The sequence below is a fragment of the Scatophagus argus genome, chromosome 10 (genome assembly GCF_020382885.2).
Source record: "Scatophagus argus isolate fScaArg1 chromosome 10, fScaArg1.pri, whole genome shotgun sequence".
Classification (NCBI taxonomy): Eukaryota; Metazoa; Chordata; class Actinopteri; family Scatophagidae; genus Scatophagus; species Scatophagus argus.
Genome location: NC_058502.1, coordinates 20,212,962 through 20,501,319, shown reverse-complemented (window position 1 = coordinate 20,501,319; position 288,358 = coordinate 20,212,962). Strand labels below are relative to the sequence as shown.

General features: G+C 40.5%; 6 protein-coding genes across 36 annotated transcripts in view; 2 read left to right on the top strand and 4 right to left on the bottom strand.

Annotated features, from left to right (window-relative positions):
- The window catches only part of LOC124066541 (regulating synaptic membrane exocytosis protein 1-like), an 85,309-nt gene extending 19,333 nt beyond the window's left edge, over positions 1–65,976 (bottom strand). For 13 of the 24 annotated variants that reach the window (XM_046402990.1, XM_046402995.1, XM_046402993.1 and 10 more), the window contains exons 1-18: positions 65,537–65,976; positions 61,071–61,145; positions 41,217–41,427; positions 37,803–37,814; positions 20,589–20,860; positions 17,178–17,875; positions 11,281–11,321; positions 10,353–10,466; positions 10,124–10,223; positions 9,249–9,372; positions 6,819–6,865; positions 5,979–6,094; positions 5,626–5,756; positions 5,117–5,288; positions 3,695–3,848; positions 3,323–3,379; positions 1,603–1,768; positions 505–609 (exon numbers count right to left, since the gene is read on the bottom strand). In XM_046402990.1, the coding sequence (XP_046258946.1) occupies positions 505–609; positions 1,603–1,768; positions 3,323–3,379; positions 3,695–3,848; positions 5,117–5,288; positions 5,626–5,756; positions 5,979–6,094; positions 6,819–6,865; positions 9,249–9,372; positions 10,124–10,223; positions 10,353–10,466; positions 11,281–11,321; positions 17,178–17,875; positions 20,589–20,860; positions 37,803–37,814; positions 41,217–41,427; positions 61,071–61,145; positions 65,537–65,697 (2,756 nt within the window). In that variant the 5' untranslated portion in view covers positions 65,698–65,976. The remainder of the gene's footprint in view (positions 1–504; positions 610–1,602; positions 1,769–3,322; positions 3,380–3,694; positions 3,849–5,116; positions 5,289–5,625; positions 5,757–5,978; positions 6,095–6,818; positions 6,866–9,248; positions 9,373–10,123; positions 10,224–10,352; positions 10,467–11,280; positions 11,322–17,177; positions 17,876–20,588; positions 20,861–37,802; positions 37,815–41,216; positions 41,428–61,070; positions 61,146–65,536) is intronic. The other 11 variants (XM_046402991.1, XM_046403013.1, XM_046403014.1 and 8 more) reach the window with 5 other exon arrangements.
- Positions 65,977–68,717: 2,741 nt separating this feature from the next.
- asrgl1 (asparaginase and isoaspartyl peptidase 1) lies at positions 68,718–75,275 on the top strand. Of its 5 annotated transcripts, none has more exons than XM_046402984.1 (8): positions 68,718–68,834; positions 69,445–69,624; positions 70,800–70,999; positions 71,709–71,851; positions 72,273–72,427; positions 73,642–73,763; positions 74,600–74,710; positions 74,807–75,275. In XM_046402984.1, exons 3-8 carry the CDS (start codon positions 70,813–70,815, stop codon positions 75,019–75,021), a joined length of 933 nt encoding a protein of 310 aa, XP_046258940.1. In that variant the 5' UTR covers positions 68,718–68,834; positions 69,445–69,624; positions 70,800–70,812; the 3' UTR covers positions 75,022–75,275. The 5 variants fall into 5 exon arrangements, with proteins under 5 accessions (XP_046258940.1, XP_046258942.1, XP_046258944.1 ...); XM_046402986.1 differs by having other exon boundaries at positions 69,445–69,647; XM_046402987.1 differs by lacking the exon at positions 68,718–68,834 and adding an exon at positions 68,962–69,178.
- A 29,529-nt stretch (positions 75,276–104,804) lies between these two features.
- On the bottom strand, positions 104,805–114,578 carry ogfrl1 (opioid growth factor receptor-like 1). The gene is made up of 7 exons (XM_046402445.1): positions 114,307–114,578; positions 113,102–113,188; positions 112,921–112,999; positions 112,547–112,625; positions 110,924–110,990; positions 109,972–110,117; positions 104,805–108,902 (listed from the first exon to the last, which is right to left on the bottom strand). Exons 1-7 carry the CDS (start codon positions 114,481–114,483, stop codon positions 108,353–108,355), a joined length of 1,185 nt encoding a protein of 394 aa, XP_046258401.1. The 5' UTR covers positions 114,484–114,578; the 3' UTR covers positions 104,805–108,352.
- Positions 114,579–138,828: 24,250 nt separating this feature from the next.
- Positions 138,829–183,435, top strand: b3gat2 (beta-1,3-glucuronyltransferase 2 (glucuronosyltransferase S)). Its single transcript, XM_046401056.1, has 4 exons — positions 138,829–139,902; positions 164,434–164,578; positions 173,409–173,557; positions 182,010–183,435. The coding sequence occupies exons 1-4, from the start codon at positions 139,369–139,371 to the stop codon at positions 182,094–182,096; spliced, it is 915 nt and encodes a 304-aa protein (XP_046257012.1). The 5' UTR covers positions 138,829–139,368; the 3' UTR covers positions 182,097–183,435.
- A 457-nt stretch (positions 183,436–183,892) lies between these two features.
- smap1 (small ArfGAP 1) lies at positions 183,893–267,059 on the bottom strand. Of its 4 annotated transcripts, none has more exons than XM_046401051.1 (11): positions 266,740–267,059; positions 253,672–253,805; positions 251,429–251,514; positions 247,243–247,318; positions 239,147–239,215; positions 236,428–236,505; positions 213,635–213,698; positions 206,279–206,397; positions 194,289–194,481; positions 190,772–191,010; positions 183,893–187,445 (listed from the first exon to the last, which is right to left on the bottom strand). In XM_046401051.1, exons 1-11 carry the CDS (start codon positions 266,855–266,857, stop codon positions 187,299–187,301), a joined length of 1,323 nt encoding a protein of 440 aa, XP_046257007.1. In that variant the 5' UTR covers positions 266,858–267,059; the 3' UTR covers positions 183,893–187,298. The 4 variants fall into 4 exon arrangements, with proteins under 4 accessions (XP_046257007.1, XP_046257009.1, XP_046257008.1 ...); XM_046401053.1 differs by having other exon boundaries at positions 190,772–191,007; XM_046401052.1 differs by having other exon boundaries at positions 239,147–239,212.
- Positions 267,060–272,382: 5,323 nt separating this feature from the next.
- Positions 272,383–287,873, bottom strand: slc1a4 (solute carrier family 1 member 4). Its single transcript, XM_046402359.1, has 8 exons — positions 287,152–287,873; positions 281,862–281,904; positions 280,392–280,457; positions 277,338–277,504; positions 276,904–277,137; positions 275,400–275,594; positions 275,060–275,194; positions 272,383–274,233 (listed from the first exon to the last, which is right to left on the bottom strand). Exons 1-8 carry the CDS (start codon positions 287,856–287,858, stop codon positions 273,993–273,995), a joined length of 1,788 nt encoding a protein of 595 aa, XP_046258315.1. The 5' UTR covers positions 287,859–287,873; the 3' UTR covers positions 272,383–273,992.
- Between the last annotated feature and the right edge of the window lie 485 nt (positions 287,874–288,358).

The window sequence follows — 288,358 nt, the reverse complement described above, 5'->3', positions numbered from 1 at the left end:
AACAGTCAAACAAACCACAAGAGCAGAGGGGAAAAGAGGGTGAATAGGACAGAGAAGCTGTCACTGATTGTTATACATGCCACACACACACACACACACACACACACACACTCCAATGCCACAGTTTTTAACAACCAAAGCCTAATTGTCTCTGAAGTCACTTTACACAAAACAAAAACAATGAACAGCTATTGCAACAAACTTGGTTCAAGGCCCAAAGAAAACAGAGGACAAAAAAAGGGATAAAGGTAAATGAAAGAAATAAACCTGTTTGATGAAATGAAGCTTAAGCGAAAATCTTTTGACATTCACACGTACAGAATCTCTCTGCAGCAGCCACACTTTTTCACAATAAATCTGCCGTCTCATACCAACTGCACACACAAATAAGCTGTCAATGTCACACAGAAAAGCAAACAGTTTCTTCGACAAACGCTGGAAACAACTCTGAGTGCATTTAGTGCAATTATATATTACAAGCTGTGCTCACACACACAGACACACCTGTCATCCAGGTACTCTTCCTCCTGGTGGCGATTTCTGGCAGCGTCGTAGTAGCGGGTTGGGGAACGAGAACGACGAGAGTGAGGAAGCTCATCATCCAGACTCCTGGAAGGAAGGAAGGAAGGAAGGAAGGAAAGAAGACTTACATCAGGTTAGTGGTCAGGCAGTACTGCATCAGCCTCTTGGCGGGATCATTTGGCTCAGCCAGTAAAAAGCAGAGCTGGCAGCACTGTGTGTTCTGCACCAGGCAGACATTTCATTAGTAGATGGACTCTGTTTGCTGGCTTCCAACAAATTCTCCTTCCTCCTTTCACTCTACCGTGCTGCTTTTACCTCTTACAAGTGACCCATGTCTTCCCACCAAGCTGACATTGGTCCTTTATTGGCATCCACCATCAGACATCAGGCCGTATCGCCAACCTCTGAGAACTAACTGTTCATGAGTTTAAAATGTCCTTCCATCTCAGTCCTAACACAGAACTCTGTTACACGATGGAGTTACAGTACTGTGTTTTAATATATTTTGGCTAAAATATAACAGTTTGGAGCATACTAAAGAAGAGGACTACGTTTGCTAAGGTTGTCAGAAATACTGACACTTTTTAAATACTCCACGTTTAAAACAATATGATAACTGTATTTGATGGTACTGAAGTTCTTAAGTACTGAAACTAGAAGAAAGAGATCTCCAATCAGACTTTCAACCCAAGGCAAACAGATATCAGCAATATTACAAATGTGTTGGAAGGTGTTCGGTGAATTTGTCTATATGAGCACTGTATGCAGGTTAATGTAAAAAAAAGGAAAATATTGCATTTTGTGCACCTAGGACTGTTTGCCATGGTATTGAAAGAGGTATTAGTTCATTATAGTAGTATTGTATTAAATGTAAAATTCTTGTATCATGACAACCTGCTGTGAAGCTGACCATAAACTCCACTGTCCACACAGGGTGAATTTACAATGATTTCAGTATGACTTTAAATATCCTCAGTCCTGCTTTTCCTCAAACTGATTAATGTAAAACAATTCAACAGTTAAAATTCAAACATCCAAAATGCTTTCCAGTCAAATCTTGTGTCATCCTGTGTCCCTCACCTCTGGGCAGGAATGTTGGGTGGGCGTGACCGGATTCGACCCTGCTCCTCGCGATGTGGGGAGACTGAACGGGAACGTATGTGATGGGTGGGCGTCCTCTGCTGCTCAGGAACCTCCAGGGTAGATGTGGGCTCCCGCTGCCTTTCCCTGCCACGCCCATCCGCTGCTGGGTGTGGATGACCATGTGTGTGTGCACACATATTAAAAAAAAAAACACCCACTCATAAGTAAGTGAGGATGAATTCTCAGAAATAAATGTAAGACATACCTCTACAGTTACAAATTCATTGACATGAATTTATTTAAGCAGTTCAACTGGATTTAAGAATCATCATTCAATTTACATTTCGTGATCTCTCCAAATAGTAGCATGAATTAGTAATGGCAGGGTCTGTCATTACCATGTGGTGGTTGGATCACCTGGGGAACACTCTAATGGCTTCATATCACACCACATGTAAGTAGTGTGTGTATCAACAGTGTTTACCACTCTTAACATAGTGCACATTGGGAATAGACCCAGTGTGCTTTTTTAAGGGAATGTACAAGTACAATTTACTCAAGTATTATACTTAAGTACAATTTTGATTTCAGTAGGATTGTGGCTTTTCATTTTCCTTACTGTGCACAGCATTTTCAAATATAGTAAAAAACTCTCTCTCTTTGGTGGTAAAGCTAAACTCTCTCTGAAGATAAAAATATAACTAGAGAAAGACTGATCAGCCTTGAAGGGATCTGTGCAAGTGTGTCAGGCTTTGTTGTGGTCCCAAGGTCACTGGTTTCATATCCAAGAGAACAGCACCACAGAGCTCACAGTGGGCCGTTAGTTTTGTTTTGGAAAGTGCTACCAAGGTCCTTCATTTATTCCTGCCAGGCATGGAAGTTAAAACAAAAAGTTGGTCAAAGTAACGTGAATTAACACTCATTAACAAGAAACACACACTACAGTTGGACTGATATAGCAGATACTGTGTTTCCATCAGAATTTTACCATCGGGATGCAAAGGGCGTGAAACATGCAATAGACCAACACTACGAAGCATTGAAATCTACACTGAAATCCAGAGAGCTTATGTTTTTCTCTTTTATATGTAATTTGGTTGGACGCACAAGCATTCACACCACATTTTATATGTGAAACCCAGGAAATCAAGAACGATAACAAGAAAGCATTTTTTCTTCCATACTTGCATGGCATGTGATGAAATATCAGATGGTTAGTGCAGATTCATTTAGATTTAGACTTAAGGGCTTATCATCAGAGAAATATGTCATCAGTCTGATTCTTAAAAATAGCTCATATCAACAAATCAATATACCAGCCCAACCCTAACCCACAGAGATAAACACTCTGGCACAGACATTAGCAGTATGTTGTAGAGAGTTTCAACATATATGGTAGAAATTTATCTTCTAGTTTGCCAATGATTAGGAAATGAATGTCCTCAAACTATATTTGAAGGCAAAACAATGTCTGAGTGGAGCATGGAGCCTGGATGTGGTCTATGATGTGACAGTGTTCCATATACACCTGATTTATTTTAGATTGCCTGAGAATGTAAATAACTGTACTGTACTGTGACAGATGTACAGTAACAGGCCATAAGAAGAAGAGACTTGATGTCCAAAAGTATCAAACAAGCCTGAAATGAACACCGCAAATAAAAATACAGTTTGTGGGATACACTGAATGTAATACTGGGAAATAATCCCCACCCACCTTTAGACACTACAGCTGTACCCTCATCAAACTCAGGCTCTGTTAGACGCTGAGAACCTAAACAGTCATAGACACACACACACACAGTCACACATAGATGTGTATGTACACAAGACAAACATATATATATATAAATATATATGTATATGTATATACATATGCATGCACGTATCAAAGCACAAATGCAGCATAAGGAAAGGCTCCTGAAAAAAGACATCACACTGTTATACTTTGCTCACTGATAGTAAAAAATACACAATCCTTTCCCCACAGTGACGCATGCACACACTCACACACGGAAGTGAGAGTACATGAAAAATTCACAGAAATATAAATAAAAATAATTAAGGCCATTCTCAGACTTAGACTTACGTTGCAGTTTCTTTCCAGGGGTGTCCGTGTGTGTGTGTCGTCGAGGAAGGTACGGAGAGGGTCGGGGCAGAGGTATGGATGAGACGTCATGGGTTTGGAGTGGATACCAGTGAGGCTTGTCGTCCAATAAGGACGTCTCCAGCTCTATCAGGATCTGCCCAAGTCAAAATCCACATAGTAATTTGATGTTTTACCGCTGTTCACTGACTGATACAACACAGACAGTAGAAGCCATTTCTGAAAATATATCAAGAAAGCTGTACTCTAAACACTGGCTCTCTGGTGTTTAGTGAAAAGTGGTCTGGCACAGAATAAATGATGTGTCATGTCACATTTTGCATCAAAGAAACACATTTTTTTAAAAACATACAAATTAAACTGCTTTTATTGATTCTTGGGGAGCAGCGGAACAGGCTGACGACACTGACATATTATCTATTGCCTTATAAAGTCGATATGAAACCATGTTAGCAAACACTGCTTACACACCAAACATTTCCTTTGGAGTCCAGTATTCCCTCTCATTCTCTGGTTTGGTTTCTGCCAACTCCTGAGGGAAATGTCTTGCGTTTTGGGTCGACCCCTATACATGAACAATTCAGAAGTCCCCCACTGAAACCTCATTTTGTTAGCCATATGCCTACGTTATTATTGGATGGACTGCAGCAACTTGGGAGTCTGAAAGTCTGCAACAGCCCTGATTGACTGATGTTTTCCTACCGGACCGCTGTTTCAAAAAGAAAAGATGAGAACATTAGTTTTCTACTGTAACTCTATTATGAATGTAGGCGCGGCCCTCTAAAACCTTCATGCCACTAGGCACGTCTGCCTTGCGTTCTTGTTGCAACACGGCTGCTGGAGCTGCTGATCGCAACCATTTTGGACAACTGGTTCCCAAACAGCCAGTTAATTGAACCAGTGTGGCCCATTGTTTGGCAGCACATATACTCATAGAATCTGTAGTTAAAGTATGTATCTAATGTTCTATTTCATGTAGGCTTAGCCCTCTAAGGCTATGCCTAGTGGAAAGGACAAGGCAGGATGTGGGCCATGCCCCACTGGGTCTGCACACACACAACAGACACAGACTTCACGCAACCAATAACCAGCCCTTACCTTGACAATAAGTCACAGCGCAATGGTACTTTTCAGTGCATTAATATGTACATGGATGGCACAGAGACAGTAAAACATGAAATGAAACTAGCAACCCACTGCTTTGAGAAGTTGAGATGGCAGATACACATGGAAATGACTCTCCAGCATAGAGCAGAGCCGGAGAGAAAACAGTTCTGCATGTACCAAGAGGCAAATAACAACCATTCTGACAAAACACTCAATAGACAAAAACAAGTTGAGAGGGGCAGAGCCTTGCTTTAATGAGTGTGTGTTTGAGTGTGTGTGTACGTGTGTGAGGGGTACCTCTCCCATAAAGGTGCTGTCCTCCTCTGGTGACCTGGGTTGGTCCCATATAGTCAGCTCCAGCATGTGGTTGCGGAAATCCCTGCGATGGACATGAGTGTAGACAAACGTCTGGTTCCACTTGGGCTCACAGGTCTTCTTCACTGTTTTTGTCCTTCGTTTGCTCTTGTCACTGCGTTAAACAAAACAGATTTAGTTAGAGATAGTTAGGGTTAGTGTGACACAGTGTAACCTATTGTAGCCTGCTGAGGTTGCCAGCTTGCTTATCTCAAATTGGCTTCTTCCTCTTTGGATTCTTTGGCTTCAATCAACTAAAAAAATATAAAGATGGTGCAGCTGAGTTGTTTTTATGTGTGGACTGGAGATGTAATGTAATGTAATGGACACTTTCCTGTGAAGGTCTACTGTGTAGTTCTGGCTCATCTGAACTCATTTCTGATCACGTCACCAAGACTGTATATTACTAATTTTGATCCCTAGAACGCCGTGTAAAGGGGTGGTTGGCATACCTGCGGTCAGGAAGGAAGTACATTTTGACGTAGGGGCTTCTGGGCCGCCCGTCAGGCCGAACAGGAAGCTCTGCAGCTTGTAACACGTTGACTATTAGCTGATGGCCCACTTTGTCATACCACAGCTTCACCTGGGAGCGAAACACACAAACAAATAATCAGAGCTGGCACAGCTACCAGATTAATCAATTAGTCCATAAAAAAAAAAAATTGGTTGTCAACTATCGTGAAAATAATCTGCAAATTAACTGCTAATGAAAATAATCATTAGTAACAGCCCTAAAACAAATCTCATGCTGCATCTTCATTTTAAACCATCAACAGCCCAGCACGCTCAAAATGCACACACTCACAGAGAGTCGCCCTGGCATTAACTGAGGAGCATCTTGGAGCATCCCGGGACTGGAGGGAGACAGGACATTTAAGGACGGTCTCTCCATCTTCTGGGACTCAAAAGAACTGGAACCTGCTATGAAGACAAAAGGGAAAAACAAATTGATTTGAAAGGAGAGGATGCCAGCTCTGTTTCAGAAATTATAAAAAAAGTCAAGTCTAGCCAAGCTTTAGAACAAAAATTTGAGAAAATGAGTAAGGATGAGCTGCATTTAATTCACTGCTGTCCTCGAAGGAAAAGAAAGATTTACTGATAAAGCACTCTTCAATGTCTCCACCTGGTCATATTCAAATAAAATGTTCAGTATTATATTGTGATTATAATACAGCTATGGGGCATTGTTTAGGCAGACAAAGTATTTTTAAAGGAATGTTTATAAAGCTTTAAGTATTATTCTTACAAAGAAGTAGGTCCTTCCAGCTGCCTGGAACACTGTTGCTATGCAAAGTACTAGTGTAGAAACCTGACTTAGCCTGCTGCTAGGCTAGCTTAACCCAACCTAACCTATGAGTTCAGCCTTATCACCCCAGTCAACCCGACATCATAACCTGTGTCATCAATCAATCAATATCAGTATCAACTCAGTTTATTAACTGTGTAAAATAACTAGACATCCTCGTGGTTGAATACAGTTATTATACCACAGCTAACAACCAATAGGACTTCCTGACTTGAGATATCGGTTTTTGTAATTTTGAAAATAGTGTATGTTCCTTCACTGTTCCTCCACAACACAATGCACCCTTTCACAGAAAAATAACAGACAGAGATGGCCCAACATCCTACGGGAGATACCTACTAGATTCTAATGGAGGGTGGGACGTGTCGGGGATTCTTGGGATATCACTGAAAGAGAAGCAACAAAGACGTGTCAGTCACTCTCATACTGGCATCTAAGTGGATTAAACAAAGTTAGCAGTAATCCTGATGGACAGGCATACATGCATATAAATGTAGTAGCAGTTTACTGGAAGAAAGTAGCACGGTAATTAAAGGTTATATGGAGATTGATATTATGTGGTCAAAAAAACATGGAGAAGCAAAGGGAAGATGTTGAGTGGGGCCAAGTTCTTCGCCATGTCTACAGTGTTTCCCAGACTCATTGAAGCATTTTAGTTTGACCATTTGAAATAATAATGAATGGGAAACAGCAGCTCAGTTCTGTCTACATCATCATCTTTTCTCATCCATCACCACCACTACAGTTAAAGGTTCCGTGGGAAACACCAGAATCCAGTGCACCAGCTTTATGTAACGTAAAGAAAGCATGGTAATCTGTCTAACACTTATCAGTGTAATCTGTCACTTTAAATTCAATTCCAAAGTTCACTATTTTAAATTTGCAGTCCCACCACTTACACTTGGAAGGTTTTTTTTTTATTATTGATTGTTTTTGCAACCACTGGAGGAGGCAGTTCGTTTAACTCAAGGAAGAAAATAAGAACATAGTTTTTATATTTCAACATTTGGTTTTAAATACCAATATTAAACTGATAAGTGTTTCATGGACCAGAGGATGCCTCGGAGGCCATTCCAAAATAAAAAAAAAATAAATAAAAAATGAGATTGAAATAAAACAAATATTGCTTGCTTTATGAATGAGCCAACTTCCAAATCAAGGGATTAACAATAAAAAGAAAGAAAGCATTTCTTATTTGACATTGTGAGAGCTGGATTTCACATTGGCTTCCTCAGACTTTTACCAGGATTGAAAAAGAGGAATTCCAGATGCTGCACAAACAGTTTAAACAGCTTGCAAAAGCAATGCTACACTGATGGACATTTTCCATTGGCCATTTTGCATCCCTTTGAGTGAACCTTCAGTTTGATCTGGATGGATATGACAAATGGCAGCTATTTTCATAAAATATTTGCAACAATTGACATCCCTACTAAATAGGGTTCTGTTCAGTTCATTTAGGGATGCAAAACAGTACCAGCAAAACCAAAATTGTTTTCATAAGCATGAAAGGATAAAGGGGTCCTAATAAAATGGGCAGATTACTTACTGATATTTTCTATACACCCTTCGCGAGTGTTTGGAGAGAAATTAATAAATTCAACCTTTTTTTCCCCATCAAAGAGCAAACCAGGTTAAATCTCAGTAGGAAAATTCTTAATAGGAAAGCGATGATAATAGTTAATACCTACTTACATATTTCTTTCAGGTAAACTTCCAAAGAAATTAAGTTCAATGGGTCTTAATATCATAATGTATAAACACAACCCTAATCTTAACAAGGATGACTATGGGTTAATTTAAATAAAACTGAAATTTCTACACACAAAAATTAGGTTAAATCGACAGGAGTTTGAACCTACTTGCAAAGGCTAAATAAAAAATGATCATTAATAGCAGTAAATTTACTGCAGCAATTGTGACTTCAAGACATTTAAACAAATGACAGCCAGAGATAGATCATTCGAGACAAAATTAGATCAAGGAAATTCATCTGTTAAGTTATGAGGCCGTGATAATGAAATACTTCTTTAATACAGCCAACTCCACCACTTACTTCAAATTAAAATGTCTGCTTTATTCAGCTTAAAGAAGCTTAATAAGCCAGTAATGAGTGTACTCACAGTATTTCTTAAAAGCATCAATCAGTGTAAACTATATTATTATTCTGAATTTCTCTGTTTTGTCTAAAGGCATTTAAAACATATCAACAATTGTCCGACTCACACAAACACAATTTAGGACTCAAAGGATGCAATCACTAAAATGATCAGTCAGTCCTGCCAATGTGCAGCGCTCACATGCTCATAACTGGCTTGACTGAGTTCTTACAAGGTAACAACCAAAAATATTTGATGCAGCCACCTCTCGGCCTTTATGTAATTTACAGCCGATTTTACTTGTTCAGCAACAATTCACTTTTTAATCATCCTAGAAATAAATGCAAGTGCTTTTTTAAAGGGGACAAAATAAAAATCTCCTCTTCCAAAACTTGGCAACTCGTGGAGCAGGTAGTGGCTGGTCGTTTTTAATGTTTTCAATGCAGTCGCACAGTCACGTTGAGAATACAAACAAATGTCCCTGTCTCCTGTCTCCTCTGAGGTCAGCCAACTCTGAGTCAGAGCTGCAGTCAAAACTGCTTGGTTAAATAAGGGTTAAATTCAAGGCATTTACACTGATGGCTGACTTGTAACTGGAGGGTTGTATCTTTCACAAATAGCACAGTGTAACACTGACAGGTGTATGGAGTGCGTTTTATTCCCGACTTACCCAATAGGCCTGGATACCACCAGCTCCACTTGAGGCTCAGCTTGAGATTCCAGGATGATGTTGTAAACCTCCTTCATGGTTGCGCCTGGTAACAGCTTCCCGTTCCACTGCAAAACTTCGTCTCCTGGAATTAGATGTGTATACGCATTTTTAATTTCTTATGGTTGTGTTTTTACATGACCACCATGTTTTCTATTTACCAAGATGGTGAACTACTTTCTTCCATTTTGTCAAAAAGTCCAATGAAAAGACCAAAACCACTTAACACTGTCTCAATATTTCCAAGTTTCTCATTCCAGCCCAAATTGAAAAGAAAGATTTTTAAGAATAGGTTACAAAAACAGGTTCAGTAACTTCCTAAAACAGTTGGGCACTGTAAACATTACTTAGATAGGAGAGAATCGTGCAGCAGTGTGACTCACTGATGTGTTTTTAATGGTTTTTGAACAATAGTGGAGCACAGAGGACAAAGATAAATCAGGCTTTGATACACACACACATACACACACACAATACTTGTTAGCAGATACATTCACTGTTGGTTTTGGTCTTTTTGCGAGGTTTATTGACAAAAATAGAGAACATTGTCAGGATTATATTTACTCATACTACATTTTATGTGAGGATGTTGAAGAGACAAACGTAGTATAACTAAGTGAAAACTGAATGAAGTTAATTAAAGATACACCAGAAAAACAGATTGTGTAAAACAATCTCGCTTAATTTAATAGCTAACATAAACTGGTTGGTGAAAAATAAGACCTGTTAAACTGACACTGTGGTGCTTTCAAAGGCCTTATATTTGGATCACTATGACTTTTCCAGTCTTTGACAAGATCTGCAAATAGTGTAACACATGTGATGGTTTAGACTACCTGCTCTGAGATGTCCCACCACATCAGCCAGGCTTCCCTTTTTGACTTTAGTGATGAAGGCACCTAATCTCCCTGACTCTGTTATTCTGCCTCCCACCACCTAGTAAAAGAGAGAGACAGGCAGAGACAGAGAGAAGAGGAGAGATTAGTGTCATATCAGTTATAAAGAACGGTGACTGAACACCACTCTCGAAAACAATAACATCACAAGATGCATGTCCTGTCTAACCTTTAACCCCAGCAGAGCACCGGCTTCTTTAGGCATGGTGGCGCTCCTCTTACTGAGAGTGATTCGCCCAATTAGGTGGTCTCCCTCCTTGGACGGCTGCCAGGTTACAGGATGCTGCAACGGGAGACATGACATACATACAGGCGCACGCACCGACACGTTGAAATATACACCACTTGCAAAAGAACACAAAATCAGCTACTACTGGAGAAGTATTAACAATTTAGATAATAATCTTGATAATCAGGCATCAGTGCTATTGGTTCAGCATGTAAAAGTTTCTTTTAAAAGTTGTTGTTGAATGGTGCACCGCATTTCAGTTTTTATGAATAACGCTGCTAACGCTGTTTTCTCCACAAGCCGTTGCGGGCGAGCGGCAACTTAATGCATCATGGGTCCATTGACATTTCCAGTTGATGCATTTTGTCTTCATGCGATTAGAGTAAGAACACACAGGATCTAAGACTGCAACATGTTAGCAGCATTTTTCTTGGTTAGCCAAGGTTTACTACCTACTGTGAGCAATGTTAATCTCCTGAAGGTCTTTAAGGTTGACACAGAGGATCTGGTAGGTAGCAGTCATATGCTTCACTTCGATACATTTTTAGAACAGAAAATATCTAGGTGGTTAGGAGAGGCAGTGTTTGCTCCCATTATTATAGCCAAAGAAAAAAGCAGAGAGACGACTTCATCAACAGCAAAGAGTGAAAGCTGTAAAGAAGTAAGAGGTAAAGTACTATGACTGAAAAGTGCTCTCCACAGCAGCTTACATCACCAGAGGCAGCCACACTTACATACTGAACACACACTAACCTTGGCAACCCTATTAAATCCTTTGAAATGCGAAGACAAAACTTGGCACAATCTTGAAAACACCAAAGCTGAATATGAAAATCATTAGATAAAACTAAAAGAAACAGTGACTTACATGCCATACAGTGGGGTCATGTGGGTAGCATTCCCAGTCGCCTGTAAGAGAAAAGAGTCCGGATCAAATATGAAGCAGAGACCAGTGACCTCCTTCATATCCCGATGACACACACACACAGACGAAACTGTATACACAGCACATACCAGTCTGAGTCCTCTCATACACAGCTCAGCCAAATTTGGGGGCTCTTCAGAAGGTATTTGTTTACAGTTGAGAGGGTTACGTTTATTGAATATTCAGGCCTGTGCTAGAATTAGAAATGTATCACAGCGGTGCCAGGACTCAACGTCGAAGTGATAATACCAAAGGACCACCTTTAAAATGTCTTTCCAGATATTTTATAGACCACATGTTGTAGATTTATGCTGTTTTGTGAAACTAATAAAAAGTAAATGATGACCTCATGCTGATGGTTATTAAGGAGTAATGTAAACAAAAACTCACTGGAATCACGGAAAAACATTAAAACAATGCAAATGTTCCGTAATGTTATTTTCTTATACTCATTTTTGTTTCACCTCTTGTGGAGGCAAATGTGTGCTCAAGGAATAATCAATTCACAGATCTATCAAAGTCAAATAGCTATTGACTATGCATTTAAATGATGCATAATAAAGAAGGAAAAGCAAATCTGGGTCTATAAAATAAAAAAACTACGGGCGAGAGGCGGGGTTCACCCTGGACTGGTCACCAGTCAATCACAGGGCTGACACACAAAGACAGACAACCACACACACACACACTCACACCTAGAAGCAATTTAGAGTAGCCAGTTAACCTAATGTGCATGTTTTTGGTATTGTGGGAGGAAGCCAGAGAACCCGGAGAAAACCCACGCAGGCACAGGGAGAACATGCAAACTCCACATAGAAGGGCTCAGACCGGGACTCGAACCTGGAACCCTCTTGCTATGAGGCGACAGTGCTAACCACCGCTTTAAAAAGTTTATGAATGTTACATTCTGTCATGAAATATACTGATGCACTTCATCTCAGTGTGTTTCCTACTTTAACAAACACATTTTGTGAGTGCTCTGACTGGCCAATCTATCAATTCTATGCTTCTTACAATAAAAAAAAACACTCGACTTGATTTGACTAAATCAACCTTAGAGGTTCATGTCACAGAATCAAATAACCTATTTCAAAATAAGCCTCACCTTTGAAATAACTTGGAAAAAAAAAAACAATCCAAACACATCCTGCTTGCTAACTTTTCCTGGAGTTTTAACACAGGATGCTGCCTGCGTGTTGGTGCACACACTTTTATCTTCTTGATTTTCATGACTATGTTCATTGTTTTGCACCAAATTACCGCAGCCATTCCTCATATTGCACTCTGCGACAGCTGCACAAGCTCCATTCACCAAAGACAGAGTGGAAATCTTCGGAAAAAGCTGGTAAGTGAATTTCAACAAGAGATTGTTTTGCTATATATTTCTATATAAGTTACTATTGTATGGTAAATGACAGAGCTTCATTTCAATTCAATAAGTTCTTTTAGTATAGATACAGTAACAGTAAACCGTAAGCATGCTAACAAGGTCTAACAATAATTTTCCTTTTCAGTACCAGCTGTGTTTTAGGGATCTCCCAACAGGAACTGGTGTTGTATTTTCCTCGTGCCCACACAACTGCACAAGATATTGTCAACAGTCCAGTCCCATCTCCTGCTCTAGTCCAGAAACACAGCCCCCTCTGTACACATGGGCCGGGGGGCGGTGTTGAAATGTGTGCAGGACCTTGCCGACACTGTTATGACACACAGTAAAACAGAGCCAAGCGTTCCTAGGAGCCAGGAAGCTATGAGGTTAATGAGTTGTGACAACTTATAGTGACATTATGCAATCTTAAAGCAAACGCTCTGACGATAGACAACTGAGCTCTCCGTTTCATAACTTGAGCGTGAACATAATTGGGTGGGTGGGTGGGTTGCTGGGCCACATAGATGAGTGTGTGTTCTTGTGCTTGGAGACTTACAAGGACCTGAATGAAGTGATGAAGAGCTCAGGGTTGTATGAGATTTAAAAACATGTACACTGATAGAATTAATAGAGTCGAGGGTCAATTCTTGGCTTCCAAAATTAAATATAAATTGTTGAATTTATTTCATTTATTTTGTAATTGCTGAAGAAGAACTATTGGCATTTGAGTTGGTAGTGTTTGTGTGTAGGAGGATACTTGCACAGATCATAATAGGATCTACTGTACTGTGACTGACTGCATATTTGAGTGTGTGTGTGTGTGTGTGTGTGTGTGTGTGTGTGTGTGTGTAGGTTTTCCTGCACTTATCTTACAATGATTTACATGCCTGAACACTTCCAGGCTGCCAGCAACCGCATCTGTGAGGTGACCTGGTCTCAGTCTCAAGCTAAAAAAGGAAGCAGCATTTTGCTGCCACGCTGGTGTGTTTAAAGCCTGGCCTGACAGAACACTCACATCCTAAACCTCCACTTGATCGATGTCACAGTGCCTGGTCTGGGGTCCAGGCTGGCGTGACATATTCCCTCATTCTCACCGGAACAAAACACACTCTATCGATGTCCCCAAAAGAGTAGCTTTAATGTAGCATGTAAAGTTTGGCACAGTGTGCTTGCTAGATACTAGAGTGAACTGTGTGATCCCTAAACAACTTACCATCATCATCTACTCAGAAAAAATCTTACTAACAAACTACCAGTATTACTAATGAATAATAGCCATGTTATAAATATTAAATATCAATGTTGCAACTTGCAAGATTAAGCCAAGACTGGTGCTCATTCATGCTGACAAAATTAAATCTCAAGCTAATCTAAAAGTTCACTTGTGATCCTCTAAATGCTAGTTTGACAAAGTAATCTTAACTTTAGGTCCTCTGACTAGCTTTTACTGAAACTTTCCACATCACATGGTCTTTAACAGTGACTGCAGACGTTATGGAAACACGTCCATGGAAGCTCTGGAATGGCTCATCATTGAAAAGAAAATTCTGGCTTCACTCATATGATGATCAATCTTAGAGAGATTTTTTTTCATAGATCTAAGAACAAATGATTGTTTCAGAAATTAAAACTTTACTGAATATGTTTGTGACACCCCGAAATCAGATAAAGTCTAAACTAAAGGTCCGCTTACATTTACTTTTCCACAGCTTTTATCTCACATAGACACATACAGAGGCTGCACAGTTATCAGAAAGACTCTATGTCTCAGTGAGTCCATGACAGCTATACAAACTCCACGAGCAGAAGAAGATCCTGAGATATGGCTGAACAACACAGAAAATGACACTGAGCAGACCGTGAGTTGAGTTGATGTTTTTTGGCAGGTGAACGCTGCTCGACTCGAACCCTTTGCTGCCTCTGTCCCTGTCCAAAACACAGACTGCTAATGTAGCCTTTAAACAAACATGGGACCAAAATGAATTTGGGGGAGTTCGTCTTCTGACACTGACATGATAAAGTTGTGCAATATAATCAATTCCAGGAGTCACTGATTTCCAAATTCCAGGGGACACGCGGGGTCAATTTTCACTCAGCTAAAATAAGTTTATAAGAAAGTTGCATCAAAGTTTAATCACTAGCTTATTACTCTCTCACTGTATCACAAAATTGCAGAGCACATACTGTGTATTTTCTTTTCTGTAATATTTCCCAACTCTAGCCAGGAGTATTCCTTTGTGGAGTTTGTACCACATTTAACATTGCAGCAAACCTAAAGCAGAACAGGACTGGTAGTTCTGTCCTGAATGGAGTAGTGGAATATTACTCCACCTCCATAGGTTAGTAATTGCCTTTCAGCCAATATTTTTTTTTTAGCTTTTTATTCTTCTAGCACAGTTGGAAACATAGCAAGGAGCCTGAGTGTCTTGTAATGGTTATGAGTGAAGTGTCACATTCCAGCTTGGACATGACAAGGTTAGAGTGCGAACAGTAGTGTGTTCTCAGGCTTGGGGACATAGCTGGCTATGTGAGGCCACACAAGGTCAACGTTGGGATCAAATGGGGTCAAACCACCCCATCGCAGACACACTGACACACACACACATGTACACTCAGTGTGGGATTGTCCCCCCTCAGGGCCAAGCTGAAAACAATACAATATGACACACAGGAAAACATTCAGATACACACATGGGCTCACACACAAACACACACTCATTATCAGACAACTCTGGGCTGCTGCATGCACCGCACGCAAAACGTAGAGAACATTGCAGGAGTTGCATTGTTTCTGCAAACTTAATAGTTATTAACCGGTTTGGTGTGTGATACAATAAGATTACAAGAATCATACAACAGGGTACCTGGCTGAGAAACAGGAACATACTGTGTTTCCCCATATCATATTAATGTGAACTAAACTGCGTTATAAAACTATTTCTTTAAATGAACATAGTTCTGGCTGAGGAGGTTTGTAAATGGCTCACAACTGTAATTTCTGTTAGTAAGATGATTTTGGTTGTTGTTATTTCTCTCATCCTAATGACCTACTTAGGCTGATTTACACGGTGCAGCTGTAGGAGACACTGTGCACCGCATGCTTCGACAGTCGTAACAAAATAAAAATCAACTCAGGGCAATCACCAACATGATGTTCTTCAGGAAGTACTCTTTTGAACAATCAAGGATAGGTTGTATGACTGTGATCAGTTTTGTTGTAAACTGTGCAAACAACATTTTGTAAAACAATCTGAATTAACCTTTAACCACCTCTTTTAAACAAGCTACTCAGCTCTTTGGTTGCTACTTTTTCCTTTCGTGGATGCTATCTATTTCTGTCTTTTTCCCTTCCTGTTTGTTTTTTTTTTTTTTGTTTTTTTTTTTACACTTCATTACCTTAGATACTGCAGGTGGCATCTCTGTGTAGATTGGCTGTGTACTGAAACAGATCAGCAGGCAACTACAGTGAAAATTCTGTAGCCTTGCATTAGCCAACAGTAGCCAATTCAGTGTCTTCCACTGTGGTGTGCATATGGTGACTCATTAGGAGAATGTGCAGAATGTTTCCATGAGAAGCAAACACATCTCCCCATAGCCTGTTTATTTCCTCCCCTGCGTCTGATATGAAAGAAGAGCGTCGCCACCATTCTGTAAACTTAAAGCTGTGTCCCAAGCCCATAATACATTCTAATTTTAGGCAGGTCTGGAATCTGTTGTGTATTCACATCAGGATGTGTGCTTGAAAATCAGTACGCAGGAAAAAAGCTGCGGCGCTCTGTTGATACACACTTTACCCCCACAGTGCACTGTAAAATAAAATAAAATGTAGTTGTGGTGAAACATCTATACATACACATCTTACCACATCCTATAGACAAATCTTCTTTCGTTGAGCGTGGCACTAATGGCAGTACAAGAGGCACACAGGTTAGCATATGCATTAGGATTCAATTAAAGCAACTGAATCGAGTTGCTTGTTTCTGCTTTGTTTATTCATTTCTACACAAGAGGAACCACCCAAAAAGAACCTGGATAGTGTATTATGTATACAGCCTGAGCACTGTGAGTGCTGGCTGCTGTATTCAGATTGATGATAGCTTACATACAAGATAAAGAAGGACACCTCAAAAGACAGGTTTTGGGACAATATGGTAGCCCCGCAGCACACTGTTAGAGCACAAACAGGTCATGTGCGTCAAATGTCATGTCAGCTTAGCCTTTGATCGGAGAAATTTGTGTAGTTTTTAGTGTTGATCTGCACCTCCTTGGTATAAGCAGTGAAAGAAACTGCCATAAATCAGTGATGAGGCAGATCATTCCCTCAAATTTTCCTGGAATCTAATTTCCGCAGATATGTCATGTGATGGATGGATAAACAATTGAATGAACAGACAGATGTCAATATTTTTCATAGTCTCACTGGCTGAGTTTTTTTCATGAACGGAACATGATGATTGATCTCGTCTCTCACCTCTCTCGCTGACACTTTCAATCTCAGCATCCTCACAGCTGCTGTACTCAGGCGTGGTCCCCCCCTCTTCCTCCGAACTGCTGACACTGGTCTGCCTCTTGCCTCCGGCCCCCAGCCCTCGTTTCGATTTGTAGGGCCTTGGTGGTGGTGGACGTAGAGATTCTGACTGGTCAGAGCTTAGGGAATCATTACGTAGCATGCTCTCAGCCTTCTCCCGTTTGGTCCGTCTCACTACAGGTCCTTGGCTGGGTGCTGAGCCAGGACCCGAACCAGGAGGTTCTCTGAGTTCAGGGGGAGGGGCTTGCTGAGCAAGGGCCTGTTCATGTGGCCCACCAACCCCACCCACCGTCCTCTGACCAGGCCGCATGCCATCTCCAACCTCCCCTGCTATGCCTATGCCACGACCCTGCATGGGCACAGGGTGGCCCCGGCCTCCAGGAGGGACCGGCCCTGCTTCGCGAGGGAGCACACCACTGTGGTCCATGTGGTGGTAGCCCCCGTCTTCTGTCCGTCTACCTCCACCACCTCCTCCCACAGGATCATGCTCCAGTGAGCGTCCCTTTGTCAGACGCCGGCTTTCCCTGCGCTCCCTGGACTCCCCCCGGAGGTCCCGGTCCATGGAGACCTGGGTCTGTAGTCTGGGCTGACCTGGCCTGCGCTCTCCCCGACCAGCTCCTCCGCCTCCCCTTCCATTTCTCCTAGGGAGCATTCAATGTAGAATAGAGAGAGAAGAAATTGGTGTAGTTGACAAACAAGACATTTAATTTCAGGCACCTACATCAATGAATACCGTATTTACACCTAATGCTACGTAAAAGTGAAGGGTGGGAGTGGGAGGGGTGGGATCTTTGTTTAATTAAACTATCATATCACAAACAGTAAACTGAACAAAAGTCAACAGCTAGGTTGTCAGCCCTTTTTGGCTATACAGCAGCCCTCTGAGTTTAATTGAAAGTTTTTTGGAGGAGATTTTCCTAATTCGCATCGAGGGTTTAAAGACAGGTGTTGTGTGCTGTAAAGGCTGTAATAGCCCCTTGAGGTAAATTGTGATTTGTGATGCTGGGCTATAAAATAAACTGACTTGACTGTCAGTCAGAGGATCATCAAAGTTTTTTCTGTTACGACAATTCATCCTGTGGGCACCGTGAATGTGTGTAAAAAATTTCATGGCAATCCATCTGGTAATTGTGGAGATATTTCAGTCTGAAACCTTCATTCTTTAATTGTGGTTTTCAATGCCCTGGTGGGTGTGCTAAAGTAAATGCAATGCATGTGAGTCGAGAGACCCCCACTTTTAGCTTCTAATTCCCATAACATAAAATAACATAGCATAACTATTTAACAAATAACTAGTGTGACCTTGCACCTGCTACCATTTCATTGTTAACATTAGTGTCCAGTAATAGCAAGTCAGGAGTGAAAACACATTGTACTATCAAGTGTTTTGGAACTGACTGCATATTTCCATTACACTCAGAATGGCATAGGAAACAACGACTCAGACTGATTGCTTAAGAGACATAATGCACCAGTGTATAAAAGAAGCCAATGATGAATGCAGGAGATAATAGTCAATAATACAAATATTAATATATTCTACAAGGACTGCTTTCTTTCTTCTGGCAGAGAGAACAAATTTCTTCCTGTGTAAACAGTTGTATAATTATGTCTCCTTTGGGCCTTCTAAAGGATGTCATTGAGGTTAACTCATCATGGGTTTGGAGGAGGATTCCCATATTCAAGTACTCACATCCAATTATAATGGAACTTTTGTAAAAAAAAAAAAAAGGAGGTGTTAGAGTCAGCGACACATCTTAAAGGCATACAATAAAGGATACTCTTTATAAAACACAGTACTTAAATGTGCATTAAGTTAGAACCACCATTTTTTAAGTCTTATTTCCAGGATGTCAAGAACCAATGTTTTGAGATAGTTGAGTCTCATTGGGGGTGGGACTCAGCAATCAACTAACTTCTTTCCAGAATTGCTGACACCCAGACATGTCCCGAACACAGCAAAATAATAAGAAAATAAGAACATACAGGCAAAGGGCAGGTTCTCTGTAGGTGCTAGGGGATCATAAGTGAGTCTGAGTCCAGAGCATTGATTTTTAGGAAAATCCCATAACACCACTATCAGTAGAAAAAGCCTCCTTGTCAGCACAGTGCTTTCCCTTTACCTCATTTCCACTGGTTGGTGATTGCTGTGGTGGTGGTGGCCTTCACTCTGACTCAACAAACGGCATCAGGTTGTGGCGGCCTTACCCTCCTCAAAGCTCCAGTCACTAAGTTCAGGATGATCTGTTTACTCTCCTCTGCCATGGTGGCATCACACCCGAAAAATGCTAACAAATGCTAGCTAATGATGTGATGAGAGACTGTCTCAGATCAGTGCAGATATTTGTATGCAACAGTTACATCACTGTGTCATATCCAAAATAATGTAAACTTCTAATAAACTCTTATTTTATAAATATTACAGAGTCAACCTACTATGATATACATGATACACACGTTGGACAAATACTGCCATCCATATTGAGTACTCATGATCATCCCCTGTCTGGAGACTGTAATTATGTTGGGGCTTTTTTTAAAAGTCCGCATTACAAACTGGAGGAGGACTTTTGAAAAATATGAGTATTTACCAGATGGGGAAGGACAGGTAAAGAACGACACTAATGAGCTGGATTGTGGGATTTGCATGGAACAGTTTTTTTTGAGCTTATAAGATATAAGACATATAAGAAACAGAGGAAGAGAGTGGATAAATCATATGCTGTGGCCTTCACCATTACCAAATCTTAAAATAACAAAAATAATATTAAATTAAAAATGAATAACAGAACATTTATGGGATATTCTGCAGCCCTTTAAAGACAAGTCATGACATAACTGTGCTGGAAATCACATGAAATTAAACCACAGTTACACCTTTACATCTTATCTGTGCTTGTGCACAGTTGGACCCATGACACATGATGATGACTCACTTGTGGTCATCAATGGTAAAACAAGTTTTAAAATCCATCACTGTTGTGCCCTGTGAACATACTGTCATGCCACCTGTGCCTGAATGACAAAACCCATTATTTTACAAGATAGATAAGCCAGAAATGTTCCATATTCCACGTTTGGAAAAGGGCTTTAAACAGCACTCTCCCAATAAGGGAATGTATTTTGGAAGAATGCCATCCGTCCATTAGTGTTCCAGGGACACATTATGTCAGTTTTACCTTGAATTTATCCATCCCATCTTTATGTGTCTTCAGATGCATAGCTCAGTGAGATGGGCGTTGTTTTCCTGATATAACAACACACTTTAGATGTCAGATGTAAAGCTAGTATGAGGTTGCATGTCGGCTGTTGCTACACAGTTACTGGGAGTGTATTGGCATTGCTTCAGCTTACGTGTCTCTTGGTGGCTCGCTACGCGACCGAGCATCAGCGCCGGGCGTGGTCCCAGGAGCGCCGAGTCGGTTCGGGTCTTGGATTGCAGTGGTGGAATCTGGGGGTGCTTGAGAGCGTGAGCGAAGCTTCTTGTCACCGGGCGTTTGGCACACAGATGGCTCGCTGACGGCTGAACCGAGGCCAGTGGGTTTCCCAGCAGGACCAGTGAACCACTCGCCCGGTTTGGTCAGGATCTCCTGCTGCTTCCGGCAGTTATTACACACCCAGATCACCTTTGACAAAAGGAGCAATGGAAGAAATTACAGTGGCTGCTATAACATGTTTGTAAGTTTCAGAAAATCACATATATGTGGCATCACCGAGAATAGGACGTCTTCCTCATGTGTTTAATGCAGCTGACATTAGTACCACATTAACGTGTCTAACAGCAAAGAGCTATTCTTTGCTGCAACCCTGTGAAACACATCTCAACCACTAATCTGAGGCCTGGCTTCTGTCAAACAGGAAATAGAACAATGCACTTCCTAAAGAGCTACACTGCTGCCAATGAGCGGTCCAGAAAAGGCTTTTACGGAAGCTTTTTAAGATCACCATCATGGCAGTTATAGCAGGGAGCAGCTTGGCTTCCACTGTGGGCTGCTTCTGGCCTCCAAATGAAGTACACAAAGCCAACTGGATAATGAAAGGATATTCAACTCACTGCCAAAATAATATGATCTCCCATATTTGTCCCATCACAAATATGCACAGCGGCTATACATGGGCTGTGCTCACACACTGCAACTTGACAAAAATCTGCACAGAGTGACATGTTTGCTGTCTAGATCTGCAAGCCTTAGTTCTCAATTTTGGATTCCTCCTCATATTCTACATGTCCTTTTCAGGTTAGAACTCATGCAGTGCCTGATGTCAACACATTCTGACAGCGAATCAACTACAGTATGTGCCTCCTTGAGAGCCACACTCGCGTTCCCCTCTTTCATTGGGTATCATTTGATATCTTGCTCCCACAGAAGTTCAGATTCACAGACAAAACATTGTTTGCCTGGGGTTACACAGGACCACCTAAGTTTCATTAACATTTTTTTTTAACACAGTACCTTGTTCTACCTACCTTTTCATTACAGATACAAAATGCTATGTAGTTGAGACAAGCCAAACTTCTCAAAGATTACATGGTTTAGAGCTGAAACAATTAATTATCATACATAGTTAAATAAAATGTATAATCTAAGGCCAAAAATATAATTAATTCGCTAATTTCAGGTTCTAAAATGTGAATAATTGCTGCTCCTCTTAGTATCCTATGATTGTGAACTGAATGTTTTTATGTTTTGGACTGTTGATTGGATAAAAAAAATCTGAAAGGCAAGACCTGACTAATAATATTTGGCTAACTTTTTGTACTGAACCTCGCTGAACATTCAACTTTGTCAATGCTACCATGAAAACATTTTTGTTTTGTTTTTACATTATCAATTTTGAAAGAACTTCTAAGAACTAAATGTACCTTCTTCATATTTTCTCTTGCTAAACGGAAGCTGTTCTGACAATCCTTCATTGTCCAAATAATATCATAGAAGACAATCCACTAAATTTGGAAGAAAGCCTAGTAGCCAGCTAGACTGGACTGTATAGGTCAGGTCAAACTTTGACAACTTCTAACACAGACTGAAATGCATTAAAAACACATGCGGCATCTCTGATGCCTGTTCCTCAGTGCACCATCACATCAGCACCACTGTCACTTCACATCGATATAGGATGTGGGTTACATCCTAGAATAGATATGAGGATTCATAAGGGCCTGCAGTGTGAATGCAATCATAGTCCTGTGTTGACATCAGAGCCAGGATGAGGAAGATTGGATGACAGGGGGAGTGAGGTTGGCGGGAAATAAAGAGACAGTCAAAGGATGGAGGAGGAGAGCGAGGGGAGGTGAGAGTCAGTCCCTCTCCTCCAGCCACCAGGGTTCTCATTACTCCTGAACACTCCCCAATGACTCTTTAAAGAGAGCTAAAATAAAACACTCTGGCATTGGCCAACCCTACCCCCAACCCCCTCATCCTCTTACCCTTCCTCTCTCCCACCTCCTCCTCCTCCTGCTGCTCTTCCTCTCCCTTCCATTTCTCCCTCCTCCAGATTGCTTTTGATTAAAGCTACAAAAGCCGAGGAGAAAACAGCTTTACACCAACGCAGCTATATTTATCCTGCCAAACACCCCAGCACCACCAGGGAGAAAGGAAAAACGTGTGCTCAAACACACACACACACACACACACATACAAACACACAGCAAAGAAAGCAAAACACTGCCTCATGTGGGACATTATAGCTTTGGTGAAAACATCCACCAATCTGTGATTTTCTGCAGCCAGACCAACAAGGTGGACGGCTGCCAGGTGGACACTGCAGTACCAGTCTACATCCATGCATGTACAGGCAGGCAGTGATGACTATGTAGTCATGTAGGAATTTCAATGCGTCTTTAAGGGATATTAGTACACTTTCTTAATTTTGTTCCTGCATCTTTCATCTTGTAGTTTCTGATGTCAAAAGGTGTAAGAACACTAGAGAAATTGTAACAACATGCTCTTATTATTTAAACATCAGCCTGCTCGACGGCCATCTGCATTATTTGGAAATCCAGTGAGCAATTCTGAACGCTTCTGGAAAAGTGCAATAAAAGTTATTGCTATTGCTAAAATTGTTCTACATTAAGAAGGATGTGCGCACAGTGTTGCACATCATTAAGGACGCCACAATTGTTTTATTGACAACTAAATTATTGCTAAGTTTATAAAATGACAGATGCCCATCACAGACTCCTAAAGTAATATCTTCAGATTTCTAGTTTTGAAGGACCAACAGTTCAAACTCAGATATATCCAATTTACATTGATACGTTTGAGAAGCTAAAACAGTCAGTCACTGGAATTGTTTTCTTGGCAAGTGATCTAATTAGCCAAATGCCATGTTTATAGAATAATTTTCTGTAGGTTTTGTCAGTTAACTAATAAATTAAATGTTTCAGCGGTAAATGTAATTACTTAGATCTACTCAGGTATAACTTTGATCTTCCAGAGCATGTCAAAAACCCTGTGTTGTATAAAGTACTTGAAGTTCATACTTTAAAAGGTAAGACACTGTTCTAAAATATTACCTAGGTAAAAGTAAAAGTCACCCATATGAACAGCACTAGAGTAAAAGTCTTTAAGTATCAGGGTTTTTATCTGCATGCTAATAAAAAAAATATCAAAAACTGCTTTGGTTCTGATGCAGTATGCAAAGTAACCAAACTTACCAAATAAATTAAGTAAAGCTGCAAAGTTTGCCTCCAAAATGTAGCGGAATGGAAGTATAAAGTGGCAGAAATATATAATAAAGAATAATATAATAAAAAATAATATAAAAACAGTACTTCAAAGTTGTACTTAAGTACAGCATTTGAGTAAATGTACTTAGTTACTTTCCATCAGTGGGAAAAGCAGCCAATGGGATAATGCCTTTGATTGGACCAAATAACACAACAAATAACCTTATACAGCTAAAATAACTGCAGAATAAGTAACAGCACTGGATGGAAAGCAGAATCTCAGTGGCCATTTGTTGAGAAAATGACTTAATAGTTGTTATCTAAAAATACTCCTGACACATCACAAACATCCGATGTTTCATATTCACTCAAATTAGTTGCTGTTGTGGTTACAGTTGGTATATGTCCTATACCTTCTACAAGGAGTTAGAAATTAAAACTTGATAGTGACATCATGCAGCCATCTTGCAGCTGATGACAAAGCTGTGTGTATTTCACCGACATCCCAGTACATGTACATTATACTACTTCACTACAATACAGAGGAGCCCACATGTAAAGTGGTCTAGTTTAAAAATGAAGCACAAACAACTCACACAGAACTCCTCTGCCATTTAATCAGAAGCGAACATTTACAGAAACAGGAAAACTTATTAAATTGTTTACCCTAAAATATATGATTACAATGCAGAGAATGTATAATGAAAAATGGAATGCAAACCAGTTGACCACCCCACAAAAAATGTTCACTTATTCTCCACAACAACTTTTCAGAAGAATTTTTCTTGCAATCGGTTATCTTTAAGGAGCTCTTTTTTTTTCTCTTTGGAACAACTGTATTACAGCATTCAACATATTAACTCCAACTTTGAGAGTACAGGATAAACAAGACAAGGCCACAGCCTAACAAAACAACTCATCCCATTATGGGAGAAGAAATTTTTGCTGCCTTTTCAACAAGAAAAGCACCTTCCAACTTCTGAGCTCAGCACTTTCGAGCGTGCCACTTGGTATAGCAGTTTCGATATGGCAACAGACACAAAGGCACTTCGCAGCTCTGGCACATCCATGAAGTCATCTTGTGCCTACCCCAGGCTTTGCAGCGCCTGCACTGCATTCTCCCAACAACCTGGTACCACCTGGAAGGCTGGATGACCACAGGAAGGTGCTCCCCAAATGCCGACCTGTATCTCATTGATATGTAACTTCTTGACATGTATGGTCTTGGTCTGTATCTCCGGTGGTAGTGGTAGCGGTAGCAGCAGCAGCAGCAGCAGTCTCCCCTGTGCCGCATGAAAACACGAGCTCTAAATCCACCTCCAGCCCTGTATGGGTGTGGTGGAGCAGCTCTCCAGGTTCTCCAACGAGGTGGGGTGACAGACCTGGTCCTCTGACCTATGTGGGATTGTGGCCGTGAAGTTGCAGCGGGTGGTAGTGGGGTACTGGAAGGTGGAAGCACATCCACAGGGGGAAAAAGAGAAGAATAACATCATTCTTCATCTTTTGAATCAAGAGGATCCTTCTCCTCTGCACTAAAACTATGCACACACAGATGGGCAGGGATTTAGCTAAGTTTTAAACCAAACTGTCATTGGCAGTAGAAGTGCGACATGAGTTGTCTTCTACATGTGCTAATATGAAAAAACAGCCTGGTTCCAGTCCACTTCATCACTGCCTGCACTAACTATTATTTTAACAATATGAAAAATGACGAATGATGTAAAACAAATTGCTGGTTTAGATAGTAAGAAGAAAAGGTGCAAGTGATGGTCAGTTCAAGACTATTTTTCTAAATAGATACTGCTTAAAAATACATCAAAATACAGTTATGCACATTTGAAACATCACATCACTTGAATCACATCACTTAAATTTCCCTTGGGACCAATAAAGTATCTGTCTATCTATCTATCGATATTTTAATAGGTCTTGTGTCTAGTTAGCTTATGGCACCCACCTAATCAAATATTAAAGAAATGTTCTTGATATATTTATTGGATGTTTTTGTGAGCCACTGACAGAATGACTGTGTAAGTAATAACAATTTTGATACGTCCCTTTTCAACCTTTACCCTGTCAGAAAAGTCCAACTGAGCTCAGTGCTCCAATATCAGGACATTGTGGGTTGCACCCAACTACAAAATTGTTATCTTTCATATACACCCCAATACATGTGTTTTAGACCAACATTATGTGTATTTGTAAGTTAAATGTCCTACAGTTATTATATATTACAATAACAATTATATATTACTGTATTTTATATTTTACAACAATTTTTTAACAGCTGTGTGGTATTCTGTAGGTCAATGACGGAGGGAATACAGCGCCTGCACGGCTTAAGCTAACACATAGCGTTCAGTAAAGTTAGCTAGCTATGTCCTTCCTAAAAGCCTTTAAAAACAGACATGCTAACAGATAATCATCAGACAAAAAGGGTGTTATTACTTTATGTTACGTTATGAAATAAGCAAATGTGAAGAGCGCAAAGCACACATTCATGTTCGCTAGCTAACGTTAGCCACATGGTTACAGTCCTGTAACGGATAAACGACTAAACAACGTGAACATTTTGCTGGTCAGTCGCAACACACTGAAACAGACGACTGGCCAAAGTAGCGCTTGAGAAAGCAAATTAGTCATGACTGTTTAATGAGATAAAAGCCCCACATCTTCTCTCCTTTTATGTTGACAATTGGGTTAGAGAACAGCGTGTAAAGATGTGACCGAACTCACTCTTTCAAATCGGATTCCATCGCTGTTTCAGGCGTGATGGTGTCACCTGCAAAGAGCCCGTCGTTGGTGCTGACGGCGTAGCATTCATCCCACGTTTTATCTACAACCATCAAAGACCCTTCGAAACGTCTGCTCGACATCTTCGTTGGCAACGGCTTTCACACCTAACTTGTTTGGCTCCCGTAAAACGGACTCTGGTGCGATTGTCGGGTTAAATTAGTTCGTCTGGATTCGGGTGAGAACAGCCAAATGCTGATGCGGACTAAACAACCGGAACCTGTTGTGCTTGAATCCTAGTTAGACTACGCTGCCAGTTAATTAAGTCCGTCAAAAAGTACGCCAAGGGCGTATCGAATACTTCTGGACTCATTCTCAGTGAGCCCCTCCCCAATTCCACCTCCATTTATTTGGGGGTTTCCTCACTTGAGAGCTTTCAGCCTTTACTCAGTTCCTTTTTCTATGGTCCATGGTGGTAGCAATCCGCAATCTCACAATAAAATCTCCTAATTATTACTGGAGTCTTTTTTGTCCTCACCTACTTCCTAGTCATTATACTTGATTGATTGTATTATAATAATAGTCTTACTAATACTAATAATGCTTATGAGCTGTTCAGGACACCAAAGACCAGACGAAGAAGAAACTTTTGTCAATCAGTGGAACTTGATTTTGATATTGCAGGATGACAATCACCAAAGCGATTTACATGTCAGTCTGTATAAACACATGCTCTATATACATGTATAACTTCATGTTCATTAATCTGTGTTTGCTTTAGCTCATAGATACTAAAAACAAAATCACAGTGTCCTGTTGTCATCTGGCCTTCTGCATGCACAGCATTTCTCTGCATCTCTTCACCTGTATCTACTGTACATCTGTAAAGCCATATACCAAAAACACATATTCATAGATTAAATTCTCTGATGTATGCTGTAGAATTGTAAAATTAGCATAAAGTTATTTCATTCTCTTCTATCTTAGCGTTAAAATTCACATTGCTGATAATTCACACAGATCAAACATCACAATTACTTATTCTGGTTGTGGCTCGTCAATTCAGATTTAAGAAATAAAAACTAAATCTAAAACTGGTGAGTGAAATTAGCTGTTTGAATTAAAGGACTAAACTATGTTTTGGGTGCAATGTCTGACCTGTCAGTTTTATTCTTGGTGTACTCTATTCTAAGCACATTTCACCCATTGCTGGAGCAGTTATTGTGTTTCACCAATTGTGAGACGCTGTTAGAGTGTTGATACTGCAGAACAATTGGCCAGTGTTGTGGAGATATGGAGCGGTGAGCTGTTATTTTATGAGACTCACTTAATCCCATAGTAATCCCTGTATTAGATCACACTCTGATGGTAAAACAAGTGCCGGAGAGGAGGAACAGTAGGCAGGCAAAGAGCAGCCTGACAGTGAGCTCACACACACACACACACACACACACACAGGCAGATTGTGCATACTTGCACAAAACTGTACATACAATCAAATATATGCACATGAGCAGAGATGCACACATGCAGATACAGATGCTTGTTGTTATCCACACACACACACACACACACACACATACATACTGCAACAACAGCAGCAACGTGTCACATGACCACAGTAAGACCCCCCCCTGAGAGGAGTTTGCGAGTGAAGGAGAGAGCCAGGGAGAGAGAGAACAGCTTCTCCACAGATGGAAACTAGGACACCAAACCCCTGTGTGTATTTGCTTTGCATCCTGCTGCATCAGTGTGTGTGTGTCCATCTGCGTATGTGCATGTTTGTGTCTGTTGAGGAGCTGGGATGTGTATCCATTGGAGTGTGTATCTTTATGTGTGCATCATCGCTCATGTGTATATGGTGCATTTGGGTGTTTATGTGTGATACAGTATAACAATGAATAATCCAGTGGTGGAATCTTGGAGTTTGTGTAGCTAGGTGTTTGTTTCCTGGAGAGAGTAGGCCGTTTGTGTAAAGACAGACTGTACAGTATGTGAAATGGAGGTCATTATAAGAGGTTCAGTTCCCACATTCACACTTTCAAATCTATTTAAATACAGAATATACAGACACACACACACACACACACATATATATACAATACAGTTTATATATTGTTGTATATACTGTATATATACACATATGGAGTCATTAAAGTTATTAGAATCACTGACAAAGATACCAATACAGCTGGAAACAGCTTTCTGGTGAATTACCATCATTAGCTAATGACTATTGTACAGTAAGATATTCTTGCAGTTTGGGGAAAATATCCCATGGTCAAACTCAGATGAGTAACACAAATAAACACAAATGATTCTGTGATCAGGCTCGTGCAAATAACACAAGTTTAGAATTCATGAATGAAGACAGCATTAGTATAGCTTGTTAGCCTTAGCTAACCTCAGTGGGCGTGTTTCAATAACTTCATTCAGCTCACCTCAGATGTTCACACTGTTCCTCTTTGCTCATTTTTGGATTACCTGCTTCTACCAAGATTTCTGGATTTGGCAATAAGAAAATAAGTACAGAACTGGAGCCTGAACTTTAGAGAAAGACTGGCTAGCTGTTTTCCCGTTTTCAGTCTTTATACTAAGCTAGCTCTAGCTCTAAACAAAACACACAGATATGAGAGTGCTATCAATCTTTCCATCTGCCTCTCAGAAAGAAAGAGAATTAAACATATTTCCCAGTGCTGAGCTATTTCTTAAAAGAAAGGCAATTGTCAGACCAAAAGTTTTCAGGTTGCATCGCAGTCATCTGCAAACAACATCTGACATGGGTTACATACAGTTTGAAATAATTAGTTCTTCCAAGTTATAGTTGTCATTTTGACATTTTTTGACTCCCCCTATAAAAGTAGACTGTATAACTGCCTCTTTCTATCTATCAAGCCAGCAGTCAAATCAGACGGCATACACTAAACATGACATGTCATGTAACACTGCCAGCTACTGTTGAACTTCCTGCTATTCACAGATAGGTCTAAGAAACACAGAGTGCCTGCTGCCTAACAGGTGAGAAAAGTACTACATTTATCCTAAGGAAGGGGAGGGGAGTTGGAGGAGGGGCGGGACCAGGAAGTAGCATCAACCAATGACAGCTTGACGTATGGCACCAGCAGCATGCGAGGCGAGCGCCGTAACCAAGGGCGTCAATAAATCCTGCGCTAAGGATGAAAGACTGCCACAAAGGAGATTAGCGTCCACAGCAGCTAATGAGGTACTATATCAGCAGAGCCCGGCACCCGCAGCAATATACACACACACATACAGTACACACATGCACAGGCACAGAAAGCTTACACACAAATAAGTGCATTTACAGTCACCCAAATGCATTGTATTTGTACAGTAACACGTGGAACACTAGTTCTACAAATAACGGCATTTGACTTTGCACAACTGACTACACATGTCCTCTTTCTCACACACACACACACACACACACAGTAAAAAATACATACACAGAGGACATATCTGCAGTAAAATAGTTGATCAATATTATAATTTATTTACTTTAGCTCTCTGCAGACGTTAGGGTCCACGGGAATACAAGTGAGAGCATCTGTCCTCAGGCCAGATGTAACGTACATTTCCTTGACACACACCACGCACACACACAAACACAAACACACAGTGGGAGGACAACTTTAGCTTAAGATCTATTTTCTGTACAAACAGTGTGACAGAAGGTGATAGCTTTATGCACATGCATAGATGCTGAGATATGGTGTGTGTGTGTGTGTGTGTGTGTGTGTGAACAGACAGACAGACAGCGAGAGGTATTTAGGTATTTAGACTTCCCCCCCCCCCCCCCCCCGTTGCAGGAATGTGTAAATATAACATTTTGTGTGGAATACTCCACCCCAATGAATTTTTACACTTTTACACACACAGACACACATGCTATCTTTCTCTGGTAACTACACAGAGCTATAGTAGTGAGGTTAAAGGTAGTCACGATGCTGCACTTCCCTTTTTCACCACTAAATGTCTCTAGTTAGCAAACATGGCACCAGGTAATGTAAAGGACTGTCAGAGTGAGCGAGTGAATGAGTGAGCTTGATCTTGAAGTGTGCATAAGTGTGAAAGAGAAAATCAAGACAGGGAAGAGTGTGTGTGCATGTGTCTGGTAGAGTACATGCTTTTTAACTAGCTAGCTAGTCTCATTGCTGGAACAGCACAGCTCCTAAATCGCAGCTACTTGCATCTGCAATAATGACAGTTCTCCAGTTGGCAGTAAACAAGTGCTGGGGCTGACACAAGAGTGGCTTCACTCTTTATGCCTGCTCTTGTGTGTCACTCCATACCCGCTCACTCTCTTGAGCAGGCTGGTGACTGGATGCCGCTTTGTGGAGAGGTCAGGCAGAAATCTGCTGACATATTTAACAAGAACAAAGACATGCTGTAGCTCCACATTGGTTGGACTTGGGTTTTGCATGATGGCTTTCACTTTGTTGTGGTCAGCCTTCATGCCCTCTGCACTAATGATATGGTAAGTCCTGCATTTTCGACTTGTCAAAATGGCACATAGCTTTGTCAGCTTCAAGCCACTGTCCCTTATGGTTTTAGACAGCCGTCAAGTGCCTCCTTGGTTGCTCCAAACTAAAGTATGTTGTCCATCAACATGACAACTCCCTTGAAACTTTTTAACAGCACTGACCTCTGTCAAAGGAGGCAGCCACTGGAAGCAGGATCTACCTATAGGGTTTATAAACATTATTAGCTTTTGGCTGCTTGTATCCAAGGGATCTGTCAGAACCCACATGAGGTGTCCATAGTGGACAATACTTCGGTGCAATATCCTCCCAAGCTGAAAAATTTATTTCTCCTCCTTTACGGCCTTGTTCAAACGTTTGAGATCAACACACACTCCCATACACTCACAATCGGTCTTCGTTTCTCTTTTCTGCAGGAACCACTCAGGGGGCACATTAATCTCATCTATTATTCCCAGAGCCAGTATACACTTCAGTTCTGTCTCAGCTTTTGGCAAAAGGTGAAATGGGAGGCAGCTTGGTGTCGTCAGGGGGTAGGACTTTCATCAGCTTTCGGTTCAGTTTTGACAAGGTTGTAGTTGAGTAGACCCAATACACATCGCCCCGAACAAGTGTGTCAATGCCATCAGTTCTAGTGACCAAACACATCCCTCTCAGCAGATTGTGAGAGAATGGGCCCATGATGAACTATCCACTACTGGTATTTCTGTCCAGCGGACTTGCAGCCCATGCCTATACACTGCACCATCGGGACTGGTGATGCATGGTATTTTCCGTGTTGTGACCAACAAGGCACTGTGCAGGTCTAGTGAATGCAGCCTATGCCATTACAGTGATGTCTGTCCCTGTGTCCTACAGTGCTACCATCTACATGTAACTCCAACAGCCAATCATCTTCTGAATCAGGCTGCTCAATTATGACTGCTGTGGCTTCAGTTACTGCTCCAAGAAAAACAAGTCACCTCTTGTATGAGTGGATGCCACAGCCTCCTCTTTCAGCATTTTTGTTTGACAAGCTGCCACTTGTTCTTTGCTGGGCGAGAACATGTTTTCCCATGTTGTCTATTACAAGAACAGGCAGTAGGGTGTTTCGACTCACCGTGGACTGCTTTCTCGATCACTGACTGTCGTTGTCGGCCTTTTTAGTGTGGAGCTGCCGTCTCCCTTGTTTAACAGCGAAGTGCAGCATAAACTCACTTTTGAGTTAACTGTTGAGAAACATCATTGTCTGATATGCCAAAAACAATCTTTTCTCTGATTTGAGAGATTTGATATTTGATGAGTTAATTTTGTGCCCTGGTTGTGAGACCTACATTAGGAAATACTTCCAACAGTGTCAGTAGTACAGTGTGTGCTTGTATGTGTGCAGACAAACACCATACAAAAAGAATGTATTTGTGAGAGCCTTTCATAAGAGAGTGTACATCAACAACCAAGAGAGAGATGGCCCCCTTAAGACCAGTCAATGTGAGATGGACATGAAGACAGACGCAGCTAGCGAGACTAGCGATCAATAGTAATCATGAGGCGCCGTGGCGTTAACAGCGGATGACACATCGCTCAGGCTTTTCTACTGCGCTGCACCTGACACAAAGCACCACAAAGCCATAATTCCTTGTAGGCTTAGATCAATAGATGTACACTTCCACAAATATCTGGAACATAGTAAGATTATTTTTTAGATATTTTTGCCTTTATTTGATAAATCGTTCCTGTTAAGGTGCAATACTAACTTTTTCAGTCATGGTGCAAGCAAAGGGAGTTGTGTCACCTTACATGATGGTTGATCCTTCAGCCGTCAACATTGTGTTTAAGGGGGTTCAATCCACGGAAAAGTTAATGAGTGTGTCTCTGTGATGCTTGGAACAAATGTATGCAAGCATGGCACAGACTTGTCTCTGAGCTCATAAACACCACCCCCAGGGTAAGCTGTGATATTAACATGACGGCAACATAATTGAACACGTGATGAATGAACATTCTAAGTCTCCTATAACAAATTCAAGTAATACAACAAGGCGCTGTGGGGAAGGTGGGAGTAAAACTGCAGTAAGAGAGCAAATGCATGTATATGCTTGGGGGGATACAGTATATGAAATAAGTAACATTTCATCATTTTTTGAAATGCACTTAATCACTCTCTCTGAGAGAATGAGATGAAAGGTAATGTTGTGCTGATACCAATACCAGTATCACTAATGCCTCTGATACTAAAATGCTGGCTCTAGTATCAATAATTACACAAGTCTATGCACCACTCCAATTCTACATAATTTATTATATATATATATATATATATATATAAATATATCTATCTATATATATATATATATATATATAGATAGATAGATAGATAGATAGGCTCCTTCACTGCTGCATCCTGTACAGGTGTATGCAACTTAACAGCTATTTTTACACAAGTAGCCACTATTCATAGACAGGAATTGCCATGTGTAACTTAAATAGCACAACATCCACATAAGGTTAGTACTATACAGATGTTAAAATATATATAAAGCACTGGTATCAGATAAGTACGTTACGTTACAGATGTTTAGTGCTCAAACAATTAGACAACTGATCAATTAGCCCAGTGGTTCCCAAACATTTTTGTCATGTACTCCTTTGGAAGCCAAAAAATGATGCCCTTCATCCAACCACCCGTGACATGTAAGATATGCTACCTTATATAATATATTTAACTGACAGGTTTGCTTGTTTTCTTTTTCTTTTCACAAGTTTGTGTTCAAAAGGAGGAAAACAAAACGATGTAATGATGCTGCTCTAGAAATTGCAGTCCAGAAGCTTATTTTGTTCTTAGCAGCATCATGACAAATCATGTCTTTGTTTCATCATCTTGTGCATTTCAGGTTTACATCATTGTAAAATGAACAGAGTTTTTCTGAGCAAAAATATTCATCATAAAAAAACAAATAATAATTTCTAATGAAAATTATTATTTGTAGCCCTAAAGGTATCATTAAGTAATCAGAGGACATAAAATTTCTGCATCTCCTCCATCCACTTTTATAGAAGTTGCTCTAACAACATTTCAATCAAACAATTATCCTCTCTGTCTCATCCTCAACAGGAAAAATACTCTGTTCTGTTCTCTGTTCTAAATATATAGTATATTTATAAAGTCAACATTATGTCTATGGTTACACCAGTGGACGATGCAGGCGTGCCAGTAATTCTGAATCAGAATTGGTCTAAAAACAGCAATATACCAGTGCCGAGCACTCTGAGTTATAGCCACATAAAAGCATAGATTCCCCACAGAAATACAGCCTTGAACATTACAATTAGAGACAGGAGAGGAGAGGTGTTAGTGAGAATTTGTGTATGTGTCTGTGTGTGTGTGAGAGAGAGAGAATTTGTGTGTGTGTCTGTGTGTGTGTGTGTGTGAGAGAGAGAGAGAGAGAGAGGGAGAGTGAGAGAGAAAATAACACACAAAACTCTTCTCTAGTCTCCCATGAGAGGAGGAATCAAGACTTCAAAAATGGCCCTTTCCGTGAGCAACACTTGGCTTCAGTACAACAACACACATTCACTTCTCCACTAGAGCTCAGCCATCACTGCAGATAATGAGCCCTGACTATCATTAGTACAACACACCAGGCTGCACGCAACACACACTGTGTACCACTACACTTATGAAAACTTTGTCTGTCACTCTATCGTTTACTTTCAAAAACATTCATCACAATACTTTCTGTTCACAAAATGAATACGCTAGAAGAACAAGATGATGTCAGTGAAACAATATATGGTAGCTACTATTCTTTTTTTCATTTTTGGTGTATGTAGAGAGCTGAAGAAATACTGGAACTTTTGCAGTAATGCAAATAACTAAAGATCCACCTATAGAACACAACCTCTGGCAGTATGTCATGTGGTTAACTGCACATGTCTAAGTAAAGATCTAATATTATTGTGTTTTTATGGTTTATGATTTTAGCAGCATTTACGATGTTAGCCAACGGAACAACAGCTAGCACAGAGGTAATATCAAGATTGTCTCTTGAAAATGCCCTGTTATCCATTAGACTTTCTGAACCAAATACCAAATGTCCACCATTTAGTCTGTGGTGGACATTCTATAGTCTATATATTGTATATATTCCATAAATTTTTTTTAGGCTAGAAAGTTGATAAACTGGGTATTAGTCTGAGTAGCTGTAGCCACCATGAACTGTAACAAGCCAGGAACAATGGTGGGCTGTCATGGCTTTCCACAGGGGTATGGAGTAACCAAACAGGGGTAAAAAAGTACTATGCCATGCCAAAATGTTACTGGTGGAAACACACACACACTCTAAGGTCACTTCCCAGGAAGTGAAATCCCAGGAAGTGACCTCAGAGATCCACAGAAACCAAGCTTTAAAATAATTTCATTAAAAAAGTCTTACTGATCTGGATTATATAACACTGACAGAACACCTGTCATTCAGGCCCAGGGTAATTCCTTGCCAACACTTTCACTTTAACTTTGAGTGTTAAGTTTGAGTGGAGTGGAAAAAGCAGGCACAGTAACTTTGCACTTTTGGACTGCTGTGCCAGGCAAGATTAATCAATCCCCAAGTAATTAAATGAATCCATGTCAAACAGTAATTCAAAGCCAGTCTGCTGTCCAGCTATAAAGCCAGTGCTACATATTGGCCTCCATTCTGCCAGAACTTTCCTCTTTAGAGCCAGTGATTGTTGTACCGAGCTAGCAAGGGAGTGAGACTGCTATGTACAGCACACCAAAGCACTCTCTGACAGCCATGGTGTTCAAGCTCAGCCAAGTACCATCAAAGTGCCGTTTGGCAGCGGCCCTGAGGGAAAGCAGCCAAGGCCAAGCAAGGTCCTAAACCTGACAGAGCTACACAAGCAGAGGAAGGTGTTAAAGGCATGTCGCCTGGGAATGCTTCTCCACCAGTATATTGGATGATTCTGCTTAACTCATCTGACCACGCTACACAACAAAGGAGGAAGTATTCCTTACAGCAATAGATAAGGCCATTAAACCAAACACTTTTGTCAAAAACTCTAGGGAACCCCTGTCCTCCATCTGCACATCTGCCTGTTAAATATAAGTGCTGTTGTACTGCATACTGTGGTGACCAAAGTTGCAAGCATCCAACTATTCTTGTCCTACTGTGGCAGTGAAATAGGTGGCATAGCTTTGGTTTATTTGGATGCAACAATGAAAGTTGTGCTTTCTTGAAGCAGTAGTTTTACATTTTTGGAAATTAGCTAATTTACTTTCTTGTTAAGAGGTCAAGAGTTATCGCGGTAAAGTACTGGAGTCTCTGCACCAGGCCCAAAAAAAAGTCCAACACAAAACCTCCCACAAAAACCAGAACACTTGGGTTTTCATACATGTTAAACATGAAGTATAATATGTTAATATGTAAACTTTAGTGGTCCTGATAGGTGGACTTCGTGGATTTTGACAGAGCTAGGGTAGCAAAAACTGTCCTTGTGCTGAGGGTAAGTTAAATGGCTCTTGGCTGTAGCTTCGTATTAAATCAACAGTTTGGATGATGAATCATATACTTTTTCACATATAACTCTCAGCAAGAGGGCAAACAAGCATATGTCATTACTTGACTGCAAAGCCATTTAGCAAAAGTCTGCTTACCAAGACTGAACTAATTAGAATAATCACTGCAGCTAGATAGCTTGTGCATGTAAATTAATCTAAAGAAAAATTTCAGGGGGTACTTCAGCCAAATTACAAATTAAGAGTTTAGGGTCTTTGGTCTTTTCAGATATATTTTTTTCAAAGCTTGGAGCAACATAAATGTCCATTAAACTCTACTCTGTTGTAGTTGGGGCAGAAATCAGGACTCACAGGACTCACGACCACTTGAATTTGGGTGAAGTGACCCTTTCAGCTTCAAACCTAACTTGTGACAGTCAAAGACTATGAGTGCAGTGGTCATGGATGAATGAAAAAACACAAGCTACACCAGCTATCAACACTTTCTTTTCCCTTGCTGTTTAATTTTGATTCTGATAACTTAGTGTGTACTTCAAAGGACAGTGGTTCTGTATGGATTAGTGTTCAGGAGGCATTGTCAGGATTGTCAGTTTAGATACTTTTAAACAAGCCTCTTATGAAGTGTTATGGCCAGCTGAAATTAATGTCACAGCTATACTCTACTGTGAAAAAAAACTGTAAAAAAAAAAAAAAAAAAGTAACTCAAATATCAGTATAATGACCATGTCCCTGTTTTGGGCCTTTCCATATGAAGTTTATGTTCTCCCAAGGCATGTATCAGCTTCCTCCCACACAGTAAGTTTGCACTTGCGAACCTGAAAGTGTCTAGTGTATTGCTTGGTCTGCGTGGAAAAACAGTAGACAAATAGATTGTTTTAATCTAGTTATGAGATAATGTATTTCAGTCTGAGATCAGTGAACATAGTGGCTATTAGAGTGTCTTATTCAAAACATAGGTGCCGTTTGACACTTTCAATCACTAAAAGTATTATAGCTACTGTAGAAGTACTATCGTTGCACTACTGATACAGTTCTTACCACTTGTGATAATAATAGGCGCACAGACAGACAGAAGTACAAACACACATACATACATACTGTCTGAACCCATTAAGATGGATTGTCTTAAAGGTTAAAGGCGGAGTTCAGAAAAGAAAAAACACAGCACTCACCACTTTGTCCTCCTGCAGCCCAGTCAGCCATTCATATATAATGGAGAGAAAGACAGAGAGAATGTGAGCAAAGATGATGTCTGAAAGCATGGCAATGATCATAAAGCCCTAATACCCGATACGCGCCCACGCATATGTCAGTTAGAACGTTAAAGTTACTGAACAGAAAAAAATCTGTTGCCACTATTTCTGAATTAAGTATAGATTTAAAATCAGTATATGACTTGAAGACGAACACGAATCAACGATGTCAATGTCACATGCTTTGTACTCTGAATAATCCACCCTAAGACTATTATGGCATAACAATGGTAGTCGATAACAACTTCACACCACGTCTGCCTTATCTGTGTCGTAAGTAAAGAGCTTAAGGCAGGTGGTGATTAGCCTAACTTAGTAAAAATCTGTAAGCAGAGGGAAACAGCTAGCCTACTTCTTCATGTAGTATGGTATATACCTACCAAAACCTGTAAAACACACCAATGAACAGGCTGTATCTTGTTTGTTAAACAAACACACAATCACAAATTTAGAACCATCAAGTGGAACTGGACCTGGGAGGCATGCAGTTGAGTTTAACACAGTTACTGTTTAGCAAACAAATGAGCTACAACTTAAAAATTAGGGAGCTTTAATAATATATTTAGTAATATATTAGTAACACGTATTTGTGAACAGGCTAAGAGAGCCATGAGCTAAAAAGAGCGAAGCTGATGATTTCCTCCTGAATTGACCCTTTAAGCTAAGCTAATCAGCTACTGGCTCCACCTCTGCACTTGTGCATATACATAAGAATGGTATCAATGTCACTGTCTGAAAGAGCTTGATCTGGAAGAAAGTGAATGACTTTATTTCATGAAATGTTTAACTACTCTTTTATAATGCGTGGACAAAAAAAACAATATTTTTTCTGTTTCTGCAAAACATTATTACATTTCTAGATCGCATTGTTTTCCTATTCATATTTCCTATTGCTCATAATTAGTTGTTGCAATTTGCTCTACACGAAACCAGTTTTTCAGAGAGGTAATATAATGAAACTGATATTGCCCATTAACCAAAGTATCATGTTAAGAAATAATATAGAAGGTAACAAATAAATTATTACTCTTGGCCTTTAGACTTCTAATCTTGGTTGGAGCAACTGTAACAACCTTCTTTTTTTCCTCCAGGGATCAATAAAGTATTTCTGGTACCAAGTCTGACAGTACTACCTTGCATGTGAAGTTTTTTTCTTTGTGTGGGAGCGTGTGTGTGTGTGTATAGATGTGCAAAAATCCACCCTTCAAAGACCTTCTCCCTGTGAGGGTAACTGCTACCCACCCCAACACACCACCCAGGACCCCACAGCTGTACACCCCATGTCAGGCAGTCACTAATTAGGATGTAACTTCTGAGTGTGTTTGTGTGTGTGCGCTTGTGAGGTCATTAAATGCCACACTGGTGATGTAGCAAAGGGGAAGGGGTGAGAGAGGGGACTTCGCTTATATCAGAGTAAGAATCGCCTTCCGAAGCCAAGACACACACACCTACACCCTGCTGTGTGTGTATAGGGCACCTCCGGACCCCTAGGAGACCGAGATGGAGCGGGAGACCACCCCCTTTGTCCACAGCTCAGTCTAATGCCCAATTAACCTTTACCAGCTCCTGCCTAGGTTACACACACACACACACACACACACACACATACACACAAACACACACACAGGGGCATAGATCACATTTGCACACACAGGTAGAGACACACACAAATACACAGTAACACACAGAGCCAATACACAGCAAATCAACACACATCCGGAGCACACCATACACTTGCTTATACACATAACGACACACACATCTACCATGGCTCTTCACCTCCACCTGAGTCCTAACACCTGAGGCCCTGGTACAGCCTGATTGGACATATACAGTAGTACAGTCCAATGTGCCGTGAGTGTATTTTCCACACCTTTCAGTGCGGATTTGGATTCCATAATGGATGTGAACTACATCACAAGTAAAACACCATGAAACGAGTCAGAAATATAGCTCATTTCTTTTAACCTCCAATCAGCTGAAAAAAAATGAATACAACCATATTCATTTTCAACTGTTCAGCTTTGGCTTGGTTATTTTCTTTTTCTTTTTTGGTCTTAGCAAAGGTTTTACCACTTAACTTACTAACAGAACTCTTATAAATGTCTGAGAAAAATAGGGAAATGTGGCTTGCAGGAATGAGCAATTTTTAAATGTGTGACTCAAGTGAACAAAAATGGAAAACCATGAATTCGAAAAATAAAATGAGCAAATGAAAGACAAAATGAAACAGTGAAATGGATGTTTGGAAACATTTGTTTTTACCAAATGATTAGAGGCTAAACAAAAAACACAAATCTTTATATTTCTTCTCACACTCCTTTTTTGTATCCAACAGACAATATTATTAATGAATGTATTCAGTTACTTTTTTTTAGCCTTTTCCTGCTTGCCTGTCTTTCCCCTGAGTGACTGTAAATCGTGACAGCCCTGATCATAACTACACAAAGGGCCCATGTCCACATCGTGCCTTTTTTTGAGCGCCAGCATCTGTTCTCGATTGCTCCTAAAAGAGAGTGTATGTGGCAGCATGTGGCTGCCCATATTAAAAGTAATGTATCTGCTATTGTTTTTCAGAGCGATCAGAATGTTTTGGATGATTACTCCAAGTGCTTCAAGATGAAAATATATATCTTTTCAGGAAGGTGCTGTCAGGAAACCAATCATTTATTAGCTGGAGTAGGACTCAGCACCGGTCACCCTGGTAACCAAGAAAATGTTCTGGCCGTGTCTGTCCATCCTGACAGACATCAGCTATGCTAACAGAGGCAGAAAAGCTCATTTGTGGGAGCAGATTTTGCGTTTTTATCACCCTACGAGTTGTAAGCTTGTTCTTCATTGTAGTCAACCCTCTCTTAACATAGCGTTAAGTTAGCTAACGAGATAATTATCATCTAGTCATCTGAACCAATGCATGGCGCTTTTTTCTCTCCCCACACAAGTGCGTCATCTCATTCCTTACCAGCACCCTCCCAGAGCCTTTCTGCCAGAACAAACACATGAGGTGGACATGGGGCCTAAAACCCTTCTGATGGGAGCGATCTCTTCCGTGATGAAAATGTTCCCATCCTCAGGACGCTAGGTCTCACTGAAGGGTTTAATGAGTTTATGAAAAAATAATGTGAATCATGTTATGGCCTTCCCAGTCATCACATCTCAACCCAGAAGAATATCAATGGTTTGACTTTGGAGCTTTAGAAAGGTCTTTAGAAAGGGTGATGTTCACAGGAATTTGTGGTATTAATAAAGCCATCCTCACTTATCATGAGATGATAGAATAGTGGTCATAAGAAGATGATGTCTATTTACACACTCATCACACTTCTCTCTTACCGTGTTGGATCTCAGGGAGACTCTCCCTCCACAGCGGGCACAGAACTTGGTCTGGCAGTACGAACACAGGTTCCCACAGCCATCTGCGAACTTGGTCTTGTGGCAGATGCCGCAGGTTGGTGCGTCGTCCCGGTGAACGGCCGAGCCCGCCGCCACAGTAGCCTGCCGGATCACAGTCTCCCTGTAGCTGGACAACTGCTGCTGGATACCTCTGGGAGAAATAAAACAGGAAGGGAACATGAACATATGGCATCTTTGAAATATGATTGTGCTCATCCCCTGGCAGCCATGCATTTTTCTAGAGAATTTCATGTCAATCTGTCCAGTAGCTGTTGAATCATTTTGGTCCGGACCGTCTGACCAACCAACTGGCGGGCCTTTCCATTCCTACAACTGGTATGCCTAAAAATGAAGCAAATATATTTCTGCAGATTTTCACACAAGTTAAAGGATGATAAGATATCATTAAAAAGGAGAAGAGTGGTAAGATCTTTTGTTGGCTGAATAAGGTGGCACAGTGGTTAGCACTGTCAGCTCATAGCAAGAGGGTTCCAGGTTCAAATCCCGGTCTGGGCCCTTCTGTGTGGAGTTTGCATGTTCTCCCTGTGCCTGCGTGGGTTTTCTCCAGGTACTCTGGCTTCCTTCCACAATCCCAAAAACATGCACATTAGGTTAACCGGCTACTCTACATTAAGTGTGTGAGCGTGTGTGATTGTCTGTGTTTGTGTGTCAGCGGCGACCAGTCCAGGATGCACCCCGCCTCTCGCCCATAGTCAGCTGGGATAGGCTCCAGCACCCCGTGGCATTAAGCGGTATAGAAAATGGATGGATGGATGAATAATAAATAGATAAAGGAGAGAAGGAGCAAACAGAAAGCAGAAAGTGAAGGAGACAATCGCTGCATTAAGTCTAGTCGATATCACTGTTCTCTGAACTGTTTGTGTGCTTTGGTGCAATCAACTTTTTTTTTTTGTGCTCGCTATTGTTTCAGGCTGCTTTGCCGACTCAAGAAACTCTTCAAATCGATACAAGAAGGAGAGGGGAAGAGTATTGGTTTTATCTAAAGCGTTACAGTATGTTGATTAATTGGATTTCACACTGTGGAGATTGAGGAGAGAGCAAATAGAGGGGAAACAGACCAAAGAGGAGAAGAGCTGATGGGCTCAAAAACACAAGAGGGGATACTGTGTATATATATATGTACATGTGTGTATACATACATATATATATATATATACATATACATATATATGGCACAATAAAATACAGAGCACAGAAGAAGGAGGGGAGGGGAGGAGAGTAAAAGAGAGGAAGGAATCGTAGAACAGAGCAAAGGAGAGAGTTGAGGAAAGCAAAACAGGACAGGAGAGAAGGGATAAAATGACAACAGAGGGAAGGATGAAAGGATCTTGGCTTAAAAAAACCAAGAGGAGTACAAAGGAAGGAGTCCCCTCAGGTCTTGAGCCTCAGTGACTTACCACCTTTCACTACTACAAGCACTGAGGAGTGCATTAAACTGACAGGAAAAATCAAAACCAACCAAACAATACACACTTTAAGAAAAAAAAACAACCCAAAACCACACAACTGGTGGGACTGAAATGAGCAAAAACACAACACAAAGTCTTGTTATTGTTATAAATGGCCATTTGGCCCTAGAATGCACCTGTACACCTAAGGAAAACAGTGACAATGAACAGATTCAGCCTGGTCAGTGAAGCAAGTAACCGACGGAAGACGGGCTGTCCAGAAATTCTCCAGCTCACAAATGAGGGTAAAAACTGTTCTTCTGCTTCCTCCTTCATGCGACACTGTTTAATAAAGTGGTGCTAGTGTATATCGTTCATGTTCTGAAGGAATGTACAGTTTAAAGTATTTGTTATCATGTGTTTCTTGTCAATACAATAATTTAATATTATGAAATTTAGCTTTGTCATTAATCCAACACTGACACTGATGCCAACAAAGAGGGCAGAGAGGAGAGGAGAGGAGGGAAGAGGAGAAAGCAAATGAGTAGACAGGGAGGAAAGAAGAGATGAAAGAGCAGAAGAGTAGAGGGGTGGATAGATTAAAAAAAAACCAAAAAAAAAAACAAGAGCGCACGGTTGAGAATAAAATACTTTATCACATGGTTATGAGTTAGCTGAGCCCTGATGGACTGCAAGTTTGAAATGAGCTCTGACGTCCTCAAATTCCACCACAGCTCAAAACATTAAAGTGCATTTAAATCATTTCAGCTCCTTTGCCATGGCTGCAGTACAGTACTTACAGGCCGGGAGTCAGCGATGCAGTCTCCTCCCCCATTAGATCAGCTGTTAAAAACTACAAATCCCAGCAGTGGAGGCCAGAGAAAAGGAAGTCCATTTGATGGAGAAATGAACACTGTTCCTTTATGTGTAAGAGAACAAACTAAATACACCCTGAAGAACATCAAGCAGAGACTCCAAGGCCGAGTGGGTGAAATACAACCCGCCAGGTGGGAAACACCTGCCCACAGACACACACACACACACACACACTTCCTGGGAGCAACAGCCAAAGGTCATTGAGAGGTCACCTGCTGCTGCAGCACCGCAGGATGTACTTCCTGATCCACGGCTCTCACTGTGTCTGTCCCAGAGCCCTCCATCTGTTCACAGCCTAACAGAGTTAGACCAATATGTGTGATTGATTATATGATTGATTATATGTTTGTGGTAGAATTCATCAATACTACATTGGTCGTCCACAGGAAGCCTTTAAACATAAGTCAATAAAATGTTTTTGCTCAGATTCACCATGAATTTCATATATATATATACATATATATATATCTTAATTAGGATTATTGGTACCTTATTTGTTATTTCAGAGTCACTACCGTTGATGGCAGGTGGCTTTAATCCAAAATAGCTTCTATTGGTATTAGGCTTAATAAATCCATATTGGCTGGGTGTAACAACACTCTGTATTAAATGCACAGAAGGGCTCAGTTCATTCTCTCATCCTCACTACATCTAATTTCCCTCCTTCGTTTATGTTGTTCAGGGTTCATCGAGTTTCCTTCCATGTCCACTGGCTCTTTCTGTAGTTTTTCTATTCTCTTTACTATTTCTCCTACCTCATGGCACAGTTCCACCTCATTCCCCACTGCTCAGGCTATTTGCAAATCTTACATGAAAGTAGAAAGGTACAGTAGAAAAGTACAGATGACAGAACGCCTAAATACTTACAACATTACATTACAACTATGTGCTTTGTTGGCCAAGACTAATACATAAAAATCATATGTACCTTTTAACATTGTGCTTAATTACTGCTTATCAGCTTCTGTAAAGGTATAGTGTTGTACAATCCTCAAAGGAATACAAATCAACATGCTGCCTTCATACTGGATTTTCTTAGTTCATCTTCGCACCAAAACCCAGCACCTCCATTGTTTTCGTATAGAACACTGTAACGGCCTCAGAACGTGTCCTCAGCGGCTGCCTGAACGTCACCGCCAAATCAGGCTATACCTCAGTGTCTTCAATAATTTCCAACCCTATAACTGAGTGACCAGAAACTGAATGACCCACGAAAGTCTAAAATAAACACCAGAATTCAAATAATGGTGGAGTCTCCAAACATAAATCTGATCTGCACAAACAAATAAAGCCAAGCCACAGATAAAAGCCAGATAAAGGCCGTTAGTGATGGTGGAATTATGGCTCAAATCGTAAATGCAGGAATACTTCTATCCAAACAATAACAAAGTAAGGTCATACTCACTAATCTACGAATCTTTTATTCACTAATCACTTCCAGTCTTTCCTGCTTTGTATAATGGTCAGCCTTTGTTATCACTGTCACAGAAGTAAACATGATAATTTAATTATGTGTTTATAGCTAAGTTGGTGGTGGTGCTGTACCGGACTGCATTATATTGAAATGTGTTTCTAGTATTCTGCCTGTTACATGTTAAGTGATGTGAGCAAAACACCTCTGGATATAAAGCATTGCAGTTCAACGCCACTGCAAACTGCAAGCTCATAATAAACAGATAGCATGTGCAGGAAGTGGTTAGTTTTACTGATGGACACTTCAAACTGGGCCAAGGCAAAATGCAAAGTCCCATAGCTTACTGAAAGACAACAGTGTTTCTGTTCAAAAGGGGAAACTTAGAGCAGCGGAGGATGACATATGGTGCTGAAGTGCCATGAACAAAAAAATGGCTCCATACAGTTTGTCCAGTGTATTCCAAGTCCCTGGAAGCCCCGAGATCTAAACAAAATGAGTTGAAAAGACATATTTATACCATGTTTTTTAAGCTGAAAACTGTAGCCGCTAAGTTAGCGCCCACCCCGTCTGAAGCTGGCACATGAGCTCAAATGTGTATGAGTCGACAAGAGTTGCATATGAAAATTTGGCATCACTGTTTTGCCGTGATGCTGCAGAAATATGTGAGTTTTAATTTTTGGGTGAACTGTCCCTTAAAGTTTGCATTAACAGCAAATAGCGTCGACAGTAAATGGGAGCAGATTTGAAAACAAGGAGACATCTCATAATAAACATAATGAATTAAACTTCTGTAAAACAGGAAAAAAACGTCAATCTGGTTTCACGGTATTCAGTCGTCAAACGCAGAGGCTTCTTCTGGAATGGGAAGTGAAAGCCAAACTAAGCGTTGGCATCGAGCCTACCGTCTGTCAACATCAGGGTTTCACTCAACAAACTACAGCATGTGGTGTAACCAGGTAGTCAATGGAAAATCACACAAATGCACTGTGTTACTCTTGTGTTTGTGTATGTGTGTGTTTTGCAGTGAATGTGACAAAGTAGGTCATACTGTAGACGCAAACTACCCAAAGAACCCAGGAGCAGGAAATATTCGGTGTCAAGTATGGCTCCACAAATCAGTCAACCACGACAAGCCCATCAACTTCCTTCTCGCAGGTGTATTACATCAAATAAGAGTGTTGAGAAATGTGTGTGTGTGTGTGTGTGTGGGGAGGGACATGAAGAAGGATGGAGCGAAGGGAGGGCAAAGCGAGGCAGAAAGACAAGGAGAGGAGGAGATCAGAGAGAAATGTACAGCGTGCAGCAGAGAAACACATAGCAACCTCATTAAGAAAACGCAGGAAAACATCCATATTCAAATGTAGTCCGACACAAGGTCGAAGCAAAGTGAGAATAAAAGCTCCACTTTCCTACACAAACAAACTCGAAACACACTTCACACACTCTCTTCACAACATTCAGTGCTTTTACTCTTGAACGACATAAACAAAAAAATAAACCCTTTGTGTGTGTGTCTATGCAGTTGCATATATACATATTTTAAACAAACGGTCCATGATTCACAGCAGGAAACAGCATTAACATAAAGCATCTCATAATTAAGCCGTGCAGCACTAACAAGCTCTGCACTCTGACTCTACACACACACACACACACTCACACAGGAATCTTAGCTTTGTCCATGAGAATGTGAATTAAACTGGATAACACAAAGAACATACACACTGCCAAGAAAAAGTTCCCTCATTTAGCTTGGTACTGAGAGGTAAAAGTCCTGTTTTTCATAATGAAAGCAGTAAAAGAGGTACGATCATTTCACTTATTTTCAAAGCAAATCAAACTCCTGCTAGGATTTTCCTGAATAAAGTAGGAACTGTTTTAGAAAAGTGTGATGATCTGTATTGACTTTTTAGAGGAAAAACAACCTCTCAAAACTCACAATGTGATTTAATTATTTGCTAAGAAGATTTTTTTGCGGTGAGGTAAACTGTAGAGACACTTTAGGCCTGTCGATTAACACTAGGGGTGTATGAAAATATCTATACACTACACAGTAATGCAATATTGTGTTTTGGGATATTGTAATGATTCTGACTAACACTATGAATTTCAGTAAATAGTTTACATGCAAAGTTTCATGGCTGTGGTTCATGTTGTGTTTTGTGATCATCCTGTTATGGCTGCATTCATTTTTTGAACAGATTTTATACATATAGTGGTATGTTCTTTTTGCAATGACAGCTTTCCTACAACATACTACAACATCACAAATTGTCATTTTTATATTTTGTTAATGCTTGTCACCTCTGTGGTGCTCTAGGTCAAGCCCACTGGCTGCTAGTTTCAGGGCAGCTGGACACTGTAGTTTTTATTATGAATGAATACAGGACAGCATTACTAGAACAGGAGGAAATAGTACATTTGACATTAATGCACAGTAATGCATATTTATTGCTTTGGTGAGTATTTCCGGATGAAGGATTTGGTCAAAAGTCTGTGTGTGTTCATAGTAATGTCACCCAGTGCAACAGTGTGGCTCACTGATGTGTTTTTAATAGTTTCTGGACAACAGTGGAGCTCTGTGGCACAGAGAAACACAGGCAGTACTGAAAAGGTTTGAGGGAAAGAGGAGCAAAGAAGACTGATGAAAAAGGTAAGGATGGTAAGGAGGGTGGAGGAGAGACGGGAAGCTTGTGGACTGACTTTACAGCTTTGTGACAGATGCTATAATGCACTGTAACTCAAAGCTGGACAGCACATAGACCTTTACCTGGCAAGGACAAACAGAGAGGACACACACACACATCGATCCATCTTTTTTATCTATCTCTTGTTAGCATTTTACCACAAAAATTGTAACTTTTTAATTTTAATTTTGTGTGTGTGTGTGTGTGTGTGTGTGTGTACAGTCAGAAGCACAGGGAACATGTTGAATAATTTAATCCTAAATGAAAATGTCACTAAAAGCAACAGAATGCAATACTAGTCTGGGTGTTAGCCCATAAATTATTCTTTCTATTTCACTGATGATTACAGTTTGATGTAGGTTGGAAAAGGTGTTTATATAGGTCAGTGACCTTTATACCTGGTCATCTGAACACACACTGTGTGTGTGTGTGTGTGTGTGTGTGTGTGTGTGTGTGCATGTGTGCGTGTGTGGTGCTGAAACTAAAATTAACACTTTAATCAAGCTGACATACAAGTACAACCCATTCTGTAAACACACACACACACATCTCCTTGAGAGCTGGTGCCATCCTTCCTTTTTCTAACTGGTAGCAAATCCTATCAAAAAACTAAAATTACCAACACAAGCGATGTCTGTGCAGTGAAATCATTCAACTATTAACAACATGTCAATGAGTCACTGGCTGACATGTACCCACAAACACACACTCCAGTTTATTTTGTGTTAATCATACATCCCACTGCCATAAACACCAGCCAGAGCCAGATTAATGTACCATCGGGTCCCGGGGCAAAAATGACCTGCAGTCCCTTAAGTACCCCTCAGGTCAGCTGACATACATTACTATCCCACTGTTGTTTGCAGTGTGTCAGTTAGCTTTTAATATTTTGCTAACCACAGACTCATTTTAAGTACTAAACGTGAACCAGTGCAATATTCACTGACAAGATAAAGGTAATAAAGTAAGACATGAGATGAAATTTCCTTATCATTTAAGCTTATATTGTGCTATAAGTTTATTACCAAACAAATCATGAATTAATCAAAGCACCACAAAATTATTGTCTCACAGTGAAACTGGAGCTTTTGGGGCACCATAAGTGTATTAATCCACAGCTAAAAATAGTCCCGAACCATTTATTATTCTTATTAATCATTGCTAACATAGTGATGAAAAAACACTTCAGTTTCCAGGAAGTTAGCCTATTGGTTTTTTGTTTTTTCCATGACACTGATACTCATATCTTCATTAAGAACCAGTGAGGGAGTTGAGGGGGCACAGACAAGGCATGCTGGGTCGCCAGCAAGCCTTCATTTTGGCACCATTTCTGTGTGCTTTCATGTCACCATTATGGACTAAATGAATGAACAAAGTCACACGTTTGTCCTGCGTTGTTGGTATGTGCTGCTGTGAGGAAAATCAGAAGCAATCCAGTTACAGCTACAGCATCGCCAACAATAATCCCACTGGGAAACACTTTCAGGGAGAGTTGTCGTCCAATTTAATGAAGATGTTCTCAAGCTTGAACCAAAATTCACCATTGTGTGCCCACTCGTTCTCTTGCTAATTGCCTTTCAGTTATTTCTGGAGGCAAAGCTTCCATTCAGTTTCCAGAATTTGTTCCCAAACTGGTTTTGGACCACTCCTTTCCAGAACCTCTATCCTCAATTAAAGCTTAAAGTTTCAGTAAAACAACTCCAAACGCTTTCAGACCTTCTGCTTCAAATACAGTAGCCGTGTCCAAAAATAAGGCAGATAAAATAGCTGAGTCCTCACTGAGTGTCATTACTGCTGATAAGCCAAACGTCGGCTCTGCCTTCTCCACTCCCGGGCTTTCACAAAGCAGGGTGGCATCAGGTTGGGATTGGGAGCCAGCTTTGAGTCTTTTCCTGTAGTGACTCAGGCCTCTATGGCCGACTATGAGTCACTCCTTCAGTTCCTGGATCGATATTCAAAAAGCAGGCAGACATGAATCAAATAACAATGAGTCAGTGTCAGAGAAAAATCACCTCGCAGCCATTTAGAAATTAAACACTCCAACTCTCTCTGTCTCATTCTCATTTACTCTCCAACACTTATTTTTAGAGTAACTTTGGTCCCTTGTTACTCTGTTCAGTTGTGTGAAGTTTAAGCGAAGGCCTTCAAAAGTCAAAGCTTCATTCTCTCCAACTCTTTCTCAAAGCTGTCTCCCTCTCAGGATCCACACAACCTTACCTCCACACAGCTGTCTCACACTCCTGTCTTTAATCTGGTCCCCCTGTGCCCACACACACGCGCACACACACACACACGCATACACTCTTACTGTGAGGAGTCATCTGCAAGATTGATTGGAGCTCATTCTGTGTCCTATAATAGACGAGTATTAAAAAGTTTCCTCCCTCTCATGCTATTTGTGAAATTGAATGGAAGGTAAAATGCAAGCCAGAATTAGAAATGGGTTTCCGGTTTGCAGTAACTGGGTGTATAGCTGTGTGTGTGTGTGTGCATACAGAAAAGAAATGTGTCTGCACGCAATGAAAATCCACCTACACTCCCTTCAACACCTTATTATTTGCAGAACGCAGTTTATCACCTCTATAGGCTGATAAGAATCTGGGGATTATGAAATTGGTCATGTACATTGTGTTAGGCTGCATCAAACTCACACAAAAAGGCAGTCTTTTAAGGCACCTTAGAAAATGGGGAACATTCCGCCAAAATAGAATGAATTATTAACCTCATAATTGTCAGTTTTTATCCCAAATAACAAACAAATGATCTGATTACAATGGAGACGTGTTTACTGGAGAAAAGAAGACACCATCATATGTTAAGAGATTCTGACTAAGAAAAGCAGCAGGTCAGTTTTGCTGGTAAAAATGCAGAATGCTGCATGTATTTTGTGATAGAAAAATGTAGACAGATTATGTACCTGTGAGTGTATACCCTTGGAAAATTGGAGATACAACTCAAAATTGCATCTTTTTGCCATTACATTTTCTTCAGCTTCTTAACAATAGGTTGAAGTTCTTAAGACACAGGTCCATCTTTATACAACTCTCACATGCACATTCGCAGTGAGTGTAGGTAAATGCATTGTGAATTTTTATCGGGCACTAAAATGAGGCTTAGAGAAACCAGGTGGGTATCCTCCAAATGCTATGTTTCCTGACAGAGCTGAAGCAGAGGGACACGTCCTGGTCAGGGCCAGATGAAACCACAAGAGGATCTGGGAGCAAAAATCTTGTCGTGGAACCACAAAACATTATCTACATGACCAAGTCTCAAGAGCATACACGCAGAGCGCACGTTATTTTCCGTTAAGTATTAGCAATCAAATGTCCAATAACTGAACCTGAATTAATTGCTTTTTTGGCTTCACAAGGGCACTGATTACAAGCTGTAAACACAACAGCAATATATTATCACCTGTGTTTGCAAACACAGTTATCTATTTACACACCAGATCAATGTAAGTCCAATCTTCACTGCTCTTAGCTCAGTTTTGGTGTCCACCAGCTGCTAAATGCTTTGTTCACCAGTAAGTCTCTAAGTGTGTCTGTGGTCTTTTCTCGCTGAGCTGGTAGTGTACAGTAGAATTTTAGAGCCTTTCCACTGAAAACAGCTGTTTGCTGTGGCAGAAAAATGACAGTGATAGATTGAAAGAGCCATAAAAGGCAATCAAATGGTGAAGTTGCTGACACACCAAAACCAAGCCAAGCTGCTTTACGCTTCAAAACATAACCACTCGTCACTATGAGCGACCCTTTCTGCACGTGAATCATGTGATGCACTGATAATATAAGGCTATGGATTACAGCTACAATAAATGATCACTAACTGGCACACAGCAGACCAGGAGCCGTTTGGGTGGCCTGAGGATAGCTTGTTGTGGGCCTGGTTGGTAATCCTGCCTGGTCCTGATGACGGCACTTTAGTTGTTTGATGGGATAAAATTTTATTTTGGGAATGTACTTTCACCTAAAATCTGTTCTGTCTTTTACATTGTAGTGTTACCAAGAACGAATCGCTGCCAGTAGGGACAGCAGGAACTCTCTATGGCGTGAGTTGGAAAAACCTGAAACCTGTTTAACCTGGCTATGATTGGACCATGTTTTAATTTGGTGTTGGCGAATTATTGTATTTTATGAAATTAAAAAAGTTATACACACAAAATAAAAAGAAAACCTTATCATGAATCTGATTTCTTGAATTCTATGATTTTCCCATATAATACGATTAGCCTTTGTGTGTACTCGCCTCTCCTTTAGTGCATGTATATGCTGAGCTGTGGCCTGGCTGTTCACCATATGGCAGGCGGGGACATGGAGAATCTCTCGCTCTCTAGCCTTCTCTACCCGTGCCAGGCTCTGTTGTTCCTCCTTCCGTCAGATAACTCGCCATGCTGAGCTGTTCGGCTGTACTCTCACCCCCCCCCCCCCGACTCCCTCCATCTCTCCTTCCTTCCTCCCATCATCATTTTTATAGCACACTCTCTCTCTTATTCCCTTCCATTTTGTTTTTTGTTTTTTGTTTTTTTATTAGAATATTTTATTAGTTAGAGCGCACAAGTAATATTAATCTTGTCCACCATCAGGGTTTGCTTTAATTTGTCTCCAGCCATCTAGTCTTTTTTTCAAAGCACTGGGAATGAATGATTTGGTTCTGAAATATACTTGAAGTATAAATTCTTTTACTCAGGAAACAGAGATAGGTGATGATTCGTGCCAAAGCTGACAGTTGTGATTCAGTGCACATCAGTATGAGTGTATGGGCTGCTTGTTACTCCAGCTCACCAAACCAACACTCTTCTGCACGCCTCCTGTGCTCTTCCTCTTCCTCTTCTACTCTTCCCACCTCCCTCCCTTCCCTCCTTTTCTCTGGAAACACTTTGTTGACTCTTCTTTCCAACCACTCACTCCTTCTCCTCACTTCTTTTCTCTGTTTACCACTCCTGTGCTCTCTTTTACAAACATGCTCATCTTACACGGAAACAGGAAAATAATATATTATGTCTCTTTCTCTCTAGTAGCAGCTTAAAAAAATGGAGAATTTGAGAAAAGGTTTCCACTATAGTGTATGTTCAAAGAGGGATCAATCTATTTTTGCTCCGAGTGTAAAGAAGGTGTGGCTGCCAGAAACACAAGAAAGTGAGCTAACTGTACATTTATGTTGTACTGTATATTAAAGAGACAACTTATGCTCAGTCCTGGGTTACAAACAGCCCATCGTGCTCCTAAGTCAGGATAAGCCAAAGCATAAACAAAATCAGTCTGAGTTATATATTCATTTTGTCAGCTGCTTTAAGATTTAGACTTAGTTCTGAGATCAAAAGTCCCTGTTGGTCTCAGTCACATTTAGTCAACGTCAAAACGAAAAAAGAGCATTTCATCAAACTTAAAAGAAATAAATAAGAAACACACTCATACAGGATTTTGTCCAACTGATTTTAGGCTGAGGGAAGCGGAGGTGAAAATTAGCCAGAAAATGACAGGTTGTGTGATTAAGAATGCAGCTTGGCAGAATGGGTGTCTGGTCTGATGTTATTCATTTAAGCAATGACGGACATGAAACATGTTCTGGTTTGCATATTTATTTTTAACTGACATGACTCAACAACGAGGCGCCCCAGATGAATGGAGCATACTGTGTTAAAGTCATCAACAACAACAACAGAGATGTAATTATTGTAAGATGGAGATGTAATATCACTTTGAAAGCAGTCTCATCTCAGCCTCTTCAACATGTTAACAAAATGCCAAGTTTTTACAAATGTTTTTTTTTCAACGTTCCAACATTCTAAATAAAATACAGTTTAACCTCTGAGATCAGACTGAGCACATTTTGCACAATATGAGTGCATATCTAAGTGAATGCAAAGGCAGGGCTGTTTGCTAATAAACAAAAAAATTGAACCGAGTGGTGGGAATTGAGTCAGCGAGAGGTGAAAAAATTTCTTTTGAGGAAAGCATCATTTGTACCTGGGAGCTTTATGATTTCAGCATCGACGTCACAATTTGCCAATAGTCACACTGCAGGGCATACAATGTGAAGTAAGGCAACCTAAACCACAGAGGATGGAAGGTCACATAACCACACAGCAGGTGCATACTTTGTTTGCTGACATGCTTTCGCCTGTACAGTTAGAATAACACACTCTGCAAAAACACTCTAGTGATCAAATTTGGCAAAAAAATTTGCTTTGCTTTCAACATGAATGCGCTTCCAACATCATTTTCATAGTATTCACAGTAAATTTGAGACCATCCAAGGCAGAAGGTTTCTCCTTGAGTTTTAGTTTGCTCTACAGTATGATGCTCACCATCACCAGCTCATAGTTCACCACAAGCTCAGTGCTTATAATCCCCTTATAATTGATCCCAATGCACGTTAGTAAATGTTAATGAGCACGCCATGTGCTACTGCATGCATGATGTCATATACCTCCTTATAATCACTGCTTCAAGCTAAATATGAGATAAATAATGAGGCCTGAAATATAATGAGGATGCAGCTTAATACAATCACAGACTTTTCAGGACTTTTCCACTCAGCATAGCAGGGTCATGTACTGTATTACCGGTTGTTCTCAACGAGCCGACAACAACAGACCCCCCGCCGGGAATTTCATCGATTATTGGCTTCAGGATCTCAACCTGGCCTTTGAATAAAAGGAGCACAGTCTGAGGCCCATAGGAGGGCATTCACCAGCTCTGTTGTGTTGGTCTGAACCTCATCACGATTCTCAGCTAGTTGAGTGTTCAAGAGCACAGTAGCTGCTGGACAAGAGCATATATCACTAAATAGAAAGAAAGTGTGAAAAGAAGAGTGTGAGAAGTCACACACACACAAACATGGAAACACCCACACTTTGTGCAAATGCTTAAGGAGGACCGTCCATCTTTTTTATTGTACGTTTACATTAAGCACAAAGTGTGGAAGACTGGGAGACAGACACTCGCGGAAAGGAAAGAAAAGAAGAAGAGACCAACATCCAAGACATCTGAAATAAAAGATAAGGAGAAAAAGAGAGAGAGAGAGAAAGAAGGAGGGTGGGATGGATGGGAGAGAGAGGAGGGACAGATGGAGAGAGCACCAGAGCCAACAGCACAGCTAAGTGGGTAGTGTGCTCCCCAGACAGCGCTCCATATGGCCTGGCAAAGCCATACACAGCCAGGCAGCACAAACACACATATACACAGCATGTATACACACACACACATATCCAAACACCCCTCGACACAAACAATTCACACACCATATTCACACATTGCCATGTTCCCACACATATACAGAGCTCGGTCTGAGGGGGAAGCACTCTTGTGATGACAAAACCATCCCATTTGATATATTTTTAATCCATACCGAGGCAGCAATTTACATCACTTAATTATCACATTTACTGTACAAACAAACTGCAGTTTTCTCCATATAAGTTGCAGCTGAAGAGGAGCGCTTGTTTTGCCTGAGCGCAAGCCTTTGCAAGCGGTGACACTCCCTATAGGTTTGGATTTTTTTGTATGTATAATGTTCATTAATTATTTTGGTGATTTTAAATGAGGGCACATCAGATAATGGTTCTGTGTTTTTTTAGGAAAACACTGTTCCCATCAGACATGTTTGTCCATTACCACAGCTGTCTATAAGGTGCTCACTGGGGTACAAAAACAAGGTCACCTCTGTCTGGCATCACTCTCTGGGAGGGCTTCCACTCAAATTCAAACCAAAACCTGCGTGTTTTCACCTAAAGAGTAATTCAGGGTAAGTTACCTGCCAGCCACTGGAAGACTGAACAGAATGCAGAATCGGCAGCTGGACCTTAGCTAGTTATGCTGAAAAGCGGAAAAAAAATATGTATGAAAAGTGGAAGTGAAATGCGTCAACTGGTCAGCTCTGAGTTTGTGCAGATACATAGTCAAATGACTCATTTATGTAATGTAAAAACCCATAGGCTAAAGCTAGCCCTGGTGACTAGCAAAAAGCAACTGTTTTGTCTGTGAACCTCGACAGTTATTACTGAGCCGAAGACTTTTGTTACATGTTCTTGTTCTTAAACTGTGCTTTATGCATGTTCGTAGAGTCAAATTAATTTTCATTTGCACTTAACCAGCTGCAGTCATTTACAGTTATTTATGAGTTGTTGTTGTTTTGTTTTTTTTGCTTTTAGACTCAAAAGGAAGTGGTTGCAGCTTCTTCTGTAACTGACTGTGTTCGATGGACACATGATATCATCATGATGTCAGTCGCACGCACCTGAATGAAACTGAAATGAAATCAGATCGTGGCAGACTTGTCTTTATCTTTATCTTTGTTAGTGTTTTTTCTTCCAAATAAATGTGGTCAGCCTGGGGGTTTGCTTGCATGGTGGTATAACTGCTCATGTTTGCAATACAATCCAATGCCACAATGCTCCCAGATCTCACAACATGAGGTGAATACCACATCAAGTATTCAAGAGTTTTTTAGACCCAAAGTGGATCTAAATGAGGCTTAACTTGTGTCTTTCCTAGTAGAGATGGAACTCTCTCAGACATACAGAAATGTAACCAAGAGTGTGTTCCTCATCAGCAGAGACTCATGGGAAGACCAGGATAACAGCCAATCCCTGAAGGAAGTGAGGAAGTGACTCCTCGCAAAATCCCAGGGGTCACACAGGTTACTACGGGGCTGCTGGGCCATCGCCATGGTACCCTGCTATCAGGGGACATCTGGCCAGTCACATTCAGTGATGTGAAGTGTAAACACCGTTACACTGCAGTGCATCCATGTTGCTATTACAGAGGCATGGGGTTCCGTGTGCAGACTCGGGTGGGGGAGACAGGGAGGAACAAAACATCCTATTCATGGAACTAACCTGGCCCAACTTGCCTATTGTATCCGTGTAAGAGGCGTGCAAAACTCAGGAAAAGTCATTTAACCCAGTCACAAGTACTGCCACATGTTCTAAAAAAGCACTTAGAAAAGGTTCACAGTGTGCACGGAGTAAACTTCAGTGCGAGATAAAATTCTTTGGTATTCTCTGGTATGCAAAAATGCTGCATTATGAACGTGACGAGAACATACCAAGGGCTGAATGACCACTAAACACTGGGTATTGCATGGAAACCATGGCTAATTCAAAATGCATTAAGTAGCACAAGCTCATTAGTAGCACATATTGTGACATAGTGATTGTATCATTTGAAAGCGCTGCACGTGGTGATTAACTACAGCTGAAGGATTACATGTTCCCCTGCAGACTAAGAAACTTTTACAACTCCTAGGCTTATTAAAAGTTTTAAAACCCCAAGAGATGAACTCAAAAGCACACAGTGGTCAAGTTTAAAACAAGGCATTTTCTTTTACACTGCTTTCAGATTGCCAGCAGCTCAATCAGCAGCTCACCAGAAGTCCATTCTGACTCTACTGAGCCGATCAACCTGACAAACGTTTGGCAGGAACTGACCATCAGCAGCCAGGTTTCCCTGCCCACTTTATTTCCTACAGACGCTACAGTGATTCTGTGAATAAACATTATGCCTTCAGAAATACACAATGAGACGATAATGTGTGCCTTCCAGGGATTCCCTGAGCTTGTTTTTTTTTTCTTACCCACTGAACTGAGTACAGGAATGACCAGTTTTCTCCATTATGAGATGATATATAATATTAATAAATTGTGCTGGGCTGATCAGGCCACACATTTCCAGCTAACAATGCAAGACCAGGTCAGTGTTTCATCACATTGCCAATTACAACGAGTCAGTCCTTTGCAAACACCACTTTGTCCTTGAGTTTGAATGTGCTGAAAGTAATCATCCAGCTACAACACCGCAAACAAATAATCAAAATAGCAACAGGTAGTTTAAACTATGTGTCTGATCACACATACCCCATCCAAAACTAGATTTTCAGACAGAGGAAATTTTTTATATCAATATGTCAATATTTTGGCTGATATAGAATATACTGAATATACTTTAGAAAAAACCTTAAAACTTTATTGACTGAAATGATATATGTCCAAAAAACACTGGGAATTGAATTATTATACATTACACCAAGCATACATACAACATAATATTGTAACATACAGATATATCTCTGATGTGTCTGTGACAGGCCAACATAGGCTGACAGATATACAGTATCAATCTGGGCATTTTTCAGCTAACCAGATTTTGTCACAAACATAGCTATTGTCAAACTTTAAATGTGTTCTCCTCCCTGCTGCTGTCAGCTGTTATTTCAGCACACACTGTAGCGACCCTCCTCCACCCCCACCCGTTCACCTCCAGCTCTTCACACCCAGTGGCCAGGCTGAGTCCACTCCTCATCACATGCTGATCTTCAGCCATTCTCTCCATCCCAGCACCACCACCACCACCACCACGAGTGTGTCGGCTCCATCAGGGGGTTTGCTATTCTACTCATGGCAAGTCTAATCACCAAAGACTTCTTGACATTCTCATCTTTTTTTGTGCATGGCAGTAAAAAATGATTCATTCACTCCTATGAAGTCTCTCCCGATTGAAATAAAATTACTGACACAAGCACAAAAGTTAATCAATGACAATAAAGTTAACAGCATAACTCTGCATTGTTACTTTCATCCCCTAATTATACTGTGTTCCTATGTGTGACAAGTGGGAGAGAACGAATGTGTGAGGAGCTGATCGAAGCATCATGCTAAGGCTGTCAGGTGGACCCTGTGTGACCGCAGCATCAGAAAAGGTACCAGTAAAGGAGGCTGTGGCAAAAAACAACAACAAAAAGATGTTAGGCAATAAAGTTGAACCTGGGTCAAAGCTGAAATGAACCTGAAGCAGCACACCACCAACACAGCATTTATTTTAACACAGTGCAGCATGTGGTCCAAACGTCAGCTAACAGAATCTGAGGAGCTCAACAGTCATGTGGTTGGCATCTCTGTCTCAGTTCCACGATCCCGGCAGGAGGAATACTGTTGGAATCCTGACTGTAATGTTTGGAGAATAATGTGGGTAATACTGACCAGAAAGGCACAGATTGTATAATGTTATAAACAGGGGCCATATTGTGGGATTCCTCAGAGAAGCAGATGTGGTCCAGCTGACTTACTCTGTAATCCCACTTCACTCTCTGATCCAACAACACACACACTCATGCACACACACACACACACTGCACACAGATAGAGCATAAACAAGCTTTATCCTTTGATCATTGTGTGGCAGAAAAAAAAGACATTAGGGGCTGCATAAGTCACTGTGAACAGAAATGCATGGAAACTGGCATTTCAACGTGCAAATAAGCCAGCGGGGATCGAGATGCTCGTATGACATCAAAGAGTGAAAACGACAGAGTCTGTTTCAAGTAACGTTTGCAATTCAAGTGTGCTTTAACAACCACTGATCAAATAACCAGCCTTTACACACACACACACACACAAACACTACAGTGGTGAAGGAAAGATGATCACCATTATAAAGAATTGCTCCTGACCAACCCATCAAGCGTCCAATTCCCACTAATTGGAGATGAAATGGAAGGTGTTTTTATAGCATATGTGTGTGTGTGTTTACTGGTTTGTCAAATAGCATTTAATTCTGATACCAAAAACAGCGTGACAAGCTTCAGAGTTTTATCAGATTCAGACTGCTTTGTCATCACAATTGGTGACCAACCACCACGTGTTAACATCAGTAATTAGATGTTTCTTGCCGTAAATCTGCTTGGAACTTGTATTTCTGCCCAGACACCTTTGACCTCAACCAATCCTGTTTTAACCCTAGACTTTTATTTCATATAAACAAACAGCCATTACATTAAAGTCCTTCCCAAATCTCCCTGTATTTCACAGTATATCTGAGTTTTTAAATCAGTGTCTGTGGCGACTTTCCTGTTCTGACACACTGGTAGCATTGCATTTGACGTCAACCAACAAAGCCACAGCTGAAGAGGGGGCAGCAGAGTGGGCTACAGCGAATAGCAGTATGGTGGAACCAATGGCGCCATAATTACTACTTTCTCACTGCAGGTTCAACAATGCTCATCCAAATGCTAAAAATGCCCCAACAGTTTTTCTCCTAACACGATGTGTTCAATAAATTAATGAGCTCTTTCACAACTGTGGGTGACCAATATAATTTCTCCTACTTCGAAACATTACTGAAAAAGCAAATTATTGTAGTCTGACGCAAAGCAAGAAAAGATCGCAAAGACATTTAACAATAAGTCCAATTCATTGACTTCCTCATCCTCTCCTGGAGGTTTCTTTGGGTTTGAACATTGTTGGAAACATTGTGCTGACCTTTGAGCGACAGGAGAGCCAAAGTACAAAACAAAGGACATAACAGCACCTTCCTTTTTCTTTAAGCCGCGCTTCCACAGTATTTACTGCTCCAAAAAGGAAGTTAGAAACCAATCAAGCTATTAGCCACTCTTAACTCTCTTGCTACTGTAGTTAGTCTGCTTGCACTGTACTACACTCTGGTAGGACTACAGCTGGACTCCCATCTCCCACATACTCATAATCTGGACCTTTCAGTAAGTTAGTAGTATTAAAACAATAGCAAAGAACAACTATACTATAATACAAATTAATAATGTTGAGGATGAGGTAACAGATGTACTAGGACCAGAAAACAGCAGACTTCAATGATCAATAAAAATGTCCCAGAGACACTTAGATAAAAAAAAAAAAAAAGGCTTACATCGAGTAAGACTGCCTGTGGTCAAATATAACGTAGAACTGGTTATGTATGTATCATGTTATCTGTTTTCCTAAGTCCATGGTAAATTCCAGACACAGGTGAGGAATAGTTGAACTAAAACGTGTCCAACACATACACATGATGGAAGCCATTCCTCGAGATGACCAGCTTGGGAGGAGAGCTGAGCAAACTGTGAGACACCAAGAGCATCTGTACGCAGTCTAAGAAGCATTTCTACGGAGGAGGACGACAGCATCACCAAGCGTCTAATGACTCAACAGGGCCTGGACTGGACCCATCACACTGACTGTGTCCATCTCGACGCGGGAAACTACGTAGCTGCCGTCTGACAAATGAGAGCAACTGGACTTTGTGTGTGTTTAACAGGATATAGACACTCAGAAGTGTAACAGATTTACTGAGGCTTATTTCCTAAATATAAATCAAAACATCTAAATAAGTCATTCCACCTTGAGTATCATACAAATTGTATAATAGTGTCTTCAGTCACACTTGCAAAAGATATTCACCAAAACATGAGTTTATCTTTTATACTGTTGACTCATCCAAGGTGTAAAACAGATTTCACAACAAAACATGACTGTGAGTCAGAGGGACTGACTATCAGCTCTTCGTTGGAGGTTGACGTTAAAGTGATGCAAAAGCAAGCGTTATCACATATTTTAAAGTCTTCACAGGTCCACTTTTAACTTCGTCCTGATATTGAGCGAATAACAAGCGCCACTCACCGGACATCGTTTTGCTGCGGAGGTTTCTTCTGCCCAACCAGGTTCACTGTTCTTGCTTGGATAGGCTTCTCTTCTCTGAAACACATGAAGATAGAAAAACGCTGTTAGCGCTTATCTCCACTGTTTAATTTCTTGGGTTTCTAGTTAACTGTGTTTTTGGATACAGTTCATTTACATACAGTTTATAGACAAAAGTATCCAGACACACCTCTCTGGGACTGTTTTTCAAGGGTTGGGCTTGGCCCCTTACTTCTGGTGAAGGGAAATCTACCAGGACATTTTGGACAATGCTATGCTTCCAACTTTGTGGCAACAGTTCGGGGAAGGTCCTTTTCTATCCCAGCATTACCGTGCCCCACTGCACAAAGCAAAGTCCATAAAGAGACTGTGATCCAGGCCTTATGTTCCAACATCAGTGTCTGACCTCACAAATGCTCTACTGTGTGAATGGGCAAGAAATCCCACAGAAACACTCCAGTATATAGTGGAAAAGCTTCCCAGAAGAGTGGAAGCTGTTTCAGCTGCAAAGCTGTCTGTGCATTTAGAATGCAATGTCATTAAAGTCCCTGTTGGTGTAATGGTCAGGTGTCCCAATACTTTTGTCTATATAGTGTATTATAGTTTGTTCTCCAAATAACAGCTTGCTAACAAAGGCCAGTATTTGTTTTTTGTTCAAACCTGTCATGCAGCAAAACAGGACTCAGTACGCGGAATGTTGTGTGTTCATGTGAGTTCAAAAAGCTGAATATGAGCATCAGTCCAGATTGAACTTTATAATACTAGCCTGTCCTATGAGTAACTGTTAGTTTTAAGATGTCTATGTTCTGAAACCTTACGTTTTAAGGTTGTTTTCTCCTGTATGTTCTCATTATGTTATTGCTTCCAGTGATATGTAGAGTTCTGTTTCAGCCTGATACAGCTGTTCTCTGTCACCTGGGTCTGATGGACTCTGCGCTCAGTCAAACACAAGAACCAAACCAAAAAAAAAAAGCAAATGCTACAACTACAAAGTAAACTGACAAGAACACTCATTTATACTTTCATACTCTCATTCAAGCACTGGAGATACATTGGAAGCACTGGAAAACAATGACATGTTTTCAGTATATCATCTGACACTTTCACAGTGTGACTCAAAAGCATCTCATCCATAAACATGAACAGCGGGCTCTGATCAGTCTGATCACAGAGGAAACTCGAGAAATCCCCGCCAACACCCACACCAACATGTCTTTTTATCATGAATACTGTGGGTAACCCTCTCATTATGAGACACTTTTTGCACATTAGCAGTGGTGATGGATTCATGCATGAGTTCTAACCATCCTTTGTTGAACTGACTGTTTAATGAATTGACTGAAGGGGATTTGGCCTCCTCAGGTTAGACTGGTAACAGATACTGTGTTACTTGCAAAAGGGAATTCCGTTTTTACAGGTGACATCACCCTGAAATGAAGTCTAGGCTACTTTTACTACAGGATTTTGCTGTCTGAATACAAGATTAAAGTTGTAGGACCTTAACTACAACTCACGCTCTACGCTGTATGAGCTATATGCAACCACATTACATTTTTGCTGACATTTTCAACAGCATGCAATACATTTTAGAGATGTGGGAGTATTAACATTTTAGGCACCCACTGGATTTCATTCATTCATAGTAATAAATCAATTAGCCACTTTTCGAAATTTTCTTAGGCAAAAAACAAATGCTGACCTCACTAGAACGGATTACACAATTCCAACAACTTCCAAGACTTTAACAGTAGATTTTCATATTGTATTAAAGTTGAAGCTAACACTTAGGAAAAATGCTTTCAAACGTCTACAGCATGGTTAACACAATGGTGTCAAATCCATGTGAATTGGAGTTAATACGAACCAATTCCACCAATGGTTTTCTATGAGCAGTGATGCTGACCCTATGTGATAAGAAAAAATCTTTCCATCATCAGTTACATCCATTCACCATGGGATGCCGATTAACGTTACCTTACATAAAAATGATCCAAGCCAGTTCCACACAAGAAAGAAAATTAGGCAAAAAGACAGCCCTGGTATTCAGTTCTCTCTCTACATTGGCAGATTCCCTACGCTGAGGTATCAGAAACACTATCAGGAAGGAAAAGTTGAATTGCTGCAATCCTATTAGTTAATGAGCTAAAACATGCTAAATCACTGTTGCGGTCCTGTAAGGTCAGAATTGTTTCTCTCTGAAAGATTCCTCTCTTAAATATAAGGAAAGTTCTGACTGACATTCGGAGATGGTTCCCAGCATAATGCATAATGTAGATTCATATTATTGAATCTACATTATGCATTGTACATGGATCAGAACACTGAAAACATTTATACTAGTAAAATATGTAAAATATCACTGGGTATTACAATATACCTGTAGCACATATTGCATATGAAGCATATGCACAAACACACCACACACCTGCATGACATTTTTCATCTCCTTCAGCTTTTACATTGTATATGTACCATAGGGTGTTTCCTGCGTATTTGTGCTTCTACCCTCAAGATGAGGGCCTTGTTTGCCTCACCTGCTGAACGGTCTTATCAATAACAGCCATGTACTTTAGGTATTTGTGACTCCTGTCCTGTGTCTGAAAGGAGAATTCTTATGTTTATGATACAGTGAGGGACTGCTACTCACTGATCATTGATGCTCTGTTATATTGCTGTAGAGAGGAGCTTTACTGTACAGTCTTCTTGTACAATACCTTCCCATTTACATAGAGTATACATAGAGGAGGTTAACTATCACTTCCCGTTTATCCATCTCTGTGTCTGTACATGAAATTCTTTTAACACACACCACTAAACCTGATGATAATTACTGACAGGACAACATTGTTTACTCACAATGAATTCAGCATTACAGCACTGTTGCTATGGTTATATACTTACAGGGAGGGATGAATACTATGATGCTTATATAGCAAGAATATGGATGGTTAGTATACCTTAAAAAGCTCATTCGAGTAGTGTATTCTCTGCCTCTCTGCATTACAGCCCACACTACTCTACTGCTAGTACACTCACCGTGCATGTATTAGTCAACCAGTGCAGCCTTTCAGTGCAGACCCAATCGTAAAGACACAGACACGCACACACACTGCTTAGCTATGGCAATCTTCATCCAAACAGCGATGAGAGGGAACGGTGCTGAAGCCAATATAGTTTAAGACATGTACGTGCTGACAGCCTGCCTTATTTGCAGCCGCTACAGCATGACATGACTGAATCCACGGCTTCTAATACATTACTGAAAATGATGCATAGCCACTTAGGGCCGGGGCTATATATTGGACATTTCCTTCTTTAGATGCAATGAATCGATCTTCCGTTCCAGTGCTGGGCTATCAGTCCGCACAGAGGGCTTAAAATAGAACAGGGACGTAAAGCTTGAGGAGCGCGTCGCTTAGGTGGGTCGGTCTATCTTTCTATCAGTCTATCTATGCATGCGGCTCCATGCAGCCCATGCAGAAAACGTGAAAAAGGCATAGCTTCAACTTGATGCATTTTCTGGCAGGAGGTGGATGTGAGTTCATTTCTGCACGGGTTGTAGTGACGAATAAATCTGGAGACTTTTCTCCATGCATGTATGGCATAGAAGGAGGAGGAGGAGGAGAAGGAGGTACATACACACAGTGAATATAAGGCAGTTCTGCTTAAATATGACATGGCACAGGCACCTTTACTCCCCTTGTTATAGGCCTACTGGTTCTATAACAGCCTGTGTGATGTCTGTTGCAAGAGCACTGGCCTACATACAGCGCATACGGCTGGGAAAGGCTCAACCGCACCCCAGAGCTGCAAACAGCATCTGTTGAGATGGATGCTGCACGGATAAAAGCCAACAGGGAGGGTTTTACTTTTACTATACTCTCCATGCCAGGCTTCTGCAAGACTTTCCTGCGGCACCTACACAAGAGATATTTCAGGTAAAGTCCAAATATTCACCACTTGACTTTGGTGTGAATGACAGTGGTAACATTAATGAGACAAGTGCAGATGAGAAATTAGTTCCTATTTTTCATCTGTGTGATGCTGCTGATGATGGGGCATATGGTGACACACCCCTTCATCCTCCCACCATCCTTGTCTTCCTCCCTCTTGAGCAACTTCCACCTGACCCACCAGCACACTCACTGAGCAGTGAGAATCTGCAACCTGGATATGAACCTGGTCCACACTGTCCCCTGCATGGTTTTTCCCTCCTGCATACACAACTGAGTTTTGTGTGAAGGGACCTGCAGGATGAATGTGTACACACACACACACACACACACATGCATGCCTGGTCAGATACAGCAGAGTGATGCTGTAACACTTCATCCATATGAGTTGGGGGAGGTGGATGGACTTCTCCAGAACGGAAATAACCCAGGCCCGGTCTCTCACACACCAACAATACACACACACACACACACACACACACACACATCTCTTACTTTAACATGGCCTCCTCCTTAGCCTCTTCCTCCCGCTGCCGAGCCAGCACAGCCATGATGATCTTCCTCTCATCCTCCGTCAGATGGCTCAGGTCCGGCTCCGGGATGGCCGGGGCGACGGGTGGGCGCGGGCCGCCCCGAGGGCCCACCGAGGCGAACATCTTCTCCCACCACAACCACCTTCCCTCCTTCCTCCTCCTCCTCCTCCTCTTCCTCCTCCTCCTACTCCTTCTCGCCTCGGTCGGGATCACGGATAGAAAACCCGCTGGCGGAGCCCACGGATCACGACATGGCCCACGGACAAAACGGTGGTTGGAGCGACTGATGCGGAGTTCCCATGGCGGTGGTGGGGGGCATCCGGGGCGGCGGCAGCGGCGGCGGCGGCGGCGGCAGTAGTGTCGGTGCTAGCTCCGGTAGTAGTAGCAGAAGCGGTGACGGTGGTGGCGGTGGTAGCGCTTCGGTTCCCGGTTGCCGTTTTCAGTCTCTCCTTCTCCCTCTTGCTGCTCCGCTGTCTTCTCCCCCCACCCCCCTCCCACCGCCCGCCCGCCCGCCTCTGCCCTCCACCACCTCCGTTTTACGGGGAGCCCATATCTCCGGCGGTCGCTCGGGACGACGGCACACGGGAGGGGGATCTCGCTTCCTTCCTTCAGGCCAGGCAGAGAGGGGGCGGGGGGGGTCCCCTGAAGGTGGCTCAGGTCTCCGCTCGGTCCAGTGGACTGGCTGTGTGGCTCCTGCGGGGCGAGGCGGCGACTTCTTGTTTTCCAGCGCCGCTGCTGATGCTGATGCTGCTGTCAGGGAGACGGAACCGTCAATGGGACCGCAGCCCCTCATGCGCGTTCACTTGTCTTGCGGCGGGAGCGCGCAGCCCTCATTTGAGAATGGGGGGCTCCACTCACCGTTAAGATGCGCGCGCACGCCAGCCTGTGGTACACACAGGAAATAAAGGATTCCTCAAGGGTGCATTGTGGGTTTTGTAGGTCCATAGTACCTCATGACTGCTTGAAATCACTGAAGAATAGATAAACTGAAAAAGATTTAATTAATCTTCAGATAGCTTTAAATCTATTAAAAGACTGGCCATGAAAATGCATGTTTAAATGAATGGATTATAGGAGGGGTTTCCAAATTTTAGATGTCAATGACAACAATCGATGGTGATTAGACCACAGAACCCGTTTGAGAGGATTTTATCTTGAAGGTTTATTTTTTAGGTTACAAAGGAATAAAAGATTTATACTCAATCAGTGATCAAATTGGGATCTTTATCAAAATGGTCAACCCTATGCAAGTGGCCTCCACTGCTTTAAACTGACCAAATAACATGAAAATTACGCTCGAATTTTCTTCCTTAATGGAAAAATGAATGAATTAGTTGCAAATTTAAGGTGATTATACAAGAGTATAAAATGACAAAACAAGGAACAAAAAGCTTCAAAATGAAAATGTAGGCCTAGTGTAGGGTGCATTAAATGGTTCAAATAAAATGATATAAGTAATGCTGTATATGTAGTCTAAAGAACCATGTTCTGGTATTGTACAAAACCCTTCACAGTAAGAGTGTTTGCACTCTCCTCCTCCTCCTCCTCCTCTCTCCCACCAATCATTGCGTGTTAGAATGACGCGCATCCCCCTTTTTCCTCCCTCCTCTCACCCCCCACTCCTTCCTTCTGTCTTTCCTCCTTATCCAACCTTCCAGTACACACACACACACACGCACGTACACACACACACACATAAACACACCACTTCCTCATGCTGAAAAACAATCTGAAGGGGGCCTGAGGTTTACCACATAGCCATGCACACGCACAGCTATAGGATGACATTTACAGTATGTCAGTGTGCAACATTCTAATTATAGGCTGTGTGGTCTACAGATGAATCCCTAAATGTTTCTGTTCAGATACATGCAGATTTGCCATAGTGTAGCGTAAGTGTAAATCTCACAAACAATTTAGTTCAAAAATCTATTTACTTTTGGGAAAGCTACAGGATCCTGTACCAGGACTCTATAAACAGGTCTACTGTACGTGCAGGACAGACAGCACCAGCATAAGGTCGGGATGGAATGTAAAATCAGCTCCTATAGCTCTATTTGTATTTCAGCACCATGGTCAGCTCACTGCACATCGGGGTTTAATGCAACTTAGATGTACTGAGACGGTAAAATGTACAGAGAGGAGCAGTACCTGCAAGTCTGGAGCCAGTGGCCAGTAAAAACACAACCCTGGATTAGCCCAAACCCTTCATCATCATCATCATCATAATCTTCATCATCATCTCAAAGCATGGCAAAACCAACAAACAATTTCCTGCATGCATTCTTGCTCAGCAGCTCTGACTCAGCTGAAAGGAGGTTCCTATTTAGGGCAGAAATGTTCAGGAAGCAGGCCAAATCCAACTACAACTGCCTCATCTCTGTAAGTTACTTTTTTTCAGACACCTCACTTTAATAAAAAGGTATAGGATAGCTCCCTATCTAAATGCCACAAAACCAGCCATACTGAAGAAGACGGAAATGTGTGCTACATTTGCGAATTTGAGTGATAGAGAGACAAAACCACATGACCAGAGGAACATCACTGTTAGTATCCACAACAGATATGAGATGAATCCTGCCAAGAGTGAATGTGGGGAAAGCTGCTGGACCTGATAACATCTGTGGCCGTGTACTGAAAACATGTGACAGGCAGATAGCTGAGGTCATCACTGGCATTTTTAAGATCACTGTCACAGGACAGTGTTCACTCCTGCTTAAAGATGGCCACCTTCTTCCCTGTATGCAACAAAGTCTCCAGTGTCTTGCAGAAATGATTATTGCCCCATGGCACTCACCCCTATGCTGAAGTGCTTTGGAGCAGGTGCTCAGAGCCCTCCTGGTGATGGTGTACACCCATGACTGCAATCCCAGACATAAAGAGAACTCTGACGTTTGTGAGCAACACCACCGTCACCTTCCACATTTCAGACAACAGTGGGAATTCACGTCAGGACGAAATCAACAGTCTTTGCAGGCTGGTGCGCAGAAAACAACATACTTCTCAGTGTTAATAAAACCAAGTAGCTGATTGCAGACAAAAATATTATTTTAAAAGATTCTTATCCTTAATATTCTTAAAATGTTTGAATTGTGTTGTTATGGACAAATTAATTTAACACACGCACGCACACACGCGGGCCTATATTTTATTTTGAAAGTATTATTGCCATATCCCGGAAGTACTGTTAAATTAAAGCGTTCAATATCTTAATAGTCAAATTAAACTGCATGCAAATCGGTAATCCTTCAACCTTCGGGGTAAGTAGGTGCATTGAAAACTATTAAAACGGGAACAATAGTCATAACTTATTTAGTAAATTGTTGCGTTTTACATGTTACCTTAGCCCTGGACCAGTTTTATTCAGTGACTGGCTGCAGTATTAGCATACTGACTAGCATACTGCCAGCATAAATGCGCCACCACTACGCCTGCTTTTGACTGTATTCCCTGTCGGAGTTTAAATTTTTTCCATTATCAGAAACTGTCGACTACCCTTTCACTTTATTTCCTTATAGAGGCTGGGATTTTTCTAACGTGTTTCGTCATGCTCACAGCTCACCAAGCGTTTGAGAGGCTGTGAGTGCGACTGTTGGCAGGCCGGGTAGCTCTCGTCTGTTCTATTTTCTCATATACCATCTAAGTGCATTATCCACCTGCTTTGATAAGTAACGTTAGCTTGGATTGCTGCAGCCCATGGCGCTGTGCTCCAAACCACTGCCGATTTTATTCGAGCCACGTCAGTAAATAATTTAAGATGACGGGGTGAAGGCAGGTGAACATTATGACATCTGCAGTTTCAGTTTCACAACCTTAATTCAGTCTGCCCTGTTTTTTTTTTTTCCTGACACATTCACTGATGGATTGTAGTAAAGTCTAAACAGCAGTTCGGAGAAGGAGTTACCCACGAGAATGTATTTATCAAGACGGACTGAGTGAATGATAGCTAATCACAGCCATTCGGCCAACCCACCAGGCCGGGGACGCTGCAGGCTGCTGTGCCTGTGGCTGTGGCTGTGATAACACACCGGAAACAGGTGCAGTTCAGAGGTAGGACACCTTCATTTAACGAGGTAGTAATGTACAGGTTTTTGTTTTCTTTTTGGAATTTGGGGACATTTTCAGGACAACTTGTACTAACTTCAGTTGGATACCGACTAATGATGTTATACCGCTGATTTCAGGTGGAAGTAAACATTTGCTGATAAAACCGTCAATAACAGGATGGCTACACATGCCTCTTTCAGAAATACGCGGTTCAGCCTTCATTTGAGTGTTAAGAAAAGATGTGAAGAGAAAAGAACTTGAGCTGTAGCCTGAGAAAATTTCAGTGCATGGTGATATTTATTGTTCTGTTTTTATAAATTCCTTTTTCCCCGTTTTGTGGTGCAGGACTGTTGTATGATGAGTGAAATAAGACAAAGATAAAATCTTATTTCTTTCTTTTTCTTGTAAAGTTTCTTCAGACACTAAAAGTCTAAAGTCAGATAATTGGGATGATGTGTGTAATGCCATAATGTACATTTTGAAGTCAGTATTATTTGAATTCATAATGGGCACATACTTCTAAAGTTACTGCTCCACCACTGGGATTTTCAAAAGAATTTACATTTTATGGTTAAACATTGTCTTTTCTGAATGCCTTTAGTGGAAAATTAATCTTTTAACAAAGCAGTTCATCTCAGACCAAAGGTTTAGTAGAAAGAAGTTTACGGATTCATTGTCTAATGCAGCACCAGTCATTTTATCCTGTGTACGGTAGCGGAGTCACACAAAAGTTATTACAGATGTCAGAACAATCAGTGACAGGGATATTTATTTGGATATTGCAATCAGTTTGCATTCAGTAAATATTTGAAGAAGCAAGACATAACAAGAGAGGGTTTATTACTTCAAAATTTGTAGTTATTCATCACCAAATAAAGAATAAATAGATATGCCAATAGCAAATACAAGGCAAGTTCATATACAGAGAACATTCAGAGTACCTGAGATAATGCATTAAAACATTAAGAGGGAAATGTTGCATTGTCAGTATGCATAACCGAAACTGCTTTAACAGAAATGAAAAAACTGGAAAAACCGATCACGATGGACGGAGATTAAGATCTAATCAGAGACAGCTGGAATGTAGAAGTTTGACCTGTTTTGTTAACAAATACAGACACATGGAAACTCCCTTTAAACTGTGTGTTGCATCTTGTTTTTACACATTTCCTTCCCAGGTGACTGATTGACATGTTGCCAGTGGTGGTGGTCCACGGAGGGGCGGGTCATGTCCCGAGAGAGAGGTCAGAAATGTCCATTTCGGGGGTGTGTTCAGCAGCCCGGGCAGGCTACGCTGTCCTCCAGGGAGGGGGCAGCAGCATGGATGCTGTGGTGGAGGCTGTGAGCCAGCTGGAGAATAACCCCTCCTTCAATGCAGGTAATGTGAAAACGCTCACATGTACAACTGCTGGTTGGAGGTGTAGTTGTAGTCGCCTATAACTGATCACACAATGAAATGTTAAGACTGTTGAGTCTCATGTTAAGAATATTACACAGCAGTCAGCCAAACATCTAGCTAAGCAGTGTTAGCTTGGATGTAATAGGCTGTAATTGGGGCGGCGTTATACAACATAGATGATTGAACAAGAGTAGTTTCTGTTTAGAATGGTTTCATTTGCATAGGAACATAGTCACATTTGAAACATCAGTTGTAATAGGTTATTAAAACAGAGCAAGCAGTAGGACAACTCTGACCATTTTCTTTGTATTGGCTCTCTTGCATGACACTCTAGCGATGATGGATTAAAACGATTAAAAATTGCTATGACTTTCAACTGGATTATGTGAACTTCATATATTCTGTTTTCACACTTGGACAAAATAGTTTTTGTATTCTATCCCTCTCTTATGTGTATGCTGTGCAGGCATGCATACAAAGGGGCATGCAAAGGAGCGTGCATTTCAAAAACTTGATAGTGTTGAGCTAAATATGGTATTGAAATATGACATTAATAGCAAGGTTTCCTCAAAGTACCACAAATAGGCAGACTTGTGCACAAGATGTGTCTAACTCAATGGACAGATTCACTTGCAGACAACCTCAAAGAGCCCTCATCAAGAACCCTCTTTCTCATATCATGGTTCAGGGTGCGGATCAGTGCTAAACATCAATGGAGATGTGGAGATGGATGCCTTTGTGATGGATGGGAAAACGCTGGGTAATGGTGCTGTGTCTACTGTACGCAACATAGCCAACCCAATCCAACTAGCGAGACTAGTTATGGACAAGGTATGTATGTTTAAATATGTGATGCTCAAGGCAAAACATGGGCACACACCATTCACTCATGTTTATAGGCTGTGAGTGCAACTGTTGGCACTCGTGTTTATATACACGGGGGTTATGATGTTTCCAAACTTTTCATCTCACTCCAAATTCTGCAAACTGAAAGCAAGATGCCATAACAATACTGAACATTCATACCTGAACATACCTGAGCATATAGTGGGCTAGTGAAGAATTCCTCAGTTTTTAAACCTGAGCCCTGTGTTTACATATTTTATTCATATTTCTTCTGGTCCAGTGGATCATCTCGCCTTGCTAAAACGAAGAGGGACCTGTTTGATGACCTTGTTACACACTCGGTGCTCTACGAGTACAAATAGGTTGTGTAATAGTTTATAGATGTGAACTTTGTTTTTTGTTTCAGACAAATCATGCGTGTCTGACAGCAGAGGGTGCCAATCGGTTCGCCCGGTCAATGGGCGTCCCTGAGGTGCCCCAAGAGTCCCTCATCACTGAGTACTCCCGATGGCGCTGGAAACAAAACCTGGAACCTGATGCCAACCCTGTGGAGTGCCAAATGTGAGACAATACATCAATTCAATCATTAATTAAATTAGAATTTTTAGATTATTATTATAATTAGCATTTGTTCCGAGCATACTGTGAAACATTGTATGCTTGGAACAAATGCCTTGTCCTTGCTTTCTGCAAACACTTCTGTATAGAGTCGTATTTACTAAAAGGGACGTCCTCAGTCTCTCCAGCATCATTTTGATTGAACGGGCGTTGGCTGTGGTTCATTGCTCAAAACATACAAAGATTGATTTCAGGGTCTGATGGAGGAGCAGCGAGGACAAGGTGGGCATAATTAGCTGAATGAAAAGCCCCAGAGGTTCCCCATGACATAACTAAATACACTGCGTCCATGTCACAGTATTGCCTCCTCATACAGTATATGGACAGAAGTGCTGGGACACACCTCTTTATTATGTGTGGTATGAGGCTGTTTTTCAGGGGATGGGTTCGGCCCCTTACTTCCACTGAAGGGAAACCTTAATGCTTCAGCTCACCAAGACATTTTGGACAATGCTGTGTTCCCGACTTTGTGGCAGCAGTTTGAGGAAGGTCCTTTTTTTCCCAGCATGACTGTGCCTCAGTGCACAAAGCAAAGTCCATAAAAACATGGCTGGATGAGGGGAAGAACTTGACTGGCCCACACAGAGCCCTGACCTCAACCCCATCCAACACCTTTGGGATGAACTGGAATGGAGATTATGAGCCAGGCCTTTTGGTCCAACATCAGTGTCTGACCTCACAAATGCTCTGCTGCATGAATGGGCAAAAACTCCCACGGAAACACTCGAACATCTTGTGGAAAGCCTTGCCAGAAGGGTGGAAGCTGTTATAGCTGCAAAGTTGTCTGGGTATTTAGAATGTGCTGTCATTAAAGTACCTGTTGGTGTAATGATCAGGTGTTCCAGTACTTTTGTCTATATAGTGTATGTCAGAACCTCCTGATGCAGAAATAGAAATATTTATTGGAAAAGCGATTAAATAGCACTTGACTCCTGCAAGTGTCAACTCAAAACATACTTTTTCACATTAGCGCTGGAGCGCTGCTGATCTGCACAGGCTGCTTGAATATTTGTGTTTTGCTACATTTTATTTCTTGTGTTATTGTTTGATTCTTTGTGGTTCGTTATGTTCTGGTTCTTATTTCTAGCATGTTGGCCAGCTGCAGCTGATTTTAAACCCGCTTTACAAATAAGCTGTTCCTGTGTTGTGCTGTGTAGGGGAAAGATGGGCACAGTGGGAGCAGTGGCAGTCGATAGTGAGGGTAACGTAGCCTGTGCAACCTCCACTGGTGGAATCCTCAACAAGATGGAGGGACGAGTGGGTGACACGCCCTGCATAGGTCAGCCTTTCTATGTTATAAGCCTTTCTATGAGCATTTTATGAGAGAAAGCGAGAGAGATAATGGTTAATAAGTGACTATGAGCTCTTTGTTGTGCTGATACGTGTTACATAACACGATTTCTGATGTTTATGTCAAATATCTTTTGACTCTAGTCCAAAGGGCTTCTGATAGACAATCAGTGTAACCTAATATTTTATAAGTAATATGCTACAACCCAAAGTGTCACTTGAGAAGATTAAAATGCCGCACACTGGTACAACAGGGGCTGAGGTATCTCAGAGTTGTTTTAAAGCGAGCTCTAGTAAACAGGAGCATCTGCAGACTAATCGCATACCCGATATGTTGTGATCCGCTATGGCACGATATGAGATGAATAAATCGCCATTTTTGTTATCTGTATCATGCAGTGTATTTAAATAGAAAAAGAGCTAAAGCTATACGCTCCCATCTAGTGAAATGGATGTGTAATTGCATTCTTGTATCAACAGTTGTCTGCAATCCTTTGCACAGAAGGGTTTGTCATAAAACCATTTAAAAATGTTTTTTATTTATTTTTTTACACCTTGCATTCCTAACCAAAGTTGTCAAAGTTTCATAGTCTTGCTCACTTACATTATAAAAAAAGGAAAAAAAAATGTTGCAATACACACATGGGCACACACACACACACAGCCTATCAAACTCATGGTCTCCTCCAGATGTACACCTGGCAGAGATAATAGTAGGCTTTGAACCCAAAAATAAGTGCATTTAAAAACAAAAATGTATTTTTTCACTGCCTTTTAATGAACTTGTAAGGCTGATGAGACCACCTCATGTTGTGCGTGTGTCAGGATGTGGAGGTTATGCTGACAACCAGATAGGAGCTGTGTCAACTACAGGCCACGGAGAAGCCATCATGAAGGTTGTTCTAGCCCGACTCATCCTGTTCCACATGGAGCAAGGTAACACACATACACACACACACACACACACACACACACACACACACACAGTCTTTCTGCAGTGAATGGAACCATAACCTTCTTCTCTGTTCTCAGGTCAGTCAGTAGAGGCAGCCAGTGATTTAGGCTTGGCCTGCATGAAGTCCAGAGTGGCAGGGCTGGGTGGGGTGATCACAGTGGACCCTCAGGGCCACTGGACCGCTCGCTTCAACAGCCTGCAGATGGCCTGGGCTGCAGCCCAGAGCGATACCCTACACTATGGCCTGTACGCTGGGGAGCGCTTCACCCAGAGCATCGATGAGACACAATGACGATTTTTGTTTTCTTTTCTTATGGCACAAAAATGTGTTGCAGTCAAGAGTACTTCCTGAATGTCCAAATGAAAATCTAGAATTTAAAGTGTTGATCAATTTTGATTAATTTTGATACACAGAGTCTATGTCATCGGTTGTGTGAGTGGACTTTGTGAGGAAACATACACAAAGACTCCACTGATTGTCCACATTTCCCCCCATGATGAAATGATCTCCAGTATGCAGGCACCCCCCCCCCCCAAAAAAAAACATTAAAAACTTTTTTTACACAGCAAGTATTTTCAAATCAAATCCAAATATTTTTGTCTTTTTCAAAAGAGCATTTTGACACAAATGAGTATTCTTTAACTGAAGAGTTCTAGTAACAGATAATCCGTATTTTCTGTACTTATTATTTTCTGAAGAGCAGGGATTTGAACCTCAGTATTGCCATAGTGTTGCCATCTCAAAGTCGTAGGCAGGGTCAGTATTTGTGAAGTGCTGCTGGTCAGATGATGGCTGTTAGTGATGAAGCTTTGTCCTGTGATATGAATAAATGTCTCTAACTCCTGACCGCTGCGAGTCTCCTGCTTCATTTACCCAGGAAGTCTCGTGTGGAGGTGCACCGTGTTAAGCTCTGACTGCATGTTAGCCGTTTGGATCCACTAGGTGGGGATGTTTCTGTACAAATGAGCAGTGAAAAGCTCAACACGCAAGTATTGTGACTTTGGGGTGAAAATTTCTTTCTCTAAACCCCTGAGCCATTTGAGGACATATTTGATAGAAATGTCAACCCAGGAGGACTGAGTAAGGAGGTGGGCAGTAAGCAATGCGTTCGGATTGCATTGGAAAACAACTTACGCTGTCATAAAAATCCATTAACAAACACTAAAGGCCTCAAAAACTATCACAGAGGTGGTCATTTTGACGTTGTGACTCTCTGCTTTCTGGAGTCGGTGCTATAACAAAAGTGTTAAAGTAAAAGTGCTTTTCATTTGAACATTTATTGAAATGAAACCATGAGAGAAATTTAGAGGTTTAAATCACTGTTTGGTGGAACAAGCAATAGGATGTCATTACTGCTGACAAGAAGTCTGAAGTGGCTCTTTGATACCTGATACACAGAACAGAAAATAACAGTCTGCAAGCCCGCTTACAGTCCTGATGCTGTTGTGGCTTTGGTGAGCGATGACATTTTAAACTCTGTTTTAGTGTAAAATGAGATTGTGTATTTTCATGGTTCAGCCACACAGATGATGTGAAGGGAAAAGCGGCTGTGCCTGAAGTCCCTGTGGTGGGAGAACTGCACCGTTTGTTAAAGCATTTTAACCTCTTTCACTCCACCCTTAACATTTTAAAAAGTCCCTTCACCCAGCTTACAAAAAAAATTAAAATAAACTCTCATCAGTTCTGCAATGGGCCATGCTGTAACATCACAGGTTTCTTGGTAACATTGCTGTTTAGCTATTGTATTTTTGCACCGTTAGCAAGAGAAGAGGAAAAATAAACTGTGTCATCAGAGAGTAACTGAATTCTTTTTCTTGGGAGGGCAGTGGAGGAATGACGATCACAGTGGAAAAAGAATTAAGAACAAAATTAAACAAGTGTGAAGTGAGACTGGAAGGTTTACTGGGAAGGGAGGCCACCAGACTTCAACACAACCTATTCAAACATTCTGTCTGTCTCTGAATCTAAAACAAGGAAAGAATACAAAGAAACGTAACCTTACATCTTTTTTCTTTTGAGGTTGACACAGAAAAATACTGTACGAGTGGCACAGGTAAGCAGGAGGTACCATTATGTCTCCGGATGAGACACACGAAGACTTTAATGTAACTCCAATGCAAACACATCCACATAAACGTCAGGTTAAACCAAAGCTGTTACAATTCACATTTAAAGCAACATAAACATCTTTCATTCCAGTCCAAATGTTTACATGTCTGCATGACATTTTATGGTATTTAAATATTTCAGTCTTGATCAAAGTAGTGGGTGTAAAATGTTAAATAAAAAATGAAAAGAACTAAATGGACTTAAAATCGTTTTAAATCTTAAGTAGAAAACCAGGTATGAGTTGTTCATTTATAAAACCTTACTCTGACATGGAAGTGATTTTATCTCCGAGCAAAGTCGAGACTTGACTTGTGATTTTCCTGCTCTTTATGTAGGGGTATTGCAGCATGGGACACACACAGTTCCAAGCCTGTGATGAACTCTGCATGAGCTGTATGAACAATGTGACAGGAACTATCAGTTTAAGGTGTGAGGAGTGAGCAGACCTCTAGTTATTCTGGACATCATTTAATCTTAGGCAAGACCAAAATCCTTTTCAATGAGCTACAGCTCTGTCTTCCTGCTCCACCTTGGTCACTGTAACAGTGACACACTCCCAAGCTGTGTGTTTTTCACTTCATTTGCCAACTCGCTTTTTTGTCCACTGAATCGTACGTGTTGGCTGGCTTCTCTTCTCAACCATCACTGTGATCTCCTCTTCCGGAAAGTTTGATCTTCCGTTTTGGTCTGTTGATACTCCTGACTAAACACTCCTTTGTGCTGGCATTACATAAGGAGAAATCACAGGCAGATGCTGTGTCTAAAAAAGATGAAAGTAGCTAGCAAGAGCGAGTTTGGGTTGCAAGTACATTACACATTACATGTACATTACGTTTGATTTCTTAAACTGTTTTCATCTGATGTCCTACAGTAAACTGTAAGTGGGATATCCTCTATAGTTCACGCCTCCAAGCACTGCTTTGAGTGTCAACTCTCCTACCTAATCCCCACATCCTTGTGGTGCTTTGGGTATAAACACATATTCTTCAATCTAGAGGTTTTTTATCTGCATTCTGATCCTGATACCAGCAGGCTTCTGCTCAAGTTTGTAGTCTAAACAAAGCAATAATGAAGGTAATGGAAAAAGAAAATGGCAAATACATGCACTGTGTGTATATGTGTGTGTGTGTTCTTGTGTATACAGTATCTGACAGTTTGACTTTTCATCGTTCAGCATAGGGACATGTTTGTGAAGTGAGGACATTTGGCTCGACTCTGGGGCCAGCTCAGGGTTAGGATCTGGGCTTGCTCAGGGTCACCCATATGCAGTATGAGTTTGGACAAAGGCTCTCCAAACCTGAAGGCTCACAGTTTATTTTGGACTGCTTCATGGTGTACAACATAAGGCCTATGGCTGAGCTGACCGTAATCTCCTTTCCTGATACTGATTTTCATAGAATTTTATATCCTGTTCACCTCGTTCTGTATCACATTCACTATCCTCCATGTTTGTTCGTGTTGCTTTCATGCAGATTTCCTGTCCGTATTTGTGCCGTGCAGAAGAAAGCAAAATGTCGTCCAAATGACTAAAAATAGTACCATAAAGAGTGTGATTCTTGACAAACAAAATAGAACATATCAAGATACAACATTCTTCTATTGTCACACATACATATCGTCATATTGCATATTACGTCATATTTTACTAGTTACACACACCATATGTTGAGCTTATAAAATATGAAGCATCAACCCACCCAGCTGTATAAAAGACAGTTTCATTTAGCTCCACTTTGACCAACTACAGTAAAATACCACCAAACTACATCAGCATCAATAGTCAAATATAATAGAATGATATTCACAGGAGCATTTTTTTGTGCACTGACTCTTTCTTCTTTTGATAGCATCTGCCATACTTTAAGTTGCTAATAATACTTGCATACTTTTACAGTAAGCAGCATTTTCGTTGCACAACATTTATTGAGAGATCCGGTGATGTCAGTGGATACTATCCATACGTTAGTCAGTGTCCTCACGTGTAAGCTATATAAAGTGGAAAACAGACATCGTAAGGCATTGGTTGAAATATTTACTGTATTTAAGCTTTAAGAGAGGGTTAAACTATGAAAGAAAAGGTCTTATTTGTGAGTGTGTGTGTGTGTGTGTGTGTGTGTGTGCGTGTGAGAGAGAGAGAGAGAGAAGGGCAAAGACATGCCTTCCAGTGCCCCTGTCACTCTGCCTCTTGACACTCCCCATTTGCAAGGAATAATTAATCTCCCATTCCTTTCCTCAGTATCTGTTTTCACTAAAAGAAAAACAACTTTAACAAGATATATTGCGGTAAGAATCACATAATCATCAATGCCACAGGGTTGTGCACTGGTTAGCACTGTCGCCTCACAGTAAGAGGGTTACAAGATCGAATCCCAGTCGGAGCCCTTCTGTGTGGAGTTTGCATGTTCTCCCTGTGCCTGCGTGGGTTTTCTCTGGGTTCTCCAGCTTCCTCCCACAATCCCAAAAACATGCACATTAGGTTAACTGACCACTCTACATTGCCCCTAGGTATGAGTGGGGTTGTCTGTCTTTGTGTTACAGCCCAGTGTGAACCCTGTCTCTCGCCTGTAGTCAGCTGGGATAGGCTCCAGCTCCCCCTGTGACACTGATGGATAAGTGGTATAGAAAATGGATGAATGAATCAGTGCCAGTATCAATAACAGTAAGGGGCATGCTTGATGATCTAGTTGCCTTTCAAACCAAAACATAATCCTGTCTTAACCCTACCCATGTGGGTTCAGTGACAAAACCTTACCAATATAAAAACTGAAACATAAAAAATGTTGTGTTTCAACATCAGTGTTTGCATAGCGCCAACATTTATTGTGTGTGTGAGTTTGGTAGTTTTCCACAGCTGGTGCAGAGCTGTAACCATGAGGTGGAGCAGTACTCATTAAAAACAAGACAAAAGAATAAATTAGGATCATTGGAGTTGCTAAAACAACTCCAGAAACAGGGGTTGCTTTGTTGATGCTGCTCATCAGGACTGACCAACACTTCTCTCAGACCTCCCCAGGCTGCAACATGCCTTTAACTACTCTGAGCACCAGAATCTCTGCCTGAACGAGGAGCTTCGCATTGTGTATCGGCAAAGAAAAAAGAAAAAAAAAGAAAAAAATGGCAGGATGAAAGGTGGAAGTTTTGAGCTGATGGTAAAGTAGCTCAGTGAAGAACACCAAAAAAACTATGATGCCATCAAATGATATCAGGCACAGATCTCCTCCCTGTAGCAGGTGGATAACATCCAGCACCTGAGCCAGCAGGAGAAAGAAGAAACGGCAGCAAGACTGGAGGCAGAGAACAAAATAAGACTATAATAACACTGTTCTGCTGCAGAATCCATTGCAGAACACAAGAGGGACAAAGAAATCCTGGATCTCAGGATGCAGAACGATGGTCTCTCTCACAGAGGACCTGCACAGCAAAAAAGGCGATGAATGCTAACCAGTGCACCACCATGCCCCCCTGTGGCATTGATTCTTTTAGTGAAAACAGATACTGAGGAAATTTTCCTTCATCACAGGAGTGGAGGTCCCATCCCCACCTTCTCCTGTCCACATGTCCAAGTGTCTTTGAACAAGACACTAAACCCCAAACTGCTCCTGATGGAGGGACCAGCAGCTGCGTAGCTTGCAGCCATCACCCCAGATGTGAGGGCAGCTCAGTGATGAGCCTCACAGGAGCACCTTGTGTGGAGTTTGTATTCTCTTACTGTGTCTGCGTGGGTTTTCTCCTGGTACTCTGTCCCCAAATATATCAAAAATACTAAAAATACTCTAAACAATAATCAATCGTCTAGATCAAATAAAAATCATATCACGTGTCAGCTGCTGAAACTCAGCAACAGTGAACAGATTTCATAATGCAGTGTTTGCAGAGGGCTGGACATAAATTAGCGGTGCAGGTAATACCAGCCCAATAGCCAGAGTAAATGTTAGCAATGTAGGTTTCAGCAAACCGCAGATATACTGAAACTTTTTTTATGTTTTTATTGTTTAGATTGTTTTATTGTTATATTTAAGTTTTTTATGATTCAGTTTACAGTTTATCTTGTTATGATGTTTTGAAGGCCTGGAAAGGTTTGGGCACATACACACACACACACACACAAAGAGAGATTTGGTTAGAGTTTGGAAAGGACCATGTTTTTAGTTAAAATACCTGTTTTTGTCATCACAAACATGGCTGTAAAATGTCCTGACAGTTGCTAAAATGACCCGGTTTTGTCGGTTGAAATGGGAACCAAACAGTGGTCTCTGGCTTGGTGGCTGCGGTGTCGGTGTTTACAGAAACAAGGCCAACATTTTATTTTGGCAACTGGGTTGGTTACATAGCTCCATTTCTTCGAGAGAAACACATCTGGTCTGAGTGTGCTTAAGGCTGAATGCAAATTTTCAATACTCAACGACTTTATTCTGCTCGGTTGGAGCATGCAGACAGTATACTCAAGACAATGCCGTCTAACATTACCCACCCACAATCAAGTAATCTCCTTGCTGTCAATTTACATTCCTGGTAATTGCAAAGTCAAGCTGCTCCCCCTCCTACATCAGGGTTTACATAGGTCCGGGTTAGTGTGTGTGTGTGTGTGCGCGCGCGCGCGTGCGCGTGCTCGTGTGTGTACCAGCCTCTGAGTCTGCAAGGTGAGAGTTGGTCCTGCTGTCCTACAGCTCCCGGGCTATTGGCCTTTGTGGAAGCTTCGTCAAGTTAGACAACATTACACCGGAAACCATTAAATTGCTTTCATAACAAAAGCATAAATTTCACCATATAAAGACGGCTTGTGAGCTTTAGCAAAGGTGATGAGAATACTGAACTTGTATAATTTTGTTGAGATATGTATTGTATGTATTGGCAGTTTTTCCTCGCCACTGTCGCCAAGTGCTTGCTCAAGGGGGAATGTTGGGCTCTCTCTATTTTACAATTTAATTAAAGAGTTTGGTCTAGACCTGCTCTAATTGGAAAGTGTCATGAGATAACTTTTGTTGTGAATTGGCGCTATATAAATAAAACTGAATTATTGTATGTATATTTTCAGTATTTTGAATTTAGGTTTACGAATGCTGCTCTTTATTCTGAAAGAAATGACAGGAAACTGATTCTTGTTGTGGCTAACGATTCTGAGCTAACTTCACACCGGTCATTGAAAAGAGGGCCGGACTCCGTGCAGTTTTCCTGCTACAAAATCTTCGGACTTAACAGCGGACAGTTTCAACTTGGACAGGCGGAAGTAGAGCTCAGAGACGTAAAGGAAAAATAAGAAAATAGACATCTTTCGATTTCCTGAACTTTGAAAGTGTTTGTCATCACCACAAGTTCATCTCTCGTCGGAATCGGTGAGGACAAGTGACCGGCATCCACAGAAGACTTAATTTATTTTCTAACTCACAGACGACCTCTTAACCATCCATGTCACTGTCAACGTTAGCAAGGAATGACCGGTGCTATTTAAAATCATCCTGAAATAACGTTACAGAGAACAGCAAAGCGATCCGCAATGTACAACTGCTGTCCGCAGGGACGTGCTCACGGTGAGTTATTTTAACGTTACCTCCAGAATGGTTCCGTTGTCTCTTGCACGGAAATACTATCGTGCCAAACTCCGTTAAGAAATTAATGAAGTATGAGTTACCATAGTATTCTGCTTGAGTACACTGTAAACACTTATTCCAAATGTTAAAACCTGCCACTTCTAACTTAAACATAGATCCAACACCAAAACAACTACTCATGTCCAAAAACAAACAAACAAACAAACAAAAAACAACTTTAAAAATATGTTTTGCTAAGCTTTTTCCTCTTCTTTTTTTCTTAAAGTAACGCCAACGAGTCCGGTGAGATTTTACTGGAAAAAGTAGAGCTCAGTAAAATATCCATAACTGAATTTGCTGGAAGACACACTAGAATCTTTGTTAGCCCTTGTGCTGTATCTGGTATATAGCAACGCTGACAGTCCAAAAGGTTTTTGGTTGATAAATTGTTGTATTAGTCAAAGTAGAACGCTGTGTGCTTTAATTAACTATCATGCTTACCAAAAGTACCAAAAGAAATGAATTTCATATAGTGGTAAAACAGCCTACAGGACTATCAGATTGCATTGATTCAGATCTGCATGTAATGGCCCAAATATACTTTGAGGTAATGCATAGTCTGTGCAATGCATAATCCGATCAAATTTATCCACAGTACATCTTTCGGAATGAAAATTAACTGTAACACCCAAATGTAAACTGTAGGATGCTTACATAAAATGCCATTTTTTTGAAACACTAGCAGCAAAATGAGGAAAAGAAGTAGAAAAATTAGATTACACTGAGCCATTTTCTGTATTCAAATATATTTTTAAAGGAACATAGAATTTCTGCTGTGATTAAAACAAAAATACATTTATATGGGCTACGGTCTATATATGGCAGTTCAGAATTGAAACACGTTATTTTTGAAGTTCAAGTAAGCTATTCCGAAAACAATGTGAAGTAATCAGGTCAAACATTAATAGGATGTATCATCAAATTTGAGAAATCAGTATTTTAGCAGATTAAAGGAATGGACAGGAAGTTAAAACCCATTAAACTTTAGGGTACCCTATAGGATAATATTAGTAGGTTTGTACCACCTGACAGGATTTCCCAAGATTTACATGTTCCAAGAATGCCTTGTAACAGGTTTCTATTTTGGTTTTTACAATCATCACCAACCAGAGGTCATACGTAGTTCAACCGTGTAATCGTGTGCCACTAGATCTCTAAATAGTCAACTCCTAGATGTACATTTTAAGTAGGTAATCAGTAATCGGTAGTGGGCTGCATATTAAAGTCTCAGCCCTGCCTATTCATCCGACTCTTTCCTCCCTTGGGATGATAGGCAGTTTAGTTCCCAGGCAGAATGAATGTGTGGAAGACTGAGGAAACGCTTTCACAGTCAGACATGTGTAGTATTCTTCCAGCAAGACAAGGCAGAACTCTTAAAGATGTAATCTGTAATTTTCCACATTAAAAATCAACATAACAAGCAACCAGTCCTTTGTTATATATCATGTTGAGTTGTGTGCTTACATTATCCCAAATGTTTCCAACAGTGTTCAAACCCAGACAAATCTGTACATTTATTAAAATGAGGTTCATTTGGTAGCCTGTCGCTGTACCTTCCAGGAGAGAGTCAGCGAGTGAGGAAAGAAGTCGGCAAACGTAACTTAACATAACGTGAAGAAAACTTTCAAACGTAACCTCGGCCTGTGAACATTTCTGCCTGAGTCACGTTAGAAAGATTTTCATCTACAATGGTGATTGTTTAACAGTGAAGATAACAACTAATATGATCTCATGCTACTTCACTACGTCAGCAAACTACATCTTCTGCTTTCATTGTTTTGATTCAAAGACCCACAGTGGCTGAAATTACATACTGTGCATTTAATAATTAAAAAATTCTTCGCAAAGGACATGAGTGTTTCTGGACATCAGCTTCTTGGTACCTTGTAAGCACGGAGAATGTGGATACCAAAATCATCGAGGAGTTCGATGTAGATCATTGTCTTTGTTGCTCCATACTCACAAGTTGTTGCATAAAAGCAGGGTATTGCTACTATTTAAGTTTTCACTTAACTAAAGTTGTTACATTACTAGTTTTAGTTTTACTTTGACCACGTTCACTTCCTGAGGGAACAGTTCAGATTTATCTATCATAGTTCAATCTCTTACACAGTCCTGTTTAACTTATGCAGCATACTGTACCATCTAAGATTAGTTGGATGTGCTAATGTGCATGTACATTTCCTTTCCTCACTTCGCATAAAAAGCTAGTTTACTAATATTGTGAAACTTAGAGTAGCATGTAGCAGCACAATGACCAGTTTGTTAACCAGTAAGCTGAAGAGCAGTTTTCCAAAAGCTTGACGTGGTCCTTTAACTTGAATGTATAGCTGGCATCACTGCAGTCTAACACCACCTCTTCAGCAGTGAGTCACAGTATTTCATGCTGTATACTGAATATGTGTTGTTTCCGTACAGATTAATCAGAAGTCTTTTAGTTAGCTGAATGCAGTTTATGTCCTTGTGAGCTTGTCTGCATTGGTGTGTGTGTGTGTGTGTGTGTGTGTGTGTGTGTGTGTCAGCTGGGTTGTTTGTGTTGATCCAGGCCTCTTGGCTCTTTGTGTTTTGAGGAGGGGTCTCCGGCTTCGCAGGGCTGACCTCAGGGTTTCCATGGAGACAGCAGGAGTGACTTCCTGAATTTTTTCGGCCCATCCCGCAATACATTATAGGGCAGGGATCTGGCGAACTCAAAACGGGAGGAAAGGGAGGGAGGAAAGCCAAGACAATTCTATTTTAATGGAATTATTCATTCCATAAAAATGTATAAATGTATAGTGTAAATAAACAAAGCAATAAATTTAAGACATTGAATGTAACACAGCAGAGCTAATACAGAGCCAGGTTGAAACAGAGAATACAAACACCAACACAATACATAGTGACTATTTAAATGAGGCAGACTTGTCAGACTTGGATATACAGTCTTTCTCAGAACTTGGTTCTATTCGCTTTTATAGCTAATTTCCATTATTTTATCCATTCAAGCCACACTGATCTTAGAAATTAGCTGGTTTCATTTAGTAGGTAGCTCTCAGTATCCATAATAATGTGAAGGAAGTTCAAAGTTGAAGTTACAAGCCTCCAAATAATCAAACTGCATGCATGTGGGTGTGCCAGTAGATGATGATGATGATAATTGGCTGAATGCTTTTGGCCAATCAGATGGGCTCTCTGCTCTGGGATTTCAAAATGAACCGACATGGCAGCTCATTGGGAACCTGACGGGCCAGTCTTCAGTCTGGGCTGAGAAGGCTGAAAACCGGCCGATTCTGGTCCCCGGCCGGTCAATCAGTGAATCTCTGCTAATCACCTCTCAGGTCAATATTTAACTCAGAGGCATGTATGCAGTATTATTGTTTTTATCTCTATGTTTCTCGAAGAAAAGATTATATCCACGGTAGAATGAAGAAATACAAATACGTGTGTAATACGAAATAAATTCAATACAAAAATAAATACATTTTTAAACATATAAACACATTAACTACAGTATGAGTACAGGTGGTGGGTAAAGGACATTAAAATCTACACAATAAAGTGACAGTATGTGTTGGGCATTCATTGAGGGTTTATTATCAGCTTTTCCAACATCGTTACTAAACATAGTTTCCTACAAGCCCCTGGCACTCTGCACCCAAAGGTGTCAAGGAACATTAACTTGCTGTTTTTGTCCTTTAGGAGTCAACAGTGTTAATAATCAGAGTTCTGGTTTCACGGGCCACCAGCTCTGTTAGTATTCAGGACCCTCATCGGAATATCCGCTGTTCCGTTAAACTGCTGACAGAGACTGATATACAAGGTCAATTCGTCAGAGAGGGCGAGCTGAACGAAGGAGGAAGGGAGGGTGTTAAGGAAAGGGCAGGATTAATCAGATAAAGAATGGAAACTTGTAGGAAAACTCCAGCTACACACACACACACGGGCGCACACACACTGACATGCTAATGCAAGAGCCATACCAGCTGTCAAGTGTTGTTTATAAGTATTAGATTCTGAAGTCAAGGGCACAGATTATTCAGATTATTCAAGTCATTTGACATCAGTGTCCTGGCAGGAAACCTGTAAATATAAAATCCACCTAGCTGAGCAGTAACTAGTGAAGTGGAGGGTCAACTTGACAGCCCAGGAATCCAGGTACTGAGTCACGAATTACATTTGCTGTCAGTGTCAGGAGTGTTAGCCAGTTTCAGGTAGAGGTGGTGAGTGTTTGTGAGAGGTTATACATCTGCCTGATCACATCCTGCCTGTGATGGCCTCCCTAAATACAAGATAGTGAATGCTGCATTTCTCGGATAAGGATGGTATCCCCATGCTCGTTGTCTGCTGATCCCTGCAGCTTCCTCACTCTGTGATTTAGTTTTTCATTTGGGACTTTTACATCATAGGGACACAGGATGCATTTCCCTTTCTCCTATTGCTATTTTTCTAGGAATCCAGGAAGTTTTTTAGGAACTCATGCGCCATATTTTCTATTCCTCAAAAGCGATAGTACCAGGATCTGTAGGGGTGACAACACTGAACATTTGTTAACATTTTTGACAAGTCATACCATTGTTAAAAGTGCTATATGTGTACAGCATTCATTCAAACTGTAAACTAGCATTGGTTGTTGGTAGAATTAATTATCTTAGAACTTTTGTTGTAGACTACTCAAGAATGTATGTGGATGATGTTACGATATTGGTAGCAAATAAAACAGATTTTTAATGGCAGGTAATAAGGTAATAACAACTAAATACTGCTACACATGAAGTCCTCAGGGGTCCTTAGGGTCAAGAGCTCGCAAGCATTTTTCCGCATTTGATAATCATTGCAGTTGACTCCCTGCCAAGGCTGAAGAAGTGTGAGAGTAGTTCAGTGTAATTGTATTTGCTAATTGTTTCCAGTTTTTCCATAAAAAAAATTATGCATAAAGAAATAAGAAGTAAGATTATATCTCTACTTGCAGACAGTAGCTTGGTTGCCTAACAGAAATGTGCTGGACCCAAACGCACTTCATTTACTGACTGAGTTATGAAATTCCTTAGTTTAACTCCTGGAACAATTAGTCAGGAAGGCCCATTAGCTTAGACCTACATGTTAGGTAAGTATCTGAAATAGAGCGTAACTACACAACATTAACTCTTCCAGTATCCAGAGCTATTATCTGGGAAAAGTGGAATACAAGTGAAGAGGCATATGGTTCAGATTGGCTTGGAACATGATCATGAAATCTCCTTACAATGAGCAAAACTTCTTCCATAGAAAATCTGCAGAAAACAAAATCACACAGAGAATAATAAAAGATATGATTGTAATCCAAAAAGAGAACCACAGTGTGCCAGATTAATCCAAAAACCACTGGCAAATTATGGCCAAAAGAATACATTATACAGAAGATGAAAGACAAGGAAAGCTGCTGGACTTCAAAGGTTCACTTTGGCACATAACCCAGCTCGAGGTCATCTGAAGTGCCTGGGTCCTTGATATACTGCACCTTTTAATGGTGTTTAATCTGGCACACTGTGGTTCTCTTATTGTGTTCGTGTATTTGTGATATAAGAGAAGTGCCTGTTGAGTGGATGAAAGGACACACAGACACGGTGGTTGCCATACTTTAAAGGGTTCCTCTGTAGCAGTTTCAAACATCAATATATCACCATTGAATTCACTGTCACCGTGGCATACTTACATTGCACAGATGAGATCACAATAGCCTCTACCTTGCATCAGTGACATTGGTAATGCTTGTGTTTATGAAAATTTAGACTACATTTTCCAAAGCCTGCTGCTTCATATTGCTAGAACAGCTTTGTGTCTTCTGTCAAAAGGGTTCTCTTCAGGATAACTGTATTGAAAGAGAGATTTTAAATGAATAGTTTGTGAAATACACTTCCCTTTTTTTCAGAGAGTTGAAATTACTGTCAGCATCATGTGTAGTTTTAGTTTATTAGCTTAGGAGGAAGCAAATAGAAACAGCTGGCCTGACTATGTTCAAAAATAAACAAATAAATAAATAAAAAAACACTTACCAGCATGTTTAAAGCTCACTATTTAATGTCACAGTGCATTAATTCGGACTCGAACAAAAATGTAAAATTTACATTTTGTGACATCTCACGGCTACATGATGCAAGACATTAAAATATTTGTCAAGAATAAGTTTACCGGATGTAATGTACACGTTAAACAAGATAAGACACTGTAATTATTGACTTTTAGAAGTAGTGGTATATGTACAGTATTTATGAACTTCAGAGAGAACCAGACAAGCTTTTTCCTGTGACTGCAATCTTAATGCTAAGCTAGGCTAGGCTGTAATGGTTGGATCTAGTCTGTGTATTTCTGGGAACGCACAAAATGCCTGCTTTTGCAAGCCAAAAATCTCAGTTCAGCTTCTGGTTTAAACCCTGCTACCTGAGGACCATGCTAAACTTTTGAGTAATACGGCACAGGTCGTGTGATTCCCAACTTCTCAGAAAAAAAGAACAAAACCCGTAAAATACTCAAAGACTGGTTGTTTTAGAAGGCACTCATTGGGTAAATCTAAACTTTGATAATCAGTTATTCACCTCTTATTTAAACCGTTTTTGTCCGAACCAAAAAGCCACCCTTCTTTTAGCAGAGAACGATGGCAAGAGGTGAGATTTTATCGAAATGGGAACTGCAGGATTGCATGAAAGACAAACTCAAAAAGTGCCCCTTAGTCACACACTACTTTTGATAAGACAGGCCCTAATAAATAGCCAGAATTTCTGAATTGCGTTCTGGCTTTGACATTCACCGCATACAGCAGAGAACAGTACAAACTGGTGCTACTCTCAGTTTAAAGTGCAGAAACTCAGCTGTCCACACACACATCCCCAGATGTTCTCTTTAAGGTGTCAGTTTTGTGGCTTGTGACCAATAATTTATCACAACCAAATAATTTTTATTTTGTCTTGTCTCCAGAGAGGTTTTGGTCATAAATTATATTAAAATGCATGGAACTTAGGTAACTAACACACTCTCACTTTTTTAATCACTTTCTTTTTGTCTTATAAGTTAGTTTATAGATATGCTTTTATTTCTTCTACCTTCCTCCTCCTCCTTCTCTCTCTCCTTCTCTCTCTCTCTCTCTCTCTCTTCTTTGCTTTGTGTGTTAGCTGGTTGCCAAGTGCTAAGAATCTGGGGAATGCAGGATTGCAATGTTCTGATAAAGTTTGCTTTGTTCCCCAAGTGACCTGTGTGAGAAATGGAGAGAGTGCAAGTAGTACACACACACACACACACACACGCACACGCACACACGCATGCGTACTTACACATGGACATTTATTGTTCCCTGAAAAGACACTGGAGTGTCATACTGTAAAGCAGACTTACAGTAAATTCAGTAATATGCAGTCATGTAATTAGAGCTAAAGAACGTGGACTGTTGGATAAGTAGCATTCCTGAAGTCTTGTCAAACTATCCATTAGGCTTATTTACAATAGACTGTTTGGAGTCAAGAGCGTTCAAGCAAACCAGGACCAACAGTCAAGGGCTCCCAGTGCTTCCAAGGAGTACTTCAAGGACATAGCAGAGGTTTGTAAGTTCAATTAATGTCTTTCCACCCGTGACTTTCTGCCACGTTGTACTAGGCTGGAAGCAGACTGGCAGAGGTTAAGGAAATGATCTATGAAAAAAGCCCATGCACAGTAAACAATTAAAATTAAACTTTACACAGACGCGTAACAGTTCTGTCTATACTACAGGAGTCCACGTCGGAGACTCGTTCCACACATGCTTAGACGTATTCCGTAACCTGTTGTAGCGTAGAGGATGCGCAGCCGTCTGCACAGGGCCTACGTGTGCAACCTCTGACAAAGCTAAGGTCACGCGGACCATCTCGCACTCATGGACAGTTAGTATAGAATAATTTTGGATTATTGCTTGGTCAAAACCATAAGGAACAGTGTCTGATTTCTACATTCTGCGGACTGAACTTAACGTGTGCATGACATGTCCACAGTATCTGGTTGTGAGCAGGCTTTAACTTTATTGTTTTCCAAATGTTCTGTCCTCCTTATCCACATGTACATGTGGGATTTTCATTTCCACTCTGTGAAATATTTTCCAAAACCTCTGTGATGATGATTTGATTTCATAATTCTAATAAATGCAAACCAAAACAAGAATATTTTGGTATAGCCAGTGGTGTAAGGGTAAAGATTGGCAGTGTGTTTATGATCAGATGGGAAGACTGACAACACACTCATGTCTGTCTGTTAAATATGAGGCTACAGCCAGGAACTTGTTACACAAAGACTGGAAAAAAAGAAAACCAAAGGTAACAAAACCACTTTGCACACTGATGTTAGCATTGTCACACAATACCATCAAAAGGTGTGGATGGCACCAGTAGAACCGCTTCATTCCGTCCTATGTTGAGGTATCAAGAACACTGATCAGATACTGAACGGTAAGTTAAAACAGCACACCACTAATTGGTAAGAATAAGAATAAGAACAACCAGAGTGGTTTCGTCATCTGTGCCCTGATGTAGTCTTTAGTCTTGGTGGTGTATTTATCGTAGGTTACTTATGGTTTCTCAGAATACCGTAGCGAAGCGCTTTGGAGGAAACACGGCTATCATCAGCTGAAATAGAAGAATTACATCCAAAACTGTGTTGTACCAAATTTGAGGAGCTCCGAGTGGCTTTGCAGCTCACGTTTCGTTTAGTTATAGTGCACAAAAAGTGTCGCTTGCTTTACAGTAGCTTGGCAGATCGGCTCTTTGTTAGTGAAAGAGAGGGAGGGCACGGGAGAGAAATGGCATTCCTGTCTTTATCTTAGCACAGGACACACATGTGATTACACGCTCTCTTGCTCACATTTTCACTTTACAATTCTATCGCACACATACATTCTCTGTTTCCCTTTCTCTCTCTCACAAACTCTATTGCTCTCCCTTTCTCTCTCTCTCTCTCTCTCTCTGTCACACACACACACACACACACACACACAAAGGGACATTCATACTTATGCTCACAAAGACATGTAAACTCTTTCACATACATATGCACTGCTCTCTCTCTCTCTCTCTCTCTCTCTCTCTCTCTCTCTCTCTCTCTCCTTCTCTCTCTCTCACACACGCACACACACTCTCTAAATAAGTTACCATGGCTCACTTGTCCAACTTGTCCATACCGTCATTCAGGTATTCAAGGTGCGTGAAGGAGAAACAAATACGGGCACTGCACTTTCACAATGTCTGTTTGTGTGTGTGTGTTAACATAAAGTAAAAGTGAATGAGAAATGCTGAGAGAGAGAGGAAGAAACAGGAAGTAAGCGTTTGGGTTGGGGGGACAGGGTCAGAGAGGGCACTATGGGAGTCCTCCACATTCATTTGTGGGAGAAGAAGTAATTAGATCTGTGTGTGTGTGTGTGTGTGTGTGTGTGTGTGTGTGTGTGTGTGTGTGTGTGTGTGTGCGCTGAGCTGTGGGAGTGTGTGTGATGGCTAAACAGAAAGGGGGAGTTGTGTTTACATGGTAAATATGTGTGTATTTGTGTGTGGGTTGGGAGTTAAGGTTGTGGAATGTCACATGCTGATAGAATGCTTACCGGACAACAAAGCCAGGGAAAGAAAACACAGAAAACAGTGGAAACCATTAACCATGCTGGTCACTGCTCAGCACTAAGTCTGTACTGTAGAACAGAAAGAATGTCAGATGTGCTGGTTAACAGTAGGGTGGGGCGATGTTGATCAATATTGACATTTAACACACACTAACATTTGATAATGCTGCCAGTTTGAACAGTATCCTGATAATGACTGTTACACTTTGAACTTAGAAAAAAGAATAACGTAATGTAAATCTGTAACCGTGTAGACCTGCTTCATCTGCCTTAACGAAGCAGTTCAAGTTAGTTTGCCTTGTAACTTATTAAAGTAGTGCTGTGGTCACTGGAATGGTACCTTTTCAGGTCTTGTTTGGCACCGACGCTGAGTACAGCAACAACGTCATCAGCTCTGGAGGATAACGCACGTTCATTTTCAATACATGAACACCATGGCTGTGTGAAACGAATAGGTCACATTTGTGTTCTGCTTGCTCAGCAGTTGTTTGATGTATTGGCCATACTGTTTGTTTCACTTATGGATAATGAGCGTGGTCGTCGCTGACTGTTTTAAAACATGTCACAAAGTCTGTTTCATTATCTTCACTGTGAGCTCTGCCCTGAAGGTAAGCTGCTGGCCCCGCCCCCTGTGTGAGGCAGGCAGACTGACTGGATGCTGTCGCATTTATTTCTGCTGTCTGATAGGCTGTAAGATTGATCCATGTTAAGGAAAAATGTCCATTATTTTCAATATAAATTTTTATCATATTCCCTATTGAGATTGTCTTATTGACACATTGTTGCGTAACCAGATGTAAGCAGGAATTTTAGATATTGCACATTCATCTGTGTGTTTCTTTCAATTATATTTAAAACCATATGAAATAAAGCAGAACCAGATAAGTGAAGATTCTGAAGAGAAAGGAAAGATACTGATTTTCATGTTCAGAACTGCCTCAGAAATACTAGGAAGCTAACATTTCCAATAGAGTTTTATAAATGAATTCTCTCATGTCACTATTGACATATAGTGGCATACTATATGAGAATGCATATCTGTATGTTATTCAGTTAAAATGACTGTGATGATGCTGTGTGTGTGTGTGTGTGTGTGTGTGTGTGTGTGTGTGTGTGTGTGTGTGTGTGCACTCCATGTCAATATTCGATAACGGAGTTTCTAACTATTGGCTATTTGACTGTTTCTGTTAAATAAAATGTCAACTTTTGTATTGCATGTGTGTGTGTGTGTGAGACTTGTACGTGTGTGTTCATAGGTGCGGTATCCTCTCCAGGCTGGTTGGTAGTTGGGGCTACTGTAAACATCCTTGACTGGAAGCTGGTGTTAGGTTCTGGGGCTTTCAGTCGGATGTTTGCAGCAGCCAACTGCTAGTGCCATCGCTACACTTTAATTGGCTGTATGTTATCATGTAATGTGTGTAAAGTGCACTGACATGACACTGACATGTCTCTGAAGGTCAGAAAGTAGAACAATGACTTCCCTTAGTATTGACAATGCAAACACTGTTGAAGTTACTGGCGTTGTGGTAAATACAAACAGGGATAGACTTTAACTGCATCCATTTTTCAGATGCTTGCTTCCGCTGAGTACTCGCTCAGCTGTAGTTTTACAGCTGGGGCAGCACCCACTAACACAGATTGCTTGGTTGCAAGCAAAAATACTGAGCTATGTAGATAACTGTACTGACATTCATTGCCCAGATCACAGTCAAAGTAATCATGCAACTTGTGCCTTTGGAAAGTGAGAAAAGGCACAAGTTGCATAGTTATGAGGAGCGAATGTGACTTTTCCATCATACAGCACTGCAGGTCAAAGAAGCTGTAAAAGTAAAATCAAGCAGATATGTGAAAGCAGAAACGGGGAAGCAAGAGAGAAGCTGAACTTCAAACCACAGATTCAGTTAGGAGCTACAGAAGCACTGAGAGCTGAACACACACACACACACTCTCTGGTCTCCTGCACGAGGAGGGTCGTCACAGGTCGTCTGTGGTCGCGTCGCTGCACGACTCTTTCTTGTTCACGGCTCCACACAGCACTGCACGACTGAACTGCTGATGAAAACTCAACTCCCTGCGGCATGGTTTGATTCAGCCAGAGTTGCCAATGCAGAAGCCCCACAAAACTTCACCTAATCATGGGGCATGACTCATATCGTTGGGAAAGTAAATTTGAAAGTGACTGTGACTACACACCAGAAAAAAAAAAAACGTCAGAAAAAGTGCAGGAAGGAGTGTAGTTCCAAGGAGAAATGGCTGGCAGTGATAGTTGTCTCCGTTTAGGCCATTCAGTTCCCAGTGGATGGGAGCGGCTTCATCCTCTCTGGAGAGACAAGGCCGGGGGGGTATAGAAGGAGAAGAGTAAAGGGAGAAGAGCAAGATTTGAAGAAGGAAGAGATGAAGGGGATGAGGGGTGAACACGGGGGTAAAGAAAGGCAAAGAGGGGAAACCAAAAAAATGGTCATTCCTGAATGGTTTGGTCTTGACCCCCCACCCCCCACAGTGTGAGCTGAAGGGAAGTGGGTGTAACATACACCACAGGACCACAGACAGGGAAGGAAGGAAGGAAGGAAGGAAGGAAGCAAGCGTTCTTATATTACAGACTCCCCCACCCCTGCATTCATCATACCATGAATGAAAACATGCTGTGCTTCTTGCAGTTTCTGTCCAAACAGTCTCAGTGTTCCTTCCTTGGTGCTGGAAAAGCCAGGAAATAGACAGTTGGGCTCTCAAAAGCTCCTCTACACGGGAAGAGGCTGTCGAGCCAAGCAACTTAAGATTCAGTAGTTTTGTTGTTGCTACAGTGTTGAGATGTAACTAAATTCCACATCTGTTTATTTGAAACAAAATAATTTCTTGCTAAATTGGTTCTCAGTTTGGGAAAAACGAGTTTTGGTCTGAAGTCTTCTTGGTGACGGTCCTGTTTAGTAACATTAGTCATACTAATTAGATTTACTGTCGTAATACTTGAATTATGTTAAAATGTTAAGTCACCCAAACATAACAAAACAATTTTTTTCCTCTTACCCGTAATGGTATCAAGTCCTGCTGATAGTTCCATTGCTGTTTAATTTTTACATATTTCATTTGTGGTGCTGACAGCACTAATAAAACAGGGTGTGTGTCTTTATATAAACAGCAGACTGTGTTTCTACAGAACAAATGTTAAGCAGAAAACTCTAAACCTAAACTTTTTTTTTTAATTGTTCAAAATTTCATTCAGCTCTATTTGTATTGTGGGAGAGGTAGAAACTTTATGTTGATATTTCATAACCTTGGAAAATAAAACTCACTATCTGTACAGCTAGATGACATTAGAGCACTGGTTCCCAACCTGGAGGCTGGGACCTCACTGAGGGTTGCAGGCAAGTAGATAGACGCTTGAGACAGGTTTGTTCTGGAAACTCTTTTTGTTCTCTTTTTCTCTTGCAAATTTGATCTCCTCATTACTGAATATTTGTTCTCATCAACAGACCAAGCAAGGGGGGAAAAACAAATCACATTTTGGTTAAACTGAGTCAAAATTCAGGCCTACGCAGCCTACGGCGAGCGATCACGAGGAGTCATTGCTTGCAGGGTCACAGACCAAAGACGGTTGCCTGTGCTCGAAGAGGTTTGCGAGGGTACTACGTATTTTTCCTTGCTTTGGTTGAAGTGATGAGTGAAGAACTGAACGTAGATATCGAATGTAATCAGAGTCTTCTCAAAACCAAACCATAACCAGAGCCAATGTCTGATCTACATTACTGGTTACTGCTTCATTATCAGGTCTGAAATGTGCGTTCATGCCCTTTGACCTCTGAGTCCCAGGAAGTGTAAACATCCTACACTCTCGGCGTCTGCCCCCTGTTGGCCGGGAGTGGGACTGTTTGCACTGCCTGGCTCAGGAACTCACCTGGCTGCTGAGGAGGAAGTTTCTGTTTTGTTTTTCAGTCCATTCACATCGCAGTGCAGAATGCAGATACTTTTTCATGTGATATCATTAACACAGTATGTTGTGTAACTTTACTGTATGTTACTTTAATCCTCCAACCAAAACACAAAGGTGCTGTGGATCTGGGTGAGTTTTGTGTTTATTGTGAAGCTCTCCATCGCAAATTCAACTTTTAAGTGAGTCTCCTTATTTTTCCTACAAGGAAGAGTTGAAGGATTAACATATTTTTTTCCTCTCTTGTATGTGTTTATTTCTGTTTTAATCAAGAAATTGCTTTGAAATCATTTGAGCGTCTGGATGCAGGTTTCAAAATCAAAGTACCAAAACAATCACAGTAAAACTAAACATTTCACTGTGCATGTTTGCCCTCCATCTTAAAGTACTGCAAGGTATGCAAATCAAAGTATCGTCTCTGTGTTTCATTGTATTTGGATTAAGTGCATCACATTCATTAAGATCATCATATGTTTGTAGAGAGACTGTCCTGTGAGATCCATGAATCTCTATGCAGTTTCATGAATGTCCCAGCTTTGTGACAGTGATTTTCCATCTAATCCAAGAAGGTTTAAAATACTTAGTTTAGCTTAAACACACATTAGGCTATGATGAAAATCTTTTGAGGTAATGTTTGAAAGTTTTCTTCACGTTATGTTAAGTTACGTTTGCCGACTTCTTTCCTCACTCGCTGACTCTCTCCTGGAAGGTACAGCGACAGGCAACCAAATGAACCTCATTTTAACAAATGTACAGATTTGTCTGGGTTTGAACACTGTTGGAAACATTTGGGATAATGTAAGCACACAATTCAGCATGATATATAACAAAGGACTGGTTGTTTGTAGACATTTCAGTGGTTTAATGCTGAAGTGATTATATCTTTAAGAAGTTGGAACATTTTCTCAGCACATCAAGAGACGCTTAATCCTTCAGTTTATCACAAATGTTCGCAATTCTCACATCTTTAGATAACATGGTTTGGTCGCTGGAGAGTACAAAGTACAATTTTTTTTAGATATAAAGAAGTAGCGTAAAATGAGTAAATGTACTTGTTTCCATTCCAGCACAGAATGTAACACATGAAGACTTTAGAGAAGCCAGCATGGCCACACACACACTCACAGTCTATCACAGGCCTACAGCTGCCTTCAGTGTCACATTTTTCCTGTCTGGGAAATTGTGTCTTCATTCTCAGTGCCTTTATAAAGGACATCAGCAGTGTTAAATTTAACTTGATGGAAGTGGCCAGCAGCTTGTGTAAATAAAGAGCTATTAAAGTATCAACTGAAGGATTTGTGCAATTCCTCTGACATCTTTGGTTGAACTGCTGGGGAATGCTTACCATTCGGGACAGGAAATAGGGAGCGGCACGTCTCTGATTGGCTGATTTCCCTGACCCGGCAACCTCGGTCATGGCTGTCCCATTGGGGCAGGGACACACACACAGAAACACACCCCAGAGTATGTGACTGAGTCCAGGGAAAGAACAGAAAGGAGGAAATGGGGATATAAAAGATGGAAAAAGTCAAATGACAGTTCAGAATTTTATTCTTTCTAGCTACATGAATGAAGATTACAGATCTTAATCCCTAGGCAATCAAACACAGAAACTAATGCTGACAGAATTTAGAAATCAACAGTCTAGTGAAAAGTTGTCATACCTGTCAAATGTTTTACAGAACAAGCACAGACAGCGCCAGCCATGCATTGCACTGGCTTTTTCATCGAGTGCCTAACAGCTCTTACTTGTGTATCGCTTTCACACGTTCTCTCTGTGTAAATGAACTTCCTCCATTTGTTATTGTTTGCATTGTTAATAGCCCCAGTCACACTGTTTTTTATTATAGGAGTACTTCCTACTCGTATTTTTTCTGTGCTTTTTATGCCATTATGGGGGATAACACAATAGAGAGATGACAGAAAGTTATGTGGGAGAGAAAGAGAGAGATGGGGAACGACAGATTCAAGCAGAGGATGTTGCACGTCAGACATTTACGAATTGAGGATCTGAGGCCGTGTAATACAACACCGTATTAAGTGACTTAACATTTCTCGTAGGAATGTAATTTTTGAACGACCAATTGTCACAAAACAAGCCACGCAAAATTAAACAGAAGACAAAACTTGAAAGGAGGAGGACGAAGAGGGTCCTGCTCCTATGCAGAAGGGGAGGTGGTGTTGGGGCCTTTTAAATGGCCAGGGGCCCATTTTGCCATAATCTCTATATGGCAAATATCAGTTGTTTGAGAATATTATTTTTCAGTCGAATATTTAAAATTGTGTTGTTTCTTAGTAATTTACAGGGTATTATTGTCTCTATAGGACTCTCACTCATTTCATTGTCTTGTTTTGCCACCACACTCCAAAGTTTCTGAACCCGTCCTTGCATGTGACTGATGTACTTTAGTCAGACCACTCGATTCTGGGTAAGCTCTGTCTGCTGAAAAGTAGTCCAAACATCTGGAAAAAGCTGGTAAAAGGAGGTTTTGCTGTTGTCTGTGTTACTGTAAGAGTTTGTATGGGCATGCCGAAGTGAATACAGTTCACATCATGCATGCATATAAACTCTTTTCGCATTATGTTGCATGTATTTTAAACTGTTATTTTTTTCCCCTGTTGTACGTGCTGTACTGTACTGATGTGTTTATTCTGTGCCTATGTCTTGTTCTAATTCACTGCTTCAGTTACACTTTGCTGTATTTGTGTGTTCTTTTATTTGAATTAAACTTACTGTGATTGCACAAGTGTAAAAATACAAAAGTCATCTTGTACTTCTGTCTATGCAGCATGTAGGGAATGACAATGATATAAAATGTGCAATGCATACTCTCACCACAAGATGGAGTCACCGTAACGCCCTGAGAAATCATGTGAGTGCTGCGCAGTTACCAATGTATGTATGATGTTTGGCTGAACTCAAGGATGAATACATTCAACTGTGACTAATAAAATTTTCACTGCACTGGCTGTTGGATCTCTCTGTGTTAATTTTGTATAAAGTATACAGGTGAACAGGGGTGTGTGTATGTGTGTGTGTGTGTGTGTGTGAGAGAGAGAAGGCAGGGTGATAATAATATCAGAATCAGAATTCCTTTATTTATCCCCGAGGGGAAATTCTTTTTTTTTGTACAAACATTGCACTTGCAGAAAGAAAGTGAAAGATATAAAAATAGGATAAACAACAACATAAGTATAAATCTAAAAATACAGGTATTTACATGTGTAGTATAAATCTAAAAATACAGGTATTTACATGTGTACATACATACATTGTATATATAAAAGTATGTGTGTCCGTCACAGTGCAGAGTTTAACAGTTTGATGGCGTAGCTGATCAGCACATTGTGGAGAGGGTGAGAGTATAGTCCTTATTTTGGGCGACATCCTCCTCTCATACACCACTGTCAGAGTCCAGTTCCTCTCCCACAACATGGCTGGCCTTCTTAATGATGCAGTTGAGTCTGTTAGTGTCCCTCACCCTCAGGCAGCTGCCCCAACAGGCAACAGCATATGTGATGGCACTGGACACCACCGACTCGTAGAACATCCTCAGCATCGTCCTGCAGATGTTGGCCTCAGAAAATAGAGGCGACTCTGGCCCTTTCTGTACAGTGTCCACGTTCTTGCACCAGTCCAGTTTGTGATCCAAGTACACCCCAAGTATTTGTACTCTTTCACCACCTCCACAGTGACCCCTTTGATGTTGATAGGGGTCACTGGATCCTTAGACCTCCTCAGGTCCACCACCAGTTCCTTGGTCTTTGTCACATTGAGCTGTAGGTGGTTTCTCCCACTCCATGTGACAAAGTTGTCCACTACCGTCCTGTACTCACTCTCTTCACCTCCAATAATACATCCAACCACTGCAGAGTCATCAGAAAATTTCTGAAGATGGCAGGTCTCTGTGCAGCTGGATGGGTGGCAATTCACAAAAAAATAATTTGTAGTTCCTGTTTTCTGCACAGCAGAAAGCAGAAGTGTAATTTATACCACAACCCCAGTTTCTGCCACAAGACACAAAGCAGGGAAAGTCCCCGAAACCAAAACGAACTACAGTTTCAACCCAGTCATCGAGACTGAAGTTGCTGTGTTGTCGAAAACGCCTGCAGTCAGGAGCATGTAATCATGTCTTTGAGAGATTACACAATAACATGTGCACGCACGCACAGATACACAACCACAACCACACACAAAGCCCAGTCAGATGAACTCAACTCTGAACTCATCAACACCACCCTGTATCCAACTGTTTTCGTTTGAACTTTTGAATTGGATATTATTTAACTCTGAATCGTATTAAACTGGATATATAGTGGATGTTATAATATTTTCACAAAGCTGAACTGTCAATGTTTAGTTCAATTTGGTCAGGTTTGCATTCAAAAGCTGGACGTTCCAACCACAGTGTACCCATTAGTTTGAGCAAATGTATTAAAATAAATTCTAAATTATTTTTTGTTATTCTAGTTTATTTGATTTACCCCATAACTAATTTTCATGCACTCTTAATTGCAATAACGCCTAAATTAATTGTTATTGCCGTCTCTTTTTGTTATAAAAAACAAGCCTATTGAAGGGGCAGTAAATTGGGGGTTTAGGTTGACATGTTATTTCTCATGTTATTTCTGGTTAAAATTGCTCTGAATCACAAAAAAGATGACGTATGTGTAATAGACGGTCCATTTTATAACGAATGACATTGGTTGAGAGACCAGGGGAATAAAACAGAGAGACACAAAATGCTTGGCACAGTTTTAAGGTTATACATTTTTTTGTCCAGTTGTTCAGTGCAATCTGCCATATCCAGCAGCATTCAGGCTTCAACTGGTAGCCTTAGTACCACTGTCAGTAGAAAGACAAAAGGCAAAGATTAGCTTTTGTCAAGAACTTGAAAACAAAAAGAAGCACTGAGTGCACTGTGCTGTGTTAACAGATATGGCCTTTAGACACACTGTTGTGAAAAGAAGCAAGCGTTTGTGATTGCCAGTCTCCAGCGGTGTCTGAACTCTTAAGTTCTCCCCTCAAGGATGAAAGAGGAGAATACTGTGAAATATCTCTTTAAAAGCACTGCAGCGTGCTACACAACATGCTGGGAGGAAATGGAAGACGAGAGGACAGGAAGCACATGGAGACACCATCTGTTGTTGGGCAAAAACAAAGAAAAAAAGTGCCAAACTGGAAACACATACGCACAAAGGAAAGCAAATGACAAACAGCGCAAGCACAAGATAGTAACAGCAGTGAGAGCACACATTCACACAAGAAAGGGATGTGTCAGCATTTCAAACTCAGACTGTAAACACAGGATAGTCAAGAGGAACTTCAAGATAAGAAGGATAGAATTAAAATGTCCATGAGTGACCAGACTTTTGTTGGAAAATTTTAGGATAATGTAAGCAGACAACTCACCAAAATATATAACAATCTTCAAAACTAGAGAAATACTAGCTCTATTCAAGGTAAAAAAAAAATAAAAAATGAATGAAATTGAATGAAAAATTGAAATTAGAATGAAAAGTACCATTTAGATTCCCATATGTGGTCAGTGGTCAGTGGAAATCTTCTTTATTGAGACACACAGCAACAGAAATTACATATTATTGGTTAAATGTATTTTAAAAAACACTGACGTATATCGTACATTGATCATACTGTCCACTGGAGTACAAAGCATGGTCTACTGTGCTTACACATTCACTTTTATTCTTATGAAAACTTTAATGCAGAAAGTGGCATTCCAAACAAACAAACAAGGACTCCTCCTTCAGCTCCACCACGACTTCCCCTCTTGACTTTAAGACAGACATGTCTTAAAGAATATTGAATGGATTGATTTTACATTCAAGACCAAACACCTACGGGCCTCAGTTCCATGTCTATTTAGCACTAAGCAACCATTTGCATGCTAACATGCTAAGCTAAGGTGGTATCCATGAGTGTTAGCATCTAGCTCACAGTACCACTGATGCTGATTAAAGCCTCACAGAGCCGCAGTAGACTCTTGGTGTTGTTGGAGAAACAATCACAGACACAGTGTGATGTTGGTATCTTATTTCCATAATTAAAGGTGTTATTCACCTCACCTGTTTTCTTCTTTCATATTCCAAAAGCAGAATGTTGATTTCTCAGGTTGCACAGACGGGTTGGTTATGTAGATCAGAGTCACAACAGTGTAGACTACCTAATGAGTGGAGTGGAGTGGATTATGTCCTGACTTACTGGTCCAGCCCTAAAATGAGACCAAGAGATAAAAGAAAGACCTTGGACACTGTTGGAAAGTGAACTTACTGAATGAATAAGTTGTAGCTAATAAACCTGATAATTTCATTGGCCCCTGTGATGATGAGAGTCAGTGCATTCTCTGAACAGCTGTTTTCAAGAGTGAGAATGAAACTGGGCAGATCACATGCAGTTTGGACAGACTAATGAAGCTTAGCAAAAGTTCAGTATCATTTCCCACTATCTTTAAGTTCCACTAGCTTATTTTCCTTTCCCTCCAGTCAAAACTGGTTTTGTTCTCTTTCAGTCAATCACTTGCAAGCTGTCAAACTTGAAAAGAGTTTTCTCTCTCTGTTGTCATTCAGCTGTCATTTCAGCCCTGGAAGATTTCGCAACCCAGCTCCACCCCTTCAGCATCGCTACTGTGGCTGTCTGGCCATCTCCAGTCAAACCATCTGACCAGAAATTTCCCTTTCATGAAGTTAGCTTCATTCCTCATCACCACCACCAATGTCTAGGCTCTCTGGGAGCCTCTTTCATACTGAAAGCGTGTAATTCCTCAGACCTACTCCCATGGCGATCTACTTCCTGCTGGGGTTTTGCTAAGTGCCAAAAGTCAGTTTCTTCTGTTTTCAATAAATTTAATTTCAATTAATTTTTCAAATTATCTCGTTCTCTTTTCAATTAATCTCTCCTCACCACAGGCACAACAACATATATGGGAAGCTACATGTAACTCTAACCTCGATCAAAGTCTAACCCTTAATCACTTCGTTTGGATTTCAACATATTCTGAAGTCATCCAGATGTCCCTCTTAAGCTAAACCAGGGTTAATCAGGCAAAACTCCATCACGTGTAGATCACACATACTGTAGTGACAGTCAGAACCATGCCCTGTTAACGCTTCATCTCTCCTGTCTGGTGTAGTCTCACCAGAGCTTATCAACTGCAGCAAAGACAGGTGGAAGGATCGACGGTGTCACTCGCAGGAAGACGAAGAAAGGTTCGCAGGGAGCGAGACAGACAGCCGGTCTACAGCAGAACTGAGGTTCTTTGAAGATTCTGGCTGTCACATCTTTCTGCTTAAGCCCTCTCCTGATGGCAGCAAGCTTTCTAATAGTTTCTCTCTCATTATCTTCCAACTTCTTTGTGGAGAAAACACTTGTTTGAGAGGGTTTTCGCTCGGTTTGCTATTGCTCTGATGTGATTCTCTCAGTGCATCTCCAGTTGTCTTTACTAAGAACTTAAATCCTATTATTCAGCCGGCAGATCTTTTACAGCAGATGTGTCCTCTGTACTGCAATATCAGTGTGTTTTCTCTTGGCTTTGGAAGGCACAGACATCATTTGACTGTGTTCATTGTTCCTGTCCCTTGGTTTACTGTCTGTTTGTCACAGTGGAACCCTTCATGAAATCAGATTTTATGCCTCCCAGCAGGATAATCTGTCTCTTGACTGGACAGAACTGAAAATAATTGAATATTTTCTAAAATATATACATTTTCTAACATAAATAGATGATAAATCAGAAACAAAGCAGATTGTAGTAAAGAAGATTTACTACAGCTAATGATAATGGAAATGAAATGGATTCACAAAGTGAGCACTTTGTCTGAACGATTGAAAGAAACTGCTGAGCATAAATTTACATGTTAATCACTGTTCTCACTTATTCACACCAGATTTATAACCTCAGAGTAAGACGAAAGAGGAAAAAAATAAAAATTAAAAAATATCTGTACCAACATCTTTAGAAAAAGGTAATTAACACAAAGTATCTTGTTTGTTTAATCAAATCAAATAGGACTGTCAAAGTGAGTTTGTTTGTGGTTTCATTTGGAGTCACTGTCAGACAAATTGCCCAACCCAATTGAAAGCAGTGCTTTTTACAGCAACAAATAACTAATTTAAAACAGACTTATGAGAAAAATAAACAGTATCTAAAATGGCAGTAACCATCTCCGGGAAAAATTTATTTCATGCGCATTTCACTTTTCTTTTAGTTTTGGTGTCGCACTCGCAAACATATCAGTTGAGGTGTCCTTGACATGAAAAAGTTTGGCAACCACAGCACTAGACAATGTCATTTTGTGTCCTTGTACGTTCCAGTAATCTCCTGTTCTGTTTCTGGATTTTAGTAAAGCTATCCAGTTAAGGGTTTTAAAATACAAGTTAGCATTTATGCTTTCTATTTCTTCACTGAGCTTCTGTCTAACATAATGGCATTAGCCTGTCATTAGCTATTTTTTCCTGATGGAGCCTCTTTTCTTTGTTTTTGGGCGCATAGTACTGTATGTGGCATCGATGTGCATATTAATGCTGCATTAGTTCCAGTCAGATTAAAGGTTCTGACGTCAGCGCTGTTTCAGAAGTCAGGCAAATAATCTCAGTTATATTAAGTATTTGAAAGTGGATCCCTTCGCATGTCTAATCCTCTATCTGTGAGCTTATTTAACTGTGATTTCCATTCAGCCTTTGGCAGACAAACTATGGTTATATGTCTCCAACCACCTAGGTTTACTTTAACCAATGAGATTATTCCTGTTTGCGAAACAGCTGTGCACCTGACAAATGTGTGCCTACGAATTTAAGAATAAAAATGTACAGTGACACAGGCAGTGCTCACATTCGTCAAATACTTCCAGATGATAAAATTCTTAATCCACATCCCCATTTTTATTTGAGTCAAGTGTGGCAAATTTCACATTTTAGGGCAAATGTCCAGTTATTGTAGCCCCTTAATGCTGAAAGAACACTGGGAAAACACTGCTGTTTCCAGCAAGCATAGTGAGTACTCTATAGAACAATCACATTATAATCAATAGGCCATATACAAACATTTTCAAGTATTACATATTAGTAACATTTCCTCTATACCAAATTGTTCTCCTGCTCCTACCGTACATGAATACTCGCACTGTATATGACTATAATGAAAACAATAATGTAAATATCAAAGTGCTGTACAAAAAACAAGATGTACTGGAAATTAGTTGGGAAAAACACTCCTTACAGCATACAGATAAACATAAAAAATACAAAAAAGGCACTTAAGAATATCAGATACACACACTCACACATAATATGTACACATACAGTATACAAAAAAAATCAGATACTAGCCCGTGTTATCACACTATTCACCTGAAAGGTTATTTTTACAATTATATCAGATAAACTTGGCTGGGGAGCAATGTAGAGACCTCGTCAGTTAACGATCAACAAGGCCTTGACCTACAGAAAGAACAGCTGACAAAGTCAGCAAAGAGTGTTTCAATCCCGAACGTATGCATCGCTGCTGTCTCACACTCACATGGCTTTTAATTTCACAGATCTATTGCAACCAGGAACTCAAATGTTTGTGTTTGAAAAGACACCTGGAATAAACAAAACTGCCCTGTCGAGTCCTTACTGGCTGACTGGACAGGCTAATACACACTTTCACACACTCTTCGCTGACATAATGAGGGTGATAATATTATGTTTCATAACAATATGTCGGAGGTGAGTGTAAAATCTGCAGCAGAACCTGCTTCACTTTCTAGAGCAGCCGCTAACCCTACAAAATAATTAGTCTGTTAAATTACTGTAGTATTTTACATGCTAATTAGGTTACTCGTGCACCCTCATTAGACTGCAACTCTGGGGGGAATATAAATTTTGCAGAACTTTTTTTTGCTATGTAAATAAACAATGTACTCCATAGCTGCCATGAATATCAGCAGCCATTTCCCCACACATGCCCCGAGAAACTTTAACTGTCGTATTCAGAAAAAGTCAACAGTATCACCACCTACTGTGTATAGCCTGGGTGAAAATAAGTTATTACTGTCAAGTTATTGCAAGGTTAGACAACGTGAGAACACTTAGTCTTGCTCCTGACCATTTGTAGACTCTATATATTTATATCTGTATATCTGAAATGACACAACAGGCCGCCATATGGGACGTTTTTCTGCTGTTGTTTTTAATAGCAGTCCTGTTTTTCACCAATTCACCATCAATACACTTGAATGATTTTGTCAAAATGTCAAAGTGTTAGCAATGTCACCACAGTACAGATGCCATCCTACTGTCAGAATTCAGTATTCACATTAGCAACAGGCTGTGTCATGTACGCCAGAGGCAGGCATTTGTGAAACGCAGTCTGATCTATTGCTTGGCCTGATAGGCTCACTAAACTATTGTTGTTGACTTTAACACAAAATGGAGGAAAATAGTATCATAATCATAATGATGCAAAAATATCTGAGAAAAAAATGTGCGGAAGCATTTTGGATTCAACACCACAGCTGGAAAAACTGTTGATAAAGGTAATGCTGCCTTTTAAACATGCAACTGATAGCAGTTATATTAAAACAATGAAAAATCTAAAGTCACCTATTGGCGTGTTGCTAAGTGAGGCTGCGGAGCATAGAAATGCACAGAACGTCAATTTGACGATTAGGCTGCAAGTGGCAGCCATAGCAGTTTGTTAACCACTGCTGCTAATGCTAACTAGCTGATATAACTTCATTTGCACCAGCAAATGTATCTAGCCAAACTACCACCTCCATGACCAGCTGCACCAATGGTATGTAATGGTATACACTTCCTGTCTTCTAAGTGAACGTGGTCGCCTCTTTCCCTATCCCCTTTGGACATTTTTAAAGTTAACACATAGAATAATACCACACTAGATACACTCAAAAATGTAATATTTACTTTTAATGCTTGCTGCTTTATTTTTATAATATGTCCAATGCGTTGCTGATATAGAGACAGGTCTTAAACAAAATTCATTTTCTCCTGATTTGTCTCTGTGGAAAAGGTCATTTTACTGTCAGAATGCTTGAAGCATGTGTGGCTTGTGAAAAATGGGCCCAGTATTTACTTTGGAGACTATGGGTTGCAAGAATCGGTCGTAATCTGTGCTCATGTTCACTTCTCCCATTGGAATGATAGACTCTGGACCTGCCGCTGGTCCCCTGAAGAAGCAGGGCTTTGGGCGAGACCCACGTGACACAGATACGTGATCCGTGCCATTTCTTCACTGTCTCTGCTACCACTAACTGCAGATGTTAGCATTTTAATGCTGATAAATTAGCCTGCTGGCTCAGCTAAAAGTAATGCTGTTGTTTTCAATAAGAGGCTACGGCTAACACACCAACCTATACTATGAAACAGATCTTTCTATCGACACTGCTGTTGTAATATGCTATATTTAGCCCCCACATGCACATAGCTGCTCTTCCAGACCTCCATGGTGCCAGTGATTGTTTACAGAAGAGCAGATGTGTCACTAAAAAAAACCTCTCTATTCTTAACTGTTTAAAATAGATATCAAGTCACTAACAAGTCCTGCTTTTTGCTCAGTATTTACATACAATTGTCATATGGAGGAGCTACCTTTCACTTCAGGACAGCAGTTAAATATTGAGTTGTGCCTACTGTTATTAACAACAAAATCTAAGAGGATATGTTTCAAAGTATTGCTCTGACAAATTAGCCCTCCCCTGTCCTTTTCACTCTCTATTGTGTTCCTTCTCCCTGAGCTCCCTCTTCACATTATAATTTTCACTTCTGAAAGGCCGTTGAAAGTGAGGTCAGTCCAGCTTATTGCTCAGTGGAGCTCCAGCTACCGAGTTTGATGATTAGGCGGGACTTTGCTTCCCAAAACCATCATCAAGACCAACATACCAATCAGCAGACACCTTTGGTTCTAAAATGTTCGCCTCTGCTGCAGTCCCACAACAAATCATTAAATAAGGCAATCTTCTGTCTAAGTTGTTTCGTAATCATAGCCCTGATGAGGAAAAGCCTTGGGTCTTTACTGTTTCAGATGGTTTTGGGATTTGGTCCAAGGCGAGTTTGTTTGGCTTGGCTCAGGATATGACGTCACACTTTCCCAATTAGCCCAGCCCCACTTCCTGTTCAATACAGTGAAACTGATCAGCAAAGACGTAACATTATATTTGTGTATTGTAAGCCCTTAACCTGAACTGGTTCTGATGCATCTGTCAGATTCTTTGAATGTGTTCTACTGTTGTCTTGACCCTAAGTGTTGGGGCCATCCAGAGGCCTCACAACTCTGATAAGAATAAAGTTCTGACATAAACAATTGTTTTTGTTTTTTCTTTACAGTTAAACTGATTAAGTTTAAAAACAGACATTTTGTTTTCTGCCTTCAAGATCTGATAACAATCATACTCTATTCCCTACAAAGGAACAAGCTCACTGTACTCGTTCCTCTCTCCTCTGGCTCCCACAATCATCAGTGCTCCCTCCAGTCCAGCCATACTGGAACCGAATCCTGCGTAGCCCTTCAGACCTCCTCCAGCCATATCCTGGCACATCATGGCATCATGGGAAGACACAATAATCCCACTATTTGGAGAGGTAGAGGTGGGGCTCTCCTCCCCCCTCCTCTGTCGCTCTGGAGTTGGAGCAGGAGCTCTGATCCCACTGCTTCCTGCACCTACACTACTTCCAACACCACCCACTCGCCTTTTAGGTGGTGGACCCCAGAGGAAGGCGTGGGCAGGCCTGTAGTGCTGACGGGCGTAGCGGAGCAGGCGTCTGCGGGTGGCCGGCAGGCGGATGGTGTAGACGTAGTACTCCAGGACACTGTGCTGCATGTTGGGAAGGGTGTTGTGGCACAGCGACTCCTCCAGGAAAAGACGAACCAGCGGGGCCTTGAAAGCCTCATAGCCGAGCTCGCCCAGGGACTTCAGGATGCGGGTTATCCGCAGGTAGTTGTGCTGGGACCTTAAAAGAACAAAGCAGGAGGTGAAAAGGGGGGTAGGGAATTCTATTAGATCATCATACATTGTAAAAACATTGTGTCATGTCACAGGTGTTGGTATTGTTCATGTTGGCTCACTGGCTTACTGCGACATTAGACCAGAACAGGGCGATGGTCGATGTTATTAGTAACACGGTCTTCCCATTGTGACTAGTCAAAATGTGAAAAAGGCTTTAAACAATTCCACTGAAAAGTGGGATTAAAACAGCTGCAATAAATATGTAATTGTGCAGAGCAGAATGCTGACATCCATCCATCCATCCATTTTCTATACCGCTTATCCGTCAGGGTCGCGGGGGAGCTGGAGCCTATCCCAGCTGACTACGGGCGAGAGGCGGGGTACACCCTGGACTGGTCGCCAGTCAATCGCAGGGCCGACACAAAGACAGACAACCACACAGCTTTGATAATACAGAAGCCTAATTATTAAGAATAGTTTATTTTTGATTGTTGTTCGGCCTGATAGGAATCTGGAAACCAGAATGCACCAGATGCAAAAGAAGCAGTGCATATTGGATGTGGTTTTACAAACAAGAGATGGGAATAAAACCGTACTGAGCAGCTGCTTTATGGTGGAGAATTTGTTGTTTTTTTGTGTGGTTGGTATAATGTCAATGGATGTTAAGGTTTCTCGGTAGTTTGTGACTTGTGGAAGTTATAGTAGTAGTACTGAGACCATGGTGGGTAAAAGGAGAGAAACATTCATGTACTAAAAGCACACATCCCTACATGTGACATTCAGGTGGTACTTTGGCAAGAAAACATAATGACTTCTTTCAGGCCATGAAACCATTGAAATAGGATGTGAAAGAAAAACAAATCGCCTTTTAAATTACCCTTTAACCATCTGTTTGTTGACTTCAGACATGTTTCGCATTTGGCTGCTGGTAGAAGAACAATTAAGCTGCATTTAAGAAGCATTTAAAATAATTGCCTTGCTAAAGGATACAAAAGCAGAAATTGGCAACTGTGCCATAAGTTCAGAGAAATTCCGGCTGCAAATACCCCAAAGCTTTATGTGTGTGTGCTTACTCATTGAGGTGCTGGAATCGTTCCTGCCAGTTGGGAGCCCGAGCAACATTTCCACTCTTATCCAGCAGTTTGATGCCATAGAAGTCCAGCATCAGGGAGTATGCCACCAAGAATCTCCGCTTAGCTTCTCGAGTGCTTTGGAATTCCTGACAGGATTAAACACAGCCAGAGGTGCCTGAGCAATGGAGCAAGTGAAGCAAATGCATCCCCATTATTCAGTTACGGGGAGCAAAGGTACAGTTTAGCCACCTCCTTATGTCTTTTCAAAAATAGCCTTATCCTCACACAGTCCCTGCAATCAGGTGATTATATTTAAAGAGCCTATATAAGTGACAATTCCACTTTTCAGCAACTAAATAAACAAATAATAAAGAAATCACACATTCTGGAACATCCTGTGAGTGAGCTCTGTGAAACCTGTAGCTGAGCATTAGCCACAGCTTTGACTGTCAGTCACAGTCTGTCAGTCCCCACAGGAGTCTGACTGTTTGGGGGACACCAGCCGTTTATCTTAACTGTGATCATGGACTGACACTAGAACAAGAAACGATAGGCTAGCATATGCTGAATGAACCTGCTTGGCCCACTGGTTGATTAGACAGAAATCAGTTTACCAAACAGAGCATATGAATTTTGTCAGAAACAGATTTGTACTCACTAATCAAGGAATGTCAATTCATTTCGAAATAAAAAAAAAAACCTGAATAAATACACTTTGGACCCATACATTCAAGTGGACACGCACTGTCTAAGTTGACAACAACAATGTTCAAACTCATGCACTCTGTCACTCAACCATGACAAAAAAACACAAACGAGGAAGTCCAAAAAAATCACACATGCAGCAGGAAGACCAGAAAACAACACACTTGCAAACATGTTGTCATGACAGCAACAGAGTGTGTGGTGTAGAGACTTTATGTGTGCGTAAATATGTCTACTTGTGTCTTACTTTGATCTCATCCTGAGTCAGTTCATGTGCGTAGAAGTTGAGCCCTTGTTCTCGTAATGGGAACAGCCTGCCACGTGTAAACAAAGCAAGAAAACATAAGTTCATATGAAGACAAATTTTTCAGTGTGCTGAAAACATATCTGTTTACCAAATAATAAAGTAGATTATGACTTAAGTGTCATTTTGCTGTAACCATAAAATACATAAAGTTAATATGCTCCCTGTGTGAGTGCTGGAATGAATCAAGTGTGTTTGCCTGCTCTCCTTTAAGCTGCAAATGTTAGCATGTCCAGGTAACTAATACCAGTACTGAGAATAGTGAAGCAGTATGTTCACAATGTGTAGGAGCCAGTCCTGCACGCTATGGGAGATAGTGTCTCTGTCCCACTCTTTACTGGATTTGGGAATCTTTACATTCCAGCGACCTCAGCCCTGAGACAGCATTATATTAGTCCGTACTCATTCTAAAAGCTTTTCATCTTGTAAAAATGTTAAAAGTGAAAGAAAATGTGAACACATATGAGCTAAACAGCCAAACAGAGGTCAAGTAACAGCTTGTGAATAACATGCTGTTTCTTCTTTCTGTAGGAGGATCACTGAACGATGAGGTTCCTGTCTTTATGCCTGAGATACAGTTCTTTAGCCTCAGCCTTTAGAACAGTATCTTATATGTAATCACCAAGCGCATATTTCAAACTGAGTCTGCTGGGAACATTAAAAAGGAGTGTTTTCAACCAACTCATGCAGCTAATGTTAACTTAACTGGCTAACTACAGTAGCCCCACATCTGACAGTGACAGTTATCTTCTCATCTGTCAACTGCAATATTCCATGGTTTTATTTTTTTTCCCCCACTTTTATCTACCTGTGTCTGAGATGAAGAACCCATTGTTTAAAAGAAATAACAGCTATAATTTTTTAGTGGTAAAACTTCCCCTGCTATCACAGACACTGAATGTGCGCCATGTATAAATGTAAAGCTAAACAGGTGTTGCGACAGTGGCTAAAGGTCACATGGTACAGGTGAGCGGTCAGTTTCAAACCCATTTCAATTCTTAAACTCACACTATGTATTTTCTGCCAACCGGCATCTCTCAATATAAAGGAAACAGAAGATACAAGTGGGATCATGGGAATTGTGTTCATTGTGAAAAGCCACCGTTGTTGCTAAAAATCTTTCTAACATGACACAGTCAGAAATGTTCATGAACAAGATAACATTTAAAGTTTTACTGAACGTTCCATTATGTCATGTTTGCAGACTTCCTCCCCCTCTCACTGACTCTCTCCTGGAACTTTTAGTGAGGAATGAAATGCACAATGAAATGAGGGGTTTTAATATTGTTGGAACATTTGGGATCTTGTCATTCAACAAATTATATAAGAAATGTCAAGTAATTTTTAAACATATTAATAAATAGTAAGAATGGTACATATTACGTCTTTAAATGCCACACATTTTACATTGAGGGAGAAGAGTTGATAAAATCTTCACTTCATTTCTAGTGACATTTGCCCAACAACTGCACTGATATTAACAAGACATGTCAGTTACCGAGGCTTGGAACATGCAATTAACAATCCAGTAAATAAAAATGAAAATAAACAGATGAAATATCTCACCACTGGATGTAGGTGTGATTGTGCTCCAGTTTGTCATAGTCACCTCTCCACTTAGTCAGAATCTCTTCTATATAGATACCTGAGAAGAGACAGGGGCTAATTAGCTGCCACACACATTTATAGTGTGTTTGTACTGTATGTGTACCGTGTGTGTGTGTGTGTGTGTGTGTGTGTGTGTGTTTCAGCTTGTTTAAACATCGGATCAGTCCACTAATCTTCTGGTCTTTCCCAGTCAAACATGACCTTTAGCCAAACAAAACTCATTAAGCCCAAAGCCAACACTGCTTCTCTCCACAGTTTCGGGAGGTCTCACTCTCTTTCTGTGTATCTGTGTGTGTGTGTGTGTGTGTGTGTGTGTATGTATATTAACTCACCATCAGGTACTAGAGGGATCTTGTTCAGGTAGAAGCGCAGGTTACGGTACTCGTTGGGTTGCCGAGGCTTTCTGTAGTTCTACACCGAAAGACACATATAAAAGAGGTCACACTGGATATCTGAGAAAACAACTGTGCCTTGAAGGCCTTCCTCTCTTTGTATGTTTGCGTGCACATGTACCGGGTAGCTATGCCGGTATTTGTAGAGGTCCCTGGCAGCGTAGAAGCTCCTCTTCATTTTCGGAACAGACTGCGGGGATTCGGTCAACTGATAAAGAAAGAAAGCAAGAAAGAAACTCAGTTCAAACGCAGAACTGAAACGAAAAACTTGTCGTGTTTTAACAAATGCAGTGTTGAGCTTATCCGCCTTTCAGCTGAATTAAAAGCACTGACTTTGCTTTTGAGGTCGAGGGCTGTCGTCATCCACTTCTTACAAGCAAAGGAGGACAATTCACGTCAGTGTTGCCGTGCGATTGCTACAAAAGGAACGCTGGAAACTAGATCTGATTCTCAAATAAAATCTGGGTCATGCTAACTTCCACTGGTCACAAAGGCTTGCGGTGTTGCCCTGGGCATAATCCAGTTTTATCTGTTTAACTGCAGGTATCATATTGTGTTAAAAACCCTTCACACTGTGTGATGTTTGTCATTTGCGGCTTCTGTCATTTAAAAATGAACCCAAAGTTACATTCTAGTCTGCATCATCCTAACTTTTGAGAGATTCTTTCACAGGATTATTTTTGGTTTGTAATCATGGCAAAAAAAAAAGAAAGAAAAAAAGTCACTGTTACTTTGACACAAATTTACAAAGAGTGATCCAGTGGCTGGGTTGTAAATTATGAAACCTTGTGATGCAATCTAACAAAACCATTCAACAACTAAGCATGAATTTAGATCGGTTAGAGCACAGGGACGATAATAATTATTATTATTTAATATCTTTCATAAACCAGCAGGCAGTCATTCATTATAGAGGACAACAAACTATCCTTAAAAGTCACCTAACAAAATATGTGGTTTGGTTTTTTGGTTCATTTGGTTTATAAACCACCAAGAAGCTATTTGTGTAACTTCTTCTAAAACCTGTCAAGTGGCAAGTGTCAGTAACAGGATGGCCATTTCTGAGGAGTGTACCTCAACGAGTACACACCAGTGGACTCAGTGGACGCATTTGCGTATAGCCAAGTTCCATAAAACTGGCACATTTTTGAATGGAGTTTGGCGTACGCTGTATGCTCGACAAGACACCACGTAGCGAGCTCAGCTGCCCTTCTGTGTCCTGGCCTTGTCAATACTGTGCGCTGCCGGTGACAGCCACATGTTACGGGGTGTCGTGTTCTCCCCCCACAGTGTCATCTCATGCATGCTACATAACACTCAGTGTACCTGCGGGGACGTATCTCCGGTGGCCCGGTCGCTCTCCGCCGGGCTGATGGAGTCGGAGATGCCGCTGTCATCTTCAGCCGCCGGCTCGTCGCTCTCTGAGTCCGACCCCCACGTCGAGTCGCATTCCTCAACGGTGCTCGGCTCCTTGAAACGCCAGCTTCCCAACAGATTTCCCATTTAAAAAATCATGCAACGCCTGCTTTCTTCTACTGTCCTTTTCTTTGCACTAAATACTACATAATTTTACTCACAATCTCGTGTTTTGGTTTGCACAGTGCACTCACAGCGGAGCTTTTAAATGGCAGAAACTGGGGGAATTTCCAGATAAGCAACGATGATGCGTGTTTCGATATGAGAGGTGATTAGTGCCACAAAGAAACAGGAGGAGCTTTTAAAGCTACAAGAGCAGAATTTGAACTTATCCATTAAATAGACTTGATGATTGCGAGAAATATCATCAGTATTTTTTGGCAGAGATTGTATATGGTGAACTAATTAAAGAACGAATAAAATATATTTTTGCATCGTTTTCCCATTCAGTTTTCTGAGTGTTGAATGAGGCAGCTCTATTATGTTTTTTGTTCAGCTAGTTTAACTGACTCATAGTATTACTAATACCTTCACTGTATGCTTCACTGTTTAACATTAAAGTCCATTATCCAAGCATTTTTTTTCTGTGACATCTTTATTTTCTACCATTTATTTATCCATCCATCCATCCATCCATTTTCTATACCGCTTATCAAGGTCGCAGGGGAGCTGGATCCTATCCCAGCTGACTACGGGCGAGAGGCGGGGTTCACCCTGGACTGGTCGCCAGTCAATCGCAGGGCCAACACACAAAGACAGAAAACCACACACTCTCACACTCACACCTAGCGGCAATGTAGAGTACCATTTATTTAATGTAACTTAATATGTTTTGACAGTAAGACATGGGTGTAGATTTCATAGTAGGTGGGAGTAAATAATTAGAATTGTCAATTGGAATCTGAATTTTGCATTTTCCTTTACATAAATAAAAGCATTTCCACTATAAATTTATGAATGACAGGCACAAATTGGGGAATATCAATCACCAGAACCCAGTAAATTAAGTGTTTAGGGAGGATCATCATTTAATATGTGTGTGTCCCAATGCTGAAATGCCCCTGAGAGTAGGTTAAATATATACATGTTATTGAAAGATATTCTTAGCCTCAGCCACATTTTATGACAATGTTGAAAGACATTGAAAGACAGAATTTGCTTCCCAAATTAACAGCACAATAGCACAATTGTTCAACAGTGTAAATTTAACAATAATTATATTTTTGTGCTTGTACGTCACTCATATTGTATATTGCTCTTTGTCTGTCTGAAAGTGATGTCCTTGATGTTGCTGACGGATCCCTTGCTTCTCCTCATCCTGCTGCTGTGTAGCATTAGTAACTCCCTATACAGAGTCCCCGTAACAGCAGCATCAGGACCAGAGCTGCATCACGTGACACAAGAGGAGGGTACAGTACCCCTCTGAGATTATCAATGTCACTTCATGAACAAAGAACAACTGTGAAGGTTTTTATTTTGGAAAATACAGCTATGTTTCAACTTTTTTTGTTCACGAAGAACAAGACCTGCAGTATATGAATAGTCTTGTCACTCACTTTATGGCAGGGCGAAAACAGACTTAAATGTAAATTACGTTTAGCCACTCTATTATACTTCTATTTCAGAGCGCCACTTCTCATATTACATAATTTACAATGCATTTGTTAGAAGAACTCTGTTCTATGGGGAAATTTAATAAACTTTTGGGTTTTGTTTTACACTTGCACCTGTGCTTTCCTCAGCCATGAGCGCTGTTGGTTACTTCTTTATTTATTTTGTTAAGGGAAACTGTAAATGCACAGTGCATTTGCCCTTTCAGTGTCATTTCACACTGTGACTTTCCATGAAAATATTGTGAAATGGTGTTGTCACATCCTTACTGGGTATTCTTAAGACCGAAAGGGACAGGAAAACAGTACTTATAGTACAGTGCGGGTAAGATGTTAAGTATTTTGTCTGATCTGATTCAATCAATTAGATGATAGTTGATGCAGTCTGATATTAATTGTAAAAGTAAACAATTAAAATCCACCAACAATGACTTGGTTCTAATGCAAAGTTTTGATTTAAGTAGTGCCACATTAATTTTACCAGTATTTTCTAAAAGTAACATAGTAAGTAAAAAAAATTTGAGATTACTTAAGATTTTAAACATAAAATACAACATTTTATAAAGGATTAAACCAGTGATTCCCAACTTTTTTCTTCTAAAACCAAATTCTGTGTGGTCCTTTCACACATCAGATGTCTGAGTTGTGAGCAGTTGTTAGCAGTTCCAACAAAGAGATGTCACCTTTCTAAACATCTCATATGTAGTTTAATTTACATAACTGTTTTAGATTAAAGTAAAATCTGGGTTAAAAATGAACTAAAATGATCCAATAGTTCAACAAATATCAAAGATGAAAGAAAAGTTTAAAAAAAGAGAATCATCTAGCTTGTTTACTTTCCATTACTCCATCTATTTTCTATACCGCTTATCCATCAGGGTCGCAGGGGAGCTGGAGCCTATCCCAGCTGACTACGGGCGAGAGGCGGGGTTCACCCTGGACTGGTCGCCAGTCAATCGCAGGACCAACACACAAAGACAGACAACCACACACTCTCACACTCACACCTAGGGGCAATGTAGAGTAGCCAATTAACCTAATGTGCATGTTTTTGGTATTGTGGGAGGAAGCCGGAGTACCCGGAGAAAACCCACGCAGGCACAAGGAGAACATGCAAACTCCACATAGAAGGGCCCAGACCGGGATTCGAACCTGGAACCTGTGACAGTGCTAACCACTGCACCACCGTGCCGCCCCTTTCCATTACTCATTAATACATACTCTTCATTGATCATTAATCTTGTGACCCTTACGAGTGGCCTGAGCCCTAGACTGAGAACCACAGGAACAACCACTGAAATGTTTAAAAACTAATTAAAACTACCTTCAATTAGACCAGCTACAACATACTACTGCAGACACATCAATGTATCAGTAATAATGTCATGTGTGAAATTATGGGCAGAAATGTTTTACTTCTGATGCTTAATGTGTTTTGCTGATAATTTTTCTTTGCTTTTGCTTCGGTAAGAATTTAAAGAAAGAAATGAAAGTCTAAAGAAAGTGAGTCATAAAGATCAGGGTAAAGTCATCATTTTGGTCAAAAGTTACTGAAATCAAGTGAAACTGAGAAATGAGCCATACGATACCACAGTATCGAAACCATAGTTTCTGTATTGTCACCACATAAAGCAATCCTTCACTGACTGTAGAAATCCCTGGATCATATGACTACTATAATCTAATCACGTATGTTACAGAGAAAGTCCAGTTGTGAATCAACAGTCGTGGGTGAAAACATTTGGTCCTTATGAACACAACCAAATTTAAAAGGTGATTTTGATTTCGATTTTTCCTAAACAGAGGATTGAGATAGCAGCATTTCATATGATCCATATGTAACAACACAAGATCAATGGAGAGGCTTCATTGATGCGTTTCTTGCTTTACATATTCTTATCCCTTTAATACTCCAATATTGTCTCAGTCTCAAAGGGGTTTTCTGCCAGTGAGCATTTTATTGCTCTCTAACCCATTTTCCTCTAATGTGTTCTGGAAACATTTTACCAGAGCCTGTCTATTGGAAAGCAATGACCCTCTTCCTGTTTAGTGATAGTGTACACTTACACTACCACGTAGTGTAAAAACAAGCATTAATGTATAGGGCTGCACCTGATGAACGCTGGTTAATCATTGGATTGGTTTCTCAGTTGAGCGCTTCATTGTTTAAAATAAAAAAAAAATGGTGAAACTTCAAATACTCAGAATCACAATTTCTGACATCTTCAAAGTGCTTATTTTGCCTAACCAACACCCCAAAACCAGAAAACAATTCATTATAGTACATTTTAACAAAAATTCTCAAATCCTCACAAATGTAATTTTATGACAATGGATCACTGCTATTTCTTTCAGTTTCACTATTTGAGAAAATAACATGCACTCAGTGAGATACACCAGTGACATGAAGGTAAGCAGGAACAAAGCGAGACACTTGAGGGGCATTTGGAGACCTTTGCCAAACCCAGTAGTCCACAGTAGTCCTCATATGAAAATCTGCAAGCACAAGCTTCACGGTCATTTCTTGTTCTAGTGAAGATAGTCTGAACATTTGGCTTTAAATATCGCTGGTGGAGTTAATTGCAGACAGTTCACATTTGGATATGATTAAGAGTACAGTAAGCTGGATAATTTGAGCGTATTTATGTTTTCATATTTTGAGAAAAAGAACTGTTACATTGTACTGGTTATCCCATGAAAAACCTGTTCCCTTGTGCTACATGACGACTGCCTTCTTACATACCAGAGGATTATTGCTACCAGTAAATATGGACTGTGATATGAAGTCATCATTTCAACAGTTGGCTATGTCATGTCATTACTGAGCTTTACTACCATCTACTGGATTTTAGGACATATGACATTTATTCCAATAAGTTGACAAAACAAAAGTTTCAGAAACAGCAAAGAAGACATCTACAAGCTAATAAATAAATGGTAATTAAAGTTGAGCAGCACAGACTGATAAATATTTAGCCTATTGTGTTGTCGAAAAGTTGTATATTTGGCTTGATATTGTTTATCTGTTATGCAGAGACTCCGTTATAGTAATGTGTGTGTGTGTGTGTGTGTGTGTGTGTGTGTGTGTGTGCGTGAGTGGTTGTATAATTGAATAATTTATTATTTGTTTTTTTTCTTTATGTACCAGGGATAATGTATTGATTTTATTGATCCCAAGGGAAATTCAAGGTTCTAACAAATTAGTGCCTTATGTCATCAGTACAATGCTCCACCAAAACCACAATACAGTACAATACAATACAATGCAACGCAATGCAGTATGTATCAGTAACAACTCCCCTCCAACCTCTTCTGACACTATCACATGTCAAACATCATCTCATGTCTCACGAATTCACATGAAAGGCACAGGGTCTTTATTGGATAGATGAAGGCTGACGCAGTTTTGTGAGGCGCTGTGCAACATGATTAAGCCTAGTAAACAATGTAAAGCAATACAGACATTCATTAAAATGATTTGTTGAGAAACACGCATGCATCTGTAAATCTATCTGGTAGAGACACTGTGATGTGTTATGATGTGTTATGTATGTGTTATGATATGGGACAGGATGTATTGATCTGCAGCCTCCAAGGAGTGTGTTAATAATTAGATACAAATAGTTAGAATACCTGCAAATAAAAACTTCATGGATCAATACCAAAGGTCATGTATGTTGGAGCCTTTGAGAGTGATTTGTTCCACTTTCTCTTTGATGCTTTACTTACCTTATATTCACCACCAGGGAGCAGTGTGTTCAATATAATGCCACCAGGTTGTCTCATCGCTGGCCCCTCCCCACTGTGCGTGCACACGTGTGTGTGTGTGTATGTTCATATATGTTGTACAACCACAAGAAGAGAAGAAGGGGAAGCAGAGGATACTGGTAATGTATAGAGACACACTCATCCACAGGCACACATGGGACTGACACTAAAGTACTCCAGCTGCAGCTGACAGCACAGATGCTGCATAAGTCGTGCTGTGAAAAGGCCTCTTGGTGAAATGTACAGCTCAACCTAAGGAGCTGATTTTGTGTGTGTGTGTGTGTGTGTGTGTGTGTGTGTGTGTGTGTGTGTGAGTGAGTGTATATGTTTGTTTGTGTTAAAAGCTATTATGTCTCCCCAAGGATTAACTTGGGTGTGTCGATGCCATTAACAGCATGTTAGGTACCTGAGCTGCCGCTGAGAAACCAACTATCTACCCTAATGACCATACAGTTACTCCGTCTGTGTGTCTGCTGACTCATTATGAGGGCGAAAGTGAAAAGATGGCAACGTGGCGAATGAAATGAAGACACTTTTCTTTACTGCTGAGAAACAGAGCAGGCACAGTTTGTACTCGTGAAAGGGTTATGTGTGAGGTGATTTCGTTTTCGCTCGGTCTTTGGTGTCCTGACCTCTTTGTGTGAGGATCTCAGACGACATGTCCAGTCCAGCAGTGCGACATCTGATTTTCTGTTGGTGAAATTTCTGCTAAGCACTGCTCTTTGATTTGCCCTGGGGGCTGTAATGGCTAATGCTCTGCACTCAACTGATGCATGTGTGAGCGTGCACGTGTGTGAGTAACTGAATGGCAAACCAAGGCTCATTTTTGTAACTCACTGGTTCTGTGTTATTTCAATTATTTGATGTTCAGGTGGCTCAAAATGAAAGGCAGAGCAAGACGATCATCAAACATGTCCTTGTCAAGGTTACCACTGGAAGCTAATTGAGGAATGCCCTTTTTTCACTTGATTCATTGAGTGCTGCTGTTTGTATTGCTGGTAGAAATGAAACCTGTGGCTCTGACTGGGAGGCTTCACCCAGAGAAGAGTGTAACTCCTCACACAAGACTCCTGTGACGTTCCTGGACTGCTGCTGACTGATGGTATGCATGGAGCGAGGTTAGGGAATCTGGCTGTTTAAAGTGATACAGTAACATCATCCTAACAACTCATTATTTTATAGCTACTCCACAAAGCGGTACCTGATATCCAGAAGACCATACCAGTGCTGACTGAAAGAGATCAAGCTGAACACTGCACAAATCATTGTCCAGACTTTCCACAGTCTGCAGTCAAGCATACTGTTCCAAATAAATCAACCTCCCACTCTGGGTGGACAGCAGCTCTTCTACTGCCCAGCTTGTTGCCTTCTTCCTCCACCCACTCACTCACAAGCCAAACACACTCAAAGCTATTGTTTCATGAAAAATGGCTTCTGTAATACTTGTAATGCTTTCCCCGCATGATGTCAGTGTGGAACAAAGGTCAGCCAGTGTGTACGGATATTTTGTTTTATTTTCAGGACTACTTAATTCTACTATTCCTTTAAATAGAAGGAGAAGGACTATTACATTAATATATAGTATTAAAACTCGAACAACACTAATATACATACATATATACAGTGTACATATATACAGTGTAATGCAGCACTTCAGCTTAGTTATTGTCATGTCTATTTCTTTCTTGTTTGACTTGGAACAACACACACACAAAGAAACAAATCCAAATCTGACACATTTCACACAGAACTCTAAGAATGGACTGGACAAAATTATTGGCACCCTGAACTTCATGTTTGGTAGCACACTCTTCGGAATAAATAACTGAAATCAGTCGCATCCTCTAACTGTCGGTGAGTTTCTTACACCTCTGTTCTGGAATTTTGAACCACTCTTCTTTTGCTAACTGCTCCAGGTGCTCTATGGGAGTTAGATCTCGATTTATTGCTGGCCCCTTCAGAACTCTCCAGTGCATCATCTTAAACCATGTATGGGTGCTGTTTGAAGCATGCTTTGGGTCGTTGTCCTGCTGTAAGAACCATGACTTCTGACAGAGACTCAACCCTCTGACACTGGGCCCTACATTGTGCCCTAGAAGTCTTTGGTAGATTCCATAATGCCATACACAAAGTCAAAATATCCAATGCAAAGCAACCCCAAAACATCTGTGAATCTCCCCCATGTTTGACTGTGGGGACCGTGTTCTTTTCATTGCATGCCTTATTTCATTTTCTGTAAACAGGAGAATGATAGGCTTTACCAAAAAGCTCTAATTTAGTCTCATGTGTCCACAGCACAGTCTCTCAGAAGGATTTTGGCTTCCTCAGTTTTAGCAAACTCCAATATGACTTTTTTGTGTTTGTGTGTCAGCAGTGGGGTCCCCCTGGGTCTCCTCTCATAGAGGCCCTTTTCAATCAGATGATGCGAGCTGACACTGTTATACCTCGTGCCTGCAGGTCAGCTTAAATTTGTTTGGAAGTTGATCGGTTCTTTATCCACCATTTGAACAATCCTTCATTGCAGTCTTTCAGAAATTTTTCTCTTTTAGCTACAGTGCACACAGGAACATTAAGACCTCTGGAGATGGACTTGTAGCCTTGAGATTGTCCATGCTTTTGCACAATTTTCATTCTCAAATCCTCAGACAATTCTTTGCTCTTCTGTCTCTTCTCTGTGTGTTTCACACACACACACACACACACACACACACACACACCAACTTTTCTCCATTTTAACTGGTTGCAGGTGTGAGTTCTATATTGTCAGCATCTGCTAATTGCTAGAGGTGAAGATGAAAGATGAAAGTGACATATTTTGTCATTGGAGGGAACTCACTCCAACGAAATTCGTGCTTTGCATTTAACCCACCCAAGTGACGTGCACACACACACAGCAAACCCAGGCCGTGCAGCGCCCGGGGAGCAGTGGGGGTTAGGTACCTTGCTCAAGGGTACCTCAGCCATCGAACCAGCGATCCACCGGTTACGGGTCCGACACCCTAACCGCCGATCCACGACTGCCCCAGGTGAGTTACTGGACCCAGTAGAATGGACAAAAAGTTTGACAAAATGATCTCAACTCCATTTTTTGTTTTGTTTTTTACTGTATCACATGTGCATCTGTGTGAGTAGATGTAATTTGTTTAGTTGTGCTTGAGATGGATCTGTTGATCTGTAGCTAATTTCATCTGTAGCACTTTTAGGACTTCTCATCCATGCAGCTCTAATCAATATTTGGATCAAATGAATACATCGAATGTAAAAGTGTTTGTTCATAGCTATGTGTCTTCAGACATTTATCACCCAACTCTACAGTTCAGTCACAGTACAGTTTTAATATCTTTTCTGCTCTTGTCCTTTCAGCGCTGAACAGCAGACAGACAAAGTTACTGAATAGCTGGCAGAGCAAATGATTTCAAGGTTTCAGCATCAAGACGTCTCCATGGCAGCTGAATAAACTAATCTATTAATAATGTAACTTGGTACGAGAAAGGATTTGAAAAGAGCAAGCAAGTTCACATTGACTTGAGTGTTCCACCATGACAGACATCTATATGTTCTCACATACATGTTACATAAGTCTAGATCATACTGTACTTTTGAATGAAGTTTTACTTGCAACCATCTGATGCTAACAACCACTGAATTTGTGGCTTTGGGACGATAAGGAGAGAAACAAAATAGCTGAATCTTTTCTTTCATGAGTGACACCTGGACCATTATCTTCACTCAGAAATCAACACAAATGAGCATCGCAGTCTGAGAGTTCTGCATTAAGTCATTTACGCTTAACAATCAGCAGCCTGTACGGATTACAGCTCATGGGAAATTCATTATCTCTCCGTTTCAGTAATTAGGACCGCTAGTGGAACTCAAGTCAGCTGTGTGTGTGTGTGTGTGTGTGTGTGTGTATGTGTGTGTGAAGTTCTTTCCAATAAATAATGTTTACACAATCTGTCAAACATGCTCCAAACACCGCTCCAGATTCACTTCTAAATGTTTGATGTGGCGCCCAAACAAATTTTGTCGAATCCCACCTTCATTTTATATTCCCCCTGCAGCTTTTAAGTTGCAGCGCGCTACCAGCTAATCTCTCAGGCCGACAGGCTGGCTCATGGCTAATGACTAAGTGTCAGTGTTACAGATGAGGCTGCTGTCTACACTGACCTGTTTACAGAAACTAAAGGCTACAGGCGCAAATGGTGCCCAGGATAAATCCTTCATCCACAATGGCTAGAAAATGAACTGGTGGCAAATGAACACCAGGCTACATTGTTTCTAAATCAGTACATCAACAATGTGATTGGTCAGTCTAACACCATCACATTAAGATTGCACATTTTGGATGCAAGAAAGTGAGTTGTATTACACATACAGCTACAGGGTGCTACTATAGTAACAGAAGTGCAGCAGTCCACACTTGTACATACATGGGAATATTAGTAGTCATGTGTTTAGTTAGCCACAACAGGCAACCACACACCGTCATCCAAAGAGGTCAGTTTCCACCACATTTCCTCTATTATAATTAGTCTAGTGTATGGAGGACCACAAGTGTCACACACAGAAACTCATTAACATTCATTAACATCTAATCACACAATAAAAATGAAACTAAAAATGTCTTTTTACCCATTAAATTATAAAATAAACATCTACTTTGTAAGTTGGAGTATTTATTTAAAGATGAATAAATTACCATGTCAACAAATTTATTAAGGCGATTGTTTTTTATTGTACAATTAGTTCAGAATAACGAAACACTTTATTACTATTTGACACTTGTGATCCTCCTAAGTGTGCAGTTGAAATCTAATACACCCAGTTTGGTGCCTGAGGAATGTTTCCTTTTATTCTACAGAAGGGTGAAAAACCTCCAAGTTCCACATTTGAATACGAATATTAAATTCACAAGTCGGACTCCCTGAGCAGACAGAGGGAACTTTTTCAGCTCAGACAGGATAGCAGGTGTCAGAGTGAAGATGGATTACTCCAAGTTCTCAGTGAACTGGTTGACAGCAAAGGCACAGTGAAACGTACAGACAGCTGTGTGGCGATACATTACACTACAGCGGTGAACACACACTCTTTCAGAGGAAGTGAACCACACAGAGGAACCACAGAGCAAGAGGACTAGGTGAGGGAACACAGTTCAGTACTGGCCTAAAGATACAATTACTGTATAGTATCAGTATGGTAGTATCAGTACCAGGAGAAAACTAAATCCAAGTCTGTTGACCTCGGAAACATCTGGATGAGTGAGATAAATGCTGACATCATAATACAACCTCATCTGTAATATCTTCTCTGCTAATCTGGTGTCTTTTGTCTAGCATCATATTACCGTATTTAGAGCCTTCCTCTGCCCAGGCAAATTTCAAAATGGCGGTATGGCCAACATATTATAAGTATATTACAGTCTATAGTGATGTTGAAAAATGAGTTACTAATTTAATCTATTAGTAAATTAGTTTGAACATACATTTGTTAATTAATGAAAAATATAAATTATTATTATGATTTATTTTATTGTGCAGTGGATTAGAAAAGCCTCATTACAATTTTTGAGGCACTTTGATCCTTCATACTGCATATCACACTAATGTATGTTGTTATTTATTTATTTATTATTTAACCTGTAACCAAAAAAGCACAGCGAACAGGTTCTTGAGCAATGCAAACCGATCTGAAACAGATTACCAACAGACTAAAAACTGGCATTTCAAACAGCTCAGTACACCTTGTAACACCTGACATTCATTAAATCAGCCAAGCTCCAGCATGTAGTTAGCATCATATGCACGCACAGTGCACACAGTGTATATTGACGCTGTATTTCTAAGGGGAAGGTTTCCTTTGTTATGCTAATGGGGCCAGATACTGCCAGTAATTCAAGGTTAGTCAAACAGCAATTTGTTTGGTTGCTGGGCATGCTCGAGAGACTTTCCTGTCCTGGCCCGACAACACGCTGGCAGAGCTACAGCCATCAGTGTCACTGCGCAGACAGTGCAAGGTAGGTTTGTTTCCCTGTCCAGCCCACTGTTGAACACAAAGAAGAAGACAGGCTGTGAGTCAGTTCAGAGTGTAGTGAGGGGGAAATGTATGGAGTATATATCTGTGTGGTGTGTTCGAGACACATCGAGGAAGGGTAAGATTTTGCTGCTCTCATTTGCACGTGCAGGGTGTAAATATGTACACAGTAAAAGGCTTCTAATAGACATTTAGTCAGTGTTAGTCATCCAAATTTATGTCTTCATAATGGTGGGCTCTTTTAGTATTGGTCTTAACTGCTGTGGGCCAGACTGTCTTCCAAACTGCCGCACTGTACTGTCTAGTCAAACTGCACTGTTTTCTCAAACAAATCAGCTTAGATTCCTTCAGTGCTCTCCGAAAAGAGAGGGCAAGAATGGGAGATAAATACCAAATAAAATGAGAGGGAGTGAAATGAAATGAAATAGGAGGAGAATAAGACGACTCGCCAAAAAAGGCAAAAGGAGGAAAAACAGACAAAGACAGGGAGAGAAAAAGAGAAATAAATGAAGAAGGAAGAAAGAGAAAATCTTTATTGCATTTTTTATCCAGTCAGTCTGAAGTAAGGAAGGCACAGAAACAGTTATTCTTTTGGAGATTTGATTTTAAAAGCAGAGAATAAATTCAGCACAGTGCCAGGCTCTGCCATTCTGCTGGGGACAAAGAAGAGTTTCACCCTTTACAGCCTTCTCTCAAGGTCTAATATTGTTAAGCTTACAACCAAATGGTCAAAGCTATTAGTTATGACCAAAAACTGTAAACCCAGGAATGTATTTGTTTATTGACAATGGCAAAATCTGCAGTGATTCAGTCTATTGACATTCAAAAAAGAACTGAGAAAGTGACTGAATTTCTTTGCACTATGTGACATTGTGACATAATTAAATTGCATTTTGGAAACTTTCCTGGGTCAGTTTTCATGAATACAATTTTATTGTATATTTTCATGAACACATTTTATTCTCAAGCACATTTTTTTAAATGGAATTGCCCTTTTTAAAAAGGTAGCCTGGTTCATTTAATGAATAATTATGTTTCCACCAAGCATTGTCCTGCTGCTCACAGAGGCGATAACTGTGGTTCCTGCTGACACAATGTGGCCACTGAAACTCATTTAGAGAATACATGAGTGTTTTTAACTTCTGGGCTCAGCAGCCTAACAGCAGCGTTTAGCCTGGATACATTACCAAACAGGCCTGCCAGGCTCTTGCCTAAAATAAACCACGCAGAGACGCAAATGACTGCAAAGAACACAAGAAAATCCCTCAAAGATGCAACAATGAAGAGACACCAACCAACTACAAACAGATGCAAAACAAACAAGCGGAGAGGCAAAATGATTACACAAAGATATAAAAGGACCACAAAATGATACTGAATGACCACCAACAGGCTTTCAGTTTGGGTGTCTGATAAGGGATTTTTACATGAATTTAGTCTAACTAACATTTTAATTGTTTCCTAATCAACTTTAGTCTGGAAGCAGCGGGTGTTACATAACGGCAACGTTGCATCAGCTGGTATTTTTATGACTTTTAGAAACATTTACACACAGTGTGACAGTGTAACATATCAGTAATACACTAGATGTCTGAGTTAAAACAAACCTGTTAGTATTGTGTTGTGTTCCAACTCGTCTAATGGCTGAATTGTTTACACTTGTTTCAAATGACCACACTCAAAAGCATGATTTTCTCCTCATGTCTGCATCACTACCCCCCCCACCCCCCGTCTGACTCTGACTCTTTTGTGTGTTTGTTGTCTCAGTGGGAGGGACACTTCACATAACTACACATATAAGCTATTTCACATCAAACATCTAGTGTTTATATTAAGTAATTAAAAAATGCATTACCAAATTGTGGTATAATTTATTACAGTGGACAGGATGATGGAGTTCTCAGCCTTTTAATCTTCAGTAGAAAGTACAGTATTGTAGTGTAATGTTTAGTCACATCAGAGAACACATCGCTCTCTACTGCAGATCGTATAATAGTGATAAAAGCTACTGTGACGTCACCCATTGGTTTGTAAACTACAGTTTTGAATCCTCGACTTTGCCAGCCATCACCATCCTGGTCTTTTGAAAACAGAATATTTGGATGATGAAGTGGAGCTATGGACAATATCCTAATTGGACCACAATGCTCATTGTTACAAGTGTTCTAGCCCCAAACAGATTACAGATGCACACGGGCTGTAGCTTGTCATTAGCATACCTGGCAACAACTAAAATCAAATGGCTGCCACATGAATGTGAAAAAGTGTTGCACCATCAAACACCTGCCAAAAAGCATAATGCACTGTACTATTGTACTTTTATACACTGTATGTATAAACCCTCATCTAGCTGACATGTCACCACTTTAGTAATCATCATGAAGAACACCCAGTTTACAAACGCTCATATACACTTTAATTCAGTTCAATAAAACAGTCCTGTTTTATATTCCACCTCTGTGCCAGTTGGAGTGTTCAGTTTTTCTTGTGCCATAGAGGAACTGATTAAAAGTCTGTGGTCAATGTTATGACTGAAGTTATTGGACTGCATTTCAAAATAACAGAATTCAGCACAACAACATTATAAGTCCTCTTAAATGACCACAGAAATTAATATGCTGAACTTCATGTTTCCATGAGGTAGGATTAATTTCAGACCACATCATGATGCACAGGTGTTTCTATTTTTTGGTCAATCGGTGTAAAGCATACATAGCCTGAAGAAACCAATAAAATGACTCATTGTATTCACTACACATTTTGAGCAGACAGGCTACAAATACAAAAATATTGCTCCATTCTTGATTAGAGTACGAAAATGGACTTAATACAGTGGCTTGCGAAACTATTTGGCCCCCTTGAACTTTGTGACCTTTTTCCACATTTCAGGCTTCAAACATAAAGATATAAAACTGTAATTTCTTGTGAAGAATCAACAACAAGTGGGACACAATCATGAAGTGGAACACACTTTATTGGATATTTTAAACTTTTTTAACAAATAAAAAAACGAAAAATTGGGCGTGCAAAATTATTCAGCCCCTTTACTTTCAGTGCAGCAAACTCTGTCCAGAAGTTCAGTGTGGATCTCTGAATGATTCAATGTTGACCTAAATGACTAACGATGATAAATGGAATCCACCTGTGTGTAATCAAGTCTCTGTATAAATGCACCTGCACTGTGATAGTCTCAGAGGTCTGTTTAAAGCGCAGAGAGCATCATGAAGAACAAGGAACACACCAGGCAGGTCCGAGATACTGTTGTGGAGAAGTTTAAAGCTTGATTTGGATACAAAAAGATTTCCCAAGCTTTAAACATCCCAAGGAGCACTGTGCAAGCAATAATATTGAAATGGAAGGAGTATCAGACCACTGCAAATCTACCAAGATCTGGCCGTCCCCCTAAACTTTCAGCTCATACAAGGAGAAGACTGATCAGAGATGCAGCCAAGAGGCCCATGATCACTCTGGATGAACTGCAGAGGTCTACAGCTGAGGTGGGAGAATCTGTCCATAGGACAACAATCAGTCGTATACTGCACAAATCTGGCCTTTATGGAAGAGTGGCAAGAAGGAAGCCATTTCTTAAAGATATCCATAAAAAGTGTCGTTTAAAGTTTGCCACAAGCCACCTGGGAGACACACCAAACATGTGGAAGAAGGTGCTCTGGTCAGATGAGACCAAAATCAAACTTTTTGGCAACAATGCAAGACGTTATGTTTGGCGTAAAAGCAGCACAGCTCATCACCCTCAACACACCATCCCCACTGTCAAACATGGTGGTGGCAGCATCATGGTTTGGGCCTGCTTTTCTTCAGCAGGGACAGGGAAGATGGTTAAAATTGATGGGAAGATGGATGGAGCCAAATACAGGACCATTCTGGAAGAAAACCTGATGGAGTCCGCAAAAGACCTGAGACTGGGACGGAGATTTGTCTTCCAACAAGACAATGATCCAAAACATAAAGCAAAAGCTACAATGGAATGGTTCACCAAAAAACATATCAAGGTGTTAGAATGGCCAAGTCAAAGTCCAGACCTCAATCCAATTGAGAATCTGTGGAAAGAACTGAAAACTGCTGTTCACAAACGCTCTCCATCCAACCTCACTGAGCTCGAGCTGTTTTGCAAGGAGGAATGGGCAAAAATATCAGTTTCTCGATGTGCAACACTGATAGAGACATACCCCAAGCGACTTGCAGCTGTAATCGCAGCAAAAGGTGGCGCTACAAAGTATTAACTCAATGGGGCTGAATGATTTTGCACACCCAATTTTTCATTTTTTATTTGTTAAAAAAGTTAAAAATATCCAATAAATTTTGTTCCACTTCATGATTGTGTCCCACTTGTTGTTGTTTCTTCACAAAAAATTACAGTTTTATATCTTCATGTTTGAAGCCTGAAATGTGTCAAAAGGTCACAAAGTTCAAGGGGGCCAAATAGTTTCGCAAGCCACTGTATAAAGTAATAAGCATTAGCAACGGCAAAGGGTGGCTAAGGGGAGCACAGCCACCTTGATACGTTCACTGGTGTCCCATTGACCGACTAGCCTATTTGAGGAACAATAAATAACATAACACATGTATATACAGGTACACAACACATTAAAACAGTATTGTTGGAGAATGTTCACTGAGTCTATTCATATCAGATGATTAGTATCATTAACTGTAATATAAGAAACCAAAGTATATCTACCAATCAATCAGTCAATCATCACTTGACACTTTCATACAAGAATAATGTTGATGACAGTTTCATACAAGAATAATGTTGCACAAAGTGCATAATAGCACACAATAAAACAAATACACCCCAAACACACACACACACACACACACACACACACACACACAAACACACAAGCACACTGTTGTGAGGTTATAAACAGAATAATTAAGGAATGGAATAAGACACAGACAAACAACTAAATAACTTATAAATAAACACTAAAACAATAGGATACTCAACAACAGTGGCTTAATAAAATACTAAAACAGAGTTAACGAAAACAGAAATAAAAGGTGGGAATTTAAAAGGAAAACAAAATTAAAGATATTAATAATGCAGAGGGAACTGAAAAATTTGAAATCAGAAGTTGGGTGTTAAAAGTAAATCTGGTCTCCACGGGGCCGAGTGGACCGGGCTCCCTATCAGACACTTACTAGCACACCTGACTCATCTGCCTCCAATCATCCACCTCTACCTGCGGATGTCTAAGGCGGGCTTTGCCTCTCCACCTTTGCCAGATTATCCTGTCCACTTCAGTGGTGGTCAGTCAGGCACGCTTTTGTATTGTGCAACTGTCAGATGTTTTTGAGATTAACCCTGTTCTCCTTTACTCAGGTTCACAGGTTTTCTGTTGGATCTTGGACTGGTTTTGTGCTGTTTTTTGGACTACTGCATTCGCTTCATCGTCAGCAACTGGGTTGTTTTTTCATTCAGTTTTCTGATTCTGCACTCAGTAAAAGACTCATTTGAACTATCCCTGTGTTGTGTTTGTCTGCTCAGTTTCATGTTTCAAGGTCAAAACCTGAGAGAAATTACAATTTGATAAACATTGCTTTTATGCTTTTGAGCTAATTTGTATTTCTGAAGTTCACACACACTTGCTGCCTTTTTTAGGACCGATCAATATGATGCCCAAAATTTTGAAGATGAAACTCAATCAAATAGTTTACCTTTAACATGTTGTTTAGTGTGAGTTATTTTGTTAATGAAAATCTTGACAGCCTTACAAGTGTGAAAGTATTCATGCCAAGTGACAAACAAAAGTGCACAATGGAAAACAGGGAAAGATAATATAGTTTTTGATTATTGCCAGTGTCTTACTATGCATGGTTAAATGCAAAGATATTCATCAGTTATTTTGGATCAAAGCAGTCTGTCAGCATTGAGACCTATTAGTATTTATAGTTTAGAATTATTTATACATATGTTAAATATGAGTCTGTTCTTCTCTTCCATATTTAAGAGAATGTCAGGAGGCAGAAAACTGACCAATTTCATACAACGGAGTATTACGATCCAGAATTTTTTTCATGCTGATGCCATCAAATGTCAAGCGGCGCCTCAGAAAGTCTTTTCATCTCGGTGCAGAACGTAAATCAGCCACCAATCTGTAGAAGTGCTGGACGGAAACTTATTTCTATGCTAATAGTGCTGACAAATGTGTTGTGATCGGGTTGCCATTTTTGAGCGGATTTGAATTGTCCCTCTGAATTGAATTGTACTGTGAATTATCATATAATTGCATTTTCAGTCTTGATTTATGTGCACGTTGGAGCCGGTGTGCTCCACTTAGTTGGTCGTGGCATTTCTGCAGCAGGTCTAACTCCAAACACTGCAGGATGTTACTCCACGAGTAAACATCAATCTTTTACCCCCCCACTCCCTCCCCCCATACCCCTCTTCTTTTATCATTCATTTGTTCTTCCGCTCTCTTCCTATCTTACTTGCTCTGTTTCATTCTTTCCTTGCTTTTTTCTTTCAGTTTCCCTACAGGCTATGCTTTCGTTTAGTCTTTTATACTTTCCATCTTCCATCATCCACCTCAGCTGTATTTGAGGGATTGACAGTGAGGCACCCTCAGGGTTATGGACTAGCTCTGCCTTCTTCATGGCACATATGCTCATACACAAAGGCAAACACATACACATCTGAACACACACACACACACACACACACTTCTCTGCCATTGTATTTGTTTTTGTTGTTTTCTTTTGTTCCATGCAGCACCGACACATTCACTCTGCACGTCTCTGTCTCATAAACATACGATTTCTTCTTATTCACGACAGGTGTAATGTCTTCTTCATGTTTTGTTCATGACAGTCTGATGGGAAGCCATTCAAGTGGGGTCTTACCCTCTAATGTAGCATGCTGAAATAAACTTTATTGGTACTGTACTGTAGAATTGTTTAATAATAGCTTAAAAGGATTCATTATTTCTTCAGAACTTATATTCATGTTGGCCTTAAAAAATATTCTGACGAATTCAGTTTCCAATTGTAGAAGACAAAGAAGACAATCATGAAACTTGTTTTCTACATGTAACCTCAACCCCTTGAGGATGGCCAGAGATTTAACATAACATGCATGCTTTAATGATGTAAACTCCACAAGCTCCTAGCCTAGCCTGGAATCAAACCCAGCACCTTCTAGTTGTGAGGCACCATTTATTTGGCTAAAGATAGTCATGGCTCAGCTGTATGTAAATTAATTTAGACTACAGGCTTCCCAAAGACAATATGACAAAGTGCATTATGTGCAGACATGAAAGGACTGCGTGGTTGCACAGTCCCACAGTGTGTATCTGCTGGTCTGAGCCTGATAGCAGTGTGCTTTCTCCTCTGTGGACCGAGCTCTACGCCTGCCTGTTCTCTGGCAGCACTCTGCCACAAGCAGGGTGTGTCACCACACTGTAAATGTACATTTGACATCATGTCACTTCACAGCCAAGCCTTTGGGGTCAGCTCGACAGCAAATCCAGCCCTACACTGATGACAGTCAGCTGACTCAAGTCTGTGCCAGAGGTGATAGTGCTGGAAAACACATGATGCAGCTTGACTTTACTGGGACCAGCTTGTTCAGTGGCGATGCTTTAGCCAAGTGCAGAGAGCTGGACCGGGTCTGGTGTACACACTGACGAGGTGAAAGAATAATGGACTGATTTTTCTTTTTTTTTTTTGTTCTAGACTGCACCAGCTGCTATCACACTTTGACAAAGTGCTCAGGTAATGCTGAGCAGATTGGAATTTTAGCTGTAAAAACATTTCTCAGACTCACTCTGGAGGCAGAAATGGTAAGAAAACAACGCTGGCTGATATAAACCTTCACGGCTTTCTGCGACCGTAACACAGAGACTCAGGGAAAGCAAACTGCCAAATATAAATGACAAATGAACTCAATATTTACAGCAAATTAAACCTGCATTAATCAATATTTTTATATTAACACTGAGCCAGTGTTAGGCTTATATGATATAAGGTGAAAGATGTTCACCTTGACAAACCAACAAAGAATTTACCACTTGACTCTTTTTTCTCAGCTCTATGGAGCATTTTTCATTAAATACACCGCAGTGCACATTCACAACATGCCTGTATGTCTTTATGTGTACATAAAGCCTGTGTGTGTATGTGTGTGTGTTTTTCTTTCTCATTTGGTCCCTTTCAGAGCGAACTGAGAGCGATTAGTCAGCATTTTTTGCACACAGGTGAGCACAGCAAATGAACTAACATGAAAGTCCTTTTTCTCACAGTTCACTTTTTGATCCACTTTAAGGGGACAGGGTTTGGTTGGTTTAAAACGGACTATATGTGAAAACACTCTAAATGTATCAAGTGACAAATCTGACTCAAAATCAGTTAAAATGATAAGACATGAATCATTTAAATGGTTTAAATCCAGACAGAAACATCATCAGTGAGAGAGGTTGAAACGTTGAGGCCGTTTACAGCCGTTCTCTCTTCACTGAGTTTATATTGCATGAAGGTGCTAGTCCCTTCTGTCTGCTCACAAAGAGCAGAAAATTGGCTAAAAGCTGCTGTGTGGTGGGACAGCTGACATATATAAAGATGGACGACGCGTCTCCGCTTCCTTCGTCGCTGAAGCACAAAAGTGAAGCCAAGATATAACACACATGAGCGCTGCCATCTTGAACTGATGATGTCATGTGGAGCCAGAGTCTGAGCACCAGTGACCGAGTTCCCGCCCATGAACCCATCTGACCCTATCACGAACAGCTCCAGGCTGTCAATCATAATGTTTTACCCCCTTTTTATAGCATCAGCACAAGTAATTAAAACCAAATCAGAAAAACTGACACTTGAACACACATCAATGGAGTGAAATTTAATTCAGTATTAAATAAAAAATGCTTTAACAAGAAAATATACCTAAATATACTGTAAGTGTTTAATTTTAAAAGGACATACGTAAACACTTTTCAGATTTGTCTAACAGAGCAAGTATCTATGTTATATTGATTAGCTGTGAATATTCCTCCTTTGCAGTAAAACAAACAAACAAAAAAAGAATGTTAAGCTTTAACTGTCTGTGATTTTCATGTTTTGTTTCATGATAAGTGTACTATGCAAAAAAGTTCCCCAGTCAGTGCACATAAAGACTCTCATTATGTGCAAATACCAGTATGCCTTGTCTCACTGGAGGGATGATTTGCAGTGAGATTAATGACTCATTGAAGAACATGTTTGAGGTATGTGTAGAAACAATCCTCGGATTTGTAGGAGTTAATCTAATTTTGCACAGCCACCATAGGCAAAACAATTCAGGAAAATAAAAAACCATATTAAGATGGCAGAAGAAACATACATTTAGAATTCATCTTTATAAGCCAGGTGTGTCATAGACACTGGTATAAACAAATCTCATTTGATCCCTCTAAACCATGTGGCTTTCACACCAGAAAATATCAGCGGATACCCGATAAAGTTTGAACTTTAGCAGGCTTCCTCGGCTGAATTTGTCAAAGAGGTTTCGTCATCAGGTGTGTTATTTAGGAAATGTCTGCACGTTTGTACTTTGTGCTTTGCTTTGCTTGGCCCTGGTGTCTGTTGTGATCCTGAAACATGGCACCAGGAAGTAATCTTTCATCTTTACCAATACTTCTGCATTCAGTGCATGCAGTGTTTCTACACTGTCAGACAGTGGTGTTGGCTGGATGTCTGTGTTCTTGGTCAGATGGCCTCTTTTATTGTTTTTTAAATAAGCCTTGATCAGGAAACAGGCAGAAAATAAAGCACTCCCACAACGGCACTGGTTTCTCCTGCATTTTTGTATTTGTAAGATGTGTTTCTTTGAATTCTTAAAGATTTAATGGACATTTTAGTGACTTACTTCACTTGCTATGTGCAACCCTTTGCATATTACAAGCATTTAATTTTTCTTGAATATAAAGCTTAGGATAATAGCAAATTAAATTTTCCTTCATTTCCAAACATTCACTTGAGTAAGTGTTGAAATGAGTACTTTTCTGCACTGATGTAAAGTACTTTATAACCTGTATTAAAAAGAAGGTTTCACTTACTTACTTCCTCACTTACTATATAAATAACAGTTGTACATGAAATAAGCAAGTTAGGACACCTTATTTAGTGTTTCTTTTAATAAACATAAAAATAAGCTTTCACTAGCATAGTATTTTCATGTCGTAAAAGATATAAATCACATGACAAAATAATGTTCTCTAAAAACCTGTGACATTTTCCATTGTTGGTACCCCTTGAGGGTAGTTCTAGCACTGACAAGTGTGCATATATCATCTGAAAAAACGTTTGTGATTACTTTATTTAGAAGAGCTTTCCTTAGCTGAGAGAATTAATGACGGGTATGATTTGTTTAAAAGCTATTGTTCAGTTGCTGATGCTTTGCATTGCAGAGCAGCACATGCTGTATGTGCACCACCACCACTGGCTGTCCTCTAAAAAGTTACAATTATGTACCAGCCTACTTAAGAGCGACTATTTTGGGCCCAAGTGTCCTTTCAGTTGTCTGTCATTCACGCACTACACAGGCACAAACACTTGCTATGAATAAAACAGCATTTATAATGCGGAGACAGTTTGACAGGTGATTGACAGATGTGACAACATGACTAAGGGAGGAGACAGGAGAAGATTCAGCAAACGGAGTCACGAGTCACTTCTTCTTTTTTTTACTTGTCTGTTTGTTTGGATTGATTTTTGTGAAACAAAATGGAAGGCTTTTATAGAATAACTGATTGATCATTACAGTGACTCAAACATTACATCACTTCCTGCTGAGACTTCTCACTCTCAACACACACCATCTAAGCAAATATGCAAGGAAACAAGTCAAGTATTGCTGCTAATCAAGTTTCAAACCACTTGCAGTGTTTATCAGGTGGGGCCTGTTTACATTACTTTCAACAAAGTCCTTTAAATCTTGTTTTCAAGGTCTTCAATAAAGTGCTGATCCTGTGCTTCTAATAACATTCGAAGAAAATTTAATCAAAGTGATCTCAAAGTGAATTTAAAATTACATTCTGCATAATGAGACATCTTAAGTAATATCCGAATTGCTCATTGTGTATGAAGGGGTGGCAGCACATGCAATCAAGGCTGACAAAGCATGAACAGAGCCTGTTAAATCACCAGAATGGAGCCTGTTAAATCACTTGCTATCATCACATCAAGTCTCTTAAAAGTGATTTATCACTGAGAAAGTCCATTACCTGGTTTTCACCCAAATCATTGAGCATGAGATTGACCAAACATCCAAAAGTCATTTTGTTAGAGTGCAATGTAATATTCAGTAAGTCTCAAAGTGCCAAACATGGCACTAAGAAGGCAAACCGGATACGTCAGCCGGAAACATCAGCACTCCCAGGCTAATCCAATCCAGACAAGCAAAGGTGCTTTCATCCTGTGAAATTATGAGCTTGTTTGCCTGCAATTAGTTTGGTGTGAACCAACTCTATTAGTGTGGCTCAGTGATTTCTCTTCTCCTGCCTCCCGACAGATCTCTTGATCCGTGTTGTGCGCATAATTAACCGTCAATGATTAGCTTCTCGGCTGAAGTGCAGAACACCAGTAAGCCAGGGGGCTCCTGCACTTACCCGTTTCAAGGACCCCTGAACGGATCCACAATAGACCACTGACCCTATTCTGCTCAGGTGAATCCCCATCTGAGAACTCAGCTGTTTGTATATATGACTCAGAGTGATAATGAAACGAAGAAGGGGGAGAACCTACATCATCAACATGTATTTTTTATTCAACATTTTTTGCCTTTTTGTGGGGTCACTGCGTCAGATTAGTGCGTCTGATCCTGGCATTGTAAGTTCCCATTGTTTTGTGTATTAAGCTAGATATCACATTTACACAAAATGTCAGAAACTAGTGAAAAATGTTCATCACAATATACATGCGTGAACCCAAAGGGAAACAACACCACAAAACCCAAAGACCCAAAGTTTACTGTCATAAAAGCGGAAAACAGACAATTTTTACACCGTAGAGTTTCTGCTCAGCTCATATTTAAATTATTTGAGTGCTGGCTGTTCTGGTAGCCTTCAGGATGTATACTAGTCAACGACAAACCCCTGACTGAGCTTTGTATCTGTGTTGCATGTCATACCCTCCTCTCTCCTCATGTTTCCTGTCTGCATCTCCATCGTGAACTCTCCAATAAAGACAAAAATGACAAGTAATAGCGATTTACAGCAAGTATATTTATAAGTAGATTCATTTAGGATGTTAATTGCAATCCTACTGTATATGGTGCTGTCTTTTGATCAGTCTAGATTACAGGGATACAGTTAGGGATTATTTTAATTAATCTGGCGATTATTTCATTGATCATTTGATCTAACAGTAGTGAAAAATGGTCTTCACGATTTCCTGACTCTCTAATTGCCTGTTTTATGAGCACCAGCCCACTTGACTATCACCATGAATACGTTTGCATTTATGCTCTAAAATATATATATATATATTTTTCTTAAACTGTGATCTCATATGAAGGCACTCAGGTTATCCTATCGTGACCTGTCTTATTTTGCCCTGACATTTTTAAAATATGTTGCTTGCTGGGTTGTTGTCTTCTCTTTGGAAACTGCTGCAGGTTAAGGAAAGATGACGGCGGTGAGAGTGAAAAACATTTTGCAGACAGGTCTATTTCTGAAACTAAAATGCTCTCAGGCGTTCACGACAGGACAGGAACTCTCTGGATATCCAGGGTCCTTGTCCCGTGCATATTAAGTCCTCATATATATATATATCTATATATAGATATATAGATATATATATGTATAAACTTAATGACGTAACACAGGCTAACTTCTCTCTCTCTCTCTCTCTCTCTCTGTGTGTGTGTGTGTGTGTGTGTGTGTGTCTATGCATCTCTATCAGCTGGGTTTATTCTCAGCGGACACTGATGCGCACAACATAACAAGGCCTTTCTCCCGTTTCCCCTCCTCTCTCCCTCCCTCCCTCTCTCTCTCTCTCTCTCTCTCTCTCTCTGTCTGTCTCCCCTCTCAGGTTCTCTCCTCTATCCCATCTCCCCTCCTCTGCTCTGCACCTGCTCCTCCCCTCCTGCCTTATTATCCTCAGACTCAGAGCAGCGGTCCGTCCTCGCCAAGTGATGCTCCTTGGCGGCGCACATCGGTGGGTTATCGCCGCCCGCTGAAGGAAACACCGCTCCTTATTTTTCTGGAAACACGCACTGAAGGACGACGGAACATGGGAATTTAACGGGGCTTTTAAGAGAGTGAGCTGGAGGAGGGCAGGACAGCGAAGAAGCACTCAAGTCCCATCCGAGCGAAGGAGGAGGAGGAGAAGGGCTGGAGGGGGGGAACTCCGGGGAAACGGTCCCGCCGGGACGGGGGAACGCCGCGGAGGGTTTTGTGCTTTAGCTTCATAGTTTGAAATGATGTCGACGTGTCTGTTTTTGTTGTTTGGCTGTGAAAGATAAAACTGCCAGGATTTAAAGGACGCGGTTCTCAGAGTTGCGCTCGGTGTATTTCTGTTTGTGATGGAGTGAGTGAAAGAGAGGGCGCACGGTAACTTCAGCCTCGTCATGAAATCAGTGTTTTTCAGTCGCTTCTTCATCCTGCTGCCCTGGGTCCTTATTGTCATCATCATGATCGACATCGACACTAAAAGGACGATCCGGGCTCCAGCAGCCGGTCGGACCGGCAGGGCGCAGCGGGCGGCCCGGACCGGCGCACCGGGGGCAGCCGGCACCCAGAACCAGTCCGCCCTGCCGGTTATCTACGCCATCACTCCCACTTACACCCGTCCGGTGCAGAAAGCGGAACTGACCCGTTTGGCAAACGCCTTCCGCCAGGTGCCCCGGTTCCACTGGATCGTAGTGGAGGACTCGACGGCGCGCACGGAGCTGGTGGCGCGCTTCCTGGCACGGTGCGGCGTGCAATACACACACCTGCATGTATTCACTCCCCGAAGGTTCAAGCGAGCCGGGATGCCACGCGCCACCGAACAGAGGAATGTGGCTCTCGCGTGGCTCCGGCAGCACCGGAGCAGCCGGGACACCGGGGTGGTTTTTTTCGCGGATGACGACAACACGTACAGCTTGGAGCTGTTTGAAGAGGTAACCCTGCATTTAAAATGCTACCTGTGTTATTAGCGTCTGTCCTGCTCAGTTCTCCTCATCAGAAAGAGCGTGGAGCCTCACTCAGTGTTAGTCGTAGCTCATGTCTTACGGTAACTCTTAAACTTTTGACAGGCAAAATGTGTGAATTCACCCATTCACCCAGTTCAGCACACTCAGGAGGTTTACTGCTTCAAACCGAGCCCGTTGTCTCGTGTGGTAGCTGATGTTAACAAGCCTTTAGATAGCGTGGGACTGACATTGCTGAGGCAGTTCACTGACTTCGTGACCCTACTGCACTTTTGTTACTAGGCCTGCTTGTACTGTACTGTTAAGTGCTACTCAACATTTTACCATTGTTGACTAATTGCCACCTGTGACCATAGTAGCTGCCTTTCAGAAAAAAAGGTTATGTTGATTGCTTCAGGGTATCAGAAGTAGTAGGCTGCTCATAATGCAGAACGGCTCCTTTCAGAGTCATATTGTTCTAGTATTTGGTGATTGTTCACATCAGTGCAATGAAATGTTGCAGCTGAAGTACATGACTGCTGTACATGCTGTTGGGTTGTTAAAGCCAATGGTATTTCATCAGATCTTATTTGCTGATAAACATTTTATGTATAATATGTTTAACCTTTGAAGTAGTGAGTGAAGCAGACAGATTAAATAAGTACTTCAATGTTATACTTCACTACAATAGCCTCATGACCAAATGTACCTAGATGTTCTAACCACCAAACAGCTCTGCTACACCTCGTTCGTTGCACAGGATTTTGTCCCACAGGGTCAGTTATTGATGTCATGTGGGGAGATAATAGAGGGAAGGGTTATACATATAATAGCATGTGCTATTTACTACTATCAGCACTATGAGGGTAAGAGATCTATTTCCTCCATTTCTGACTGTGCTTGTACCTTGCTCTAACCTTTATGCTGCACAGGAAAAGTCACTGTTAGACATTCCCCAAATGGGATCATTTGAAACGAATTCAGGCATTGTAATTCACCAGTTCTTCGTGTTGATGGGATCCCACTGGAACCTTACTAAAAACCCTGGGGATGCTGCAGCTGCTTCAAGAACCTTATGTTTCAACTGAGAGGCCCTTGTTAAAGCAGTGTATTCCAGTAGGGAAACTGGTAAAACTACATGGGCGCTCGGTATTGAAGGAGTGTCTTCTTAGAGAGAGTGAGAGCTGAGTGACAACTAAAATGAGTGAGAGAAAAAAAAGGACAGAGAGAGAGAGTATTGATTGACAGGGAGAGAGAGATGAGAGAGATGGGTTCTTTTGGTGCACCAGGGCTGCCAGTTTTCTCAAATCTTTATCTCACCACCATCACTGTCCATTCACCAGCACAGAATTAATACACAGTTGTGTGTGTGTGTGTGTGATTATTTTGTTTTCTCTAGGTCGCTGTTTGTAGTTTGTGAGTCTATGTAAGGCTGAAATATTGGTCTTTGAATTGGTCTTTGTATTTAATTAAATGATAGCTTTTTAGCTTCAATTCATGCCCCCAAACCATATATTTATCTGGATGTAAACCCTCTGAAGCAGTATAAAGACAAATATGAGACACTGAAATTGTCCTGATATATATAAAATGATAACAGGGTTATCAGCTGGGTAACAGGCTAGATGATATATCACAGCTGACCTCTAAAATTGTAGTGTTAAGTAACACTTTTATGTAACTCAAGTTTTTGTCTGTGAGAGTGTTCATGTTAGCACATGTACTGTACATATTCAGATCTTCCTTTCATGTCACTATGTTACTAACAATCACTTGTCCTTTATATTGGAGACCCTAGACGTTCAGGTAACAAAGATGAGCCAACAGTAGCAGCAGAAGCAACAAAGAATCCTTTCTCTCTCATAAATGCACGATTATTCTGAAAGAAGGCTTCTCTGATTGTTGATTGTTTACAGTGATTGCCACCATTCAAAGATGGCTGAAATTGCTGTAATTTTCTCCAGCGTTCAAGATGGCGGTGTGGATGGCTGCCTCGGTGTGTTGGTACGCATTGTTTGTGGTTTTGTTGGTAAATTCAGTTTTCTACTGTTGTACTTGGAACCCTTTCACCAGAGAAGAGCTCATGAACATTAGAAGAACGCACCCCAGTGGATTTATTTTTGTTGATCTGTTGCACATTCTCGTCAAAGGTACCCACATCTTTGTTCATTCAGTGATGGGAGGTGTTCTTGTGGGTCTCCACTGCACAGACTCCACACACCACTACCTGGACTATAAGCTGGATGAACTTCAGCCTCTGGTGTAGCTTCCATTTTAAGGACATAACCATGAAGGGGGTGGCAAAATTACCAAGGGGTCAACCTCCATCCAAAATAGTTCCTAACTAATTTCTTCTTTAGTTAACTCTTTTCCTCTCCACTCCACAGTTCACAGACATTTTTAATACCTCACTGAAAACATGCCATGTTTCAAGGACTTTGTTGTCATCCCTGTCCCCAACAAACCAAGAACCATTGGAATTTGTGACTACAGAACTGTCGTATGACAGGTCAAGGTAATAGGCATTTGAGCACCTTTTACTGTTCAACATCAGCACCATTTTTGATAGACGTTCTGTCAAGAGGTCTGTAGATATGATGCCATAATCATGGACCCTGTTTGTCAACATCAGCCTTAATTACTATCATCTTGGCTGTGCTGCAAGACAGGCTCTCACTGCTGAGTGCCACCTACAGGTGGATCACAGATTTCCTTTCTGACCATCAGACCCAGATCTCCCCAAGGCTTCCCTTCTTGTCTTCTCCAGGTACACAAACAGTTCCACCTTTAGGTGGCCATCATTGTGGTAGTATCTGGTAGGGATGAGTCCACCTACAGGTGAGAGACAAAAAGCTCATTAAGTAGGAGCTCATTAATTTAAAAACAGTTGAGATGTTTGTGGACGAGCCCAGTCCCCAACTGCCCCATTGTGCAAGTCCTTCCATTTCCTGGGTACCACGACTGAGGTATACCCAGGCCTTCCTGTGGGAGCTGAACATCAGATTCCCGATCAAGAAAAGGCAGCAGAGGACGCACTTTTTCCTGCAGCCAAATAAGTTCAACCTGCCAAAGACAATGATGGTACACTTCAGCACTATCATCACTGATTCCCTATACACCTCCTCCATCACCATCTGGTATGCTTCTGCTATTGCCAAGGACAAGGTCAGACTACAGCGCATCATTTGCTCTGCTGAAAAGGAGACTGGCCACAATCTTTCATCACTCTGAGACTTGTACGTCTCCAGAATCCTGAGGTGCCTGACCCCTCCCACTCTGGGCACAAACTTTTTGAGACAGTCCCTCCAGCAGAAGGCTCATGTCAAAACCTCATGTCACAAGAACGTTTTTTTTCACAACAGTAGCCAGACTCATTAGCAAGGCCAGAGATTCCCACTGACAGTTACGGTTTAAATTAAAGGTCTACAGCGTCGAACACAACACACTTCTTTTTCAGGTTACATCTCTTTTGACCTAGACTGAGCATTTTTCTGATTATTGGTATGATTTTTTTTGGTGTGTCTGTTTACAGACAAAATTAATTAATTTAAAAATATTTTTTTTAAAAAAAGTGTTGATTTGGCTGTGATGCAGCATTTTCCATCTGTTTGTCCCACTCTGTGGGATCACTTAACTATTGCATTCAACACTTAACTGGTTAGCTTTGATGTGGCGATGTCTGGTGATGCTGAACCCTTTGATAAATGTTACCCTCTGCTCTACCTGTGTATTAGGACAAAAATCAAATGTTAACATTGCAACATGTTGATTTGAAAAGGCTTTCCCTTCTACATCTGACAGAAATCTTGGCTTACATCTAAAATCTATTCTACTCTGGGTAAACCAAAGGTGCTTTTACACTAAGTGTGGCTGATGCACTTTATTTGAGCTGTGCAGCTTTTTGTTTGGTTTGTTTGGACATGTTAGAGTAAAGCTTAATGACATGATGATTCTAAAAGATGTCTGGTTCATCAGATGAGTTAGTGTAACTACTGAAAAATGCACCAGATAGAAATCCAGCTTTGATTAGACTCAGATGTTGACTCTATATGGCATTTTCCTCACACTTGGGTAAAAATCCTGTATATTCAGTTGGTGTGCTGTAGCTGTGTCTACTCTGACACATAGTCACAGTGTTAGATTCAGTGCCTGCGGCTCAGTGTAAAGAGCATCTGTTTGATTTGTTGATAGCACACTGTCTTCTCTCTGTCCTCCTGCCTATTTCATTACCCAGCTCCTCTGTGCAGGTAATGGCCTGTCATAGAGAGATAATAGGCTGTCATACAGCAGTAATAACCTGCAGAAACTGTCTGCAGGCTTTAGACTGATGGCAGGATCTGTGCTTATAGTGGGTGGCAGGTTCGTATTAGAATCCCTTATATCATTTCAGGAAGAAAAATTACTGTTCTAACACAATATTATTTCAGGGTGACCTTTAGGAATAATATTTCTTATAGTAATCAGTTGTGGATTTTTCATGAAATGCTATCAATGGCTTTGCAAAAATAGGCATTAAAGAATAAGTTATGTTAGACAGTACTGCCATATGAACATGACTGATTATGGGTCTCCATGCCAGTGATAAAACAATACCCCTGCCATGACTACACAAACCAGCTGTCCTTATCCCATTTCCCTGCTCACTCTAGTTCTATATGAAGCTCAGAGTTTTGACCAGACAGTAAAACTACACTTAATACAGACAAAGGAAGACTTGTGTAATGTGAATATCTGCCTATGGGTTTTATGCATCACTGAGCGCAGAAGGGGGGAAATAGACTTGAAACATTAAAAGCGAGTGTGACAGTTACCACCGGCAACATGTTTTTTTACGGCACTCGGAGCCCATACATAAACACTGTAAAAATGTGTGTAAAAACAGAAGAAAACAGATTCAAATACATAAAAATACACTTCAAATCATAGCTACATATGTACTGTATAGCAGGAGTACAATGTGAGCTTTAATGCAGTCTGTGTGAAGTCATTTTGATTCATATAGCCCAGAATAACACATCACAGTTTGCCTTAAGGGGTCTTCATCAGCAAGGGCACCCACTGTTCTTATAGGCTCTTGATTCGGATATGCAAAAATAACCCAAACATAAAAAGTATGTGTTTTGTGATATATGGCACATTTGAGGCGGATGACTGGAAAAACACACTACTTATACATTTGACAAAATGAAAGCGGATCTATTCTGTGAGTAGGACAAGTGACCAACACCAGAAATGCTTTACAAAAAGTTTGCCAGCTTGGTTAGCGAATACATTAGCCCAACCAAAATCATCATCCCTGTCTTAGCCATGTGTGGGTTTGTTGCTGGTGTCAGTGTGCTGGTAACAAACTTACATCCCTCCACCCGGTAGCAATCATCAACGTCAGTATAAAGAGGAGGAATAACATCGACCAGCAACTCAAACACATATATGGCATGTCTGTAATGCTCTGTATTAAGGCAAATTTTTAAAAACCCAGCCTGTGTTAAAAATACATATTTGAAAGTAGTATTTCATTGCATGATTCTGCCCTTAACCTTTAAATCTGTGTTGATTTCACTGGTGGAAAAAAAAAGAAGAGTTTACCCAGTGTTATCATTCTGGTAGCTACTGTAGAGCAAAAGGTGATGCATCTGTGACCCGCTGTAGCTTAATTAACACGTGAGGAATCCCAGCTGGGACGAAATCTGCCCCATTCTTGACTCTGAGTTGTTGATTAACATGAAAGTAGCTGTCCAGGCTGTTTTCCTCCAAAAGTGGGCAACAAACTACCAGAGTGTAATGAGCAAAATGCCCTCTCCCCCTTATAAAAAAAACATTTGTACGTAGCAAATGTTTAACAACCTTCTTTGCGTCCCCTTTTTTCTCTCTGGCAGCAGAGTCGGTGCAAGAAGTCAGGTGGAAAGGCATTTAGCATTAAGACAAGAGTTAAAGGGTGTATTCTCCGTTTCTGCACATTAGTCAGGTCTCAGTTTGGCATGGTTTATTATGCACATGACACGTTCCAACTGAGTTGCCTCCAAGCAGTCAATAGGGTGTCAGAAAATGCAAGACTGCTCATTTATTGCTACTCATGCAATTACACCTTGATTGCCCACACACACATGCACTCACACACACACACACACACACACACACACACACACACACACACACACACACACACACAAACACACACGTACACGCGCACGCTGCTTCCTGTAGGTCCCCTGAGGTAATTGAGCATTTTTCCCTCAGGAAGCAATGCACTGCTATCATGGGGCTCCCCTCACTTCAGGCCATATTAAACCTATAAATTTGACTATTAAAAAACAGTTTTAGGCACTCATAGTTCATAGTTTTCTTCCAGAAATGTATTCTTGTGAGGGCAGTTAAACAGCATTTAAACCATCATCAGACAGTAACACACCATTTATACCCAGAATAAGGGAATTGCTGTTGGGTTAGAAATTCAACAGTTGATGAGTTGATGACTTTTGGATCGCTTTGGTAAAATATCTTCAGTAGCACAGTGGAAAGATCAGCGGAGAACAACACTGTACTTTGGCAGACAAGACACAAAACTGATATTCACTTATGCTCCATAAATGCTTGCTTCAGTTTGTTCACAGTTCAAGGCAGAGATACAAAGATACAAATGTGTATACTTCACTCAGATCTGAGTTTTGGCTTATTAGCACTTTGTTCTTATTCTTGAAGTTTTGGTCATGATTCCCACAGGTAATGATAACATAACAATACTGAGATCTGGGAAAAACTCAGTGTCACTGCGAAGTCCCATGGGACCAAGTGAAAATACATCCAAAACACACTGGACCACTCAAACACACCCATGCAGATGTAGTCTAGCAGGTGTAAATACATCTGTCTTTCCAAGTCATATCTCCATATCTTTTACCCAATATGTTTACTTCTTTAAAGAAGTATGTGTATTACCTTATACTTCTGGATTGGAAAATTGACCTGTAATTTGAAAAGAAGCTCTGATGATTATTTCACAATTTTCAAGTTATGTTATTATTCAGATTATGCATTCCATGTGTGACTTATATAATATTGAACGCTTTGGGTCTGCATAATTCAACTTTGACCTGGTATACTTGCCATAGTAGAATGGCTTGATAAGCTTCAAAAACAAGACCCAGGTAGTAATAAACCTGACTTATTTGATATAACTGCTCTTGAGCTCCTCCGTGTTAAAGTGTATTTGGTTGATCCAAGAGTATTTACCAATATATCTGTTACAGTGACCCCAACTCTGTCAGTTACAGTTTTACAATGGAGGAATCTATTCAAACTTGGCTGTGAAAACAAGCAATCAGGAAAATTAAGCTGTGCTTTTTTTCCCCCCTTCTTCATTCCTGAAAAGCTGACTCCGGGGATGGAGGGTTTTTCAGCTGACGGCAGCATGGCAGGGCTGTTTGATTCAGCTGCAGCAGCCTGTCAGCCAGGCAAGCCTTTCGTCAGACCTTTTTTTTTTCCGAATAATTGAGCCCCCCTCCCAGCCCAAAGAGCTCCACAGCACACACAGTGACTATTTTAGGGAGCAGCTACTTAGGCAAATGCTCTGTGCTGAAGAGTGACTCTGGGACATACTGAGTCTAGCATTCCTTTTTAGTTCTGATATGGTGTGATGGCTTGTTTCAGATGTGATTCATAGCCCTTTTTGTGTTGAAATGCAGCCAGAATCTTTGCAAATTTTAAAAGGAGGGCTCAGCAACTTTTGGAATATGTTGTTACATTTAAATTCTTTGATAATTATTGTTAAAATGAATCATAGTTTAACACCATTAATATTTTCTTTTCTCAAATATCACACATCCTACAGTTTGTATTGGGGAATTGGCTAAATGACTTTCTATTTTTGGAGGAGATGGTCCAAAGAGACACAAGCAAACATTAATGATATGTTTGATCGAGTGTCCATGCAGCAGACTTCAAGCCTGCCGAGAATCATAGGGCGATGGGGGGGTGGGCACAAAGAGAAACTGCTGGGATAAAGGAACCAGAGCGAAATGGGAAATTCAATTTCCTCAAACCCCTATGAGCAATTATCATAATTACATAGTGTAGTGGGAGAAGCGAGGATGGGGGGTTGTAATGTCAGGGAAGTGAAGCAGAAAGGAGATGAACCTCAGCGAGAGAAATTGTCCGTGGTTGAGTTGGTAGGGGGATAAGGACCGGGGAGAGAGGAAGGTGACGGAAAGGTTGAAGGCTTCTGAGGGCCAGTGTAAACGTAATAAGGTGCTATGCACCAGCTCTCTGCTTATTTCTAGTGCCCTTTTTTCTGAATTTGCAGTTTGACTACACCCTCCTTATACTCTCTACTCCCTCATCAAAACCCTCTTCTGGCCTGGTTCACTATGTGGCATAAATTCATGTTAAACAGAGACTGGTTTTATTAAACCTGTTTTATTAAAAAAAATTAACATTTTGTGATCAGGGCATGTGACGTGCCTGTAAACCCTTTGGCCAAGTACCCAAATGTGTTAAAGCTGGGTTCTCAGTTTTCCCATTGTCTATGCAAATTCTTATATTTACAGAGGAGGATCTGTAATAAACATTTTTCACGTGAATTTTGGTGGGCAGGGACAGCTGATGAGGTCTTCTTTCTTTCAGGATCTGTTTTGTCAGCTAGTGGTAGCGTTGGGTTACATTGTAGATGTAGTGGTGGAGTTTTGTGATCTCCGTTTTAGTTGGTGAAATTTGTCTCGTATTTCAACTGGGGCTGCAATGGTATTAGATGGTTTCATGGTATACAGGATTTTACAATTATTTTTTATTGTCAGTTATAGTGCCTTTTGGCTTTTTTGTTGTATGCAACATTAGAATGACCTAGTTATTCACTGGGTGATAATTTGGGCCTTGGTACAATCAATAATTCTGAACATGTAGAAAATATGTTATAATTTCCACATCATAGATGGTGGGTTCAACATACATGTGAAACTTCCATGTTTTAGAATCTGTAGCTTCTTTGTAGCAACCATGAGCTCATCGAATTGAATGATGCTGAGCTTCAGTTGATTGTCACTGCACCATGTGATGAAGCTGCAAATGTTGTATGAGTTTGAACAGACATGGATGTAAATTGCAACTTGACTTGTGTGCTAAAGCATATGACCTCAAGATGCTAATTTTAGTTTTCCATAATTGTGAAATGGTATGGAACTGATTTGAAACCATCCTGATTGGTCATTATCATTAACTATGTCAACAGTGTAGCCATTGGTCTTGTCTGCGCTGAGATAATTCCGCTACCAGTAACTCTTGACTGTCACGCTGTTTTGTTTGCTGTAGCTATCTTCACATTTTGTTCGGTATGGTATGAGATAGGTACAGCTATCTTAAACTAATACAGTCTACTGCAACAGTCCTCCAACAACTCTTACATCCAGTTATGGTTCAGTTATGGTTGAAACTGTTTGAGTGAGGTATTGATTCAAATGTATGATAATTTTGAAGGATGTTTTTAACCATTTTTAATGAAATGTTTCTAATATTTTGCCTGGCCTCATTGATATAAAAATGGTGGACAAAATATTAGGAACAACTTAAGGACACAATACAACTCAGCAGCCCGAACAGCTCATGTCAGTCGATCATAGCTTAGTTTAGCATAAAGGCTGGAAACAGAAGCAGACAGTTAACTGTTCTTACCTGGTAATTCTAGGCAACATGTACAGCTATAGTGTGGGTTTCCGGACACAGTTTGTGAGCACATGTTTTGGTCTCTATACCTACAGGCAGAATGGTACCTCCCATGGCCTGCACCTTGCAGTTATTTGCCCAGAAATAGTTCAACCACATTACTGTCCATAAAACCACAGACTGCCGTGTTTATATTTCTGTGTAAGTACATGTACATGTCGTGTTGGTTGGTGTCTTCTGTCAGTCAAACTGATTCCCTGCTTCCAGTTCTGAAGCTAAGCTAAACTAGCATGTCCTGACTACAGTTCTGTACTCAACAACCAGGCAGAAGATTTATTTTGTTCTTCTCATTTCAGAAAACACATAACACTTGCCAGCTATTATTTAATGCATCACCTAATACAAGCAAAATAAGAACGGGAGATGGTGTTGGTGTATGACCTTTCAGAGGTAACAGGATATCTTGAGCTTTAATCATATATTTGTACAAATACCATAGTTGGAGGGTATACATACACAAAAACATATACAGTATGTGCATACAGACAGCTAGTGCCTCAACCATAAAGAAACACTGTGACATTGCAGTATATGAACAGGATACTATCACAGAAGTCACTCACGTTCATACTCAAGTACACACACACACACACACACCTTCATCTCTTTCATCTTTTTTCACATAAACCCATAAAGCATTCAACCTGCACACATATCACGCACCATTGCATCACCATTTCATAGCCTGCCCCCAGCCTCTCTAATTTGATTCATTCATTTTCTCCCAGCTCATTTCTTCTCTCCCTTTCTCCAATTGCCTCTGCCATGCATATTAATAACACACAGATAAAAATACGCTTGATTAAAATCACACACGGCCCAGCCGCCCGAACACTCATCCCGGTGCGCAAACAACACAATGACGGCTCTTTCTCTGGGGCAGGAGGCAGGAAACGAGAACATCCATAATGGATTTCATATACTCCATCATTAAGGGTCTCTTTGTGTGTACACACAATTCATTTCTCACCTATTTGTTTGCAGGAGAGGGAGTCAGAGTTGATTACCCGACTAAGCCTCAGCATTCCCAGACAGAGTGTCCTGGCACCGAGTCAGATGAAATGTGATCCCTCTCAGCACTGTATTTTTCACCCCAGCTTTTCTTTTGTTTACTTGTAAATAGCATGCGTTTAGTGACTGAGCTGCCGGTGTTGTAATTTGTGAGGACTTAGAGGTTGTCATGCACAGAGCTGCGTCTGAAGTTATTTTTTATAAGGAGATAAGTTATTTGTTATTTTAGTGCAGAATCTGCCCTGTAGTGAAGATATCCAAACTGATCATGAGAGAGGAGTTTTTGTAACGCCTGACAGTGTGGTAACAGTGGTAACAACAGCTATGCACAGGACAATGGCCTTTACAGATTTATCACTTATGCACACTGAGTGCCGAGTATGTTGTCATCAGGTCTTATCAGAAGAGGTAAAGGAATGAAATGATATTTGTTCTAGACTTGACCCACTCAACCCTCATATACAAATTATGGATTTAGTTCCATTTCAGCTCCACAGGTTCACTGGATTGCAGACCTTTGGAGTTGAGTCTCATCACTTAGATGCGACAAAATCAAAATGACTTGACTCTGACACCTGTGACTCATCACTTAGAGATAAATATTTTAAAAAAGTGCAACTATTGAGCAGAGAACTGGGCAGCTATAGAGAAGGGTGCGTCTCCTCAGGTCTGGTTCAGGATCCTGAGTGGTGGAGACAGGAGTTTGGCATCAGAGGAGCAGCGTCAGCGAGGAGGAGTGTGCGAGTGGAGCGCGCTGGGTGAGGCAGGAGGGCGTCTGGTCATGGCAGATTTATGAGTGAGAAGAAGAACTTTGAATTGGATCCATTATGGGACTGGGAGCCAGTGGAGGTTCTGGAGGAGGAGGAGGAAGAGAGGGACGATGAGCGGGAGGTGAGCATATGAGCAGAACGACTCTGGATTTACTGGGTTTAGGACCATGGATGATGTGCCTTGCTCCACTTGGAGACAGATCATCCATCCATCCATTTTCTATACCGCTTATCCGTCAGGGTCGCGGGGGAGCTGGAGCCTATCCCAGCTGACTATGGGGGAGAGGTCCACGGGGGGACTACGGGAGAGAGGATCAGTCCAGGGTACACCCTGGACTGGTCACCAGTCAATCGCAGGGCCAACACACAAAGACAGACAACGACACACTCTCACACCCACACCTAGGGACAATTTAGAGAGAACATGTAAACTCCACATAGAAGGAACCTGGAACCCTCTTGCTATGAGGCGACAGTGCTAACCACTGCACCACCGTGCCGCCCGGAGACAAATATCTACCTCAACTAGCAGACCTACAAATCATACATATTGACAAGTGGCATCATACGGCAGCATACGTGTGTGTGAGTGAAAGATAGGAAAAGAGAAAAAGTTTTAATTCCCAGTTTAAACTTTCTTCACATGAAAACTGGGGAGAATCTCACAAAATAGCAATTGTCAAAAATGTGTTTTTGTAACATTTGTCAATAGGATGAAGTAAATGAGACTTGAATAACCGAATTACAGAATATGAATTTAAGTTAGTATTTTGTCTTATACTTAAACACCATTCAGTTGCTCATTTGGATTTCCTGCAGAGTTTAATTAGTTGTCAGCTATTAAATTAACTATCAGTTAATTGTTTTGATGAAATTCTCTGATTTAAGCTCCTCAAATGTGAATATTTTCTGTTTTCTTTAGTCCTCTCTGACAGTAAACTGAATGTCTTTGGGTTGTGGACAAAACAAGACATTTGGAGACATCATCTCAGGCTATGGAAAAAATAAATAAGATATTTCACTATTTTTTTAAAATTTATGAAGTAAACAAGTAATCAGTTAATCAAGAAAATATCTGACAGATTAATCAATAATGAACAGACCTAATTCTCAATCAGTGTTTAACATGAGAAATTGCACTGATGTCCAACAAGGAAATAATTTGTCTTGTACTGGAAACCAATGAACTGTGCAGATATAAAATGTGGAACTGTTTGACAGACAGAAAAGAAAAGAAAAGAAAAGAAGATTTGTTGAGTTTTTACAGCCCAAGGAGAGACGCATTATTGTGGAGCTGGACTTGACAAAAAACCCACATTATCTTCAGAAAATCCCACAGTGAGCTCACACAGAGACCTTCACTATTTTTCCTTCCCTGGGGGAGTCCCAGTGGGGAGCTGCAGACATAGCTGATCATAAGGGTGAGCTCTGTTGTTTCTGGCTTTCTGAGGCAGTTGTTTGTGTTCTCAGATATGGACTGGATCACCGTGGTCTGTAGAAATGACATGTAGACTCATAGCCTCACTGAGACCTTGATCCTACTCTGTAGCCACACAGTACAAGACTGAGATCAGGGATGGCAGTCAGCTGCACTTGCACCCTCACTATTCTTCTAGGAAGGATATTTCTGTAAACCCTCCCTAATATGTTTTTAGAAACCATTTGATTTCTATATTTTTACACATTCTGTGTTTTTATATTTGTGTTCCTTCTCTTAAACTCTTTCATTTGGCAGTTTCATTGTTTTGTTGCTATTTGCCACAGTGATGAAGACACTGTATTTATCAGCATCCCCATCCCACTGTAACTATTTGTATGTTGCCTTAAATACATGGACTTTTACTCAGCTTCTAGCGTAAAATGAACACACACACACACACACACAAATAATTGTTTGTTTTTTCTCACATAAATGTATAAAATCTCAAAACAATAAGAAGTGAAAGTGGGAGTAACTGTCTTGAAATGTCAGGAAAGGAAAGGAAGTTTTGAAATTGGTTTTGTTAGAAGTAAATAAAAACCCACATGAAATGATAATAAAATCAATCAAGACTGAGCTCCTCATTTACTCTTGAATCGGCAGCAAATAAAACCTGAGCAATAACCAGATACAGAAGAACCAACTCACTGGTTAGCATTTAGGTGTTAAAGAAATGAATGTACAGCTGTAGTCACAGCTACAGTAAATATGTAACCTGGACAATGTGGTGCCTGTGTTCAAACGTGCAAGCTGCTAACTCAAAACACTGGTAATAGACAACCAGGGAGGGAGACTGAACAATGAACTGTTTTACATACAGCACCTTTGATGATAATGAGATGTTCATGAACCTAATTAATAGTCATGCAAATTTCAAATTGACCAGAATTTCAGGAATCTCTTTATAAACTATTCATTTGTTTTGTCTGTCACCTTGTGAACGAAACATAAGTGGTCTCTGCATTAAGTTCATATTTGTGGTTGCATGTTAATGAACTAATACATCCACTGTTGTGCTTCACGTCGCTGTTGATGTTTTCAGTATTTAAGCGAGACTCTGACCGCAATCACAGGTGGATGTTATGTTGCAAAGCGTGGATGTCAGTGAACATTTTGCACATAGGATCATTATCGACATCTTGCAGCTCTGCAGATGAGTTCATTAAAAATGGTGTCTGTTCTTTCACACAGGATTGTCTTAAGGCAGGGGTCGGTAACCTATGGCTCGGGAACCGGATGTGGCTCTTTTGATGACTGCATCTGGCTCGCAGACAAATTTCTTAACATGTCTTAACACGATGAGTAATGAATAATTCTACTGTCGTTTTAAAGTAAAACACCCATCTTCTACCATCTTCTATCCCGTTCAGGGTGGCGGGTGGCTGGAGTCTGTCAATCACAGGGCGGTACAGGGGGCTCGACACCAAAACTCTATTTTCATTGGATAATGCGGTAGCCTACGATACGGGTCGTTGTAAGGTCAAGAAGTAAACTTCCCTCCTTTTAATCAGGTAGTCAGCTAGCTAGTTTATGCGAATGGAGATTTGGAAAGAGTTGCGCGATAGCGAGCAGAGCTGGAGAGTAAACACGAGTGGACAGAAATGAAAAAAACTCCGACCCGAAGACCAGCTGATTGTCAAAGATTGGAGCGCGCTCCCCGTCACGTACCACACAATGCAGCGTGCGAGTGTTGACGTACTGACCACGTTTGGCTCTACGTCTGTGAGCAGTCGTTCCCACATCTGAAAAACATAAAGACCAACCTACAATCACGTTTAACGGACGGAAGCCTCAACGCCTGCTTGAAGCTTAACCTCAGCACGTATCAAGCAGACTGCAAGGCCGTCAGCAAAACCGTGCAGCACCAGAAGTCGCATTAATGGTAAGAAGTATTTCATTTAGAGACGCGTTATACTTTAAAAACGTTGGTCTTATTTAAAAAGAAATCACGCATTAAGTGTATTCAGTGTTGATAAATATTATACGGCTCTCACTGAAATACATTTGAAAGTATTTGGCTTCCATGGCTTTCCCAGCCAAACAGGTTCCCGACCCCTGTCTTAAGCCATGCGCTCTGCTCTTTGCACAAACCAGTCACTTTAAGCCCTCTGAGAGAGATGTTGCAGATGTTTGCAGAAATACACAATGTGGGTTGTACAGAAACTTCTGATTTGTGCACATTGTATGTGGTGCATCTCTGTTTACTTTAGTTTTGTTGTTGTTTGTAGTTCTTGTTTTTTAGCTCTTTCTGTCTGTGCCTCTACAGAAACTGTGCTTTGAATGTTGAACTCAACACAAAAAAACGCAGTCAAATTCCTTGTAGGTGTGCACATAACTTGGCCAATCAACCCGATTCTGATGTCTTTCAAACAGAATTATTTGTCCCTTTAGCTATCTTTAGCTTGCTAAGTGATTTTTACTTCTCATGTGACCAAGCCTTGATACATTTTGTGCTGTGTGGCAGAATCTGTTAAATTATCCATGACTAGATTGAAATTATCTTTTAATGCAATGCAACACACTCCTATTAACTTTAACTGGGTGCTTAATTTGAATAAAAGAAAAGTCATGCAATTCTGAAGATCCAAAGGCGTACATTATAATAATATGAATGTATCTACTATGGCAGGGTCACAGAATATAAATATCTTGGCATCTGGCTCTATGAGAAATGTACAGTAAATATTTTATAGTTAACCTAGAATTCAACTTGACTTATAAAAGCAGTTTTTCTCTCAGATGTAACAATAGGATGGTGGAAGCAATTTTCATGATTTATGTCATTTATAGAAATTCTGCAGGCTTCACTTTTACCATTCAGCTCGTTGATTCATTACTGGAGATAATTACAATACTTGTCACTGCAGGCAGACATAATAACCATTGCTATGAATTTACATAAAAAGCCCTTGTCTGAAAACTGCCAGCTTATATGCAGTTCTGGGACTTTGGTTGACACTGAACTTAACCCCATAGTGAGCGCAATGCTTCATACCGCACTTGATTTAGAAAAGGCTGCTTTTACCAAACTGGTCTCATGGAATAATCAGACAATCTTACAAATTAAAGACATCTGTCATCTGTAAACTATTTTCCCTTTGTCTGTTCTTTGTCACATTATTTAATTTATTTTTCACTGTACCTGCCAGCAGGGCATTGCTGTATAACAGCATGTACTGGATGCTCAGCCAACCTAAATACAGACAGAACTAGAAGTTTGTGTTGCAAACTTTTCCCATGCCAGCAGTAATCTGCAGATGGTGGCATGAAGAGCGGCACGTGCTAAAGCAGTCACCGCCGTGCAGAATAATGGACCATCTGTTGAAACACTGTCACCCCACAGCTTTGTTTGGCTCCAAGCAAACATTTTGACATTGAGTTGTTGTTGATAAGAAGGCCTGCACCAGTGTTGGAAATGAAAACCGAGGTAACATCTGCAATGAGCTGTATCAGGACCTAAATACAGCATCTTTCTGATAAATGATAAAAGCTGTTTACAAAACTAGTTTAATATAACTTTTCCCATCAATAATCTTATAATACAGCCAGCGTAAAATACTGGCTTGTCGTACTTTTCTTCAAATCACAAATATGCTACATTTGTACATTTTATATGTTGTGTTTTTAAGTTCATTACATTTCACCTTTTGGATTTTATGTTGTGACAACAATATGGTTAAAGTCTGGTGAGATTGAGGCACAGATTGAATTTTGCTGGGATTAGGCAAAGATCCTGTTTTGAACATATTTTAAAACATATCCAGCTGTTGGCTGGTCTTGAACAGTGTTGTGCTGCTTGTCATGTGTCTCATCTCCTCCTCTTCCCAATGAGGAGCTTATTTTCATATATGTTGTCACTTCTGATACTGATATGAGACATGTGAATGCAACATACACTATATTGCCAAAAGTATTTGCTCATCTGCCTTTACATGCATATGAGCTTAAGTGACATCCCATTCTTAATCTATAGGGTTTAATATGACGCCGGCCCTCCCTTTGCAGCTATAACAGCTTCAACTCTTCTGGGACGGCTTTCCACAAGGTTTAGGGGTGTGTTTATTGGAATTTTTGACCATTCTTCCGGAAGTGCATTTGTGAGCACATCTTAGACAATCTTTAGCTAATGATATAGCCTTTCATAATGGACTAGCTCCTGCCTCTAGCACCATTGTAAAGAACCTGGGTGTTAGCTTTGATCAGGACTTGTCTTTCAACACACACACGAAACAAATCTTGAGGACTGCGTACCTCCACCTTCGTAACATTGCAAAAATCAGGCATGTCCTTTCCTTAGATGCTGCTGAGAAGCTCCAGGCTGGATTACTGTAACCCTCTTTTGTCAGGATACCCTAAAAGGTCCCTCAGAACTCGTGTTCAGACTAAGACTAAGAGGCGTGTCCACATTTCACCTGTCCTGGCCTCTCTACATTGGCTTCCAGTAAAATTTAGAGTAGAATTTAAGATCCTCCTCCTAACCTACAAAGCCGTGCATGGTCTGGCACCATCATATATCACTGATCTCATTAAACCATATCAGCCCTCTAAGGTGCTGCGTTCCTTAGATTCAGACTTACTGGTAAGAATCTATAATCTATATTATCAAGCTCCTCTGCTGTGAAACAATTACCGGCCTCAGTTCGGCCGGCAGACACCCTCTCTGTCTTTAAGAGTAGACTTAAAACCCTCCTTTTTGACAAAGCCTATAGTTAGGACTGTTCAGGCTCTGCCTGGGCCAACCCCTAGTTATGCTGCTATAGGTTTAGATTGCTGGGGGAGATCCTTAGACACCGAGCTTTCAGAGCAGGGGGACTCACTCATCATGTCCCATCACTGGTACAGCACTAACTCCCTGTCTCTCCTCACTGCCTCTCCTTTTTTTCTCTATCTCCCTGTCTTCTTTTTTTTTTTGAATGTGTTGTTTACACACCTGTAAAGTGTCTTGAGATAGCTGTGTTATGAATTGGCACTTTAAATAAAATTGAATTGAACTGAAAAATGAGGCCAGACACTGATGTTGGATGAGAGGGCTTGGCTCGCAGTCTTTGCTCTAATTCATCCCAAAGGTGTTCTGTTGGGTTGAGGTCAGGACTCTGTGCAGGCCAGTCAAGTTCTTCAACACCAAACTTGCTCATCCATGTCTTTATGAACCTTGCTTTGTGCATTGGTGCACATGGAATTGGGATCATGGAATTGTTCAAAATCTCTTGGTATGCTGAAGCATTCAGAGTTCCTTTCACTGGAACTAAGGGACCAAGCCCAGCTCCTGAAAAACAACCCCACACCATAATCCCCCCTCCACCAAACTTCACACTTGGCACAATGCAGTCAGACAAGCACCGTTCACCTGGCAACTGCCAAACCCAGACTCATCAGATTGCCAGATGGAGAAGCTTGATTCGTCACTCCAGAGAAAGCATCTCCACTGCTCTGTCCAGTGGTGGCGTGCTTTACACCACTGCATCCGACGCTTTGCATTGCACTTGGTGATGTATGGCTTGGTTGCAGCTGCTCGGCCATGGAAACCCATTCCATGAAGCTCTTTACGCACTTTTCTTGAGCTAATCTGAAGGCTACATGAAGTTTGGAGGTCTGTAGCGATTGACTCTGCAGAAAGTTGATGACCTCTGATGCTGAACCGAATGCTGGTGTCCAAATCCTGATCATTTGTGAAATACTTGCTCTGAATGGGCAAAAATTAAGTCAGTAACAGGAAGATCTGAGTGTGATTTTGGGTCCAATGGCAGACTCACTGTACACAGATAGCTGTAGCCTGGCCACAGTCCAGTTATAATGAATAAATGAAAGCTATAAAATCAACAAGTAGGGTAAGCAGTATAATGTGCTGTTGATGTAGCCAGGCACTGCCAGCCTGCACATTTCATCTCATTCATTTAATGCAGTCTGGAGAAGCTCAACAGGCATTTGTTTGAGACAGGGCTCATTTTAACTAGACTGTACAATCGGTTATTGACATTGTACTCCTTCAGTCAGACATCAGCATGACAATTCACACTGAGCCGTCAGTAGTGTTTGCTTCTGAATTTCAGACACACAGCAGCCAATGTGAGCATGGTTTGTTCTAAACCACCCAAGCGAGTTTTTGAATAAATCTGTGGCAAAACTAAAAGAGGGAAGATCCGTCTCCATGTCTTTTTTCATGAACATATCATTTAAAGTTACTCTGATGATTTCTTTCTTTAGAGTCAAATGACAGTGTTTTAATGCGAATGGAATTCCTTGTAGTGACAATTTATCACCTGACTCTGTAAAGCTTTTTTTTTATTTTATGATTCACAGATTTCACATTTTGTTCACTCTTTCTGCTCTGTCATGTAGCAGCAGGGAACTGTTTCTAGTGAGAAAACTCTGTTAAACCCAGCTCTATATGACAGACAAATTAGCTAAGGAACATGATGGATGCGTAAAGTCACTTACAGTGCGAAGCTGATGACAGGTTGATATGAACCAACCATGAACATTCATGTAACATGTGGTCACCTGACTCTGACAGTCAAACTAACAGACTGGAAGAAACTCTTGTGAATTATTTTCTTAATCCAAGTTGTGACACTGCCATACTGTAAAAGCACGACAAAAGATTCAGGACTCATGAACTGACACTCACAAACTTGCATGAGTTAAATACATTATTACTTTTTTGATCTTTTCTGAAAATAATTTACTGGAAACATTACATTCTGCTCCAGTGAAAACCCTCTGCTGTTTATGAGGGTTTATTGAGGGTTTTTTTTTCTTTGAGGAAATAATTTCTAGGAATCATGACCTTGCAGAGGATGTAAACAGACAATCATGTATTTTGTTCAGTTGAGAGACAAAATTATATTTTCTGAAGACAACACTTCAGAAAACAGCATCAGCCCGTAAAAACTCTGTTAATGCACTTTCAAAGTGCTAGAAAATTATTTGACGCTGAATGCTGAAAAGCTAAGGACAACAAAGGCAGATATTACTGAGTGCATTTGTGCAGGAAATAAGATGTGTTTTGACCATTTTGTGGTGCACATCTTGTTTCTAAAGGCAGCATGAGAAGACAATAAAATAAGGTTGCAAACTCATGGACCCTGTTTCCCTTCTAACACTTTGACAACGTGTGAAACTGTACTGAGCTTTGAGGCGCAGCATTCAAACCAGGGGATCATTAGCAGTCAAACTAGGACTTAACCACTAAGCCAAAATAACGATCTTTCTCCAGGAATGATCTGGGAAAGACTAACATGCTCAGCCTCCCTTTCTTCTTCTTTCTCTTGGTCTTTTTTTCATCATTTTTATTTTATTTATTTATTTATTTTTTTTTTTACAAAACAGAGGAGCCAGAGTCTTTGAAAAATGACCTGAGAGAGAAAGGCAGTCAGCAGCAAAAGAAAAACGAGGGGGAAAGGTTTTAGCGTCACACGGGCGAACTCAAGGGGAAACAGTATTAAGAGGGAAAGGGCTTCAAAGCTGCTGACGTCACTCAGGAGCTCTGACAGCAGAGAGAGTTGTTGGGGCAAAAGAGATGCAAAAGAGGAGAAAAGTGAAAGGAAAAGAAGAGGTGCTCCCTTCTTCACAAGGTCCAGGATCCAATGATAAAGTCACCAGCCTCACGTATTTATTAGAAGATGAATACTTAGTTATCTTGTGTGACAGTTTGATATAAATATATATTGATTTCCTGTTCTTTATCCCATTGCTTTAGCACAACAGGAATTCAGTCAGCCCATGAAGGCTTTTACATTTGCTGGTTTAACTCCTAGTGGCTCTTTGCTCTGGAAATTACAATAACTGAAGAGTTAGTATTATGGGAATTCTTCTCTCCAGAAGTGAGATGAAAAGATTTATATCAGTCTGTGTTAACCACAGAGCTGGAGGTGGAAAGTGGTTCGCCTTTAAGCACGAGAAGGAGGATGTCAACATTTCTCTGGCTAATTAACAGGATCCCAGTGAGGTTAGCAGGTTTGGTACCATTATGACTTCGCAAGTGCATAATTGACTAACATGCTGTAATCAGAGATGCTACACAGAGGTCTTTAGCTGATGGATAAACTCTTGTTTGTTGAGAAATATCTCAACCAAATCACAGTTTGTCTGCTGTTTAACATACAGGATACAACTTGTGAAATTAGCTTTAGGAGTATTGGTAGGGGTTTATTATTTAACTTTGGACAGAGCCAGACTGGCTGTTTCATCTGGTTCCAGTCCTTATTCTAGGCCAATCACTAGGGGTGAGTGAGTGTTTGGCATAAACGAATATCCAGTGTTGCAGAGTGTGCCCAAAATGCAGAACACAGACAAGGGATGGCGAAGAAAGTTTTATTTAGGCAAAAGATAATTAGGTGAAGGAGTTTTGTTGGGCAGGAACAGTGCATGGACAAGCAGTGGACAAGCTGACACGTCAACAGGCAGACAGGTGTGGCGATCCTGAGACACATGGAAAACCAGGTTAGTCTAAATTAACACAGATAATTTACTGCTAGAAGGACAAACAAAGGGAAAAGCATGAAGTATAAATACCACTGTCGTGGGGCAGTGATACATCAATAAATGGGAGAATAGTCGGAGTTGGGATTGAAATACGGCAGAGTTGATGAGTGGGTTGAGGACAGGTGCAGGCTGATCCGCTGAGCTGCATTCAGGAGAGAGAAGGAAGCCTCACCCACATTACATACACATGGAGACACACACGGAAACATAAGGGAAATATGCTGTCTAGACAAAATTATTGGGACACCTGACCATTACACCAACAGGGACTTTAATGTCATCACATTTTAAATATATAAACAGCTTTGCAGCTATAACAGATTCCACTCTTCTGGGCAGGCTTTCCACAAGATTTTGGAGTGTGTCTGTGGAATCTTTTGCCCATTCACGCAGTACAACAATAGTGAGGTCAGCCATCAATGTTGAACCAAAAGGCCTGGATCACAATCTTCATTCCAGTTCATCACAAAGGTGGATCAGGTTTGATGCCCGGTAGCTTTCCAGGAAATAATACATATAGCAATTTCTGATCAACACATGTCACTTTCAGGCTTTAATTAATAACTTAGTCCCACCCACTATTACACCCAACATTGCATCTTTACATCATCATATTTTAAGTAATGAAGATGAAGATATTTTTCATCCTCAGTTTGTATGTCCATGTTTCTGATACAAGTCCAGGTCATAACATGTTTGTGAAGCAATATTCTGAGAATTTATTTTAATACGATGATACGTGACAATGTCTGTCTTTACTTTAATGTCAAACATGTTTTTCTCTCACGTGTAGGTCATACTGTAGACGACCAAGCGTATTATCAAATGCTTTTCTTTGTTCTGGTCTTTGACTTAAAGTATTTCCATTTCCATTTTCATGATATGCGCATTATGATATAATGTGGCAACACAATGTGAAAAATATTCCAAAGAATCCTGTTTATTTCAGTTTGTCTCAAGCAGAGAAATTTTCAAGAACATCGCTACATGTGTAAATGAGACTGATCAGTGTCAGTATGGCTCACTGGTTATTTTGAATTTATACATATTTTCTGTAACACTTCATACAATAAGTAAAATAACATTTGAATACTTAACCTCATGCAGAGGATCAAACAATTACGTGCGGTATCCAAGGGATCCTTCATCTGAGATGTTGTTCACAAAGTGGCAGAATTCAGTGATTTATTTTAGGGTGTAATTTTCTCATGTGCAGCCTGTGTTGTGTGCTACTGGTGGATGATGGGCATCATGTACAAGAATCAGGATGTGATCTGTTCTCAGGTTTTATACTGTTTACATTTAGATACTATCTGCTGAAACCCCATTGTCTTTTAATGCACATCTATTGGACAAGTGGGGGGAAGACAGAGAAAAAAACTAGTAATCCTGCACACTGTCAGAGTTTATTAGAGACACAAGGTTTCAGTCATGGACTTTCATCAGGCATCAAATTCACATGAGAAACGACACGGGAACAAAATCTCACATCGGCGTATTATTGACGTACTAATTGTCTCAGGAGTTTGATTTGACTCGGGTGAGAGATTTGATGCTGCTTTAGGATTGATTGTTACAGCCTGTGGCTTGAAAATGTGTTTGTTCACATCATGAATTTGCTTCTATTCAAAGATCCATGACTGAAACCGTGTGCTTCTAATAAACTCAGTGCCGACAACCTGAAGGGTTTATTTCATTTTTTTATCTACTGTCTTATATTTGCGGTCATACATTTGCACAGTTGTTGGTGGTACCAGTCGTTTGTGACTTTGAGCTGCGTGTTCGTAATAAAGGCGCTTCACATTGTCTTACCTTGAGACTCTACATTCTTGCTTCTGTCACTGAACCCTGGCAAGATTCAATATGCGCTTGGCTTGAGGCAGACATCCTTTAACCAGGCTGGCAGTGGCAGATTGACAGTTTTTCCCATCACTAACACATCAACATGAACCTTTATTTTAGTTGAGATAAAGTCTCTGAGGGGTATTTTTTTCTATAGGCCATATTACACACTCAGTGCACACTCATATTACACTCTCAGCTTCCAGGTCTCCTCCTCCATGATTGCTTGGAAGTTTGCAACAAACCCTTAAATCCTCTCCATATTTTGTGTTGTTCCTACACTTGGTTTCCCATGGCTCTAAAAGCTAGAACTCGGTGTGTGATGTCTGGGTGCAGTAATGCAGTGCTGCTTACTGATTTGGTTTTGTTCTGTTGTTTTGTCATGAGCGACTGGCTGGAGGCTGTTTGTGTGAGCGATGAGTAGCGGTGTCTGAATGAATGGGCTTCAGGGTGGCCGGGGTTGGAAAATAGAATCTCTTTCTCTCTCTCTCTCTCTCTCTCTATCACACACACACACACACACAACACGCACACACATGTAGCCTCACACAATGCCAAGATACAGATGTCTCATACTCCAGCGCAGAAACTCAGCGCCGTCCTCACACAGTCCACCCCTCCCCCCACCCTTTATCTCGCTCTCTCTCCGTCTCATTTCTCGTCGCGCTGCTTCTGGCTGTGTGCAAATTCATTCAGTGTGAAAATGGAAGGCAGCTCCGCGCAGCACAGTTTCATTTAGTCTTCTATTCATTTAGCCTCAGACTTTCTGCGTGCTGCTCTCAGCCACCTTTCAGATATATCTGAAGATCTCTAATCGCTCATGCGGACTGACACACAAGTAATTCATTTCACAATCAACGTCAGCAGTACTTTCAATGACTTTCTGGGGGTTTTCGACTTCGTTGCTCTGAGTGGACATCGGCCTCAGGCTCAGAAGTCCAGTTTTAACTGGGTCCATAGAGGAGAAAGTTATAGCAGGTCTGCTTCCTGCTGTTGTCAGCTTGTGTTTTCTGTTCATCACACGCTGTAGAACACTACATCCAGCAATCCCCAGTCGGCTGGACTTTTACCCACTGAAACTTGTTAGAGGGCAGTGGGCAGCTTAGTGTTTAACTTAGCTGTCTCGTTAGGCTCAGTCAGCCACTTCAGATTGATGAGAATGATCCGTGTGTGTGTTCAGCCTGAGTGAACGCAGTTGTATACTTTTTCTTTCCTTCATTGCAGATGCGCAGTACTCGAGGTGTGTCTGTTTGGCCTGTGGGATTTGTAGGAGGTAGAGCATATGAGCGCCCCCTGGTGTCCGGGGGTAAAGTTGTGGGCTGGTACACCGGCTGGAGACCGGACCGACCCTTTGCCACCGACATGGCAGGTAAGGAGCAACTTTTATCAGATGTCAGATTAATCATGGTGTTACTAAAACTGACTGCAGATTTGATTGTAAATATTATCCACCAAAATGACCAGAATGCATATAATGAGAAATTTATATCAATTTCCTCACAATGCACTTTTTGGCATATTTTTTTTCTTGTTGTCACTTTCATTTTTGAATTATAATACACAACTCACTAACATGCAACTTTGAAGTATGATATTATACGTATGTCATATATAACATATGTTGATGTCATACAGAACATCCTCGAGCCCAGACAATGAAGTCAGATGATAACACATTATCTGACATACTAAATGTAAAAATATTACAGAAATGCAAATAATAATAGATTATATTATTTTGTTACCACTAAAAGAAATATATTACCGTAATATGTGAGTTTATTAACACATAATCATATCTCCTAAAAAGTAAGTTTACATACAACTAAATTGCATCAGCAAATAAGTTTCTAAGGAAAACTGCAGTCTGTATTATGTTCAGAGGCTTTTAGAGAGATTTATTTGATTGAATCAAACACCATATTTGTGTTGTGCACACATACAAAGTCCAGGATTCTCATGCCAGAAACCACCATTTGCTCTGTGGTTACGTTTGAATACGTTGCCAGTTAGTATTTTACTGATATGTTCTGTATCAACATTTAATGAGTAACAAATGTTAACAGAAGGTTTAGTCTGCATTATGTTTCTCCATTTGCTCTTACAAGTTAGCTGTGGATTTTTGTCATTTCTAGGAGACGAGGCTAAAAGCTGTGCGGTTTTCCTGATACTCCAACAGTTTCACACAGGAAAATCAGTGTACTCATCACATGGAGTACCCCTCAGCCTGTGACCGTTGTGTAAAGTTTTCTGTGACTGGAGGAGCTTTGTCTGAAAGCCTCTGTTAAAGCTGGAGAACATGAAGTGTGACAAACTGAGTGATTTGCCAGGAAGGAAGGCTCTAATGAAAGATGTTGGGACTATAACTTTATGGAATAAAAACTTAGTAGGATGACTTAAAAATGAATTTGGACTAAGCAGAAGAAGAAGGTCAAAACTTTAACGTCAGTGGTTCCTCTTTTAGGTTCTCAACACTTTGCTGAAAGATCAGTGAATGAATGGGCTTCAGGGTCGGCTGGACTGTTTTGGCTTGCTGGCTTTCATCAGAGCACAAAAACCCCATCTGCCTTGCTTTTTATTTCTGTGAGTTTACTTGCAGGTCTGACAGCTTTTCTATCAAGCTTCTATTTTTTTATGGATTCATTTACCATAAAATGTGATGTGATCTTTCCAAATTAATATCCCGACTGTTATTCCTCCCCACAGGAGCTCCTGTGCTACTTTGCTTTATTGTTTATTCTTGAGATAAATCACAAAGCGGGACTGCAGAGAGTTGTTGAAAACTATTCTGAAAAACCACATATTAGATGGAATCAGAAGTGAAAGAACCCAGTAGTCTCAAAATGAACATCTGAGCTTTCAGGAAACTCTCCAGTTTAATGTGTAGTCTTGGAAAGGCTCCCTGGGTCTCAAAACAAATTCAGTCTGTCATGCGCTCGGAAAGTGTTCAGCACACAAGTAACAGTGACTTCTATCTGTGATGACAGGTGTAAACACTGTGTCATATTTTCAATGATCTAAAACCAATTTGATTTTAATGGTCTTGGGCCCCCTGTAATGGTGGGAAAATGTGATGTTTCCTTGTCTCCAGGTTCATAATTTATTTTACATTTATTAGAATTTCTCAGCTGAAAATTTCATGAAATCCAAATGCTTAAAGAGTTTATGACTGAACTATCTGAGCTCATGAGGGATAGATCTTTTCTCAAATCTACTTCAATAAGTGTATTTTGCCATCTCATTGTAGCTGGCACATACAAACCTGTCAAGCATTAAAAGCCTTCTTATTTCAGCTAGATTTTTTTCCCCTTTTGCACAAGATTAAAAAGCTGTATGTAGTTTGAACCTTTGGGACAGCCAGGCTAGCTACTTGCAGATCTTTATGCTAAGCTAGGCTAACAATCTCCTGGCTCCTACCACCGGAGCTGCAGTCTTCCGAAAGAGGATCTCTGGTTGATTTAAACCTGGGCCCTGTGTTAAAGTGTTCTGGTGTGTAAATAATTCATACCAAAAGTTTTGGATTTGGTCGAGTAGATCACCTCAGCTGGCAGCTGCTACCTGACTGCAATGGTTGTAATGCGAGACAATGACAAACTTCAAAGTCCACTAAAGTGCTTTTTTTTACCACACACAGGCTGAGATTGTTACTCTAAGTGTCTGACATTACAGAAAGGATCTCTACAGAGCGAGCCCTTTTTGTTCAACAGTCAACGGCAATGAAAATGGTCATATGACAAAAATGACCTTTTCTATTATTTGGAACATTGGCTCCATGCTCAGTGGAAACACACTATTTTTGTTTCACGTGCTACTTTAAAACTTGAATGGAAGCCCCGTTCTCACTGTACTGGTGATCAAGAAAACAAAACTATGTGAGTATTACTACAATACCAGCCTTCAGGATGGAGTGAACGTCAAATCGAACTCAAGAATACCGCTGCAGCAATATGAATACATCTGGTCGGGTTATAGTGATGGAGTTTTTATGTGGAAACGCAAATTTGTCTTGTCGTGATTTTGCTCTAATGGAGAGGAAAGACTGAGCAAACATCTCCATAAATCTATTTACATCTCCATATCTCCAGTGTAAAAATCCAATCAGAGGAGTGTTCAGCAGTAGTGTTCCCTCTGACCTGAGAGAAAATAATCCATCATGCTGACCAAATAACAGTCTGTCAGTGGCCACTCAGTATCCCACCTCACCCACACATATACTGTATTTAGACCCTCTGCTGCAGACAGTTTACTTCAATGGATAAAATCAAATGTAGAGATGTTGTCTTATTTTAGACACAAGTAATGATTGCATGCTGATCATTGTAGACATATATGTGGACACATGAGGAGGGCCCTGCCGTGGAGCACACATGCACTCACGCTCTGTCACACACGTGCACAGGTCTGCACTTAAGATTAGTGTTAATTAAGCCGTGATAACAAGAGCAAGCCATCTCTCCTGCATGACCATGGCCAACATCTCACCCCTCCACCCTCCTCTCAACCACACCATTCCACCTAATCTCACTCACTCACAAACACATACACACAGACACACACTGTAATTATCTGCCTTACTTTTACACAACGCAGTATAATTACACTGTCAATTTGCAAAGCTAAGATTTACTGCCATGGTTGTATTACGGAGTTCTGCAAGAACAACAATGGCTGCACCGAGCTAACAGCCTAAACTTTATTCACTCTACATTATTATTCATGGGATTTACAATGGGGTGTCTGCAGAGCGCTGAGTGAGTGCCAGTGCGTGTCCTAATAGTATTGTGTTATACAGCACTGTATTGTTAGCAGATCACTAAAGCTTCCCATCTATTGCTCTGTCTCATTTAGCCAGACCCAGTGGAGCTTGGACAATGAGGGTGTGTGAAGTACTATTTACCTCAGTATAGACATATACACATGCACACACAGACACACACAATTACTACCTGCATCTGTTTGAAAGATACATACACACACATGCAGGCACTTGATTTGATATACACATATGCAATTTCCTTGCAGCACGTCAGAGCTGCATCTTTGCAGGCAATCGGCACATTTATGCATGTACACAGCAAGCACAAAAATACAAGGTACAGACACACAGAGACACGCTGACACAAAGACATTTGTGCCTTTGTTGAAGTGGTACTTGTGCCTTGGGAGTGTTCCCTGAGATAGAGACACTGAAGTGTTTAACCCCCAGTAACCCCTATGTTTACATGCTGCTCCTTAGATGGTGAGATGAGAGGAGCAAAGAGGATAGAGACAGTGTGCAGCAACAGTTGAAGACCCTTCCACCAGCACTGAAGTGCTGAGGCAACAGTTGAAGTGAACAGAGACAGCTGAACCCAGAAAAAAAAAAAAAATACTCATGTGTGTCACTTGTAACAAGTGAAGCAGACATATGATAAATGTTGCGGATCAGAAGTTCTTGCTCGTAAAGTTCAGTCAGGACGCTTAAGCTGTTTATTTTAACTATATAATACATTTCAATTTGGCAGTTTTGGAACAAATTTCATCGAGCTTGACACAGCATGTGCCTGGTCCAGACAGGAGAAGACAGAGCCAGATTAACATGAAGACATATTGAAACACCTAGATGCAGAGTGAGGGTGAACAGTGGTTTATGTATATAGAATAGAAGAAAAAAAATAGATTTTCATTAGATTATGTGGTAGTAACACCACAGTCCTCTGTTTTTCAGTCTTCATACATCTGAGTGCTGAATTTAGTGCATTTGACCGTTTGTACGAAGTAGACCTCAGGCAATGGAAAGTGCCAAGAAAGAAAAATCTTTTGTGGTGTGCAGTTGTTCTTTTGTTTGTTTTGTAAGGGCCTTCATCTTCCACATCTGATTAGACCAACTATAATATTTTGTTTTGGAGATTTCCTCTTTGTTCACACTAATTTAAAAAACTGTTTTTGGCAAACAGTATCTTAGACTGAAAAGAAGCTGGAAGAAACCAATGCAGGTAAAAGTGTTGATCCAGTTATATCGCCATGATATATTACCAGTGGTACCATTAATGAGGTTTGGAAAAGGCGTCTTTGTTTCTGTACATGCAGTTCAGTGCAATAGTTTCAGCATGTGAACCTAGAGACACACACAAGCACACACACACACTAAAAATCTCTGGCTATGGAAGCATTTTTCTGTGAAAAAAGCAGACACTGGCAAGAATTCCTGGATATTGATTGCCAATATCCGACACCCTGAACTACCATCTGCTATCCAGCATTTCCTTCTTTTTTATGGTTTATTGTTTATTCTGCTCACAGACTATGAGAAGATAAGGAGGTAGTGTCTGTGTTGTCAAGCACTAGTTTCTGAAGAGGTGGGATTTTGGCTCAACTCAAGCCTCTACTGAAGCTCCTGAGAGAGCAATGATCTGTGGAATCACTGCCCAGAAGGACATTTAAAATGAAATACGCCATTTAGACCATTCCAATGGAAAATAATTTATTTACTATGTCTTCTGAGAAGAGAAGGGACTGTTTTTGAATGGACTTGGACCCAACACCTGCTGCAGTCACTATTAGATGAAGATGATGACTTTTGCTTGATTTTGTCTCAGGTGGTGCCAGGTACTTGTTGCCATGGCATTTCTGCGCTTCGCAGCTCAATTGTCACCTGTCAGTCAAACAAAACGGGTGGTGCTGTGGCACCTTTCTCCTTGGATTTTCAGTTGTCTTTGTCTTTATTCAAAACAAAAACGGAAAGGATTGTGTGTGCATGCATGTTCAGAAGAGCAGACACACATGTTTGGTGAAGTGGACCTAAGTGGAATCACTGTACTGTGATATCAACTGATCACAGTGGTTGCCTAAACAGTTGATATATTGTTAGCTTATGATTTTAACATGACTATGTCATGGTTGCTGAGTGTGCTTATATCTGGTTTTGCCCTGGAGGTAAACTCATTTGTTTTTCATATCAGGCTCTGAACTGAAAATGAATCACTGAGCAATGGGATGGAACAGAAACAGAGGGAGAGGGGATGAACAAAGGGAGAAAACAAAAATAAAAATTGATTGTGTGCTTGCATGTAAACCTAGACGCCAACAACGTGATCACATGGTTCCCTCAGGCTACCAAAGCTTCAGGTTACACTACAGTAAGGCAAATCAATAAAGCACAATAGGTCATGCCAGGTATTGTTTTCTATCTCATTTCATATACTTATTGATTCTTCTTTAAACATCTTCTCTCCCAAATCAGATCCTTATTAGGTCTTGTGATGTCAATAGCTGCTACAATGAAACAGTGCAACACAACATTGTGTTGTGGGGTCACTCTGTTTGTACTAAAATAGATGTTGGCATGCAGATAAAAATAATGTATAATTTCACCTACTGGATTGTGTAATGATCAAAAAGGGGTAGTGTATATTTCAGTAGATACACACAGCCATATAGGTCAGCTGGACTGGGTCGGGAGTAAAGTGGGACAAAGTTAATGCAGAGTCTGGACAATAGCCTCATGGGCAAACATGGCTCAGATAAGCTGTGATCTCCATATCACAGAGGCTGGCTGCAGGTTAGAAGATGCCTATCTTGTAATTGCTCTCATATCTACCTGCTCCACCTGAGCTGCATTTATCTGCTGATTAGCCTGCAGTATCACACATGGAGCAGTAATAAGTTTGATAGCAGAGTAACCTAACAAGTGGTAGGATATCTTTTTATAGGTTTAAGACACTGTGCAGTGGCGAGAGTTTGCTAAAGGCCTAAGAAAAAGCTTTTTTTTTTAGTGAAAGTTTTTTTTAAATTATTATTTTGACCATAAAACAGCACCAAATGCTTCTCCAATATTGTGTCTATATGTGTGAGTGTGTACAGGATGACAGGATAGTGTGTGTTTGTGTGTGACCTGACCTAAAATGCAGCGAACTTAAGCCTATGGAGGGCTGATAAGCTAAAGCTAAAATGATTTGCATTTCTACCGTTTCTCTCTGCCTGACCCACACTGATGCTCACATTACTCAGAGGACTGGTGTCTGCTGGCCATGTGTCAGTACCTCAGCATTGCTGCAGCCTGGAAGATGCTGTTCAGCCAGAGGGAGAGCGAACCGAAAGGAGGCAAGGGTGGTGAATTATTTGAGGTGAATTCCCACGATAACGATTGCCAAAGCATGCCACCCTCTGCCGATTTGCATAAATAAATATTCAATAATTACGAAGAGGCCTCGTTCACAGAGGATCACAAACGTTTCTGAAAATATATAACATAACAATATATAACATCAGCTAGCTTAGTCAGCTTAGTTAGCTAACCTCTTATCCATGAGTAGATGCACTCTTCCTCCTGATATATCTTCTTGATATATATTATTCATGTTATTGATGTTATTTCAGTCTATTTTATTTCTTCATACGTTATGTACATAATAGAAAATGTTTTTTGGTTTTCATAAATGTATGTTAAGCGTGTTGAATATTGCCAGCTTAAATGCACAGCTGAGATGATGAGGCTTCAGCTTGGCACAAGAATATTTGACATAATTCTAAAACTTTTGAAAATATATCCAGACATGTGAAGTGGTTGCACATGCAGAGTTCGGCCTCTGCAGAGGCCTGCACTCTCTAATTATTGTGATTAAATCAGCTTAAATTGTATGAATGTGGATTTCTTCCTGTATTCTTGATTTTGTCTACTGACTCGGCAGGAAGGCTAAAAGAGTTACTCAGCAGGCAGAATGAAGGAGAGAAGGTGCTGATGGGATTTGTTTTCAGTCCAGTGGGGGTGTCCTGAGGTGTGGTGTCTTCAATGGAAATGCCAAAGAGGACAAGAAACCATAGGGATTACATGATATTATCTCTGAACCTCTCCATTGTAAAATCTGACTGGACTAAAAATACTCCAGTCATATGATGTATAAGACAATAGATTTAATTATAACTGTTAGAACTTTGGTGATCCTCATGTTATTTCATCATAACATAATTGAATTTAATTTAACCCAGATTGTGATAATTTTTTAGTATTTTTGATGCTTAAACCTAATAAAACTGCCTCTGCCAACACAATATAAGACAATAAAGGTCACATGACAAAAGTCCTCTCCAGTACATCAGAAAAAAAGTCAGAAAATTAAATTCATGACGCATGAAAGCTTAAGACGCCCGAAATGACCCATGTCAAGGTCTCAGAAGTGTTGTGCTATTAATAAACCTTCATCACACACACATCAGTCATACTGAGCTGAGGGCAAGTCAGCTTTATACCAGGTTTGACAGCCATCAGGTTAATGTGTTTTCAAAACAACTTGAAGCAGTTAGAGGGGCTCCTGAATTTCAATAGCATCAGTTAATAAAAATGCAAAATTACTTAACACGGCGATACCAATGATGTCAAATGCAGACAAACTGCTGGCAGAAAAATAGAGGCTTGTACCTCACTGTCAGGCAGAGAGGGACATGACAGAATATTTGCCCTTAAACTGCATTTTGGAAAAATCTTGGAAAGTATTTATCCGCCGTTCCACCTCTGAACGCTTTGCTGTTCAGTTAGAGACGTAAAGGAGACACTTCTGTGTCACCATCAGGCCTCTGGCCACAGGGTCGGACAGCACGTCGGACGTGTGAACGACTTGTTCTCCACACACACGTTGGTGAGAACAGGGTTAAGTACAGCAGCAAAAGGGCTTAACTTCAATGTTTGTGTTTAGATTGTTTCCTTTCATTTGCCTCTGAGAATATGACGTGAACATGTGGATGATGTCAGGTCTGGAAAATACACTCGGCTCACAAACAGAATCTCTTTTCAACCTTCGGACGTGTTTCTGGTCTTAGAACAGATAATATCTCTTTGTTTTCAAAGTGATTATGTAGTGTCAGATTTTCTCCCACTGCTACCAATTTTTCTAATCAGGTTGATTAAATCTGGTTGCAAGCCAGGCATTAGTCCCCACCTCTCCTCTGCTGCGACACGCTGGCATCACCAGCATTTTGACTTCCCTCTGACTTTCTCATGCTTTCCTTCTCATTTATGGTACAATTATCACAGGAGAACGGCAGACCCCTGTGGTAAATGAATTTCATATCAGCCATATCATAGTCATTAGATCCAATAATGCACTCACTCATTTTCTGCTGTGATTACGATAGACTCATAATGTGCTTTTAATCCATGCCGGATAACCTTCTCACCCTTTCTCTGCCTTTGTTCTAACTCTTCCTGCCTTTCTTTCTCTCAGGCTTCGCAGTGAACCTCCAGGTGATCCTGGCGAACCCACGGGCGCAGTTCAAGCGGCGCGGATCCCAGCCGGGGATGCAGGAGTCTGACTTCCTCAAGCAGATCACAAAAGTCACCGAGTTGGAGCCCAAGGCCAACAACTGCACTCGGGTCAGTAACCAGGCACAACTGAGATCAATTTTTGCCGTTTCTTTCCTCCAGTGAACTCAGTTTACCCCCTTATGATTCAGCCCTCATACCGTAATGATCAGATTAAGGAGTTTCTTCAGTTTGAAAAATAATCCAGCTGATTGTTGTGTGTAAGTGTAAACAGAAACGTACGGCAGCCAAATCCACAGGCCATGAGCTAAAGCAGAGAGGTAGATTGTTTTAAATTTAACATCCATCGATTGAGTGCAGGACAAAGCTGGATGGATGTTCTGCAGATGTTATTTTTACCTCAGGAACCAATAACAAGGCCTGGCGCCTTGCTGAACTGATAGAAAGTTAATGATCTGTAGTTATGGACCGTCTTTACATTCCATGAACAGTGGACAAATATTTTTTTGTGATTAACTTTCCTAACTTAATTAACTTTTTCTCCTCCCACCTAACCAACTCACATTACATGCACAACTTCTGTTTTTAATGTCCACTGTGGAATTTCATCATTTTCTTTGGGGCAATTTAATTACTACCTGATCTAAGCACAAATTTGTTGAAAATTTTCAAATCAGTCAAAGAATGGCACAATTTTTTTCTTAAGATTCAACTGAAGGTTAAACTACCTGTCTGTGATAGTTTATGTTTTTTAAAGAAAATCAACCCTATTTACCAGTGAAGGCTTGATGAACATGTGAAAACAGTTATGGGCAGCCACTTCTTCACTCTCGGCAATTTAGTCACTAACAGAAACAAATCTCCATGGCTTGTCTTTACATACTAAAATATAGTCATTAGTTATTAATGGGTTAAGGAAATTCATGCAGTATGTCTGACGTTTTCTCACTGTTTAAACCTCCTGTTTTGCTCTCACTATCAATTTCCACCCAAATTATTGTCATTTACACAGCCATTAAGAATAAAAATTTTACACAGAATATAAAACTCAGTATAAGCCTCAATAAAAATCCAAATGCGGATATTTCTGTGAAATTAACAGATGGTAGCTACTGTATTCGTTGCATAACTTCTTCATTTACCCTTGTGTTTTAAGATTCAAATATCATGTCTGCACTCCTAAGGAAACATGCAGTTTATATTCTGTGTAAAATGAAAGAAATTTTTCTCCATTTCACCCATCAAAGTCACCGCTGTTTGATTGTGGAATTGGTCAGTAATGTTCTAAGTATGTTACCAGACTGCATGTTGTGAGGTGACACAGACGACGGTCCATCTCTTTTAATCTAGCACCTGTGTGTGTGATATTAAAGTGCAGACACAATAATGACTACCATCACAGCAGTAACTAACCATGGGGCATCTCTCCCAACTATTGACAGCATGAGTCATGCTTTAAGCTGGTGGCACAGGCTAAACTTAGACACACACAGCTCGAATTGGATAGAAATGGTGTTATAACGCTATCAATTCTAGTTGTGTTCATGGACAGCTTAGATCGATGCAGCTCATCTCGAATCACCACAGCCCCTGTTGGCACTTGGTTTTATGAAGCCACTCATCCTCTTGACAACCATCACAGAGCTGCCTTAAAGGACTTTTTGTGAGGAATGGATTCCATTATGTTTTAAGGAGCAGGCAGGCTTAAACTGTCACGTCCACAGTTGTTCCAGACAAGCTGAGCGGAAAGGGTTTTTGTTCAGATTTACCGCTGTTTTAAAAAAATGACATTTTAAATACATTTTTAGGTGATATTAGCAGTGGGCATGATCCACCATAATTTCGTGATGACAACAATGATGATGATGATGATGGACATTGATGTTTCCAAGGATATGATTGTGGAGAATAGTTGAGCAAGCTATTCAGGGCACCAATATATAATAAGGGGTTGAAAGTTCTTGCATTTTTAAAAAGTCGTGTTAAAATGGTAAATTATAGTTGTTTACAGACAGTCTTTATGCCCCCAGGCTGGCGATAGCCGTGTGTTTTCAGGTTGTCTGTTCGGTTCTCATGAAGGTGATATCTTAGGAGCACCTTGAGGGAACATCTTTAAAATTGAACTGATTAGAATTTGGTGGTCAGAGGTCACTGTGGCCTGACAAATCACATTTTTAGCCATGACACCAGAATTCATATGCTAATTATCACCAAATTTCCCACAAATGTCTAATAGAATTAAATGATGACATTTAAGTAATGACATTATATATTCCAATGGTCAGAGGTCAGCTTTAGTGTGACATCATGTTGTTTTTTTGTCCGTTATTCAACACCCTAACTCCGGAACAGAACAGGAGGTAGTGATCAGATTTCACATTTCTTCAGATGCTGAACTGGTTACACCGATAGTTAAAACTCTGCTAATTGTGTGGATCGTCTGTGCTGACAATTCACTACAATTTTAGTGTTCTGTTTCACTACAGAGTCTCTGAGGTACAGTGTCTACAATACCATATGGTACGTGGAAAGGTGCTCATATAACATGAGGAGAAATGAAACTGAGATTTCAGAATATAGATTATCATTTCTTTTTTCTTTCTGTTGTTGCTTAAATTATATCATTATTGATTCCCCCAATAACCAGTTATAGTCACATGTCAGTGGGTGTATTAAAAGGGGAAGATGTTCCACCGGGGCTGACTGTGTTCAGGGTCCAGATTTCCCTGTTTCGACCTTGCTGGTGGTAAGGCTGTTGGTTCAGACCAGTAATTTCAAGTCCCCACGAGGCTGCAGTTTTTGGTTTTGATGCTGAATGTTTAGGCCTGTAGTGAATTATTTCATGCTTGTAGCAAAGCCACCATTCTGCCTCTGTTCCTCCATTACACTCCAAAAAAGAAGAGTGCAGCAAGCAGCTGCTTCACCTGGAATCCACACGCTTATTTAAATCTAAATATACTGTGTGTGCGTAGGTCACATTGATGCACTTTCAGTCCCTGGTGGGTTATGGGTAAATGTTTCCTGCAGGGAATAGGATACAGACCCCCAGAGCTGCTGGATCATCATTTACTGCTGGCTGCTGCTGCTGTTGCTGCTGCAGACAGCTCTGTGTTGAAACTATCATCATCATTATCAGCCCCATTACACTAATGGTGGTGCCCTACCGCTGGTATTAATACAAGGCCATTAGCAGGCTGTGACATCATCAGTCATGGCCCAGCACGGCACAGACAAGACGATGTGATATCAGCATTAATCACGTCACAGTGACAAAAGCAGCGGGATGTGATGTCATCACTCATAAAGCCGTTGGCAGTTAGAGGACGTGACGTGACTCAGCCAGTTTATCTGGAGATCATAAGTCAGATTCAGTTGTGTTTGGGTCACGCAGCCTGCTGTTGTTCAGACAGAGAATGCGATGTCATCATGATTATGCCATTAGAGATGACATCATCACTGACAGCAGATTGTTATTCCAACTGTCAGAACAATAAACATTTATACTGAAAAAGAGATCCTTTTCGAGTATTGTTTCAGGTAACAGAAGATATATTTTTATAAAAGTGATAATAATAGAATAGAACAGAACAGAATGGCACTGCACAGCTGTAAAATAAAATTATAGTGCAGCTCCTTTCAGTGGTACAAAAGGTGTTAGCACTGTCGCCTCATAGCAAAAGGGTTCCAGCTTCGAGTCTGGGCCCTTCTATGTGGAGTTTGCATGTTCTCCCTGTGCCTGCGTGGGTTTTCTCCGGGTTCTCTGGCTTCCTCCCACAATACCAAAAACATGCACATTAGGTTAATTGGCTACTCTACATTGCCCCTAGGTGTGAGTGTGAGAGTGTGTGGTTGTCTGTCTTTGTGTGTCAGCCCTGTGATTGACTGGCGACCAGTCCAGGGTGAACCTCTCCTCTCACCTGTAGTCAGCTGGGATAGGCTCAGGCCCCCTGCGACCCTGACGGATAAGCGGTATAGACAATGGATGGATGGAATAACAGTTAGACGAGTTTTTTTTAAAAATGATCATTGCATTGAGCCTGAATGAAATGGCTGAATGGGTCTTTAGTCTTCTGTCAAGCACAAAAATGGCTTAGGTTTTTCCAAAACTCTCCAACCTTACAAACCCTAGTCACAGAGTAAACCACTTTTGGCTGGCTTTGGCTTGTCTCAGCAGTCAGAATTGAAATGATTTGTTATCGATGCCCTCTCCAGCAGCTGTGGCACTCCCCAACTCCAGGCCCTGCCCTTTTTGAGGACAGATCGCATCAGATCACAGAGCCTGAATTCTGACCTTGACAATGGAAGGCAAGAAATGCTCAACTGATGACCGGGTCATTATCTGGAGACGACTGACAGGAGATGTGATGTAGTTAGAAAAGGAGAGTAATGGCAACAGACAGCAGTGACAGGACAAGAGAGTAGGGGGGGAAGGCAGGAACAGATGGAGACAGATGATAGCACAGGAGGAAAACGAGATAAAGAAGGGAGCAGGGAAAGTAAAGGCCTGTGTGCGGGAAAGGGGATAGGTAGATGAATTGATTGAAGGCGGAGTTAACAAATATGACACAGAGGAATGCAAAGGGAAACACGTCTGGACTGAAAGACTATGCTGCTGTCTATTTCGTTTGCATTGACCTCCAGGTTTCTGCTAAACTTAATTTTTATTTTATTAATGTGACTAAATGCATCTCTGACCACCACTAGATGTGGTTTGGGGCATCTGATCCTCAAATCCTTCCAAGTGGATTTCATGGATTTATTTCCTCTCTGTCCCATTTAGGGGTTATTCTGGTTTATTACAGCCATGGTTTTGAGATTGAAAGTTTATTTAAAGTGGAAAAAAAAAAAAGTTCTTAAAGTGAAAAAATTCTTTGACAACCAGACAAACTCTTCAAAATCACCAAAATAGCTACTAATGAACCTAGCGGTGTGACTGTGTTGATTTAATTGGGTCTTTTTTAAAATTTATTTGCATTTCTTTGGTCATCATTTTGTATCTGGAGCTGTAAGTTTTTAAAGTTGAAACAATTAAGAACTAAGACATCATTTGTTTGAATTAATTTGAACGCTTGCCGTCAGATCCGAACTAATTTGTAGAAGTGACAGGATTGTGGTGAGTCGCTGTGCGTCTTCATGACAAGCTAACAGTGACTTTACCTGATTTGTCATCGTGTGTCATTATGAGTAAGGCGGCAGACAGCCTTACTATTATCCATGATTTTTCCATCTGTAGTGTCAAATCCAAAATGATTTCACACTTTTCTTCTCAGATGGTGTTAATATTATCTTTTGAGCAACACCGTGTCCTTAATCTAGCATCAGCAAATAGAATAATTGGCTAATTTACTGATAAGGAAACAGGCTATGGTTGACTATAGATCAGAGCAACAAAATACTTTTCATATCAGGACCAATAAAATTGTGCTCATAGGCATTAGCCAAACTAATTTTGAGGAAAAAAAACCAAGGCATTCAAAAATATTGAAATTACTAGCTAAACTGTCTGTTGTATCCATCCATCACATTTTTCTGACTTTGAATTTCCTTAAGTTATGTGCACACACTTTATGTTGTTGATGTTTTCACTTTTATCTCCAAATAAAGTATTTCAGGTTATCCTAACAGATCTCAGAAATGACTTTATTAAGCACTAATCTGATAAATATCATTGCTAATGGCAGATACTTTGGCCTTTCAGTAGCAGAAGAAATTGCAGTAGAGAAATGCTAAATATATGTTTGAAGTCATTTAAAACCGTGTCTCCATTAAATAATTTGTCCATCTGTGAGCACTGGTAATTTTTTTCTCAGTACATATTTTAGTCCTAAAACAAAGGCCAGTGTATTGTTACCAGTTTTTTTTGCCCAGTAAAAAATGCAATCAAAAAGTAGAAATTGTTGCTATTCAGTCATCCTTCTGCAGCTTTTCCAGTAATTTCTCCCTCTGATGGGCTGCCTGGTGTGTCCTCACCTTTTGTTATTAAGGTGAAAAAGCTCTGACCTGGTAAAGCTTTTTTCTCCAAGTTGCCTCAGGGAGGAAGAGAAAGACAGAGCAGCAGAGAGGACTGAGAGGTAAAAACAAGCACAAAGAGGAATAAGTGCACGTGATGAATGAGGAAAATGGTGAGCGAAGTGGGAGAAAGAGGCTTGTGCAGAGTAAGAGGAGGAGAGGTGTGTGAGTCCAGGGGAACGGGGAGGGCTCTCTGACTGCATAATTGGTGCGTGCGCACACACATGCGCAGACTCACACACCTTCAGTACCATTTCTCCCACTGCTCCGGAGTGATGCTTTAGTGGCTGCTACATTAGCCTCGTTAGATATGCAAAGTGGGCCAATTAGCAGCACAGTGTGCAGGAGGTGACATGTTCCACCTGAAGAAGCCCAGAAACAACGGCAGCCAGCAATAAATCATGCCTATGTGAGCCTCTCTCTGTATGTGTGTATGTGTGTATTGCTTTAGGCATAGAAATGTCACAGACGAGAATTAGAAGCTCATTAGCTATTCACTTTAAAAAAAACCAAAAAAAACCCCTGAAAACTTCCTTAATCCAAATAACCTGACTTGAATCTCTGAGCAATTAATCTGCTCCTCTCTCCAGGAAAATATTCATCTTTGCAATCACCGCAGTGTTTTCTCACCAATATATTGCTGTGAAATTGGCTTCAAACACAAGACAAACTGCTGCAGTGAGGTGCGTGCTGCTTTTGATTTGATCCGTTTCAGGAGGTGTCAGATTGTTTCCTGTTTGTGGAATTTCTCCTGGCGGAGTGGTGAGCATCAAATGCAACAGGACGTAGATACAATTCACTCTGCCTTGAAGAATGCAGCGGTGTTTTCCATTTGACAGATATTTCATCAGATCATCATCACCTTACTTCAAAAAGCATTTCCAACAAGGGAACATACAGCTCCCCAATAGCTTTAGAACATTATATTGGCCTTTCATTAACACCAGACAGTAGCCAGGCACCTCCGATGCGATGGAGATTCACCCCAGATTTAGCTTCAGGGTTGTAAATCTGCAAAATCTACACAGAAGAGTGTGTCATTCTGCAGGTGATATGTATAGCCATCTGTATGATACCCGAGTGGACTGGAAGGAACACGTTAGCAGCTCTGATCACATGTAATTACCCCCACAAAAGAACCAGTTGAGCTCTGAAGTGGTGGAAAAACTACATATATTTAGAAATACTACTTATATTTCTACTCTTTGATCACAGCTGCAAATCACGATTTGTTGGAGTAATCTTGCCTCTGCTGTTGGTGTTCTCACTGTTGGGACTGGTCTGTTTGAATTGCGTCTGACTGTCCTCGGGGTCTCTTTCAGATCTCTAGATTTATGCAGGATGGGCTTAAGATCAAATCTAAAACTACAAGAGAGTCCAGTGAGGCAAGAAACACAAGCATTCAGATGATCTGGCAGGTTGTACGGAAACAATCACACATGTTAGAATATTGAAAAAGTATTTTATTTAGAAAGTGCAAGCACGCCTTTAATAATCCCTCATTGTATGGGTAAACTGTGTGTGCTTAACTGCTGCAGGTTGAAGGTGAGCCAGGAAGACATCTGTTAAGTTTTTTTTACCCAATTCTTACTTAAAGGTACTCTGTGGCATTAGCTGTCACCAAAACTTACCGTGTGTCTTCTTACAGTCCAGCACATGAAACAAATGCATTTCATTCCTTATAAAATATTTGCAAAGCTGATGTTTTTTTTTTTTTAATATTTAGAAAGCTACGCTGGTTTTGTCCATGTTCACAAGCTCATTTTTGCCTTTTCCTAGCACATTGCTATTGTTGAAATGTTGGCAGCATGTAAGCAGTTACACACTCCATGTTTTTTTTTTAAGTTACTTTATTAATCCCAAGCTGGGAAATTACTTCTCTGCATTTAACCCATCACTGATTGAAACACACACACATGCAACATGCAGTGAAACACACAGGAGCAGTGGGCTGCATCAAGTACCCAGGGAGCATATATATTGGGGGTTTAAGTGCCTTGCTCATCAGCCGGCTAATGGGGGGTGGGGACATTATCACTCCACCACACTCAAATTTTTCCTGCCCATCTGGTGGGGGAATCGAACCAGCGACTTTCCGATCACAAGCCGCTTCTCCAACCTTACTAATTACTATTACTAATGCACTAGGTATTAGGCACATATTAAGCTTATAGCCTAGATTAAGATTACAATCTTATTATTGCTGGTAGGAAAGATGGCCACTATAAAAACAATAAGACACAAGGTGTAATAGACAGAAATAATCTTTTCAGCTTTTCAGTATCACTTCATTTTTTTTCTCATATTTTCTACAGTTACACCCAAAAATTCTTTGGCACAAAACCTCAGGTATTAGCAGCTTTAAAACAGCAACAGTATCAACCTAAGTCTTTGCTCTTACATGGTATCAGTAAAGCTCTGCCATCCACCTGCATCTGTGCTGTCTTTACTGTCCTCATCCAAGCATAACAGCCTGCTCATGCTTTATTTAGTACCCAGCATTTCCACTGTCAGCAGATTTTCTCACCCTTCTTCTTCTTCTTCTCTTTTTCAGGTGCTTGTTTGGCACACTCGCACAGAGAAACCACACCTCGCAAATGAGCCCAAGCATCGGAAAGACACTGTGGTCATCGAGGTGTGAAAGGAAGAGCTAAGCAGCAAATTCAAAACCAGAAGCTGATTGTGGCTGGCCATGGCCTCTTGGCTGGGACTAACAACAGCACAAAGCTTTCTCTCCTTATCAGGCTAATACAATCTGTTCACCACGGACACAGACTCTGAGGAGCTGCATGATTCAAGACTTTTGGCTGTCTGTCAAATGTGCTTTGTGAGGACTGGACAGCACTGAATATGTTCGTTTTACAAACTGGGATAAAGTGGAATTCATCTCCTCCATCCATGGCTTGCTGACGTAAACGAGTGATGTATAAATGTAAAAAAAAAAATATGTTGCTGAATTGAAAAGTGCCATGTGAATCATTAATGTCATTTTTAATAATGAACACATCATTGTCAAATTACCTGTGATACCGTGATATTATTACTATACAAACAAGGCTAGTGGTCCAGATAACTGCCTATATCTTATCACAGTGGGTTGACACCAATTTGTTGTCTGTGCATTAAGTACAAAGTTCCTATCAGGACGCTGTTAGCATATAGCTAGTTTAGCACAAAGACTATTAAGAGCTAGCCTATCCCTCTCTAGAAGAATATGCTTACTTGCGCATATTAACACACATTATCTCATTCATTTAACCCGTGAATAAGCAGAAAACTGACCACTTCTTGTTTTAGGGGAAGTGACATGGTGTAACTACTTATTTGGAGCACAGCACAGCTGGACATAGTGAGCTAGAATGCTGTGTTAACTAGCTTTAGAGGTGTTCTTACATGTATTTTGAACTTCAAAGAGGGCCAAGTTAGTTGTTTTCTAGAGTTATAGAGTGCATTCGAATCTGCTGATACAATATGTGTCATGATACAGGGGTTGCAATTCAGTACATTGTGACATTGTAAGCAGGGTGATATATTGTTTCATAGACTTGTGTTCTTGTGCTTACTTTTTCCTGACTTTGAGTGGAAGAGTCGAAAGGCTGAAGATTATAACAACACTGCTATCTAGCATTTGGAGGTTAAAACACAAAACAAACCACTGCCAAAACTCTTTGCATGTAAATTGTTAACAGTGTCTTTGAGAATTGATATGGTATCACAATAGAAAATACTGCGATACTCAAATGAATCAATATTTTCTTACGCCCCTGCTGTTTTCACAAGCTAAGCTAGGCTAACCACAACTCAACCCGTTTTGTAATTAACACACATGGATTTTCTTATTTTATTGGGGTTTTTTTCTCCCTTTTAGAAAGAAGGCAAGTATTTCCCAAAATACTGAAGTTTTTGTAATTATCATAACGATGATAACCCATTTACATCTCTCACTGAGCAAATTAAAATGTCAAAAGGGATTGCATCAGCTTTTCATTCTTTGTAGGTCCGCTTGTTACGCAACAACTGCACCCTCTTCATGGTCTCCACACAAGAGACACAAGCAGCAGGATTTTCCAGCTCCGGTCTTCTTTGTTTAGATGGATCACGTTAACGTCTCAACCTTAATGCGATAATGATTTATTAATGCATAAATGCCGTAATTCTCTGTTACATCAACCCAAATTGATCATATGTAATCAGCTGGAACGACCTTTGCTGTCTTCTTGCTCTCTATGTATGTGAAGTGTGTGATCGGGTTTGGAATTGGTGAATGTGAAGAAACAAGTAAGATCTCTTTTGACAGACTGTCATCAATAATTTAGTCTGTGTGGGCTGACAACAAAGAAAACTGGCCTCACAAGTAATCGCACCTGCCAGTGGAGGAATAAAAAGGAATGAATTGAGTAGACGGGATATAAACAGCACATCAGACAGACATGCTGCTAGTTTCACAACTCCAGTGTTAACGGCAGTACTGTCCTGATCGCTGAAGTTCTAGAGGTGTTGGCGTGCAATGTAAACGCAATAACTGATAAAAACAGGACTAAATCCAGAATTCAACAGCTTTTATTTTAAATGACCCTCTTGTAAAACTTGGAACAAGAAAAAAGGAGCAAAACAAAAAAAATTAAAAATAAAAATCCCAAAACGATAAAACTATACTTTTACAGTTACTGGACAGAGATGAACACAGAATAATTCCTGTTTATTTTTGAATTCACAGAAACCACTTTTTTTTCTCTCTGTACTAGGCACCAGAAAATGTAAACACATTGGAAATAAACCTGGAGGACATTAGATTTATTAAATCTATGCGTTGTTCACATTAACCACGCGTGAAAGAGGGTGTTACAGTTATTGCGTGGCAGAGGGACCCTGTGTGTATGGACATGAATCTCTGAGTGTAACTCTGTGTGCATGTGTGTGTGTTAGTTCATTTCTGCTCTTGCTCCTCTGTTCGGTCTCCTGCTAAACAAGGACTATATAGTGGCGACGGGACCCATCCAGCATTTTCATACAGGTCCCCTTTTGCTAGCACTGTCCAAACCTGATCCTCATCCTGCCTTTCTAGCCCTCAGTAGGGTCATCCAGGTTTATTTGCATCAGACAAACTGTGCTTCTCTTCTACTGCACACAACAAAACACCACAATAAAGATGGCGGATAGCAGAACATATGGTTATAGCATCCTGTGTGAAGGGAGCAACATTTTGGGAGTCACACACATCCATTTTTAATAAAAGAAAAAGACTGACAGTCCTACCCTGCAGTTGAAAGTGAACTGACAGTTCACTTATGTAATGATCTGAGAAACGCACCCACAACACAGCAAGAGATACAGTACCTGCTCTGCTATTTAAAGTGCAGTAAAGACAAACTGCTGTGATTCCAGTAGTGCTTTCATTTGCCTCGGGGGTTCGCTAGGGAAAAGGTTCATTTCAACGAGAAGGAAAGTCTTAACTGGGTCGGCGCCCAGTTTCCAGTGAACCCAGCTCGTTTGGTTGTAAAACACTTCAAAGCACCACAGCACGGCGACCACAGACACCCAGGGGAGCCAGGGACCGCCCAGCAATTACTGAGACTTGAAGGGAATCCTTGATATCTTGAGTTTTGGTTCGTTTTTAACCAGCTGGCAGTAAAACAAACAGGGCTGGATGACCATCATCAGCTGACAAAAATACTGGAACTGAACAACCGGACAAATGGTGTATATACGTATATATTGTATATGTCCGTGGTTACCGACAGTTTTTGACTCTTTTGAGCAAAGGAATATCTACTTGTAACTAAAGCAGGGCAATAAATTTAAATAATGTCTGGTTTTGTTTTTACACTATGAGTAAAATATCTACACTGTAAATTGAGTTATTCCAAAAAGAAGAATTTCAGTCTAAATGTCAGACAGCTGGCTTCGTAGCTGTTTTGAATTAGAGTGGTCCCTCAAACTGTGACGTGAATATTGCAGTTTTCAGAAGTTCAGTTACGCTGATCTGTACCTTTAGGTGTTTATTCAGTCTGTACTGGAACTGATTGCTTAACTGAATGTTTATGTTCTTGACACTTTGGCATATCCACTTATTAGTTCTGTTGCGGAGAATAAAATGTGAAGATCAATACCACTCTCATGTCTGTGTGTTAAGTATGGAGCTAAAGGCAGGAGGTGATTAGCTTAGCCTGAATGGCAGACTTGAAGGACAGTTGTTCTCTAGTTGTGTCCAGAGTCTATAAAAATAGTTCCAGCAGAAAACTTCCAATAACTACAAGCACATATTTTTTTTGCTTGTGAATGCACTGAACAAATGACAAAAAGCATGCTAATTAGTGAACTTTAGTGAACTTTGAACTTACAGACAGGAAATTGGTATAAACCCTCTTTAATTAACTTTAGTTAATTAGTAAACTTTACAGATGACGCCGTTCCCCCCAGCTTCCAGTCTATATGCTAAGCTAGGCTGATCGCCCCAGTTAGACCCCCTGCACACAAACATGAGGCTCGTATCGATCTTCTAGTATAACTCTCGACAAAACAGTGAGTCAGGGTATTTGCCAAAGTCATTTGATTTGAAAATCTGGCACAAACTAAGCTTAGTTGCGTTGTTTCGTATAAGCAGAAGAATGACAGCCAGGTTTTCTTTTAGCTTAAATGTTTTACACATGTATGCCTTAAAATCTAGATGTTTCAGGCATGTTTTAGTCGTTTTGCATTTGTGGGGGCAAAATGATTTAAGTTGTTAAATTAAAATGCGTGTGACTCCTTGTCACAGTCTGAATTAAACAGAGCTGAAAGAAATGATATTTGCTGCTCATTTAAGAGATTTTTATGGTTGGGAGTCCTGAAAGGCAAGGCTATTTCACAATAAAACACAAAGATTAAGAAGTGTAATTTGTTTTCTTATTTCCAATGATCTCGCTATCCTTCACGTGTATCTTATGACGACACCCTAAGGTCAGGAACCACTTGTGTATAAGATCTTAGCCGCCGAGGCAATTGTAAGGTGGCTGCTGTGGGAAAAAGAGAATTCAAGTGGTTGTAAGGAGACACTGATTACCTTAAATATATAATACTTAAAATGTTTAAAATTTGTTTTTGGGAAAGCGGTAAAATTTTGGAATGAGGACTTGGTGAGTCAGTGCAAAGTAAAATCTGCTGGATAGGGAGCTTTGTGCTCTGGTCAAAAGAACTTTAAAATAAAGTGGAGAGCCTCCTCTGTCACATGACGAAGAGAACCAAACACTGGGAACGGAAGTATCAGACTCTCTCCTATGGCTCTGAAAAAGCGGAAGGTTCACATCTTATTCACATAAATACAGTACTGTTCAGACGATTATCTGCTACGAGGCTCTGCTCGCCCTATCAGGGGTGGGGCGGTGGGGGGCAGTAAGGGGGGAGGGGGTTACAATATACACAGCAGAGGAAGGGGAGAGGACAGGGTAGCATAGACCAACCACAAGATAGCCATATCTACGGTAAGTATTGAGAGACTATTCACTAACTATCCATTTTGGTAATGATATAATATTACTAGAACAAACACTCTGAGTTACTGGTCCAGCAGCTTTCCTGTTAGTCAATTCTGCTGTTTTTGTCTCTTTCTTCAGACAACAACAAATGAAGGAAATCAAAAAGGAAAGGGAAAGATGAAAGAAGACTGGAAACAGCAGTTGCCAGTCTGTCTTTTTCTCTTTTTTTTTCCACTCCACCCACTGTGATGTCATTGTAGTTTGTCTTAAAGGAAGCATGGTGGAGGTGTGCAGTCAAACCTCTTTGCTGTGTGTTCTTTATTCTGGGCAGTGAGGAGAAGGGTGAATCAGGAGCATCACTCCCACTCATCCTCAGGACCGCCTTCTCGTCACTTCCAGAGTTGAGTGCTGAGGGTCTGGCCGGAAGGCGCAGGTGAAGCCGCGGGCCAAACAGCCGCGGGGGCCCCTGACTGGCTAAAAGCGGCTGCCGCTGGCCCACCACCACTCATGGCCATGCCTGACATCTGCTGCGTCATCTGAGCGAGAGAAGAAAGAGAGAGTGAGAGCAGGGGAGTGATTGTTAGAATTCATCTGATTAAAAATAGGCATCTATTCCCTCATCCAGGAGGGCTACCCTCCATCCAGTCAGACTCCCATGCTTCCACCCCTCGTTTTTTATCTTCATCTCAGCTCTTTCTTCTTCCTCTGCTCCCTGCCCTCTCCCCCTCCCGCCGTCCCTGTTCACCTCTCAACTCTTCACCACCCACCACCCCATCTGCCTCCCCTCCTCCTTCCATCCTGTCTTATCTATTATTAATGTGCAGTGCTACTCACTTATCTGGTCATCTGAGAGCAGTGTGTACCTGTGTGTGTGTGTGTGTGTGTGTGTGTGTGTGTGTGTGGTTATGCATGTGTATCAGCCATGCCCGGACATTTGTGCAACCAAACACTCGTTCATCAACTCACCATTCCATTACATCTTCCTGCACAATACACACAAACACATAAACACACGCGCGCGCACACACACACACACACACACATCACTGCTTTTGAACAGTCAAAGTGGGAGGTAGAAGATGAAGTGTGTGTGTGTGTGTTTTTCAAGGGTGATTTATGGTCTCTCATTAACCTACCGAGATGTCAAGATGCTGACAACAGTTTTGAGTGCTGAGTGCAACCACACACACACACGCACACAAACACACACATGCACACAGTACAATAAGGACTGGGTACAAGCAGTGTGTGTTTCAGTAGCAGGTAACAAACTTCTGAAAGAAAGTCTCTATTGACAGGCCTCCCAGTATCGATCCAGTATACAGCTGGAAGCCCTCATCACTGAAGAGATCATATCCGTTACTCAAACAGGGGAATATTCTTAAATTAACACTTTGTGTTTGCTAAAAAACAACCTGATTTCATTCCTGCCTTGATGTTGATCAACACACAATTTAAATATCCTTAAATAACTGAACTGATGTTTTCATTAACAGTGTCACGGTCGGATGTGGGATTGATCATTAACGTCTTGTTTGTGATTGATTGACTTCACTTAACCTGGGAAGCTTTCTCTGTAAATATAAGTGAGTTTGATTCAATAATGCAGTACAAGTCATAAAATACCCATTTTCTACTTCTACTACAGTTTAAACAGATGAACCTTTGAAGGAAAGACAGAGAGCTCAAACAGCATTTCACATCCCTTGTCCTGGATACACCACGTTTGTTGATCACTCTAATTGTCCATGTGCAGGTTAAAGAAAACAATAAAATTCAGAATTGACAAAACTGATCATCTCTGAAAATTGACCAGCAACTTAAAATTTGTTTTTGGGAAAGCGGAATACCCACTTAGGCATAAACACTAACACACAGAACAAAACAGAACAGAAAAAAATCAAAATATTACATTCATATATCCAAAGTTATAAAAATTGGTTGTCAAAATGTAAAATGACTGGTTACTTAAAACCCATTCTTAAACCTCATGAGAGAATATATGGAAATCTGTGCAGGTTTTCAGACTGCCCGGGATTGTGTAAAGGTGGGGACACCATTAGGGACGCTACAGTCTCCCTGTGAAGAAGACTTTGGAGATCTGCTCCTTTACTCTGAGCAGAGGTGAACACAGCTCTCCCAAAGTGGAGGAGCAGCATTATGGATTATCTTAGGTTTTAACCGTACATCTGAACACAATTATCAGAGTTTAGTGTTTGTTTCACAAGTATATCACAGTGATGATGCTGTTGCAATTTCCTGTCCACAGGGACAGAGAGGACATGATATGAAGTAATGAAAATAAGAAAAAAAAAGTCACTGCACTGCATGCACTCAAATATGTTTTAATGGTTGCTTCTACATCTTCTAATATGCCCTTTGAATCTGAGAGTGGAATCTAGAGTAACACAACCATTTAAAAAAAGCATTTTTTATCTTTTTCCGTTTACATAAATATTTGGTAGTATTTGTTTATTGAAAAACATACATTGTCACACGGTGACTGAGCCAATTTGCAACTTTTTCAATTCTTAATGAGATTTAGGCAACAACTTGTCTGCATGCACCAGGGTCTCCTCCCCATCACTCACAGATGGAAAATCATTTATTCATGCACTGAAAGCAGTGGTCCAAAGACTGGACCTGTAGGCACACCCTAACACGGCTCTTGGAGATGATGTTTTATTCTTTAACTTTTATCACACAAAGCGGCCATGTAGGTAAGACTGAATCCATTAACAGAAGCTCTGAATTTAGACAACCTGCATAGGATTACTGAGGAGCAACAATCTTCTTCTGAAATGGCGGGTAGCATTTGGCTTATTATAGGGGCAAGCAAAAATTGATTCAGAACGTGTAGATTTCTGACACACTTGTTTTAACACTTATTGAACCCTGATGTGGGAAGAATCATAATAATAAGAAAACAGAGTTTTAAAAAAAAATCTACAGAGATAATGAAACAGCCACTATGGTTACAGCATGTTGTAAATGGGACCCAGGAGACAGACCTGTTGACAGAGCCGCTGTAACCAGAACACAGCTAGTTTTCTCTGTAAATCCACTCTCTAAGTACTGTCTCTTACTCTGCCTGCTCGTTGCTGCTGAGAGTCAAACAAGGAGTGACTGAGCTGAGGAACACAGAGCAAAACTCCACTGCTGTTTGCTTCACATCAGTCAAACACATCACATCTGTGCTGTCAGAGCTGTGAAACACTGACTAAAGCAGATTGGATTTTAACTACAGGACCAATACTGGCTCCACAGTGGTCTAATACCACTGACCAAAGTCAAATATTTAATCACTGTTCAGTCATGGTTAGGAATAATAATATCACACACTGAATGAAAATCCAATGTTGGTGGATTCATTATGCACTAGCTGATCATTTCATGGTACTGGGCTAGAATTAGGGACAAAGTGACAAGAAAATGACTTGGTAGAATTTAAGGAAAAAAATCCATTATACTATTATACAATAACCTTGGTTTTTAGAAAAGCATAGTATAGCATAGTTGATTAAAGCTGCTTCTCTTGGGCTTTTAGAGAGCCTGAAGGGGCGAGGTCATTACTGCACAGAGATCTGCACAAAGGAGCAGAACATTGTGTATGGCCATGTATTAACTTTTGGGACGAGGATAATAAAGCTCTATCACGAGGTGGTACGTCACAAGAAAAAGACACTATATTTATGACATTTTAACACTGTAAACATAAATCTGTGCTCGCTAAAAGATTAATTTGCAGAGAAATTGGAGTGGAATCACAAATTAGTTCATTGTCACCATAAAATGAATTAAGCACCACCAGTCTGAGTGTGTTTTACAGAGATAACACATCTTCGTGTATCCTGAGTGTTACCTGGTTCATATTCCACTGTCCTTGCTGCTGTCCTTGCTGCATATTGTACAAGTTCTGTCCTTGGTTGGCTGGTATTGCGCCCTGCTGCTGCATGCCAGCGTAGCCCCCGTTGTGCAGAGCCATACTGGGCATCATGGACCCTCCGCTCATCATGGTGGTGGGTGGGACAGCTCCGCCCATCCCTGGAGCGAAACCCTGTGGAGTGAACTGCATCTGAGGCTGGCCCATGTACATACCTGCTGGAGCAAAAAAAAAAACACACAGAATTAGGTTTATATATACATGTCAAATAACTGTCATTTTCCTACTACTGAACATATTTCCAACTAAACATGAGAGAGAAGAGAGCTGTACTGAAGTAAATTAACAGTTTTCCTCACAAACTGCAAAGTATCCAGCTCTGCTATGATACCCTACGAGATATGTAGTGAATAATAATTAATTTAAAGGGTAAACTGTCATTTTTAAAATCCAAATAGAAATTAAAGCTACAAGCCACTGAATTTTCATGTTGTTGACACTGCACTTCCTGTGTCCATTCACGAATTATATGTGAGTTACATAATGAGTGTATCAGATGTACAGCATGTCATGAAAGTTTCATGTAAATCAAATGAAAATTGTCACACAAAGCTCACTTCCTGTTGCCAGTAGGTGGCACAATGACTATCACTAGTGCACTAATTTGCACACAGTTGTCTTCAGACTGGGACTCTTCACAATACAGTATCAGTATCACATAATACAGTATCACAAAGGAACATCAAAATGTAGTTTCTGGTCACTTCTGTGACCCAAGCAGCTCATTAACCATATTTGGAAGTTCAACTTCCTTCACATTTGCTAACTAACAGGTGGATATATTTTCTAGATTTAAAAGGTAAATCAACCAGTAAAGGACTCATAGACTGTTAGTAATATTTTGTAACTGTAGTGTTCTTGAATGGTAATAATTTTACTATCAACTGTGAACAGAGTTGCATTACCGAGAGGCAACCATGGTTGCACACACACACACACACACACACACACAGAGATGAGAGTCAGTGATTTGGAGCATTAGCCTGGCGAGGATCTCTTGGCTTTGATCTCCATTAGCATTTATTTGGATTCAGAGAGGACAATAAGGCAGCAGAAAGCCCTTCATCCTGATTTCCATCACTAATCCTCTATACATCAGTGTAATCATGCAGCAGTATAATCAACACGCACAAGTGCCTGTTGTACAAATGTGCTGCTTACTGTCCTTCACCATTCAGAAAACATGTACCACTGATGCTTTCCCACGCACTCCAAACATACTCAGGTTAACGTATGTATATGTATGAACATCCGCCTACATGCACACATAAACAGTCTTGGCATTTCAGTCTGTACACAAAATAACTGTGAGATGAGTGTGAAAATGCAAACGCTGCCTGTTTTTCAGCATGCTGACCTTTATCTGCCTTCACTTACCTCCATTTCTATGATGCATCTTTCTTTTGATGTAAGTGTCAAAGTGTGTAGGTGTGTGTCTCTGTTTGTGCATTTGAGTGTGTGCTCCCATGCCTATAGTACGCTATGTTTTCCCCCCACTTATGAGACATTATGTGCGCATAGCGTTCTACATGTACAACACATTAAAAGTGAAATATACGACATTCACTGCCACGAACACCAGCATCTCGGACCAAAACAAAAGCACGTGTCGTTTACTCAATAAAGTTGGAAAAAAGAGAGAGCGTTTGAATACAGTAATCTCAGATCAAACTGTAAATTAGGCAGTTAGGTTACCTTACTGTGTTGCCTTTAAGTCACCTCATATGTTTTCAGTGTACTGTTTCTTACCAGCTCACCATGCTGAAAATGGATGCAATACAAACTGGGCCACTTTAGTCTCTGCTCGTGATGACATTACTCCACTTTGTCTTTACATAGCAAATAGCTGTTTGCTGCTATATTAATGTTACATATTTTACCTTTAAGCAGTTGAACAAACCAATTCATGAATTCAGACAAATATTAGCTGTTCAGGATCCTCACCTCAACACCTACCAGGTATTTGTATTTCCCTTTCAGCAAAACACTTGTAATTGCAATACATAGTTGTATTAAAACTTATTTCTACATTACAATGACAAAAATAGGATGTAGTAACCGTATTAGCCCATAACGGACCCCCCAAGGTATAATCTGAGCTAGGAAAGTCTGAGATAGATCCATCCATCCATCCATTTTCTATACCGCTTATCCGTCAGGGTCGCGGGGGAGCTGGAGCCTTCTGAGATAGATCTTTCCCAAAAAATCTTAAACTACCCAAGATTGTGCAGACTTTGTTTGACATTTCAGAGTCTCAATGATCTAAAAACACACCCCACAACCCCCCTTTTTTCTGCTATTTTTCTCTGGCCTTGCTCAATTTCCCTCTTTTCTCTGTACATTCGTCAAACAGAGACATAAAACCTTGGGATGACCACTAACCTTTCACTGCAGTTCGAGTATTGTGAACTCAGGACACACCTTTGCCTCACTTTGCTCCTTGCACGCGTCAAATTATTTTTTGGCCACTTAGATGCAGCGCAACAAATTACAAACACAACATCTGACATTGTATCCTCTTACAAAAGTTGATATGGCAAACATGTTAGCAAATAATTGTAAATGATATTCAATATCTCTCTCCTTTTAGCTCTGTTTTGGTCTCTACCAACTCCTGAGGGAATATATATAGCTTTTAGCAGCTAAATGCTGCCTTATATAGACAAGTTAATTGTTGACTGTGTCTGTCTGATGTTTGGTGCGAGGCAGCAACGCACAGTGGATTTATCTGTAGATTTATAGTGTTTTTGTGCTGTAAAGAACACTGCTTGAAAGAATTTTGGTAAGTGACAATGATGCCATAATGCACTTTAAAAATGACAGGAATGGCAGGGATGGAGTGGGATGATAATTCCTCACAGATTCATTATTCAGGAACACCTTTCACAGACATTGTTTTATTTTTCACCATAAAAATATTGATTTGTGCCTTTGCTACACATTCAGTCTATATATATCATAATGCTGTGGGTTCATGCATAAATCTGTTTGCTGTAGATTGGCTTTTGTATGCAATTATACGAGAATGTGAAAATGAGGCTTATAAGAATATAGCACACCTACTGAGGACAGCAGCCAGATAGTAGATAAGTTATGGTGACAACTGTTGTACTGTGGGTGCGGTGAAGGCTTGTTTCTTGCCACTCAGAGTGGAAAAAGCTAAAAATCATGTATACTTCGAGATAGGTAAGATGTTGCCTGGTGTTGGGGCAGAGTTTACTGCACAGTAGCTGTAAATAACAGTATGATAGCTTTGGTTGAGCAGCTCAGATGCAGACAGTAGAAGGAGGTTATTGATTAACAATTAAGTTGGCTATTTCCTGATAGTGAACAGGTTGTGTTCAGAGTTAAAATAAACTGATGCAAAATAGTTTAGAAATGGATGACAGAGGGTTCATAACACTGCTGTGTGTGTGTGCGTTTGTGTGTGTGTTACCTTGTCCTGGAGCAGGCTGTTGCTGGCTCTGCGGTTGACTGCCCACTGAGCTGCTGGCATACAGAGACAGGATGGAGTCTTTAGATAAAAGCTTCTTCTGCTCTGCCTTCGTGGTGGTAGTGGTGGAGATAGAGGGGGAGGCAGAGGAGGAGGTGGAGGGGTCCACCTGCTGAGGTGCTGTACTGGAACCAGTCTGTCAGGGACATGGGGGATGGGGGTGGGGGGAATAAAAAAAGAAATGTCATGAAATATATATACTTTATCTTATGGAGTATAATGTACCTGCTCTCCATCACCTTACACATGAATATGTAGTGCAGCGTGTTAAGTGTCCCTGATGGTAGCTGAAGTCTGTACTGAAAAGTACTGGAAGTCAGTACTGAAAAATAAATAAATAAGCAGAAGCTGTACAAGGAGGTAAATGTTGTTGATGATATGTTTTTTCTACAAAACTTCATTTTATGTCATGTCAAATGGTAAATGTTTACACACAAATAGCTACACAAGAAGTTTAAATAAATAAAAATACATTATTTATTTTTTTAATGTTTTATGTTTTTCACTTATTTTGTTTTGTTCATTCTCTGGTGAGCCATGGCCATTTTTTGTTAATATACATTTTTATTTAAATCTATTAATTCAACTTTCTTAGGTTTTCAGTTAGCATCACATTCCTAAAGGTCTTAATACCATTTAACATTTAATTCTTGGAGGACTGAATGTTTTGCAAACATTTAATAACTAAATCTGACAGCTTTTGTTCTATGATTTTTCTCATTATATTTGTCTTAAGTGCTACAGGCTGAAAGTATATTCACTAACACACGCTGTGTAAGGGTGAGAAGGTACGAGGCAGCCAAACAAGAGAGAGGCAAAGGAAGGAGCAAAGACTGAAATAAAGAGGGCAAAAGCAAGAAGTGAATAAAGGACAGGAAAGGAGAGAAAAGATCAGAGGAGACAACAGAGGAGAAGCATTGTCACTATAAGTGAGACAGATGACATTAATTAGGCCACTGCAAAGAGAGGTACACATGAACTGTTGGAGACAGGGAAGACACACACACACACACACAGTCTCGCTCACATGTACCTTTTCATTTTTTTTTTTTTTTTTTAAACCTTTCAGGTACACACCCATTATATCTAATGGATGGAGCGGACAAAGAAGTAACACCTGCTTAAGAGCTTTGTGCAGGTGTGTGAGTATGTGCATGTGAGAAGTGATGGGAAAGAGAAAGGGAGGCGATAGTTAGCTGGACTTCATGAATAAGATAAGGAGAGACAGTGTGATAAACAGAGGCTCCGCTCCAAACACACACACACACACACACACACACACACACAGAAGGAGCTTTGCTAGTGTGTTGTGCTCAACTGCTTAGCAGGCAGCGCTGCTCCCTTCTGTCTCTCTCTGCTGACTTTCCTTTGACTCAAGGAGGACAGGAGGGGGGACGAGAGGGGGGGAGCCAAAGGAAGAGAGAGCGGAAGGAGAAAGAGAGGAGGGAAGAATGTTGAAGAAAAGCAGGAACAGAGGAAGCAGGTCACGAAAAAGAACGGAGAAAGGCAACAGAAGGTAAAGGCAGGAGAAGCAGGAGGCTGGAGCAGGGCACACACACCAGCATGCAAAAAAAAAAGAGAGAATGACCGAAGGATGAAAAACAGTAGGAGAGAATATAAAGGAAAAGTGAGAAAGGGAAAAAAGAAGAAAAATGGAGGACATGCTGAAAGGAAAGGAGGTGGGGGCAGATAAAGGAATGAACAGAGCTGAAGAGAAAAGATGGAATGCTAATCGTGCCAACACGCACACACACGTGTCCATTTTCTCTCAAGTGAAGCCAGTTAAGGTGAGTCAGGTGTTGGACAGGATGGGGCTTCCTTCCTATTAATAGCTGCAGTGCATTAGCATGATACATCCTCCTGAACAGAGGAGAGAATAGAAGGTGAGGACAGGCAGCAAACTGTCCTCACCTGATCAGTCTGATGTCAGCCAGCTATATAACATGACTCAATCAAGGAGCTAAGCCTATTTGCTGTTAAGCTTGTTTGCAAAGTTGAAAAGTACATTTAACAGACTTCAAATTCCCCAAACCGCAGTAATCGCCAGCCATTCAGCTTCCTTCCACGAGACATATTTGTAGGCCTGAATGGACTGCGTGACTCAGGCAGAGTCTACCAGCTCTGAACATGTGTGATAAGACCATCAGCCAGGAGGGTTTAGGAAGGGAGCAGCAACGCGCGGAATGCTAACCAATGAAAATTGCTTGGAGGTGGGGTGAGTTGCATTAAAACTGCAGTAAGATATGGTAAAAAACTTTTAGATTAGTCGCTTTGGCCATATGGCATTTTTAATGACAGAGAAGTATCATCCAGTGATGCAGTTCTAGTGTCTTTCGGCTCATTGTTTTGTCTGTAATTTCACTCTCACTGCTCTCATCAGTGCTGCTTGTTGATGTTCTTAGTTATAGTTCTTTTCCTTTGACGACAAGTCAAAATACAGGTTGCTATAAAGGTCCATGAATTTGATTCATTTTGTGTGAATAAAGACACAGCAGGTTTCCATGATAGAAAATGTTCGTGACAGACAGAGAATTCCCAGAGACAACCAGTATAATACGGTATAACACTCCACTGGCATTAACTCTGATGTCCACACACAAAGGGAGCTAATTTCAGTTCAAGGACACATGAATCAAACCATCACAGTTGACCTGCTATCTTATCAAGTCATTTTTGAAAACAGAAAATATCACTGAACAGATTGTCAGATAAAGAGTTCTATTTACTGTGAAGCAAATGAGACAGTGGGGATGTTTGACCTTTACCTCTTACTGATGCACATGTTTCTTAAAATTAACGCCTCTTTTTGGCATAAATGCAATAAGCTTTAGACTAAACATTTTCCATTGGCCTTTCACTTGTCCCACCAAGTGTGACTACCAGACTCTCCAGGAGTATTAGCTCCATTTGCACTGAAAGAACAGTGAAGAGATCCAGGAGGTTTCTTGCCAAAGCCAAACTGGTGGCACACATGTTAAATGCGGCGACAGATCAGTGCAACGTCATGTGTGCACGTGTGCACACACACATACACACACACAGAGAAACACACATGACCGTCCACATAGTGTTTGCTGTGTTGCAGGGCTCCTAGCAGCACATTGTGTAATAGAAAGTCTCTTCAACAAGGCCCCATTCTTCTCAGCCAATGTTGGTGTTGATGGGGGCAGCCAGAGCTCTGAATTACCACTCTGACAGCCTTTTCCTCACTGTCGCTATTCATAGACCTCTACAAAACACACACACACACACACACACACACAAAAATCGTGTTTCCAACACTTTTGGGGACATTATATAGACTTGCATTCATTTCCCAGAGGCTTAACCACCACCTAACCTTAACAATAAATATTACTTGCCTAATCCTAACCCTCACCTCAACCTAACCTTAGAGCAAGTCTTCATCCTAATAGTTAATGATTTATGTTGTGGGGACATTTTGTCCCCATAAGTGAGACAGGTCCTCACAATGTGACTGTGTAAACAGATTTTTGTCCCCACAGCTTCTGGAATATGCATCCACACACACACACACACACAGAAACTAAACTATCTTTCTCCCAACACTTTTCCATCACTGCTTGAAACACTCATACACTCCCCTCTGATAGACCATCTGTGGCTTTAAAACCACACTTGGCTCTGTGTGTGTGTGTGTTTGTGTGTGCTGAAGGATTTGTGCTAATTCACTGAAAACAAAAGCAAAGCTTGCCTTGGAAATCTGAATTCAGGAGAGAGAAAGTGCCAGTAAGGAACAACACGGCAAGAAGGAATGAACAAAAAAAGTGACAAAATGAACCAAAGACAAGAAAGCAACTGTTGGTTAGTTCATTACTTCATCCCTCCTTACCTGCCTCAACAAATCATCTCTCCTTTCTTTGTTCCCACATCCTGTCTTCAGCAATAATACTTCACTCTTTCTCTGCCCCTTCGATCTTTTCTCCTACAATCTGTCCTTCATCCTCGTTCCTCTATTTCATCCTCGATAAAGTTTGACAATATGTCTTTTGTTTTATTCTTGCATTGGACATATCATGTAGGTTTTATAAGTTCCACTCTTAAAGCAGACCAGTTTTAACTGTAATTCTCAGCAGTTTAGCAATAATCACTTATGAGGCAACACAGATTCCCCTGTATGCATGAAAATGCTTTATACCACCAACAATGACATGTTTTATGTATGTTATTATAGATTCATCAATATGTGCTTCATTTTCTTAACACAAGCAGTGATAACTTAAGATACTAGACTACTATAACATACTAACCAAAGCTAATTGTTGAGGTGTGTATAGTTGAGTTTAGGCAGTCATAATGCATTATAAGGCCCATCTGTCAACCTCTATTTTATAATTAGATGGGATCCATAGGACCCTTGAACTTATAATTCTTAAGTCACATCTATAATCATCAGAAAGCATTATGTATGTTTATGAGTGTAGTTATAAAGCATAATAAATGAATTATAACGCACATGAATGCCCATGTGGTCTTCATAAAAAGTGGCACCAGCAACAATCACCAATTATCTTCCGTCTACTGAGGACCAGAGTTACTTAATAAGAAAATGCTGTTGCTCAAATGTATGATTTTCATTGTATTTGCATCACCAGCTGTGTGTATTCAGAGGCTGATTTGCTAGGACAGCAACTGATTATGCAGTGAGCTCCTGGACTGATCCTGCGACTGCGCTCCACCGTGAGTGGTGGGATTTCTATGAGATCACTAAGCTCAGCAAATCAGTGATAATGTAGTGATCCTGATTGCGAACCATTTTCTTTGGCTCTGGTGTGAGCTCACCTCAGAAAAACAGTTACTTTTACTCAAAATATTACTAAGAAAATAATTTTACAATAATGTTTGGCACACATCAAATTAATAATACCTTAGGAGGCAACAGACACATCCATGGGAGAGAAAAAGGGAGGTTAAGTGTGATAGAAAAAGCTCCTTACCCTTTATTCATTTGTGTTACAATACTTCAACATTATGTTGCTTCATTTTTTTTTTCAATCTTTAGTCTTTCACAGATTTCTGTTCTTCATGACAATCGTCCTTGTGGCTCTTATGAATCCAATCTGCACATGAATGTTGTCAACTCCTTCTCAGAGACACATCATTTTCCCCACAAATAGTGTGACCTCAGTAAATGCAGCATAATGCGTAATTATTTGCACAATCATCCCTTAAATGTACATGCAATGAAGACAGAGACAAACACTGCAGACACGAACTGTGACTACAGTGTGCAGCGTCCGTTTGATAAGTACAGCAGACTATGAGGTAGACTGTGTCTCATCATAAGCGGTAAATCTGGCCGTATCAGTTACTGACCACTCACAAAATGGCTGACCTATGTGAGCCCAGTGGCTTTAGGAAGAAAAAGGCAGAAACAGGATTGGTGGTGGTGACTGAAACCAGTGCTTCAGGTGTGTCTGCAACATTGCACTCATTCACTGGTGGGACTTCATGCTCCATGTCTTCTGTGTCCCTGCCTTTACCCTCCACTTACCTTTATTTGTTCATTCCTCTCCTAACCTGCTCTCTGCCTGCTCCTCCTGCTTTCCATCCATCAATTGTCCCAAGTATTTTCTCCTCCCCTAACTTGTTCTTCTGCAATTTTTTTCATCCTTCACTTTTCTCCCTCCCTCCCTAAATCCTTACTCTCCATACCACATCAGATTTCGTTTTATATTCTTTTGATTTTTCTTGGTGTGTGTGTGTGTGTGAGAGAGAGAGAGAGAGAGAGAGAGAGAAGAAAAACAGGGGATAACACAAATCCTCCCCCTCCTACAAGGCTGTAATCGTATTTTTGTAATTGACGTATTCACAGATAGGCGAGCGCTCCCCGATGCCCGTTAATAGCTGCACGAATCAGCAGGCTGCCAGCTTCCTCTTTCTTCATGCACCCAGCTAATCACAGCTGTAAAGCAATATCCGCCTGCTGAATCCCAAATTCATCCCTCTGTATGTGTGTGTGCTAGGTCAGGTGGATGTGGAACGACTGCCAAATCTCTACTGCTTGTACGAGAGAAAAATGAACAGCCAACACTCTAAAAGTGGTGTTACAGGTGAGCTCATGGAGCTTATCTAAAGCAAATTTAAAGCAAAAATTTGAAATGTTGCATTAAAATGAAAAAAATGAATTTGAAAAAAAATAATTTTGGGGGAATTATTCCATTTCCATCAACTTTTTCTATGGCAGTTGTTCAAATGTGCATCAAATTGAAACACGGCTTGACTGAAAAAGTGAACAAGAGACACAATCATGACACACCTGAGAAACACCAATGGAAACAAAATGTCCTGCTTGACATTCAATAAGAGTGCTGCCACACGGAGTGCCATGTGAGGGCCGCCTGTCGTATCAAACAGTCACTGTGGAGCGGTCACTTGCATTGTCTACGAGGTGTTGAGTAACTTCCAAGGCCTTAACAGATAGCCCAACTCTACTGCAGCAAAAAATAATCCTTTTCAAACTAATGACACTGCAAAGGCCTGTCAATGTTACAGTCAATTCATCTGACAAAAAACAGTGTTAAGTCTCTGCTTTCCTCTTGGTGTTATCCACTAGCACAGCCTTGAATTTATGTACATTTAAGAATAAATCCAACTTCAGAAATTACACTCAGAAACGCTTGTACAGTCCGTATGATTTGTACATGTACTTGTACATACCTCGCACTGATTAATGAGGTCCCAGGTACAGAGTGAAGACAGCGAGTAAAGAACATTATGGGAAGGAGTAGAGCAAGCGAGCACAAGAGCAAGTGCAGATTCAAGGAAAATACATTCTTGTGAAAGAATGAACGGTGAGTGACAGTAGTGCGAGGGAAGAAAATGAAAGGTAAGGGGAACAGGAAGGCATACTGAGGTAATAATGGAGCATAAAAACTGGTCTAAGGTGTAGGCAGAGAGAGGACAGACCATTACAGGGACAGCAGAAAAACTACGGTCAAGCAATATCACAACTTGTATTGCTTTAGTCAAACCTTTAACGAACGATGAATTGCATACACCAAGTCATCTGAATGATGTAAGAAACCCACATAAATATTCAGTTATACTGTTGCTAAACATGGACCTGCAGCTACAAAGTGCCAGACAACCAAATCATGTAGCTTTCATTGCTTTGGTATCACCTACTGAAACATTTTTGCATTAGAACCATGATTCCAAAAAAGTTGGGGCACTGTGTAAAATGTAGATCAAAATGCCTGTGGCCTTCAATCCCTCAGGCAGCACTGTATTGAAAACCTGATTGTACAAAAGACATTAATGCATGAAACACTTCAGAAAACTATTGTCGGTAAACACAGTACAGCTGCAAGGTCCACCAAGTGAAGTTAAAGATACATATAAACATATAAAAACACAGCAGACTTCTCTGAACCCAAGCTCATCTGAGATGGAGTCACACAAAGTGGAAAGCTGTGCTTTTGTCTGAAGAGGACAAATTTCATATTGTTATTGGAAATCACGTGTCCTCCAGGCTGAAGGGGAAAAGGACCATCCAGACTGTTACCAGCAAGAGATCAAAAGCCAGCATCTGCGGTGGTATGGGGCAGAGTTACTTCCCACCCAATGGGTTACTTGCACATCTGTGAAGGCCAACATATGCTGCCATCCAGATGTCTTCTCCAGGAACAATGAAGCCACATTCTGCATGTGTTAGAACAAGAGTGTGGCTACTAGACTAAACCGCCTGCAGTCCAGTCCTGTCTACCCTTGAAAATCTGTGGCGCATTATGAGGCAAAAATATGACAATGGAGACTCGGGACTGCTGGGCAATTGAAGCTGTGTATCAAGTCAGAATGGGAAAGAATTTCACTTTCAAAACCTCAACAATTAGTATCTTCAGTTCCCAAACTCTTACTGAGTGCTGTTAAAAGAAAAAGTGATGTAACACAGTGGTGGAGCCGATGAACTCCAAAAATGGCTTCAGCCAAGCATTGTCCTTGGGATGTCGTGACTTGCATGAGTTGAAGTCTTTAACCCTCAGGAGTCGACAGACGCGCCGGCGCGTCCTTATCACAAGACCACTTTAAGACGACGTAGCTGCAAGACACAGCCTCGCTGAATCCCAGTTTTTTTTGTGTCGAAAGTGGGCACTTCAAACTATATACCAGTTTTTAAATTTTGTTAATATGTCAAGTAAAACCCGAGTTATGATAAAAAATATACGCACTGTTTTTTTCATGACCATTGCCATCACGTTTGGTGCGCGTTTGGGGTGCGCATTTTATTCAAGAAGACGCAGTAAACACCAGCGCATTGAGCGCACTTCATTCAGCGCATTTCAGCGCATTTTCCCCAGTCGGATTTTAGAGTTTTGTGTGATTTTAGGTCCAGTGTGTCAATACAGTATGTCAAAATGAAAAAAACAACAGTAAATCACACTTGTGAGGTTGTGCTGATCAAAAATGATTCCAAAATGGCAAGATAAAAAAAATTCTAAGTTGAAATATAAAATTAGAATCAAAAATAGTCAACAACTGACAATTATACATGACTTCAGAGGGTTAAATTATAACTGGACAAATGAGACTGTAACCAACTTCTTGTCCATTTTGCAGTTAAAGAGGAAAACTGTTCTTCACCAATCATTCACATCGGTAGGGACATTAGAAATCACAGGAACTGTTGTGACTGTTGGCACTGTTACAAAGCTTTCCAGTCCGTCACTGCACACATTCGTTTTGCAGGGATAGAGACTGCAAATTCACCACTCAAAATCTGGGGCCATTTTTGAAACACTGGGTTCCCTGGTTTCAAACAGAAGTACACAAAAGGACCTTTTCATTTTCAGCCAACTGCCATCAGTTTTTTTGGCTAAAGTGACAACAGTTGCTGCCAGACTTCATCAGCTCTAGTTACCTAGATAATTAACATTAACTCCCCGAGTTTAAGGCAACCTCTGGATGACTTTCTGATGTCTCCAGCTGGCTCTTACGAAGCGTCGCAGTTTTGCAATTGACAGCTACAAACATTATATCCTGAGCACCACTTAATGAAGTTAAAAATAATAGTATAAATAACAGGCCACAGACAAAAAGTCCTCATCTTCACCAGTCTATAGGAGGCATAACAAAATTAAAAGAGCAGTATTGTTCTTGTATTGTGTGATTTTCCTCCTAAGTCTTAGTGTTGCACTAGATGCCAAAGTAATATAAGATGCAAAATCCAATCAAAACCCTTGTTTCTGAAATACTGTGCAGATGTTAAAGGTTAGATTAATGATTTTTTTTGATATATATTTACTTGAGAAACAAAACCAGCTGGGATAGACTCCAGTCCTCCAACATCCTGACGGCTAAAGTTGCACAGAAAATGGATGGATGGATGGATGAGAAGCAGATTTAAAGTTGAGGTCTAAACTGAAGAGTAAGCTTCTCTATCAGTAATAAACAGCTGCACGGAGTAACTAATGCTATCTTTAACTGTGATACAGCAAAATCTGGGGCTGATTCGATGGAAACAGAAAGTACCCTGTTACCCAATGCACCCAAATGCATTCGAAACACTATTTTACTACTGTAGATATCTAGTCAGCCAGGTGTGCTAATATTAGTCTCTTACATCAAAGTAGACAAACACACTGTTCAATATATTCTTAACACATTAGCTTAACCTCAGAGCCAATCAGCATATCCTCCTCAGCTTTGCCCTCTCTTTCAAATATGGCTATTTCTGGTTATTTCTCCAGCATCAGCTACACATATAATGCCAAACTCGAGTCTTCAAAAATGACGTCACGGTAACTGTGTTTGCAGGTCTTCCCATCATCAGACATGTCTTTACCAGTATTATCAAACTAAATAGAATGGAGCTTATGAAAAAATTAAAGGTTCCCAGCTGAAATTACTTGGAGAGCAATTACCATACAGCATGAACGCTGCATAACCAATCAGAAACGAATGGACTTCTGCTGACGAGGCAACCAAATGTGGAAATGTTGGAATATCTCTGACATGCCTGAATGGCCAAAAGGCAGACAGCATGTTTAGTGTTAACTTGCATCACCTATGACCAAATCAGGGCTTCACCAAGAAGAAAAAAAGAGAAAAGAGGTGAAGGTTTAATGGATATATGGAGATGAGCAGGGGTGCAAGGTAGACACATAGCAGCAGCAGGATGGAGTCACAAAGGAGGTGAGCATGGAGGGCAGATTAGAAGGTGAGTGGGAGGATAGAAATGGCAGGGGGGGAGCTTGCAGTTACAGCAGCCCATAATTGTTCTTCATGCCTGGGTCTCCAGCGAAGCGCTGCCTGGTCTGGTCCCAGGAGAATGAGAGATGTGTGAGAGCATGTGTGTGTGTGTGTGTGAGTGTGTGTGTGTGTGTGTGTGTGTGTGTGTGTGTGTGTGTGCACGTGTGCGTATCAGATTGAGATGTACAATTTAAAACCTAGGAATTGGTCAGAGAGTTAAAGAATGACTTTTCAACTCAGAATCTTTCACTGTGAATTTGAACTTTGTGTATATTTTGTGTGCGTCAATTCTGCTCTTGCAACACACAAAGTGCACAACGTGCCACTTACTGGTCTCTTTGTGTGTATTTATTCCATGACTACAAGGGTGCAACTGTGTGACTGCATCCTCTGAGTGTGTGCACGTGTTAAACAGAGTTTACATATGTGTCAGTATCGATGTGTCCTCCATCCAAGCCAAGGTCAAAGGCCACAATGGCATTTCAGATTCAACGTTGCTCTCTGAAAATGTTCACTTCAACTACCTTTATTTGTTCCCCTGAGAGGAGAGAATGGAAAACAAATAAGGAAATATATCTGGAAAATAGTCTAGACTGTTGCCATTTTTTCTCTATCTTCTTATTTACACAAACACCCACATTTCTTTTGTTTACTCACTAAACAAAGACCATCCAACATGGCTGCAGACTAGAGGTCTGCAAGCCTGTTGTCTTCTTATTCACTAACCTCGAACCCATTTGACTTTGCTTAATTCACTGTGTCCACACGTGCAGAGCACACACAGAGCACTGTATGAAACATTGTTATACTGATGACGACTAAAGAAAAAAATATGAAAAATAATGATAAATATGCATGCATTTCAGTTTCACGTGCGCATTTTGTTATTCGTGTACATTACACGACAGTTCAGTTGCCACCATGCAGCACATCACTGGAGAAGTTGAAGCGTTTAGCAGTTACTTTTTCTTGATAGTTAACAATTTGATCTTTTTTATAGTGTAAGGATGTAGACACCTTTAAAACATGCAGATGGTACAAGTACAGGCTGAGCATGAATACACCAACTGTGACAGATGTGCATAATACCTACTTTGCTAACATTAACCCAGGGCTTGCGTATAGCTACACTCCCGTCGACAATTTTGTCCTTCTCATCTCTTAGTCGGACAACTGGCGATATTAGTTTTGGGATACGCACCAAGAATCAGGCACACTCAAAATATCTATATTTGCTAAATTTATTTAAAATTTCTTTCATGTATGACTTGAATTCTGTCTCAGTCTTCCCTTCTCTTATCTTGTCTTGCTGTGACAAAAAGCAAGTGTCACAGACTATCTATGTGTTATTTGGTCAGCTGCGTTACGTTTGAACAGAGAGCAGGTAGAGAAGAGCTGTTCTCTTCATTGTAGCATTTTACATTAGTCCTCCTTCTGTCAGACGGGCCCACTTACTCTCTCTCTCTTTGAAGTACATTGGTCAAATTAATTCAGTAAAAGGGAGTCTATGACAGTTAGCTTTGATATGATCCTCAGAGCGCATGTGCGTACGTACGTATAAGCGAGATAGCATGTTTGTGAAAATGGCTGTGTGTGTGTGTGTGTGTGTGTGTGTGTGTTTGCATCATGGAAGTCTCCACAGACTCCCAGTGTTGCAGTCTGCCTGTGGTGATAAGCAGATGATGAAAGCCTGAGCCTGTGTGTGTGTGTGTGTGTGGTACCTGAGCCTGCTGTGTGTTGGATGAGTGAAGAGGGTTGGAAACCATTGGTCCAAAGATGTCCAGTTCATCGCTGATTGGCGCAGCACTGCCCGAGCCCTTCCCACCACCCTCTGGAGCATCTGAGAGTGTGTGACAGAGACAGAAAGACAGGGTATCCAAGCAAACAGGTCAGGTGAACTGACAGAGCTATAATTTATGGTTGTAATCCCTGTAAGACCCTTTCTTAATTGGCAGCTGATCATTTATGTGTTCTTGAAGTTTACATTGAAATGACCAGGCAATTATTATATTACATTTACATGAAATATAATAATTACATGTATATCCACACATGCTTTCGCAACCCAGTGGAGCGTGGAGCAAAAACCTGGATTTCTAGGATGTTTTTTGAAGAAACCAAAAGAAATTGTGCTTCCTAAAACAAAAACTGAATTTTTTATGATTACTGATCAAAATCACACAATATGATCAAAAGTTGGAAAAAATGAACTTTGCTGGAAAATGGACTTGGTGGTGAAGTTGTTTTCTCAACATAAATTTAACCATATTAGGACATTACATAACTTTGGTAAATTAGAAACAGTAAAAGACAACTAAACCAATATGCATACATTCATGATTTAAATGAAAAAGAATCATTGAAATTTAATTAAGACAGGAAAAGACTTTTACATATGTATGCAAGGGTGTTTGTAAGATTTATGCATTCACACACATTTCCAAAATGCCCTACAAAGCTCAATTTACAGTTATCATGCTTGTTAATTGGAACACCCTCAAATTCTGCTGACTGGACTCCTTTAGTAATTAGCTTTGCCCTGAAGAGCTTGTTCTAGTCTGCCATCTTGCAGAATATGCCAAAGCTGATGATATATAAGAGCAGGGCTGCATATTAGAGGTACAATACTACAAAAAAACGGGTTATAATTTAATCTATTGTGATAGGCGCTGGCCACTTTATGCAACAGATCTGTGCTAGCATCATCAAAAATGTCGTTCAAGTCTTACTACTCAGTGGGATGGACTAAGACGCAAGGTATAGATGCAAGTGAAGTCAAGATGCTATTTAAAAGAACTGACATGTACCCCATAAGTCTGCTGTAAGAGTCAATTGTGTAGTGTTGGCTCACTGACATAGTCTATAGTTATAACTGGTCAAATTAGAAATGACTGTGCTTTCTTGCAATGAAAAGCCATGAAAAGCCAGCTGTAAAAGACATAAGAACTAACACTGAACTAGTCAAAGGAATGGCTGCTGATCAGTGATGTGGTAGGTAAAACAAACATTTTTTACTTTGCACAAGACCTGAAAAAATTTGCATCAAAATATACAAACAAAAATGGGTTTGAACTTTGGACAGAGCCAGGCTAGCAGTTCCCACCCCATGTCCAGTCATTATGCTATGCTAGGCTAACACCATGACTCCAGCTCCAAACTCAACACATACACAGGAGATTAATATTGATCCTTTCATTTCACTCTCAGAAACAAGGAAAACAAGTGTATTTACCAAAACGTTCAGCTATTCCATTAAGCGCACTGTAAAGTCACCCTTTTGTTACTAACGGGCGAACACGAGCAAATTGGTTGGTTTCTTCCCAAGAAAATAAAAGAAGACATAAGAAATTCTTAGCAGCCAGAGGCAAATTTAAGCCTCCTGTTGTCCCTGTTGAATGTACTGTCTCCTGTTAGGCTTTAGTGAAACTGAAAAAAAAGACTGATATTTAAGTTACTAAAACCACAGTATCATTGTGGAAGAACTGTGTTACCCTAAAGCTAAAGAAGAAACTCCCAGCACAGTACAGTCATGTCAGAGAGAGGGGGACTGGTGGGGGGGGGGGGGGGGGGGGGGGGGCGTAGTGATGGAGAAGGAGAAAGGGGGAGGACAGGGCAAATAGAGTGAATCGTGTGTGTGAAAAGTCAGAGAGCAGCAGAGTCATTTATATAACCACAGTGATGAAACATCCATAATTTAGCCCTTTTAAACTGTGAACAAGACGGAGCTCCTTTTGTCAGACAGCAGGGCACAAGGAACCCCATTTCCTGTGAGAAGGCCACTTCAGACCTCTTATTAAAACTCACAACTCAAACTCAACAATTACTTTAGTTGTCCTAATATTTAAACTAACGACTGTTGCCTTCAGTCCATCTTGTAAGGCTTTCATGTGAAGAGCTCGGCTTTTATTCTGATAGTTAAACCACCTTGTAAATTGCTGTAAAACATGCCTGAAGGATAAAACCTATCACGCCACTGATTATTACTTTAGAGTCTGACAAGAACAACAGGTGTGCCCAAGACATCATTACATACTGGAATAGAAGAGAGAAAAATAAGATTTCTTTTTGTGCAGCAGTTACTCGTCACTCTATTCTCCACACTCTTACAAAAAAATCATCCACCCATTGCCATGGAAATGAGCAGCAGGGAGAAAAGGGCCCATCATTACCATCATCACTGCCATGTCGGGCAGTGTGCCCACCGTCATTTATCACGGGACGAAGACGCTTCTTGAGAGCACTCTCAACTTCACCATGGAAACAGACCAATAGTTCAGGCTGGAGGGCGTGTTTTATAATCACCCAGAACCCTTCTGACATGAGTACATTCCCACACACACAAACACAGCAACCTCACTCAGCAGTAGAGGGGTGTCACATAAGGGAGCTGGCAGTCACCACAGGGGGTAAAATGTCTGACTTGATTAACTCCTACATTGATTCTAATGTAATATTCTCATTAGAGATATGTGTTCTTGAAGAGAATATTCTCATCATTTTACACAAATTCAAGTGAAAATGTTCTATGTGGTCAAAATGTGTTTCCATCCTGTCAGTAATAAAATTCACTGGGTCTTGGTGCTCAAGGTATTAGTGCAGCCAAAAGCATGTTCATTTAACCTACGCTTCACCCAAACAAGTCACAAACAAGTCACAAACAAGTTGATGCCCAAGTCACAACTAGGGCATCAAATGAAGTTGGCTTGATTCTGGGAGTCACTGAGTGAGTCCAGAAAAAAACAACACAGGCCCAGCTGGTGTCTGCAGTCATTATCTGCTGGTAGACAGAGTCGTAATAAAAAGGGAAGCCTGATTATTTTTTAATTTAAATTTGCATAATATATAATTTGATTATTTGGGGTGTTGAATTACCATAATATATTTGCATAGTGAATTTGAATAGCATAACCAACTAAGACAGCTTCTGCATTATTACCTAATATTCTGGCCCTGTCTTGTGGAAGCATCCCGTATCAAATTCTAGTTCTAATGTCATTTCTGCTCCTTGGGTTCAACAGCCTACATTAAAGAATAATTTTCATTTTTGTATGAATCTTCAGCTGAACAACAGCAAAGAATTCACTGTTGTTTCTTGGTCTTTTTTCAGTCAGTAAACAACCAAACAATTCTCCTTAGTCAACATCTGGTAAGGAGTGTGTGACTGTAAAGATACAGCTGTGTTTCTCTGTTATGCTGGTTCTGGGTCTACTCAGTTTCAGCATGTTTAATGCCCATCTCCTTTGTGATCATCTTGCAGTCACAACTGCAACTGTGATTAACCAATTAGTCTTTGTCCTCAGTCCTTGTCCAGGTCCTCAGTTTCATGGTGTGCACTACTGCCGATAATGCCAAAGCAGTTGAGTGATACAGATTGCTGCCACTATTTTCATACCATCATGGTGTCCCTAATGTTCCAAGAAATGTATAACATCCCGCCAAAGACAGGAAGTAAGAAAACTCCAAACAATAAAATAGTTAGCTAGAAAATAAGGATGGAACAATACACGATGAAAACATTTTAAATACACATCTCTGAAAATGCTTTGTAAGAAAAGAAGTGTGTACAACACATTCGTTGGCCTACAGTATACGCAATGCATTTTGGTGAGAAACAATGAACACCACATTATACCTTTAACAACAACGTCTGTGTGGTTTGATCAGACATACTGACATTAATAAAAAGTGATCACACAGTGCTATCATTACTGTCACTCAGACTCTGTTCTGGCTTACATCATTGTTCATTGTTCCAAAAGATCTGTTCTTTCTTGTGGCCCACTCTAATACACTAAAACTGCTCATCCCTGGCATCCCCATGATAATATCTTTTTCTACTAATTGAAAATACACTGAAATAAATTCAACCAAAAAAGAATTTCTAGAGCGAGAATCCTGTCCAATCTCTCATCTCTCTGGACACGAGTGTCAGTTCAGCGTGTCAGGACCGTTACAGTAGGGAAAGGCTGAGCTGGAAGTGAAATTGCCATAGAGACAGAAAAAAATGAAACATACAGAAAGGGGTGCTCTATCAATAGTTTTTGAAATTGATTTGGTGACTCCAGAAGAGAACTACTTTTGGCAAGATGGAACATCACAGAGACAACATTTATCATCATGGGACGCAAAAGCTATTCAACAAAAGTCGAAATTATTACAAATATTACCATTTAAGATTTCTGTAGTCAGACAGTGGCCTTCTTTTATGATATTAGCTATTTGTGATTGGCTTAATTTGCACACAGAGGAGACAAAAACCAGGATGGAGAGAGAAATGGTGTAAAAATGTTCATCTAAATAGTCTCACAATATTGTTATTGTTTTTATTTTCATTCCAGCACAGCCTGGAACTGAATTAAACCGAATAGAGGAATTACACATACGGAGGCAAAGTGGCTTTTTGACAGCTGCAGAGTAAGGTAACTAGATGACATGCAGGGCTGGCTGGAGTAACGGGGGTATGTGTGAGTGCTGAAGGCATACTGCCACGTATCTGACTTATTGATTATGTGTGAAATCTCATCCACTCGACATGGCTGCAAGGTGTGTAGTATTGGTTATTTATAGCAGAGCATCCACTCTCACTCTTCCATGCTGCGGTTGGGAATATCGATCAATGCTGTATCCACTGGCTCTTTCTTCTGCCAGTGCAGCTTACCCTCAGCTAAGTCTAATACAATCAGTTTTGTTTTGGGAGAACGTGAGAGTGATTGCACATTTTGCATTTATGATGAAAATCCTGAACCAACTGTGACTTTTTCTGCCGTGCCTTTTACTGTTCAGGTCAACGAGCATGGAGCAGAATCTTCAGGCAGTTAACAGGCCAAGACTCATACTGTGTAGTCAAAATGTCACAGGTTTGAATCCAGCTTGTGACCTTTTTTGAATGTCATATCCTCGGTGCATTCAATCTTTACAGCTATTCTGCTGTTGCGTTCTTCAGTTAACAAATGCTGTTAAAATGCATGTGTGCAGGAGGTGAAACTGCACGAAACCAAGTTCTCCCTCTAAACTGACAGCTTAGATTGTGGCGACGGCAAATTTTAAAGGGTGTAAGAAAATACTGATACATTTGAGTATCATGATCTTTTTGTGATAATATATCAATTCTCAAAAATACTGCATTGATTTTTTAATAGTTTGCATGTAAAGATTGGTAGCAGATGCTGTTCCATTTTTTTCTCAATTTGTTTATCTAAAGAATCCTGCAAGCACCTTTATTTTTGTGTGTTAATTTATTTACTGTTAATAATATAGACAATCAGTAGTGCTACAATGTCGGATGTTACAAGGGCTGAGATAAATACAAATGCAGATCACAATGTTCTGATTGCATAAAGAATAAACTTTAATTTTATGTTTTTTTTAAGATATGTTCTTTATACTATGAGAGTTTTTCTAAAATTAGATTTAAAATATTGCAGTATATGGCCAGTACAGCAGTGCAGTGGTCAGCACTGTCATCTCACGGCAAGAAGGATCTTGTGTTGAACCTTGGCCAGGGTCCTTCCTGTGTGGAGTTTTCTCCATGTGTCTCTTCCCTACGGATACTCCAGCTTCCTCCCACAGTCCAGAGATATGCTGGTTAGGTTAATTGCCGAGCATGATTGTTTGTTTGTCTTTATATGTCATCCCTGTGATGAAGTAGCGACTTCTCCAAGGTATACCCTGCCTCTCACTCAAAATCAGCTGGGATAGGCTCCAGCTCCCCCACAACAGGCAGTGATAGAGGATGGATGAATGGATGGAAATTGCAATACCCCTGTTTCTTGGTACGCATCATATCTCCAGATTCTTGCCAAAACACAACCCCCCCCAATTATATCCAATGTGGCAGACTTTGCTGTAAGAGAGGAGGTTTTACGGTGCTTTCAGTAATTCTGCCTGATTAGATCCTCTTGCATTGTTGAAGTTGGGTATGAGTATGCCAAGGTGACAGTAAGTTATCTGGTCCCAAAATGTGCAAAACAAAAACCAAAAAAAAAACAAAAGGAGAATTACACAACTGTCAGTCAACCACTGTTAGTGCCTGAGTGCTTGATGATGCATATTTTAAAAGGCAAAATGAAAGTCCAAGGTATTCCCAAAATGAAGTAGTTTGTACTAAGTGCCGCTGATGGAATATAAAGACAAGAGCATTTATGGCTGTTGAAAGTGCAGTAAAAAGCCTGCAGGGAAAGAAGTGATAAGTGTGTGCACAAATGGCACACACACCTTTGGACAGTCTCTCGTGATGAACGTTTGTGGTTGTAGCACTCGTTTGTCCATGCAGCAAATGAATGAACACGCTAATTAGATTGTTGGTTCTGAAAAACTCAGAGTGACAAGCTCACTGTCTAAAGCATACTGATGAATTTACTTGCATGGTGTGGTGAAAAGTAGCAGGACAGGACACTATACGTGGGCAGGGTTGTGAACATAAACTGCATTTCATTGCTCAACAGGGTAGCAAGCTAAAAGCAGCATTAAAGAAGGTGCATATTATACAGTTTCTCACGTAAAACCTGAGTGTCATTATGCTGTGTCCCTACAGCCAGGCAGCATCTCATCTTCTCTGCTGCATGAATTATTTTAGAGTAGTTACTGAACCTGAATATGAGGTCAATACCACAGTCTCTCATATAGAATGGATGCTGTATAATATCACAGTCTCAGTGGTCGAAGGTGAAAAGGATTCTTCTTTTTCTCTAAATTTTAAAGCCACAAAAATGCATTTAGTTTAGTTGTTTCCTACCTTTTAGCTCACCGTTTAGCTAGTTTTTCTTAGTGAACAATTTTTAGAATGCACACAGTTTTGTCAGACATGGCGATCTGAAGTGGCCTGTGATGTCTTAATTGTCAGATAGTATTATAAGGTCACCCCACATGACTCAAATAAAAGCTGACAGCGTGAAACCTTTCCCTAAAAAATGTCGCACATTATTGAACCTGCAATTATTACAATCTCAGTCTAAAACGACCCAACATAATTGGTTTAATCTACATATCTGACATATTAGGCAGACATCTGAATACAGTTTGACAAGTTATTATATTGTCCAAGGTTGCAAGTTGGTATAAGGTTGGCCCCGTCTTACCCAGGCCCAGCAGGTCCACGGCCGACTCTGTGCTTTCCTTGGGATTGGCTCTGCACTCTGACTGCTGAGAAAGACAAGAAACAAAGAGACAGAAAAAAGCAATGAATGTATGTTATTACAATGTGCAATTTAGTTCAATTTTGCATCATTACAGATCACCATGTTCACAGTATTCCACCGACAGGCGGCGGCGGATATCGGCCTTGAAGCTTAACAATGCATTAGCAAAAGGCAAGGAGAAAAAGAACTGCTAAGTGTTAAATAACTGATGTTAGAGCAGCATCAACTGGCAGATTTTTTTGGCCGTTTGGGGTCAGAGGAACAAGCTCTGAAAACAACAAATTGTCACGCAATTGCTGAACATGTTTAACTCCGTCCACTCCTAGTCCACTAACTCATGACAAAAATATTTTGTTCTTTCTTTCACTTAAATTCTGAATTTTCAGGAGAGTTAACCAGCTGGCTGCTAGCTTACATGTCTGTTGTTTGAGGCAGGCAGGTCACTCAGAGGTTTTTATTAAAAGTGTCTCTGATGCTTGCTCCATTAAGTTAAAGCAAAACAATGAGCTGAAGGAAGCTAAACATGTCAGTAGGGGAACTGCTGACTCAGATGATCATCCTCTGTGTGCTTGTTGCTTTGAATAATACCTTTCACATTGCACGGGGTCATTTTATTCTTTGTTGTTCCAAAAGCACTGAGTAGTACAGCTTTAACAACGCAGGGGACAGAATATTGGGGGGAAAAAGTAGGTTGTGAGAGATCAGTAACGTAACCTTAACTGTTTACAAGAAAACTAACCATCCATCCATCCATCCATCCATTTTCTATACCGCTTATCCGTCAGGGTCGCGGGAGAAAACTGACTAGGGTATGTTTAATTTAGAGATGAGAATATTCTACAGGGCAGCTTGCCACAGGTTATTACTGGCTCATTTGTTTTACAACACAAAACAGAATGTTTTTCCAGAGCAAACAGAGATCTACCTTTCTGAATGGTTGAAGCTTGAGGCAATAACACAACGCATTTAAACACTTTTTTTGCTCCATAGTAAAGCAAAGGTGCAGTGAAAGTAAAATAAAGTGCAGAGGCCCCCCTGCAGTTTATCTGTTTTCTTCTAGTTCCTACAGGTGAATGTTCGAGCTTCACCGTGTAGAATGATGTACGAGACCGACAGCAAAGGGCTGTTTGCACACTCATTGTTGAAAGTGTACAATTTTCTCTGTGGTCGCTGAAAACGGGATTTAAGAAGTGGACCTACTAGCATGGTCTGAGACATCACAAATCTTGATCCAATATTCAGCATCCACTTGAAAGAGGAAATTGGATAAGTAGGAGACATCTCCTACTGCACAATGTCCAACAATGTTCAGTTTTTAATGAGACGAGAAAAATTCTAATTAAATTATACTTTATTCCCCCCAGCAAAAACCATGTTACACATACGTTAGACAATTTTACAGGTGTGAAATAAATGAGTTAATGGAAGAATGAAAAAATTCACTGATTGTGAAGTAATATTGATAATCACCTAATATTTGAAGTCATTTTTTGAATAGAAATATCAACTGCTTGCTAGTTATACCTTTCAGCTGTTTGACTGAGGTATACTTCATTGGCAATGGTGTTTCTAATGAGCAATCATGCTAATTGAGTTTTAAATTGAAAGCAACTTGAGGGAGAAGAATGAAGGGGAAAAAGAAGCAAGGGCAGGAATAGGAAGAAGTGGAAAACTAAAACGAAAGGCAGACTGCAGGGAAGGAGAAAGAGGGAGACGTTAAAAGTCACAGGGCAGGAGAAGGAGACGGGATAATGAAGAAGGGAAGATGGGGATAGACAGAGTTAGAGTAAGACTGGGGAGAAAAATGTGGTGAGGGAGAGAGAATATAAAAGGTTAACACATGGGCTCTGAGAGATCTACAACGCTGGTAACAAACCCAATTTCCACCCAACAAAAGATCGATGGACCACATTAAATTCAATGTCGTTCCAATCCAAGGCAATGAAAACAATTACCGTGTCCACGCCTAATCAAGAATGCATTGGCTTTGAATTGATGTGTGTTGGGACTGCAGAGACGCCTGAGCAGGGTGGCACGAATCGCAGCAGGAAGGTCGTTTATGTACAGCAGCAAAAGGTTGGTTTGTGCTGTGCATTCACATAAGACCGGCAGCGAAGTGCAGTTGTTTCAGGAGCCTAAAATACCAGTTTTTACAGGAGTATCATTAACACAGCTAGTTAGGATTAGAGTCATTTCGGTCTAGTTAGGTCAAGTCATTTTAGTCAGACAGATGGCAAGGGTTAGTTTTGGAAAATAATGGGTATTATTTATGGAAACTGTCAAAGAATCAGAGAATTTTACCAGGAGAACTGAGCCCCTTCATAGGTACATGAGCATTAGATTTCAGTAAAGCCTAGCACAGGAGGAGGTTAGAGTGGTGAAGGAAGCTGCGATGTCCCATATGAATATGACTTCACTCAGAAGCTGATAAACAAAGCAAGAATGATCCAGCTGATGCCAGTCAGCTAATGGAAGCACATCTGCAGGTCTCTGCTTGAACTACTATAATGCTCCAGCTGTTTTAGCTTTATTTACTCAAAAGTAGGGCTGCCACTGACAATTACTTTCATTATCAATTATCTTCACCATTAATGGATGAATTGTCAAGTCTAAAGTAACGTCTTCTTCTTCTTTTGTCCAACCAACAGTCCAAAACACCAAGTCTTTTCACTTTCAACCTAAATGACAAAGCAGCAAATCCTTTCATTAACATCAATCCACCTTTGGTTCTAGATGAATTGCATTCATAATTTACTCTTGTTGGGGAGCTTTAATTGCACTTGCAGTAACATAACGAGTTGTCGTCAACTTCGGCAACGTTATTTATGTGTATCTGTACAGAAATACAGGCACTGAAATATTATGTTTGACATCTAAAAACTTATACCACAAAATGTTTACTGTGACAAGCAAGGTTGTTCAATGCTCAAATAAAAAGAAAAATACATTGTATATGTCATTATCAGCCAAACTCATAACAATATGATATGAAATCCTCCTCAAAGAAGCCCACATCTCCATGAAGAGTATTTGCATGGAGAGAGCAACAAGAAAAACATTTTATGGTGTGCCTGTCCATTTGATTTCAGACATCTCAGACCATGCCCAGTGTTACAAAAATGAGATTACATAGCCTTTCAATGTCACATCCCACACAGCTGCTGTGAGACAGAAAAGAAAGAAACAGAAAAATCCTAAATGTCACTCTGCATAAAAAGCTTAAATTCCCTGCTGTATGTTCAGAAGGATTTGTATAGACATGTTGCCAATATTCTGTTCGAACGCTGGCAGACAGGTTTGGTTTTCCAGTAGTTATCTGGGATGACACCAAGTGATGCAGCTGACAGACGGCTAGCGACAGACTGTGATTGGATGTCAGGGTCAGTTGTGTTTGAGGAGAGAGAAAGTGTAATTGGAGGGGAGTCAAACAATCGATAACTGCCCATACACACCATCCACACCGCCACCCCTCCACCCCAACAGGTGAAAGGAGTGTTAGGCGATGGAGGTTTGAATGAACACCACTGAGCAAACCAAACCCTGTGATGACTGCTGTCACATCAGATCGCTGTCAAATACACAGCAGACAAAGCCATCAGCTGACGGCTGTCGCACTGAATGTCTGAGCAGAGGCAATATCTGCTGTAAGTTTGTCCCTGATGTACTCAAAGGCTTCTGCTGAAGCCTAGACAAAATGGGTGACAGTGACATGACTCCATTCCACCGTCTTTTACCACACAAGCAGTTATTCCATTGGTACAACAACATAGACATCAATCTTACTTTTGACTTGACTAATTTGTACTGATATAATTTGAAATACAATGCTGAATTGTGTAACATTATTTGAGTTTGTGATTACCTGAATACCTTCCAGATTAACAGGATACTTGTTCGTTCAAGATATCCAACATCTCCCGACAAAAATTTCAACAAAAATGACTGAAAATGAAAAATGATTGAAAATCATTTTTGAAATATTTATGTCACAATTCGCATGGAAACAAACATCAAGGGAGTCATGAGGCAAAGAATTAATTATGATAGGGAAGCTGCCAGAAATGGTAATACTGTATTATAAATATTCATTAGAAGCATGGAACTGGACCTAGGATCCCTTGGGTACCTGTGGTATCCTAATTACATCAATGCATGAGATAATGCTTTTATAAAAAGTGCTTGATGAGAAGATAAGCAGCAGTTTGAAAGCAGGCAGCAGCTTGTGTATCTGGTATTTATGCTTCTGCATGCAGCTTACATTAAATGGACAGACATCTCAAAAGGAAAACAGCATACTGAATAGGCACACAGTGGTATGACATTTACCGTAGTTATTGTAGATTTCTACTACCTTCAGCACCTGCTCAACAACATGTCAAACAATGTGCAAGCAGAACAAAAAACGGAGCTGATGTCAAGGCAGCTGAATGATATAATAGTGAACAAATAACAAGGGATTTTGTGGTGTAATTTAAAGGGCAGGCTTCAGAAAGAGGATCTACCCTGACCTTGATATGTAAGCATGGAGGATTTTCAATATAATTAATATAATCAATCTATTGTGAATATGGCATAAAACGAAATTTCAACATAAAAATGTTATCATCTGTCCTCAATAAGGCTACAAGTCCAGCCACATGCCGGTCATAGCTGATAACATGTCAATGCGCATACTGACTCTTTGGCTTCCACAGGTCTGCCCTTTGTTGTTCAAATATTTGAGTTATAAGAGTTAAATAATAAGAGTTATTCAATCTAGTTTTTACCTCTTTTACCTCGTCTTTAAAATGAAACCATTGAGAAAGGTTTTAAAGGCTCTATTTCATCCCTTTTTGATGAATTGAGTAAAAAAAAAAAGAACAAATCTGTGACAATTACTGTTTAAAATTAGGTCCAATGACCACATGACATATTTTTCTGACCTCAGTGAGCAGACAGCATACTGCATGCACCCGAGAAAAAAAAAACATTGCACCAAGATCTGTCAGCCTCTCGGAGCACCTGGAGTAGAAAATATCTTAACTTTTCAGAAAGCCATTGGATTGTCGCCACTGTCGTTCTTTTTCAGGCAACCAATCATATATCTATGGAGTGGGACTTGTCACTCGTCACCTTGGTAACCAAGAAAATGAAGGAAAAAGCTTTTTCCGACAGTGTCTGTCTGTCATGAGTTTTATGAGGCAGCAGCTATAATAACAGAGTCAGATAACCTCATTTGTGGGAGCAGATCACCCAGACGCTGAATGTTGCTGTCCAGTTTAGTGGTTTTATCATCCTATGAGTTATATGCTTGCTGTTCTCTGATGTTGACCCTCTGTTAAAGTATCATTAAGTTAGCTACCCAATCCCTGTCAGCAAAATCAGCATGTGGCCTTTTTTTATTCTCATTGCACAATGTGGACACAGACACACAAAAATGAATGACAAATGCACAGTGAATTGTAGGGCTACAATATAAACAGAAACAAAAATATGTAAGCAGGGACATCTAATAATACATCATTGTGTATTCTGCATTATTTCATCTCATACACTAATCTTCCTTTGCAGATATTTTGGGGTGTTTTAATAGCCACATGGTGAGACAGACAAATATTGCACTTCTTAAGCACCTTAAGATGCATAAAATCTGTCACAGAATCTCTGGTGTGGTGACCTTTGTTGCGAGATATCCTGCAGTCTGTTGACTCTCAAAAGAACACGAACAGTAAAAACGTTCAACTAAAAATACTTTACACAAGCACAAAACCGCAGGTATAAAATTCCAAGTCCAAAAATAATGTTTCAAAAACCAATAACATTCGAACTCTGGGGAGCACTGCATCACAGACTAACAACGTACAAATAATCTTATGGGAACCCACAAAACTTACACACATATATATACAAAAACACACCTCCAGCTCCCACTCTTTACAGATGAACTGGCAACCCACTGAGACTGTACGCAACAGCATTATGCTACACAACAAACCACTGTCCTCCTTCACATGTACGAGAGGCAGATGAAACAAGTGTCTTATCCTCTGAGAAGAGGCAGAGCAAGGTGATGGAACAAACAAAGAGTAAACAACACTAAAAGAGGGAGAGGAAAGACAAATAGCACGGAAGGAGACGAGTGGGACATGAGGGCTGCAAATTGGTTAGCAGCGAGAGCGAGGGAGAAACACAGAGGACTAACACAAGAGGGAGAGGAAATAGAGGACGAATAGGAGAATGAGGAAGAATAAACATGAGGGTGATTGAGGGAGATGCAAGACAGACAGCAGCCGACAGTGCAGCTAACAAGTAGCAGCAGCAGAGGCAGCACTAACAACAGGAGCTGCAGTACTGTTGCTAGAACTACTGTAGCAGCAATACTACCCAACCATGAAATCTAAAATGCTTTTATGTTGCTCCAATGAACATCGTACATCAGCACTAATCAGTTTTCTGTTCTGATATGTATGTTAGTTTGCATTAATGCTAATGTTTCATTTAAGGTACTGCTGATCAATACCACTTGCCCTTCACTGTGAAACCAAACGTGTTGACAGTACACAGAGAACTGATGTCACCAGCAAGCACTTCAGTGAGGACGCTGAGCTATTTTTTTTTTCCTAGAGCGCATAACAACAATGGCCTAAAAATTTTTGCGACAAAGATATTGTACAACATCAAGAAAACGACTAGCTCATCTCATCGCCATCACAGCAGTGTGTGTGTGTGTGTGTGTGTGTGTGTGCAGGGTGAAGTGGATGATCTTGTCTTTACTACTGAAGCTAATCAAAATGGAGGTTCTTTGATAATGTCAACAACTTGAGGAAAGCAGACAGGCAGCTGAATCCATGTAAAGAGTGATACAGTTAACTGCTTGGAGTTCAGTCATTTATCTCCATGCCCATCCATCCGTCACAATACTTACAATAATTGTCCAGTGGCAGACTGATAAATCAAATCAGATGATTTGCTTTCATATATTATATCATCTCCAAGCAAGATTATCCTAGCTGAGACTGGTAACATTGAAATGTCAACTGACCGTGTGTTTACTGTCTGCACAGAGAATATTTGATCATGTTTTAGTAAGCTATAGGAACTTCTCTTATTTATGATCCACTACTGATTTAATTCCCTGTTAATGCAAATTCCATTTGCTACATTTTTACCTGGCCGCTTGATAAATTCAGGACAATGTACAATTTCCTCCGCTTTGGAAACAGGCAGTTAATTCAGTTTCTTAATTAGTTCACAAACTAATTTTGTATACAGTGTTAAGCTACTGTCAATTCCACTTACTCCAGATGTTTTCCATTAAAAGCCACCCTGATGAAGGCAAGAGTGCCAAAAACTGGTAGTGAACCTCATACTGGTTTGCACCTTTATGTGTGTGCTCACTCAAAAAATATCAAATTGCAAGCCTACCAGAATGAACAACTATGTCCTTCTTAGAGGACAGCTGCTTTTAATATGTAATATTTGTGCAGGAAGTGTTGAAGTGACAGGCAAAAAGGGCCTGTACAACCAGAATGTTTTCACATCTTACTCAGTAAATTCAGGATTTATTTCAACCAAACCAGAGGTGATTGTGGACAGACAAGGTCAAATGGTTTGGTGAGGTTTATTTTGTTTATGTCTCACAGGTACAGGGATGTCATGGTGCTTTCCAATGCACCTCCTAAACACTGAAATCGACAATGCTTTGTGTGGGCGCCAACACGTAAACTCAGAAATCAATACTCAAATGGTTGTTTAAAACAAGAATTTCTTTCCTGTTCTTTTTTTGTTGTTGTTGAAATTGTTAGGCCATATCTGTCAATACATTCTTGTAACTTTACTAGTATTTTTTAAAAATTAGTTGCTAAAATTACAATAATATCCGATTCTATAAAATACATTCTGTAAATATTTTTAGCGATTTGTTGAAGCAAACTTCCTGATATTCTCGGGTAACAGGTCCTAATGTACCTCTGAGATATTTTCAAGTTGTTTTATTGCAATATTTTTAATACTAAAGTCAGTAAAAAAATAATAATAATAAAAAAAATGCTCATCTAGCAGGAAACTTCTCTGGCTTCTTTCAGTATTTCAGATACTGCAAAAACATCTTTGACATAACATTAGCACTGTTGTTTCTACATGTTCTGTAGAAATTCTACATTTATGGCCATTTCTTACAAATCATAACATAACAAAGTTATATTGTCACACTATATCTATTTTTTACCTAATTTTGATCACTTTTCACTCTGATCGGAAGAGGGGAATGTGACGGATTATTATATTATTGCACTGATGCAAGTAGTGCTGTGAACATGTAAATTCTGCTCAACTCACTGTGTGTATTTGAAAATACAAGCATTTATTTGACGGTTATGGGTAGATGCGGTGGCTGCAGCGGTGGCAGCAGCAGTATGGTGTAACTAGTTGCAGCAGCAGTACTGTAGTATTGTGTTAGTAGTTGCAGTAGTGCTGCAGGGAGTAGATTGTCTTCTTGTGGCTTGACAGCTGCCTTATTAACACTATAAAAGAGAATAATAAAAGTGCCACTGGCTGAATGAGCCAATGACAGAGAGCCGCAATGGATGAAGGAGGAAGAAAGAAAAGGAAAAATCAGTGTTCATAGAGGAGGAAGAGGAGGATAGGGAGGTCAATCTGATGGGAGGGAGAGGAAAAAAAATGAAATGCATGAAAATGGAAAAGCTGAGGGCAGCTGAAGAGGAGAGGGGAAGGGTGTGGAGTGACAGAGATGCAAAAATGAAGTAGGAAAGGTGGAGAGAAAAGAGTGGGTTGACGATGATGAGGAGGATAAGCAGAAAAAAGAAAAGACAAATGACAGGATGAGAGGAAGACATAGGAAAAGACAGGGAGGGAGGAGAAAGAGCAACATCACTCAGGATGAAGAAAGAAATAGAGGATGAGAAACAAAGACTGTAGACATGACATGAGGAGAAAGATTAGGAGACATAGTGAGAAGAGGAGGAGATATCGGGCAGGAGGCCAGATGTACGTGTGTGTTTGCTGTGTGCATGTGCTGGGAGTGTGTGTTTGTGCAAGTGTGTGCGGCACTGCAGTAAGTCAGAGGCTGTTAAGTGTGCTGGGCTGCTGCAGTTCTGCACCATTCAACACGATCTGTCACTCAGCTGGTGGCAAAGACACACACACACACACACACACACACACACACACAATCTAAAAGGTTTTGTCACAGAGAGTAGATCTTAAGCTGCCACACGCAAGCATCTCTTCCAGCCAGTTATATTCATCTGACAGTCATGGAGAACCCATTGTATTTTAACACACATACATACACACACACACACACACACACACACACACAAACACACACACACACACACACACACACACATGCTCCTTCACAAAAACAAACAGGTAAAAAGAGAGATACTCATACAAGAGCTAAAACAAACACAAATTCAAACAATGCTGCAAACCTGCACGAACAACAACTCACACATTGCTACCACACACACACACACACACACACACGCTCTACAAATATTTGCATCCAGGGAAACAAAAGAGAAACAAAAAACACACACACACACACACAACTTGAGTGTTTGGGGAAGGTCGTGGTGTGGTCTGACGGCTGATGCGTGACGTTGCTGTTCAGGGAAAGAATCCCTAATTAAATCAAAACCCTGCTAGCTAACACACACACACACACACACACATGCAGAGAGCGAGAGAGAGACCAATTTAGACAGGGTATTTTAAAGTGTTTTCAGCAGTGAATTTTATTTGTCACTAAACAGGAGCTTTCAGAGCATCGAGAATCTTATTAAGCTGTGTTTTGGAGAAGTGGCAGCCAGCTTCAGGTTAGAATTTGTTTGCTGGATTTAGGAACACACACACGCGCACACACACACACACACACATACACAAGCTGCTTCGATTCAGGGAACACACACCCAAAGCCCAACTTGTCTCAAGGAACACACTTTACGAACTGGATTTGGTGTACGCACACACTCAGACGATGACTCACACACAGGGATTTAGGGAACACACACGCAGTTGGATTTGGGAAGGCATGTGCAACAAGCTGGATTAGCATGCTGGTGCTAACATGGAACAGTGGGCTAGCACTCTGCTGGGGACAGGGAGAATCCTCCTTCAACTTATACTGTTTCTAACAGTCTCTTCCCACACAGCCGCTCATGAACAAGCAGGATGGACCTCTTGTTGTTGCTGTGAAACCCACCTCCACCGCTTTGCATAAAGTAATTGGATTTATGGTGTTTTACATATGGTGTCCTGACAAACACTAAACTTTGCGTGTTTGTGTGCCCACGTGCAGTGGAGTAAGCTGAAAAAGAACTGAACACTGTGTGAGGAAGGACATGAAGTGTTTGTGAGAGAGAGAGAGAGAGAGAGAGAGAGAGAGAGATAGAGAGAGAGAGAGAGAGCGTAATTACAGTGTCTCCATGTGATAGACTGTGTGTTGGCAATTATGTTTGTAAGATAGTTGGTATTGTAGCAACTGTTTTTGCATTTAATAGCCAGATGTGTGAATTAGCAATCAGCGCAAATGAGCTTGTGATTGTGTGTGACATTACACTGGAGAGTGGATGAGACTGTGGCAGCACTGGAGGAAAAAAAAACAACTTTATTTGATGAGTATTATTTAGCAAAAACTCAGAGTGTCTATCAACCGAGCAGATTTGGTGCATAAATGAAACCAAGTTGTTTTGATGCCTAAACCTAACCAAACCACAACTGAAGACATAAGATAATAAAAAAAATGGCTTAATGCATCTATGGTAATACAACAGTCTTTTGATTTCCACAAAGACACGCTCACCACAGCTTCCTGCGCTCTCCACTGCAGAGCAGCTGATCATCTGTAGGCTGAATTCATTCACTTGTTCATTGAAACACTCTTCATTGTTTGGGTTTAGCTTTAGAAGATACGTTAAATGTGCGATAATACTGTGAAACTTCTTCAGAAGAGAGTTTAGATGGTTGACTGCTGACACTGACACCCACAGCACTTGACATCGTTCTGTTGACTTATCTTATCTGTTGACTAGTGTGTAATTTGGAACCCGCATGTACAATAAGACTTTGTATTAAAACAGTACTTTTCAAGTAATTTTCATTTGTTTGGATGACTTAACACTCATTATCGGACATCCATCTTGGTTACTTGACTCTACAATCGAGATCTTTACAGGTTTACTTGGTAACCCAGACCCAAAAGAATTTTGGAAAGACCTCTATTGCGTTTTAGCCATAGCTGAAGCAGAAGAGGTGGTCTCTCCACTAGTCTACACCTTTGTTATACATCATAAAATTACACACTACCCCCATCATGTGTCAGCTGTTTTCTACCTCACCTTCGTTTCTTGTGGTTCCTTGTTTGTCTCTCTCTCTGTCTGTGTTCTGGACGTGGCCGCCAATCAACCCATGCTGCCAATCTGCCTGCTCACCTGAGAACCATCCACTAATCATCTCCAGCAGCACAAATACCCCGGCTCTGCAGTCTACTCTCCGCCAGATCTTCAGTCTACCTTGTGGTACTAACCTTGGCCTGCTAGTAATTGTTAGCCTATTTTTCCCTTGTGCGATCTTTCGCTAAAGACTTGTCTTTTCCACTGCAGATCATTGCCTGTGGGTCTCCTGTGTGTCAGCCACTTCTGCCTGCCACCTGCTTCCAGCATTGCTCTGTCTGTCTGCCTGCCTGCCTGCACTGCATTTCCTGAAGGCCCAGAATCACTGAGGACGTCCTTTCTCTGTTGGAAAATAAAGCCAGTTACAACCGAACTGTTTTCCAGGTGTCGCTTTTAGGTCCCATTCTCTCCACGCACTGCGCAACAACCTTAGCAATGATATGTTATGATACCATCTGATCAAAATGTTCCACTGGATTCAATTTAGATTAAGGTTCTCCTGTTGCTAACCAGCACCAGTGACAAACATCGTTTAATTTGAATCACAGGCCATATGTGAGATTATCAGGCTATGAAAATATAAAATAATAATAAAAGTATAATTGCATAAAGCACCTAAAATAAGTCAACAAGTCATCAGTTTGCTGTAATATTTACTGACCAAGATAAATAGTTTATAGATCATCTCCTTCACACATATCAGCGGGGCCCTGACACAAGTCAATGGCTGACAATAAATCTGTTGTATGATATTTTACAGCCCTGGGCTCTGTAAATACCAACTAGTTGAGCAGACACGGCGTGCTCTGTTTGTAGAGGTAAGCTGGGATATAACTGTGGCATACAGGCTCTGCTGCATCACAGCGGGAGAGCTGTGGTTGTGTGCGTATGGGATGGGAGGAGCATGTTCGTGTGTGTATTTGTGCATCTGTGGGTTTACAGTGGGGAGACTGGACGTTTATGATTGCACCTGTCTTGTCTGTGTGTGTGTGTGTGTGTGTGTGTGTGTGTGTGTGTGTGTGTGCGTGCGTGTGTGTGTGTGTGTGTGTGTGTGTGTTTTCTGGGGAAACAGGCTTGATTCTTTTCCTCCAGCAGTGTAGCTTATTGATTAGCCTCCTTGGGGCTATGCTATCGATCCTTTGAACGCTAAACCTCAGACAGCACCCTTTCTATGTGTGTGGTGTGATGTGGTGTGTGTATTTGTGTGTGTGTGTGTGTGTGTGTGTGTATGTGTCACGTTATTAGTCACAGAATGCTGCACCTTTGGCTGCCCTTCACACCATCCGCTCAAACTAACTGCAATCGACCACAGATATGCTTTAGCTGCTGCTGCTGGTGCTGCTGTCTGTGTGTGTGTGTGTGTGTGTGTGTGTGTGTGTGTGTGTGTGTGTGTGCGTGTCACATTCAATCATGGGAACCTTTGAGAGCCCAACTCAGTCCAGATGTACAGAGCACCTAGCGATAACACACTCCCCAATCCCTGCGCTGAATGAACAAGGATGCACACAAATGCATCCGCACATGCATGCGCACACACACAAACATAAATACACACACCAACACGCACACGCTTCTTCATTTCTGTCTGCAACAAAGGCGAGTGCCTGTGTTTTCCATGAAGGAAAGCAGCCTCTTGTTCTCTTTGATAATTTATTCATGGGCTGAAAGAAAAAGACAACATACGCCAGCAGTCCGATGGGACAACAGTGATTTAGCATTTGTAGAGAGAGGGAGAGAGGCAGACGCACGGAAAGCTAGAAAGAGAAAGGAGGAGAGAGAGACGTAGATGAATGGAGGTGAGCGGAGACAGTAAACTGTTTGAGAGATAATGGAGGCATTTCATGCCTAAAAAGCAGTTTTTTATAGTGCACCCTGAGTACATACTGTTCTTGTCTTCACTTTCTGTTACGCACTTGTCCTCTCCTTCACATAACAATGTCATAAATAACTTAATCATCTTAAAGGTCCAGTGTGTAGGATGTAGGGCGCAAGAGTATGGTTACGGATTACAACCAACTGAACATCCCTCATCTCACCCTCTGCTGTGGCCACTAAAAACACCTAAGACCCTCACTTGTTTGGTCCGGCAAAGAAATCCTAAGGTGATGAAAACACAACAATTCTTTGTTTCAGGTGAGTAAACATTAATGAAAACATAATGTAGAATATTACAATCCATTTCTCCCCTTAATCCTGCACACTGGACCTTTAAGACCTGGCCTGTGGCAGGCATTATCTGACCAAAAGTCTCTGCCACCAATGGGGATTACACACCTTTTAGCTGGTTCACTTTTAGTTAGGAACAAAATATGAAAGAAAACTCAGCACCAACAAGTAAAAAGGTCTCCTTGTTATTCTTCTTTGCCTCCAAGACACACGTTTGCGTATTGGAGGCAAAGAAGATTAACACATAATTTTTACTCCACAGATTAACTATATCAACAAACAGTCTGTGGAAATAATCACTTTACCTGATGCTCTTCATACCTCCACAGTTTGCTCTTCTGATAACAGCAGCTAAAGTCACCAAAATGACCGAAATGAGCTGGTTTTCCTACTTGCTTTTTTATATTTATTGATTTTACTACTCCAGTCATTTTTAAACACAAAATCAATACAAAGCACACCAGAGGATAGGTAGTAGTACAGTAGGTTTGGTTACTGTGGGACATGGTTTGTCTCTGCCTTCCAAAATGTCAAAATGTATGTGATCCATTACATAAATTATTCATTTGACTGTTGTCAGATCTTCCACCTTGATGGTTATGTAGTTTAGGTTTATGCACAAAAGTACTAGGGTTAGAAGAAGTATGCACTCATGATTAAAAGAAAACTTTTGGTTAGGAAAAGGAAACAAACAGTCATAAGTTACAAGCTTTGCTGACTCAACAGCTCAGTCAAAAGTCCTGGCACTCTGACAAGGAACAGCCAACTTCTGCTTTAGCCATCGAAGATACAAAAGTCATAGTCTTTATGGCCCCAAGAGGCCCCGTGAGGTAAGCATAAAAATGTTTTTAGTCACCTGAGGAAATATTTTTTTCCAGTGAGAACGTCTCAAAATACAAGTCAACTAATTTCGCCAAAGGCTGACAATTTGACAAACTAGCAATTCAAGATGAAACACATCCTACAAGCATGACCTTCGACCTTTCCACCACCACCAACATGTTATTTTTAACAATCCTTAATTTAAATGATAAAAAAAAGTGAAGTGCAGCCAAATGGCTTAATTTCAGAGGATTTCCTCAGCTTCTATCTCTGTGAGAACACAAGTACATAAGACAGTTTCAGATGCCAGCTTCCAATCAGTGCTGTAGTCTAATTAGTGCCTACAGGCCTTGGATAGGACGTGGAGAAGGAGAGAAAGTTGATCCCTGAAAACCCCAATCAAGCGGAATAAAAATTGTTCATTTGACTACGGGGGAGGGGGCTACTACAACTACTTGATATTCTAGTGTGTCTGCCAGGCTGAATGTCTGTGCATGATATTCTACATTTATATCAATGCTTGTATTTTATACATCTTCCTGAAGTTTCCTCCTGTATAATTCACTTTAAAATCGGACGAATGTGAATTTGTCTCTGTAGATGCTGAATTTGTTATTACCAAGATTGCTGGACAGAAAAGTCAATGCTTCTCATTAATTTTTCATTTAAGCGGCCAACATATCCCAGACCTCCTTCTGTCAGGTAATAGATACGTCACCTTGCTTTCCCTTCAGCTGAGAAGGCAAAAAAAAAATGTCTGATAGTCTGAGAGGAGAGAATTTGAGTGGATATTGAAAATCTAAATGCTGTTGAAGAGGTAACATGTGAGTACTTGTTCAAAGTATTACTAGCCTAGTACAATACCAAAACCATAAGTTAAAGAAAAAAAAAACTCTTACATCTATCACCACTGAATGAATAAATCAACTATGAGAAAGTCAGTTCTAACACTGTGCTGGTGGGGTTTTTTTTATCCTCATCTTTGCAGAATTAACTTAACACTACCTAAACTGTTAATAACACAACTCAGATCCAGTGTTAAAATAAATCTATCCAGAGTTAAAAATCTCTCCCTAGAAAGTGTTATTTTTTTGTTGTTGTTGGCATCTCTACTTCTTGGCAAAATCCATGAGGATGCGTTGGGAGAGGTATAGTCTCATAACTCCCAAACACCGCCCAACGACGCCAACTCTTTCACACAACTGACTCCTCTAAAGTTAAGTCAACTTTTCACAGTGTCATTTCAACTCTATATTTGGAAACTTTTGCTTAACACTGGAAATTTCAGGCATGAACATGGCATCAACTGAGAAACTGATAAAACAAATAAAATGTAATAATGACAACATGAGAACTCAGCACAACTGGCCCACAGTGATTTTTGTGGGCTGGGTGCCATCAAGATGGGTGACTAACCCCGTTTTCAAAAATGATGTTCATATACTAACACTTCACAACGGTGTGATTGAAAGGAGCATTAGGTTTCCAGCAGAAATCAGCTAGAAAGAGTTTAGCAGATATCAGCTGTAGAGATGTCTGCCTTCTCTTGAGCACAGTAGAAGGAGATACCACATCACTTGTGGTGCTCAAAACATCAAACTAACAATAAAAATAATAATCATAATCATTAATTATGATTATGATTATTATTGAAGGTAGTGCACATACCTTGTTGTGAGCAGTTTCACATAGGAACTATTTTCTCTCTGTATCACAGTGCCTTAGGAAGCGTGCTAGGAAACTGGGCGGAATAACACAATAAAAATACTGTCTTCAAACAACAGCAGGACAAAAACTTTAGCAGTATTTCTGATCTAAAGTCACAGCCACTACATGTGAAGATAACTATTCCCAACAATGAATCACATACAAATATGTGACACTGAGGTTGTGCACTGTAATATAAATAAACATCTCTTGTGAACGGCAGTTCAGCAATTGCATTTCCCCACAGTGTGCAATACCATCCAATCACATCTCACCTCTATGTCATGTGGCCTGACATCTCTCTCTCTCTCTCTTTCCCCATCATTGTTAGGTCCCACGCACAACTACTTTTAGCACGCTGATATTGCTGAAGTTACATTGCTGTAGTTACAGCATGCACGTTTCAATCATTATCACGCTGGATTGACGTGCCGTAAAGAAGCAACTCTGCCTAACATCTGTCTGAACATCTGTGTTACGGTGCACTGGGGGAAAAACATACACTTTAGCACGCTTGATTAAAGAAGAAAAAAGACAGCATCAATTATAAAATGTTTGGGCAAATGTGGCCCTTGGAAGAGCAGTGTGCCGTCTACTTCTGCAGTCTGCCGATCAGTGCCACTGTATGTGGGTGTAACACAGCCTCATTAGCAATATTTTCATTCGTAAATCTTCAAAATCCTCGATTTTACACAGTTTATCTCAGCAGTGCTGACGTCTGTTTTATGGGTGCACAGATAACAGAAACATAAGGCAGACCTGACTGAAATAATGAGGTAACTTAATTGAATTTTCACTGAATAATGAAATAATGAAACATGGGTGAAGGGATGGAAAGAGATTTGAAGCATTTAGCTGTTCTATGGATGAGTAAACAGGTACAGATTCAGGATGTGGTTCATGAACAGATAATGAACATATGCAAATCCGACCAGTGACCTTTTGACGACAGTACTGTCGCACTATCCTGTAAGAAACCCTTTCACCTGCACCTGAAGCACAAGTCAGACCAAAGTCAGTCTCTAATGTCACCTTCATCAGCAAGTCAAAGACAGCCAAAATACATGACATCACTGTTCCAGCCACAAAACTTCTGCAATTTCTTCCTGTCCTCACACCCAAATTTTACGACTCGATCAAGCTGCACCAAAACTAAAATTTAACTGTAATCAAAACAGAAGTGGATGGGAAATCAAAACGCAACTAATCCCCTACCAACAGCTGCAAAGACTGAATAATAGTTCTGTGTATATACATAGCGATTGCATATTTTAATCTTTATTTTGCATCCATACTTTGTTGGGCAGAATACAAAGGAAAGAAGGGGTGCATCATTAGCAATGGACATTTAATTAACTGATCAATTGTATGTACTGTATATGGTTTTCCTTTCCCATTTACTTGCTCCTGCCATTTTTTTTCTTTTATGACCTCTATGATTTGAGTCTCTTTTTGTCTCAGTACATTTTGTTGTACTACCAACTGGCTGTGGAGATTTATACATTATCAGTATGATACTATTATGTTATAGATATTATGGCTGCCTCTAACAATTACATTCATTAGTAATTAATGAGAAGATTATTCTCTCCATTATTTGACGGTAACATCCGTTTGTCTCAAACATATAGAAGTATTATATGAAATTGGTGGAGTAGCCCTTCAAAGCACAGCCAGTGAGAATATTTATTGATCACAACATTTCACAGATAGTTACACTAACTGGAAATGTCAGTACAGGAACGTCTGTGCGCAGGAAGCCCTAACCTGAACTGATTCTAATTCCATCAGATTTGCTGCACACACCATGAATGCGTCATCTCTAATAATCACACTCTCACTGGACTGTTATAATATAAAATGCTTCAAAATCCGGACCCCCTCAGACTTCTGTCTGTAAAATTAGCTCAGTAGCTGTGCAGTCACAGTACCCAACATTCACATTTTAATAAAAGCCAAGAAAAAGAAAAGCCAAAGCGCTGCTTGTGTAAACCTCTCTGAAGATAAAAAGGAAATGAAGTGAGGTGCAGGGAGATGAAATGTTTCTGTTGATTAAAGCTTGGACTGCTCCATAAAACCATTGCATGTGCATGTATGTGTGTGTGTGTGTGTGTGTGTGTGTGTGTGTGTGTGTGTGTGTGTGTGTCTTCTACAGATATGAACATTATCTGCAAAGATGAAAGAGGTGCTGTTGCATGGTAGGGTTATGGCATGATGGTACAATATGTCTTTGTTTGAAAGAGATGGGGAAGGCACACAGCACACAGAAGAGTGAAAACGGGAGGAGAGACAGTGTGAGGCCAGCAAACAGTGAGAAAAGACAAAGTGAGTGAGAGAAGGGAAATGGTGAGAAGAAAGAGGGGGAGAGAGAAGGATGACAGAGAAACATGAATGTCAGCATGTTTTCTGCGATACTGGAGATTAAATGTCTTTCAGCACGTCAGCATACACTTACACAGACCAACAAGTCTCTCTCTCTCTCTCTCATACAGTGACACAATCACACTCTCTGTCTCTCTCTCTCACACACACACACTTTTTCTCTCAATCACATGCACACACACAGCAGAAATGTCTTCAAATATCTCCTTGACACTGGGGCTCATTGACAGCAGGAGCTCAGCTGATAAGGAGAAAGAAAAAGGATATGAATGACACCACATATCTCTTCCAGCTCACACACTAAAATACACACATTCTCGCAACCTGTATCACAAACACAAACACCCACACACATCAATGTGTGACACATCTGCAGGACAACAGAGAGGGTGCAACCTCCTGATTTGTGATTCAGTGTGAAGTCTTTGTTCGCTCTCACACACAGGAAGCCGCCAGGGAAGTATCTGTGTGTGTGTTTATTGCTCTGATGACGAATGGTCACTACAATCCCCAAATAACACATCTGTTTGGGTGGGAAAGCACTGGCTGGTAACTAAAACTGTCCGTATAGGTTTTCTACTACTGAATAATAAATGATAATGAAGACTGAAAAAGAAAAGCGGGGGAAGCACAATTTTTAAGGCTGCGCGATAACATTACATAGAGAGTGTTATAGATGTCTTGTGGGTTATTTAATAAGCAGATAAAGGCTTCTGGCGTCTTCGCTAAAGAGTCGAAAATTTGCTTGCACCTGCAGCACCAGTGAAGCATATTCATCCTACCTTTCACACCCTTACCTTCAATTTTAGCTAAGTTAGCAACATGCCTGCTGGGATGGCAGTATAGGTGGTTCAGTTAGTCAGTCTCAACAAATACGAGATCAGTTGCCATAAAATTTTGCAAAGGCATTAATGATCCACAGAGGACCCCCCCCCCCCCCCTTCCTCTAGGCCACCATGAAGCGGACTGCTTTGGCTGAAATCTCCTGACAGCTGTTGAATGGACTGTGAAATTGGTGAGGATGCTCATGTTCCTGAGAGGATCAAATATAATATTCCTATGCTAATTATTTCTTCTGCTAATTTCCCATGGCTACAAAACAACATCATGTCAACATTGTAGATATCTTGGCTAGCATAGCAGTAGCCTCTCAGTCACATTAATCTGCTTCAGACATGTTAACCCTGCCTCTTGCTTAACTTGATTCATAAAACATAAAGTAGCAAGCTATGATGTATTACATCATAAAGCTATATGTTCAAATTCTTCATGGAGGAATACAAATTTAAGTCAGCAGTGCTGAAGATCTGTCTATTTAGAGCAGTGCATTCACACGTTGGTCAGGTTTGTCTGTTCCATGGGCAGGAGAGTAATGGGCTCTTGCTAACAGGAACAGGCAGCTGCAGCTTTCCTTTTACATGTGGTAATAAATTTGAAGTGAAGAATGTGAGATACATTTGGAGACTTAAAAGAATCTTTTACTGTAAGAGAAAAAATCTTATTTTTATTAGGTGTGGCAACTGAACTGTGCACAATTCATCTGTATGTTGATTTGTTTTGTTTTTGCATCCTTTGTATTTATATTTTAATTTTACTTCCAAATTTTACGCAAATTCAATAGTTAAAAAAAAGAAAAAAAGAAGTCTCACGGGGCTGCATCCCCCTTTGATTGATTGATTCTGAATGATGCCACTAAAGACTAAGGCTGAATGAGTCAGTCTTAACCACTTAAATGCAGCAACACACGAGACATCACAGCCAGTCTGAAAAGCCCTGTCAGTGCGTTCATATGGGAGGACAGTGTAATGATTATACAAAGCATCTGGAGGTAAATGCATTTTCATTGACTGGGAATAATGAGATTTTGATTGCTTTTGATGCCACTTCATACAGGCTTTGGATACATTTACATAGCAGCAACCTGAGACTAATCATTTCCAAACAGCAGACACACACGTGCCGGCAGACATTATCATGCTTCTGATTCTGATATATGTTTCCAGTTTTGACAATAATGCCAGAAAGATGAAGAGACATAAGAATCTGATAGCAGATTGTGTGTTTCCTGACTGCAGAGGAGTTCATGAGGAAAAAAGTCAAAGACAACACTATTCACAAGCTCAGATAAAATGGAGAATCTTAATCTACACCAACACGAAACTTGTCATTGTTTGGTTAACGTGATCTCTTGTGAGCAAGAAGCGACACAAACAATGCACCAGCGACACATCAGCTTCACTTTCTGTCTCATTCCTGTAGAACCTTTATATCAGCCAATACCTCCAGCATTTGGATTAAGGTGTTCATAAAGAAAATATAGGAAGACAAAATAATGAGTCTGTAGCTCTTACTTCAGCATGTCATATACAAATCTGATCAACACGGCATGTCCTCTGTTGTAAGTACTGGATCAGACTCAGATACTGGCAGTTACTCAATATTAAAAGACTCCCATCGGTATCATGGCCAAAATATACCTCATCTCTATGTGCGACAATGAGCATATCCAGGGTAACTTGGGGATAAAGATGTCTCTTTTATAATGCTGGTCTATGGGGAAAATACCTTCAGGGACAACAGGGAATTTCTGCCTGTGATTCTGTGAATGGTCACTGAGCAAAACTTGTCCACCAACATGGACTTTACGGTACATTCAATGGCATTTCATAAACTCAGAAACACTTGAATGGCCATGAAGGTTGTTTAATTTTTATTATTGTTATTATTTTTCATTCGTTGAAATACATCAGCCTATATCTGTCATTAATTTCTTGTTCTTTCACTACAGCATTTTTATAATTACATATTAAAATCATAATAGTATCCCATTCATTTCTACATAGCCTGGGCAGATTTTAAAAATTACGTTAAAAAGTGTTATCAAATCGTCAGTCTAAAGTCCTATCCAATACACGTCTTGGTTGTTAAAATTTGAGTGAGTCAAAAAGTTCATTTTCAGACATCATAGATGAAATTAATGTATTAGAAACCAGAACTACATATAAATCTCTGCTATCTGTGCAATTCTCCTTTAAATGCACATGTAAAAGGAAAGGTTGGTACAAAAACAGGCGAAGAAACAGAAATACTGCAATGGAACAGAACTGTGATAATATAATTTAATAGGTAATAAAAGGTTATAGAGTTTATAAGCAGATGGAGGTAGAGCAAGAAATATTAAAGCTATAGTACATTTCACTCTCAGTGGATACAGTTGGCCATGACCCTCACTCCATCTCCCTATAGAGGGAACACACACACACATATACACATGTACAGCAGTAACCATACCGCTGAGAGCAACATTATTCCCTCATCGCCTTGCAGGACTTTGAAATACTCTGAATTTACTAACCATGACCCAGAAACACACACACTCAGTCCTTAAGTGCTGCCCCCCACTCTTTCCCCCCCGCACAGATGCAAGCACACACAGTATAGATATGCATGAACACATACCAATGTGTGCACATATACTCAGTTAAAAGTAAAGGCCAATGCACAGCAACCCCAACACATACTATCTTCTACAGTCATATCACACACACACACACATCCATTGACCTCTGTTCCAGACGTCAGTAATTGCAGCTCATTCGATCGTCAGACGGAGCTGGAACCGCGTTCCAGTCAAAACACATTAGTCATTAACTTCAAAACACTTATCTTGGCAATCATAGCAATCAGTATGTCTTTCATTACACACACACACACACACACACACACACACATATATATATATAATATCCATGCCCCTGTGCATGAATGAGAAGTGATCCATACTGATTCATGTGCAAACAACATGAATGTTTATGAGGAGTTTCCCTGGTGGATTCACTTCCTGCATCACAGAGGTGGAGTGACTGCACAACAACTCTGGCCCTCTCTGTTGTCACACATCGTGTATGCATAACACCACACTGACACACACAAAGAAAGCAGCACTTCTCCGTGTCTTCATTCTGGCCTTCACAACGCCTCATCAGCAATGTACATAAAGCATAATCAATGCCAGTGGGGCTGCATTCCCTTCCTTTTCACGTCACTTTTTGTTTTTGTCGCCACACTTACAGGCCACTGCTGAAAGCTAAGAGCTTCCATACATTTGACTGACTAGTGAGGTACACAACAGTTCGTTTTTAAGAGACAAAGGTGGTTTGAGACCGACATATGAATCCTTTTGTTAACTCAGTGTGATATAAACAAATGGTGCGTTCTCGGGCCAACGCATCATCTTTTCCTTGTGAACATCACTTGTACCTTTGTGTTGTTGTGTCTCTCCACTTTTTCAGCATCCTTCTCTTTCTTCTTCTCCTCCTTCTTCTTTTCACGCTCTTTCTGTGATGAAAAAAGAAAGGATGGTGTAAGGCAATGGCATATTACGCAGCCTGCACTGTTAATTAATGTCACAGCATTGACTAAAAATACATGCACACTTACATATACACTTATTATTTAATATACCATTTGTGCATGTCAGTTCTATAACATGTATTATAGTGATAACTGACATGTTTCTGTCTTGCAATACCATAATTAGCATATAATACTGATGAAGCGTGCAGAAAGAAGACACTTCATCAAATCCCCATTTGACAGGTATCAGAAAATTTTCTGTGGGCGGAAACATGAGGCCTGATGGCAAAGATTTGCTGCACCTCATTGTAGGTTGAGAACAATTAAATCTCATTCCTTAATGTGATTTTAATGCACTCACAATGCAGTTTTAATGTGCAGACATTATTAGAACATGGAGAGTTGATGTAGTGTTTTCAGGTTAATGGTTCTCTCTTGCTTTGTTATATGTAAATGAGCCAGAGCGGATGCCAGCCACCGACAGGCTTTAGCTAATGACTGTCAGGATGCCAAAGAGAAAAGCTTTAGCTTAGCGAGTGAAGCCTACAATCTAGCCATTATGGTAACAATAACAGTCTCTTCCTCTCTCTGTCTCCATTGTCAATGCAGTTGCTGTACTGGCTGGGTATGTATATAGTTATTTATGCTGAGGTGGTTATTTGTATTGAGAAGAATAAACAATACCACACATTCATCATAATCATATTTACAATGATGCAAATCAGAGACAATTTGCCATTGTTTTAATTTCTTAATTGTGCTGAGTTTTTTTATTGTTTGTTTGTTTGTTTGTTTGTTGTGTTTTTAGGCTTGAATTTAAATTTTGGAAGATTTTTCTTTCTTTATTTTAATTTATCTTTGAGATTCTGACACCAAAGCTCTGACTCTATTAACTACGAGCTAATGAGGCTAGCATTGGCCAGTTTGGTTATTATACTCCCATCTGATCCTCACTCAAAACACTCAAAACACAGCAAATTCCAGCTGGGATTAACTTCCACATATCACAATGTTACTGTTTCTATTCATGTCAGCACGACCAGCACAACTGAAGTGTGATTGTGAAATGTGTGCCCTGTACAGAAGAAAACCTACAAAATGACAATAGCAAAATGTGCAGATGATAAGGATCGAAAATCTCAGTTTGATGCTAAACTATTGCTGACTAAGTGAGTAAGGGAGTGATCTGAGACATAACTGAAGTCTGAAGGTCAACAGAATTAACAAAGATATCTGCTCTTGTTGCTGTTTGTTCATCTCGGTAGAGGAAACATCAGAGGACAGAGTGACAGTAACCACGGTAGGTTTAGAATTTGACTTTGTTTCAACCAGGTAAGAACAAGAGAAGCACAGAAAACAAGAAGGGAATAACGCATAAAGACATGCATGCAAAAACATCACAGGATTAAAATGTAGCAAGCTTAAAAATAACAAACAAACAAGAAATAATTTTTTTATAAAAAGTCCTTTTAAAGGTAATTTTATTGAGGTTCAACTGGAGATGGCGTCATATTCTGATGTCTGCTTCCACGTCGGTTTACGACTGGCAGAATAACAGTATTGGTTAAGCTTCAAAGCCATTCTTTTCTCACCTCAGAGTAACGTACAAAACATTCAACTGGTATGTATCTCTTTTTTTTCGTTTCTCGTTTTTTTCTTTTTTCCCAGCACTGATCATCAAATGTGCAAGTTAATGAATATTACCTGTGGATATAATTAATGTAAGTATATCTGTGTATAGCTATGTGCTGTCTAATCAGCCAAAGCTCTAACACCACTCTGCAACTGAGTGGACTGGAGGTTCAGGATTTCAACACAATCAGCAAGTCCCCCTCTGGAGAGGTGATTAAGTTGATCATGTTGTGTCATTGAGGTTATCAATATTCAAAGCTCATCAACTTCACAGTTCTGCATCAGCTTCCATTATTTCAGACAGCTCATGAAAAATGATCTTTGTTAAAGTCAGAAAGCCATATCTGTTAATTCAATATGTGACAATACATTTAATCAGCACTCTGTTTTTTTATGCTACTCATCTCATCTTCATGTTGTAGCAGGCTGTGAAGGCTGCCACCTCAAACTGCAGGAGGGTTTCTGCCTGCTCATCCCACAAACAATTTGGGAGTTTTAATAATTCATAACTGTAGATACATGAACAAGTTAAAAACTAAATCTAATAATCTGCTTGCACAGCAGCCATTTTGACTTGTCACAGCACAAAAAAACAACCCAAATGATGTTTAAAATAATGTAATTTGCAGAGGCAAAAAAGGGAAAGGACAAAAAAAAAAGAACAATTTAACACAAGTTTCCCATCTATGACTTATTCTACATTACACTGCATTGGAAGGACGTTTTCATCACCAAAGCTGTCCCATATTGTCAAAAATAATAGGCTGTCATACTTCTAAGTAAATTAGCCAATATGTGGATCAGTGGACAAAAAATCTGTAAGCCAAGTCAACCTATCTGCTTTTGGCTGACTATTGCTGCTCAGATGCTTCACACAGCCCAGCAAAGCAGTGACAACACCCCAACATATGTACAAGACAACACGGCAACAGAACACAAGCACACTAAAAAATAAAACCACCACACCACAGAAAAGAGGAAAGACGCGCACCTCCTGTCTGCTCCTGTCAGCCTGCGAGGACGGCGAAGTGGAGGGAGGAGCAGCTTCAGACGACTTCTGCTGGAAGACACAGAATTTCAGACAGAGGGTTAGAGAGAGACAAGGGAAGGCAGAGGCGAAGAAAAAAATAAAGACAGACAGAAAGAACTAAGAGAAAAGAGTGAGAAGACAGAGTCGGGCGAGGGGGGCTGGGGGGGGGGACGAGGACGAAAGAGAAGCAGAGTTAATTAAAGGGAATGAAGGAGGATTTTCTCATCTACAGCAGGTTACTCTTCGATTTAGCAGGTGCTGTGAGCCAAACTTATATTCATGCCCACAGCTGCACAGAAGGAATGGTGTTAAAATAGGGTCTCAGAAACTCACAAACACCCACACACAGTTATAGAGTGTAAGGATGACCTCTATTAACCTGCCGCTGACCTGTGAGACAGACTAAGAGCAGGCCTGAATTGAACTCTGCAGTCTAGCAGCAATAGTAGCAGGTTGTTTTCACAAGCCATTTTTTTTTTTTATTATTTCTCTGCTCATCAGGGTGTTCTGTGGCGCAGGAAACGGTGATCACACAGGGTGACGGCAGCCATGTTTTCCACTGACCCTACAGTCATTTTGAAAGAAGTTTGACAAATGTGAAAAAGGTAAATAAAACAAATTAAACAAAAAAAATACAGGAAAGGTTAAAGAATCTATTATCAAATGTTATCAAACCACTTGCACACAGTGAATGAAGCAAATATTAAATAAATAAAACCTAAAGATGTTTTTTTCCCCCCAGACTTTGACTTCGCTGCACATTTAGTGATGAGTAAATATACATGGCTACATAAAGGGATAATAAATACAAAATAAATAAATATCTGCAGGTTAGCAAACAGTTTTGTGTTAACATATCAAGAGAGCAACAATATGATTACTGACACCGGTGAGTTGCTAACTTGTTTGTGGTTTCGTTCTGGACTGACAGAGTACAGTGGGTTCAGTTCTGAAAAATCCTTCACTGTCAATGTGTGCAGACAACAAATGTAATGATAAAGGGGCTAAAAGAAAACACAGGATTCAGCGATAAAATCCTATGGGTCTGTCACTATGTGATTCTGTTAAAGTCATTTGATCAATCAATTGAAAAAATATAACGATTATAGCAGCTTCAAAAGTTATGGTAATTGAAGGATATAGCAGCTGTAAGGCAGCCAAGCTCAGTAAGAATTTCTCCACTGACAGAGATTATCACAGTGCCAGATGGACAGAGAAACAAAAATGGATAGAGACAGGAGGGAGATACATAAAGGAGAAAGTCAAGATAATTCCCATTACCACATTTGCATGCATATTACTGCTCTCATGTTTAGGAGACATAGGAGAATTCAATCCAAATGGTGAAAAGCCTGACTTATATGTACACACAAAAGGTATCATGAAAGCAGGCCATTACCAAAAAAATGAACACACACTTGCACACACACAATAATTACTGCCACTTTCAATCCATCTTCCAAATCAATACAAATCCAATCTTAAACAAATCCCATCAGCAGCTTCAGCACAGGACTTCTTAAATCATTCCTGCCTGTAATGAGACATGTCAGTCAACAGATTTTAACTAAACAGTACTGATGCTACCTTGGCCTTGTCTTTATCACTTGCTTGTTTATTTTATTTTATTTTTTTTTTGCCATCTGGCAGCCTTTCTACATGCACCACTGCTTCAGATACCTCCCTAAAGATTTGTGCCTCGTCTCCACTTAGCGCCTCTCCACACAACAGCTGAACAGACTGATTAAAACAAAAAACAGCACAAGTAATCGGGTCATTAAAAAACTAAAAGCATGCACGGCTTCTGCAGTATGAGGGTGAAAAGTGAAAGAACATACACAACGCTGAGCCATCTTGACGCTACAATGACGCACTTATTAAGGTTTGATGAAATAATGAAATGGTAGGAATTACAAAAATACATCCACAAACTGGTGAAAAGTAGAAAATCCAGCAATCAAACCTAATGATTCAAAACCACAAACCAGCAGTCTTCACCTACAAACTATGGAATTGTGGCACGTTTGTTTCATTGGATGAGGAGAAATAATGTTTTGAAGTGCCAAATGACACTTCAGAATGCACACAGATGTACACAGCAGGGTGGATAATGTTTCTGTTTGTACTGCGCTGGGTGTTTAAGTCATGCAGACCCACATGGCTGCTCTGGGAAAAAAATGTATGCTTTGAGCTTAAACAAGATGATCATTCTGCCAGCTAAGTTGCTCTCAAAATCCTGGTGTTCCTAGCCTGAAAAATCACAGTGAATTTCGTTTTCACGTCATTGTTCATTAGCCCGCTTTGGAGTTGGAGGTGTGGGTTCCAGCAGGAGAGTGTGCACACAAACGGTGGCATTTATTTTTGTCAGAGGCTTTAGTGGCGCTAAGAGAATGCAGATTTGTAACGTGACTGTAGGAGACTCTTGTTTCGGACTGCTCATAAAAGAGCACACAGTGCACAGAGTGATGCTCCTAACCTTGTGACTCTTAAAAACCAGCCACAGAAGAACGGGTTCACAGGAAGAGGTGACCTCACTAACATCATCCCACCTCCTTTCCTTCCCGCCCTCCTCCTTTACCTTCTGAACCACCTCAGGGTGGAAACTAACCCTGAGCGTGTCTTTCTCAGGGCAGAACAGAAGAATGTTTTCACCATTTCTCATCTTACTCCATTTCCCTCCTTCTCCCTCCCTCCTCAACTGTTAAGGCATCAAACGACTGCTTGTTCTTGTTGCCTGTGGTGGTGAAAGCACAGCAGAGATGTGAATTCAGAGCATTTTCTACCCCATACTTATTCTATTGATGTCTTTTAAGGTTTCTTTTTTTCTCTCAAAACTTCCTCATCTTCCAACTTTGATGCTGCGGGAGATGTCGACACAGCACTAAAGAGGCGCAGATGGGGCTGATGATGAAGATAAAGAGAAAAGAGACTGGAGGGTAAGGCGGAGGAGTGAAAGGAATACAGAGGGAGAGGAGGGCAGCATGATAAAGAGTGGATAGATAACAAGAGGAGTGGTTTGAGCTGGGTGAAAGAGGATGAACAGAGGTTGAATAGTTATTAGGACTTGGAGATAGAAGTGTCTGGCTATCTGCTGCGGTGACTACTGATAGCGAGACAGAAAGAGGGTTAACATCTTAAGTGAAACTCATCCACTGGGTAGACCTTTTAACCACTTCATTTGTACTCTTACAGATGAAACTTGCTGAGGAAAAGTGGAACAGTTACACAGAGACTAATAAAACAAGAATTACTGAGGCTCAGGGACGGCTTTAGATGTTGTTGTAATATAACTACAGTGAGTCGTGGTCAACAGAACGACCTTGAGTTATGTTTTATGACACGGTCGTGGTATGTGTGGAGAATCTGCTTGCAATCTCAAATGTATCCACTATAGAGGACTTGGTATAAGTCTGAATATACTTTAATAACAACAAGAGTTGAAAAGGAAAGATACACATTTGACGATGTTTAACAATCAATAAGCATGGTAACATTACAGCCAACAGACTGCAGTCTGATGAAGCTGGGCATACACTGTAAGATTGGAGAAATGTTTAATTCCAGCTCATACTGTATATCTTTTGCAATACAAAGTCAAAGGTTCACAATTTATGTGCTCACACTGTATAGTCCCATGATTATACTGGGAAGCACGTATGCCAACCTGGCTCCTATATCTTCAGTCCTCATGACGCGTCATGTTGCCATGGCACCTGCAGTCACTCAGCCCACTGAAATGTCTGACATGTAAGAAATTCACCTGATCGTCAGAATACTGGTCGGGAACCGTTCACTGAGCCACGGTCACTCTCTGCTCCCTCTGTGCATACACAACAAATGATGCCTTACAAAGCTGAAATCTGGCCTTTCTCTAAAATAGCAAATCTGTAGATCACTGAAGTCAAAAAGATTAATCCGCTGGGAAGAATCAATGTTTTTCTTTTAACAAAATTTCATGACAATTCCTGTTGAGAAATATAAAAATTTAAAAAATAAATAAATACAATGTTTTCACTGCAGTAAACTTTTAAGTTTACGACCAAAGTAGCCAACTCGCTGCTTGTTCAGACTGAGCTTTTGGACATGTTGGACAATGCTATGCTTCCAACTTTGAGGCAACAGTTTGGGGAAGGTCCTTTTCTATTCCAGCATGACTGTGTCCCAGTGCACAAAGCAAAGCCCATAAAGACATGGCTGGATGAGTTTGATGTGGAAGAACTTGACTGGCCCACACAGAGTCCTGACCTCAACCCCATTCAACACCTTTGGGATGAACTGGAATGACGATTGTGAGCCAGGACTTTTGGTCCAACATCAGTGTCTGACCTCACAAATGCTCGACTGCATGAATGGGCAAAAATTTAAATTAATTTAAGTTACTTTATTAATCCCAAGCTGGGAAATTACTTCTCTGCGTTTAATCTATCACTGATTGAAACACACACACGCAACATGCAACATGCAACATGCAGTGAAACACACAGGAGCATATTGGGGGGTTAAGTGCCTTGCTCAAGGGTACATCAGCCAGCTAATGAGGAATGGGGACATTATCGCTCCACCCCACACATCTTTCCTGCCCGTCTGGTGGGGGAATCGAACCAGCGACCTTCCGATCACAAGCCACTTCTCCAACCTCTAGGCCACGGCTGCCCCCAGTTTCCCACAGAAACAAAAATCCTGAGTAAAGCCTTCCCAGAAGAGTGGAAGCTGTTATAGCAGCAAAGCTGTCTATGTATTTAAAATGCAATGTGATTAAAGTCCCTGTTGGCGTAGTGGTCAGGTGCCATGATACATTTGTCTATATAGTGTATGTCAGGCTAGTGCTAGCATATTACCAATTAGCTTGCTGGCCACAGCAGCTTACAAAGCTATCTCCACAAGCAGTATCCATGTAATCAAGCCCGAATCAATGCAATTTTGTTTAGTCCAGTGTGACATGGCACGATCCTGAAAATAAAAGCTTACGTTAGACCAAAACAGAATGAAAATTGATAAAAGTGCTGTTTTTAAAAATAACAGCATAAACTGTTTAACAGTCAAATCTGTGCTGGTTCATTTACCTCAATTTAACTATTCACTCTTCAGTATCTTTAAAACAGCCACAAAACTCTGTTCTCCTAGATAAACAAAAATCAAAACTGACCTTAGCCAAGCTCTCCCTGTAGCTCTTCTGCCTTCCACTGACGTCAGAATATGATATGTCAGCGGAAGGCAGAAGTTAAGTAGGATGCCGCAGCTGGCCGCGGGAGCACACAGAGCATTGCCAACTACTGTGGACACAGCAGACAGGACATCCCTGTGACTAACACAGGCAAATAAGGTTGAAAATCAGCAAGTCTTCCTCCAGGGTGACTTTGCTGCTCTCTTGTGACATTTTTAGGCCAATCACTGGGCTCATCACACAGGATTTGCAAGATGAACTCTGATGTCTTGTTGATTCCAGTAACACAGAAATAATGTGCAGTCCATATACTAACACACTAACACACACACACACACACACACACACACACCCCTACTAATTCACTCATGGCAGAACAATGAGTTCATGCTGCACAGGCAACGAAAATGGAGTGCATGCACTCATGTATTCCACTAAAACCAAGATGACTACAAGTTTTCAAAGTCTTAAATGCACTAAAACTCGAAGTCCATATCGGCATCAATAAGGCATTTTGAATGCCATATATTTGATATGAAGATACAGGAAGAACTGAAGATACTAATGTCGAAACAGTATTTGGACAATAATGGAAAGAGACTGTCATCTGAAAGTATTCCTAACAAAACCAAAACAATAACTTTATCAAATTCTAACCAGTGATTATAAACATGATTCGCAACATGAAAGTATCTGTGTTGATTTAAGGGAGGACTGTGCAACTTGCAAAAGAAGAAATTTAAAATTTCTCTTCTAACAAATGAGAAATTGAACTGATAACTAGTTAAATACACCCTCAGTTCAATAAAGTAAGAGGTTTTGCAGCTATTGTCTCTCTCTTTACATAACATCACCTGACTTCCTAAAGGCTTTCTGTCCTGGGAAAAAGAAAAAAAACAACAACAAAGTAAATAAAAATAATCAGTACTTGTCTATTTCCACAATTTGCTTAACTAAAGGTGACAGCTTGATACCCAGCCCAGCACTAGAAGCCACAATGATAACAATCACGATAAAACGTGAAATGTAGTAAAATGTCTCGTGAGACTCAATTTCATTAAATTAACTGCATTTTTCTTGAACAAACGAGATGCGTTTAATCCAGTTGCATCATGCTGTATCCAGCATATTAACAGTATTAACACCGACCACATCAAGTTTCCAACTTACTGTCAGCAGCATCTAAACATACTGGCAAACAAAATCAGTACAGTTTGATGATGTAACTACAGCGAAGTGCATGCACTCTTTCTTTTTTATGAGTGCTCAAAAAATAAGTCATACTGACAAATTCCTCACTCTCACTACATCATACACACACACACACATACACACACAAACTACAGCTCAGGGTTACTGTAGCCCGCCCTCTCCTCTTCTTTCTCCATCTGCACGAAACAGCTTAAAGTGATAATGAGTTGTTTTTAATAATTAATTTGCATATAAAAGCTGAGCCGTGTGTGTGGGTGGCAGAAACAGATCCTAGATCACAGTCTGGCTGCTGGCAACGCTTCAGAGAAAGCCAGAGAGAAGCAGGAGGCGAGAGTGGAAAAGAAAAAGACAAACTGTGAAACAAAACGGAGAAGAGTGAGGGAAACAAAGTGGGAGAGAATGAGAGGGGAAAAAAAAGAAGAAACACAGAGATGAAGTAAAGTCCTGTCAGAGAGAGAATGCTGTGAACAATACATTTTATATTAATGTAACACATCATCTCTTACACTTTTCAGTTTGTTTTTTCTTTGTGTGTACCTTGCCTTCATTTCAATGGTCATATATTATGTCACAGTTGTTCTGAGTGCGTGTGAGAGTTTGTGTCTTGTAAAACTTTGACTCTTTTTCAGCCTGAACTGGTGCCATAGGGGTAAGCAGAGCATAACAGAGGCTACTCAGACCTGGTATTGACCACGTTGTACAAACAGTACAGCAACGACCACTGAGTCAAATTGCTAGGAAATGTCAGTGGTCAATTTTTGTGGAGAGCATAGGAGGTTATAGGCGAAACACGCAAACGTTTTAGTGAGCGTTCACACCGCTTTGCATAACTCGCAGTCTAGAAGCAACCCACACACAGAAACACTCAAAAACATACACCTCATATAGTTAATCTCTGTAAACAAGACAAGGAGATATGCACCCACCCACATACACACCCACATTCTCACATCCTTTCTTTCCTATCGTCCACACAAAAGAAGGCTCAGTCTCCAAAGTGACACAAAAACACATACAGAGACATCACTACTTACTGATAAAGACCTGTATCAGTAGACAACAGTGTTTTTGAAAGGTTATTCTCTTGCTGTGTGCGCCAACTCTTGGAATCAGATCCAGTAAGACCGTGCTGTTTGGGTTGAAATCAGGGTTGAAAGGGATTTCACTGCCTTTCCACACATTTAAGCTTAGACAGCATCACCAGTGTGCGAGATTAAAGTGCAGAGAAGGTCAGTGGCTGTTAAAATTTAAACTTTACAGGCTTGATGAGTGATTCTGGAAGCTAACCATAGGAACTTGGTACAGACAATCCAGTGCTGGAATTCATTCAAATATCTTGTTTAAGGAAAAAATGCCAAATATGACAACTAGTACATTTCAATTTATAACACAAAAGCATTTGAAACCAGGCACACACTCTTTCATGGCGTTTCTAGCCTTGTAGCATTCATTTTCAGCCTCTCGCCAAAAGGTCATTAATTATAAAAATATAAAACAAAAAAATGTGTCTTTAAGCTGGTTTATGTCTTTGCATACTTTGCATCAAATGGCCCTACAGCAAACAGCAACTGATAAACATGTTCATCAGATGGCCTCTGTACACATTGTTGACATGGACTGACCAAAAACTCAAAGGCCAAAACTCAAAATTTAAAGAACAAGAAGTAACATTGATACTCACAGAAGCAGTAGCCAGGGCCTCCTTGTCATAGTACTTTTTCCTCTCGTACTTGTCCCGGATGAACACTTCCACTGCTCTGAAGGTTAGGATTAAGGACTGAAAAGCTACACAAAAATATCCAAACATTATACACACATACAGTACATATGCTAAAATTATTAACAAAATGCAGCTCTTGGAGAGTGGAAGATAGTGGAAGAGAACTTTTAAGTGTGACACGATTTTACTCTTTAGTAGGAAGCCAATTGGAATTCAGAGACAAGTTTAGAAGTACAGGTGGAGGCCGCCGTCTGAAGTAAAACAAGAGCACAGCACATGCACTAAGAAAACATGGTCCAAGGTTCCAACCAAAACCAGAATATTTCCTTAAACTGTTTCAGTAAACATTCGCCAGTTAATTCTATGAAAAAACTTAACCTCACACCCACAAACTCCAACTGACACATTCCATCACTAAACCCCGGTGCTACATCGGCGCTAATCCCAACTCTCTTATCTCCCTATTTCAGCCGCGATGCTTTTGTCAGATTGAGTAATAGGCTTCAAAAGATTGAAGGATGGTGACCACCTGCACGAGCATTGCTGCAAGATAGGCTGGAGGAGGCAGGCCGCAAGAGCTGCATCTCAAACACAACACGTTTATTTATTGCTGTTGACAAAAAAAAAAAAAAAATCTGAGCTGATAGGATTCTACACTATGATACCCGGCAGAGCACCACAAAAAGTGTGACTGATAAATGTGTGCCAAATGAAATGGTGATTATGAAGACATGTCCATAAAGGAGGAGGATGAAGATGGATAGTACAGAAATGATACACTTACAACATGTAACAAACAGACCACAGAGGCTAATATATGGGCCCACTGCTGACCTTTGACATGAATCATACCCAGTCTAGTCAGTCCTGTCGAGCGCTAATGGATGTCATGCTGCTCAACTGATCTCATATTACAACCTGACACTGGTCACCAATGGGAACATCGGTTCTAAAAAAACGCATGAAAACAAGTCTGCTTTGCTGCATGTAACTGCTGTCTGCTGTTGGCGGACAGAAAAATAAATGGTCCCACTAGCATGTAGATCCATTATAACTGCGTTAATACTGAATGCAGAGGTTAGGTTAGAGTAAAGTACCAATGCCACAGTTAAGTAGAATAAAATATAGTTTTCATAACACTTAAATACATACATTCTTTGACAGACAAAATGTTCAACTTATTATTGAAGTACTAACTGAAGAGAGAGGGACTGCTGGTTCTTTAAACCATCTCCTAAATCTCCTCACAAATTACAGGAATTCTGGCATGGTCAGTGGGTCAGAGTACCACAATATCCATCAGCCTTTTCAGCCAGCTAAGAGCACAACATAAGGCCTAGCTATCAGATGCCCTCACAATTTAAATAAAATTGAAAAGCAAATTGATTTAAGCTGCAACAGTGTTATCTTTAGCTTGTCAGCTGTTAGCATGACCGGATCCTTCTTCTTTGTCTACCAAGTACACAAGCAACCTTCGACTTTTTATCGAAGAACCAGATATTTGTTCACTCAAAGACACAGACCCCTGTGTACATCAGTGGAGTTGAGGTGGAGCAGATGAACAGTTTTAGGGAATCAACATCATAGAGAACCTGTTATGATCACACAAATGCACTTATTAAATAAACTTAAGAAAGCAGAATTCCCATGCCATATTGTTGTTACCTTTCACTGAGGAGCATGATGGTGATGGTGGTGAGGTGAAGCATCTGTGCAGAGTCCAAAGGATATTAAAAGATAATGCCCCTGCAGCAAGTGCCTGTTCACCCTACTGCCGTCTGGTAAGAGATACAGAAGTATCTGCTGCTAAACCACCAGAGCAGCTTCTTTCCTCAGCCTGTGACTTATAAACAGTAATCATCCATTTACATTATTTTTGTTTTGTGTGTATCATAAGGGGACCACAACTATCATATGTTATACAAACCTGTATTGTAGAATGACACGCACCTCTTCAAAAATGTAGCTACACATTGGGGCTACAGCAGCTACTGAGGCATTACATGGAGATAATAAGAAGCCTGGGCTGCTGGTGTTTTCTGCAACATGTTTTTGATGTCACTGAAGATTGCTGATAGTGAAGACAACATGAACCAAGCTGAAGAAAGATTCTGTTATCACTTCCTTTTCAGTAACACACTTCTAGCAGAGACATCTCCACTGTAAAGCTTCTCACCACAGCAGCACTGCTCCCTGTCAGAGTGAATGAAAGAACGTAAACAGTTGCATTCTCCTAAACCACTACTGAGAAAAGAAAAACTAGACGTTACTTGACAGTAACTCCAGTTCTATGAGTATGTTCACAGATTAACGATGCTCTATTTCACAATGTAATTGACACAAAAACGCATCCATCTAGTGTTGCTGTGGCAATATGCACAGACAAAATTTTATGCAAAACTACACATCTGCGTCCACGCTGTTAATGCCTTCTGTCAAATAGGAGTTCAGCTTTAGTGTCATCATTTCAGTTGATTTGTTTCATTGACGCAAGAGTTGCATTCTTGTCAGAGTGTAGATATGAAAATAAAGTAACAAGATCAAAATAACACAGGTATTAAACTATTACTATTAAGTCAAACTATGCACACTATAATATCAACAAATAAAAACTGTATTAACTTCGTCAAGACAACGCGAAGAAGTCCACAGAGATGTAAAACATTAAAGAACATTAATAAATACAACATAACAAATGTAGCAGAGGGAATCAAAGTCCATTTTGTCATTTCCATACATAAGAACAGCAAATAGCAGGGCCAAAGTGGTGCGTGAGTATGAACACAAAAGCACACAGAGAAAACGCTCACACACACATTCAGGCGGTAGCTCCTCTAATCCTGAGTCTGTTATCTGCTGTTTTCAGCCAGCGGCGCTGCTGTCAGAACAACTAATGGACTTCAAAAGAGTGAAGAATGATGACCACCCGCACAAATGGGCCTGCCAGATACAAGATAGGGTATTAGAGCGGCATTTCAAAGAGGGAGATTATTTATTTCAGTCTGCTGGTGGAAATATGAACATATGCTGCTGTGTTAACCGCACAGCTGTCTTGTCTTGTATCACGGAAAAGGGCAAACTGGATAGTGCCGTTACACGACTGTGTGTGCAGACACCACGAGAGGTGTCCTGTTTAAATGTGTGGAATGATGCTGATGTAGCGAGTCTGTCACTTACAAGCTGGTGCTGGAAATGACTGGGGAGATGCACGCAGAACTGAAATTTGATGATGACAACGATTCAGATTTGATAGTGTTATTTCTCTGTCTCGACTCAGAATAAGGCCCACTGCAGGGGCGATTTCAGGTTGGGTCACACTGAGCAGTATGCTGATAACAATAACTTTGTAGTTAAATGATTTTTTAATAAACGTTTCATTGACAAGAACAATCTGAATCTTTTTATTGTCTTGCTGCAAAAATTACAAGTTTTCCGACTTTTAATGTTGAGTGCTGATGACTCAGCTGCTGCTGCGCCTCAATCCCAGCTGATATCAAGAACAAACAGTTCTCGATGTTCAAATTACTCAGTCCTGACTAGTGTAAAAAATATTAAGATTCAGAAATAGACCGATTATCAACATGGCCAATTCTCAGATCCAGTATTCAGAATTCTTCCAGTCATTGGTATCAATGATTTTATTGTCCAACTGCCAAATCTTTACTTTGGTTCTGATGCATTGTCTAACAAAACCTTACTGGGTGGCAAATGAAAGGAAAGTTATAGAATATATGCTGTTTTTTCCTCTCCTTTGTAACCCATGTGTGGGTGGCACAATGATGATGGCATAAGTAATTTTTATGCAAATGTGCAATGACATGGGGAATTTCTATGCAAATACTCAGCATGATAACTTCTAGATTTGTATGTAAATGCAGGAACTTCTTATGCAAATCTTTGCTGGCATGTATGTTGAGTTATACAAATGTACAGTGACAGCAAAGTTTTGATGCACATGTGGTGTGCAAGAACAGCAGTTGATATGCAAGTGTTCAATGAGTTACACCAATGTAGGGTGACATGAGTTGTAACAAACTTTATTTACACAAAGAGTTTGTGTAAATAAAGTTGGGATGAATAAATTCTGAGGTCAACAATAAAATGACACAAGATATCAACATGCAGAAATATGGCAGGAGCAGGATACTGGTCTGTCTGTGGCCGTCTGAAGTTCTCTGGTAGGTGGGCTTCGTACAGCTGTTTGGCCCTGTTGTTGCCCATGTCCACCATACTCTGTGAGGAAGGTAGGATGGAAGGAGGGGAGGAAGGGAGGGAGGAAGGGAGGGAGGAAGGCAGGAAGAAAGAAAGAAAGAAAGAGCAACACCAGCAAGGCAATTGGTTACAACACTTTTAAGAACTTGTCACACACACACAGCAACTACTTTCATTTATCACATTTGCATTCTTCTCAATTTGTGCACCAGCTCCTTACCATGCATGCTCACACTCATACAAACAGACAGAGTGAAAGACACACTGGCCGTATGTGTCAAGGCTAAATTAAGAGGAGGCTGATAAATGGGGTGATGATAGGAGAAGTGGAGGAGATGGAGTCGGAATAATCAGCCATCCAGAATTAATTAGTCATTGAAAACAGTGATTAACATTCAGAGTGAGACCCTTTCTACTCACACTCAGCTGATGGATTGGTACTGCCTTACAGAAACACACATACACACAACTTCAACACAGTAAACACACACACACACACTGAACAATTGGATATATTAACAACTGGGTGATTAAATGAATTACTGGCACGCTCAGGTGAGTTTTACAGACACACACACACACTCACACTCACCCCAATTCTCCTGATGTATTGTGTGTAATTAAATCAATGTGACACGCTAGTTACCACAAAAACACACCTATACACAGACTAATTACAGTTCTCTATATTCCCTAAGCATGGCTGTGTTTCCACACGTGTTGCTGAGGATGTAAAAGCAAACTGTAGACCAACTGTGTCTGTAAAAGCGTAGGAATGCATACTAAATACTGTGTGTGTGTGTGTGTGTGTGTGTGTGTGTGTGTGTGTGTGTGTGTGTGTGTGTGTGTGTGTGTGCGAGCATGCGTGCGTACATGTTACAAAGACAAGCTCCTGGTTTATTTCACCCTTTGAAAACTAAACTGTTCTGACTCTCAGTGTTTCCACTCCCTTTATGTACATATTTATTTGTCTTCATTCTGGATTATATAAAACTTATCTAAAGTTGGGTTCCTTTGAAATGCCACCAGCATATTAGTGCTACCACACATATTTAACATTTCTGTTATGAAAAAAAACTAACCAACAGAAAAAAGTAACAAAAAAAGTAACCAACAGTTACTCAATTTAAATTTGTGAGTTTTCAATTTCTTTTTTTTTTTTCTTTGGCTGTATGTCCAAAGGTTTTCAGCACAGTTCAATTCCCTATACAGCATGACTTAGTGATGTAGTGACCCTAGCAGGTTATGGGTCAGCTTACGACAAAATACTGCAAGTTCAGGTTGATATGTCAATAAGCAGCATTAGACTAAGTTATTAATAGCTTATTGAAACGTGGTGTGCAACAGTCCACCTTCCACCTCCTCTTCACCTTTCTCTGTCTCTCAAACACACAGACTGAGACACAGTTCATGTCTTAAATGAGGAGTTACTTCTTTTGCTTCTATCCAACAGCAAAAACAAAAAACATTTGGAACAATTTGTCAGTTTATTTAGCCCAAATCGTCCCACTCCTTTGGGCAAGGAAGAAAGGGAAAAGAGAAAAGAGAAAAGAGAGCGCTCTGCTGCTCCCGGCAGCAGGATCAGCACCTTGGAGAGCGCCTGTCTCTATCATTGTCTCCGTCCTCAGTCCTGACAGTTGCGCTAACATAAAACATAAGGTTGACAGTTTGCTGGTCGGGGGTGCAGCTTGGCTCTCATAACAGGTCAGGTGGGTGCCTGGTATGCCAAAACCCTGACCCACGCATCACCAGCATGAATGGAGAAAAAAGAAAGTCAATGCTCTAGAAATAAAAGGACCATGCTGGTTGAACATGTAATGCCTCAGTTATGTCAAAGTCTATAAAAATAGTGTGTAACAAAAACAACCAGTTTTCCTTTCACTGATTTTGTCCCCCCTGTTGGTTTCTTTATTTTATTAATTCATTTATTTGGGATGAATGTTGTTCGTATTTTGCCATTATGGTTTCCATCATGTAATGGGTTTAGTATCTGCACCATAAACAACCTGCATTAGCTATTAGCAGCTCCTGTGCTAAGTCAACTGGACTGAGGTTCAGTTCTAGTTCTTGAAGGAGCAAGCGTGTAAAGTGCCGGATGCTGAGCAACAGCATATTTCCTTAGTAATCAAGTTGTCACTTGTTAAAGGTGTGTGTCTGGCTCTGACTGTGCTTGTTTACCTGGATCTGCTCAGGTGTCCACTGGTCCAGATTGACAGATTTGACTCTGGAGATGTGGACCCCCAAGTTGCGGTGGATGCCAGCACAGCGAATACACATGAACACCCCAAGGTTCCATGATGCCCATCGAGGACCTGAAAAGGAAAAAAAGGCAAAGAGAAAGAGAGATTTATCCTTTCAAGCTGCCCTACTTAAAATTCATTGTAAAGATCCTTTTGTGTTGACTGCTGCAGAGAGAAATATCTTTCCCTACCATTTAAAACAATGCAGATTTATTCTCTCATTTCAATTTAAATTAAAATCAAAACATTCTTTCGGAACCTCTTCACCCCCACATAAAGTTCTCAAAAAAATTAAAGCTAACTCTGACTTATACCTGAAGCGTAAGGTTGCAAAGCACAGCTCTCCAGCAACAAGGCTATCACAAATACAGTAAGGAGTCTGTAGTCAGTATGAGCACCATAGCTGCAAGATAAAGAAGAGAGTCCCATCCACAGACACTAAACTCAGAGGTCTCAGTTCAGACAAACTGGTGACTGATGGGGGAAAGTGCAGCAGCATGTACAGTATCAGAGCTGAACAGAAACTCAGGAGGTTAATGTGAAAAGATGAAATCCAAGAAGCACAAACATTCAAAACCTCAACTAGCACACTAAACATTTGAACTTCAGGCTATCCTGAAACATTCTGAAGACATTCTTATTAAAAATCAAGCCCTTCAATGTTGTTTTTTTAATATATATTTAATGTGCAAGCCATGTCTAAAGAATGGCTGCATCGAATCAACTCAAAATAAGAAAGCAGATTGTTTTAACTGCGGCACACTTTTTAGATTGTTGCAAATCTGGTCTTTAAAGGCAGAAAAATTATGAAATTCATGCGCTTTAACTGCATGTAATCTGAATTACTTTCATTTAGTGATTAATAGCTTTAATTAAATGCCACAATAATTTAAAATGACACAATAATTAAACACAGATCTTTGAGCTCAGTGAAAGCTTCTTTGAGTTTAACAGACTGGCTTTCAAATGTTTTCATGGAATTTTTATATCCACAAAGCCTAACCCACGAAGAGCAGAACTGAAATGAGAAAACTGCCATGTTATCCATCACATGACCCGTTCCTAAATTTTCACAGTGCAGTTACATCTTTGCTTGCTAGAGAGAGAGGACACAGCAGAAATAACAAACATGGGGTTACATAAAAGTCCCGACACAGAACAAGAACATTGCCATGAGCTTGCTGCACAGAACCAGAAGATGTGAAGAACCTCAGGGCAGCCACAGACAAGACTTTGATTCTTGTTGACACACAATAGTACAAAGTCTGTTGAGAGAAGGGATAGAAATTTTGAATTATCCCACAAGCAACTGCCCCATTAGGGTCAGCCTGAAACACTGACGGTACAAAATATGTGTGGAACTGGTCTGAAAAAGCAAATACTGAGTCTGGTTGTACAGCACGTACACTTCTCAGAAAATAACACTACTTGTCACTTGATTTAATATCTTGGTGAACAGTTTCCTGATGTGTTTATGGTCTCAGTCACTAGTTACCCTCAGGATAGACTTGTATCAGAATGGCAGTCCACAGTTCGCTGTGTGATGTCACAGGGAGTCTACAATTGGTCTGAACCAGGGTCTGAAATTTTTCAACCCTGCTGATTTGCTATTTTCTTTATTGATTCAGATTTTTCACTTTTTTAAAATCTTTTCCAAAACCCCAAAACACAGGAACTGATGTATGAGCAATGGTCTGTTTTTCAAAAGCGGAAAGTGGTAGCATCCCCAGCTAACTAGCTTACTACCAACAGTAGTTACAGATTGTTAATTCTAAGGCCAGAGAGAATATTGTTAACACTTCAACCATCAAAGTAAAGCGAACACTTTAGTGCACGGTATGTTTGTATTGTGTTCCACATCCTTGGTCCAATCAAGTTGTTGATAGATTTTTTTTTTCATATCTTTTTTGACATTCTCATCTAATTTAGCCAAATACAACAAAGAAACTTCTTGTTGTCGAAAGGTTACTTACCTTACCTTAAAAAGTCACCAGACATTATCAATGACATCAATTGCACATTTGTGACATCATTACCTTACATACAGATTTTCTGTCTTGGAAAATAACAAAAACTATTTCAGACAAAGCTTCACCCAGAACGAAGTTTCAGATGCTGTAAAATAATCTGACAAACAAACCAAGCTGAGGCCATTACACTGAGTGAATCTCAGAATATCACTATACTCATGCATGGCCTACATGTGGAATCCTTTTAAAAAAATATCTTGTTTGAGTTCAGGAAACAGCTTTCCAGAGAAAACTGGGATTCAAATGGCAAAAACAACCCTAGCTTTGCCAAACCTCCGCAGGGATGAATAGGAGATGGCACAGAAATGACAGTCAAATCATTTTAATGGGCTAGTGGCTACAGTCCCTCAGCGCTATGGTCGGCTCTATCCCTCCACAGAGCATGAAGCTATCTGTCAATCTGACGATTGAAAGCGACTTTGAACACAGCAAGTGCAAAGGATCAACTTTTATGGATCCAGGCTACATAATGGTGGTGCAGCAGGGACGGTTGGATGGCAGCAGGAATGCACGCAGTCTAGTGGGTTTTCTGGTCTCGGGCAGGAGCATCAGCGTGTTAATGCAGTGGCACTAATGCGCTAGACGGCCTAAAGGAGCATTAAGGCAGGCATGACTGAGTGTTAAGCCTAAATCAAGCAGCTCAGCCATTGTAAGCTGGACTCTATCTGTGTGGATTGGACTTCACTTTGATCTGCTCTTAGATAACCTCTTTCAACACATTCTCCAAAACAAATGCAAAAGTTCTGAGTGACATACAGACAGCACATGTACACACACTGTGGCTGGAAATCAACTATTTTGTACACTGCAGATCATCCAGGCAGTGACATTGTCTTAACAGTTGATTTTCATAATGTAATCTTATTCTCTACTGGCTTCTGAGTATTTCTATTACTGTGAGAGATTCAATTGAGTAGTTCAGCAGGGTTTGACTGTATTTGGAAAAGTGATTGGCTCACACAAATTAATACTCCAAAGTGCGCTGCTGTAGAAAGACATGAGCTTTCATCTGTGTCTTGCATGTTAAACTGGGCTGCGCTATTTCAACCAGCCAATCACATTTCCCTCTGGGATGATGATGAATTTGTTCATTTACTAATCTGTCAGATTACATTACAAGGACAGATATGAAATTTATCCTAAGAGAAATTAAAAATCAAAATAAAAAATAAATGACTTAATTCATAAATTATATGGAATACAGATTATAATTGTTATAGTGATAAGAATCATTACTTTATGGTCCACATTCACCTTGTTGAACTTGATGTGGGTACAGATATGATGTTGTAGAATCATAGGTGTGCACCACAAGTAATCTGTTGTTATTCTGTTTTTAAGAGCCGAATAGGTCAAATTAATTCAAATTCTGACATGCCAATATATCAACTTGTTGCAGATTTATCAGTATCTGTGTATATGTCAGCTGATTCATTGAAGAAATGTCAAAGATATATAGATAGATAAAATATCTGCTGTACATTTCTTGGCCGAAACTGCTAAAATAAAAATTATATATACAAAAGGGGATTTAATCAAAAATGTTTATGTCATGGACTGGGCAAAAAAAATTAATATAAGTCATTATATCATTATTAAATTTTTTAAACTTTCTAAATATCAGCCTCAAAAATCCAGTAATGGTGAAACCGCATGTTGGACCAATCAGCTAGTCAACAGATGTAACAGCCTCTTAGCTGAAACTCGTTCATCATCAAGACAATTATATCATGTTGAAGTCTAAAGTGATCAAGACAAAGCTTACACGGGGCAATAGATCTATTATGGAGCACTGACAGGGTAATGGGAGTGAGTCTCACTCTCAGAGGTGCTGCCTGATTAAATGTTTGCTCAGAACTGTGTGGGCTTGTACAGACTGCACTTGCTTGACATCCGTCTTACTTTACTGTAGGTTTCGTTGAACTAGGCAGAACAAACATGCATCATTTTAATTAGTACATGTACATCATGTAATGACGGGATCATCATATAATGACATGACTGGAAGGGGAAAGAACTTGTTGAGAACAAGGACGGCATCACTGGTGCCTGAAAAATAAGAAGCACGCATCCAAATTAGACGGCGGGGGATGCTCTAAAATGAAGAATACTCTGGGTGGGCAGCACTAGTTGTTTTTATCTGATCTTGAATTACATGCACTTTTGTGTAATGTTAAACTTTCGCGACAGCTGCAATGTATTAGCAATTATTTAAAAGAGGAGCCTTGGCTGTGGAGGGTAAAGGCCACTCTGATTTATGAGCGCTAACCTACTGCACTGGTCTGTATCTATTAACCTATGATTTGCTGCATGGCCTGTTTGTATGCTGTCCTATTCTAAAACAATAACCACTTAAAAAAAAAAAAAAAAAAAAAAAAACAGCATCCATCAGTAATTTGAGGTTTGGAGGTGTAAAAATGATCTTGCTTCCAACCTTAAAATCCCCTTCCCTGAAGCTTCAAACAGATGAATAAATGCAGCTTGTGCATATGATTACTATGAACTGTACAGTACATGCATAAGAAGCAGCGTCTGAAGCATTAGTATCTGTTCATCTGTGGCTCATGTGGATAATTCAGATTCAAAGTTTTATTATGCTTTTCATCTTTACACTTGCTCTGCATTGAAGTTTGGACAAAAATAGACAGCTGAATTGAGTTCTCTCAGTAGACATGAGCCCTGCAGTCCCAACACACACACACAGAACAGAAACACGCTAATGCTAATTTGTAGACTGCTGACCTGATTAGACACAAATGAGTTCTTCACACACACACACACACACTTTGAAGCACTTTCATGGAGGTAAATTCTAGCACATCTTGCAGAGTGCCATAAAGACGGGCACATGTGTGAACATGTCAGCACGAACAATACACACCTGCCAACACAAGCACAGACACTGAGACAGAAACACACCCATTTGCAGACAAACAGATGGCCATGAAGATGACATCACAGACACACACTTTAATAAATATAAATGCAAACACAAACATATATTTTTTTTCAGCTGCGTGCGCACAAACAGGAACACACTGAGACGGAACCATCCCAGCTGAGAGACACACAGACAGACACGCACCCCGGAGCCTCGATGAATGACGGTGAAAGGAGGGGGAGGGGCAGCCGAGCATGAAATTAAAGCCCCGATTGTCAACCTGAGGACAGACCGACGACTGACGGGTGTGTGTGTGTGTGTAAATGTGTGAGACGCTGGCAGCAAAGTGAGGACAGCCACCGACACTCAACTCGTGACCCTCTTGAGTCCATGGGTGCTCAGATAATGTGTCAGAATATCTCAAAGCAGCAAATAAGTCAGAAAAATGAATAAAGAACTTCTGGACATATGTGATTCCTGTTCAATCAGTGTTGGTGAGTCAGAACAAAAATCTGCAAGAAGAGAGTGGAATCTCTTCTTTCTTCAGAAACAGATTTAAGATCCAGAGCTAAAGTTTAAAGCTGAAAGAGGCAGACTTTGTGGACTCAAACCCATAGCTAACCTGACCTGACTCATACAAATCCTGCAGGACTAATAATACTGTAGCCTTTATATGTACTGAACCACATCAGCCAGAAATGAATCCTGTCACAGCTTTTTATTTGAATCATCTTTTTCTTAAAAATTATTTTTCAAATTATGTCTTTGGCTTTAATATCCTATTCGGTCTTAATGTCCTCTCGTTAAAATACCTCAAAAAAGCTCATCTGTGTCTGCGTGAAACCAGTAGAATTCTTCTTTTTACCTCCAAGAAGAAGAAACAACTGCAACCGTTACTGCATACAGTAGAGGATGACCGGTGCCACAGGCGAGACAATAAACCATGCCCGTGCTGAGATTCAGTGGTATTCTCCTTTAAAGAGTGTTAACAACCTCCAATTCCTAATTAATAAAACGTAGTGAATCAGTTGGAAGGCTGCCAGAAGCTTCAGCACAGGCTGGAGGAAAGTGAAGAGAAGAATCAGAGAGTGAGGAGCAGGACGCTGAGGGGAGAATTTCAAAAGAGCTGTGCTGCTCCCTGCTGGTCCATTAGTGTGATTCAGTGTCAGCAGTAACGACAAGGAGAAGACACGCTGCTCCTACAAGGACAAATGTTTTCCTCGTCCTTGCAGTGTTTACTCTTTATTATTAAGAGGAAAGCCCAATAAAATCTCGTCATCTGGTCTTATTGTCTGTTCTTAAACAAATGCAGGAACATTATGGTCCAGACAGTCTGTTAATCATGAAAGACTGATACTACACAAAATCATTATCAGAGGCAATAAAGACTAAGAGCCAGAGGGATACATACGGGGAGTGAATACAGATACTAATTGAAAAAAATTGTTTTCAGTGCAGAAGTGGAACCGGGAGTTTTGAAGAGGAGGAAGAAGAAGGAGGAAGACAAACGAGACATGCAGGAGGGTCCATCAGCAGAACAATGTCTGTGTATTAACATTCAGTATCTCCTGGGTCTTCAACTCACAACCTTTGCCACCAATCGCACATCGTGATCATGTTGAGCTACGCAGATAAACAGCAAAACCAGCAGTGGCTTTGCACATGGTTACGACAAACGTATGAGGGTCCATCAGCAGAACAGTCCAAGCCATAATTATTTAAAACATATTAAATTTTAGATTCCTCCCTGCTCCAACACCACTGATTCCAATGAATGGGTCTTCTGCAGAGTTTGATGTTGAGCTGATCAATCAGGTGTGCTGGAAGAGGGAGACATCTAATGTCCGTGCAGAGCAGGGGGTCCGCAGCACAATGGCTGATTAGGTGTAAGATGTTCATTCTGCATCAAACTGGGCTCAAACCCACAATCTCAGACAGCAAGAACAAGCTATGTTTGAGCTACCCGCCAAGTGAGGAACCACAGATGGCTTCCCACTATGACTTAGACAATCACCAGGGCTGCATGAAAACCAGTGTCAAACATTCAGTCATCAAGACAAAATTAGGAGAATCTGTGCACCTAATCTAGACAGTACAGATTGCTCCATATGTGAGAAAGCGATGTTTAAAGATGTTAGATTAAGATTTTAAGTTACCACTCAAATCCAATGATACGACAATCATCTGGAACTGAACCCTTTAGTTACTGATTAAATTTAGTTAATATAATCAGTCAGCTAACTGCCAAAAATATGTAGCTGACCCTTGTTGGCACAAACACAGATGGGCACATGTAAATACAATACCAATACAAAATACAATCAAATACGATAGATAGATAGATAGATAGATAGATAGATAGACAGATAGGTAGGTAGGTAGGTAGGTAGGTAGGTAGGTAGGTAGGTAGGTAGGTAGGCAGGCAGGCAGGCAGGCAGGCAGGCAGACAGACAGACTGACTTTATTGATTCCAGGCTGGGAAATTACAGATACCCGAGTACAGAAAAACAGCATGGAAGGAACCCAACCCACTTTGGTCACTCAGAGGGTAATAAAACTTTCAGGTCTTTTACAAGTTATAATTCCATTAGCCTGATAACACTTGAGGGTTTGACTCATACCTGGAACAACTGTTCCGGTCCCATAAGGGTCCTCCATCAATCCATTTTCTATACCGCTTATCTATTCGGGGGACTGGAGCCTATCCCAACTGACTACGGGCAAGAGGCAGGGTTCACCCTGGACTGGTCACCAGTCGCAAGCCTGACACACAAAAACAGACAACCACACACACACACACACCTAAGGACATTGTAGAGTAGCCAGTTGTGCATGTTTTTGGGATTGTGGGAGGAAGCCGGAGTACCTGGAGAAAACCCATGCAGGCACAGGGAGAACATGCAAACTCCACATAGAAGGGCCCAGATCGGGATTCGAACCTGGAACCCTCTTGCTGCACCACTGTGCCCCCATAAGGTTCCTATGACAGTGAAAACACTGTCCACTACTCAAGTAAATAAGACGAACACCTGATACAGCTTGGCAGCAAGAGTTATCTCTAGTCTGCTCCATTCTGGCTCAGCCGTGAGCCACAAAGCTAAGGCTATGTTAGCAAAATTCAAAACCAACAACGTTGTGTACAGTTCACAAACAACATAGCTTGACAGTATGTTTAACAATAAGACTATCTAGCTATCCAGCCAGTTACTGTCTCCAAATTGATCTTGAGAATTTCACAAATAAATAACAGTATACATGTACTGTTGACCACAGCCTGAAGTAGGAAGCTGAATAGTGAATGGGACGTCAGATGTGTTGGCTCAAAAAGTCCAGAGAGGTAGTGTGTTGTCTTGAGTGTCACAGCTGCCATCCTGTGGTACAGACAAGGCACTGCACATCTAGGTTCAGCCTTTTTTAGACATTTTAATGTGGAAATGTGTGTGAAGTGAGAACATGTGAGTAAATGTCTTTGTTTAAGTCTCTGATTGTGATTTATGGCCAAAATTAGCTGACACTCAACCAATAACAACACATCATATTCTTGGAAATATCTTTCCATTACACAGATGTACCCAAAAGCTGCCCAACATAAACCAGGTTTGCGTTGCATTTCTCACATCTCCCACATTTGCATAAAACTCGTTCAGCGGCTGGAAACAAACACATCTTATGTGACACTGAGCCCACTGTGTGTGCAGGCTGAGCTGCAGCTTCTCCCTGATGACCGTCTCCTTCTCTGGACACTGCAAAGCCAACCTGTCCTTCACACCTTTAAAATGTGCACAATTGCAGGTGTGTGTGTAAGCGCAAGCTTCTCGGTCCAAATTAGTGTGAGTGTGTGTGGACCTGTGCCAGTATTTTATGTGCGTGACAGACAGCAGAGAGGTACCAAGGACAGGTCGTCAAAGCGCTGAGTGCCCTGCAGGCGCTTGCCAAGATGTGCTGTGCCAGCACAGAGGAGAGCCTGTGCCAGCTCAGAGCACCCCCAGTCGCAAATCATAACACTGACACACCGCCAGGCCGCACGTATGTGTGTGTGTGTGTGTGTGTGTGTGTGTGTGTGTGTGTGTGTGTGTGTGTGTGTGTGTGTGTGTGTGTGAGAATCAGACTGATGAAAGGATTGTGTTAAAACCAAAGGCGAAAATTATAGTCTGGACTCTAAGTAGTGGATGGACTGAGATCCCACAGAGGACAGGAAAATGGAATTGCAATCAATAAGGACTCCATTTCTGTCTCTCTCTCTCTCGTGCGCGTACACACACACACACATGCACACACATTAAATGTAGGGCAGTGTGTGTGTGTAGACAGAAGACAGGAGTGAGTGTAGATTTACAGCTAAGAAGCTAAGGTGAGTCACCACGCTGCAGCGGTCACGGCAGGGCAGCTGCCACACCCGCACACACCGACTACAGCAGGCAGTGCAGAGGACAGATACTGTTTGCAAAGACAAACCCTAAAACAAACTAATCAACCAAATCAGAGCATCTGTAATCTGAGTATTCAATCAGCGACAGAGTTGATTGTTAAAAAAAAGAGCACAGCCTCTACTTGAGACGTCCATGTTTAAGCTCCAAGACAGAAAATATCTCATGTTGACAAAAACAATCTCCAGAATCCACCAGCAGAAGTTCTGATAAACCGATTGTATTTATCCTTGCATGGTGTGGTGAAACGACAACGCAAAGATGATAACACGCGTTAGCTCTGAGTGTCCATTAAAAAAAATCATTTTAGCCCTGAAAGCCAAAAAACATAAATAACAAATACAGTACATCAAAGTAATACTTGTGCATAATGAAACATTGTGTTTGAGAAATTACTGACATGATTGATTATAATAACAGTGCATGTTGTGACTGTTATTATTATGTTAAAATTATCTCGTTTCTGCAGTAAATCATTTATACCATCTGTGGACACATTTAGCTTCCATTTAATAAGATATCTTTTGCATTATTGAAAAGGAAAGTTTACAAATTTTCAGCCTGCTTCTGTGTAGTATGTACAAATGACACTACTCTCCATTAGGAATGCAAATATGTTTTCAAAAACATAAAACATATAGTTATTGTCATTGTCCATTACACACTATAAATTTTGAATTAGAACAGGTAATTATAGTTCAGATATGTTGTCTGACATTCAAATTAAACTTCAAAGAAAAGTGACAGCCCTTCCATTTGCCTGGTGCAGGATAATTAATTATGTTTTTACAGGTCATTATTTTTTTTCTGCTTTGGTGCTGCTTTTTACATTACTACATGATGTAACCCGAGCAGTAGTCAGCACTAAGAAGCATCAAATGAAAATCCACGGGAAAAGCTTCACTGACAGTTCGACTGTCCTCCGGGCTTTGCTTTCAGACTTTTCTCCTTTTGGTGTCTTTCAAATGAGATTAGTGAGACTTGCCTCCGTAGGTGTTAAGTGGCTGGAAAAAACGTCACTTTTCATCACTTGAACCTGAAGCTGACTTGGTGATTATCACCTACAGTGTGAAATCAATTAAAACAACGTATATATTTACTTAACGGGGATTACGTGAAGCAAATTGTGTGCACGACTGCGGTTTCTTCACGATATATTGATTTTTCCAACTGTTCGTTCCACAGTGAGTTGCTTGGATCCAGTAGTCGTGAAATTTGTTCGGCACATGAAGAAACACCAATTTCAACTTTCAGCTTCGGCTTTTTCACAACATCTATATATTGTTTGGATAAAAATAGGTGTGACATAAGTCAGCATGAGTCATAGGGCATGGCTGAATGCTGCTGCTTTATGACTAACAGAAGTAAACATGGCTGCAGGGTGCAGCATCACAAACCAGATTGTAATGAAGTCCAGACTCAAAATCTGATTATTTACTTGATTGGCCCCTATAATTATTGATGTGCAGATAAGAATCAGCAGGATGGATAGAAAATGAAACCTTTATGTCTGTGGGAAACATGTGTACTTGTTTTGGACTCGTGAAGAACTTTGTTGTGACTGTAACACCAGATGCATCAGTGCTTGCAGTTTTGTTCCAACAGTTCTTAAGCCTCTGTTTGATTGTTGTTTTAAAGTGTCCTCACTGAAAAGCAAATTTCAGATTTGCTTGTTGTCAGATGAGTTATGACTGAATGTTAATACAGGACACGGTCATGCAGCACCAATTTCATGTCTTTCTACTGCAGAGGGAGCCCAGCTTTATGAAAAGATCATATTTCCAGCTGTGACATACTGTAACTCTTTGAGAGGCATTTACTAGAACGGACTGCATATCAACCCATCAAGATGGGTCAAACTGAGAAATACAACTGACAACTGAGAAACTACTTTTAATAAACAGCCTACATACTAAATGCCATGGTATTCCTCAGCAGATGCAGCTGCTCAATTGTTTGATGGTTTTCGGGTGACCCAAGTATGGACTTTTACGTTAATAATGTAATTAAATTAATGTTTTTTTTTCTTTTGGTTTTTTTTTTTTTTTGGTCAAACAACTGTTTCTGGGGTTAAAAAAAGCTCAACTAAGAATATCTATGAAAACTATGAAAATTCAAGCTGCTGAGAAAAACTGCAAGGCAGCTGAAAGATGTGTAAACAGCTAAAGAGTGGACTTTCAGTTAAGTTTTCATTTATGACATGATAGCTTTGTCAAAAGTATTGATCATGTGGCAATTTTTCAATGACACTCATTTAAAACAATATGATATTTGATCTGCAATCAAAATTTCAACTCAAGGCTGCACAGATGTTATGACATTATTACAAATGTGTTGGTATGCGTCTAGTGGCGTTTTCTGTACCAGTACTGTGTGCAGGTTCTTAAAACTGATGCTCTGGTTGAGGGACGTGTGTAGTACAGATTACAATTGTCAGAGGGCGAAGGCACGGTGATGACGCAAAAGGCATTTAATCCCAGTCACAGGCAGCCCCGATACGAGCCGTTCAAACTCCACTCAAAAGTCTAGGAAATTCATGCCTCCATACTTATCGCCAAACATGCACTTTCTGAATTGTTTGATGTATGCCGAATTGAGGGCTGGTTCTTAAAAATTAAAGAGACGTATCTGATCAAACTGTACCTGTTTGTGCAAGGGAATATTAAACATTCACATTTTTTTAATGGAGTTTCGGAGGTGGTTTTGCTCTTTACGAGGACATCGCGAGTCACAGAGGTGAGGTGTTGGCTGCCGCCGCAACAGGCCTACAGTATCTGATGATGCTGATGCGTTCTTTAACGCGGGACATTCAGCGAGCAAGCAGCACCTCTAATTTCATGTTTCCTACGAGGAACACGCACGTTTTCCGCTCATAAATAAACCAGTCAAGGACATGACACCGATACTGTCGGACAACATCTGCGTCAAGTTAGAAACAGCCGAAATTACAAAACCGGAATTACAGGCCATTAGATTTCAAAATTATAGCGCCAAGTAAGTAAGAGGACAGCAAGTTACACAAAAAACTGTACAATATTAAATCCTGAGAAATAAAACTCACAATACCAAAATCGCACTAATAAATAGAACACAATATAGTATTTCACACAATAACAGTAAAGCAAGTGTTAATTAAAAGTGTCAATTAAAACTCTTTAGAGTTTTTGTTAAATTCATTATAAAATCAGCAAGCTAATTAGAATCTGTTATATGACTAGCTATAGTATTCGCTTTGTTTCACAATTCTTCCTATTCGTTCTCTTCATTGGTATCGTACATCGTCATTGTTGAAAAGGCGCTCGATGAGGATTTTACTTTGAAAGTAAAAAAACGGAAGTTGTATATTTTTTGTGGTTACGGTTACAAATGTCGCTCTATATCATTAATCTTGGTTTAATTCTGAATGGAAAGGCGATAACTGTTTACATTTCACAAAAAAATCTAGATAATGAAAAAAATAATTTAAAACGAAATGACACACTTTGGCATTATGCGACTATACTAAGAGGGCTGTAAGCATAGCGACACATAAGTGACTCCCATCAGAATAACGTTACACTGTGTTGCTAGCTTTAGCAACCCGGTGACTGCCAAGTTCCCATATCATTTCATCTTTTCATACACACATTTCTGAGAAGAAGATACAGAGCAAAGCTTGTCAGTCTAACCTTTTGCCTCACAGTCAGCGCAGTACTTGTTGTCGTCTTCTCTCAGCAGTTTAGACAGAATGGCCTGATGCTGTTCATTCAGTTTCTGGGCTTTTTCTCTCTCCGACCGCGTCGTCATCTCGATAAAGTTTTGAAGTTAGTCCTGCTTGTGTAGAGCCGACAAAAACCAAGGAGTCCTCAGCTTGTATTAAATAGGTTGGGACATCCCCTTGTAGCCGCACTGTACCGCCTGTATTCAGTTAGCTCGTAACCTGCTAACAAGGTAATATGGATACAAAGCAGCAGCAGCCCTGCTGCCTTCATGACTGTCGGAATTTTCTACAGGAGCACGTGAGTCAGAATCAGAATCGGCTAATCGATAAGAAAAAAAAGAAAAGAAAAAATGGCTCCACCTCAACCAACCACAACAGTAAAATCTTGATTTTACATTAGTGCATGAGTTATAATAAACTAATGATATGATATATACTAGTAACAGCCGGTTTTTCTGCATAATGAGAACTTTCACTTTTAAAATTTAAGTACATTTTCATAGCATATACTTTCATACTTTTAATAAAGTCACATTTCAAGTGCAGAACTTTTACTTTTAACAGAGTTTTTTACAAGTATTTCTAATGTCCTGTTAGTGCTTTTACTTAAGTAAAGGATCTGAATGCTTGATGCAATACACCAGTGGGCAGAGGAGAGGTGAGGACATTAATAATGGTGGTGAAGATTATCAGTAAACCAAATTAAATAGTTATGGCTGAAGAGGTGTTGTTAATAGATGATAATGAGTGATCAAATAAATATTCAGATCCTTTACTAAGTAAAAGCAGTACCACACACTGAAAATACTTCACTGCAAGTAACAGTTCTGCATTCAAAACCCTTACTTTAAAGTGAAAGTATGTAAGTAGGCTTGGCTGTCTGCCACAGAGTGTTGGTGTCAGGCTGAACTCTAGTACACTTGATAATTAAAATAAATTGCACCTGAATAAGCTCAGCAAAACTGACGATATTATCTTTAAGTGATGTGACTTGATGTGAAACCGGTTTTCAAAAATCCAAAAGCTACAGATCACAGGTGGATGTTCTTACACAAAACGTCATTCTTGATAGCAAATCAGACTTGGGGATAAATTTTAGTTTTAAGCAGGGCCTCTGTAGAAATACTTAAACACACTGTGGTTATCAAACTGTGTGTGATGTACTCCACAGTCATCACCACAGCCCCTTCAAACTGTTCCTGTAACTAAAAGAGATGTGCACTCTGACACCTGGTGGACAGATGGCATCATTACAGATGGCACAGACCACAACCTGCACTGTGCTGGAAGAAACACACATTTAAATGCAAACAAATACACACGAGTATATGCAGCTATATTTTCCAAACACAATCTTTCCATTATCTGGTATTATGGGGTCTCTGTGTAGTGTTTTGTACTTTGTATTTTATATTTTTATATTTCTTCTAAGGTGTGCAATTTTTTATTTTCCTATTTATAAGTGTGCTTTGAAGCTGAGAATCTGCACAAAATTTCGTTATGCTTGCATAATGACAATAAAGACTCTTGAATCTTGAATCTTGAGTGGAGAGAAGTTGTATGGGGTTGCAGCAGTAGCAGATGGTTTTGCTCCTTCAGACTCCCACTCCCTGTGGTTTCAGCTGGGAGGTGCATGCAAGCTGCAAATTCCACAAGCACTGGCACAAGCACTGGCCCAAGCACATGTTCAGTCTGTCAATACCTGTGTGTGAGTTACCGGTTATATGGAAAGGTTTTACTCCTCTCCATCAGAATTGATATTGTGACTGACTTAAATGTCAGAGACAGTGCGGGGGTACATGGCATCTGGGGACAGTGGGTAAGTGTATTAACAATCTATTAACACATGGGGTATTTTTCAGCCCAGAAAAAAATTAGATATCAGACACGGACTTTGTTCAATCAGGATGGTAACAGAATGATGGAGGAAAAGGATTTTCTTCACCTTTTCTCAACAAGATCCAAGTTCGTCTCACTGTAGATGCACTGGAAGTCCTTAGTAGCTATATTGTTCAATGAGACAGAAATATTCATTCATTCTTAACATACATAAAGAAGGATGACATATTTCCATTTCCTTCCACCATTCAGAATATGAAGCCGAATAATCCACTGCCATGTTTTGCTGGTAAAGTCATTCAGAGTCTGTGCGGTAGTGATTGGACGGTTGAGCCACCGAGTTCCCACTCACGCAACCACCTGACTCAGCTGTCAATCATGACGTTGCACCCCCTTTATACAGCATCCGATAATGAATTAAAAGCTTATCAGAACAATGAACACTTGAATGAACATCAGTGTAATAAGAACTACCTAAAATGACAGAAACCATCTTTGGAAAAAAATAATCGGCATTTACTTTGATTATATGGAATATGTGAGGAAAACTAGATTGCATGTGGGATCATATTTGTCTGAGTTAGATCACAGAGTATACAATACATAGATACATAGATTCCACAAACTGGTTTTTCAAGAAACTTTTTTAAAATAGTTTTCAGACACTAGTTAAAAAGCAACTTAACTGACCCTGAAACTGTTTGTTTTTGCTGACCTTAAGTTCAGTTTCTCAGCTTCCTGCCATCAGTGATGCAGGCTGTGGTCACAGGTCAAACAGGCTCTAAACTTTCAGTCAGGGAGGGCAGCAAGGCACTGCCTCTCAGACAGGTGTGACGTTACTCTTTAAACACGCTGGGATGTTATTAAACATTTACATTAATACATCAGAGTATGGAGGGAAAACCAGTTCACTTTTTGGACTTTTTACTGGACAGCGACAGTAAACAAACAGTCTAGAAATGGTGGGGAGAGAGAGGCAGGACATGCAACAAAGGTCACACTGAGGACACTCGTCACCATTCGCCCATGTGGCCATGCAGCCTGCGCTCTAACTCAAAAACCAACGTGTTCCAGCTTCCTCTTTAACATTTCAAATGAAGTGTGATTTTATTTCATATTGGTATCAAACATATGACTTAGTACAGTCTTATAGGCTACATTCTGCTACATACTGCAGGCAAAAGTGGCCCATATGTGATTTATTTCACTCCTATGTGACTCAGACATATCTGTCACCTGCCGCAGATTTTTTGAAGCCTCTAAATCCACAGACAACACACTGTTGTATGTAGCACAGACAATAGCCCACCCACTTGTTGCCTGTGCCTGTGATGATGGAGCAGCTTGAGCCCCTCACTGCACAGCCTCATGCTTTAACATGACATACCACCTTTAGTTCACGACTTTCAGATGTCAGCAGTCAGGAGCACAGATGAAGAGTTTCAGTGCCTGACCTCACAAATGCTCTACTGCACCAATGTGCAAACATTCCCACAGAAACACTTCAAAATGTTGTGGAAAGCCTTCCCAGAAGAGTGGAAGCTGTTATGACTACAAAGCTGTCTGCGTATTTACAATGCGATGAAATTAAAGTCATTGTTGGTTTAAAGGTCGGTTGTCCCAATCTTTTGTCTATATAGTGTAAAGTTATCTAAATTGACAGTTTATTTATATTATTTGTTATATATTTGTTACTAAATTGTTCCCAGTCACATACTCACGTAGATCAGTGTTTCCCAACCAGTTTTACTTGTGACTAAGTGCATATATAAAGGTTATAAGTTCAGTTTTCCTCCCACTAGTTTCAGAGGTCCATTTAAAATTCTTATGGGAATTTTCAGTTTCAGTTTCAGAACAATGCACAGCAGCTGCTCAGCTTTTATAAAAGAGGGAAGCTGCACCTTCTGAACGAGCTGTTGCCCTCCTGCTATCATATATATTCCTAAAAATACAAGCATAGTAGCCCGGTTGCTTCAAATAAGCACGACTCGCTTTTGTGGACTAACCTGTCTTTATGTGTATTAACCCCACATTTAAAATCAGCCACATTCTATACCCTCAAGGGTAAAAATAATGGTAGCTTTTTCATTTGGGTTGCATGAAAAATTTACTGTATCAGCTTTAATGTTGACAGACAGCCAGACCAACAGCAAATACAGCTGTGCAGACATATATGTGACACAGGCAAGGTAGTTAATATCCCTAAACAAAAACACACAACACAAATCAAAGTATTTTTCTAACAGCAGGTTAGCAAAAATGCATGAATTCATTAAAAATTGTATTATATGAATAAAAAATTGACACTAAGAGAAAGTATTAGAATGAGAAAGTACAAATAATATAAAAAGTTAAAACAATTACAAATAAATTAATATCAAATATATATATATATATAATAGTACATGTATCACATTCTATGTAATTGTATGTGATTGTACCAGTTATACTGAACAAAATCTAGTCATAACACTCACAGTTTAGGTTAACAGAGCAGTTGTTAGCTTAGAAAAGTAATCTGTTAAATCTCAAACACTGAACAATAAATGTTCATACTAAGTAGATTTTTTCGATACACACATGATCCAAAACTAAAGCAGCAGCACCAGGCCATAATGAGTACCTCAGACATTAGGTGACAGAAACATGCATTAAGTTTATGTTCACGTACACAATGTTCCTTCATCTCTGAGTGGTCTTCACTTAATGGTACATGTCATTGGAGCAGTGTCACCAGCAGTGGTCGCCTATGAATGTTAAATAATAGATTAAATAAATATTACAACACTTGTCATTCAACAAAGCCAGTATTTCAGACAGACACAAAAATGGCTCAGCCAAGCTCTGAGATGCAGTCACCCACAGTTTAGTATTTTCACATTAACGCCTGTACCACTAGGGGACAGCACAGGCTTATCTTGTGAGTCAAGTCCTGTATCCAATACCTGAACCGAACTTTCCACTAAACCATCATTTGGCACTTTCGTTCATGTCAAATTGTGTACCCTACTGCACGGACATCAACTATAGCATGAGGCAAGTTTTAACAATTTTTATGCCAAAGTCAATAGAAAGCACCAGGCAGTATCTACACTTTAAAAAAAACCTCCAGCTGAGCCATGATAATGACAAAGGCCAATGTTCCCTTTAAAATGATACAGGGAAACCAAAGCTAATAATTTATCACAGAGACTGAATAAAAATATGGTGTCCTCAGTGACTCAGCTAATATCTGTAAAGTATCAGTAGAATTTTGCCAAAAGTGGTAGAGACAGTCATGGGCTGTGAAATATGGTAGTTTGGGATTCCTTGAATCACCTCTCACTTTAAAAACAACTGAAAAACACCACCAAAAACACTCTGAAACACACTGAAATGATGGCTTCACAAAACAATAAAGGGTGTGAACTCATCTGACATTATAGTGCAGTATTTGTGTCTACTTTAATGAAGATTTGATTTATGAATACATTTTTTGTGTATTTGATGCGACTTGCAAGCTACATGACGCAAGTTTGTCACAAGTTACTGACAACCATCAAATATCTGTTCTTTAATAAATGCAAGACTGGAGTGTTATCATGATTTTGAGCAAGTACTTATAGTACTTGCAAACTAACTGAAATGATGTCCTTTTACTTTAACAAGATCCATAAAGCTCATCAACGCGCCTTCAAATTGGACATCTTCAGCTTTGGGGCAACAAGGCAACAATAGTGGGTTGTATTTATTTTCTTCCTATCTCAGCAGGACTGGCCTGGGATCTGATCTGCCATTTAAAAAAAAAATGTTGTTATATTATCTAATAGTTAGTTGCATTTGCTAGCTAACTCGAATATCTGGGCCACAAAGCAAACTTTAACTAAATAATAGCTCTAGTTAAAAATATCTAACTGATGTGAAAACTAATATATAAAGAAAACCCAATACGCACATCAAGCTATGTTTTAGACTCTGTGGCAACATATTACTCCAAAGCAATTAGCAACAAGCTACCTGCTACTTTTACAAATTAGCTCCAACACCAATAAGTTCCAACATTTGAAAGTATGTTGTAACAAATATGAAAGAAAGAGAGCAACACACACACATGTACAGCTGATTCACCTAATTCAAAAATGGCTGATGCAAAAATGCAACTTGAACTCTAAACTAGCTAGCTGAGACCGCCTGATGTTCAGTGTACCTGGCCATTATTAGAACACCAACTCTAGGGAAAACTTTGTAAAGAAAGTACTGCTGTCATTACAGAAATGGAGAAACTGTTGATATTGGCTCTGAGAACATTATGTACCTTATAATGTTTGCAGAGGGATTTTTATGAGCTCTTGTTCCATGGTATTAGAGATTTAGAGTATCATGGTTATGTAAATAACCCCAATGTTCTGTATACTCTGGAGTAAATAGGATTAGTCAGGGGATATAACACGTATCAGTGGGTTTTCCCCCGTGAGACCATAATGGCAATGCATGCAGGTAAACACACTATTTCAAATAGTCTAAAATGTTTTACTACGCTGTTTGTCACCGGTTGAACAGGTCAAGTTTGTCCAAAAAAATAGGCCAAATTCTTAACCTGTCATTTGAAGTGTTAATGTTTGACATTGTCTGCTGATGGTCAGCAAACAAAAGTCATAGGAAAATGTTCCCTCTCCCTCTCAATCAGATTTGACTGTAAAAGACAGAATTTCAGCTGTTTCCATTCAACTAAAGCAAACGAGCTGAAAAAATTAAATAGAAATAATGCAAATACGTCTCCACCAGCTCAGTTAACATGACTGAACAGGCAAACAGAACGTGTAGCTAATTAAGTTACGACAGACACTATCAAGCATTTGTCAAACATTTTGCTTTTTCAGCATTTGGTCAGTTGTTAGTGTTCCATACTCAGTGTTGACCACTGTATTTACTGTCTGATGACAAAACAAACAAATGCACTTGATAATGTTCAAAAGTACAAACTGTTATGGCTGTGAGCAACAGAACTACGACATTTATGGGAATGTTTTAGGGACATTTTACAAAAAGTGTGTTTCCATCACTCTAAAATATCTGCTAAACTTTAAAAATACAACCAAAAAAAGCCTCAAGTGAAAATTAAAAAAAAACATTTTAAATGAATAATTCCCTATTTCATAATATCCTAATTTGTATTAAAACACTTGGATGAAAATCCAGTTGTTGAGCCCGAGACTGACCAAGTAACAGCACTTTGAAAGCACTAGGTTTATGGGAGAGTCTGACTGTTACGATGGCACTTTCCTCACAAATGAAATCATTTGTGACCTCATTCTTTGAAGGGACACTGACTCAGTATGGTGCATCATCAGCAACATCAGAGGTGTCAAAATGTAAAGGGGCAAGAAAGAAGTCTTGCTGAGTTCACAGGACAGACTCAATGGCTTCCGGCGTGGCTCCTAAAGCTTTGGTTTGGTGTGTGACGAGTGGCGAGGTCTCCTCCTCAGCTTGGACATTGGCCACCACCTCAACCCGGACTTCCGCCAGTTCCCCCTCTTGCTGCTGCTCCTGCTGCTGTTTCTTCATTTCCTGCTGGTTGATGTGGTGGAGAATACCAGCACCCAGAGCATCACCTTCCACGTTGACCACCGTGGTGGTACGATCCCTGTATGCAAATACAACATAAGGGATAGAAAACTCAGGTCAGCCTACTTTCAGCAAACATAGAAAATTAGATTACATTGAAGTTAGTCAGCCCTGCAATTGAATGGCAACCAGTCCAGGGTGTACACCGCCTCTCGCCCATAGTTAGCTGGGATAGGCTCCAGCCCTCCCGCGACCCTGACAGAAAAGCAGTATAGAAAATGGATGGATGGATGGATGAAGTTAATTCAGACCTTCATCTTTAACCTGCTATAATCACAGCCGCTACCACAGATCATTTTCCTTTGTTCTTAGCTACTTTTATTCATGCCCTTATTATTTTACCTTTCTGCTTATCTACATTAATAGCCTTTTATTTTAATTATTAATTATTTTTATTTTTATTTTACTAACAAAACTAAAAGAACCCATTGATACGATAGTCCTTATCAGCTCATAACAGGGAATTATTGGACTGGCAACAACAGTGATAAAACTCCCTCTGAACAAGGTCAAATGTCTTATCTTCATAGTTTAGATGTTTTTGTTTTGAGCGCACCCTCAAGTGGCTTATGAAAGTCAAACCCTTGCGCTACCTTAGAGCAGTCTAGTAAAGCAGGAAACAATCTTCCAGATGAAAAGCGTACGTGTGTTTGCTCTGAAACCACAAGGCAAGCTTGCAAAAATGCAGCAGACTTAGCTTTTCTAAATCTTTTCCTTTGCTTCCCCTTGGTGGTCCTCTAGTTGGGAAACCCTGGCCAAGTTGGCAACGCTTGTGCAGACGTGATTAGACGCAGCAATGTTTATTTTCTAATACAAGTGTCAGTGTGTACACAGGTTTTACTCACACAATCCAGTCAACAGCCAGCATGAGGGACAGGTCATTGGTAGGCAGGCCGATAGCCTCCAGGATGATGGCGATGGTAATGATGCCGCCCGCTGGGATGCCCGCAGCACCGACACTTGAGGCTGTGGCTGTCACCCTAGAAAGAATGAAGAAATAATCATATGATTATCATATAAATGATAAAATACTGTTTGTGACAGAAGGAACAGAGAGTTGACTTCTTAACTTTACAAGTAAACGTGAGAACAAATCTATGAATTAATGACATTTGTGTGTGTGTTTTCTTCTCTTCATAGTTATGTTGAGCAACAGGAAGAAAATTTATCATCCACTGAACTCACAAAATGGTGAAGATCTGCCCAGCATTCAGCTCAGCATTGTTGAGCTGAGCAATGAAGACAGCCGCAATGCACTGGAATATGGCCGCCCCATCCATGTTAACAGTGGCCCCGATAGGAAGAATGAAGCGGCTGATGCGTTTGTCCACACCGTTGTTCTCCTCAACACATTTTATCATAGAGGGAAGTGTTGCTGAACTGGTGAGAAAAAGAGATGACGGATTATCATTTAATCTTTATCACTTTTTGAAGTGAAAATAATACAAGGTCAAGCTTTGGTTAACCTTTGTCCCAAAATCAATGCAAGCTATTAGAACATCTGTATTGCCTTAGTCGGATTCAGTAGTTAAGTACAAGGTACAGGCATCGCATACAGGTAATCGCAAAACATGATTCAGCATATTAAAGTTCCCCTTCAGTCAAAAATGTGTTTTTTCTTCTTCTTCCTACACTGACTGCTGGAGCTTTACTGTGTTAACTGATGTACATACAGAGTCTACAACATAAGGCTGTTGGCGATGGAGAGCATCTTTAACAACAAGTTCAGAGTTATTCCTTGGAGCAGTAGTAGCAGTAGTGTGGCTCAGAATGTGAGAACGTGTTCATGGTAAATATGCAGGTTTTTACACGCTTTATGTAAAACAACAACACATACAACATCTGTCTTAACGTCATGAAGAAAATTTGGTACAACAAAATCCAATGAATGAACTGAAATTTCTTTTGAGAATATGTACGACTGCAAGTGGGGCTCCAATTTACCATTCAAACAATGTATGAGCTGCTTCCCTGCAAAGGACTGCATAACATTAAAGGGGCTGTTTGATTATGTTGTGCTTAACATAGTACCATGGCAGTTTGTGTAATCGTCAGGAAATATAATCTACAGGATTTGTGTACATGAATATAAATGTTCATTTGTTTTTAGGATTCTCAGCATGACTAACCTTCATGTTTGCACCATATTTCTTTCATAAAACACTGACTTGATAAAGCACACTACACTCAAAGGATATATATATCACTAGAGTAAAGAACACACTGTAAAGACTTTATCCCCTTGGAAGTCTAAACATGCTCAATAAATTTAATGAAAATCGGCCAATTAGATTATGAGTTATCTTGCATGCAAATTTGACAGTTTGTCTGAGTGTGTCACAAGAGAAACGTTCACGCAAAGAAAAGGCTTTTCTCTCTGCAAAGCAAATAAAACTCATAGCAGTCAGCCAGATTTTTAACTTTTCACCTGATAGTAGAACTTAGGCAATGTAAAGCCAAAAAAGGTGACTCGTTTCAAACTGTGTGCGTTACCACTACTATGTATTGCTACGACTCCTAATTTTGAGATACAACCCTCTGACCACTTTTTAAAACAGGATCTGATACTTAAATCCATCACACCTTTAATTCACGTAGATTTCTGTCACTTTGTTGTAATGCGGACTCATTTTTCAATTTCAGTCCCTCAACAGTTCATCTGTGAAGATTCTGTGATGTGACTGTATACCTAGAGCAGGTGGCAAAGGCAGTGGTGAAAGGCGTAATGAGTCCTGACAGGAAACTGAAGGGGTTCTTGCGTGTGAAGCCAAAGTAGATGAGGGGCAGGATGATGCCTCCATGGATGATGTGGCCCAGGATTGAAGCAAAGATGTATTTTCCCAAACTAGTGACCAAAAGAACCACATCTTCCATTTCCACAATCTTACTGCCCACCAGGAACATGATGCCAAAGGGGATATACCTGAGAAGTCAAAGAGAATTTACCCAGAAAACAAAAAGAAAACAATTGGAAAGGAGAATGAAAAGTCAGGTGGTAACAGTAATAAATGTTAATACAGAAAGTTACCTTCAATCTATTGTTACAAACTAACACTTGATGCAGTACAAATATACAACTACCAATACCGCTTTAAATTCCCATATACACCCAGTTCTACTCACCACATAATCCAGGACACCAGCACCATGGTGGCCTCATTGAAAGCATTGAAGAAGCGAATAAGTTCCTCCCCCTCATCTCCCAGCTTCCTCAGCGCCACACCAAATACCATTGCAAATAACACCAGACCCAGGATGTTCATGCCATCTGTTTCTGTACCAATCGGCACCTAAAACACACAGAAGAGTCAGACTGTAGGAGACCAAACATGAAAAGGTTGTGGAAAGGAGAGCGTTGAAGAACCTTCTGGTTGGTTCAGATGAACATGAAAAATCAAACAAACAGGAAAGTGCCTCCAGGCATGCAGAAGGTTCAACAGTTAAATTTAATTCAGTTAGACTGGATGTCTTATTGGTAACATGGGCACTATTTCATGAAAAATATCTTGACACTCATCTGCACCGAAATAAACAGCCCCTCTCAACTAGTTATTTAGCTACTAAGCCAGGTTAAATTGACAGTGTTTTTTGTGTGACCTAAAGATTTTACTAAACAGCTTTTGAAAAAATCCTCACCACCTTTGGGCTTATGAAAGCCTTTCAAAATTAACTGAATTTATTTGAACAAGACTAAGACTTTACAGCCATGTTCATAGCTCTGTGAGGACACACTTATAGGCACAGTGTGATGTTGAACTGCTAAAATGTTCACAATAACAAGGCTAAAATGCTGATGTTTGGCAGCATGTTTACCATCAACAAAGTATTGGACAAATTTAAATTTGAACCTGATGCTGGCACTAGAAGAAAATTCACCTGTGTTATTGAAATTTATCTTACAGAGAATGTAAACCAGAAATGTCAGCCCTATGGTGGTACTAGCAGATGTCAGGATAGCCGAAGTCATCAGGAGATATCATCTAGGAACTATGGATGTCTGGACCACATGCAATAATTGTCTTGAATTCCCACTCAAATGTAAAATACTAACCTCACCAGGTGCTAGATGAAAAGTCAGGAGATCACAAACTCCTTGGGTTTTGACCTCTGGGAAAATCTACATATGAAAATCTGTAGAAAGGTTCATAGCAATCAAATTATTTCATTCTGTACCAAAGTGGTCGATCAATGGGAATAACATACTGACCCATGAACCACACTGGTTAAAAACGTATATTGATCAAAACTGAAGCAAGACTGGTTTCCTTAGGTCAGGAAACACTTTCACACAAAAGTGAGGCTCACATGCTGTTAGTTTGGACTGAGACCTTATTTGCACCCTTTCATTACCGAGATGGAAGCTTGTCAGACAATAGTGCTGATACGTTCCACAGCGGTTTATGTGATACCTCTTGCTACAGAGTGTGCGTGAGTGGGTGCATAGGTCTGGAGGCAGTTGAAGGATTCAGTGAACTGGATGATGGATAACGAATAAGGACAGGGACAAATCCTGAGCTCAATCCCCTTCCATTGTCCTGAGCTCTCCCACAGCTCCACCAGCTTCATCCCCTGGCACTGGGGGTACCGTCCGCCATCACCCACGACAGACAAATACCATGGACCAATGCCAAGATCAGATCCCCTCAACTATACTGGGTCAGTGGGGGCAAACCATGGCCTTGGGGCAGAAGTAGTTGGATCTAAAAGATTATGTTAATATTTGGCAAATTAGACACCATAGAAACCAATGACATATTTAAAAATATGTGGATCATTCCCTGCAGTCTTAAAAAGATTCTTCAGTATCTACTGTGTTGAACCATTTGAGCTCAGAGCTATAATCCAATGTCCAGTATACCTCACAGGTCCAGTGGTAATCTGTAAATATGCAACCAGCCCTTTGCCTTTTTAGTCCAACACATTATTTTCCTCACAAACCCCATGGATATCTGGTGGGTCAAGCTGGCCTGATCTTCGGCCAGCACTCTTGACTGACTGACGGAATAAGTGTTGACATCACCTTACAAAAACAGAAACCATTCTGTCACACTTAATGCATCTGTTTTGAAGTTTTACGAAGCAAGATTTTAATGTAAAAATAAACCCGACTCCAGTGGGTGAACTACAATGCAGTGGCGATGCCCATTATGCCAACCACATTTGACACAAATGCATAAAACCAATATCAGAAAGTTGTGGCAGGCTAGGGTTTCAGATCCTGTTCAACAACACAAAATATACGTCATTAGTAGCATATTAAAGTCTTAAGAAATACCTGATTCTCTTTCCATTGATCAAGGAATTACAGGAAATGCAAAAGCAACACTGACACATTAAACCCTGGATAATCTAAACCTTTATGTAGCAACTGAAGCAATTGTGAAACTAATAATAATAATCATAATCATAATAACCACTAATGTATTTTAAGAAGCACAGCACAAAACCTTTCTGAACTCCTAAACATAGTTTGAGTGTGTAGGAAAATAACACGATGCTGCTGAAGCTCATACAAAGTTTTGTCCACCTAGGTTAATCAAGTGGTTATCTTCAAAGTTGCAGACTTTGCCTAGACACCGTGTCCTTACTAAGCTGTGGCAGAGGAATGTGTGCTGGCGCATGGCATATGGTTTGTTGACTGGATAGCACATCGGCAGTAAACCAATGAATGTGCAAGAACAAAGATACCCATTTGATTTGGCTACTTGAGATAGCTAGAACCTCATTAAAGCCTATTATCTGAACTTTACAATGTACTGTATGTTTACATTGACCGTGAAATCCTTTCAAAAATAACAGTATTTCTTTATACAATTAAACCAAGCCATCCATTAGCTCATTAGGTACTCATCCATTAGCTCATTAGGTACTCATATAGTGCTTATTCAATGAGTTTGCACCCATTACTTGCCTAATCCTAACACTCAGCTCAACCTAATGTTAAAGCAAGTCTTCATCCTAATATTTAATGAGTAACTTTGTAAGGGCTTGCTTTTTTAAGTCTCCACAGTATGATTTATGTCCCCTAAACATGAGTAATACATATATATATATATATATATACACACACATTAATACACATATGATACAATGCTAACATTGCAAGCATTGCAGTTTTGAAAGGAAATGTGCTCCGATTGTGTGCGCGTGTGTGTGCAGGGATGTTTCTCGACCTACCTTTTGATAGAGGGTTGTTCCATTGGTGTTGTTTCCTACAGCAACCATCTTGTAGTCAGTGGCATACTGCAATGGAAAGAATTAGAAAACTTCACATTTTCGTTTGATGAAGTTCATTCATATATTTTTGTTGAGTACATTCTAATGCTGAAGTGTATAGTTATAATGTCAGCATCTTGGTGCTGATTCCCCATTTTGAATCAGAGGCCAGTAATCTCTCTTTGCAAGTACACTCCATAACCTGTAAGTAAATGAGTGCACTTACATGTACAGTAAGTTAACCTCAACTGAAGGATAAAGATATTTTTTTCAAGAAGGTGTAGACTTTCTGTGCTTTTTTTTCAAATTTTGCTAAGTAATGGTGAAAATGGAATGATGGGATGGAAAAACAACTGAAATAACATTACTTAAGAACAGTGTGTCTGTTCATTGCTCTTATAAGGAATGCAATATGTGCATGGAGCTGGAGGCCAGTTTGACACTGTTCACCGAAGTTCAGACAGTCTTTTAGCAGTAAAGGAGTCAACCAGCACTAAAACAATGCTCTCTCTCTCTCTGCATTTCCTTAAACAGTCCTATAGGATAAAGGTTCCCAACATCTTGGCAGACGTATGGACTTTAAATGAGGTTGCAGGTTCTTAGAACTGCAGCATACTTGTACATGCAGAGACAAGCAGTCTATGACTATAGTCACCAAACTAAAAAGACAGCCTTCCCCATAACCTAAACCTTACACTTCATTTGTTTAAATGTCTGTTTAAGCATTTAGCTGCTGTATAAATCTACTCTCTACTCTGCTTTCTTGGTTTAATCCACAGTTGGACCCATTCCACAGGGGCTGTACCACAGTATCTGCTGGGTGCGGGGATGAATATTGAACTCTATGACCTTGCTGCACTTTGAAACTCCATTTACTCTTGTAAGTTTATAATTCACTTGGCCTGGTTTTAGGCATGTTTGAGGCAACTGGTTTGAGCACAAGTTCATGTGTCAGTGTCCACACTTTCTTTGGTGTGTGTATAGCAAATCTGTATCCCCTCATCCCCAAATATTGAATTTTCCTGCTTCTTATTTTAGCCTTAACAGACACAATCATGATTCTAGGAAGTGTAGCAGGCCGCGTTCAAGAGCAGCGAGGCGAGGTGGGTTGCTAGGCTGGCTGGAATGGAATGGTTTTGCCATGGTAACGGCTGGTAAGGGGCAAGAGAATGAGGCGTTTTGGTGAGCAGCGGTCTCAGAACATCTCCTCATTGAGAGGCATTGTGAGGCTCTCCGCGCTGCAGCCACGATTTACAGCCGCAGTAAATGAACATGGAGCAGCATCCGCGTGGTTGGCGTAATAAATTCTAATGAACAATTCACGCAAGACGCAGGTTGTAAAGAAAAACAGATAGAAAGTGGTCATAAAAAGGGGAATTGGCGAAAAAATAAAGACAGCACGGCGTGGTGAAGTGTAGTGCTGGCACTCACAGTGCGGAAGGCAGCAGCCACCAAGTTTGCTGGGAATAAATTCCTAAAAAAAGAAGAGAAAAGCACGTCAGATCCACAGAAGATTACATCTATTTTACTGGTGTCTTTTCCTGTTTGATTTCATGTAATTGACCAAAACTTTGGGTAACATTTAATCCTGTGGTTAACCCATCTGAATGATAAAGTGTTCACAGGATTGGTTTGTCATCACACACTCCCTGCCCTTTGGATCTTTTCCCAGGATCTTCCATCAAGTCCACTGCTCCCTAAATTCCCTGACAGAGCAGTTGTTCTGGCACTGATCTACTGTCCAGTTCATCTTTTATTAAAACAAATCACCCAGGTCTTTACCAGGATTAGATATTCCTGGAGGTTTCACTGTATTCATTTACACTTCACTTGTCCTTTGATAGTCAGACTGGGATATTTGTTTTCCGAGAGACATTCAGGAAAATGAAAACTGACTCCTTGTTTAGTAATGTGTTTTCCCGCAGTCCGTCATACAGAGTTTGATTGTGGCCTTTTTATTGTTAAATTTGAAAGAAAAGAAATGACCCTAACTTTTTATTTAAATTTACTATTAATAATCACATAGTTGCCTTTCCTAGCTTTAACCAAGTAGTTTCATTTCATAAATGTAACCACAAGTTTGCCGCTCAGTAGCTCAGAAAACCCTGATATGGGTCAGTTCAAAAGGCTTTTAGTTTTTAGTTTTGGTATAGAGCTTTACATTCCCAAGATGCTCCTCTACTGTGGAACCATCTTCCTTTCGGTCCAGGAGGCGGACACCCTCTCTATGTTTAAGAGTTGATTTAAAATGTAAGAAGTACGTTACCTAAGGATTTGATGGTGTCACTTGCAAGCTTCAAGTCTTCTTCAATACAGCATGATGATTATAGTAATCACACCTCCTACTCCACATGGTAAAAGTCATTGTGGAGCCTACTATCACTTACTGTATCTGGACAACACTAAGCGTGAGCCAGTAGAGACGTGCAGAGAACTCAGTATTTGTATTTGATGCAACCAAATTATTTGTGTTTGAATAAAAGTGGAAATAATTGCAGCAATCCTGTTTTTGTTTTTGCATTTAAACCAGCTAAGATGGTCTACACAGAAGAGTTGGATCTGAACTGCTGCCAGATAGCACTTGTGTGATGCTTTTATGGCTGGGCAAGCATTTCCAAGACGGGTCAGGCTTCCCTCCCTACGAGCATCAGTGAGCCTTGGCCCATGACCCTGTAGCCAGTTCACCAGTTTTCCTTCCTTGGTCCACTTTGGTAGGCCTTTGGAAATTCCCACAAGAACTCCACTTCTAGAGGTGCTCTGACCCATTTAAAACCATGACAATTTGGGATTTGTTAAAGTTATCCGCTCAAACATTTTTTTTCACTTCCAGCATGTCGACTTCAATGATATAATAAATATTCACTTGTTGTCACAATATTCACAATATATCCCACCCACTGCCAGGTGCCATTGTACTGACATAATCATCCACTTCCATTGGATTCAAAAGACTCTTCTGGGTGTATTTGATTGTTTGGGAGTGTAGATAATATGAAATCTCTATTCTCTGACCATCTCTCTTTCACTGCAAGTCCAGCATGCTCAGACTGTACACAGAGTGAAACGAGGGAGGGTGAGGACTAGTGAGCGTCAGAGCCACTGTCCAGGATGAAACGAGATGTGGTGAGTAAAAGTAGCACCAGTGGTAATCGGAGCACTGGGGGCTGTGACCCACAAACTGGAAGAGTGGCTCCAGCAGACTGCAGGTACAGCATTGGTGGTTTCTGTCCAGAACAGTGCATGTGTGCTGCACAGAACCCTCAAACTCTCAGGCCTCTGGTAGAGGACCAGAGCTTGAGGAAGACACACACACCACCCCAGAGGGGGGGTGAGAGGAGGATGTTTTTTTTTTTATGCATAAAAACACTCACTGACACAAAATGGTGCCCCATACAGCCTACATGAAGGACTTGCTGAACATAATACTGTTCATAAAAATTAAAACTGAAATAGGACTTTTAAGAATTTTGAAGTTGAAGAGGTCAAGTTTTCCTCCTGTCACATGACTGAGGTGAGGATCTGGATTAACCCTGGGAAACCAGAGCTGAGAGCTGGCTTGCTTTTCCCACAGAGCCTCCTCTCTGTAAACTGATTTCTAAAGCACTCTTACATAACAACTTCATATCCTAACAAATCTAAGCCAAACATCATGCATGACCCTTTTGGTTCACGCCAATAGAAATAGATTATTTAGTTAATATGGTCAGAAGTGTGTCTGATTTGAATAAAAAAATTGTAGATTTGTAGACTCAAGAAAAACAGTCTTGTTTAAACTGAATTTGCCTTCACTAGCATGATTGAGACTATGTGTTTCAAAAGAATGAAACTGTTTTGGAAAATGAAAAAATGCTCTTTGTCTGTATGAACTGATTTTAGCTTTTATCCAATGCAATGCGTCACTGTGTAAATGAAAAGGTCCCTCCTCAGATAAATATTGCAATGTTGATCGTTTTTAAAAAGAGTTCAACTCCAGAGACCACCAGGGCTGCCCATAAAGGGGGTGGAGGTTTTCAGAGGCCAAGCCACCAGGGAGGGAGGCCAGCAATAATCATGGTTATCCTAATATAAGCAATGATAACCAAATATAATTTTGAAGGATAACACTCAAATGTAGAAATGTACAAATGAAGCCTGTTTCATAATCAAAATCTCTCCTTTGTTTATACATCAAATGTGCACTACAGCGCGACACGTGACCTCCGAAAGACACTGATCAGGCTGAAGAGGTGAACAAGAGCCAGGAAGCTAATGTTAAGGCTAATGTTAGCCACCACCACCTGTGAGAAAGAGAATGATGCTGATAAGACGTTCTGTGTGTTTATATGAGAGCCATTGAGAGCACATGCAAGCGCTGATATGAGTAAAGCAGTCAGGGGAAGGGGTCCAAACTGGATCTGTGCAGGGGTCCAATCATTTCTGTGGTCAGGCCTTGAGGCCACTGTTTGTTTCCTGCTTCCACCTGACAGTCAGCATGACCACAATCCTTAACCAAGTGTGTATTACTGTAACCATGACAACAAATGTCCCCTTAACCTTAACCAGGTAGACATTTTAACCCAAACTATGACCTTTCCCTAAGCCCAACCAAACATTAGCTTTTTTTTAACTTTTAGCTTTGAGTCTTTCACATGATAATAATTTTTTAACAGTAATTTGGTTTTGGATGGTACAGACAAATGCTGTCGTCCTGCTGATAGGGGTGAGAGAGGGCAGTTACAAATGACAAATTTTATTATTTAATTTAAGGACTTGTCGACCAAAGCACTGGACAAATTAAGATTTGGAGTTGAATTTCAATTTGAAGTGTTGCTACAGTTCATTTTGTGGATGAATTATGGATGACAATGAATGTGCGAACCAAATTTCACAGCAGTTTAGCCAATAGTTGTTGAAACATATCACTCAAAACCTCAAATGTGGAAACTGGAAACCATGAACGTCTGTGCAAAAGCCGATGCCTGTACATCCAGGAGATACGGAGGAGCTAGCAGGACTAAAAACGCTGATACACTCATCATCAAGCAGCCTTTCTACAGAAATTATTACAGTTTGCTATGGCCACTGATGGCATATAACTCACTCCATTCATTCAAGTACTGTACTGACTTAACATTTTCTGCTACTTCCATACTATTACATTTTGGAAGCAAATATTGTACTTTTTACTCCACTGCATTTATGTCATAACTTTAATTACTTGTTACTTTGCAGATTCCATGCTGCCTCAGAGCATTTATCAGCAATTGGATAAAAAAAAACAAAACAAAACGGATCCTAATAGTCAGGAAAATGCCAGGAAGGCCGATAATCAGTTGACCCCTATATACAGCATATACATACAAATACATGCATAATTTAGCTTAATTTATATTTTCAATTCTTAAGTACATTTATCACCACAAAATTACTGTTGATAAGATTAAATGAAGAGCAGACAAAGCAGAGTGCCTGTCTACCTTTCTGCCAGACTACGGCCCATATGTCAAAACCAAAAAAAAAAAAAAAGAACATTAAATAGCTTCTTTTGGTTTGAAATGTACTATAAATACATTAATCTTCAAGATGTTAATGGGGAATTTCTCACATCACAGTCATGGTGGCAGTGATGTTTAAGTTTGAAAGTGATGAAAAATATGCATATATAATTTTATTTTTTATTTCTTTTTATTTCTTTCTTTCTTTCTTTCTTTCTTTCTACCTACCTGTCTACCTTTCTGCCAGACTACAGCCCATATGTCAAAACCAGTTGGGTTACATATTCCACAGTGAAACACTTCTCATGCTCTGCGGAACTTTAAATCTGACCCACCCTCCTGCTGGTGACCATGCAGCAATATGTTTCTCTATATAACAAGAGTGTTTGGACAGAGACATCATGCAAATCCCAGTTGTCTCCTCACAGAGAAAAGGAGCGCCTAAAACAATATTTGGATTTGGATATCATTTCCACTAACAAATTAAATCTAAGGTTTTGCCGAAGTTTCAAACTTTCACACCTCGTCTGGTATTCCTGCCTGTGGGAAACCTCTGTGAATGAAAATGATCATATAGAGTCCAAATGTATCAGTATTAAGAAAAAGAGACAAAAAGAGTCTCCATCAGAATTAGCTTTCAAATCCTGCACTGGTCTAATCCCTCATGCAATGTCTGGCACAACAGGTCAAATGTAAAGTGTGATCCCACACTGTGAGCACTGAGAAATAAAAGCCGAATGTCCACCTGCTTTCATGATAAGAGAGGTGCTGAGTAGACAGAGTTCCGCTGGTACTTCACGGTGCTGCTGGGGTTTGTCCCACCACCCCTTTCCCTTCCTCAAAATACACTCCACTCTTGAAACAGCTGTCGGCTTTCCCTCACACTGTGGGAACTTATTATTAGAAGTCCCGTACGGCGCACTGAAGACTAGCGAGCATGTTGATATTTGAGGCTTTTTTTTCTTCTTTTACTTACATGTGTGTTGCTTTGTTAAAGCTCAGAGCATCCTCTCAGCTGCAAGCCAGCACAGCTGAATGCATGGAAATATCTGTGCAACAAGATTTACAGCTTTTCATAGAACTGTTGTGCGTCCACGCCTCGGATGGAGATGCGCCGTGTGTAACTAACCAGAGTTACCACAGCGCCTGAACGCCACAGCTCCCCTCACAATTACTACAGTATTATTGTTATGTAAAAGTACATTAGTAATAAGGTTGCTAAAATGATTTAAGCGTTGCCACAGTACCTGGCCAGATCTAAAAACGAGTCCGCGGTCTCCTTGTTGCTGGTGACGCTCTCCAGTCCAAGGCTGTTGGTGTTCAGGGCTCCGGCGCCTACGCCGGGTTTGATGATGAAAGCCAGGGCCACCCCGATCCCCGAGGCGATGAGCGTGGTCACCAGAAAGTAGGCGACCGCGATACCCCCCAGCTTGCCCAGGGATCGGGTGTCCAGGCTGGCGGCCCCGGATATGAGGCTGCAGACGACGAGGGGCAGGATGATCATCTTCAGCATTCGGAGGAGCATCTCTCCGGGGAAGGCGAAGTAGGTCATCTGCGCCCTGGTCAGGTTCATGTTGCGGACCACCATACCGAGCCCGACGCCCACAAGAACCCCGGACACCGTCATGATAACCAGCAGGTTCTTTCTCAGAAACTCCATTAGCTTCTCCCTGAAGCTCTTCTGCGCGCTTTTCTCCACGATCCGGTCGGTGGAGGCCGAGCCGGGCATGGCGTGCCCGTTGATCTCGCTCTTTTTCTCCATCTTTTTCTCTTCAGAACAGCGTGGGACGCTGAGGCCGGTTTGCAGGCAGCGTGGGTTGGATGCACACACACACACACACTGTGTTGTACGAGGGCTGGTCGGTGTGTGCAGGCTGAGAGCAGAGCGGAGGGTGAGCCAATGGAGAAGGAGCGGCGGCACAAAAGGGCAGTGGAACATGCGCACAAAAGCCATTACTTTATACCGAGAGCAAATGATGCAAGAGTGGGGGCGATTGCCAGGATGTCTGGCAATGTGGAACATTTTCCTGTCCTGAATATAAACATGTGATTACGTCCAAAAGCTGTCTTCTTCTGTCTGCGCCCTGTTTCTGTTTCTTCTATTTAACTATAATGTGCCACACCTGGGAATTACACGGCTTTGCTCTCATCCTTTTGTCTCCGCTACTCTTTGAGAAACTCTAACTATAAAAATAACCATATTTTTCATCACAAAGTATCTATCTTCTGCTATAACCGCTCAGATTTATCTAGCGTCTTGCTTTTCCTTGAGATTTTCTTCTGAATCAGCTGATAACATTCCTAACTTCACATTCATCAGCTGGCAACAACATCCAACGCAGGAGTCGCGTCTCTGTCTCTGTGACAAACCTGCCAGGCCCTTTTTGATGCAGCAGAAAAAAACTCGATTGCAATTCAATAAATGAGATCATTTGAAGAGTTCAGTGTAGTTTT

Coding starts and splice junctions, on each gene's coding strand:
- smap1 (XM_046401051.1), bottom strand. CDS start 266,857: ATGACGACGCGGTCGGAGAGAGAAAAAGCCCAGAAACTGAATGAACAG. Junction 247,319..251,428: donor AGACGGCCACAGACAGACCA/GTATCCTGCTCC, acceptor CCTAACCTTCAG/AGCAGTGGAAGTGTTCATCC. Junction 236,506..239,146: donor CTGACAGGAGCAGACAGGAG/GTGCGCGTCTTT, acceptor TTTTCATCACAG/AAAGAGCGTGAAAAGAAGAA.
- slc1a4 (XM_046402359.1), bottom strand. CDS start 287,858: ATGGCTTTTGTGCGCATGTTCCACTGCCCTTTTGTGCCGCCGCTCCTT. Junction 280,458..281,861: donor TGGCTGCTGCCTTCCGCACT/GTGAGTGCCAGC, acceptor TTTCCATTGCAG/TATGCCACTGACTACAAGAT. Junction 275,195..275,399: donor GGGCAGATCTTCACCATTTT/GTGAGTTCAGTG, acceptor CATTCTTTCTAG/GGTGACAGCCACAGCCTCAA.
- asrgl1 (XM_046402984.1), top strand. CDS start 70,813: ATGTTGCCAGTGGTGGTGGTCCACGGAGGGGCGGGTCATGTCCCGAGA. Junction 71,852..72,272: donor CGAGACTAGTTATGGACAAG/GTATGTATGTTT, acceptor TTTTTGTTTCAG/ACAAATCATGCGTGTCTGAC. Junction 73,764..74,599: donor GGGTGACACGCCCTGCATAG/GTCAGCCTTTCT, acceptor TGCGTGTGTCAG/GATGTGGAGGTTATGCTGAC.
- b3gat2 (XM_046401056.1), top strand. CDS start 139,369: ATGAAATCAGTGTTTTTCAGTCGCTTCTTCATCCTGCTGCCCTGGGTC. Junction 164,579..173,408: donor CTTTGCCACCGACATGGCAG/GTAAGGAGCAAC, acceptor TCTTTCTCTCAG/GCTTCGCAGTGAACCTCCAG. Junction 173,558..182,009: donor AGGCCAACAACTGCACTCGG/GTCAGTAACCAG, acceptor TCTCTTTTTCAG/GTGCTTGTTTGGCACACTCG.
- ogfrl1 (XM_046402445.1), bottom strand. CDS start 114,483: ATGGGAAATCTGTTGGGAAGCTGGCGTTTCAAGGAGCCGAGCACCGTT. Junction 110,118..110,923: donor TGACTCAGGATGAGATCAAA/GTAAGACACAAG, acceptor TAATCCTGTCAG/GAATTCCAAAGCACTCGAGA. Junction 108,903..109,971: donor CGATTCCAGCACCTCAATGA/GTAAGCACACAC, acceptor TGTTCTTTTAAG/GTCCCAGCACAACTACCTGC.